This window comes from Nerophis ophidion, linkage group LG15 (assembly GCF_033978795.1).
Source record: "Nerophis ophidion isolate RoL-2023_Sa linkage group LG15, RoL_Noph_v1.0, whole genome shotgun sequence".
Lineage (NCBI taxonomy): Eukaryota > Metazoa > Chordata > Actinopteri > Syngnathiformes > Syngnathidae > Nerophis > Nerophis ophidion.
In genome coordinates this window covers 44906152-45194509 of record NC_084625.1, presented here as the reverse complement: position 1 = coordinate 45194509, position 288358 = coordinate 44906152, and the positions used below count along the sequence as shown (strand labels likewise).

Sequence of the window (288358 nt, the reverse complement as noted above, 5' to 3'; positions counted from 1 at the left end):
CGTGAGATCGACAGGCGGATCGGTGCAGCGTCTTCAGTAATGCGGACGCTGTATCGATCTGTTGTGGTGAAGAAGGAGCTGAGCCGGAAGGCAAAGCTCTCAATTTACCAGTCGATCTACGTTCCCATCCTCACCTATGGTCATGAGCTTTTGGTTGTGACCAAAGGACAAGATCACGGGTACAAGCGGCCGAAATGAGTTTCCTCCACCGGGTGGCGGAGGAAACTCAAAGTAGGAGGTAAAGTAAAGCTGCTGCTCCTCCACATCAAGAGGAGCCAGATGAGGTGGTCCGGGCATCTGGTCAGGATGCCACCCGAACGCCTCCCTAGGGAGGTGTTTTGGGCACGTCCGACCGGTAGGAGGCCACGGGGAAGACCCAGGCAGGACACGTTGGGAAGACTATGTCTCCCGGCTGGCCTGGGAACGCCTCGGGATCTCCCGGGAAGAGTTGGACGAGGTGGCTGCGGAGAGGAAAGTCTGGGCTTCCCTGCTTAGGCTGCTGCCCCCGCGACCCGGCCTCGGATAAGCGGAAGAAGATGGATGGATGGTATATGAATGTGAAGCTTTATAATGCATTGGCGAAAAAATTTATTTGAGGCATCACACGTTTCCCCGTCCAGTTTAGCCTTTACACATCTCACCAGGTATAACGGCAGGTTTTTGTGCGTACGCAAGCTTAATACATGAGGCCCCTGGCGTGGATGGCATTCTCTTTGTTTGTCACTATTCTTTTTTGTACAAGCATTGCTTGTGCTGTAATAATGCCCTATGCAGAGCAGTGCATTGTGGGGGAAACATTTGTTATCCGTTTTCTGGCCTTTGACATATAATAAAGGAACATCCAGTTAAGAAAGACTGAGCAGAACTGTTTTGGCCTTGAGATGCATTACTGGGCCAACTACAAATGAAGATTGTGCATGTCATAAATCTAACTATAACCCACATCTACCGCCTGTTGGACCACAGCCGTGTGTGTGTGCGTGCGTGCGTGCGTGCGTGCGTGCGTGCGTGCGTGCGTGCGTGCGTGCGTGCGTGCTATCGCAGGGCCCAAAGCCTCCTATCTGCTGGCCGGGGGATCTCAAAGTAGTAATTGGGTCTTAAAAAGCAAAGTTGTCATTGAAATGAGGGACTCATCACAATTACCCGGAGATTTACGGACGATAATTGCCTTGTGATGGATGATAACTTTGCAAAAAGTTCATGCAGGTGCTGTGAATCATACTGGCCCACTTTTCAGCCAAGACTTTAAAAGGCCAATTAAAGTTTTTAGCTACTTTTGACTTCAAACTGAATTAGTCATACCTCCTACTTCTAGATCACAGGTGGCCCCCCACGTCATTTTATTTGGCCCTCGAAAGCCTGGAAATAATATGCGTCATTAATCCATCCATCCATTTCCTACCGCTTATTCCCTTTTTTGGGGTCGCGGAGGGCGCTGGCGCCTATCTCAGCTACAATCGGGCGGAAGGCGGTGTACACCCTGGACAAGTCGCCACCTCATCGCAGGGCCAACACAGATAGACAGACAACATTCACACTCACATTCACACACTAGGGCCCATTTAGTGTTGCCAATCAACCTATCCCCAGGTGCATGTCTTTGGAAGTGGGAGGAAGCCGGAGTACCCGGAGGGAACCCACGCATTCACGGGGAGAACATGCAAACTCCACACAGAAAGATCCCGAGCCTGGATTTGAACCCAGGACTGCAGGACCTTCGTATTGTGAGGCAGACGCACTAACCCCTCTGCCATTAAAGTACTTTATATTTTCTTACAAAATGTAATACTTTTTTGCATTTTGACAGAAAAAACACATGTACTCAATGCAATCGCATATTTTTTAAACATGAATATTAGAGATGTCCAATAATGGCTTTTTTGCCGATATTTGATATTCCGATATTGTCCAACTCTTAATTACCAATTCCAATATCTATTGATATATACAGTCGTGGAATTAACACATTATTATGCCTAATTTTGTTGTGATGCCCCGCTGGATGCATTAAACAATGTAAGGTTTTTCAAAAATAAATCAACTCAAATTATGGAAAAAAAGGCCAACATGGCACTGCCATATTTATTATTGAAGTCAAAAAGTGCATTTTTTTTTTTTAACATGCCTCAAAACAGCAGCTTGCAATTCGGGACATGCTCTCCCTGAGAGGGCATGAGGAGATGGAGGGGGTAATGGAAGTGTATATTGTTGCATCCCGGAAGAGTTAGTGCTGCAAGGGGTTAGGGGTGTTTGTTCTGTTGTGTTACGGTGCGGATGTTCTCCCGAAATGTGTTTTATCATTCTTGTTTAATGTGGGTTTACAGTGTGGCGCATATTTGTAACAGTGTTAAAGTTGTTTATACGGCCACCCTCAGTGTGACCTGTATGGCTGTTGACTAAGTATGGCTTGCATTCACTTGTGTGTGTGAAAAGCCGTAGATATTATGTGATTGGACTGGCATGCAAAGGCAGTGCCTGTAAGGTTTATTGGCGCTCTGTACTTCTCCCTACGTCATGTAGGTAGCGACGTTTTAAAAAGTCATGAATTTAATTTTTTGAAACCGATTCCAATAATTTTGAAGCCGATAATTTCCGTTATTACATTTTAAAGCATTTATCAGCCGATAGTATCGGCAGTCCAATGTTATCAGACATCTCTAATAAATATTGTAATATAACAAATATACGATCATACATTCAAACTTTGTTTTTGTTGAACGAGAAATTATTTTTTTCTGCTTATGATTTCAAAGAAAGTTATTCATCAAATTGTCAAATTCTATAAACAGATCTTACAGCAACTTTATGAAATTCCCTGTGGCTTTACTGCATTTTATTGTACATGAAAAAAACCACAGTAGCACAGTTTTTTTTTTTTACCACTGTTTTGCTATATACGATAGTACACGGTTAGTGGGCTAAGTTGCCAGAATTTTACTATAAAATGCAGTTTTATTTTACTGTAAAAAAAAAACACTCTACATTTTTCAGTAAAATTTTTCGACTGAGCTGCCGGTTTTGTACCGGGAAAAACAATGGTTAGTTTTTCCATTTAAAGTAACTGTAAAAAAGACACTATATATTTTACGGTAAAATTTTTGCGCTTGACCGTTCACTTTTTTGCTATAAAATCTGCCATTTTATTTTACATTGTACATTAAAAAAGACCCCGAAAGGGACAATCGGTAGGAAATGGATAGATGGATGGATGGAGGGATAAAAAAACAAATAATTAAATGCATAGGCCAGTGGTTCTCAAATGGGGGTACGCGTATCCCTGGGGGTACTTGAAGGTATGCCAAGGTGTACGTGAGATTTTTCTAAACTATTCTAATAGCAACAATTCAAAAATCCTTTATAAATATATTTATTGAATAATACTTCAACAAAATATGAATGTAAGTTCATAAACTGTGAAAAGAAATACAACAATGCAATATTCAGTGTTGACAGCTAGATTTTTTTGTGGACATGTTCCATAAATATTGATGTTAAAGATTTCTTTTTTTGTGAAACAACGTTTTGAATGAAATTGATGAATCCAGATGGATCTCTATTACAATCCCCAAAGAGGGCACTTTAAGTTGATGATTACTTCTATGTGTAGAAATCTTTATAATTGAATCACTTGTTTTTTTTAAACAAGTTTTTAGTTATTTTTATATCTTTTTTTTTTTTTGCATTGCTCTCCAAATCTAAACATTGGAACTATTTAACTGGCCTCAACAAAATTGACAAGATCTTGGTTTTGGGGGAACATGCTGTCGTGAAGAAGCGGTTGTTGCTGGACACACGACAGACTCTTGGGAGAAGAAGAAGTGCCGCGTGCCTGGCGACCATTTTCTGTTGAGGACGTGAAGGTATCCACCTATTCGGAATTATGACAACAGGACATCTGCTGATTGGAGTAAGTGTTGCTCTGGCTTGTCGACAAATTTGAAGTTGATGGCAGTCTTCAAAGTACCCCAAAGCTGCCACAAATGTTTGGAGGATGCGGGAAGAACTGTGGATCACATCGGACTGTCTACCCCGCAATTTTTGAGGACCAGTCAGACAATTTTAGAGTGAAATGCACATTTTATTTTCACTCGCATACAAATTTTTTTAACTCTGATTGTTTCCCTGGCTTCGAGACTCTCCTGAAGATCACTGCAAGCGAAGACACAACAAACTCCCTTTTTTGTCTCTCAAGGACACACACCTGTTGTTGTGAACTTTGGACTAGCGACGGCAAATACATCAAGAACGCGGAACAGAGACACACTATGGGCTTATACACACACATACACACACATCTACAAAAAAAATATACGCCACACATACACCCCCCCGTCCCCCAACCCAACGCCCTCGACGCAAATCCCGTAGGTATGATGAATGGATGGTCAGCACCTGAGAGCTACGACCTACCACCATGACCTTGAACTACCTTCCCTCTGTTGCTAGATATCTCGAGATGTATGTTGTAATATATATATGTGCTTTGCTATGGAGGTTTTTTCTCAGTCCGAACTGGGCCCCCTTAGGAGCCCAGTCTGGATTGTATTTTTTTACCCATCCTTCCCCAGCGTTTACCTTTTTCCCATCTTTTACGCCTTATGGCGGCCCATCAGCGTTCTTGTTCTGTAACCCTGTACACTATTTGTTTGTCTAATCTTGAACAGGTTTGTGCTGAAAACAAAGTTTCGTTGTACTTGTTGCAATGACAATAAAGACCTACCTAAATAGTTCCAAGAAAGACCACTACAAATGAGCAATATTTTGCACTGTTTTACAATTTAATAAATCAGAAACTGATGACATAGTGCTGTATTTTACTTCTTTATCTCTTTTTTTCAACCAAAAATGCTTTGCTCTGATTAGGGGGTACTTGAATTAAAAAAAAATGTTCACAGGGGGTACATCGCTGAAAAACAGTTGAGAACCACTGGCATAAGCAATTGTTTATTAATATCATTCACTGTTAGAAGCGGCCTTCTGAGGGCAAACATAACTGCGATATGGCCTTCAATTGAAACGAGTTTTACACCCCTGTTCTAGATTATTCCGAAATGGGGATAGGTTAATTGGCAACACTAAATTGGCCCTAGTGTGTGAATGTGAGTGTGAATGTTGTCTGTCTATCTGTGTTGGCCCTGCGATGAGGTGGCGACTTGTCCAGCGTGTACCCTGCCTTCCGCCCGATTGTAGCTGAGATAGGCGCCAGCGCCCCCCGTGACCCTTAAAAGGGAATAAGCGGTAGAAAATGGATGGAGTGATGGTGGTTCTTTCCTGCCCTAAAAAAAACAATCACACACGTCACATGACTCAGAATGTTTTTGCTGTGTTGCAGCACCGCTCAGTGGGCAGTAGGTGGTACTGCATTGACAAAAACATGGAACAAGTGTTAAACATGCTAATTACGATGAAAAATAAACTGAATTGCGCTGCTAAAATCACGTTAACGCCATCACGTCGCTTTTGCTTTGTGGTATGCTAATACCGGGCTGTGTTAAGAGATTCTTGCTCCATTCTGATTGATGGCTGTCACTGAGGATGACAGTCATTATTGCATCTAAAATCGATGGCACATTTTAATTTAATCAATTTAACAGCTCACTTTAAATATCATCTTCTTCAGCTCTTTTAGTCCATGCACACTTTGTCCGCTTTGGAAGTTGATAATTTCTATCTTGGTGTGTGTTGGCTTTTTACTTCTCAATGAAAATGTCCAGAAAAGGCTCAAATATGCCTTTATTGTGTTTTCACGAATAGAATAAAAGGTCGCCCATTACAAACTGTGTTTTTATTCACCTTCAAGTCCTTTGAGATACTCCAGTCCAGTTTTGAGAAGTCCAGGTATATTGCTTTCTGGACCTGGACTGCATGAAGACTCAAATTGTCACACTTTTCGTTCCATCTGATTTATTCTTTGTTTTTGCTACTGCCTCTGTCTTGCGTTTCCGTAGTTACCGGAGATGGGTGTAGCCATAACTCACACCTGCGTCTCGTTGCCAACTGGCCCTTTATTTGAAGTGGTATGTTAGAGGCAGGAAGAATCCTCTGGAGCAGGGGTCCCCAAACTAAGGCTCGCAGGCCGTATCCAGCCCGCCAGTGTCCACAATGTGGCCCTCGGGATCTTTCTGTGTGAAGTTTGCATGTTGTCCTCATGACTGCGTGGGTTCCCTTCATCCCACCTCCAAAGACATGCACCTGGGGATAGGTTGATTGGCAACACTAAAATGGTCCCTAGTGTGTGAATGTGAGTGTGAATGTTGTCTGTCTATCTGTGTTAGCCCTGCGATGAGGTGGCGACTTGTCCAATGTGTACGCCGCCTTCCGCCCGAAAGCAGCTAAGATAGGCTCCAGCACCCCCCGCGACCCAGAAATTGATAAGCAGTAGCAAATGGATGGATGGATGGATGAAGTTACTTTTAGCATCAAGCCCATACTTCGACCTCCGAATTCGGGAGATGGATGGGGGGGGCAGGGTTTGCTAGTTGCGGGGGGCGTATATTGTAGCGCCCCGGAGGAGTTAGTGCTGTAAGGGGTCCTGGATATTTGTTCTGTTGTGTTACGGTGCAGATGTTCTCCCGAATTGTGTTTCTCATTCTTGTGTGGTGTGGGTTCACTGTGTGGCGCATATTTGTAACAGTGTATACTCTAGCCTTTAAATAGACCCCCTTTTTGGACCAGTTGATCTGCCGTTTCTTTTTTTTCCTCCTATGCCCCCCCTCTCTTGTGGAGGGGGGGGGGGGGGGCACAGGTCCGGTGGCCGTGGATGAAGTGCTGACTATCCCGAGTCGGGACCCGGGGGTGTACCGCTCGCCTGTGCATCGGATGGGGACATCTCTGCGCTGCTGACCCGTCTCTGCTTGGGATGGTCTCCTGCTGGCCTCACCATGGACTGGACTCTCACTATTATGTTAGATCCACTATGGACTAGACTCTCACTATTATGTTAGATCCACTATGGACTGGACTTTGACAATATTATGTTAGACCCACTCGACGTCCATTGCATTCGGTCTCCCATGTGGGGGGTTGCCCACATCTGCAGTTCTCTCTAAGGTTTCGCATAGTCATCCACATTGACGTCCCACTGGGTTGTGAGTTTTTCCTTGCCCTTATGTGGGCACTGAACCGAGGATGTCATTGTGGCTTGTGCAGCCCTTTGAGGCACTTGTGATTTAGGGTTATATAAATAAACATTGATTGATTGATTGATTGCCATACAGGTCAGTGTGACCTGAATGGCTGTTGACCAAGTATGTGTTGCGTTCACTTGTGTGTGTGTAAGCCGCATTATGTGACGGGGCCGGCACGCTGTTTGTATGGAGGAGAAGTGGATGTCACGAGAGGTTGTAGGGGACGCTAAAGGCAGTGCCTTGAAGGTGTGCCCCCAATATCGTTGTCCGTGTGGTAATCGGGAGAAATTTGGCCGAGTGGAGAGGGGAGGGTGGAGGGGCACTGAAATTCGGGAGTCTCCCGTGAAATTCGCGAGGGTTGGCAAGTATGATCAATCAATTAATCAATGTTTGTTTATATAGCCCTAAATCACTAGTGTCTCAAAGGGCTGCACAAACCACAACACAAACCACTACGACATCCTCGGTAGAGCCCACATAAGGGCAAGGAAAACTCACCCCAGTGGGACGTCGGTGACAGTGACAATGATGACTATGAGAAACCTTGGAGAGGACCGCATATGTGGGCACCCCCCCCCTTCCCCTGCCCTCTAAGGGGACCGAAAGCAATGGATGTAGATCGGGTCTAACATGATACTGTGAAAGTTCAATCCATAGTGGATCCAACACAACCGCGAGAGTCCAGTCCAAAGTGGATCCAACACAGTAGCGAGAGTCCCGTCCAAAGTGGAGGCGGATCAGCAGCACAGAGATGTCCCCAGCCAATACACAGGCGAGCGGTCCATCCTGGGTCCCGACTCTGGACAGCCAGTACTTCATCCATGGCCACTGGACCGGACCCCCTCCACAAGGGAGAGTGGGACAGAGGAGAAAAAGAAAAAAAACGGCAGATCAACTGGTCTAAAAAGGGGGTCTATTTAAAGGCTAGAGCATGGGTCACCAAACTTTTTGAAACCAAGAGCTACTTGGGTACTGATTAATGCGAAGGGCTACCAGTTTGATACACACTTAAATAAATTGCCAGAAATAGCCAATTTGCTCAATTTACCTATCTATAAATCTATAAATATATATATAAATATGTAAATGGGTATTTCTGTCCGTCATTCCGTCATACATTTTTTTCCTTTCACAGGTTTTTTGTAGAGAATGTAAAAAACACTTAATTGAACGGTTTAAAAGAGGAGAAAACACGAAAAAAAAAATTGAATTTTGAAACATAGTTGATCTTCAATTTCGACTCTTTAAAATTCAAGATTCAACGGGAAAAAAAATGAAGAGAAAAAGTAGTTAGTTCGAATATTTTTGAAAAAATTTTAAAAATAATTTGTGGAACATCATTAGTAATTTTTCCTGATTAAGATTAATTTTAGAATTTTGATGACATGTTTTAAATAGGTTAAAATCCACTTTGAAATAAGATTTAAATTTGATTCTACAGATTTTCTAGATTTGCCAGAATAATTTTTTTGAATTTTAATTATAAGTTTGAAGAAATATTTCACAAATATTCTTCGACGAAAAAACAGAAGCTAAAATGAAGAATTAAATTAAAATGTATTTATTATTTACAATTAAAAAAAATACTTGAACATTGATTTAAATTGTCAGGAAAGAAGAGGAAGGAATTTAAAAGGTAAAAAGTTATATGTGAAAAAAAATCCTAAAATAATTTTTAAGGTTGTATTTTTTTCTCTAAAATTTTCTTTCTGAAAGTTATAAGAAGCAAAGTAAAAAATAATGAATTTATTTAAACAAGTGAAGACCAAGTCTTTAAAATATTTCCTTGGATTTTTAAATTCTATTTGAGTTTTGTCTCTCTTAGAATTAAAAATGTCGAGCTTGCAAGTAAATAAATACAATTTTAAAAATAGAGGCAGCTTACGGGTAAGTGCTGCTATTTGAGCTATTTTTAGAACAGGCCAGCGGGCGACTCATCTGGTCCTTACGGGCTACCTGGTGCCCGCGGGCACCGCGTTGGTGACCCCTGGGCTAGAGTATACAAATGAGTTTTAAGGTGAGACTTAAATGCTTCTACTGAGGTGGCATCTCTAACTGTTAACAGGAGGGCATTCCAGAGTATTGGAGCCCGAACGGAAAACGCTCTATAGCCCGCAGACTTTTTTTGGGTTCTGGGAATCACTAATAAGCCGGAGTCCTTTGAACGCAGATTTCTTGCCGGGACATATGGTACAATACAATCGGCAAGATAGGTTGGAGTTAGACCGTGTAATATTTTATACGTAAGTAATAAAACCTTATGATCGAGCCTTCAGTTAAAGGCCTACTGAAATGAGATTTTCTTATTCAAACGGGGATAGCAGGTCCATTCTATGTGTCATACTTGATCATTTCGCGATATTGCTATATTTTTGCTGAAAGGATTTAGTAGAGAACATCCACGATAAAGTTTGCAACTGGAGAAAAGCCCTGCCTCTACCGGAAGTCGCAGACGATGACATCACACGTGTGAGGGCTCCTCACATCCTCACATTGTTTTAATGGGAGCCTCCAACAAAAAGTGCTATTCGGACCGAGAAAACAACAATTTCCCCATTAATTTGAGCGAGGATGAAAGATTTGTGTTTACGGATATTGATAGCGACGAACTAGGAAAAACAAAAAAAAAAGTTAAAAAAAATAACGCGATTGCATTGAGACGGATTCATATGTTTTTAGAGACATTTACTAGGATAATTCTGGGAAATCCCTTATCTTTCTATTGTGTTGCTAGTGTTTTAGTGAGTTTAACAGTACCTGATAGTCGGAAGGGTGTGTTGACGCGCAGTGTCTCAGCAAAGTCGACGGCAGCTTTATGGGTGGCACAACCTCAGCTTTTCTCCGGTAAAAAGCAACTTTTTACCACAATTTTCTCACCAAAACCTGCTGGTTGACATTTCGTCGTGATTCATGTTTGCTTGACCGCGCTCTGATCCATAGTAAAGTTTCACTGTGTGTTTGTGTGGCTAAAGGCTAAAGCTTCCCAACTCCGTCTTTCTACTTTGACTTCTCCATTATTAATTGAACAAATAAGCAAAGATTCAGCAACACAGATCTCCAAAATACTGTGTAATTATGCCGTTAAAGCAGACGACTTTTAGCTGTGTGTGTGTGCGCAGCGCTCATATTTCCTTAAAACCTGTGTCATCATTACGCGACGTTTTCAAGACGAAACTCCTGGGAAATTTAAAATTGTACTTTAGTAAACTAAAAAAGCCGTATTAGCATGTGTTACAATGTTAATATTTCATCATTGATGTATAAACTATCAGACTGTGTGGTGGGTAGTAGTGGGTTTCAGTAGGCCTTTAAGTTCGTCTACCTTTCAGTGATAATTACGACTTTAGTCCGGCACTCGAACGCAGCATTGTTGTGCATTTTAATATCGACGTATACATTGTCCAATCAGCTCCCTCGACGTAAAGGGAAGCGGAAGTAATTTGTCCCCGTCCCTGTGTTGTGTTGACTTGAGAGTAAAATAAGACGTTGGATTGATGTAAACGCGGACAACATTAATGCTCAACTCGCACAACTCACAGGTGGAAGGTAACGCGTCACGTGTTGTCGAGTGGCATTTTATTCCAAGTCACGTTGTGTGTAAAAGTGGGAATGTCAGGAGAGGCAGCCTGAATGACTGCTAACCTCGGCGGCTAGCTCCTTAGCTTCTGTGCTAACGTCAACGAAGTCATGCCACGCAAATATGTGCGACGACGTGATCTGGATGTTTCCTAAATAAAATAAGTGTACATTCAAGTCCTGACATAGTGAAATAAGAGAAGGTGGATAGTCTAGTTTAGCGTCTTGACAGCTGCTGAGTCATTTGCTAGCAAAGAAGCCGGCTAGCTTAAACATAGCGAGGGTTTTTTTCCCCCCACAGTGATGCTCTTGTGTTGTCAGCTCCAACAGATGTTGAAATGTCAACTTCCTAATGTTTCAGATCATTTTACTTAGATTAAGCTACATGGAAATGTTTATAAAGACACTCTCGGCAGGGTCTTTGAGTAGACTACCAATACGTCCTCTTTCCCCCGGACATGTCCTCGTTTGCGGGGCTGTCTGGGCGGGGTTTCTTAAATGCCTCAAATGTCCGGCATTTTGAGTCAGGGTTGGGTGTATTTTCAATGTACGTCCAGGGTTAAGAAGGGGTTGAAAACAAAACAAATTGTGAAAGTGTGTACTTTCTGTGTGGAGTTTGCATGTTCTCCCCGTGAATGCGTGGGTTCCCTCCGGGTACTCCGGCTTCCTCCCACTTCCGAAGACATGCACCTGGGGATAGGTTGATTGGCAACACTAAATTGGCCCTAGTGTGTGAATGTGAGTGTGAATGTTGTCTGTCTATCTGTGTTGGCCCTGCGATGAGGTGGCGACTTGTCCAGGGTGTACCCCGCCTTCCGCCCGATTGTAGCTGAGATAGGCGCCAGCGCCCCCCGCGACCCCAAAAGGGAATAAGCGGTAGAAAATGGATGGATGGATGGATGGATGTACACGCTACAGCAGTGGTTCTCAACCTTTTTTCCAGTGATGTAGCCCCTGTGAACATTTTTTTTTTAATTCAAGTACCCCCTAATCAAAGCAAAGCATTTTGGGTTAAAAAAAAGAGATGAAGAAGTAAAATACAGCACTATGTCATCAGTTTCTGATTTATTAAATTGTATAACAGTGCACAGTATTGCTCATTTGTTGTGGTCTTTCTTTAACTATATGGAAAAAAAATACATAAAAATAACTAAAAACTTGTTGGAAAATAAACAAATGATTCAATTATAAATAAAGATTTCTACATATAAAAGTAATCATCAACTTAAAGTGCCCTTTTGGGGATTGTGATAGAGATCCCCTAGAGGGAGGGGGGTTGCCCACATTTGAGGTCCTCTCCAAGGTTTCTCATAGTCATCATTGTCATTGGCGTCCCACTGGGTGTGAATTCTCCCTGCCCACTGGGTGTGAGTTTTTCTTGCCCTTATGTAGGTTCTTCCGAGGATGTCGTAGTCGTAATGGTTTGTACAGTCCTTTGAGACATTTGTGATTTAGGGCTATATAAATAAACATTGATTGATTGATTGATAGATCCATCTGGATTCATGAACTTAATTCTAACTATTTCTTCAGAAAAAAAAAATCTTTAACACCAATATTTATGGAACATGTCCACAAAAAATCTATCTGTTAACACTGAATATTGTATTGTTGCATTTCTTTTCACAGTTTATGAACTTACATTCATATTTTGTTGAAGTATTTTTCAATAAATGTATTTTTAAATATTTTTGAATTGTTGCTATTTTTAGAATATTTTTAAAAATCTCACGTACGCCTTGGCATACCTTCAAGTACCCCCAGGGGTACGCGTACCCCCATTTGAGAACCACTGCGCCACAGCATTCGTGAGCGAGAGAGCGGGATAGTGGATTGGTTGTTAATCAAGGCATACCTGGTCTTGTGTATGCATAGTGCAAGTGCATAAAAAAAAAAAAAAAACCCTCACTTTCTCTTTCAGAACCAAGTCAAGTCAATATCTGATCAGTCAATGGGAAAATGTTCAGCTTCGAGGGCGAGTTCAAGACGAGACCCAAGGTGTCACTGGGAGGAGCAAGCAAGAAGGTATTGGTGCTGCCCTTTTTCAAACCATCCATCCAGTCTTTTTTTGATATATTGAAACTTTTATCAGTAGATTGCACAGTTCAGTACATATTCCGTACAATTGACCACTAAATGGTAACACCCGAAATAAATTTTTCAACTTGTTTAAGTCGGGGTCCACGTTAATCAATTCATGGTACAAAAATATACTATCAGCATAATAAAGTCATCACACAAGTTATTCATCAGAGTGTATACATTGAATTATTTACATTATTTACAAGGGTTGGGGGTTAGGTTTGGTTGATATCAGCACTTCAGTCATCAACAATTATCACCTGAGAAATGGACATTGCCTGGAAGTGTTCTTTTAGTGCGGTTTTGAAGGAGGGTAAAGATGCACTTTCTTTTACACCTGTTGGGAGTGCATCCATATTGATGTGGCATAAGAGCAGAATGAGTTAAGAACTTTGTTAGATCGGAATCTGGGTTTAACGTGGTTCGTGGAGCTCCCCCTGGTGTTGTGGTTATGGCGGTCATTTACGCTCTGGAAGTAGTTTGACATGTACTTCGGTATCAGGGAGGTGATAGCAAATTTTATAGACTAGGCTCAGTGCAAGTTGTTTGACTCTGTCCTCCATCTTGAGCCAGCCCACTTTGGAGAAGTAGGTAGGAGTGAGGTGTGATCTGGGGTGGAGGTCTCGAAGTAACATCCATTCATTCATTTTCTACCGTTTGTTCCTTACGGCAGTGTTTTTCAACCTTTTTTGAGCCAATATACATTTTTTTCTATTGTAAAAATGCGGAGGCACACCACCAGCAGAAATCATTAAAAACTCAAACTCAGTAGCTGATATTGACGATAAAAAGTTGTTCTCGCAAGTGTTTGATATGAATTCAAACCATAACACACCATGCGTGACTACAGCTCTTGTCTCAAAGTACTGTCACATCACGCCGTGACTTATTTGGAGTTTTTTGGTGTCTTTCTGTGTATAGTGTTTTAGTTCTTGTCTTGCGCTCCTATTTGGGCTTTTCCTGTTTTGTTGGTATTTTCCTGTAGCAGTTTCATGTCTTCCTTGATCGCTATTCCCCACACCTGCTTTGTTTTAGCAATCAAGGCTATTTAAGTTGTCGCTATCCATCTTTGCGGGGACATTGTTGATTTGATTGATTGATTGAAACTTTTATTTGTAGATTGCACAGTTAAGTACATATCCCGTACAATTGACCACTAAATGGTAACACCCGAAGAAGTTTTTCAACTTGTTTAAGTCGGGGTCCACGTGAATCAATTCATGTTCGGACGCTGTCAGCTCCACACGCTTTTTTTGCTGTCGTCCAGCATTCTGTTTTTGTTTACTTTGCGACCACTTTGCACTTTCTTTTACAACTGTTGGGAGTGCATTCCATATTGATGTGGCATAGAAGCAGAATGAGTTAAGAACTTTGTTAGATTGGAATCTGGGTTTAACTTGGTTATGGCGGTCATTTATGTTCTGGAAGTAGTTTGACATGTACTTCGGTATCAGTGAAGTATATTTATATAGCGCTTTTTCTCAAGTGACTCAAAGCGCTTTACATAGTGAAACACAGTATCTAAGTTACATTCAAACCAGTGTGGGTGGCACTGGGAGCAGGTGGGTAAAGTGTCTTGCCCAAGGACACAACGGCAGTGACTAGGATGGCATAAGCGGGAATCGAACCTGCAACCCTCAAGTTGCTGGCACGGCCACCCTACCAACCGAGCTATACCGCCCTATACCGAGCTATCAGGGAGGTGATAGCAAATTTTATAGACTAGGCTCAGTGCAAGTTGTTTGACTCTGTCCTCCATCTTGAGCCAGCCCACTTTGGAGAAGTGGGTAGGAGTGAGGTGTGATCTGGGGTGGAGGTCTCGAAGTAACATCCATCCATTCATTTTCTACCGTTTGTTCCTTACGGCAGTGTTTTTCAAACTTTTTTGAGCCAATGTACATTTTTTTCTATTGTAAAATTCTGGAGGCACACCACCAGCAGAAATCATTAAAAACTCAAACTCAGTAGCCGATATTGACGATAAAAAGTTGTTCTCGCAAGTGTTGGATATGAATTTAAACCATAACACACCATGCATGACTACAGCTCTTGTCTCAAAGTACTGTCACATCACGCCGTGACTTATTTGGGTTTTTTGGTGTCTTTCTGTGTATAGTGTTTTAGTTCTTGTCTTGCGCTCCTATTTGGGCTTTTCCTGTTTTGTTGGTATTTTCCTGTCGCAGTTGCATGTGTTCCTTGAGCGCTATTCCCCGCACCTGCTCTGTTTTAGCAATCAAGGCTATTTAAGTTGTCGCTATCCATCTTTGCGGGGACATTGTTGATTTGATTGATTGATTGAAACTTTTATTTGTAGATTGCACAGTTCAGTACATATTCCGTACAATTGACCACTAAATGGTAACACCCGAATAAGTTTTTCAACTTGTTTAAGTCGGGGTCCACGTAAATCAATTCATGTTCGGACGCTTTCTGTTCCACACGCTGTAAGTCTTTGCTGACGTCCAGCATTCTGTTTTTGTTTATTTTGCGACCAGTTCAGTTTTTGTTTCGTTTTGCATAGCCTCCCTCAAGCTTCAATGCCTTTTCTTAGCGGCACTAGCCTTTTTTTTATTTTCGGCTTAAGCATTAGATACCTTTTTACCTGCACACTGTCATCTGCATATTGTGATCACGACAAACCATGTTACCGACATCTACAAAGCAATTAGCTACTTGCTGCCACCTGTTAATATGGAAGAGTATTACATGGTTACTCTGCCGAGTTCTAGACAGCACCGACACTTAACAACGGCACATTTGCAGATTATTAGTACTGGTTTGCAAAAAATATTTTTGTCAAGTTCAAACACCAAACTATCTATTACACAAAACAAGAACAAGGAATCACGCAGAGACAGAGTTTAATTTTACTCATGAGGAGAGATGTATTGGGCTGTACACTCAGTTGCAGTTACCGCCTACGCTCTAAGGTACAGTCCCACGTGCTCCTCTATTTATTCGGGAGGTCCTGAATTAACATCACTGCAAACAGCCCCAGTAGACACAATACATGATTATTCAGAATGGAAATGTGCTGACACTCGTGATCTCGCTCTGTCCTGTCCGCGCCGAGGTACTAGATGTCTGTCCTTGGTTGTCAGCAGGCAGGGTCTGGAAACAAACTGCTGACACAAGACAACTCGCAAATTAAGGTTACCTGTTGTGTGCCTTTGCACAGATAGAAAAGTACAACTTCAGCACAATTGATAATAACTATAGCAACAGCCTTTAAGCATAAGAGTTGTGTAATAACTTAATTAACATAATTATTCTAACAATTTTTAACCCAAAGAGGTGAAATTACATTTTCTCCCACGGCACACCAGACTGTATCTCACAAAACACATGTCTTACTGGGTCGCGGGGTTTGCTGGAGCCTATCTCAGCTGCATTTGGGCGGAAGGCAGGGGTACACTCTGGACAAGTCGCCACCTCACCGCAGGGCCAACACCGATAGACCAAGTCCTGAGAAATAATCCCCAAGTGAAACTGTCGTGTTTTGTTTGCAGGAAGAGAAAGCATCTTTGCTGCATCGCACTCAAGAGGAAAGAAGGAAAAGAGAGGTAATTCATATGTTAATTTTTTTTATCAATCTATGTATGTGTACTAAGTCTTATGATGCAGTAAACCTGCTTTGTCTCACTGTGATATTTCTGCTTATGTGTCAGGATGACAGAAAGCGACTGAAGAATGCCATCATCATTCAGTCTTATGTACGTGGCTACCAAGACCTGAAACGACAGGTATGGATACACTGCATTGGCACGTTACGGGTTTAAACGTACAGTACAGGCCAAAGGTTTGGACACACTTTCTCATTCACAACACAACTGATGGTCCCAACCCCATTGATAAAGCAATAAATTCCACTTATCAACCCTGATAAGGCACACCTTTTCAGGTGACTACCTCTTGAAGCTCATCGAGAGAATGCCAAGAATGTGCAAACCAGTCATCAGAGCAAAGGGTGGCTATTTTGAAGAAACTATAAAACATGTTTTATGTTAAGTACATCACTCAACATGTGTTCATTTATAGTTTTGAAAGCTTCAGTGACAATCTACATCAGGGGTCGGGAACCTTTTTGGCCGAGAGAGCCATGAAAGCCAAATATTTTAAAATGTATTTCCGTGAGAGCCATATAATATTTTTTAACACTGAATACAATTAAATGTGCATTTTTAAGTAAGACATACATTTTTAGAGAATGATAAGTCTGTTATTCTTTTTAATAGCATTGTTATTGGAGCAGTACATCTTGGATGGTAAAGTGGGCATGCCAGCAACTTGAGGGTTCCAGGTTCAACCCCCGCTTCCGCCATCCTAGTCACTGCCGTTGTGTCCTTGGGCAAGACACTTTACCCACCTGCTCCAAGTGTCACCCACACTGGTTTAAATGTAACTTAGATATTGGGTTTCACAATGTAAAGCGCTTTGAGTTACTAGAGAAAAAGCGCTATATAAATATAATTCACTTCACAATATAATTAACTTATTCTAAAGCTAACCAATAACAAATATAATACTTCTTACCATTAATGCGACTTTTTGAACAGGTGCGATAGAAAACGGATGGTTGGATTAAAATGCATGAGAATCTTTTGAACGTTATTTTAAACACTGTGATTATCAGCGGAATTACTCATTACTTATCATGTTAAGCAATGCCAGCTAAGATTTATCTGAGAGCCAGATGCAGTCATCAAAAGAGCCACATCTGGCTCCAGAGCCATAGGTTCCCTACCCCTGATCTACATTATAAATAGTCATGAAAATAAAGAAAACGCATTGAATTAGAAGGTGTGCGCAAACTTTTGGCCTGTACTGTACATACTCTCACAGTCCACCGAGTGGCTCTTAGAAGGTTTACATGGTATATTTTGTTCTCCAGGGAACACACATTGGCCAGGTTGATCAATGGAATTGCTGGCTTGTATGGGTTAGCCTCGCCAGTTTGCGTGTTTTGTTATAGGCAAAGACGTGGACATATCGGAACAGAAACAATCACTAGATAACTGAAACATGTACAGTGAACATAGAGTGGGGCCTCTCACAGTTTAGTACCTCTAACATTATTGTACAAAACCAAAAACCAGTGAAGTTGGCACGTTGTGTAATTCGTAAATAAAAACAGAATACAATGAAATGTTCTTAAACAGTTGGACAATTTGCTCAAGCATATGTTCACAAAGTGGTGACTCTCGCCCCATACTTGTTTGTGAATCACTGAGCATTTCATGGAAGCTGCTCCTATACCCAATCATGGCACCCATCCATCCGTCCATTTTCTACCGCTTATTCCCTTTCGGGGTCGCGGGGGGTGCTGGCGCCTATCTCAGCTACAATCGGGCGGAAGGCAGGGTACACCCTGGACAAGTCGCCACCTCATCGCAGGGCCAACACAGATAGACAGACAACATTCACACTCACATTCACACACTAGGGCCAATTTAGTGTTGCCAATCAACCTATCCCCAGGTACCCACTTGTTACCAATTAGCCTGTTTTTGATTGATTGAAACGTTTATTAGTAGATTGCACAGTATGGTGAATTTTCCTAACTATTGACCACTAAATGGTAACACCCGAAAGAGTGTTTCAACTTGTTTAAGTCAGGGTTCACGTTAATAAATTCATGTTCACCTGTGGGATGTTCTAAATAAGTGTTTGATGAGTATTCATCAACTTTCTCAGTCTTTTTTGCCACTTGCACCAGCTCTTTTAAAAACATGTTGCAGGCATCAAATTCCAAATGAGCTATTATTTGCAAAAAGTAACAAAGTTTTCCGGTTCATTTGTTTTTGCAATCTATTCAATTGAATATAGGTTGAAAAGTATTTGTAAATCATTGTATCAGGTTTTTATTTACGATTTACACAATGTGTCAATTTTACTGGTTTTGGGGTTTGTAGTTTTACTGAATATTCAGACAAAGTTGCTCAACTGAACCCATTTTGCAGTGGCACTTTCCATAACAGCAACACTTCCTTATTTTAGACCAAACATGCTCATGGCAGGCGAGGTTTACTCCCAAATTCTGAACATTGCGAGTGTTGTTTTTTTTTACACATTCTGTTTGCTGTGTTTCTGTAATCGTTTGGACAATATTTTGTGGATTTTTTTTGTTTGTGTTAAATTTTTACAGAGTTATCATTGTGTTCATGTTATTGAAGTATTCTTAATGAATATTCGGTTCAATTTACATGTCGCAAAATTCCATAAAAATAATAAGGAAATGTTTTTTTAAACACATTTGGTATGTTTTCCACTAGGGCTGAACAATTAACCAAAATTTAATCACAATCATGATTTTGGCTGCCACGATTAAATGCGGGTAATCGTCTGCGATATAAACATTTAAAAACCAGGCGCCGCTGCATATCAAATAAAGCACTGTCACAATTGGTGGGAGAAAAGAAACAGCCTTCACGATCACTGAGTTCCATGACCACGCTGGCCAGTCGGCATTAACAGACTTTTCCCAGCCATCATTTAATGAGAAAAACATGAAATGTTAAATGGGAACTGCACTTTTTTATTTTATTTTGCCTATTGTTCACAATCATTATGAGAGACATGACGATGGGTGTTTTGTTTTTTTGGCATTCTAAATGTTAAATAAATGCGATCAAAAGTTTGCTTACAATGGAGCCAATAGGAGCAGCACAATTCCGCTTATAAAGCCCTTAAAAATATCCAAACCCCTCCATTGAGGTTTTACATATATGATGTAAGTATATATGTAATGTAGTAACAGACACATTTATAATGACATTTCATTAATTTCCAAAACACTCCACAGCATTTGCTTTTTTTTTCTTCATCACTGATTATTACTCACTGCAGACTTCATGAGCGCCAACAAACATAATAAAACATCACTTGCTGTACAATGTCTGCTATCATTAGGATGCCGACTGCTGGGATGTTCATATATTCCCATTTAGATGAAAATTACTCATAATGCTCACGAAAAAACGGGATGGGGGACGGTGGGCGATAACCATGCGTCTTTTCGTGTCGTCCTCGCCAGTTTTGGGTCCAATATTGCTGTTAAAGTGTACCAGCTTGTCAGAATACCTACTCAGACGTCTTCTGTCCAGGTGAGAGGCATGATTTATGATCTAGAATAAACTTACAGGGAGCAAGGAAGCCAGGAAGCAGCAGAACCACTTGATGATGTCAACATAGAGACACAAATAAGTATTCTCAGTTCTGTACACTGCTGCTGGAATTTAAATTTTCCTGAGGGAACTTTTCTGAAGGAATCAATAAAGTACTATCTATCCATCCATCCAATCACGTTGCCGCTATAAGTAGTTTGTCTGCGTTAGCACTTATAATAACGGTATCACTAATACTTGGATAATATTCAAGTCACGAGTATTGTTGGCGCTTTTTGAATGAATATCCATCAGATTTTCTGGGCGAAATTGAGGAACTACCATTGGCTCTGCTGTAAGCGGACTTCTATTTACATTTAGTTAAAAAAAAACAGTCATCCTTCGTCATGTTTTCATAATGATTGTGAACGATAGGAAAAATTCCAAAAGAAAGTGCAGTTCCCCCTTAAATACTAATTATGGACAAAGGTGTTTATTTAGCATATATATTAGTCTACTTCATTACAAATCACGTGGTAACGTCACTTTCACGCTCTAACCCACCAGTTGCCCACCCGCAATACTATGTTCTACGGAAGATTTCGTGACTAGGGGCGCAACCATTATTCAATTAATTTGATTAGGAAAAAGCTTAAAATTATATTTTGTTCCTTGAAATTATGGTTTGAGTGTAACTAATGAAAATAGTTATTAAAGCACACATTATGAGTACACTTTCAATGTTAATGATGTGCAGTTATTCAAAAAAGAAATTGTCATTTATTTCAACTATTTTCCTAAAATACACATTGAGGCTATTTATCAGATTTAATTGAACAGCTGCAGCCTTAATTCTGATTAATATTGGTGATTTCAATTTTGGTAAAAATGATTGTGATTATTATTTTAGCCGTAATTGTGCACTTTTTATATACTGGTTCAGGCATCATTTAATCCACGGCACTGTTTCAAAAACAACATTTTTTGTCAGTTAAAATTTAAATGATACCCATTTATTATCATAACAGGTTGCACCAAATCTAATTGTGGCGGTCCAGATTTTGTCGTGGCTGGCTGCCAAAGATCTATAAATGCGTGGGAAAGACTTGTCCGTGCAATTTTTGTTTTGTAGTACGCCATCCAGAGGGCCACTTTTGACGAGTGTGTCAGCCAGACACAAGCGAAGCAGCATGCTCTGGAAGCTACCACCCTCTGCCTCTTATCAAGACAGCTCATATTTTTCTACAGACAGAGCGTGGATGCACATCGATTGGTGAGATGAGTAGTATATATTATATTATTTGCTGCCATTCTTTTCTTCACACTAGTTTGTGTGTGTGGTTTTGCAGATCTGGCTGTGTCAGAACCTGGTGAAACAGAACAGTCAGTTTGTCAAGCTGCTGGTGGGCTCACACAGACAGACGTGTATGTTTCAGATCAAGAGAATACTGGGCTTCTGCTGCAGGTGCTTTATCAGTCAAATTATTTTTTTTATTCATGTGCGGACGAGGATTGGTAAAGTGTCTTCTCACCTCTCACTCTCTCTTGACCATCAGACTCGTGCAGAACTGCGCCGACGACAGTTTAAATGTGTCAGTCCCCATGCGGATGCTCGAAATCTTCTCCGACGAGAGAATCTACCTTCCCATCATGACAGACGCTGATTCTGTGATTGAACAGATTTTGCACTATATGGTACAGAAAGGTAAGAGAGAAACCACTTTGATGATAATAAGGCACATTTGTTGATTCCAAAGAAAAGTTGCGTTGTCCAGTAATGGTTACATTAAAAATGTGATATTGTAGCTGTCAAGCAATGAAAAAAGAGCATAACAATTGCTTAGGATCAAAAATTTATCTATTATGTAATAAATACATTAATCTAAAACACCCTTAACATGAGGTTTCATCATTTGAATTCATCACAATTACTATAAAGATGGATAGATAACTAGAAGTTGCTTTATAAAGGAATGTGTTGTTTTTAACAGACATGAAGCTATACAGTCTGTTTTATTTACTCAAATAAAACATCAGTTCAATACAAAGTGTTGAAATTAACACATTAAAAAGCAATAGGAATAATTTTCTAAACAATAAGTATTGAATGTTGAAATTGCTGCTTTTCGTCTGCTTCAGGTAATACAAAATAAATAAACCAGATCCATCAATTTCAGTTCCATCCCATTTTTTGTCAGGGCAAAAAAAATAAGATACCACATTTAACAAATAAATGTTTATATTGGTCCAAACTACTTGTTAAAGTTTGGAAATGTTGGCTTCGATTGGCTTTCCTGATTGTCAATCACTGGTCTCTTATACACGTGCATTAATGTGCAACATTATCTCACTCTTTTAACGACAGAAAACAAAGTTTTGTACACTTACAAGTGATGGTTTTATTTCGTCCAGTGGCAGACACACAAGTGATTAAAACATTCTCCACCATGTAAGTGTCCTGATTTTTTATATAATGTACACGTCATTGTACATGTAATATATCACTTTATTGATGCTTAGATGTGCTATAATAATATAAAAACAGCTTATTATGGGTCAAAACACACCCGGAAGCGATGCCATTTCTTCTTTGGTCTTGTAATAGATAAATAATAAGAAAACATTGTCGACCATATAAACGTATACAAACCTCAAACACAATTCTGATACGTCTAAATTTATTATGAATATTTTTTGTACTATTTGTTAGATATAATTAATCATATCTCCATTATTTAAAGCCGCTAACATCAGTCTGGTGGCTGTATAAAATAAAAGAAATAAAAATCCAAACAGTAAAAATCACACTCAATAGAAGGATCTGGATTTTGTAGATTTTTGTTGTGTCCGTCACTAATCAAAGTCTTATCGGTTGTTTTGTTTTTTTCTCGTCAGGTTACTACAGGTCGCTGTATGTTCTTGTGAATCACAGGCTCCCATCAAGTTTGGAATATACCGACTCTCCAACCATCCCTCTGGCAAGCACACTCTTGGAGCACATTCTCAAACCTCTGCACTTTAGCTACTCCTCCTGCACAGCGGGCGCAAGGTATGACAAACTCGGCATCCCGGGAAGTTTTTCTATTGATTCGGGATCTTGTTAGACGGCATTGCTTTCTCCAACTAGTATTTATTTTGCAGACAAATCGTTTTCATCATAGTTCTCGACTTGTTTTTCCCCTGACGTAAAACGGGAAGATAACTAACCAGAACTAATGCACATTGACAAAAACGATAACTGACAAATAACAATGAGATGTAAAGTTGTTTGGAATGATATCCAGTCACATCTTATTTTGTCTTGTAGACGGTAGAGACAAGTAAGGAATAAATCCAATCACGGCAATTTTAGCTGCATGTTGGAGAGGGCGCGGAGGTGAGTTATGGAGGCGATCCAATCAGAACTACTGTTTTTGTGAGGTAGGGCTGTTGGGGTTTCTACCACAAAACTATACTGTATGCTGCAATATTGTAAAAAGTTTCATGCTGCAATAAGTCAAAGAGAAGAGTAGACATTATGGATGAGTATTGGCAAGGACGTCATGATACGATACATGTCACAATATTTGAGTCATGATTCAATGCAGTATTATGCTATTCTACATAGGTATATATCTGTAAAATATGTATATATACATACAATAGATGGTAGTAATAATTAATTTTTACAAACTGAGTCAACACAATGTAATTTAAAAGATTCATTTCCATCCATTGCAATTTTAGTGAAAGCGGATCAAGTCTTTTGCCTCTTAAATGTAAAAAAAAAATGTTGTATATCTTAACTGTAAACTTCTTGTACTGCTTTACAAACCACTATCCCTGTACAGCAATGTAACATTTTGTGGAGGCGCGGAAGATGTCCCTGAGTTTCAATCGGCCCAAAACATGACATTTGAATTAAAGTTAAGACAACACAATCCTGTTGAGCAGTTACTTTTTACATATGTAATTCACAGTTGATCTAATCTCGTCAAATTGGTTGCTTTATAGCCAGTATTAGTAAATATTGGGATAGCATAATAGTATTATTATCATATAATCATTTGCAATGAAGGCAGAGGAAATGAATCAAAACAACTGCATTTTCAGCACAAGTTTATTGATTTATACAAGTTATAAAAATACTTTGTTTTTGAATGATCATCCAAACTGTGTTTCGTTTCATTTCTTTTTTTTGTCTGTTGTCCTTTAAATTGCCTTGTCCAAGTCTATGTCCTCTTCGATTGTTCTGCACAGAGAAAAAAAAAAAAGAAAAAAGTTAAACACAAGATCACATTAATCATTTATAGAGGAAACATTTTCAAATAACATACATGCAAATGTACACTAATATCGGTACATTGATAGACACATTTACAATACTTTACTATTCGGGCCGCACAATACTTTAACATAATTAGGTGAACTTCTTGCAGTATAATAAAGTAAATTAAAATATGTAAGGCTTGAAAAAAGCTATTTGGCTCTCCCTCTGGGTAAAGAGAGCAGAAAAGAACGGGGAGGTTGCTCAACATTATGATAGTCCAGGTCTTGTATTTTAACACAAATGTATATCACTACTGTCACCCTAGCTTGACATGTCTGCTTTTAGGTGTTCTAAATTATAATTAAATACATCTATACTTACATTATAAAGTCGCTCTCTCCGCTACGCATTGCACCGCCATGTTGAAAATAATTTTCCCAGTCAGTGACCAAAGGATCTCAGCACATAAAAGGGTGTTAAGTGTACACAAATGCACTTTTGTTGCTAATGGTCGTAGAGGACACATTTGTCGGCCGGATTCGAGAAATAATTAGAGATTTTTGAATTGGGACAGCTTCCGTGCATCCCGCTGACATCAGCTCCCCACAAATGCGCACTGCAAAGCATGCAGCCACCAAATTCAGACACAGCTTTTTGTGGTAATTTGACATTAATAAAGATATAATGTCTGAATTGAACACTTATAAAAATTGTAAAAGAAGCAAATATTCTTTGACATTTTGATGACCTACTCAAAATTGGGTGGCGAGTTAAATGTTGCTCATAAGGGCCTTTTTTCGAAGTAACTGTCGCTGAAGAGATGGGAATTATCGAGTCCAACATAAAATATGTTTAGCTGGGATGTCTTCAGTAAATTCTTTAAACTTCTTGATCAGACAGACGAGGCCGTTTTTTGAGTCAACTGTAAAGTCTATTTACAACAAGCTGTGAAAGCCCACCGCTCTCCTCAACATCCCCAACCACACGTCATGTTCGCTTGCCTCCGAGGAGAATATGTGACTATTTTCCGTCATTTTTATGGCCAAATGCAGCGAGGTATGTTTTTTTTTCTTGAAAGAAAAGCAAGGTGGCAGTGACAATCTTGTGTACACACTACAAGTGCGACCGCCAGATGTGAGCCACCCAGTCACACAAAGCAGCTCTGTTTGGAGAGATAATGGCCGAATGGTTGCATCATCATCATCATTGGTTTAAATGGTAGCTCTTCACATTCAACATTTTTGAAAATGTTGTCTGTTTTCTTTCAGGCACTTTGTCTTCGCCGCATTCACCAAGGAGTTTATTTCTGCGCCCTTTACCGAGCAGATCTTTCACTTTTTTATCCCGGCCCTGTCGGACCCCCGTCTCGCATTCCCGTTTGAGGCCTTCCTGAGCTCCCTGCAGGACACCGTCACCTCTTCTCCTGCCGCACAAAGCCGGGCCCCCTGGATATTTTACTTTGTTCTTTCTGCGGGCCAGAACTGTTTAGGTGGGTTTGTGCATGGTACATTTTCTTAATCATAGGGCCACCAATGCCCCAAAGTGTGTCGCCAAAATGATCTGTTTCCCAGCTATGGGCCGCAGCAGTACTCCGCTGTAATTAAGCTTGCAAAATTCCGGGAATATTCAAAGTTGGAAACTTTCCATGGGAGTTAATGGGAAATGAATGGGAATAAACATTGTATGCAACATGCTAGAACTTGCAGCATGATTATCAGCTAAAACAACCTGATTTAAGGCAAATTCAGTAGAATTTCAACCCTGTACTGTGCATACCTCCATCACATGTGCAGTGCATTCTTCCATCACATACACAGATAATTCCCAGCATGCTATTCACTACAGCAGGTCTATTGAGGCCACACTAGTATTTGAGCCCAAAGATTTCTTCCAGTCAGATAAGTTTTGATGGTATTACTGGGGTAAATATATTTGATGTGTGGTATTTAAGTTTAATAGAGGTGTAATTGCTTGTTACTGTATGACTGTTGACTACCCCAGCAGACTTCCACTCAAGCTAGCTAGCTGTTCCTGTACTTGTTAAATTATTTCGGGGCCAATATCTTTAGCTAGCTAGGTTTATGTACCACCACAGTCTCATAATGAATCGAAAATATTTTTCTGTTAGCCGTGATGCTAATGTTCTCCGTGTTAAATCCCATTAATTTATGCTAACAACGGTAGTGATCCGAATTTACCTTTTTTGTGATCTGTAAAGTTCAACTAGCAAATACTAAAACAAAACGTGTTTGTCCTCTGCCTTCTGTTCTGCTAGCCATTCTGCTGGCATACAAGAATGTAGGTTATAGTTTTATTTAGCATGCTGATTGAGTGTTCATTTATTCATCTAGCCTATTTCTATTCATTTGTCCATCAGTAAAATATTTTTAAACACTACGCCAATTGTTTAGCTGACTATTTACATCTGAATGTGGCATTGCTTTAGTGTTTTATAAGAATAAATAAATACAAACAGAATAATGCCACGTACACCATCTGATGTGTGGAGACATTTCACCCCAACCAATGTCGGCGGAAAGGCTGTGTTCATTTACAAACAATGTGCAAAGAGCTACGTCAAACATGCCACAAAGATGCAGAAGCATATAAACAAGTGCCTAATAATATATAATTATTGTAATTTCCCATATTTTCCCATTAATTCCCATGGACAGTGTCCAACTTTGAATGATCAAAAAATGATCAATATTTCCAAACTTCCTGAGTTCAACTTCCTGTGGTAAATTTCCGTAAATTTACTGGAAACTTTCCACCCCTTTGCAACCCTAAATGTAATACCCTGTTTCACTACTTGCGGCAGTAATAACATTCTCAAACAATTGGAAGTCAAGAGCTAAAGTCATAGAGAAGTTTTTTAAGTACAAAAATTATGACCAATGTGGTGAAGCTACTGTCAGGTTCAAACACTGATGACATCTATTAATCAGACAAGAAGCAAGGAACCAAGCAGAGACAGAGTTCCATATACAGTGGCTCATGAGGAGAACGCATGGAGCTGAACACTTAGTCACAGTCTCGCCCTACGCTCTAAGGTTCAGATCCCGCATCCCTTTTTTTATTCAAAGTTCCATAATCAACATCACTGCGGCCGCCTCTAAAAGGAGTGGTCACATATATTATGCAAAGCAGGTCCAGAACGCACAGTACGTGACGGAATGGGCTTGGGCCTTGTGATTTCGCCTTGTCGTATGCGTTTTGTCATTTTATCTTCGTTGAGGTCCTTGAAATCCTTGGCTGTTAGCGGGCTAAAACAAAGATTACATCTGTGGCAGAGGCCACCCCTCAGACAAGAGGTTTTGTCCTTGCATAGATTGGAAAAAGTCTAACTTGAGCACGATAGCTAATAACTAAAGCAACAGACTTTAAGCACACTCAAGTTAGTATAATAATATATACATAATTATTCTAACAGCTACTATTGACAATAAAGAAACACATTTGTAATTGAGTTATATTTTTATTCATTTAGCACTACATAATTGGATGTACATTTACTTTTCATCAGATGTGTTGTTCTTTTTCTGTTAAAATAAAGGGGCCGCTACTGTTACTGCTACATTGTAGATCCAATAGGGCGTTTGCGCCACTCTGTGATTGGACTCTATTGACCTTTCTAGCCTTCCGTTGGCAGGCTCCCTTTCGGAGGAAGGCCTCCTGCTGTATTTACGCGCTCTGCAGACACTTCTTCCTTTGCTGCCTGTAACTGAGGCCTACAGCAGGCCCGAGATGAGCAGTGATTCTGAGGACGATGACGATACAAATAACCATCCGCTGCCCATGCAGGTACACCTGATTATACAAAGGGGGCCCGTTTGATATGGCCTGTTATATAATAGCCTATGTGTAACGCTATTCTCCTCCGTAATCAGGATGACAGTCGGATTTCTGTGCAGCTGATCACAGATGAATGTGTGCACAAACTGGACACCAAACAGCAGACCAACACGTTGCTCAACGTGGTGTGGAGGGACTCTGCAAGCGAGGAGGTTTTTACCATGATGGCCTCCATCTGTCACACTCTCATGGTGCAGCATCGTCTCCTTGTTCCCAAAGTCAGGTGCGTGACTAAAAGACCAATTTAAAGCTTCTGATTTTATGTTAGTTTACAGTTCAGTTACACAATAACTATTCTGGTGTGGGGTAGGACGGGTAGGCCAAGGAAGACTCCATTGTTGTTGCAGATCTGGATAAAAGTGCAGGCAAATGCAGTCTTTTAATTTACATTTACAGTGGTACCCTGTTTTTCGTACTTAAGAACAACACTTTTTAATATTTGGTTAGTGGCAAAAGTTTTTGAAAAATATTTTCTCCTGTTTTCGTGTGTAAATCATCCAAACATTGCATGTAACAAATTTGTTTGTTTCCCCGGGTATAAATCTGCAGGATCCAGTGACCGAACCAAGAATCCCTTGCGTTGGTGACTCTGTGCTTTTTTAATTGTATTTTTCACGACCGCCAAATTATGAGCCTAATGAAAATCCAGGTACCACCAATGCACGTATACAGCAGCCAAAAGAGGAGCTTTTGTAACCTGTACCTGTTTTAAAAAAGTTTATCACAACGAGAGATGTAATGACAAACAGTATTAATGATAACCGTGGTAAAATTCCCGCCAGTTAGTATTACCGGTTTAAATTCAAAATATTGAAGTTCTGTTATTTGATAAACTCACAGACTGACTGGTGCCAGCTTGCTAGCTATAATAATAATAGATGTTACGTGTTAAGTACTTTTCATGTAAATAAATCTTATAAAATAAATCTGAAGAGCGGTTATCCCAGCAACTTGGGTGTTTCCAGTTCTATTCCAGCTTCCGCCATCCGAGTGACTGCCGACACTTCACCCACCTTTCTCCCAGTGCCGTTTGCAATGGTGTATACATGTGAATGAATGTTTGGTGGTGTTCAGGGGCGGCCGTAAGTGCAAATTGGCAAACACGCTTCCGTCAGTCTACCCTTTGGCAGCTGTGGCTACAAATATAGCTTACCACCATCAACGTGTGAATGTGGAGTGAATGATTAATGGGTTCTCAGTTCTCTGTAAAGTCTTTTAAATTCTAGAGAAGCGCTATATAATTCATTACTATCAAAATACTAAAACAAAAACACTAAGTGAAGCATAAACAACACAGTACAAGCAAAATATATATTTTTTAACAGTGTCTATTAAGTTACTTAAAAAAATAACTTTGTCAAAAGATTTCAGTGTGTGTGTATGTACTTTTTGAGCATATTCAACAATACCCTGATGGTAATGGTAACCTGGATATTGTGGTCACGGTAATCGTGATATGAAATTTTCATATCACTACATCCCTAATTATAATCAATGTACCAAATAAACTGTTGGAATAAGTGGGCGGCTATCAGCAGTCGGGGTGTAAAAAAAAAAAAAGATTTTCGAATTAATCGCAATTCTTATTTGTAAGAGTTTTTAATCGATTCAAAAGCATCAAAATTGATAAAAAACTTTTTTTTATTGTTAGTTTTATATTATCTGTCGTGTCTAGGCACTCAGGCAAATCATATTGTTGACGTAGGTTATTGTTGACATATTTGCTGTCCGGATTTACTTTATTTGACTTTATTCAATGTTTGGGTAGAATTTTGTTTAATAAAACCAGTTTTCTTTTAAGTAATACAGAAATGTATTTTATGGAGGAGTGTAGTTAATCATAGAACTGGTACCCAATGTTATTGAAAAGTATGGATTTTGATTCAAGAATCGATTCTGAATCGAATTTTTACCCACAAAAATGTAATCGAATCACGCGGTGCCCAAAGACTCACAACCGTGATCGGCCATCGGTGCACACTGACATTTACAACCGTAGAGGAAGCAGAAGCTGTCAGTGAAGCTGTCAGTGCTGAATGAGGGCAATTAGCTCTTGTGGGAGCCTGATTACATTAGGGCCAGGATGTCAGAGGCGCTGATTGCCAACGTATGTTTGAGGTTTCATGCTTGGTCAACCTTCTCCAGTTAATCATTAGTAAAAGTCCCATCATCCGCTTGTGTGTGTGTGTGTGTGTGTGTGTGTGTGTCTTGACACTGTGCTTACTTACTGGCCTAAAGCATTTGAAGCAATCAATTATTATTAATTGTTCTTTTTTAGAATGACTCGCTCTAGTATCCATTATTTCCACTAATTCTAAATAAGCATTGTGATTGAATGAAAGCAAAATTAATTCCAATGGCAAACCAGAGTGCCCCTAATTTTACGGCGTCCTCCTATCATCACTTTTGTCATAAATCCTGCCCTTCGTCTTCCATCATTATTGGATATCTGTACAAAATAATTAGCTCTCTGAGAAAGATTAATCACCGCAGGAGTGGACGGGATAGCTTTACAAGAGGCTAAGGGGAGCAAATTGCATCCCGGCCTTGATTTACTGCGCCGATCCGCAAGAAAAAAGCTTTCCGTTTGTCTTGCCAACCTTGCGTTTTTCATAAATATCTTGAAAGTCTCTGAATTTAACACAATTTGAAAGTATAATTAACATGACTCAGGACCCCAAATAGATTTTAAGTGGTTTGCTAATTATGTGAGTGCCGAGTAATGTAATTTTAATTGTTAGCATTATATACTTGGTGTCATTTTACTCCAAATATCCTTTCCCACGTAGCGCCATGTCTATAATGGGGCTTACTGTCATGGCAGTATGCACAGATGAGCACAATACCCTCATAAGCTTTCATACGTTTACTGTGATTTCGATTAGTTTTATGCAAGAGTAACAAAAGCACACAGAGCCTGGATCTGGTTCAGCCCGAGATTCTTTTAATCAGCACCAAAATGAAATGATCCGGCCATTATTCATCACACAAACGCCGCCACACGCCGTGACTTTGTTTATTAGCGCCTCATTCCGTGATTGCAAAGAGGTTGTAAATCAGCGTGTCAGCTGGCATTTAGTGCTTTGTTTCCCATTTCAATCAAACACCCGCATCACTTGTTACGAGCCCACTGCACCACTTCCAGCTTCTCTCCTGAGCCTTGCACCGCTGACAGATGGCGCGTGGCGCCCACCAGCAATTTTTCAAACCTTGTCCGCCTTCTACTCGCTCGGGTCAGCTCGTTTGCAGGAGGGGGGAGTTTCAAATTGTTTCTGGTTGATTTGAGCGATGAGCAAGTTTGCTTTCGTTGAAGCGAGATATGCGAGACCTATGTGTTCATTCCCTGTGAGTATGGAAGCATGTTTGACACCGTGAGGTCAAAGCGAGTATAGCCCTGCTCCCCCCCTCCTTCTCATCTATTGTCTCCATCCCTTGGCCATTAAGTTAAATGGGGCCACAGCAGGAAGCCGCCGGCCTGTTTATGACCTGAGCTGGGTACCCTTGGCTTGCAACTAGTTTACTAATGGAAGGTGCTTCGCCTAAATAAAGCTTAATGGCTCATTTAATCTCCTTTGGGCCCTGGCGAGGTATAGAATTGGAACAGAAAGGCTAAAGAAAATTCCATAAAGGAAATGTTAGTTAACAGAGTAATTTATTTCACTTGCGTCCTCTCTGCTTAACGGGCCAAAGACATAACAGACACACCGGCGCTCTTCATTTTACACTTTTGTCATTGGCTTGTCAAAGCGCTGCTATTCACTACCGATGATGAACGCTGACATCGTTGTTTTCCTGCAGACTTCTCTACAGTTTAGCCTTTAACGCACGTTTCCTGCGGCATCTTTGGCACCTGATCACCTCCATGACAACCAAAATGATCACTGGGTAAGCTTTGAAGAAATCCCACTCTGCTTGTTGGCAGTGTTTTGAGGTAAACATAAACAAATGACATCTTTGTTCCAACCTCAGCTCCATGGTTCCGCTGCTACAGCTGATCTCCAGAGGGTCCCCGATGTCATATGAAGACTCCAATCGCATCATTCCTCTCTTTTACCTCTTCAGCTCCCTCTTCAGCCACTCGCTCATCTCTGTGCACGACAGCGAGTTTTTTGGACATGAAATGGAAGGTATGTTACACGTAGCCTCATTGTTTCTGAAGGTCATTGGCTCAACATGTTCACCTTCCCCCTGAACAGGTCAGACGCAGTCCTCCATGATGCCCTTTACTCTGTTGGAGCTGGTGACGCTGTCTCGCTGCCTGAGGGACGCATGCCTGGGCATCATCCAGCTGGCCTACCCAGAGACCAAAACGGAACACCGCGAAGAGTATATGGCGGCCTTCCGCAGTGTAGGTGTCAAGACCAACTCGGAGGTGCAGCTGCGCATCCAAGCTGAGCAGAAACGTTGGGTACAGCTCTTTAAGGTAGGATGTGATACTATCTTGGCAAAAATTCATAACATTAGTGATGGATAAATGATGCCTCATTGAGCGTGTGCTACACTTACTGGCTATATTGACAATGTACTGAATGTTAGAGCCAAATACACTTTCTGTCTGTCAAATTGATGACGTCACTAAAGGGGTTGCTCCAAGGCCAAGTGCCTGGCTATTTAGGGAGGAGTCGGGATCTTGCTCAGGTGTTGCTGAGTAGAGGCGCAATAGTTTTTGACTTAAATGTAGCGGTAAAGTCCTATACTATTACTGCTACTGGTTGCCGAATATAAATGAAGCTAGTTCAGACGTGTGGAGCCAGCTAATAATTGATGTCCAAAATTGTGTCCATGTGTGTGTACTTTCCGTTTTTGTACAAAGTTTGTTATATAAATGTGACTTTATGATATTAAATATTTTTGTTAAACATGGACACAATTTTGGACATCAATTATTAGCAGGCTGCACACGTTTGAACTAGCTTCATTTATATACGGCAACCAGTAGAAGTAATAGTATTGGACTTTACCGCTACACTGATACTGTATTAGTTTGTCGTAATGATGCCATCTGTTGGATGAAAAATATACATTTGCTCTGCTGAAAAAAATCATATTTGGCAGCTATAATTGTTTTGATTTGTCAAACAACTGCAGAAAGGCATATGAACCCTGCGACTCTGGTCGATTAGACAAATAGTGAACAGGAATATAGACTATTATCCTTATTTGGTAGATCAAAATGATAACACATTTTTGGAATTTTTTCATTTTCTTGGTTCCGTTTAGATTAGTGGTTTTCAACCTTTTTTCAGTGATGTACCCCCTGTGACCTTTTTTTTAAATTCAAGTACCCCCTAATCAGAGCAAAGCATTTCTGGTTGAAAAGAAGAGATAAAGAGGTAAAATACAGCACTATGTCATCAGTTTCTGATTCATAAAATTTTATAACAGTGCAAAATATTGCTCATTTGTGGTGATCTTTCTTGAACTATTTGGCAAAAAAGATACAAAACATAACTGAAAACTTGTTGAAAAATAAACAAGTGATTCAATTATAAATAAAGATTTCTACACATAGTAGTAATCATCAACTTAAAGTGCCCTCCTTGGGGATTGTAATAGTGATCCATCTGGATTCATTAACTTATTCTAAACATTTTTCCACAAAAAAAGAAATCTTTAACATCAATATTTATGGAACATGTCCACAAAAAATTAATATTGCATTTTTGCATTTCTTTTCACAGTTTATAAACTTACATTCATATTTTGTTGAAGTATTATTCAATAAATATATGTATAAAGGATTTTTGAATTTTGTGAAAATATTTTTAGAATATTTTAAAAAAATCTCACGTACCCCTTGGCATACCTTCAAGTACCCCCATGGGTGCGCGTACCCCCATTTGAGAACCACTGTGTTTAAACAACGGCAGAAATGTATATGAACCCTGCAACTCCGGTCGATTAGACGAGTAGTGAACAGGAATATAGAGTAGTAACCTTATTTGGTTGATCAAAATGATCACACATTTTTGGATTTTTTTTCTTTTTCTTGGTGCCATTTAGATCAAGGGTCTCAAACTCTCATATTTTGTGGCCCACTGCCTGACTTCATAGCTTAGTGTGGTTGCGTGCTGCGTGGCTAATAGTTCAATATATTTAGGCAATCTTGAATGCCACCCGACAGAAACTACAATAATGGTGTAAACACAAAAATTACAGGGCAAAAAACACAAATTGAGAAACACAAAAGGGAAAATTCCAAGAAGCAAGCACTGACCATCCCCTGGATAACTCAAGAAAATATAATTTTTTTTAGGTCAGCAGGGTGGTTGCTCCAGGATGGCAATGTTCTCTAAGGTCAGGGCATCGTGAGCGAGCACGAGTTGTCCTGTCACAATTCTTGCGTACTGAACAAATTGTCTGACCCCTTTGAGGTCGTGAGCGACATGAAGGATGACATCAGAGCACGTTATTTTTGCTGAAGCACAGCAACAATTGTGCGGCGCTGTCTTTTTGCGGTCTTTTGGCTTCATGTTGCCCAAAATGCAATGTGATCATCAATGTTACTTGAAGGGACACCTCACTTTTTGGGAATTTTGCCTATCGTTTAAAATCATTGTGAAATACTTGACGACGGATGTGTTTTTTAAAATATGTTCTTACTCATAGATAAAAGTCTGCTTACAGCGGAGCCAATGGTAGGTCCTCTATTCCGCCCATAAAACCCAATGAAGAACATCCAAAAAGTACCAATAGTACTCCAATTACTGTTTGTGACTTAAATATATAAGCATTAATGCTATGGCTGTTTCTAAAACCTGATTAATGTTCTGAAAGCAGACCATTTGTGTTTAAGAATTCTTTAAGTCGTTCACTAACAAACTTTTAAAGAACTTTAGCGAGGACGCATAACTTAGAGATCGGTCTATAGTTATTAACAGCTATGGGGTTTCCTCCTTTCAATAACGATAAAACATAGGTTGATTTCCAAATGTTAGGAATCTCATTACTGGACAAACAGAGATTAAAAGTATAGGTAAGCGGTTCTGCAATAAAATCATCGGCTGACTTTAAAAAGAAGGGTTCACGTTTGTCAGGACCTGCAGATTTACCAGGATCCACTTGTTTTAAGGCTCTCTTGACCTCAAACACATCCAGAGGAATAAAACTAAATATATTAGTTATGAAAGTGTGAAGGGATTGGCACATGCAAACCTTCTGAACAGTCGGCTGATTTGGTTTTGGAGATAAGGAGTCAAATACCAGAAAAAATTAAATATGAAATAAATATATTTAATATATAGAATGCATTAGAAAATACATCTGTCGTCATGTCCTTTCATAATGATTGAACGATAGGCAAAATTCCCCCAAAAAGTGCTCTTCCCCTTTTTAGATGATTTGATAATGACGGAAAGTGCAGCTATAGAGGTTGTTCTTTGGCCTTTCAACCAGAGGAAATGTAACAGATAATAGTGTCTATGAATGTTCTTATTCATCGAGATCCCTGGATTCTCAGGACATTCAGACGATCGCAACTGGACGTTTGTCCTCTCATCCATGTAGGCTTTATCAGAAAATAGTCTTTCCCTCTATTCTCTAACTAGAAACAAGTGGTGATGTGATTATCTGATAGAAGGTAAAAAGTGACCACTTAAGAAGCTGCTCAAAGGCCTCCTGTCAGCTAAAATGACTCAATAAAGAAGTGGGTAGCAGGGAAAGTGCATTTTCCAAATTGAACAGTGGGATTTACAGTTAGTTTAACGCTGCTGACCCTTAACACGCTAATGTTTGTTTGGTGTCATCAGCCATCCTTCCTCATCTTTTATCGCCTCCATTGTCGAGCTATCTATTTAATTGGAGGAAGTTAATTGAATGAAAATGATCAACTAAGCTTGTATTAATATTGCTAATGGAACTTTCTTCTTGGCCATGTTTGGAGAACAATGTCACGCCGGAGTTTGGGAAAGGCCCATTAAGGCTTGCACTTAACCCGATGGGCTAATCAAGGAATGCTTATTCATTCTCGGAGTCAGGGGCGAGCGTGCTACGAACCCACCGCCAAGCTCCTTTTACAGCATTTTGCACTTGCCGTTATTGCCGACTTCAGTTGCCTCCCAGCAATCGGCCAAGATTGATTGTCGTCCTATGAAAATGACGGGCATTAGAAGAGAACTCTTCGATTGGGACGTTTTGCCCTAAGCATTATATGGAAGTGGTCCTGCTGCGACTGTTATGAGGGACATAGGAACTCATTTAACGGATCTTGTGGAGGTGAGATTAAACGGAGGATGTCTATAAGCAGAGGGACAAACACAGTATTTTTTTTTCAGTAGAATGTTCACAGCCCGACAAGAATGGGTTGGATGTATATTTTCCACAATGATAAATATCAATGCATGGCAAAACAAATAGTCTTGTGCTGTGTGTCTGCATTCCCAAACTGATGTCAGCAGTCCTCATCAGTAATTAACAAGGCTTACAGAGCAGGGACAGACCGTTTTTCTTTTATATTCCCCATAAACGCTCCACTAATGTCTTCATTCTCAAATTGCTTTACTGCCCTAATCGCCCTCCTTTTCACTACTCTGACCATTCTTGTCTAATTGGTGGGACGCTAATTTGGATATGATCTATTGGCCAGGTCATCACTAACTTGGTGAAAATGCTGAAAGCCCGCGACATCAGACGACCCTTCTGTCCAGCAGATCATTGGTTGTCCGAGGAAGTCAACATTCGAGCAGATAAGGTGATGTTGAAATTCGACCACAAAAAAACAAACATTTGTTTGTCCTGTGAAAAATTTAAATGAAAACAGTTGTTCTTCCATGTTCAGGTCACCCAGCTATATGTGCCTTCTGCGAGAAATGTGTGGCGAACACGAAGGATGGGCAGGATTGGACCACTTCAGTCTACACTGGATGGTACCACCATGTCTTCAATGTTTGGTTATTGATTGAAAAGTATAGCAGTGATTTTGCATGCATTATAGTGAGGGTGCACTGTAGCAACATAAGCTAATCATAATGTGCATCTGGAGTACATGGACACAGGCGGGGCTTTATGCATCCGCCTCACAGCCTGCGGAATTAGGGCCTGGCTACTAGGGCTCAAGCCTTGGATGTTTTCTGAATAGTCCCGAATCTAAATTTTACTTTTGAGGAGTGGGAAAAATGTGCAATACCAGAATTTTACAGAAAAATAGCCTGCATACAGCCCACCTGAGCCACCCCTGAAGAAGCAGCAGCCTGCATGAACATGGAATTTCTAAAGTTTTTTTTCAACAAAAAGTGACAGATTGACATTACCAGCTGTGATAATACAGGTGATGATTAAGGTATTTGAATCCTACAGTATTAAAGGAAGTTTTGGATGTTATTACTGGGCTGGTTTACCAAATGTTAGCTTACTTATGGTACAAAGAAAGGAAAAGATAACAAAAAAATGTGGCAAAACTATTTTCTTTTATTGCATAAAAAGGCAACTTGCATTCGTTGCAGAGGAATGAATCCAAACGACTTTGGATAGTAATTATTTTGATTCATTTAAGTATATTACCGTATTTTTCTGATTATAAGTCGTTTTGGAGTATAAGTCACACAAGCCGAAAATGCACGATGAAGAAGGAAAAAAACGTGTCGCACTAGAGCAGTGGTTCTCAAACTTTTTTCAGTGATGTACCCCCTGTGAAATTTTTTTTAATTCAAGTACCCGCTAATCAGAGCAAAGCATTTTTGGTAGAAAAAAAGAGATAAAGATATAAAATACAGCACTATGTCATCAGTTTCTAATTTATTAAATTGTATAACAGTGCAAAATATTCCTCATTTGTAGTGGTCTTTCTTGAACTATTTGGAAAAAAACATATAAAGATAACTAAAAACTTGTTAAAAAATAAACAAGTGATTCGATTATAAATAAAGATTTCTACACATAGAAGTAATCATCAACTTAAAGTGCCCTCTTCGGGGATTGTAATAGAGATCCATCTGGATTCATCAACTTAATTCTGAACATTTCTTCACAAAAAAATAAATCTTTAACATCAATTTTTGAGGAACATGTCCACAAAAAAAATCTAGCTGTCAACACTGAATATTGCATTGTTGTATTTTTTTTCACAGTTTATGAACTTACATTCATATTTTGTTGAAGTTTTATTCAATAACTATATTTCTAAAGGATTTTTGAATTTTTGCTTTTTTTAGAATGTTTTAAAAAAATCTCACGTACCCCTTAGCATACCTTCAAGTACCTTCAGGGGTACGCGTACCCCCATTTGAGAACCACTGCACTAGAGTATAAGTCGCATTTTTTGGGAAAATTTATGTAATAAAATCCAACACCCAAGAATAGACATTTGAAAGGCGATTTAAAATAAATAAAGAATAGTGAACAACAGGCTGAATAAGTGTATGTTATATGAGGCATAAATAACCAACTGAGAAGGTGCCTGGTATGTTAACGTAACATATTATGGTAAGAGTCATTCAAATAACTATAACATATAGAACATGCTATACGTTTACCAAACAATCTGTCACTCCTAATCGCTAAATCCCATGAAATCTTCTTCCTCGGTGTCACTTCTAAATAAAATTATTTTACGGTAATGTGTTAAAATTTCACACATAAATCGCTCCAGAGTATAAGTCGCACCCCCAGCCAAACTATGAAAGAAACTGTGATTTATAGTCCGAAAAATACAGTAATGTATAAGTGCATTGTAGTGCTTTTTATATGCTTCAAGGTAGTCAGAATTTGTAAATTGGGATGCCGTGTTACAATAAAAGCATACATTTTTTGCACTTGTTAAAAACATCCATCACTCACCTGTGCTAAACCCGAGATCTTCTTCAATCCTAAATCCGCCCGTGCTCAAATATGTGTGAATGTATGATGTGAAAAAAGGCTGATAACAATGTGCGTATGAGCTCTGTATTTGTCACTCACAGGCTCTGGGCTCAATTCAATTAGCTATAGAGTGCCTGATGATCAGGCCTTTTCTCATTTCCTTAAATGGACAGACCCTTGTGCTGATAAACAAGGGACGTATTGACCACGCGTCGTCCATATTTCTCCTCCTTGGTGAAAGCCTGATGGCAAAAGGCAGATCAGACTGACTAATTGAGCTGGAGTGGACGCTAAGTGAGGAGGGTGTTGAGGAGTTTTGCAGTTGCGCCGTTCCTTTTTCTCTCAAATGTCGATATTTGGCGTTTAACAGTAAACAAACACCAGCTTAATGGATAGAAAACTTGAAGATGGGCCAATTAAACGGGCTGGACGGAAGTGGATGCTAATAATGATGAGCCGGATGTTTTAATTTTTATATCCCTCTGCAGTGGGCTCGGAGCCTCCTCAGCTGTCCGTGTCAGAAGAAAGACATCTGGCCATCCTCACAGAGCTCCCTTTTGTTGTTCCCTTTGAGGAGCGAGTCAAGGTAACGACCACCCGTCCTTTTAATGTAAAAAAAATCAGGTACACCTGCCCCATTTAATGAGGGTCAATAAAAATATTCTACAAAGCAGCAGACAGGAAGAGTGAGACAGAATATTAGGCACATAAACAAAATCTGTTTTGTGTTTTTAAAGAATATGCTCCATGGTTAGTAATAGCTTACTCACTACCCATGTGAAAAGCACAACAATTAGGGGGAAAAGACAAGTACAAGCCAGTCCACTCCTTATGCAACCATCTTCTGCCTGTTTGCTGTTGAATGTATCCCACATACTGCTTTGGTACGGCAGACTGGAACCGGAAGTAGACGATAGTAGGTACAAGATTCTTGTGTGCAGACAAATTAGAGATTTTTTTTGTTTTTGTTTTGTTTTGGTGGTATTCATTGCCGATATGAGCGTGTACGAGTATTGTGCCAAGTTATAGATACAGATTTCATGTGTTGCCAAAAAAAAATTTTCATTCTTTGTTGAAACAATTTACAAGCATAACACATACTGATTGTCTCGCGGTGAAATAGCACAAATAGTGATGTCACTCCTGCTGTCTGGCGGGGCTGCAGCTGCCGACATGCAGCTGGTAAATGTGGAAGGAGAACGGAGCAACCCAATGCAAATGCACTTGGAGGAATTTAGAGGTGTGACTTAATCTATCAGCATCATTGCAGCAAATTCTGATATTAGGGGCCCCTGTAAGGAGTAAAAAAATAAAAATTCCCCTGGTTACAAAAAACAATGACCGCTTTAGAAAAGGTTTTTAACACTATTTTTTCTGCAAGTGTATTTTTGGGCCTTTATAGACTGGTGCCCACTAACACAGCTTTGATTGTAATCCGTTACATGCAGACACCCCAAAAAAATTCACATAAAAAAGGAATAAAATGGCTGCAAGAACATTTAACATCACGTTTACCTTTATTGAGGACTCTTGTTGATAAATTCAAAATGTATTGCAATTCCATCCATCCATCTTCTTCCGCTTATGCGAGGTCGGGTCGCGGGGGCCGCAGTCTAAGCAGGGAAGCCCAGACTTCCCTCTCCCCAGCTATTTCGTCCAGCTCCTCCCGGGGGATCCCGAGGTGTTCCCAGGCCAGCCGGGAGACATAGTCTTCCCAATGTGTCCTTGGTCTTCCCCGTGGCCTCCTACCGGTCAGACGTGCCCGAAACACCTCCAAAGAGAGGCGTTTGGGTGGCATCCTGACCAGATGCCCAAACCACCTCATGTAGCTCCTCTCCATGTGGCGGAGCAGCGGCTTTACTTTGAGCACCTCCCGGATGACAGAGCTTCTCACCCTATCTCTAAGGGAGAGCCCCGCCACCCGGCGGAGGAAACTCATTTCGGCCGCTTGTACCCGTGATCTTGTCCTTTCGGTCATAACCCAAAGCTCATGACCATAGGTGAGGATGGGAACGTAGATCGACCGGTAAATTGAGAGCTTTGCCTTCCGGCTCAGTTCCTTCTTCACCACAACGGATCGATACAGCATCCGCATTACTGAAGACGTCACACCGATCCGCCTGTCAATCTCCCGATCCACTCTTCCCTCACTCCTGAACAATACTCTGAGGTACTTGAACTCCTCTACTTGGGGCAAGATCTCCTCCCCAACCCGGAGATGGCACTCCACCTTTTTCCACGTTTATTGCAATTGCTCAGTCATAAACATGTTTCCCTGTTGGGGACGGCATGGCGCAGTGCGCAACCCGAGGGTCCCTGGTTCAAATCCCACCTAGTACCAACCTCGTCACGTCCGTTGTGTCCTGAGCAAGACACTTCACCCTTGCTCCTGATGGGTGCTGGTTGGCGCCTTGCATGGCAGCTCCCTCCATCAGTGTGTGAATGGGAAAAAGTGGAAGTAGTGTCAAAGCGCTTTGAGTACCTTGAAGGTAGAAAAGCGCTATACAAGTACAACCCATTTATTATTTATTAATTTCTGACTTGCTGTCCTCAGAATGGCAGGCACCGCACATTTTAATTAAAAAAGAATATAAAGTACAACACGGTGAAAGAGGGGTTAGTGCATCTGCCTCACAATACGAAGGTCCTGATTAGTCCTGGGTTCAATCCCGGGCTCGGGATCTTTCTGTGTAGATTTAGCATGTTCTCCCAATGACTGCGTGGGTTCCTTCCGGGTACTCCGGCTTCCTCCCACCTCCAAAAACATGCACCTGGGGATAGGTTGATTGGCAACACTAAATTGGCCCGAGTGTGTGAATGTGAGTGTGAATGTTGTCTGTCTATCTGTGTTGGCCCTGTGATGAGTGATGATTGCAGCTGAGATAGGCACCAGCGCCCCCTGTGACCCCAAAAGGGAATAAGCGGTAGAAAATGGATGGCTATAAAGTACAACAAATTAAACAAAGAAAACAGCATACAATGTTTGCAAATACCTAAATAGTGCAAACGGAAGCTGCACAAATGTTTATGTGCAATTGCGGCGTAAACATTGGGTGTTCAGTGTTATGAGACGGTTTTCCTTTTTTTCTTTGTTCATTGTAAAGTCCTATCAGCTGTTAATGAGTCTGATGGTGACAGGGAAGAAAACGTTGTATATTTATACTTATGTAGAGGAGCAAGGGATTTGAATTCCTGATCAAATTTGAGTGCCAACAAGGAAAATCAATAATGCTTATAAATACTTACATATATGTGCTTTTTGCACTGCCTCTTGTCAGCGAATGTGGTGTTACGAAAAACACTTGGTTGCAAGTGTGGTTGAGACCCCACTTTGTCCAAGAAATTTGGAACACCACTTGCTTGACCGTGAACGTGTAAAAACGGGGAAGAATTGAAGTTCAGCCTGAGTCACCAACTGGTCGGACTATTTGCTTGGGTACTCAATTCCGTCAGATAATACACGTGCAAATTGACGAGTTTTGTTACACAATGTTTGACCGGCAACATTTTAATAAAAATTTCCAGTTGGACCTTAGACCAAGGTACTCCTGTATAATTGTGTTTTTGTCAAAAGGGCATAATATTAAAAATTAAATTAATACTTCTCCGTTTATATTTCTACGGGCAAACTTTTTGTATTTGATGTCATTATATTGGGCAGGTGTACCTAATGTATGTCTCAAAAGCCTGAAAATAATCACATTTTGGTATCCCATCACTGGCAGATCTTTCAGAGGTTAATCTATGCTGACAAAAGGGACGTGCAGGGAGATGGGCCTTTCCCTAACGGCATCATCGTCACCATCAGACGCAACTACATCTACGAAGACGCCTATGACAAACTCTCTCCAGAAAACGGTATTTAACACCAATTTTCCTTTGATTAATGCTGGCACTACAGCAAAAGGTCACACACTGGTAAAGGGGAACCGCACTTTTTTTTTTGAAGTTTGCCTATCGTCCATTATCATAATGAAAGACATGACGTCTAGTAGATTTTTCAAAATTACATTCAAATCTGTAAATAAGTCTGCTTACAGCAGAGCTAATGAGAGAGCCTCTATTTCGCCCATAAAATCCAATAACTAAAAAATTCTACAACCACCATCAATACTCAGTTTACATTTGGTGACGTAAATTTTAACAAAGTATCAGTGATATTTTTATTATAAGCGCTAATTGTTTTTTCATAGCGACACAGTGATCACTACCGTGAGTCCTTGTCTTTACATCATTGAGTGGTCTGCTGGTTTCTCGCTTCCTTGTTTCTAGTTTATTCTAGATCATAAATCATGCATATCACCTGGACAGAAGATGTCTGAGTTGGTATTCCGACAAGTTGCTACCCTTTGACAGCCATTTAAGACCCGGAAATGGCAAGAACGACACAAAAAGACGCTTAAATGTTATTATAAATGCACTCATTACTACATACATATATACATATATCATGTCTATAAAACCTCAATGGATGTGTTTGGATAATTTTTTTAAGGGCTTTATATGCGGAATTGCGCGGCTACCATAGGCTCCTTTTGTTAGTTAACTTTCGATCTTATGTATTTAATATTTAGAATGCAATAAAAAACAATTGTGAACAATTGGCAAAATTCCCAAAAAAGGGTAGTTCCCATTTAAAAGTCTTATTAAGGTTTACAAAATCTTTATATCAAGATCAAGGTAAAATCAAAGTTAGTTAGTCTCCCCACACTGAGAATTGGATCGTGGTTGCGATTATTCTAATGGATCACATAAAAGCAGAATCAATTATTTTAAGTCACCTCCTTTGTGTTTTGAATTGAAAGGGCCACTTGAGCTGGGGCAGTCTGATTAAAAAGAGTAGTATGGGGACACGATGTATATCATTTATGTGTCTAAGTTATAGCCACTGATCAATCAATGCATGATGACAGATTGATTAGAATATTGTGCTGAATTAGAAAAAAAAATGGAACAAAAACAGCCTAATCAGCATTATAAATGATTGTTTTATTGCAAGCTTTCTCTACCTGCGTGCATGGAGCTCTCTCATTTTCTCAAAAATAAGCTGAAAATACAAAATGTACATTTAAAAAAAAAAAAGCAAAGTAAGGTGTAAGTTTTTTTTCAGAACCGGACTTGAAGAAAAGAATTAGGGTCCACTTGCTGAACGCTCACGGTCTGGATGAGGCGGGCATCGATGGAGGCGGTATCTTTCGGGAGTTCCTCAATGAGCTCCTCAAGTCAGGCTTCAACCCCAACCAGGGCGTCTTCAAGACCACCAACGAGGGCTTGCTGTATCCCAACCCCGCCGCCAAGATGCTGGTGGGAGAATCCTTCACGCGACACTACTACTTCCTAGGCAGGATCCTGGGAAAGGTGAGTGCCTGCTCTGCTAAGTAGCACCAACAGATCGCAGGTGTTCGAAATAACACAAAAAACCTGTGGCCAACGTGAAGTATGTGAAGATTTATGAGCCGTTTGCTTTTCACATAGCCAGGCTTGATTTAAGAGCCGAGTTGAAGTTGTCAAGGCGGCCCTCGCTGTTTTTTTCTAGAAACTACAATGTTTGGAGAACTTTCTGTTAACGTATTTCTCAAAAAATGTGTTTGGGTTAGGCAAAAAAATTAATCAGCTTATGCCTTCATTCCTCTGGGACTAATGGCGGCCAATTGGTTCCAGGGCTGATTGTGACAAAGAAATTTCCCCAAAGTACGATTATTATTTGTAAATCAAATATTTTCATAGTTGGAGCATAATATTTTTTGTAACATAATTGGAAACCTCTAAACATGTAATAGGATTCAAGGAACTTTGTCACACCAGTGCACATGAGATGGCACACAATGTAGTACTGAAGGACCCAAATTTAGCCCGATGAGTACCACAAGACCAATAGCATGTACTGATTTAAATAGAGTTACAGATTGTCGAAATAAAGAAATAGTGGTATAGGTTATACATAGCATAGGTTAATAGGAATAGATTATCAATAGAATAGATTGTGATTCTTTAGTGTGAATAGGGTGTAAAAACAATCACAGAAACCACACCAAATGAATGCATAGTTCAGCACTGTAAGGGTTGCACAGCAATCAACTTTGAGAGCCACAATTAGGTTTTATTTTTATTTATTTAATTATTTTGATTTATTTAGTTGTATATTTTTTGTCCTGTCCAGCTACTTGGGCAAATCATATTGTTGATGTAGATGCCCATATCGGCTGTACAAATTTATTTTACAAAAGAGAAGTTTAGGATACTTTTCTTGTTGCCTTTTTTTGTATTTGACTTTATTAAATTTATCTATATTATTATTTGGGGCAGCCGGGCCGGAGCAGGAGGGGATGGAAATAGAAAAAAAGAAGACAGAGGGGGAAGTTACATTTTATTTTTGACGTCGACTTGTCGCTGATGACATGATTTTGGCAGTGCACAGTACTTTCTTTTGAACTGATGTGGAAGAAGTAGCCACTCTGAGTGCACTTACTATGCGTTGTGGCCGTGACACCAATTTCTGCCTGCTCATTGTACCTGACACTCAAGCTATGTGCACTTCAGTGCAGTCCTCCGCCACAGCAGGATCGACAACACTAACATGTCCTCGTGAAAGGGTGCACTTTTCCGCGGGACAGTTGTTATGTGGGATGAATTAAACGGCAGGGAATTCAACCGGAGAGGAATAGAATGGTTGGGCTCGCCTGTATTCAATTAATCAATTTATCTGTTTGGAACATACAAAAAATAATATATAGCACAGTGGACAATCAATAAACAACTTGTCTTTTTTTACAGATGATTTTTCTTCCAACATGGCTTAGTCTGACATTATTTAACACGGAGCTGTTTTTTTTTTTTTTAAATCAACCAGGTGGTCTTTTACTCTATCCTTATCGATCCAAAATTGCTGCGCAGTTGCGCTGACATCCGCTAAAGATAGAAACCTAGTTTTCTTCAAAGATATCCAGAGCATGGAGATGAGACGTTTACACATGCAGTGTAGCTGGCGGTTGGTGACACATTGCATGTGGAAAGTAGCTGTATCTGAGGGTGAGGTGTATGTTAAGTTCATGTTAAAGCTGGTTTAAGGCTTGTTGTTGATATTCCTGCTGTTGTGTGTGTGTAATTTATGTGCATGACTTGTCTGTTGTCAGTGAGTATACATTGTTGCAAAACATCATGTTTTTATTTACAAAGGGGAAATATATGAATGATGTCATCAGTGACTAGTCGACGTCGACTAGACGGTTTTCAGTGACGAGTCGACTTTAAAAAATCTAAAGTTGCGCAAGCCCCAGTTGGAACACTTGTGCAAGTTAAGTCTGTGTACAGGGACAGAGTGTTAGGAGGAATATTATAATTTATTGCGACAGAGCAATCAAACGGCTTCCGGAAAGAAGCTGTTTCTCAGTCTGGTGGTCCTACCGGATGCCTGATTGGAGGGCATCAAATAGAGGGTGTGCTGGATTGGTGGAATCCTTGGCGGAAAAAGACCCCTCTTTCTGCATCTACTGTCTTTGGTATTGATTGATTGATTGATGGATTGAAACTTTTATTAGTAGATTGCACAGTTCAGTACATATTCAGTACAATTGACCACTAAATGGTAACACCCAAATGAGTTTTTCAACTTGTTTAAGTCGGGGTCCACTTTAATCAATTCATGGTGGTGGGAATGCTTCTCCTTGTGAACTTCTGAGAGTGTCTTCCTCTCTTCAGCCTTGCAGCTGCTGTGCCACATTGTTATACTGGTCTGTAGTAATGACTTAGGATGGAACTCCCTAGCCCAGGGGTGCCCATTACGTCGATCGCGATCGACTGGTCGATCTCGGAGGGTGTGGCAGTCGATCTCAAGCCAGGCATTAAAAAATATACATAAAAATGAGCAATCATCAATCATACCAAGACTTCACTTTCGTCAGTTGTTTGACATTCTCGGCACCCGAGGATCTTGTGAGATGACGCTGGCTGCTGCAAGCTCATATTTAAGAAAAAAAATCCCTAACAGGGCGGACGCAGAGAAACACATTTTATTTCTAGAGACTCCGTACCTACTGTCAAAACTCTAAAGACCGACTGCACAGTTCCTGTCTTCACCATAAAAGACCTGTTTCATCCTGCCTGTGCTAACAAAATAATAGTCTCAGAAAGCTAGCGTGCACAAGCTAGCAAGCTACGGAGTTTGATGCCAATGTATTTCTCCCCCGCCCTCAGCGACCGCTTTCTTACTTGCTTGCCCACCCGCACTCTCACTGACGTCACTCACCTGCAGCCAGACATTAAAGGGCCACACACATAGGCTACTCTCATAACAAAGTGTTTAAAAACGAGTATGCAAGTTGGACAAATGAGATGCCAAATCCAACCACTTTCATGTGGTATTGGACAGAAAGGAGGACTTTTTTTTTTCCTCCATTTGAAAATGCGGACGTTATCAGCACCACTGTCTAATTCCAATCAATGCAAGTCATCAGAATCAAATACACCAACTTATATTCTTGTCTTCATGAAAGAAAGTGTTAAACATGCTTGTATTATCATTAAACACCATTAACTTGTTAACAAAAATGTCTCTTTCATAAATAAATAAATATAAATTATAAATAGGAATGAGGTAGATCTCCTCGACTTGGTCAATTGAAAAGTAGCTCGCCTGCAGAAAAAGTGTGAGCGCCCCTGCCCTAGCCCATCCAGCAAGCAGGAAGTCAATTTATTGACACCCATATAGTTAGTCACTTTTATACTTGTTTCACCCAATATCATAGCCGTGAGTGTGTTCTACTTTAGATTAATGTACTCACCAGTAGCCCAGAGGATTCTTCAAGGCCTACTGAAACCCACTACTACCGACCACGCAGTCTGATAGTTTATACATCAATGATGAAATCTTAACATTGCAACACATGCCAATACACACGGTTTAGTTTACTAAATTACAATTTTAAATTTCCCGCGGAGTTTCTTGTTGAAAACGTTGCGGAATGATGACGTGTATGATGACGCGTGTTTGTGACGTTATTGGTTGGAGGGGATATATTAGCTCAGCACCACTTACGGGTAAAAGTCGTCTCTTTTCATCGCATAATTACACAGTAATTTGGACATCTGTGTTGCTGAATCTTTTGCAATTTGTTCAATTAATAATGGCGACTATAAAGAACAATGCTGTTGGTGGAAAGTGGTGTATTGCAGCTGTCTTAAGCACCGAGACACAGCCGTTGTTTGTTTGTTGTGAAGCTTTACTATGGAACAGAGCGGTCAAGCGAACATGTTTCTCTACGTGAACCAGCATGTTTTTTGATGGGAAAATTGTGATATATATCTTACCGGAGACATCAGTGGATTATGCGTCCTCCTGCCGTACCTGTCAAAAAAGGCAGCTGTGAGCTTGGCTCCCCGGCTTTTCTCTGAGACACTGCCGTGTTCACCGCAGCCATTCGACTTTGAGGTATGTCTTTACAATCTCACTAAAACACTATTAAAACAATCAGCAGATAAGGGATCTTCCAGAGTTATCCTAGTAAATGTGTCTAATTACATCTGAAACGCTCACACTGCCGCCGCCCGGAGCCGTCACTTTATTTTATTTTGTTTTATTTTATTATTATTTTTCTAGTCCTTCACTATCAATATCCTCATCCACAAATCTTTCATCCTCGCTCAAATTAATGGGGAAATTGTCCCTTTCTCGGTCCGAATTGCTCTTACTGCTGGTGGCTCGCTCACATTATAAACAATGTGAGGATGTAAGGAGCCCTCACACCGGTGACGTCACGTGCACATACTCCGGTAAAGGCAAGGCTTTTTTATTAGCGACCAAAAGTTGTGAACTTTATCGTGGATGTTCTCTACTAAATCCTTTCAGCAAAAATATGGCAATATCGCGAAATGATCAAGTATGACACATAGAATGGACCTGCTATCCCCGTTTAAATAAGAAAATCTCATTTCAGTAGGCCTTTCAAGCATCTTTGCTATGGCCGTCAACCGGCCAATACAACACAGACACTGCGTGGAAATACTTTGTCACATCCTGGTTAATACCTCGAAGTTAGAAATGTGCTTTGATTAACTGAAACCGCGAGGCATGAGTTGTTATGCCAGGAGTTGGTCAATTTTACAGGCGCAGCTACGGCCTTTAGCCGTGTTGTTAGCGATCTGTGTTGTTAGCATTCCACATCACTCAACGCCAAAGGCTCACCAATGTCATGTCAAGCTGATGTCGAAAGTGAAGTGTATCAACAGAGTTCATAGCCACTTAGCATTTGCAGTTGCTAATAGCTAGTATCAAGTCTTTTTGGGTCAAAGGCTCACCAATGTGTAGATGTGTAATTGATGAAACTGGAGTTGAAGACGAAGTGCATCAAAATGTTTTATGCCAAAAAGTTGGTCACCTTGATTGTGGCAGTGAAAATAGGGCCAGGATTAGCCGTCGGGTTGTTGGCGTTGTTCACCCTCAACCTGGAAGTCCTGCTTAGTGAATATCTTATATTAATTGCCATAAAATACTAATAGAAGATTAGACAAATATTTCACTGTAATATATATGACCACCACAGTGGATATGTTTCTTTTACTTTTTATTCATAGCTAGTATGTAGAAGTGTCTGCTTGTATCTGCTGCTTTAATGTCTTTAATGTCCTCTGTGTTCTTTGTTGTTTGATGTTTCCCTCTTACACACATGGAAGAGGGATGTGTACCATGGCTATGAGTTGTTGTTTTTTCCCTGGGCCTCAGTCTGCACCTCCTCTCCGGGGCCCAGGCTAAGACCGATTTTTTTTTTTATAATTATTTTTTTTTTTTTTAAATCTTCTATTCCCCCTCCTTTTTTACCTGTATCTCATCTTTTTTGTAAGGGGCGCTGGAAGCCGGCAGACCCGTCAGCGATCCTGTTCTGTCTCCCTGTAATGTTTGTCTAAACTTGAATGGGATTGTGCTGAAAATTTTAATTTTCCTGAAGGAACTCTCCTGACGGAATAAATAAAGTACTATCTAATCTATCTAATCTAATAAATAATACTTATTTTAACACTTGATATATTCCAATTATATGTAGAATATGCTTAAAAAAATCTCCAAGTTTATGACGCCGCAATATTCGAAGCGTGCAGTGACGACTCTATTACGAACCTTCCTTAACACATGAGTTAGTGATGTGTTGTCCCGCGTGTGTGAGAGAGATGTTTAACTCAACCAGAGCAAAATGACCACATGACAAGCGGTGGCTTCTCAATTAGGGCATCCATTAGCCGATGATTCCTACCTCTTGTTTGTGTAGCCATCACATTTGTCCGCTCCTAAATCAGTAAGCACACAGACAGCACATAAATAAGCCTTCAAAGCATGTGCTAATAGCATTTTGATCTCTTTTACACTCAGCAGTGGATTCTCTGGAGTCCTTCCATGCTCTGCTCTCCATTTCAAGTCATAAATAATAGGGGGAAATTAATTAGTTGCACATTCAATTAACCCGACCTCATTTTTTTTTTCTCCCTCAATACCAATGTAGGTTAGCGCGGCCCGTTGTCACTTCTTTAGTTAGTGCGGTTATTGGTGGAATAAAAGCACAGCCTTTATATAGACTAGGATTGCATCACAACCGTAGCGGCGTGCATTGTACGTGCACTCGCCTGCTCAAAAGACACGGGAGATTAATACTGTTCATTAATGTCTGCCATTGTTGTGGGGGTGATGCATTACAGGCGGGAGTGGCTTGTCTAAGGGGTACTCACCCAAATGGGATTGAAGATCAGAATATAGGCTGCTCGTCATCCCTCTTCTTCACTTGTCACACTGGTGACAGGCGCAAAGATTGAAACCCTCTAATAGTCAAACATGAATGAAATTGGCGTCTTTTGCTTATTGCTGACTTTAGTCTTCATGGGAAATAAATGAACTTCTAATGTCTAATGAAGAAAGGCATGAGTGGTCCCTAACTCTGAAGGTTAGACCAGATCTGTCCTCAGCCTGCTTGTGCCTGGCCTCTTCTGATGGATGGTGATGCTTTTTAAAGGCATTATAATTTTACTGATCCCAAATGTCGTAAATTAAGGGATTTATTTGGCAGCAAACAGAATGCACATGCAAAGTTGTTGGCATTTATTCCACCTGATGGTGCCACGATCTGCTTTAATTGCGCTGCCACTGCACTCACTTATATTAAAATGCCTGGCCCATAACAATTAATTCTTAATGTCCTCAGCCATTTTGGCACCATTTCTGGCAATAAACACTCGTAAATAAAGTAAGCGCCATTGAAAGAACAAGGCGGGAGTGCTGCCTTTTCCCGACATGAGTGTTATTGATAGGTTTCAGGGGGCCATGCGTCACATATGCTCTCAAACGAGCACTGGCCACTGCTGAAATACTAAATGGATTATTTTGCATAAAAAAACAGACAAAGCTTTAAGTTGCTCTATTAACCTGTGTTTAGGAAATAGCTGTGATTTATGTGCGTTTGTGTGTTTAAGATGCATGCATTATGGAAATGCTCCAGATTTATAATCCATTTAGCTGATGTGGTCAGGGTTTTAACACTATCATTTATAAGGACCTGCATATTTTAATGTCTCCAATGAGCTTTTTCCTAACTATCCCAGTACATTAGCTTTGGCTTTTATGTGCCACCTGCCCGCCTGTGCTGCTTAATAGCATTTAAGGTCAAGGTGAGAATTGTCATTTATAAAGTTAGACACAAGTGAAGCAGAAGTTGGTGTGCTTCAGTTGAATTGTTTTGGTCGCTATCACTCTCTTGTTAGCATCTTATCAATCAATCTGCTTTCATAGCACACAGTTCATTGTACTGAATTTTACTTGGTCCATTTTACATGTAAGTCCTTTCCGCAGGCTCTGTACGAGAACATGTTGGTGGAGTTGCCTTTTGCCAGTTTCTTCCTGTCCAAGCTTCTGGGAACAAGCGCGGACGTCGACATTCACCACCTGGCCTCGCTGGACCCCGAAATGTACCGCAACCTTCTCTTTCTCAAGAGCTACGAGGGTGATGTGGAGGAATTGGGCCTGAACTTCACCGTCGTCAACAACGATCTGGGAGAGGCTCAGGTATCTGGAAAAACAGCCGCTACATACCTTTTTTTTTTCCCCCCATTTATGTGGCTCCCGACTTAACGCGTCTTATTAGCTCCTCTCAAACAGCACCTGAAATGGCCTTAATGCGGCCTCGGCAAACACCGTGGGGAAAACAATTTGTAGAAGATTAGGCACACACCTGGGAGCAACCTACCGTCAGTTTGCCCCCGCCATATAGCCAGCAGAGCCTGATGACCACAGTCATTCTCCTACAATAGCAGATAATCACAGACAAGAATGAGTCAATATGAGGAATGACTTTCATTCCACATACATTTGACTCAACAATCCTGTGAAGCTTATCAGCATCACTTTTGTTAGACGTCACAGAGGCTCTCATCTATTAAGCTCTGTAATGTATAACAGTGAACCCATATGACCTTTACGACTTTTAAGTTAAAGGGTATATTTTTTCAATTTGACCATCCGTCAGTCTCAGATATTAGCCATTGATCAGTGTCAACCAATTTTTGTGTAAAAAATATGAAGTCATTTTGATTCATGCCTTTCAATGCTGATCCCAAAAGTCGATTTCCTCTGGCTGATACTTACACTTCACAATCATCACCTCCATTGCGCCAAATGGATTGCATTTCTTTGTACCTTATGTATTGTTATCACTGGTGAACAAGGCTGAACATGTTACACACTGAGTAAGAGAGAGCAAGCAGGAGCAGGCATGCAAATTTCTAAGCTAGCCACTAATCTTGCTTAAAAAAACAAAACGTAGTACTTTGTGGACAAAATATTACGTCTCTTTAAAAAAAAGTGCTGTTTGCAACTTGCTTACAGTTAGTTTTTTCAAACCCAAAAATATAACAGAACACAATTGGCTAGCTTATGTTATCATTAGTGGTTTAACAGAACATATTTGTTTTGAAACTGTCTATATTTCCCACAGTTACTAAGTTTATGCAATAAAAAAAATTTCTAGCCCCAACTAAGATAATTTGTTGAGACGGGTCACTCACCCTCTCTCGTCAACACATACGCACAGGGAGATGAGTCCAAGAGAAGCAAGAATTTGCAGTCATGTTTTCGTTATGATAGGATGTACATTCACATTATATGACAGTTTACACTAACTATCCAAATTAGTATTATGAGCTAACAACACCCAAAGCTAATGCACGTTTACGTGTTGCATACGTACGTAGTTACGTCAGAATAGACTGACTATACGTCCTCTTCCCCGGACATGTTCTCTTTTGCGGGGCTGTCCGGGCGGGGTTTCTGAAATGCCTTAAATGTCCAGCATTTTGAGTGAGGGTTGCGTGTATTTTCAATGTACGTCCAGGGTTGTGAAGGGGTTTAAAACTAAACAAATTTTGAAGGTGTGCTCACGCTGCAGCATTCGTGAGGGAGGGGCAGAGACAGAGAGTGCGAAAGCGCGAGGGAGTGTGTTGATTGTCAATGCAAGGCATACTTGTTCAACAGCCATGCAGGTCACACTGAGGGTGGCCGTATAAACAACTTTAACACTGTTACAAATATGCGCCACACTGGGAACACACACCAAACAAGAATGGCAAACACATTTTGAGAGAACAACATAACACAACATAAACACAACTGAACAAATACCCACAAACCCTTGCAGCACTAACTCTTCCGGGACGCTACAATACACACCCCCTGCGGTGTATTTTGTGATAGAGTGAAACAAAGCTGTTTTTTTTTCTTTCAAACTGTCAATGCTCAAAACATAACACTGAATCAAAATCAAAGTTATTATGAATTATTGACCTATTCAAGGTTTGTTTACGTCACATCTAATATTCCACTTTGAAAAATACTGTTGGTGGAAGATTTTGCATAGTTTGTGTGTTTTCCCTAAAAAAAATACATAGTTTTGTTTAACAAAAAAGGGCGGATAACAAACAAACAAAAAAACAACATAAAAAAACTGAAACATTTTGAAGTGAGGGATACATCTGACTTTGATGTAGACTCCAGAGATTTAAGCGTTATATATAAAATGTATGTATGCCCTGGCACACCATTATCATCATTTCATGACCAAAGCAAAACACTTTTTACACTTTTATACTGAAATAAATACACCTACAACTTATTTAAAAAAAACAGAGAAAAAACTATCAGCAGAGGTAAAGTTTGGATCCATAAAGGAAAGAAGAAAGTGAATGAATGTTTATAACTGAATACATTTACATATGCGTATAAATTTGTCTTCTTTTTTTACTATTTCTTTTAATGAATTAAGTCACATTTATGACAACCTTTTTCTAAATTGCAATATAGAATGTGAGATACCGTATTTCCTTGAATTGCCGCCGGGGCGCTAATTAATTTAAAACCTCTACTCACTCCGGCGCTTACCAAAGGCATGCGGTAAAGGCAAGCATGCGCTAATTATTTTAAAACCTCCTCTCACTACGGCACTTACCAAAGGCATGCGGTAAATTTAGGCCTCCGCTTAAAATTTTGAGTGTGATGTAAGTATACCATCATGAAAAGCACATTTAATAATAAAAACGTTATTATGGTTTTACCTTTACTTATAAAAGAAGTCCATGCGCAGCTCCTTCTGATCAAAAACATCGATAACTTGTATATAGAAGTCTTTCTTATCTTTTTTCAGTTTTAAAAGTCTCTCTGTCTCGATGGAGATTTTCCTTTATTACCTACCCTCTGCTTCGATTGAAAGTCCAGTTTACAAAACAGTTTTATTTTAGGTACGTATTCGTCCATGTTAAAAGTGCAAGCGAGAGGAAAAAATAAACACTCGCTGGTCACTCTTGCTGGTCCAGTTCATGGTCGGTAGGTGTGTAGCCATAGCGCGCTCTCGTTTGGGTTGCTCCCGACGTGCAGACCGCTGCTATCAGTTAGCTCGGCTCCTCACTTGTAGTGCGGGCGACGACAGAGTTATCCTCGGACTACACCTCCTCTCGTTCTGCTCCATGGGTGATCTCTTTATCCCACCGCTGCCACCATGAAGTGTTATTGTATAAATAATACAGTGGGTATATATGACTGGAACATGATTTATTTCAGCCCGATTGTTTACATAGCCAGCATAAGAGTGGTGGTGTTACATCCTAAAAGGTCCGTTGTGCACCCCCCGCGTCATATCCGTTCCCAGGACATATCACTACACTTTTTGTCACTTCTTCTGCAGCCGAGTAGTCGCAAGAAGGCTCACTAGTGCCCTCTACCACCAGGACGCGAAAGTCATTTAATGACTCATTTGACACACGCAGCTACGGTATATTAATAAAACCTAGCTGCTTACTGTTGTTTTTAGCATATTCAATAGCTTGGACCTTAAATCTTACTGAATAGCTCTTAATCTTCTTTCCTTTATGTGATTTCAAATTATTGAAATCAGCCTCCTCCATTTTGAAAATGATGACAGGTGAAGTGTCACTCGTGACGTGACGATTTTGACCCGGTGGAAATTCTAGAAAAGCGCTAATAAAATTGATATTTTGCGAAACGAGTTTGACCCGGCCTTAATCCTGAGCCGGCGGTAATAATAAGCATGCGCAAATTATTTTGCGAAACGAGTTTGTAATTCAAGGCAGGTGCATACTATATACCCGGCGGCAATTCAAGGAAATACGGTATAGCAAGACAATGCATACATTTATCATTTGTTTTCAAAACGCTTACAAAAATTGGGATCCCATTTTTATGACTTGATGGGGTCCATGGGACCCCACTTTGAACATTCCTAGCGCCAACACTGCTGTCAACAGAGGAGAAAAAATGCTTTATTTAAATAAATATACTATTTATAAAGCAAGTTCAAGTATCATTGGCACATTTTTACCTAGTCCCGGCCTTGGCACGCATATATTTGTCCTCTTTTTGGGATTTCAGAATATGGTCGGCCTATCCTAGAAGGTCCTTAACCTTAGCGCTCATAATATCGCAATTACTTGATTAATATTCAAGTCACTAAATATAGAGTTGTTGGCAGTTTTTGGATGGTTATTTAGAGGGCTTTGTGGACGGAATGGAGGCGCTCCCATTGACTTTATTCTTATTTGATTTTTTGCTAACTTTTATTTACCGTATTTTCCGCACAATAAGGTGCACCTAAAAACCTAAAATTTTCTCAAATGCTGACAGTGTGCCTTCTAATCCGGGGCGCCTTATATATGGACCAATATTACGCCACAACAGGTCTCACAACTACGGTAAGCAGTCGCCGATTTCATTTTACCCCGTAGGAGAAGAAGCGCTCGGTGCATGCTGAGATGTACGACTGTGCCAGGCCGTGCCGTTTCATTTCCATTCGTGTGTTTAAAATGTAAAGACTCCAAAATGGCTCCTATTGAGAGACATGATTTCAGGAAAGCAGGATTCGTCACTGAACTGCTAGACGACAGCAGCGACACTGACTCCATTAACAACGTCTCGAAATAGGGCAAAGCAATAACAATATATCAGTAACTCAACGTTGCTCAAACGTTAATATTCACACAACACAACACACAAAATAAACATGTAAAGCTCACTTTATTAAGTTATTCCTCATCCACGAATCTTTCTTCTTCAGTGTCCGCATTAAACATGCCACAAGAGGTCTCGCAACTACGGTAATCAGCCGTCTACCTTATTTTCCCCCGCAGAAGAAGAAGTGAGTTTCTTCTTTGGTAAGCAGCAGCCTACCTTATTTTCCCTCGCATCCTGGGATATATGACTGCGGGAGGCGTGCATAGTTTAAACTCAAGGCGATCAGTCACACAGTAGAACACGGGAATAGAGCAGTTGCAAAATAATTTAACATTAACAGCAGCTACACTGACTCGTTTAATGACGACTTCAACGAGACTGAGCCGGGCATTTTGGATGCCGTATTCGCCCAACTGTTTGATTCGAACACTGAAAAATAAAGAATTTGAGGGATTTGTGGATGAGGAATACCTTTATAAAGTGAGCTTTACATGTTTATTTTGTGTGTTGTGTTGTGTGACATTACCGTTTGAGCAACGTTGAGTTATTGATATATTATTGCTTTGCACTATTTCGAGTGTTACTATATTGTGATTGCACTAAAATTTGATTTACCGTAACAGTATCAGACAGTTTTTTACGTGTTTATTGAATCGGGGTAAATAATAAAACAGCTGTTTATTCATTTGGGGAGTGAACGGAGTTGTCAGAACGCTGGTTTGTAATCTATTAATAAAGTTTGACTGACCTATCTGACTGTTTTGTTGACATTCCCTTTAGCGCAGCTCCATCTAATGGATGCATAACGTAACCCCAGCCTCTACTGTAGCATCTATTCTATGCGCCTTATAATGCGGTGGGCCTTATATATGAACACAATATTAAAATAGGCCATACATTGAAGGTGCGCCTTATAATCCGGTGCGCCTTGTACTTGTCTTACATAGTATATGATAAGTTAAATACATTTTAAAAAAGTACAGTTCCGCTTTAACACTCTTATTTTGTAACGCTCCTAGCTATTTTGTAATTTTGTTATTTCCACTTTGCTTAAATGTGAAGGAATCATTTGTAGGTTTAAACTGTTATGGTCTGTAAACGTCACCTCAAAGTCGGCGTCATCTCAATGGGGGGATTGGGTCAACGCGAGGAGTCACATACTGCCAGTTATTAAAGTTTTGATGATATAATTTTATGTCAAAAACTTATACATTAAGCCATCTGTCTTACCAAGCATGTCAATAAGCCTGTTATTCACATTCACACTGAACAATGATTCTCTCGCTGCGTCTCTCTCTCAAATAGAAACTTAAACAAAAAACACACCATTTTTCTTTAGCATTATAAACCGATATTTCCACAGCTGACTTTGTAAGGTAAATTAGACACTTTGCTTACCTTTTAATATAGTTGTACGCAGTTGACGAGGATGAAAACAGTGTTTTTCCCCTCGATTGGGCATTTTCAGGTTAAAAAAAACGGCAATACTGTACAATACCTCCAATTTACAAGTCTACTTAGTTCAATAACAGAGCTTGTAACCCAAAATGTCTCCAACGGAAATTAATTAAAATCAAATCAATCTGTGTTTGGCCCCACCAAAACAGCATTTAACAATAAAGAAAAACAAACCGATATATAAGAAGTTTTGTTTGAAAAACAGTACAATAGAATATACTACAAAAAAATATAGGTTTATGAAGTAATTTAATAATGTACAGTATTTAACTTGAAAAGCGGTATGTCCTTCAAACACACCACTAATAGCTTTTCCATATCTTCATGGTTAAGTGTCCTTTGTTTAAATATTATTTTGACATCTTTAACTGGCACAAAAGCTGGCTCTTGGTTAAGTACGGCGCCGTCTAGCAGTGCTACACTCCAACTGCCTCGCCGAGTCAGCTACTAGATAGATACCGTATTTTTCGGAGTATAAGTCGCTCTGGAGTATAAGTTGCATTTTTTGGGGAAATTTATTTGATAAAATCCAACACCAAGAATAGACATTTGAAAGGCAATTTAAGATAAATAAAGAATAGTGAACAACAAGCTGAATAAGTGTACTTTATATGAGGCATAAATAACCAACTGAGAAGGTGCCTGCTATGTTAACGTAACATATTATGGTAAGAGTCATTCAAATAACTATAACATATAGAACATGCTATACGTTTACCAAAAAATCTGTCACTCCTAATAGCTAAATCCCATGAAATCTTATACGTGTAGTCTCTTACGTGAATGAGCTAAATATTATTTGATGTTTTACGGTAACGTGTTAATAATTTCAGACATAAGTCGCTCCTGAGTATAAGTTGCACCCCCTGCCAAACTATGAAAAAAACTGCGACTTATAGTCCGAAAAATACGATAGATAGATAGTACTTTATTGATTACTTCAAGAGAGTTCTATACACGATGGGTCATGTTTTGGAATTTTGCTTTCTTTGATTCAATAAATATCATTCGCTTTTTCTCAGTTCCAATGGCTGGAAAAACAAAGCTATGTCAATCTCGAGCTGTAAGCTCATGCTGGCACCTAAACACGGAGCAGCCGTAATCGCGCACCCAAAAGCGCTGAAGCCATGACAAGCTGTGTTTTTCTTCAACTGTCAAAGTTACCACACGCTGTTCAAGTTTTCGTGCAAAGACGAGACGCGCTGGCTGTTCTTATAATACGCCCGCAGACAATATGATGTCATGATAACGCCGTCTTCATGAACCGTGATGAGCAGCTTTTTATCAAGCGCTAACTGCTCTAAAGTTAATGAAAAGAGAGCTCGGGGCCAAATTGTATTGGAGCGGATGTTCAATTGCCGCACTATATTTAGAAAAGCCATTAACCGTGGGCACTCACGGGCAGCTGCACCTTTATCTGCTGAATAACATTTTAATTACCTCCCTGTAATTGAATTCCATCCACCTTGCATCGTGACACCTTCAAAACAAAATGCAGGATGGGGCCAAGCTACTTGTTTGCGTAAGTCCTTGTTTGACACTTCAAAAAAGTCTCTTGTTACTGCAGGTGGTGGAGCTGAAGACGGGGGGGAAAGACATACCCGTGACCACAGCTAACCGCATCGCATACATCCACCTGGTGGCCGACTACCGCCTCAATAAGCAGATCCGGCCACACTGCCTGGCCTTCAGGCAAGGTCTGGCCAACGTGGTCAACCTGGAGTGGCTGCGCATGTTTGACCAGCAGGAGATCCAGGTGTTGTCTCATCGAAGTCATGTTCTACATGCAGCTCCAAGTGTCACTAAAATGCAACTGTTTCTTTCCAACAAGGTGCTCATATCTGGAGCTCATGTCCCTATATGTCTTGATGACTTGAAAAAGTTCACAAACTACTCAGGTTGGAGCTCGTGTTTGTCACACAGACCGCAATGATCAGTGGATTTTGACGCCTCTCGCACATCCTGTAGGTGGCTACACGTCCACGCATCCCGTCATCCAGATCTTTTGGGAAGTGGTGGAAGGCTTCACAGACGAGGAGAAGCGCAAGCTGCTCAAGTTCGTCACCAGCTGCTCCAGACCTCCACTGCTGGGCTTCAAGGTATGGCCTTCAAAGTATCTTCTGTTTTTGTTGCCGTATAAGCCTTGTTGGTGCCAAGCGTTACAGTTTAGTGCAGGGGTCACCAACACGGTGCCCGCGGGCACCAGGTAGCCCGTCAGGACCAGATGAGTCGCCCGCTGGCCTGTTCTAAAAATAGCTCAAATAGCAGCACTTAGCAGTGAGCTGCCTCTATTTTTTTTAATTGTATTTATTTACTAGCAAGCTGGTGTCGCTTTGCTCTACATTTTTAATTCTAAAAGAGACAAAACTCAAATAGAATTTGTTTAAATAAATTCATTTATTTTTTTACTTTGCTTCTTATAACTCTTAGAAAGACAATTTTAGAGAAAAAATACAACCTTAAAAATGATTTCAGGATTTTTAAACACATATACCTTTTTAAATTCCTTCCTCTTCTTTCCTGACAATTTAAACCAATGTTCAAGTAAATTATTTTTTTTATTGTAAAGAATAATAAATACATTTTAATTTATTTCTTCATTTCAGCTTCTGTTTTTTCGACAAAGAATATTTGTAAAATATTTTTTCTAACTTATGATTAAAATTTAAAAAAATATTCTAGCAAATCTAGAAAATCTTTAGTATCAAATTTAAATTTTATTTCAAAGTCTTTTCAATTTCTTTTAAATTTTTTGTTCTTGAAAATCTAGAATGAAATAATGATTTGTCTTGGTGAGAAATATAGCTTGGTCCAATTTGTTGTACATTCTAACAAAATGCAGATTGGATTTTAACCTATTTAAAACATGTCATCAAAATTCTAAAATTAATCTTAATCAGGAAAAATTACTAATGATTTTCCATAAATTCTTTTTTAAATTCTTTTAAAAAGATTTGAATTAGCTAGTTTCTCTCTTTTTTTTTTTTTTTTCGGTTGAATTTTTAATTATTAAGAGTCAAAATGGAAGATAAACTTTGTTTCAAAATTTAATTTTAATTTTTTTCCTGTTTTCCCCTCTTTTAAACCGTTCAATTAAGTATTTTTTTCATCATTTATTCTCTTATTCTACCTTCCCTAAAAGAAAAAAAAATGTACGACAGAATGACAGACAGAAATACCCATTTATATATATATATATATATATATATATATATATATATATATATATATATATATAGATTTATTTATTAAAGGTAAATTGAGCAAATTGGCTATTGCTGGCAATTTATTTAAGTGTGTATCAAACTGGTAGCCCGTCGCACTAATCAGTACCCAAGAAGTAGCTCTTGGTTTCACAAAAGTTGGTGAACCCTGGTTTAGTGCTACAGCTCAGTTTGGATCCATATTGACAACAGCAACTAGCTCTTAGCATTATTACATCTTATAGTACAAGACCAGTCTGTGTCTCAATTTTTAAAGGGCCCCCAGTCTATGGTTTCAGAACACTACCATGAATTGACTAACAGGGACCCCGACTTAAACAAGTTGAAAAACTTATTCGGGTTTTACCATTTAGTGGTCAATTGTACGGAATATGTACTGTACTGCAATATACTAATAAAAGTTTCAATCAATCAATAAAAACCAAAAAATGCACGTGCTCGGATTCATCTTCTGCTCTTGCGACCTCCATGCGTGCACAGTGTCTTTTTGCTCACTGTTTACACTCGCAATGTCTTTTTTTTTTTTTTTTTTTTCTGCACATGTGATGTCCCACCCTTTTGGCACCAAGGGCAGAATTGAATACACAGCTGAGCAAATGCCCTCCTTTTTGATTCATCACTTTTTGGGTTGTCCCGATACCAATATTTTGGTGCCGGTACCAAAATGTATTGTGATACTTTTCTAAACAAAGGGGACCAAAAAAAAAAGGCATTTTTGGCTTCACTTTACCGAATTTTAACAATCTTATGATACATTAAACACATGTTTCTTTCTGGAAGTTTGTTCTTAAATGAAATAGTGAACATACAAGATATATTTTCTTTTATTAGTAAGTAAACAAACAAAGGCTCCTATTTTAGCTGCGGACATATGCAGTCACATATTGTCAATTTCCATTCTATTATTTTGTCTAAATTATGGACAAGTGGTACAAAATTTATTATTAATCTACTTGTTAATTTACTATTAATATATACTTACTTTCTCTATTAACATGTTCTATCTACACTTCTGTTAAAATGTAATAATCAGTTATTCGTCTGTAGTTTGATGCTTTACATTAGTTTTGGATGATACTACAAATTTAGGTATCGATCCATTACCAAGTCGTTACAGGATCATACATTGGTCATAATTTAAGTCCTAATCTGTCCAGGGACATATTTCCTGAGTTTTATAAACATAGTATACATTTTTTAAAAGATTTTGTGATGCTAAGAAAATATTGATGTAGTCACAGTAGTATCGACTAGATACACTCCTGCACTTCCCAGGGGGTGAACAAGGGGATGGGTCAAATGCAGAGGACAAATTTCACCACACCTAGTGTGTGTGTGACAATCATTGGTACTTTAACTTTTTAACTTTTAACTTGGTATCATTACAGTGGATGCCAGGTGTAGATCCACCCATGGCGTTTGTTTACATTGTGAGGCCAGTGAGCTACGGTGTGTAGAGAAGCATGTTAAGCTATTCCTTGTCCTGCAGGGATGATACTTGTAAGAAACTTACTTTACTTTTCGCCATTATATTTATATAACAGTATATAAATATAATTCACTTCACTTCAGTTCCTTGGACTGAAGTGCATGCTACTTTTCTTGTCCGTCGTTCGGTAAAATCTTGCACTCTTTCGCCCTTCTAAATTACCTTGTCGAGGAACTCTGAAGAAACTTTTAACCACTTCGCGATTTGAACTGTTCCAACAGCCTAAAACAACGCAATCATAGGTCATTTTTCTTCGAGAAAGCCTAAATGGTGCCTTGTACCCGTTGAGAACAGACACTGGCTAGACCATTGTGCATATTTCATGAGCCGGACGTGACGTCATGGGAATCCAAGCAATAGGTAGAATTTAGTGTGTTGCTGGGTCTCAGAAGGCTTGCTTTAGTAAGTACGAGTTTGACAGTACAGATTTGTCCCACATCGATTACTGCCAAGATGACGACTACTGAGGGTGGTAAGTAGAGATCGACCGATGATCTGCGCGGGTATTTGGCAGTTTGATGTATGTCGGTATCGGCCTCTTTTAATTGGTATCATAGTCCAGTTTCAGTTTATTTCGAACATTCATACAATACAATGCGGTGCACCACATATTTCCAACTGTTTCATTACAGCACGTCCGAAAAGGAGTATAAAGAAGCTGAGTTTATTTAATCCTACTCCTTTTCATATCATAGTTATTTTATCCCATTTCCTTGTTCTCTGTAGCATAAAAGTGAAAAAATACATAATATACCGCAGTAAGTACCGTATTTTTCGGACTATAAGTCGCAATTTTTTTCATAGTTTGGCCGGGGGTGCGACATATACTCCGGAGCGACTTATGTGTGAAATTATTAACACATTACCGTGAAATATTAAATAATATTATTTAGCTCATTCACGTAAGAGACTAGACGTATAAGATTTCATGGGATTTATCGATTAGGAGTGACAGATTGTTTGGTAAAGGTATAGCATGTTCTAGATGTTATAGTTATTTGAATGACTCTTACCATAATATGTTACGTTAACATAGCAGGCACCTTCTCAGTTGGTTATTTATGCCTCATATAACGTACACTTATTCAGCCTGTTGTTCACTATTCTTTATTTATTTTAAATTGCCTTTCAAATGTCTATTCTTGGTGTTGGGTTTTATCAAATAAATTTCCCCAAAAAATGCGACTTATACACCAGTGCGACTTATATGTTTTTTCCCTTCTTTATTATGCATTTTCGGCTGGTGCGACTTATACTCCGAAAAATACAGTAAACAAATATTAAATACATATAGGTTCCAGCACCCCCGCAACTCCGAACGGGTCAAGTGGTAGAAAATGGATGCATGGATCGATGGATCATTATCTCAAAAGAAAAAGAAGGGTTCAAAATGTTCATCATAATTATTGTTCTGTGTACTTTGTGGACACTTGTAGTTTGAACAATCTCTTTAAGTGAATCATATTGGTGCGTTGTTTGATTTCTCTTACCATGAATTGATTTATGTGGACCCCGACTTAAACAAGTTGAAAAACTTATTCAGGTGTTACCATTTAGTGGTCAATTTTACAGAATATGTACTGAACTGTGCAATCTACTAATAAAAGTTTCAATCAATCAATCAAACTCTGGTTAATCCATTCCATAATTTAATTCCACATACTGATATGCTAAAGGTTTTAAATTAAATAAGTTTATTTCGGTCATATAATCAACCATTAACCATTTTATGTGACACATTTAACAGTACAGATTATACATATATATAACATTTATTATACGCAATTACACACAAAAACAAAAAGAATGACCGAAAAAGGAATAGGCTAAAGCCAAGGCTTATATTTGCCTATCCTATACCTTCACTGAAAAAAAGATTACCTGGAACATCAACGTTAAAAAAAAAAATCATTGGGATGAAAGTAATTGTTACTATGTTTTATTATTTTCAATTATTTCACCTTTTAAGGTTTTCTTAGACCTTACCAAAGAAGTACATGTTTTCAGCTCATCACTGAGCTTGTTCCACCATTTAACTCCTAAAACTGAAATACATTTGTATTTCATATTTGTTCTTATACAATATGTTACCGGTATTTAGTATTTACAAATCTAATTAGTGAAGTAGACAGGTTATAACCACTGCTCACCAGGAGCGCTGTATGGGGGGAAAGTCAATTCCTGACTGTCCGGTAGGGCCATTAAAACAGTGCCAAAATTATTGCGCGTATATAAACACTGACAGACTCACGCAGTATCTCTGTGTGTCTTTTTGTACTCACAATGTGTCTTTCTCTACGCACGCAATGTTCCACCCTTTTGACACCTAAGTGCGTGCATGGCCCAGCAAAGCCCCTCCTTTCTGATTGGTCACTTTAGACACCTTCTGTCCCTTCTTCTCCACTGTGATCAGACCACTACCGTATTTTTCGGACTATAAGTCACAGTTTTTTTCATAGTTTGGCCAGGGGTGCGACTTATACTTAGGAGTGACTTATGTTTCTGAAATTATTAACACCATAAAATATCAAATAATATTATTTAGCTCATTCACGTAAGAAACTAGACGTATAAGATTTCATGGGATTTAGACTTAGACTTAGACTTCCTTTTTATTGTCATTCAAATTGGAACTTTACAGTACAAATAAGAACGAAATTTAGTTGCATTAGCTTTTGGTAGTACAGGATTTAGCGATTAAGAGTGACAGATTGTTTGGTTAACGTATAGCATGTTCTATATGTTATAGTTATTTGAATGACTCTTAGTGAATTATGTTACTTTAACATACCAGGCACCTTCTCAGTTGGTTATTTATGCCTCATATAACGTACACTTATTCAGCCTGTTGTTCACTATTCTTTATTTCAAATTGCCTTTCAAATTTCCATTCTTGGTGTTTGGTTTTATCAAATAAATTCCCCCGGAAAATGCGACTTATACTCCAGTGCGACTTTTATATGTTTTTTTCCTTCTTTATTATGCATTTTCGGCAGGTGTGACTTATACTCCGAAAAATACGCTATTTTGATATTGTTAAACTGTCAATAAACAAAGTGAAAAATGTACATTTAATGCATGTGATCGGTATTGGAGTTGGTCACTCACAGACGATCTGATGTCTTATGATCGGAACATTCCCAGGTTTCTTTTATTGCATTTTTCAGTTTCTAGTTTGACCAGCTCCACACTTTTCGTCCATGTCCGTATGGGAAGGCATTAGGGACTACAGAAGATTTCCTGTGGGATACGTTGTGCCAGCCATAGTTTTATTACTGTCATTAGTTAGGCCAACTTAACTGCTGTCCTGCAAGGACCCAAACTCCTTAAAATCCTGGTGGTCCTTCCTGTCAGGGTTTAAGAGATGCTTTGCCATGCTCCTTTTAATACATTTGACTTTGTCCCCTCCTATCTCTCCTCTCTCACGTCTCTTCTGTGGACGGGACGGGGCGTCAATTTGCGGGTTGGGTGGGGGGTTGTGTCGGCCCTTGACCCGGAACCAGCTCATCTTTAATTAGCTGTCGGGAAAGAGCCCAGGATTCATTAGAGGAAGAAATACCGCTGTCAGGCAAAGCCATTTAAAAAAAGATGATGGAAACACACTTTTTTTCCCCCTGTAATGACACTCTCACTAAGCAACGACAGTTTAATACGGTAATTGTCAGAAAAATGGCCTCGTTATAGCTAAATCCCCGCAAGAGCCGTTTAATGTAGCTTAACTGTATTTGCTGGCTAAAAATAACAGCTGGCCATGGAAATGTTCAGTTTGCTCAAAAAGGTTTGTTATGTCTTCTTATTCCTATACTCTTTCAAATTGTCTTGTAATCAGACAATATTTTCAGTATATTAGATGAAATCTTTACCTGAAGAAGACATGTCGAAACATGTCAGGCTAAGATTCAATCTAATATACCGAAAATATTATCCGAATACAAGAACATTTGAAAGAATTTCGGAATTGTTCATTGTCGGGTCAAACTATGTTCAATCAATCAATCAAAGTTTGCTTCTATAGCCCTTAATCACGAGTGTCTCAAAGGGCTGCACAAGCCACAACAACATCCTCGGCTCAGATCCCACATCAGGGCAAGGAAAACCTCAACCCAATGGGATAACAATGAGAAACCTTGAAGGGGACCGCAGACCTGGGGACCCCCCTAGGCGACCGGTGCAATGGACGTCGAGTGGATCTAGCATAATATTGTGAGAGTCCAGTCCATAGTGGATCTAGCATAATATTGTGAGATTCCAGTCCATAGTGGATCTAGCATAATAGTGAGAGTCCAGTCCATAGTGGATCTAACATAATATTGTGAGAGTCCAGTCCGTAGTGGATCTAACATAATATATACTTACGTATAAAATACTACACGGTCTAGCTCCATCCTATCTTGCCGATTGTATTGTACCATATGTCCCGGCAAGAAATCTGCGTTCAAAGGACTCCGGCTTATTAGTGATTCCCAAAGCCCAAAAAAAGTCTGCGGGCTATGGAGCGTTTTCATTTCGGGCTCCAGTACTCTAGAATGCCCTCCCGGTAAAAGTTCGAGATGCCACCTCAGTAGAAGCATTTAAGTCTCACCTTAAAACTCATTTGTTTACTCTAGCCTTTAAATAGACTCCCTTTTTAGACCAGTTGATCTGCCGTTTCTTTTCTTTTTCTCCTATGTCCCACTCTCCCTTGTGGAGGGGGTCCGGTCCGATCCAGTGGCCATGTACTGCTCGCCTGTGTATCGGCTGGGGACATCTCTGCGCTGCTGATCCGCCTCCGCTTGGGATGGTTTCCTGCTGGCTCCGCTGTGAACGGGACTCTCGCTGCTGTGTTGGATCCGCTTTGGACTGGACTCTTGCGACTGTGTTGGATCCATTATGGATTGAACTTTCACAGTATCATGTTAGACCCGCTCGACATCCATTGCTTTCCTCCTCTCCAAGGTTCTCATAGTCATCATTGTCACCGACGTCACACTGGGTGTGAGTTTTCCTTGCTCTTATGTGGGCCTACCGAGGATGTCGTAGTGGTTTGTGCAGCCCTTTGAGACACTAGTGATTTAGGGCTATATAAGTAAACATTGAATATTGTGAGAGTCCAGTCCATTGTGGATCTAACATAATAGTGGGAGTCCAGTCCATAGTGGATCTAACATAATATTGTGAGAGTCCAGTCCGTAGCGGATCTAGCATAATATTGTGAGAGTCCAGTCCGTAGTGGATCTAGCATAATATTGTGAGCTTCCAGTCCATAGTGGATGTAGCATAATATTGTGAGAGCCCGGTCCATAGTGGATCTAGCATAATATTGTGAGATTCCAGTCCATAGTGGATCTAACATAATATTGTGAGAGTCCAGTCCATTGTGGATCTAGCATGATATTGTGAGAGTCCAGTCCGTAGTAGATCTAACATAATATTGTGAGAGTCCTGTCCGTTGTGGATCTAGCATAATATTGTGAGAGTCCAGTCCGTACTGGATCTAGCATAATATTGTGAGAGCCCAGTCCGTAGTGGATCTAACATAATATTGTGAGTCCAGTCCGTAGTGGATCTAGCATAATATTTTGAGAGTCCAGTCCCTAGTGGATCCAACATAATATTGTGAGTCCTGTCCGTAGTGGATGTAATATAATATTGTGAGAGTCCAGTCCGTAGTGGATCTAACATAATATTGTGAGTCCAGTCCGTAGTGGATCTAGCATAATATTTTGAGAGTCCAGTCCCTAGTGGATCCAACATAATATTGTGAGTCCTGTCCGTAGTGGATGTAATATAATATTGTGAGAGTCCAGTCCATAATGGATCTAGCAAAATATTGTGAGAGTCCAGTCGGTAGTGGATCGAACACATTATTGTGAGAGTCCAGTTCATTGTGGATCTAACATAATAGAGTCCTGTCCGTAGTGGATCTAACATAATATTGTGAGAGTCCAGTCCGTAGTGGATCAAACATAATATTGTGAGAGTCCAGTCCATAGTGAATAAACCATAATATTGTGATGGTTCAGTCCATAGTGGATCTACCATAATATTGTAAGAGTCCAGTCCATATTGGATCTAACATAATATTGTGAGAGTCCAGTCCATCGTGGATCTACCATAAAATTGTGAGAGTCAGGTCCATAGTGGATCAAACATAACAGTGGGAGAGTCCAGTCCATAGTGGATCTAACATGTTCAAACTCTGGGGCAGCGTCGCTCGGTTGGTAGAGCGGCCGTGCCAGCAACCTGAGGGTTCTTGGTTCGATCCCCGCTTCTGCCATCCTAGTCACAGCTGTTGTTCTTGGGCAAGACACTTCACCTACTTGCTCCCAGTGCCAAACACACTGGTTTAAAAATGTAACTTAGATATTGGGTTTCACTATATAAAGCGCTTTGAGTCACTAGAGCAGGGGTCGGCAACCCGCGGCTCCGGAGCCGCATGCGGCTCTTTGGCCACTCTGAGGTGGCTCAGCTGCATAATTGCTGACCCCCCCGATTGTTTCGGGGGATTTCCGGATTTTGGTGCCTCTCCCGGACATCACCCGGGGTAAACATTCTCCGATTTTCACTCGGACTACAAAATTGAGAGCGTGCTGTGACGGCTTTACTTTTAACGTCCTCCAGAATATGTCATCGCGCCCGCCTTTAAACCATGCTATATACGTGCCGGCCGGACGCAGGCATTTCGCTGCTTCTATCGTCACACGTACGAGATTGCAAGGCATTCTTAAACAACATCCACACAGGTTACACTGAAGGTTGTGATATAAACAACTTTAACACTCTTACTAATATGTGCCATACTGTGAACCCACACCAAACAAGAATGACGAACACATTTCGGGAGAACATCCTCACAGTAACACAACATAAACGCAACATAACAATTACCCAGAATCCCATGCATCCATGACTCTACCAGGCTATATTATACATCCGCGTGCCCCCAACCCCGCCCACGTCAACCGACGCACGGAGGGGGAGACGGGGTGCTAGCGGGGTGTATAAAATAGCCTGGAAGAGTCATGGATGCATGAGACTCTGGGTAATTGTTATGTTGCGTTTATGTGTTACAGTGAGGATGTTCTCCCGAAATGTGTTTGTCATTCTTGTTTGGTGTGGGTTCACAGTGTGGCGCATATTAGTAAGAGTGTTAAAGTTGTTTATATCATAACCTTCAGTGTAACCTGTGTGGCTGTTGAGTAAGTATGCCTTGCAGTCATGTACGTGTATCTGCGGAAGACACATACAACATGTTGCTGGGCTGGCAAGCTTTTTGTATATGTTGTAGAAGGCGTCAAAGGCAATGGCTTCATAGCACGCCCTTATTATTGTTATCTCGGTGACCATAAGCAGATATTCGCGAGAACGGTTGCGGCTCCCATTGTCTTCTTTATTTTGTGAAACGGGTCAAAATGGCTCTTTGAGTGGTAAAGGTTGTCGACACCTGCACTAGAGAAAAGCACTATATAAATTCACTTCACTCCATTTCCTAAATGTTTGAGCATTGATGGCCATGGTTGGCTCGCCCACAGGAGCTGTACCCGGCCTTCTGCGTCCACAACGGCGGCAGCGACTTGGACCGCCTGCCCACGGCCAGCACCTGCATGAACCTGCTCAAGCTGCCAGAGTTCTACAGCCAGCAGCAAATGAGGAACAAGCTGCTCTACGCCATCGAGTCCTCGGCCGGCTTCGAGCTCAGCTGAGAGCTCACCTCGGCAAAGAAAGACTTGGCAAAAGGAACACAACTGACTCTTTTTGCCCGTACGACTGTTGTGTGCACGTATGTGTGTGGCGAGTGAGAAGGGGACAAGCACCCCCAGAATAAGACGCCTTTTTTTTAACCCTTTGCTTTTAGCTAAATTTAAAGTGACGAAACCGAGCAATTTAGTGCTGATATGTTGTGTTTTCACCAAAGATGAGTGGCATCATGCAGATTATAACAACATCATACAAAAAGGCAATACAAAGACAAGAGGGACTGTGAAGTTGAACGCTTCAAATGTTAGTAATACTCATGTGTTCATCTAACAATAGCATGAGGGGGTTGTGAATATGTACATGTTCTCTTGTATTATTCATGTATTCAGTATTTGTACAGCTTACCTTCTTTATTATGGTTGTGTGTGACATGGTTGAATTTTACCAATGTTCAGCGTACCCTCTAAAAAAAAAAAAAAAAAAAAGAGCGTATGGAAATGAATAAAGCCACTTTTCTTTTTTGCACAAGTGTCGCTCGTGAGGGAATAATGTCGATGTACAGCAGTGCATTTGGGGGGAAATATTTCTTAACGTACAGTGCAGGCAAAATGTTTGGACACCTTCTCATTCAATGCATTGTAGTTATTTTTATGACTATTTACATTGTAGATTGGCACTGAAGGCATCAAACTATACACTTGTGAAGTGAAAACCATTTTAGGTGACTACGTCTTGAAGCCCATCGAGAGAATGCCAAGAGTGTGCAAAGCAGTAATCAGAGCAAATGGTGGATATTTTGAAGAAACTAGAATATAAAACATGTTCAGTTATTTCACCTTTTCAGTTTTCTTTATTTTCATGACTATTTACATTGTAGATTGTCACTGAAGGCATCAAAACTATACACCTGTGAAGTGAAAACCATTTCAGGTGACTACCTCTTGTAGCTCAACGAGAGAATGCCATGAGTGTGCAAAGCAGTAGTCAGAGCAAAGGGTGGCTATTTTGAAGAAACTAGAATATAAAACATGTTTTCAGTTATTTCACCGTTTCAGCTTTTTTTTTTTTTTAATGACTACATTGTAGATTGTCATTGAATGCATCAAAACTATACACTTGTGAAGTGAAAACCCTTTCAGGAGACTACCTCTTGAAACTCATCAAGAGAATGCCAAGAGTGTGCAAAGTGGTAATCAGAGAAAATGATGGCCATTTTGCAGAAACTAGAATATAAAACATGTTTTCAGTTATTTCACCTTTTCAGTTTTCTTTATTTTCATGACTATTTACATTGTAGATTGTCACTGAAGGCATCAAAACTATATACTTGTGAAGTGAAAACCCTTTCAGGAGACTACCTCTTGAAGCTCATCGAGAGAATGCCAAGAGTGTGCAAAGTGGTAATCAGAGCAAATGGTGGCTATTTTGAAGAAACTACAATATAAAACATGTTTTCAGTTATTTCACCTTTTCAGTTTTCTTTATTTTCATGACTATTGTAGATTCTCATTGAATGCATCAAAACTATACACTTGTGAAGTGAAAAACATTTCAGGTGACTACCTCTTGTAGCTCAACGAGAGAATGCCATGGGTGTGCAAAGCAGTAATCAGACCAAAGGGTGGCTATTTTGAAGAAACTAGAATATAAAACATGTTTTCAGTTATTTCACCTTTTCAGTTTTATTTTCATGACTATTTACATTTACATGGATTGTCACTGAAGGCATCAAAACTATGCACACATGAAATTATGTACTGAAAACATGTTTTTTTTTATTCTACTTTCTTCAAAATAGCCACCCTTTGCTGTGATTACTGCTTTGCACACACTTGACATTCTCTCGATGAGCTTCAAGCACACTTTTGAAGTGAAAACCATTTCAGGTGACTACCTCTTGAAGCTCAATCGAGAGAATGCCAAGAGTGTGCGAAAAAGTCATCAAAAGGGTGGCTATTTTGAAGAAGATAGAACATAAAACATATTTTCAGTTATATCACCTTTTTTTGTTAAGTACATAACTCCAAATGTGTTAATTCCTAGTTTTGATGCCTTCAGTGACAATCTGCAATGTAAATAGTCATGAAAATAAAGAAAATGCATTGAATGAGAAGCTTTTTTTTAATGGTTAAAAAAAAGAAAGAGAATATAACCATGGAAAAAATAGAGCAAAAAGGCATAGTGTAATGAGAATAAGCTGAAAGATTGATACCTATAACGAATTAAAACACAAAATGTGTATATAAATGTTTTAAACGTTTTATTCTTGACAAGTTTTGGTGTTTTTTTTCACTTGTCACTGATTGGCAACCTGAACACACCTGCTCCTGGTTGCCAATCAGGCTTCTATGTACAGTCCAGGTTTGGACAAAATGTGTTTTCTTTATCTCCATGACTATTTACTTTGTAGATTGTCACTGAAGGCATCAAAACTCTGCAATGAGTTGACGACTTGTCCATGGTGTACCCCGCCTTCCGCCCGATTGTAGCTGAGATAGGCACCAGCGCCCCCCGAAACCCCAAAGGGAATAAGCGGTAGGAAATGGATGGATGGCATCAGAACTATGAATGAACACGTGGAGTGCTGAAAACATGTTTTTTTATTATACTTTCTTCAAAATAGCCACCCTTTGCTCTGATAACTGATTACTACTTTGCTTTGTAGTTCCGGAACAGACATTCCCAACGGTGCCCGACAGGTGGCGTAGATACCGTTCGAAATTTGTGACAGGAGATGCTCAAATAAATGCTATTAATCACTTTTTGTCAACTTTTAAAAGGTTTATTACGGGAATGTTCATTTTTTTTGGCGCCTGTTGTCGGACTTAATGTTGCCCTCATTTTGCCGTCTGCGTCACGATGGACGCTCAAAGGCATGCTGCCTTCGTGGACCCCTCGTCTTAGAATGGAAACGAACGAATCGACGTTTTTCACAGAGATGACATCGCGCTAAAATAAAACAAGACCAAACTTTTGAGATTGTATTCGCGTTCGCGCCCTAACATGCGCGGTGAGTGCGGTCGTTACGATCAGGTGGAGACATCTTCGTTGTGGTTTTGATCGCCGCGTTGTCCAGAGTCCGACAGTGCCTGAACGCAGCAGCAGTAGTGAGAGCGGGTGCGCTAGACACTGTCTTATTTAGCCGCGTGTACTGCTCGTGAGTGTACTAGCGCTAGTGTACTGTCTAAAGTCAGTGTACTACTACGTGCAGTGTGTAAAGTCAGTGTACTACTACCATACCCGCTGCTTGGGGCCATAAGGAGGACATTGTTGGCCATATCCAAGGTGAGTGTCAACTTATTTATCACAGCGGAATTTCCACTATGACGTTTTTTTTGTTGCATTTGTTAAAATCTTATTTTCTTGTACTAATTTTAACAACACCGTATTAATAAAAAAAAAAAGCTAACAGATATGAGTGGAGTTAGCAAACATGGAAGCTAACGTTTTTTTTCGTGACGTCACTATAGGAGCGCGTATTAATAATTCGAATTTGACTTCGCTAAACGATACAAAGTCACTATTTTTTTTAGTGTTAACCGGTACGTAAAATAAAAATGTTCAAACCAACAAGCGTTATCGTTTGGAGAAAAGTGTTTATTCTGGAAGTTTCTCGCATGTTCAGTCTGTTGTGATGGCATCATCTTCCAGAACGTTCTGGCATTTAAAGTACTCTACATCTACAAACCCCGTTTCCATATGAGTTGAGAAATTGTGTTGGATGTAAATATAAACGGAATACAATGATTTGCAAATCCTTTTCAACCCATATTCAGTTGAATATGCTACAAAGACAACATATTTGATGTTCAAACTTGTGCAAATAATCATTAACTTTAGAATTTGATGCCAGCAACACGTGACAAAGAAGTTGGGAAAGGTGGCAATAAATACTGATAAAGTTGAGAAATACTCATCAAACACTTATTTGGAACATCCCACAGGTGTGCAGGCTAATTGGGAACAGGTGGGTGCCATGATTGGGTATAAAAGCAGCTTCCATGAAGTGCTAAGTAATTCACAAGCAAGGATGGGTCGAAGTACACCAATATGTAAGCAAATTGTCGAACAGTTTTAGAACAACATTTCTCAACGAGCTATTGCAAGGAATTTAGGGATTTTACCATCTACGGTCCGTAAAATCATCAAAAGGTTCAGAGAATCTGGAGAAATCACTGCACGTAAGCAATGATATTATGGACCTTCGATCCCTCCGAAGGTACTGGATCAAAAACCGACATCGGTGTGTAAAGGACATCACCACATGGGCTTAGGAACACTTCATAAAACCACTGTCAGTGACTACAGTTGGTCGCTACATCTGTAAGTGCAAGTTAAAACTCTGCTATGCAAAGCAAAACTCATTTATCAACAACACCAAGGAACGCCGCTGGCTTCGCTGGGCCCGAGCTCATCTAAGATGGACTGATGCAAAGTGGAAAAGTGTTCTGTGGTCCGACGAGTCCACATTTCAAATTATATTTGGAAACTGTGGACGTGGTGTCTTCCGGAACAAAGAGGAAAATAACCATCTGGATTGTTATAGGCGCAAAGTTCAAAAGCCAGCATCTGTGATGGTATGGGGGTGTATTAGTGCCCAAGGCATGGGTAACTTACACATCTGTGAAGGCACCATTAATGCTGAATGGTCCATACAGGTTTTGGAGCAACATATATTGTCCTCCATGCAAAATTATCATGGACTTCCCTGCTTATTTCAGCAAGACAATGCCAAGCCATGTCTTACAACAGCATGGTTTCATAGTAAAAGAGTGTGGGTACTCTCCTGGCCCGCCTGCAGTCCAGACCTGTCGCCCATCGAAAATGTGTGGCGCATTATGAAGCGTAAAATATGAAAGCGGGGACCCCGGACTGTTGAACGACTGAAGAGAACAAGAATGAGAAAGATTTCCACTTTCAGAGCGTCAACAATTAGTTTCCTCAATTCCCAAACGTTTATTGAGTGTTGTTAATAGAAAAGGTGATGTAACACAGTGGTGAACATGCCCTTTCCCAACTACTTTGGCATGTGTTGCAGCCATGAAATTCAAAGTTAATTATTATTTGCAAAAAAAAAAAAAAAAGTTTAAGTTCGAACATCAAATATCTTGTCTTTGTAGTGCATTCAACTGAATATGGGTTGAAAAGGATTTGCAAATCATTGTATTCTGTTTATATTTACATCTAACACAATTTCCCAACAAATATGGAAACGGAGTTTGTAGTTAAGTTAAACAATGTAAAACATTTTAAAATGGTGCGTTTTAGTGAACCAAACATTTAAGTTAATATTTAAAGTAACCTAAAAGCCACCAATGAAAACATGATCATATTTGACTCCAAAATATATTTTCAGTTTGCTCATGTCCATTTATGGAACAGCCTAACATTTGTGCCGCCTTTTATTATGAGCATTGATCTCCTTATTTCTGTCCATTGTTACATAAATACACATCTGCACTAATGCGTACGTCGAATAAACACTCACCGAGAACAGTATGCACAAAAAAAACAATAAATGAAATTTTTCAGGGGTCTCCAAAGTGCAGTGTTTACCGCCTGCAACTATCCTTTTTTGAAGGATCAATTCAATAAGGAAACAAACAAACACACACACCAAATAGGCACAACATAACAAAATAAAAGGTTTATACTGCTAGTGTACAACTTATACAATGTCACCTGCAATATAATACAATGCTGAGATGCTTAGTGTTTTTTTTTTAACCACACTATATTGCCAAAAGTATTTGGCCACCCATCCAAATGATGAGAATCAGGTGTCCTAATCACAGGTGTATAAAATATAGCACTTAGGCATGGAGACTGTTTCTGCAAACATTTGTGAAAGATTGAGGGGCTGTCAGGAGATCAGTGATTTCCAGTGGGAAATCCAGTCGTGAAATTTTTTCGCTCCCAAATATTCCAAAGTCAACTTTATTATAAGAAAAGGGAAGAGTTTGGGAACAACAGCAACTCAGCCACAAAGTGGTAGGCCATGTAAACTGGCAGAGAGGGTTCAGTGGATGCTTAAGCGCATAGTGCAAAGAGGTCGTCAGGACTTGGGCTTGGCCCCTTAGTTCCAGTGAACCTAACTTTGAATGGTCCAGGATACAAAAACATTTTGGACAATTTCTTGCTCCCAACTTTGTGGGAACAGTTTGGAGCGGGCCCCTTCTTCCAGTATGACTGTGCACCGTACTTGCCAACTTTGAGACCTCTGAATTCGGGAGGTGGGGGGGCGGGGTTTGGTGGTAGCTGGTGTGTATGTTGCAGCGTCCCGGAGGAGTTAAGGCTGCAAGGGATTCTGGGTATTTGTTCAGTTGTGTTTATGTTGTGTTACGGTGTGGATGTTCTCCCAAATTGTGTTTTGTTTGGTGTGGGTTCACAGTGTGGCGCATATTTGTAAAAGTGCTAAAGTTGTTTGTATGGCCACCCTCAGTGTGACCTGTATGGCTGTTAATCAAGTATGCCTTGCATTCGCACATGTGTGTGAATAAGCTGCACATATCATGTGACTAGACCACCACGCTGTCCGTATTCGAGGAAAAAGCGGACGTGACGACAGGTTGTACAGGACGCTTAAGGCAGTGCCTTTATGGCACGCCCCCAATATTGTTGTCTGGGTGGAAATCGGGAGATTTTCGGGAGGGGCACTGTAATTCGGGAGTCTCCCGGGAAAATCTGGAGGGTTGGCAAGTATGTTGTGCACCAGTGCACAAAGCAAGGTCCATAGAGACATGGATGACAGAGTCTGGTGTGGTTGAACTTGACTGGCCTGCACAGAGTCCTGACCTTAACCCGACAGAACACCTTTGGGATCATTTAGAATGGAGACTGAGAGCCAGGCCTTCTCGACCAACATCAGTGTGTGACATCACCAATGCGCTTTTGGAAGAACGGTCAAAAATTCCTGTAAACACACTCCGCAACCTTGTGGACAGCCTTCCCAGAAGAATTGAAGCTGTAATAGCTGCAAAAGGTGGACCCACATCATATTGAACCCAATGGGTTAGGAATGATGGGATGGCACTTCCAAGTTCATATGTGAGTCAAGGCAGGTGGCCAAATACTTTTGGCAATATAGTGTTTATGTAATGCAGGGTTTCCCAATGAACTGTACTCCATGACGCCATCGTCTAATTTGCATAATTGCCCAAGTTTCTTTTATTTTTCACACCTCCTTGTTTATAGTGGTGGTAAATGCACACATAAGCATGTCTGGATCCATGCTCCCACAGCCAATTTGTCACCTTTCAGGGGAGTTTGCATTAGATTACCTAAAAAAATGCATGACGCAAGAAACACTTCCTGTTTCCACCTCCGCTTTGAAATTTGGAGTGGAGCTACGATGCATAACAGCCAGCACCAATGTTTTTGTGGCTTTCCGCCACTAACCACCTGACCACTAATCGTACACAACGTGTGTAACTTTTGTTCTTTTCCCACGTATTGAAGCAGCTATGCATCGTAGTCTTGTCTCCTTTGGACTTTCTACTGTGCACTGGTTTGGCGAATATAGTCATTAGCAACAATGCATGGCTTAAAAGAACACATACACACTTGATAATCACATTACATGCTCAGCTTTTACTTGAGTTTTGTGCGCGCGTCGTACGGACAATTTCATATCACCGTAATTTTATTGCAGTATTGTTGAATGTGCTCAAAAAGTACTTATACACATACACAGAAATCTTTTGACTAAATTTAAATAAAACTACCTAAATAATTAGATAAATTGTTTTAAAAAAACATTTTGCATGTTTTGTGTTTTAGTCTTAGAATTTGTTTGTTTTAATGGCTAAGATTTTATTGTTTTTAATATTGGTTTGTACTGTAGCACTTGTATTTACAATGTATTTAAATTTAAAGTGCATAACAAATACAATCTATTATTATTTCTGGCGGGTGCTGTGACGTCCTACCCAGTAGGTACAAGACATTGATACAACGTTGATTTAAAAATGACCTTTAAAACTGACTTTGAAACAACGTTGCAAAATGGTTGTATTTGTAAATTGAGACGTTTATGTCCAACATTGGATCCACGTTGTTGGTTGGAAAATGACCAAATATCAACGGTCAAATCAGCCTCTCAAGCAGATAAACGTCAAAAGCATGTTGTTTCAACGTATTTGTGTTGTAGAATTTTGGTTGGGGAATGACCAAAAATGTAATTGTCAAATCAACGTCAAAATCCAACATTGTTTAAACATTGTCAACAAGTATGTTAGTTCAACGTTGTATTTGTGTGGTAGAATATTGGTTGGAAAGCGACCGAATTTCAATGGTCAAATCAACGTCACAACCTGACATTGATTAAACGTTGTCAAAAAGCATGTTATTTCACCGTATTTGTGTTATAGAATTTTGTTTGGGGAATGACCAAAAATTCAATGGTCAAATAAATCTACGTCAAAATCCAATATTGTTTAAACGTCAACAAGTATGTTAGTTCAATTTTGTATTTGTGTGGTAGAATATTGGTTGGAAAATGATCAAATTTCAATGGTCAAATCAATGTCACAACCTGACATGGAAAAAACGTCGAAATCCATGTTGTTTCAACGTTCTATTTGTGTCGTAGAAAATATGGTTGGGGAATGACCAAAAATTGAATGGTCAAATCAACTTCAAAATCCAACATTGTTTAAACATTGTCAACAAGTATGTTAGTTCAACGTTGTATTTGTGTGGTAGAATATTGGTTGAAAAGCGACCAAATTTCAATGGTCAAATCAACGTCAAAACTTGACATTGATTAAACGTTATCAAAAAAAGCACGTTGTTTCAAGGTATATTTGTGTTGTAAAATTTTGGTTGGGGAATGACCAAAAATGTAATGGTCAAATCAACGTCAAAATCCAACATTGTTTAAACATTGTCAACAAGTATGTTAGTTCAACGTTGTATTTGTGTGGTAGAATATTGGTTGGAAAGCGACCAAATTTCAATGGTCAAATCAACGTCACAACATGACATTGATTAAACGTTGTCAAAAAGCATGTTATTTCACCGTATTTGTGTTATAGAATTTTGGTTGGGGAATGACCAAAAATTCAATGGTCAAATAAATCTACGTCAAAATCCAATATTGTTTAAACGTCAACAAGTATGTTAGTTCAATTTTGTATTTGTGTGGTAGAATATTGGTTGGAAAACGATCAAATTTCAATGGTCAAATCAATGTCACAACCTGACATTGAATAAACGTCGAAATGCATGTTGTTTCAACGTTCTATTTGTGTTGTAGAAAATATGGTTGGGGAATGACCGAAAATTCAATGGTCAAATCAACTTCAAAATCCAACATCGTTTAAACATTGTCAACAAGTATGTTAGTTCAACGTTGTATTTGTGTGATAGAATATTGGTTGGAAAGCGACCAAATTTCAATGGTCAAATCAATGTCACAACCTGACATTGAATAAACGTCGAAATGCATGTTGTTTCAACGTATTTGTGTTGTAGAATTTTGGTTGGGGAATGACCATAAATTTAATGGTCAAATCAACGTCAAAATCCAACATTGTTTAAACGTTGTCAACAAGTATGTTAGTTCAATGTTGTATTTGTGTAGTAGAATATTGGTTGGAAAGCGACCAAATTTCAATGGTCAAATCAACGTCAAAACCTGACATTGATTAAACGTTGTCAAAAAGCATGTTGTTTGAACGTTGTATTTGTGTTGTTGAATTTTGGTTGGGGAATGACCCAAAAATTCAATGGTTCAATCAACCAAGAAAGTATTTTAAAGACTCTGTCTTTCCTTGTTTAAATAATTTCATTTATTTTTTTTTACTTTGCTTCTTATAACTTTCAGAACGACTATTTTAGAGAAATTTATTTTAGGATTTTTAAACACCTTTTAAATTCCTTCCTCTTTCCTGACAATTTAAATCAATGTTCAAGTAAATTTATTTTTTTTATTGTAAAGAATAATAAATACATTTTAATTTAATTCTTCATTTTAGCTTCTGTTTTTTCGACGAGTATTTGTGAAATATTTCTTCAAACTTATTATTCTGGCAAATCTAGAAAATCTTTAGAATCAAATTTAAATCTTATTTCAAAGTCTTTTTAATTTCTTTTAAAATTCTTGTTCTGGGAAATCTAGAAGAAATAATGATTTGTCTTTGTTAGAAATATAGCTTGGTCCAATTTGTTATATATTCTAACAAAGTGCAGATTGGATTTTAACCTACTTAAAACATGTCATTAAAATTCTAAAATTAATCTTAATCAGGAAAAAATACTAATGATGTTCCATAAATTATTTTTTTAATTTTTTCAAAAAGATTCGAATTAGCTAGTTTTTCTCTTCTTTTTTTCGGTTGAATTTTAAATTTTAAAGAGTCGAAATTGAAGATAAACTATGTCTCAAAATTTAATTTACATATTTTTCGTTTTTTCTCCTCTTTTAAACCGTTCAATCAAGTGTTTTTTTTCATGATTTATTCTCTACAAAAAACCTTCCGTAAAAGGAAAAAAAATGTACGACGCAAAGAAAAACAGAAATACCCTTTTTTTTTTATATATATACCGTATTTCCTTGAATAGCCGCCGGACATGAAATATGCGCATGCCTTGAATTATTGCCAGGTCAAACTCGCTCCCCAATTTAATAAGCGCACGCTTACTTTTACCGCCAGGTTGAATCCGTTACGTCACGCGTGACAATTCCCCTGCCGTCATTTTCAAAATGGCGGAGGAGTTGTGTTTTGCTTTAACTGTGTGTAAACTAGGGGTCTTCTTCCACAGCCATACAGATGACTAATGGTTGTGATATAAAACCACTTCAACACTCCTACCAATACGCACCACACTCCGCGAACCCACATTAAACGATGACACACACTTCTGGAGAATATCGGCCCTGCAACACACCACAAACGCAACACAACACCTAACCAGAATGCAATGCATCCACGACTCCTGGCTACACCACACACCCGCTGGCACTCCGCTCCCCTCCACCCCCACCCCTCCTTTCTGTGCGTTGCTTGAGGTGGGCAGGGTTGGGGGGCGCGTGTCTAATATGGCCAAGAGTCACGGATGCACGGCATTATGGGTAATCCCTATGCTGCGTTTATAATGTGCCACAGAGCCAATGCTCTCCAGAAATGTGCTTGGTGTGGGTTCACAGAGTGTGGCGCATATTAGTAAGAGTTTTAAAGTTGTTTATATCACAACCATCAGTGTAAAAGGTGTGGCTGTTGACCAAGTATGCATTGCAGTCTCGTATAAGAAGCAGCGTAATGCATGCGTCCGACTGGCAAGCAGACAGCATGGTGTAAAAGTGGGCGCAATGACATGCTGTAGAGAAGTGGTCCCCAACCACCGGGCTGCGGACGCAGAATAATTTCTTATTATTTTTCTTTTTGTCACACTCAATTATTAACTGCATACCATTGGTAAGCGCAGGGGTGAGAAGAGGTTTTAAAATTATTAGCGCATGCTTTGAATAAGCGCAGGAGTGAGAAGAGGTTTTGAATTAATTAGCGCCCCGGTGGCTATTCAAGGAAATACGGTATACAGATTTATTTTTTAAAGGTAAATTGGGCAAATTGGCTATTTATGGCAGTTTTTTTTGTGTGTATCAAACTGGTAGCCCTTCGCATTAATCAGTACCCAAGAAGTAGCTCTTGCTTTCAAAAAGGTTGGTGACCCCTAGATTAGGGTATGGGGAAAGAAGTTAATCTTTCTTGTTTTCATTGTAGCCTTTAAACTAGCGAGCTGACGCCAGTCAGTCCGTGAATTTATCAAAGCACAATTATAAATCACTCATTTTTGATAATTTTCATTTAAAACCGTAATACTCGCCGTAGCGATTTTTACAGGGGTTATCATTAATACTGTTTATCGCAACATCCCTAGCGACCACAGCAGCATGTCATGTTGACGCTAAAGCGTAGTAACATCTTACACAGCAGTTATTACAGAGATACACTATATTGTATTTGGCCGCCTGCCTTTACTCGCATACGAACTTGAATTGCCATCCCATGCAATTGTCCAAAATATTTTGGTATCCTGTAGCATTCAAAGTTCCTTTCACTGGAACTAAGGGGCCAAACCCAACTCCTGAAAAACCAACCCCACACCATAATTCCTCTTCCACCAAATTTGACACTCGGCACAATGCAGTGCGAAATGTAGCGTTCTCCTGGCAACCTCCAAACCCAGACTGGTCCATCAGATTGCCAGATGAAAAAGCGTGTTTCATCAGTCCAGAGAAGGCGTCTCCGTTGCTCGAGAGTCCAGTGCAACATGCTTTACACCACTGCATCCGACGCTTCTCATTGGATTTGGTGATGTATGGCTTAGATACTGCTGCTCGGCCATGGAAACCCATTCCATGAAGCTCTCTGCGTACTCTACGTGGGCTAATTGGAAGGTCACATGAAGTTTGGAGCTCTGTAGCAACCGACTCTGCAGAAAGTCTTTGCACTATGCGCTTCAGCATCCGCTGACCCCTCTGTCAGGTTACGTGGCCTAACACTTGGTGGCTGAGTTGCTGTTCCCAAACTCTTCGCTTTTCTTATAATAAAGTTGACTTTGGAATATTTAGGAGCGAGGAAATTTAACGACTGGATTTGTTGCACGGGTGGCGTCCTATTACAGTTCCACGCTGGAAATCACTGAGAGCGGCCTATTCTTCCACAAATGTTTGTAGAAACAGTCTCCATGCCTAAGTGCTTGATTTTATACACCAGGCCAAGTGATTAGGACACCTGATTCTCATCATCTGGATGGGGGGGGGGCAAATACTTTTGGCAATATAGTGTATATCAGAATGCTGAATTAAGATTACGGTGGTTGTGAAATGTAGGGATATCAAGTTGCAACATGCAAAAAATAAATCGTTAGCTGCTTTCATCTGTTGGACTCAGGCCCAATTTATCACTGTATTTATTGAGTAGATGTATGTATCAGAAGTATATGAGGTGTGTATCTCGTGTCATTCATAAAATACTGTCAGGAAAATTTTCAAAAGAGTGAGTGAGAGTGGAGATCTGCCACCACAAGCCCAGGGAGAGTGCATTACCACTGCATGCATGCAGAAAACCCCCAGAAGCATGCAACCCGATCTTTATTTGAACACCACAGCTTTACTTATTTCACCAGGAAGGCAGCGTGTGGCCTCGGGGCCATTTGTAAAAAAAAAGAAAACAAAAAGGACCCTGGCAAAAATGTAAAAATAGAGCAAAAATACATAGTGTTATTAGAAAAAAAATTAAAATATTGATACCTATAACAAATACATATTATATTTGAATATACGTTTTAGATGTTTTATTAGCTTTTTTCTGTCTTGACCGCTTTGACATGTTTTGACTATTTTATTTGCAAAATTATGTTAAAGCACAGCGATTATCATAATTGACACTTTGAAACTCTTCAATGAAGTCTGGAATTTATATGTATGTGGGTTTTGATCATTGTATTGAATACGTTTGGACCATCGTGGAAATTCTAAGGTATCGGTATTGATATTGTGTTATGGTATAGTTGCAATAAGCGTGTAGTGACTTTGTCATGACAGCATACAACACACTCGCCATGTCACATCAAAGGTCATCACTGATATATATATAGCAGACAAGCGTCCCAGTGGAAACACAGCAACCTTGTTTAGTTCAGTGTTACCATGACGACCACACATTAGCTGTGATTTACCATTGACCTTCTCCTGTTCAAATTTTGGTGTTTCTATTTTTTTTTATCCCCCTTTGAATGTTTCATTTCAGTAACGTCATTTGTGTCATGTTTGTTGTCATGGAGACTAGTTGTTTATGCCCCCCCCCTCCACCTCCAGCTATGTAACAACTTTTTTAGTAACACACGCACTCACGCCGAGGACTTGCTTTAATCGACGCTCGCCAACAGGGCTGTACAATGTTTCCTTAAGCTCCTCCCGCCGCCTTGAGGAGAACTTCTTATCTTGCGTTGCGTCACGCTCTTAGCAGAGGGAGCTGTCGAAATAAAGACAAGGCCAAATGTTGACTTTTTGTGTGTGACTGCGACATGCTGCATGATCTCGGACCTTTTCGGTCTTATTTTCCACACTTAACTAGAGCAGAGATTGCGTGTTTGTGTGTGTGTGTGTGTGTGTGTGCGTGCCTGAGACAAACGTGTTGATACTTGTCTACATGCTTCATAGTTCATGAATTATACTTTGACAGGCTGGTGTCCAACATTAACCCCCCCGGGACCCCTCCACATACACACACTTATGGTGACTTTATGCTCACTGTTAACAGTGAGAAACCACACGCACAAGATCACTTTACTTACCACTGTAATTACCAGACTACAATACTCTTCATTCAATGACTGTAAATAATGTAAAAATAATTTGAAAACACTTTACTTACCACTGTAATTACCGGACTTCAATACTCTTCATTCAATGACTGTAAATAATAAAAAATAATGTAAAAACACTTTACTTACCACTGTAATTACCGGACTACAATACTCTTCATTCAATGACTGTAAATAATATAAAAATAATGTAAAATCACTTTACTTACCTCTGTAATTACCGGACTTCAATACTCTTCATTCAATGACTGTAAATAATGTAAAAATAATGTAAAAACACTTTACTTACCAATATAATTACCGGACTTCAATACTCTTCATTCAATGATTGTAAATAATATAAAAATAATGTAAAATCACTTTACTTACCTCTGTAATTACCGGACTTCAATACTCTTCATTCAATGACTATAAATAATATAAAAATTATGTAAAAACACTTTTACTTACCACTGTAATTACCGGACTTCAATACTCTTCATTCAATGACTGTAAATAATATAAAAATAATGTAAAAACACTTTACTTACCTCTGTAATTACCGGACTTCAATACTCTTCATTCAATGACTGTAAATAATAAAAAATAATGTAAAAACACTTTACTTACCACTGTAATTACCGGACTACAATACTCTTCATTCAATGACTGTAAATAATATAAAAATAATGTAAAATCACTTTACTTACCTCTGTAATTACCGGACTTCAATACTCTTCATTCAATGACTGTAAATAATGTAAAAATAATGTAAAAACACTTTACTTACCAATATAATTACCGGACTTCAATACTCTTCATTCAATGATTGTAAATAATATAAAAATAATGTAAAATCACTTTACTTACCTCTGTAATTACCGGACTTCAATACTCTTCATTCAATGACTATAAATAATATAAAAATTATGTAAAAACACTTTTACTTACCACTGTAATTACCGGACTTCAATACTCTTCATTCAATGACTGTAAATAATATAAAAATAATGTAAAAACACTTTACTTACCTCTGTAATTACCGGACTTCAATACTCTTCATTCAATGACTGTAAATAATAAAAAATAATGTAAAAACACTTTACTTACCACTGTAATTACCGGACTTCAATACTCTTCATTCAATGACTGTAAATAATGTGAAAATAATGTAAAAACACTTTACTTACCACTGTAATTACCGGACTACAATACTCTTCATTCAATGACTGTAAATAATATAAAAATAATGTAAAATCACTTTACTTACCTCTGTAATTACCGGACTTCAATACTCTTCATTCAATGACTGTAAATAATGTAAAAATAATGTAAAAACACTTTACTTACCAGTATAATTACCAGACTTCAATACTCTTCATTCAATGACTGTAAATAATGTAAAAATTATGTAAAATCACTTTACTTACCTCTGTAATTACCGGACTTCAATACTCTTCATTCAATGACTATAAATAATATAAAAATTATGTAAAAACACTTTTACTTACCTCTGTAATTACCGGACTTCAATACTCTTCATTCAATGACTGTAAATAATATAAAAATAATGTAAAAACACTTTACTTACCTCTGTAATTACCGGACTTCAATACTCTTCATTCAATGACTGTAAATAATAAAAAATAATGTAAAAACACTTTACTTACCTCTGTAATTACCGGACTTCAATACTCTTCATTCAATGACTGTAAATAATGTGAAAATAATGTAAAAACACTTTACTTACCACTGTAATTACCGGACTACAATACTCTTCATTCAATGACTGTAAATAATGTAAAAATAATATAAAATCACTTTAATTACCACTGTAATTACCGGACTTCAATACTCTTCATTCAATGACTGTAAATAATGTAAAAACACTTTACTTACTTACCACTGCAATTACTGGACTTCAATACTCTTCATTCAATGACTGTAAATAATGTAAAAATAATGTAAAATCACTTTAATTACCACTGTAATTACCGGGCTTCAATACTCTTCATTCAATGACTGTAAATAATGTAAAAACACTTTACTTACCACTGTAATTACTGGACTTCAATACTCTTCATTCAATGACTGTAAATAATGTAAAAATTATGTAAAATCACTTTACTTACCACTGTAATTACCGGACTTCAATACTCTTCATTCAATGACTGTAAATAATATAAAAATAATATAAAAACACTTTACTTACCACTGTAATCACCGGACTACAATACTCTTCATTCAATGACTGTAAATGTAAAAATAATGTAAAATCACTATAATTACCACCGTAATTACCAGACTTCAATACTCTTCATTCAATGACTGTAAATAATGTAAAAATAATGTAAAATCACTTTAATTACCACTGTAATTACCGGGCTTTAATACTCTTCATTCAATGACTGTAAATAATATAAAAATAATATAAAAACACTTTACTTACCACTGTAATCACCGGACTTCAATACTCTTCATTCAATGACTGTAAATGATAAAAAATAATGTAAAAACACTTTACTTACCACTGTAATTACCGGACTACAATACTCTTCATTCAATGACTGTAAATAATGTAAAAAATAATGAAAAACACTTTACTTACTACTGTAATTACCGGACTTCAATACTCTTCATTCAATAACTGTAAATGATATAAAAATAATGTAAAAACACTTTACTTACCACTGTAATTACCGGGCTACAATACTCTTCATTCAATGATTGTAAATAATGTAAAAACAATAGTATAAAGAAGTCATACTGTTTCATTACCTTTGTTCATACTACTGTCACTACTCAACTGCCAAAGAACTGTAGACACCTTACTATTTGTTGCTTCCTATACTGTTTATACTGTTAGACTATTTGATCTTGCACTGGTACTGTATTTGACTACTGTACTTCTACGTGTACTGATACTTCTACCATAACTTCTGTGACTTATTGTGCAGCTTAATTGTCTTGTAGTTAATGTACATCAGAGCTATTCAGTTTTTTGTATTTAGTGTATTAGATTCTGCAACTAGTATTTGGATCCCACTGTATGCAATATCTGAAGAGCATGGAAAAAAGCATTTCACTGTGGTGTAGTCTGCATGTGACAAATAAACTTGAACCCTTGAATCTTCTTTCTGTCTCTCTCCACAGAAGACGCTCTCCCCATAGAACCCCCCCTAGCCAGTGAGCCATGGTGGACTACTACCACATTTTAGGAGTGAACAAAAATTCAACGCCAACTGACGTCAAGAAAGCGTGAGTGCTCATAATCTTCTACTTGTGCTGTACCATAGCATTGTTATTTTAACGTCATCCTATTTATTATTTCGGCCTTATATTGATATAATGTCCCTATCATAGTCTTATTACATCTTAATGGTTATTATGACATTAGTATATTGTTGTATTAAGGTCAGTATAGCCCGTGGGTTTACAGGCCGACTGCAGGGTGCCGTGGTTAGACTGGCATGTGCACGTGCACACATGCATCGTTCTGCAAAATATGAAGTAGAATAGTTTCGATTCTATGAAAGACAAAACAATTATTTTAATCAATCAATCAATCAATCAATGTTTATTTAAACAGCCCTAAATCACAAGAGTTTCAAAGGGCTGCACAAGCCACAACGACATCCTCGGTTCAGATCCCACATCAGAGCAAGGAAAATTCAACCCAGTGGGATGACAATGAGAAACCTTGGAGAGGACCGCAGATGTGGGCGACCGGTGCAATGAACGTTGAGTGGATCTAGCATAATATTGTGAAATTCCAGTCAATAGTGGATTTAACTTCCTTGAATTTCCGCCGGGGCACTAATTAATTTAAAACCTCTTCTCACTCCGGCGCTTACCAAAGGCATGCGGTAAAGGCAAGCATGCGCTAATTATTTTAAAACCTCTTCTCACTCCGGCACTTACCAAAGGCATGCGGTAAATTTAGGCCTGCGCTTAAACATTTGAGTGTGATGTAAGGATACCATTATGAAAAGAACATTTAATTTAAAAAAACGTTATTATGGTCTTACCTTTACTTATAAATGAGGTCCATGCACAGCTCCTTCTGATCAAAAGCATCGATAAATTGTTTATAGAAGTCTTCCTTATCTTTCTTCAGTTTTAAAAGTCTCTCTGTCTCGATGGAGATCTTCCTTTATTACCTCCTGCTTCGATTGAAAGTCCAGTTTAGAAAACTGTTTTATCTTAGATATGTAATCCTCCATGTTAAAAGTGCAAGCGAGAGGAAAAAATAAACACACGCTGCTCACTCTTGCTGCTTGTTGTCACTTCTTCTGCAGCCAAGTAGTCGCAAGAAGGATCACTAGCGGCCTCTACCACCAGGAGGCGGGAATCATTTAGTGACTCATGTTTGACACACGCAGCTACGGTATATTAATAAAACATAGCTGCTTACTGTTCTTTTTAGCATATTCAATAGCTTGGACCTTAAATCCTACTGAATAGCTCTTAATCTTCCTCCCTTTATGCGATTTCAAATTATTGAAATCAGCCTCCTTCATTTTTGAAAATGATGACAGGTGAAGTGTCACTCGTGACGTGACGAGTTTGACCCGGCGGAAATTCTAGGCATATGCTAATTATTTTCCGAAACGAGTTTGACCCGGCGGAAATTCTAGGCATATGCTAATTATTTTCCGAAACAAGTTTGACCCGGCGGAAATTCTAGACATGCGCTAATAAAAATAATATTTTGCGAAACGAGTTTGACCCGGCGTTAATCCTGAGCCGGCGGTAATGCTAAGCATGCGCTAATTACCCGGCAGTAATTCTAGGTAGGCGCATACTATGTACCCAGAGGCAATTCAGGGAAATACGGTAATAGTGAGAGTCCATAATGGTGCCAGCAGGAGACCATTCCGAGCGGAGACAGGTCAGCAGCGCAGAGATGTCCTCAACCGATGCACAGATGAGCGGTCCACCCAACTCTGGACAGCCAGCACTTCAACCGTGGCCACCGAACCTGTGGGGTCAGAGCAGAAAATAAAATAAACGGTAGATCAACTGGTCTAAAAAGGGGGTCCATTTAAAGGCTAGAGTATACAAATAAGTTTTAAGATGGGACTTGAATGCTTCTACTGAGGTAGCATCTCGAACTGTTACCGGGAGGGCATTCCAGAGTACTGGAGCCCTGATAGAAAACGCTCTATAGCCCGCAGACTTTTTTGGGGGCTCTGGGAATCACTAATAAGCCGGAGTTCTTTGAATGCAGATTTCTTGCCGGGACATATGGTACAATACAATCAGCAAGATAGGCTGGAGCTAGACTAATTATTAAATTATTGTTTTTTATTTATTAAAAACGATCCCTAATATCAGACTCCATATTGGGGTTGTTTTGCTTAACACTATGGCGGCAACTAACGTGTATTTTGATCGTCAATTAGTCAACCATTATCTTTAGGATCAGTCGACTAGTCAGATAACAAAGCGTACACATTACACATATTTAATGGCTGTAATTTTTCCATGGTCTTCTAAAAGCAGCTTCAGTTATTTTAGACATGTGCTTACTAACAACAAAGATGACTGATTTAGTCATAAATATTTATTTTTAGTGTGACTGTGCTGCTTAGTCAGCTGTTAGAAAACTTAAAATGACTAATAAAATGTTCATTTAAAACGGGGGTCTCAAACTCAATTTACCTGGGGGCCACTGGATGAAGAAACTGGGTGAGGCTGGGCCGCAAGAAAAGTTTCCTTAAAAATCTAACATGCACTTTTCAATGAACTCACCTTCTTTGAATGGCTTTCCCGCCCTAGCAACATACTTGCCAACCCTCATGATTTTTACGGGAGACTTCCGAATTTCAATGCACCTCCCGACAATCTCCTGGGGCAACCATTCTCCCGAATTTGTCCCGATTTTCACTCGGCCAACAAAATTAAGGATGTGCCGTGATAGCACTGCCTTTAACGTCATGTACAACATGTGTTCGCGTCCGCCTTTTTATCATACAAACAGTGTGCCGGCCCAGCCACATGATGTACGAGGCTTCTGAATCAAATACCCAGAACACTTTGCTGCACTGACTCTTCCAGGTTACAATATACACCACCTCAACTGACGGGGGGTTTTAATGTGTTGGGGGCCGGGTTTGGTGGTAGCGGGGGTGTATATAGTAGCGTCCCCGGAAAAGTTAATGCTGCAAGGGGCTCTGGGTATTTGTTCTGTTGTGTTTATGTTGTGTTACGGTGTGGATTTTCTCCCGAAATGTTTTTGTCATTGTTGTTTGGTGTGGGTTCACAGTGTGGCGTATATTTGTATAAATGTTAAAGTTGTTTATACGGCCATCCTCTGTGTGACCTGTATGGCTGTTGATCAAGTATGCCTTGCATTCACTCACGTGTGTTCGAAAGCCAGAAACAATATATGACTGAGCGGGCATGCTGATGTACAGGTCGTAGAGGGCGCTAAAGGCAGTGCCATTACGGCACCCCCCGAACATTGTTTTTTGGGTAAAAATCGACAGAATTTTGAGAGAATGGTTGCCCTGAAATTCGGGAGTTTCCCGGAAAAATCGGGAGGGTTGTCAAGCATGACGCTGTCGAGCACCATTCATATAAAACTTGCGGGCCACACCAACATTAAATTTTCATATCAAGGGGCGGGCCGCAAAATAACGCCTCGCGGGCCGCGTATCTGAGACCACTGATTTAAAAGAAAGGAATGGCAAAGAGCTAAAAAATACCTTGTTTATGTATTTTAAAAACAGTTAAATAGCAGCAATGAAAGCAAACAACAAAACACAAACTCTTAACTTACTGAAAAAGAAAAGTATTCTGTGATGTTTAAAAAGCTGCACACTGGTGTATTGGCTATTGATTAACTCTTGGCAGTTTTGGGACTCTAATGGACTCAATGTGTAGAATTATATCTTTGAAAAATTCTTAAGATGTTGGTTATTTAATAGATTGTATGTTTAATCAAATGATACCTCCTCATTAGTGCCTGTCTGTTTGTGTTCAAGTGCCTTTTTTTTCAGCATTGCAAATTGACGCTGTTTTAAAGCGTACTTTATTTGATATAGACAAAGTTTAGCTGGCTGACTTGGGCTAAAATGACAGTTAAAGTAAATTTTCACTCAACTTCGTCTCACTCGTTAGCTGGCTAGAAAGGTAGAAGCTAACACTCTTAACGAGGTTGAGGCCGCATCCTCCCTCCAAATGTCGGACATAATGCCCCCGCTTTAAATGCTGGCGTACCAAAGATGTATTTCCATAAAACCAAGGTCTGCTTTGCAAAATTAGCAAGGTATTCATGTTTTTAATAAGAATAAGAGGAAATAGCCTTACACTTTACATGTAACCACTGGCAATGTTTTTGCGAGTGACCCACTTCCGCCCGGAAAAAACACAAACGACGACGTCAGGATTATTGTCGACAAATATAATTGTCCGCGGCAAATTTTATCATCGACAATGTCGACTAATCGTTGCCCTATTTAAGATAAAAAAATGTCTTCCGTTGTTCATGGTAGGTCCCGGAAGGATATTTGTCGGAGGAACATTTTCTCATACGTAAATTCAATTTTGACTCCCACAAGTATAATTGGCGCTAATTTTTAGGTAGCATTGTAAAACCACTTCTTAACGCAGCTCATTCACACCTTGGTCACAGTGGCGAATGACCCCAGGATGCAGAGACAGAAAGGTGGTGTGCGCGTCAAATAATTAAATTCTTTATGTAGAGTAAAAAAGAAAGGGCTATTGCAAGGTATGACGCGTCAGCGGAGTAACTGACAAAAGGGCAATTGTCAGGTTCAAACACTAATGACATCTATTAATCAGACAATAAGCAAGGAATTAAACACAGACAGAATTGAATTTAGCTCAATTGAGGAGAAACGTCTGGGCTGTAGTCTATGTACAGTCCTCCACCATGCTCTGACAAAGATTGTACGCCTCCACTTTTATGTGAACTCTCCCTGATTTACATGGCAACAGCTGTTTCTAAAGGAAGGGGATTTGTAAACAGCCGCTGCCTTTGGTCACAAAACCGTTCAAAGAAAAGGTGCCTGGAGGGGGGTCAGGTCCTGCTTCCTCTCCACTTTGTAGATCTCGGGTCAAGACAAAAATTCCCTGTGGATTATAATACATGAAAGAAAGCGACACCTTCATGTCTCTTCCCATCCTACACAGTGGAGTTTTACAAGCCTTTTGATTGAAAATATTTTTTTATGTACACTGTAAAAAAAACAACTCTAGATTTTACAGGGGAAAAATGGCAACACATTCACCAGAATTTTACTGTGTAATTTAAAGTGTTTTTACAACATATTACAGTGAATGGAAAAACAATAAGCCTTTTTTAATTCTGCCATCTAAACAGCCAGAATTTTACCATATTTTTTTTGTTTTCCATTTGCGGTAAAACACCTTAAAAACAACAACAAAAAACTTGCAGCTCAAACAATACATTTATCATGAAAAAACAGTGTTTTTCTTTTCAATTTCCAGTAATATGCTGTACAGACCACCGTAAATTTTACCGTAAAATCTATTGTTATTTTTACAGTGCACAGTTTGATGGATAACTTGAGTCGTAATCAGAAGTGGGGCAGATATTTAGGATTTTTTTTTTTTTTTTTTGGACCAAAAATTAGTTGCACCATTGGATACTATTAAAGTTTAAAATGTATGTGTGGAGGTCTTGCTCCTCTGGGTTCTTCGGACCACCCAGGACAGACATGACAATCTTGACAGTTTTACAATAATGGTTTATTGCAGGATTGTGCAAAGTCTTTCTCTTGCTTTTCAGCAATTGTCGTGTAGTCTCGCTCTCGCTCAGCTCGCGTTAGTCATCCACCATCAACAACTTTTTCCCCCTCCTTTAACAGAGCGACAGGTGGGCCATCTACGCACCTGTCGCTGATCTCGAAGCCAGTCCTGGCACAGCCCGCTTCGCTGCAGGTCCGCAGGCCACGCCCCCCACAGTATGCAATTTCATGCCTCACATAATTTGTTTTCCTGTCAAAATTAAAAAAAAATAGGTTGTTTATTGACTCATTATTTGCAGGCGTTTGTGGTTCATATAAAATGATGTGGCGGGCCAGATCTGGGCCTTGAGTTTGCACCTGTGTTTTAGAGAGTCACGCCCGATTGTAGCTAAGATAGGCGCCAGCGCCCCCCGCGACCCCAAAAAGGGAATAAGCGGTAGGAAAATGGATGGATGGATTAACGACATTACAGTTAATGCAATAATTGATAAGGCATTGTAAAACAAAAAAAAAAGAAATTGAAGACATGTAATACACTATTGTTCTTCATTGAGTAAATTAACAGGGTTTGTTGGTAATTAAGCTTTTTATGTAAAACAATAAATGGCCAAATTAAAAAAATGATTGCATGTTAATGAGAATCAAGATCACAATTTATTTGTGATTAGTTTTTTTGCAGCAACATATCCAGTAATGACAACTCAGAATTTGAGACATGAGTCTGACAAACTATCTGCAGTTTAAAGTGTGAGACGACATCATAAATACTTTATTAATCCCTGAGGGAAAATTTAAAATTTGCTCACGTCCTCACAAAAACACAAGAACATCCACGTTTCGCTGCTCCAATGTATTTGTGGTCTCAGACAAAATGACTTTGTCGTCAAACGGTTCTTGCGTTTCAGATACAGAAAGCTGGCACTGAGGTGGCATCCAGACAAGAACCCAGAAAACAAAGAGGAAGCAGAGAAGAAGTTTAAAGAGCTGTCCGAGGCTTATGAAGTGCTCTCGGATGGTGAGAAGGACACTCAACAGGTTTACTGCCAGCCGCATGTCCATGACGTCTAATTCTATTTTCCCGTCGTAGAAAACAAAAGGAACATCTACGACCGATATGGAAAGCAAGGTCTAGCAGCAGCAGGAGGAGGAAGAGAAGAACGTAAGTGTCCTCTGCTGATCCACCTAACACGGGAGTGTTCAAACTACCTCCCGCCAAAAAATCACAATTTTAACAATAAGATTAAGGGTTTTGCCTAAATTTAGTACACTAAGAATAGAGTCGGGGTGATCTTGCCACTCTCTTGTGAGCGACGACAGAATCTATGGTTGATGACCATGACTTACGTTTGGAAATGCCAAGAGAACATCAGTTTATTAGACCCTATCCAAACACTTTTTCATACTCATGGCATAAATTAACACTGGGTTCCCAAACCTTTTTTCCACCGGGGACCGGTTTAATGCATGCATTGTTTTCACAAACCGGCTTTTTACGTGTATGTTTTTAAAGTACATTATTTACACTTCTGATTTTTGATTAATCGCACTAATTTAGTTGCTTAATTTAAATTAACTTTGAAAAATTCCGCACATTTTGCCACAAATAGAATGTTATTATCAGAATGTCACACAGAAGCATTCTCACTGGAATGTCGTTTATTTGTTCCCAACTTGGTAACAGTATTATGTGAAGTTCACCCGGGGTGTATTTTGAAGCGGAATCTCCCACCGTGTCGCAACCTATGCCATCTTTCAAGTCGCCATCTTTATCTTTGACAGCCATCGTAAAAAGTAATAAATCTACTCTGCATAACACACAACATATGCAACTCTGCTCCTTCTCGGCAACAAAAAACAACATAACGTGAAAATAATAACAATTATTGGCCAAATTGTATCAGGATGACTTGCCTGCAGATGCAGCTTAAACTAGTTGTGTTTTAGTCGCTCAGTCAATCAATCAATCAATCAATGTTTACTTATATAGCCCTAAATCACTAGTGTCTCAAAGGGCTGCACAAACCACAACACAAACCACTACGACATCCTCGGTAGGCCCACATAAGGGCAAGGAAAACTCGGTGACAATGATGACTAAGAACCTTGGAGAGGACAGGCACAAAACATTAAAACAACTTTGACAACTTGTTGAACTAGGTCCTGACGTTCAAAAACTCAAACATAACCTTGGACCAACATGCTTTTTGACGGCGTTTAATCAATGTTGGGTTCCGATGTTGATTTGACCATTGAATTTTGGTAATTTACCAACCAATATTGTACAACACAAATAAATACAAGCTTGAAACAACATACTTTTTGACAATGTTATTCAGTGTCAGGTTGTGACGTTGATTTGACCGTTGAAATTTGGTCATTTCCCAACCAAAAACGTGGCTCCAACGTTAGACACCAACGTTGTCTCAATTTACAATTACAATTTTTTTTGCCCCGTTGTTTGTTCTAAGTCAGTTTTAAGACATGTCCTTGTATCAATGTCTTGTACCTACTGGGAGGGGTGTAACGATTCGTTTTAACAACAATCGGGAATTTGTGGTTGCCGATACGATTTCATGGCGCTCTTTTTGTCTTTTTTAGAACAGTACGATCCGATACCAATCAGTGGATTGAAATCGATTTAATATTGGGACTGCTGGGTTATTACAGTAACTTTAGCAAAATAAAAAAAAATCAAGCAGTGTGACTATGAAATAAAATCCTGCATACTGAACACTGCAGGTGAAGTTTCTTATATTCCTGGTATTTCTTGTAAGGGAATTGGGTAATAATGACTTGTGTATACAAACACGCATGTAAAGAACAATTAATGGCCAATGTATCCACATTTTATTTGAATAAAGTAGAACCAACACTTTAGCCTAAATTAACACTAAGAAATCCATTTCTGCTTTCATTTGAATGTATTTTCGATAAAAATACAGGAACCAACATTTAACAGTAGATTTACTTTTAAACTATTGTTTAGCGGCAAATTGATAACACACAGTTGCTCCCGCAATATGGCGTCTTGGCTCATCAAAGTTATTCTAGATTATAAATCATGCCCCTCATCTGGATCTTAGACTTAGACTTCCTTTTTATTGTCTTCAAATTTGAACTTTACAGCACAGATAAGAACGAAATTTCGTTACGAAAGCTCAGGATAGTGCAGGATAAAACAAGCAATAAGGTGCATATATAATTAAATAAATATATATAAATATACATATTAAATATATATAAATAAATAAAATACTGTACAGATAAATTGCAATTTTTCACATGCGTCCACGTTTATGGATGTATGTTATATTGTCTTTTTATTCCAGCGAGTTAATCCATATTGGGGGGAGTTGAGGGGATAATTTATTTATGATGCATTCAAGAGTCTTACGGCCTGAGGGAAGAAGCTGTTACAGAACCTGGAGGTTCTTCTTCGGAGGCTGGGGAACTTCTTTCTAGAGTCCAGCAGTGAAAACAGTCCTTTGTGGGGGTGGGAGGAGTCTTTGCAGATTTTCTGAGCCCTGGTCAGGCAGCGGCTTTTTGCGATCTCCTGGATAGGAGGAAGAGGAGTCCCGATGATCTTTTCTGCCATCCTCACCACTCTCTGGAGAGACTTTATAGAGATATTAGGAGGATGTAGCGATAAATCTAGAAATTGTTCATCCGTGACATTCACTTCATACCCAGAGATGGACTCACACAACCGAAGACTGTCTGCAGGGAAACTTTTCCTTTTTAACCCTTTGTGTGCATCATGATTATTTCATCCTATCCTATCAGCCGTCATCACAGTAAGAGCAGATGTCGTACAGTAGGCCATCGTTTTATTATGGTTTGTCGTTTGTATTTCTTGTTTAGCATGTAGCAATACTGCTACATGATGCTTAGTGTTTCACTCAATCTGGATGTTTAGCAGTGCTTTCTTACATTCAGGATTAACAATAGAAGGTTCTGGATCATAATTTTTCCCACAGTCATTGTTGTTGACTCTCACAAAGTCTGCTTGATTAGCATTGTTGTTGATGGGGAAGGGATCTGTGGTTCTTAAAGCTTTGTCACGGTTCACGTTTCTGGCTATCTCACTTTCCCTCAAAATGGCTTGGAAACCTCCGTGTGATTCACACTACCGTATTTTTCGGATTATAAATCGCTCTGGAGTATACGTCGCACCAATCGAAAATGCATAATAAAGAAGGAAAATATATACATAAGTCGCACTGGAGTATAAGTCGCATTTTGGGGGGAAATTTATTTGATAAAATCCAACACCAAGAATAGACATTTGAAAGGCAATTTAGAATAAATAAAGAATAGTGAACAACAGGCTAAATAAGTGTACATTGGACGGCGTGGCGCAGTGGGACAGTGGCCGTGCGCAACCCGAGGGTCCCTGGTTCAATTCCCACCTAGTACCAACCTCGTCACGTCCGTTGTGTCCTGAGCAAGACACTTCACCCTTGCTCCTGATGGGTGCTGGTTGGCGCCTTGCATGGCAGCTCCCTCCATCAGTGTGTGAATGTGTGTGTGAATGGGTAAATGTGGAAGTAGTGTCAAAACGCTTTGAGTACCTTGAAGGTAGAAAAGCGCTATACAAGTACAACCCATTTATCATTTATTATATGAGGCATAAATAACCAACTGAGAAGGTGCCTGGTATGTTAACGTAACATATTATGGTAAGAGTCATTCAAATAACTATAACATGTAGAACATGCTATACCTTTGCCAAACAATCTGTCACTCCTAATCGACAAATCCCATGAAATCTTCCTCGATGTCGCTTCTAAACAACTCTACCAACTCCAAAGGCATGCGCCGCTTCCTCTTGTCGTTTTCTGCTGCATGTTTCACTACGTAATCTGCATATAGCAGTAGGCATTCCATGAACAACAATGCACTTCTGCCATGACCCTCCCCCGCCAAATTCTTATTGGTCGGCGTGTATGTGACGTTTGCTGACGTGTGTGTGACGATTTCTGCTATTTTCTTCGTCTTTTCCGCTAATGAGATAAATAATATTATTTGATATTTTACGGTAATTTGTTAATAACTTCACACATACGTCGCTCCGGAGTATAAGTCGCACCCCCGGGCAAACTGTGAAAAAAACTGCGACTTATAGTCCGAAAAATACGGTATTTTGACCATATCTTTTTGCTCGCAAACTTTTAAGTTTTTGGGTGTAATTTTACTGTAGATTTACCTGCTTTCTCAACATAATATAATACAATATTTATATCAAAAGTAAAGTGCAACCAGCATCTCCTTCGGTTCAATTAACAGTAGATTTACCAGCTACTTTTACTGTTGTTTTTTGACCTGGAAATAATACAAACACAACATTAATGTGAAAAATTAAGTGCGACTAGATGTCTCCATGTCGAATGAGCAGTGGCTTGACCTGCTACTACTCGTGTACAAGGTGTAGTAGCAGTGAAAGACAAAAATGAATGAACTTTTAATACTTTAAAGCGATTGTGCTGACTCCATTTATTCAACCCACATCACATTTGACCTCCGATGAAGTCATCCTTGTGTCAACACTCAAACTGTTACACTAATCTCTTTATGATACAGCAGTGCAGTAAGGCCCAATTTGAATTCCCCTTCCTCCCCCTTCCCTCTTCTACTCGACCCTCCTCCCTTGGCTCTAGCATCTAGTGCCATAGGCGAAGTATTGCGTCATCATTGACAGTGACCTAAGGCCGATGTGACAAACGTTTGTTTACTTTTGTTTACTTTCAAGATGCCGTCAAACGGGATGTTCAGATTTCCTTTGCTCTTATTTTCTTTCGCCTGTCTTTATTAAGAAGAAGACCGTTTAGAAGACAAGGTTTTTTTGCAAAATATGCAAATGCTGGCACGTCAGCTTGCGGCATTTCAAATGTGTTTCATTGTGTATGGACGGCGTGGCCCGGTTGGTAGAGCGGCCGTGCCTGCAAACTGAGGGGGGCCGGCTTCTGCCATCCTAGTCACGTCTGTTGTGTCCTTGAGCAAGACACTTCACCCTTGCTCCTGGTCAGGGCCTTGCGTGGCGCAGTGGAAGAGTGGCCGTGCGCAACCCGAGGGTCCCTGGTTCAAATCCCACCTAGTACCAACGTCGTCACGTCCGTTGTGTCCTGAGCAAGACACTTCACCATTGCTCCTGATGGGTGCAGGTTGGCGCCTTGCATTGCAGCTCCCTCCATCAGTGTGTGAATGTGTGTGTGAATGGGTAAATGTGGAAGTAGTGTCAAAGCGCTTTGATTACCTTGAAGGTAGAAAAGCGCTATATAAGTACAACCCATTTAATGTGTGGAAATAGTGTCAGAGGGCTTTGAGTACCTTGAAGGTAGAAAAACACTATACAAGTGTAACCCATTTACCATGTATTTGTGTCTAGTAAAGGTTTAAAGTCTGACTAAAACCACAAGTGTCATTATTATAAAATCGTATTAATTATGTTTAGTAATTACATTTGTACGCTTCTCTGGGTTTCACTCGATAATGAAGGCAGGTCTGTTGTGTTGCCATCGTGTTTTAGGTATCTGACAAACAGTGAGCAACTTAAGAACATCTGTCTTTGCAAAAGTCTAAGTGTTGCCACAGGTGGCTTATTCATTTTCTGTTCGCCTGCTTCTCTTTCCGTATCCGCCATACTTGTTTGGATGACAGATGATGCCTGGTGATGACTCAACAGACGGGCGAAACACTCGCATAAAGTTTACGTTTTTATTCATTTAAAAATGAAAAAGGACTTTATATAAAGACTGCCTGTTATGAGTCGAGAAGGGGAAGGAGATGACATGACAACAGAGGATCTGGCTCAACAGGTTTTATTGAGCATTTGATGATTACGTAGGGTGTGTATGCTACTATGTGTGTGAATGGAATACTATGTGTGGAAATTAACTGTATGTAAATACCGGTGGGTTTGTTGGAGTGCGTGTTGGATGTGGCAGCGTCCAGAAGCAAAGAGGTCCGTGGTCGTGGAGAAAGTGGAAAGTCGTCCAGAATTCCGAGCGTAGGGTCGAAGATCGGGGAAGGCAATCAAAGTTCAGGGGGGGAGAGCAGCAGCAGAAGCGCACAGCTAAAGCTGAGACATGGAGGACTGTGGGGAGAAGAGGCGACGAGGACAAATCAAGACAAGGCACAAGGAAAAAACAAGCAAGCAAGAGAGAGAGAGCAGGAGAGTAGTCAGAGACGAGAAGCTTACAGTACACAGGGCTACGTTCCGACGAGGAGAAGTAAGCGGCGAGGCTCTTTTTACTGTTGCTTCTCATTAGCCCCAGGTGCGTTGATTGCAGATTGTGGCGGCGCGGGGGCGTATCTAACGGCGCCCTCAGTGGAGCTTCTACGTGCTTCCGCAGAAGAGGGAAAAGCGGTGCGCGTGCGCCGTGACACTTCCGTTCTTAAAGTACCAGTAGCATGGGAAAACTAGTTGACTTTATAAGCTTGATTGTGTTTCATTATATTTAAAACCTTCAAAGTATGTGAGAATACCGTCCAAACATCACAAAATGCCACAAAATTCAGTCAGCCATTTCGAATATTTCGGTCCGACCGTCTTCAGTAATTTCCGTAGATTAATAAAGTATCAGATCATTCATACTTGGAAATATGCCAAAATTAGAGAGAGGTGTGCTGTTTATTATTCACAATTCCTATAAGACATGAACTGTACACATGTCTTTCTTTTTTACTATGCATTCGCAGTCGTAAATACATAAATAATCAGTCAATAAGGGATCCCTATTTCGCCCACAAAACTGTCTAAATAACCATCCAAAACCCTACCAACAACATTCTTTATACATATCGTGACCTGAATAATAACCAAATATTACCAATTTTGTTATTATGAGCGCTAATGCAGACAAAGTATTTTTAGCGGCTGATTGATAACACAGCTTAGTATCCCTCTCTGCTGCTTTACTGAGAGCTGACTGTGATGCAAGTTATTCAAGATTATAAGTCATGTCTTTCATCTGGATATTAGGAAGATTTAACCATAAATCTAGAATTTGTTCATCTGTGACATTCAATTCATACCCGGAGATGGAGACAAACACACAACGTAAGACAGTGTCTGCAGGGAGACTTAACCCTTCATGTGCATCATAATTATTTCGTCATATAAACAGGAAGATATGGACATACTATCAGTCATTATCACAGTGAGAGCAGACGTCGTACAGTAAGCTATCATTTTATTATAGTTTGGAGTTTGTATTTCTTGTTTAGCACGTAGCAATACTGCTACATGATGCTTAGTGTTTCACTCAAGTTGGATCTGTTTAGCAGAGCTTCTAAAACTTGTAGCTCATCTTCCTTATATTCAGGATCAACAATATAAGGTTCTGGATATTTTTTTTTCCAAAAGTAATTGTTGTCCCTCACAAAGTCTGCATGATTAGCATTGTTGTTGATGGGGAAAGGATCTGCGGTTCTTAAAGCTATGTCACGGATCACGTGACTGACGAGCTCACTGTCCCTCAAAATAGTTCGGGAATCTCCGTGTGATTGATGCCATTTTGATCATATCTCTTTACACGAAAACTTTGCAAATTTTTTGGTGTCATAAATCAGATATGTGCGATTATCGCCTCAATATAGAGGCAACCTGTTTTTACACTCTACTGGTACTTTTAAGCCAATGTTCTCTTTTCGAGTATCGGAAAAAAAATCAATTATTTCCTATTAAAATGGATGTTAGATCGATATATATATATCACACTGGGCTACTTGAAGGTATGCCAATGGGTAGGTGAGATTTTTGTAAAATATTCTAAAAATAGCAACAATTCAAAAATCCTTTATAAATATATTTATTGAATACTTCAACGAAATATGAATATACGTTCAATATTCAGTGTTGAAAGCTAGATTTTTTGTGGACATGTTCCATAAATATTGATGTTAAAGATTTCTTTTTTTGTGAAGAAATGTTTAGAATTAAGTTCATGAATCCAGATGGATCACTATTACAATCCCCAAAGAGGGCACTTTAAGTTGATTACTTCTATGTGTAGAAATCTTTATTTATAATTGAATCACATGTTTATTTTTCAACAAGTTTTTAGTTTTTTTTATATCTTTTTTTCCAAATAGACCAAGAAGGACGACTACAAACGAGCAATATTTTGCACCTTTATACAATTCAATAAATCAGAAACTGATGACATAGTGCTGTATTTTATTGCTTTATCCCTTTTTTTTCAACCAAAAATGCTTTGTTCTGATAAGGGGGTACTTGAATTAAAAAAAAATGTTCACAGGGGGTAAAACACTTAAAAAAAGGTTGAGAAGCACTGTTTTAGAAGGCCAACTTTTAGAGCAAAGATCGATTTACTTGGAATTTAAGGAACATAAATCGATATGTGGATTAATTGTTACATTCTAAGTTTTTAGCAGTGATAATCGCCCATATGGTTTACACCAGAGGTTCTCAAATGTGGGTACGCGTACCCCATGGGGTACTTGAAGGTATGCCAAAGGGTACATAAGATTTTCTAAAAAATTTTCTAAATTTATTGAATAATGCTTCACGAAAATGTGAATGTAAGTTAATAAACTGTGAAAAGAAATGCAACAATGCAATATTCAGTGTTGACAGCTAGATTTTTTGTGGACATGTTCCATAAATATTGATGTTAAAGATGTATTTTTTTGTGAAGAAATGTTTAGAATTAAGTTCATGAATCCAAATGGATCTTTATTACAATCCCCAAAGAGGGCACTTTAAGTTGATGATTACTTCAATGTGTAGAAATCTTTATTTATAATTGAATCACTTGTTTATTTTTCAACAAGTTTTTTGTTATTTTTATGTTTTTTTTCCAAATAGTTCAAGAAAGACCACCACAAATGAGCAATATTTTGCACTGTTATACAATTTAATAAATCAGAAACCGATGACATAGTGCTGTATTTTACTTCTTTATTCTGTTTTTTTTCAACCAAAAATGCTTTGCTCGGATTAGGGGGTACTTGAATTAAAGAAACCGTTCACAGGGGGTACATCACTGAAAAAAGGTTGAGAACCACTGGTTTACACAATGTATTTTTCTCCACAGAGGCAAACATGAAATGTGTCCATATGTCCATATTTTTTTGTTTGTTTTTTGTCAGGATAAAAATGATTAGACAACAAAATAAATGCTCATGATCATGTGTTTGACACCACACAGGAGGACATCACAACCACTTTGGCGACTCCAGCTTCACATTCCGAAATCCTGAGGACGTCTTCAGGGAATTCTTTGGTGGCAGAGATCCGTTTGCTGATTTCTTTGGTAAGCAAGAGTTGCAATATTAACATAAACCCTATTTTCAATCCTTTAACAGTGCAGTGCAACCGTATTGTGTGAGGTCATATGTAGACATACGTAGGGTTGGCTTTTTTGCCTGTGTTATATAAGACGCCGACAGACAGTCAATAAGAAATTACAGCTAAAGTAGAGAAGTAATCCCTTTTGCTGGCCGCCGTCCTATTGCGCCAACAGCTGCTGAATAGCGTATGAAAGTGTTGAAGGCACACTGCTCCACTCTGAACTCTAAATAAGGAGTGAACACAGGGTCCGCATCACTCGGCTGGAATGCTGTCCAAAATAGACGGCGTATTAAACACTCGCACAAACACGCTTCAGTTATCAACTTTTACCCGGACAATAAACAGGATTTTAACATTTTACTTTTATTAACACAATATTGTGTTGTTGTTTTTTTACTACTTTTTGAAGAATTTAGTGAAAGAAAGTGAACAGTATATGAGGCCCGTTCTTTCGACAGGCTGTAGGTAAATTTTTTTGCGTGATTCATCTCAATACACAAAACCTCCATCCATCCATCTTCTACCACTTATTCCCTTTGGGGTCGCCGGTGCCTATCTCAGCTACAATCGGGCGGAAGGCGGGGTAAACCCTGGACAGGTCGCCACCTTATCGCAGTATACAAAACATGAAGACATACTGTATTTTTCGGAGTATAAGTCGCTCTGGAGTATAAGTCGCACCTGCCGAAAATGCATAATAAAGAAGGAAAAATAACACATATAAGTCGCAATGGAGTATAAGTCGCATTTTTGGGGGACAATTATTTGATAAAACCCAACCGCAAGAATAGACATTTAAAAGGCAATTCAAAATACCTAAAGAATAGTGAAGTGAATTATATTTATATAGCGCTTTTCTCTAGTGACTCAAAGCGCTTTACATAGTGAAACCCAATATCTAAGTTACATTTAAACCAGTGTGGGTGGCACTGGGAGCCGGTGGGTAAAGTGTCTTGCCCAAGGACACAATGGCAGTGACTAGGATGGCGGAAGTGGGAATCGAACCTGCAACCCCCAAGTTGCTGGCACCGCCACTCTACCAACCGAGCTATACTATATAATAGTGAACAACAGGCTGAATGAGGCATAAATAACCAACTGGGAAGGTGCCTGGTATGTTAACGTAACATACCAGTAACATGGGACGGCGTGGCGCAGTGGAAGAGTGGCCGTGCGCAACCCGAGGGTCACTGGTTCAAATCCCACCTAGAACCAACCTCGTCACGTCCGTTGTGTCCTGAGCAAGACACTTCCCCCTTGCTCCTGATGGGTGCTGGTTGGCGCCTTGCATGGCAGCTCCCTCCATCAGTGTGTGAATGTGTGTGTGAATGGGTAAATGTGGAAGTAGTGTCAAAGCGCTTTGAGTACCTTGAAGGTAGAAAAGCGCTATACAAGTACAACCCATTTATCATTTATTATGGTAAGAGTCATTCAAATAACTATAACATATAGAACATGCTATACGTTTACCAAACAATCTGTCACTCCTAATTGCTAAATCCCATGAAATCCTGTACGTCTAGTCTCTTACGTGAATGAGCTAAATAATAATATTTGATATTTCACGGTAATGTGTTAATAATTTCACACACAAGGCGCTTCTGAGTATAAGTCGCACCACTGGCCAAACTATGAAAATAACTGTGACTTATAGTCTGAAAAATCCAGTACGATAGTGTAATAAAGTGATTAAATACAATAATTAACTGAAAGGTGTATATAAGATAAATAAAAACATGGGCGCCATTTTTTGTTGTTGTAACTCTCTCAAACTGCGATGAGGTGGCGACTTGTCCAGAGTGTACCCCGTGGTCTGCCCGAGTGAAATTGGGATAGGTTCCAGCCCCCCCCCCCCCCCCCGCCACCCAGAAAGGGACAAGTGGTAGAAAACAGAGGGATGCATGGAACTCTCTCAAAATAAACTTTCATTTTTAACTCTAAATCAGACAATACACATATAAGTTAAAGTACCAATGATTGTTACACACACACTAGGTGTGGTGAAACTTGTCCTCTGCATTTGACCCATCCCCTTGTTCACCCCCTGGGAGGTGAGGGGAGCAGTGGGCAGCAACGGTGCCGCGCCCGGGAATAATTTTTCGTGATTTAACCCCCAATTTCAACCCTTGATGCTGAGTGCCAAGCAGGGAGGTAATGGGTCTCATTTTTATAGTCTTTGGTATGACTCGGCACTCTAACCCAGGACTGGGCAATTATTTTGACTCGGGGGGCCACATTTAGATAAAATAATGTGTCTGTGGGCCAGTATATCTATTTTTATGAACACTAATACTAAACCTCACAATAATGTCTGATTGAATGCTAAAAACGTTATGACAGACCGCCATAAAAAACATAATGGAATTTTACATTTTTCTATGAAGGATAAAACACTGAGTATTGACAAAATAAGAACGTCACACCCCCTTTCCATCGACACATTTTACAATCAAGTGAAACGCAACTAAAATGCAAGGGTACAAAATAAACACCTACAATCTGATACATCGCTAAGCTTTAGAACTTTGTTGTGAAACTGTCCTTCCGCGTCTGTGGAAACGCTCCCCGCCCACACTGCTCGGTGCCTCGTCTGAGCTGCTGTGACTAATTAGATGACCATACTAACTAATAAGATTACCATAGTAACTAATTAGATTACCATAGTAACTTGTATATCATCCATAAGCGCAGATTCCAACCATTGAAATACTTTGTATACCGTATTTCCTTGAATTGCTGCCGGGCATGTAATATGCCCCTGCCTTGAATTACTGCCGGGTCAAACTCGCTCCCCAAATTAATAAGCGCATGCTTACTTTTACCGCCGGGTCAAGTTCGTGACGTCACGAGTGATGCTCCCCCTGTCGTCATTTTCGAAACGGCGGAGGAGTTTTTTTCTGTTTGTACTATGTGTGAACCAGGGGTCTTGTTCAACAGCCATACAGATCACACTGAAGGTTGTGATATAAAACAACTTTAACACTCTTACTAATATGTGCCACACTCTGTGAACCCACACCGAACAGAACATCGGCTCTGTAACACATTATAAACGCAACATAACAATTACCCAGAATGCCATGCATCCATGAGTCTTGGCTATATTATACACCCCGCTAGCACCAACCCCTCCACCCCCCCAACCCCTATTCCTCCGTGCGTCGGTTGAGGTGGGCGGGGTTGGAGGCGCGTGTATAATACAGCCAAGAGTCATGGATGCACGGTATTCTGGGTAATTATGTTGCATTTATAATGTGTTACAGAGCCGATGTTCTCCAGAAATGTGTTTGTTATTCTTGTTTGGTTAGGGTTCACAGTGTGGCACATATTAGTAAGAGTGTTAAAGTTGTTTATATCACAACCTTCAGTGTAACTGGTATGGCTGTTGACCAAGTATGCCTTGCAATCTCGTATGAGAAGCAGCGAAATGCATGCGTCCGACCGGCACGCAGATAGCATGGTGTAAATGCTGGCGCAATGACATGTTGTAGAGCAGTGGTCCCCAACCACTGGGCCGCAGAATAATTTTTTATTAATTATATTTATTTAACTTTAAAAACAATTTTTTTACTGCATGCCATTGGTAAGCACAGGGGTGAGAAGAGGTTTTAAAATTATGAGCGCCTGCTTACTTTTACCGCATGCATTGAATAAGCGCAGGAGTGAGAAGAGGTTTTTAAATTAATTAGCGCCCCGGCGGCTATTCAAGGAAATACGGTAGTTCAAGACTTACGGTTGTTAGAAAACATAACTGCACATCAAAATGGCAGCTACACATTCCATCTCAAAAAATTATTTGGGAATGTCTGGTGGGCCAGATTGAAAAGCTCAACAGGCCGCATGTGGCCCCCGGGCCTTAATTTGCCCAGGTCTGCTCTAACCACTAAGCCACTGAGAGGATACTTATTGTGTATCTCAGGCAAAACATTTTTGTACATGGTCATTACTAAGTTGTTTGAGTAAAAGTACTGAAAATAACAGAAGTGAGTTTTAGCGTCGTTGACAAGAGGCACATTGCAGGGATTCAACAAACAAAATGGATATTTTAAAAATAAATAACTGTTTGCTCTGTCTTAGAAGACGTTTTGCCTCTCATCCGAGTAGGCGTCATCCGTTCTGATGAAGAGGCGAAACGAAACGTCTTCTGAGACAAACCAAACAGTCCAGTTGCAATCGATTGAACGCCCTGAGATGAATAAGAACATTCATAGACAAGGACAAATAATGTAAAATAATAATTAAACAGGAAACAGGAGTGTGCTGGGTTGTGAATTACATCGGCAGTCATAAAGTGTCATCAAATAAACCGAAAAATGCGTACATTTCTTGTGAAATATTTATTATGTATACTTTTTTTCAGAGTGCGGTAATGTGTTAGTGTACCCGAACTAAGTGAAAACCCCTCCAAGGTTTCTCATTGTTATCCCATTGGTTTGAGTTTTTCCTTGTCCTGATGTGGGACCTGAGCTGAGGATGTTGTGGCTTGTGCAGCCCTTTGAGACACTCGTGATTTAGGGCTATATAAGTAAACATTGATTGGTTGATTGATTCCTTCATGGATCTAAACTTCACCGCTGCCAGTATTTTTTTCTATATTTTATTGTAATATATGTTCAGAATGTGTTTGTTCAATTTCTGGCCTAAGTAAGACAAAGAAAACAATCTGAAGTTGTCTTTATTTTTTAGTTTTAATGCCATGATTTAAAGAGTCCGGCCCGCGAGTGCACAGATTTTCCTCCATGCGGCCCCTGAGCTAGAATGACTTTGATACCCCTGCACTAAACAGAGTCAATCAATCTACCAATGTCTACTTATACAGCCCTAAATCACAAGTGTCTCAAAGGGCTGCACAAGCCACAACGACATCCCCAGCCTAGATGCCACACCAGGGCAAGAAAAAACCCAACCCAATGGGACGTCAATGAGAAACCTTGGAGGGGACCGCGGATGTGGGGGGGACCCGTACCCCCCACATCCAGTCCATAGTGGATCTAGCATAATATTGTGAAAGTCCAGTCCATAGTGGATTTAACATAATAGTGAGAGTCCAGTCCATAGTGGATCTAACATAATAGTGAGAGTCCAGTCCATAGTGGATCTAACATAATAGTGAGAGTCCAGTCCGTAGTGGATCTAACATAATAGTGAGAGTCCAGTCCATAGTGGATCTAACATAATAGTGAGAGTCCAGTCCGTAGTGGATCTAACATAATAGTGAGAGTACAGTCCATAGTGGATCTAACATGATATTGTGAGAGTCCAGTCCATAGTGTATCTAGCATGATATTGTGAGAGTCCAGTCCATAGTGGATATAGAATAATAGTGAGAGTCCAGTCCATAGTGGGTCTAACATAATAGTGAGAGTTCAGTCCGTAGTGGATCTAACATGATATTGTGAGAGTCCAGTTCATAGTGGACCTAACATAATATTGTGAGAGTCCAGTCCATAGTGGATCTAACATAATAGTGACAGTCCAGTCCATAGTGGATCTAGTATAATAGTGAGAGTGCAGTCCATAGTGGATCTCGCATAATATTGTGAGAGTCCAGTCCATAGTGGACCTAGCATGATATTGTGAGAGTCCAGTCCATAGTAGATATAGAATGATAGTGAGAGTCCAGTCCATAGTGGATCTAATATAATAGTGAGAGTCCAGTTTATAGTGGATCTAACATAACAGTGAGAGTCCAGTCCATAGTGGATCTAACATCATAGTGAGAGTCCAGTCCGTAGTGGATCCAGCATGATATTGTGAGAGTCCAGTCCATAGTGGATCTAACATAATATTGTGAGAGTCCAGTCCATAGTGGATCTAGCGTAATAGTGAGAGTCCAGTCCATAGTAAATTTAGCATAATAGTGAAAGTCCAGTCCATAGTTGATCTCGCATAATATTGTGAGAGTCTAGTCCATAGTGGATTTAGAATAATGGTGAGAATCCAGTCCATAGTGGATCTAACATAATAGTGAGAGTCCAGTCCGTAATGGATCTAGCATAATATTGTGAGAGTCCAGTCTATAGTGAATCTAACATAATATTGTGAGAGTCCAGTCCATAGTGGATCTAACATAATAGTGAGAGTCCAGTCCATAGTAGATCTAGCATAATATTGTGAGAGTCCAGTCCATAGTGGATCTCGCATAATATTGTGAGAGTCCAGTCCATAGTGGATCTAACAAAATAGTGAGAGTCCAGTCTATAGTGGGGGCAGCAGGAGATCACCTTGAGCGGAGACAGGTCAACAGCGCAACTGATGCACAGTTGAGTGGTCCACCTTGGGTCCCGACTTTGGACAGCTAGCATCTCATCCGTGGTCACCGAATCTGTGCCCCCCCTCTCTACGAAGGAGAGGGGGACAGAGCAGAAAAGAAACGGAAGATCAACTGGTCTCAAAGGGGGTCTATTTAAAGGCTAGAGTATACAAATGAGTTTTAAGATGGGACTTGAATGCTTCTACTAAGATAGCATCTCGAACTGTAACCGGGAGGGCATTCCAGAGTACTGGAGCCCCAATAGAAAACTTTTGCTATATAGCCTGCAGACTTTTTTGGGCTCTGGGAATCACTAATAAGCCGGAGTTCTTTGAAGGCAGATTTCTTGCCGGGACATATGGTACAATACAGTCAGCAAGATAGGATAGAGCTAGACCGTGTAGTATTTCATACATAAGTAGTAAAACCTTAAAGTCACATCTTAAGTGCACAGGAAGCCAGTGCAGGTGAGCCAGTATAGGTGTATATGTATATTAAGGTATAAACAGTATAGGCGTAATATGATCAAACTTTCTTATTCTTGTCAAATGACTAGCAGCCGCATTTTGTACCAACTGTAATCTTTTAATGCTAGATATAAGGAGACTTGAAAATAATACATTGCAGTAAGATTAGCACCTGCAGTGAGTGAACTTGTCCAAAAGATGGCGCCATAGCACAATCAACGACACACCTTTTCACTGTCTTTGCTTGTTTTTTTATTGAAACTCTGCATTATGGCTGCTAGCGAAGGAAAAAAACACAAATTACTGCACCGTTTAATAAGGCGCAGGGTTCAAAGCGTAGGAAAAAAGTAGCGGGTATATATATTTACGATAAATTCTTCAGTGTAGCAAATGATCTCATTTGTGTCTTGTCTGGTAGCCAACGACCCCATGGACGACTTCATCGGTCACGGCCGCCACAGAGGGGCGAGCAGAAGCCGGACGGGAGGCGGCCTCTTTGATTTCGGGGGCTTCCCGTTCCAGTCCGGTACGTACAGCCTCACTGAACCTTCTTGCAGTCCATGCACAGCTGGACCCAACCTGCTTTTGCTCCCCTGCAGGTTTTAACTCATTTGGCGACATGGGTGGTGGATTCACATCCTTCACCTCCACCTTTGGCGGTGGCAGGGGCGGTGGCGGCGGCTTGTCCAACTTCAAGTCCGTGTCCTCCTCCACCAAGTTTGTCAACGGCAGAAGGATCACCACCAAGCGGTACATTCACACACACACACCTGCAGCACCTTGTGTAGTGATTGTGTAACTCTTTATGCATGTGTGTGCGCAGGACGGTGGAGAACGGTCAGGAGCGCGTGGAAGTGGAGGAGGACGGCCAGCTGAAGTCGCTCACAGTTAACGGTGAGGAGCAGCTCCTAAGTCTAAACAACTAGTTAAAAATGTTAGAACCACACTGGAACCTTTTTTAACTTCATATTTATTTCTATTAACATTCCATGACCGCTCTTCTTGTACTCGTGTTGTACTCGTCTTTAACGCCACACCAATGACTCTCATGCATGTTTGGACCAGTAGTAATAAACCATTCTTTTGCACTTTGTGTCTTTTCTTAACACTTTTAAAACCTGTCGTCACCGTGGAAACCACAGATGTGAAATTTATTGTGTCCTTCCCTCTGCCTGACCACACCCCCCACCGTGACGTTTTCCCCTGGCTTGTATAAGAAAGAAACGCAGACTAATGTGGTGTTTGACATTTACCACAACACACAGGTGCTTTGCATTGTGTGCCTCCGTGTTTTGCATGTAGCATGTTTGCACACACACACACACACACACACACGTTCTTGTATTTGTTACCTTCTTGAGACCTCCGAAAAATTCCTACCTCTTTAGGGCCACCCTTTCTAGATGTACTTGTATTTACAACATTGATAATGTATACATACTATGCAAATATAAAAAAAGGCTTGTGAGAAATGAGTTGGAATTTCAGAAGAAAAAGGTCACAGTTTCATAAGAAAGCTTGGAATTTTGGCAATATCACAATGAAAATCGTAATTTTATTCTACGCAAGTGAACATTTTACAAGAAAAAATTGAACATTTGTGCAATATCATGATAAAACTTGGAATCTTACTCAATAACAGTTGCAATTTTACAAGAAAAACGTAACATTTGTGCAATGTTATGATAAAATTTGGAATCTTACTGAGTAAGTCGCAATTTTACAAGAAAAACTGAACATTTGTGCAATGTTACGATAAAAGTTGGAATCTTGCTTAGTAACAGTCGCAATTTTACAAGAAAAACTGAACATTTGCGCAATGTTATGATAAAAGTTGGAATCATACTCAATGAAGGTCACAATTTTACAAGAAAAACTGAACATTTGTGCAACATTACGATAAAAGTTGGAATCTTACTCAGTAAGGCGCAATTTTACAAGAAAAACTGAACATTTGTGTAACATTATGATAAAAGTTGGAATCTTACTCAGTAAGTCACAATTTTACAAGAAAAACTGAACATTTGTGCAATATTATGATAAAAGTTGGAATCTTACTCAATAACTCACAATTTTACATGAAAAACTGAACATTTGTGCAATATTATGATAAAAGTTGGAATCTTACTGAAGTTGCAATATTACAAGAAAAACTGAACATTTGTGCAAAATTATGGTAAAAGTTGGAATCTTACTCAATAAGTTGCAATTTTACAAGAAAAACTGAACATTTGTGCAATATTATGATAAAACTTGGAATCTTACTCAATGAAGGTCATAATTTTACATGAAAAACTGAACCTTTGTGCAAAATTATGATAAAATTTGGAATCTTACTCAATAAGTTGCAATTTTACAAGCAAAACTGAACATTTGTGCAATATGATAAAAGTTGGAATCTTACTCAATAACAGTGGCACTTTTTACAAGAAAAACGTACGATTTTTGGAAATCTTTTGAAAAGACTCGTAATTTTAAACAACAAAAGTCACAATTTTATAAGAAGTTAAAAATGTTGGCAATAATATAACATAAATCGGAATTTTACTCGACAAAATTATGACAAAAGTCATTTTATTTAAAAACATTTCAGTTTTACAAGAAGATTGGCAATATTGTGATAAGTCAGAATTGTATATATCACAAATGTCACCATTTTGCATTAAAAATAAATAATTGTACGTAAAGTAATTTTGCGAGAAAATATTGCAATATTACAGAAAGAATATGAAAAATTCTTCCAATTTTATAAGAAAAAAAGTTGACACATTGTGAGAAAAAGAGTACTTTTAGTTAATTAGGTACTGAATGTCCCTTTGGGACTCTATTGAATTTCTAGCGTTTTATTCTTTCTTTATTATTATTCCGCAGCTCTGAGATGTAATTTGACCCCCTTAACATGCTCAAAAACTCACCAAATTGGACACACACATCAGGACTCGCTAACATTGCGATTTAATCAAAAAACCAAACCCCAAAACTAAAAATTGCGCACTAGCGCCCCCTACGAAGAAAACAGACAAAACTGTCTTTAACTTCCAGTAGGAATGTCGTAGACAAATGAAACAAAAACTTCTATGTAGGTCTCACTTAGACCTATATTTCTTACAATGACAAACCCCCAGCTAAAATCAACAGGAAGTTCGCAATACCCTTCCAAAACAAAAGTTGTGTAAAAACCGTCAACTTTTTTCAAACATTATCTCCTCTGAGCGCGTTTGTCGTGTCTGCTTCAAATAAGCACAGGAGAGAGATTGAACCCTTCTGATTAAAACTTGATGAAAAAGTTTGATTTACTGCTCTGGTTTGGATTTTATGAGTTCTCAAAGAACCGCTGCGCCGCTGCTCGTGTGTTGCTGCTCTCTCAAGATGGTGGCTTCCTGCTCAGACAAAACTGCCTCTAACTCCCAATAGGAACGTCGTAGACACATGAAACAAAAACCTCTATGTAGGTCCCACTTAGACCTATATTTCATACACTGACAACCCCCAGCTAAAATCAACAGGAAATTTGCAAATCCCCCTTAAATACAAAAGATGGCTAAAGAAACTTGCCTTTTTTCAAACATTTCCTGAGACCGTTTGTCGTGTCTGCTTCAAATAAGCACAGGAGAGAGATTGAACCACCGCTTATCCAGGCTTGGGTCGTGGGGGCAGCAGCCCAATCGGTCTCCCGTCCATCGCTGCTTGCAGCTTTAATTTTTTGTTTGTAATTGTTTTTTAATCTTCATTATTTAGTTATTACAATATGTCTCTATATACATATTTAATTTTTTTTTAAAATTATTTTCATCCAAAGGGGGCGCATTTTACTTTCTTACCCACACTTGTTATTTCATATGTTGACAAGAGGGTGAGCACTTTTAAAACCCACAGTCAATTTGAAATATCCCTTTTTGGGACCATTCTAATTTTGATAGATTTCACCACCAGGGGTGCAAATGAGACATTCTCTATTAGATGCAATGGTTTTCCCTAAAGCAAGGGTCACCAACGGGATGCCCGCGGTGCCCGGTCACCCGTAAGGACCAGATGAGTCGCCCGCTGGCCTGTTCTAAAAATAGCTCAAATAGCAGCACTTACCAGTGAGGTGCCTCTATTTTTTAAATTGTATTTATTTACTAGCAAGCTGGTCTCGCTTTGTTCGACATTTTTAATTCTAAGAGAGACAAAACTCAAATAGAATGTGAAAATCCAAGAAAATATTTTAAAGACTTGGTCTTCACTTGTTTAAATAAATTAATTTATTTTTTTACTTTGCTTCTTATAACTTACAGAAAGACAATTTTAGAGAAAAAAATACAACCTTAAAAATGCTTTTAGGATTTTTAAACACATATACCTTTTTACCTTTTAAATTCCTTCCTCTTCTTTCCTGACAATTTAAATCAATGTTCAAGTACATTTATTTTTTTCATTGTAAAGAATAATAAATACATTTTAATTTAATTCTTCCTTTTAGCTTCTGTTTTTTTTTCAGTGAAGAATATTTGTCAAATATTTCTTCAAACTTATTATGATTAAAATTCCAAAAATTTATTCTGGCAAATCTAGTAAATCTATAGAATCAAATTTAAATCTTATTTCAAAGTCTTTTGAATTTCTTTTATAGTTTTTGTCCTGGAAAATCTAAAAGAAATAATGATTTGTCTTTGTTAGAAATATAGCTTGGTCCAATTTGTTATATATTCTAACAAAGTGCAGATTGGATTTGAACCTATTTAAAACATGTCATCAAAATTCTAAAATTAATCTTAATCAGGAAAAATTACTAATGACGTTCCATAAATTATTTTTGTAATTTTTTTCAAAAAGATTCGAATTAGCTAGTTTTTCTCTTCTTTTTTGGGGGGTTGAATTTTGAATTTTAAAGAGTCGAAATAGAAGATAAACTATGTTTCAAAATTCAATTTTCATTTTTTTCCTGTTTTCTCCTCTTTTAAACTATTCAATTAAGTGTTCTTTTCATCATTTATTCTCTACAAAAATCTTCCGTAAAAGGAAAAAAAAAGTATGACGGAATGACAGACAGAAATACCCATTTTTTTATATAATATATACATTCATTGATTTCATTATTAAAGGTAAATTGAGAAAATTGGCTATTTCTGGCAATTTATTGAAGTGTGTATCAAACTGGTAGCCCTTCGCATTAATCAGTACCCAAGAAGTAGCTCTTGGTTTCAAAAAGGTTGCTGACCCCTGATCTATCGGGACCATGATTTCGGTCCTAACTTGGTCCTCATATGGAAGGTACTTTTCCTTATTGATGTCTCAAGAAGGGCAGAAACACAAGACGGAGAGTCAAAGGTAATTCAGGTGTGTCACATTCCTGACAGCTAAGTACACACATTTATACGGACCTATGCATTTTGCAACATGTACAGTTGCTAGGCAACACTGCAGCGCTGCGCCAATGTGTCACAGCCCCGCCCCCTCGACGGCGTCACTGACTGAGCAAAGTGTCGATTTGAATAGATAATGTAAGAAAACGACGTGATTTTTCTTGTCTTTTTAAAGGGATTGGGATTTGTCCTAAAATGTCATTGATGGTGCTCTGGCGCCCTCTACTGTCGCAAAGTAAAGTGATCAACTTTCAATACAAGAATGTGGAGGAAATCAGTGCAAAAGAGAATGTTCGTCTCAACCTCTTTTAAATTGGGATTAACGAGTTATGTCGTGTGGCCACTAGATGTCACTGTTGGACTAGACAATAGACCAGGGGTCAGCAACCTTTTTGAAACCAAAAGCTACGTCTTGGGTACCGATTAATGCGAAGGGCTACCAGTTTGATACACACTTCAATAAAATGCCAGAAATAGCCAATTTGCTCAATTTACCTTTTAGAAATAAATCTATATATGTTTATAAAAAAATTGGTATTTCTGTCTGTCATTCCGGCGTACATTTTTTTGCCTTTTACGGAAGGTTTTTTGTAGAGAATAAATGATGAAAAAAACACTTAATTGAACGGTTTAAAAGAGGAGAAAACAGGGAAAAAAAATGAAAATGAAATTTTGAAACATAGTTTATCTTCATTTTCGACTATTTAAAATTCAAAACTCAACAGAAAAAAAGAAGAGAAAAACTAGCTAATTCGAATCTTTTTGAAAAAAATTAAAAACAGAATTTATGGAACATCTTTAGTAATTTTTCCTGATTGAGATTAATTTTAGAATTTTGATGGCATGTTTTAAATAGGTTAAAATCCAATCTGCACTTTGTTAGAATATATAACAGATTGGACCAGGGTATATTTCTAACAAAGACAAATCATTACTTCTATATTCTCCAGAACAACAATTTTAAAAGAAATTCAAAACACTTAAAAATAAGATTTGATTCTACAGATTTTCTAGATTTGCCAGAATATCTTTTTTTTTTATTTTAAACATAAGTTTGAAGAAATATTTCACAAATATTCTTCGTCGAAAAAACAGAATCTAAAATGAAGAATTAAATTAAAATGTATTTATTATTCTTTACAAAAAAAAAAAATACTTGAACATTGATTTAAATTGTCAGGAAAGAAGAGGAAGGAATTTAAAAGGTAAAAAGGTATATGTGTTTAAAAATCCTAAAATCGTTTTTAAGGTTGTATTTTTTCTCGAAAAATCTTTCTGAAAGTTATAAGAAGCAAAGTAAAAAAAAAATAATAATAATTTATTCAAACAAGTGAAGACCAAGTCTTTAAAATATTTTCTTGGATTTTCAAATTCTATTTGAGTTTTGTCTCTCTTAGAATTAAAAATGTCGAGCAAAGCGAGACCAGCTTGCTAGTTAAATAAATACAATTGAATAAAAATAGAGGCAGCTCACTGGTAAGTGCTGCTATTTGAGCTATTTTTAGAACAGGCCAGCGGGCGACTCATCTGGTCCTTACGGGCACCGCGTTGGTGACTCCTGGACTAGATGCACAGCCTCATGACACGGACATAAAGCATGCTGCGAAATAACCACATGCAAGAAGCGTTTTACATCCAAAGTCCTCCAAATCCCTAATAAAATAAGTGTGGCCTAAAACAAACTATGAATGTAATCGTGACATGTTGACATTGTTTCTTCATCATACATCAGCACAACTGCATTCCATTCTTTACAATGTTGTTAGGAGTTGGGGTAAGTGTTGTTTTACAATCCATTCATCCTTTCATTAACCCACCAACAAGATCTACAATCATCCAGCCATCCATTCGTCCTTCAAGATCTTCACCCCTTCATCTGTTATGATCCATCAACATTTTCAGCCATTCATTCATCGTCCTTCGACAGCTTCTCCATCCTGTCATCCGTCTTATCTATTCATTAATCATTCAACATCATTTCATGCATTCATCAACAAGATCTACATTCATCCATTCTTCCATACATCCGTCCCTCCATCAAGAGTTACATGATCCATTCATCCAACATTCATCCTTGTATACATGCATTTATCAACAAGGTCTATATTCATCCACCATCCATCCCATAATGTATTTATCCTTTCAGCCATTAATTCATCCTTTTAACATCAATCCATCCATTTTCTACTGCTTGTCCCTCTCGGATGGTCCAAACATCCATTTATTTCTTATCAAGATCCTTATCCCTCCCGGGATGTAGTAGCAGCTGGTGAGAGGGAAGTTGGGGCTTCTCTGCTTAGGCTGCTGCCCCCGCAACCCAAATTCAGCTAAACGGAAAAAGGTGGATGGATGGAATATCTTCATCCTTTCATGCCTCATCCATCAACAAGATCTTCATGCTTTCCTCCATCCATCCAACTAACCGCTCAACATCTTTATCCTTTCATCTCCCCTTTAACCCATTAGATAACAAGATCTACATTCATTCAACCATCCATTCATCCTTTAAGATCTTCATCCATTCATCCATTATCCCTCATGTTCTCCATTGTTTCATCTATCGCGTATCCATCAACAAAATCCTTTTTATCAAAATGTTTCATCCTTTCATGCATTCATCAACATATTTATTTTTCCATATACATTCTTCAAGCCCTTCCTTCATCCAATCATCCATTCATCCTTTATCAAAATAGTGATACATTATCCTTTCAGCCACACACTCACACATCCTTCATCCGTTTATGCATTATTTATCAACACGGTGTAATTTCATTCATCCATCTATTCATCCATTCATCCTTTTATCCATCAATATATTTGTTTCCTTTACCCATCCACCTATATGTCCATCAACATAATCACTTCAACAAGATCAACATTTATCCATCCTTTGAGATATTCATCCGTTCATTCATTATCTTGCATTAACATTTTCATCCTTTCATCCACCTGTCCATTAAGTTCTCCATCCTTGCAACCATCTAATATCTACCAACAACATATTCATCCTTTTTTCATCCTTCAAAAAATGTTTTATCCGTTCATGCTTTCATTAACAAGATCTATATTCATCCATCCATTAACATATTTTTTCTTCCGTACATCATTTCATCCATTCATCAAGAACTGCATCCATCCAATCATATATTATCAAGATATTGATCTATTCATCCACCATCCATGCCATAAGCCATTCATTCATTCATACTTCATCCTTTTATTCATGCATTTATCAACAAGGTCGACGGTCATCCATCCATTCATTCAACATCCATCCCATACGATCTTAAACATTTCAGCCATTAATTCTTCTAGCAGCATTTTCATCCAGCATCCATCAATACGGTATTCATCCTTTCATGCATTATCCATCAATATGATCTTCATTCTTTCCTCTATCCATCAACTATCTTACCATTAACATATTTATCCTTTCATCCACCCTTTAATGTATTAATCAACAAGAGCTACATTCATCCAACCATCCATCCTTCAAGATCTTCTGTTCATCCATTATGCATCAACATCTTCATCATTTCATCCATTTGCCTTGCATCAAGTTCCCCATTCTTTCATCCAACGTCTACAGTATTTAAAATGTGTATCATCCTTCAACAAAATGTTTCATCCTTTCATCCATTCATCAAAAAATTCTACATGTATCCACCCATCTATTCATTTATCATTCATCTATCAACCAGATCTTTGTCCTTTCTTACAAAAACGTCATTCTTTCATCTCAAGCAGATCTTTGTCCCTTGATGCAAGATATTCATCCTTTCATCTGTTAACCAGATCTTTGTCCTTACATATAAGATCTTCATAATTTCATTTATCAACCAGATCTTTGTCCTTTCATACAATATATTCAGCCTTTCATCCTTCAAATGGATCTCCGGCCTTTCATACAAGATCTTCATCCTTTCATCTATTAGCCAGATATTTGTCTTTTCGTACAAGAAATTCCTCATTTCATCCATCAACCCGATCTCTGACTTTTCATACAAGATCTTCATCCTTTCCTTTCATCCATCAACCGGATTCCCGCCCTTTCATACAAGATATTCGTCATTTCATCTATCAACCAGATCTTTATCCTTTCATTGAAGATATTCATCCTGTCATCCAGCAACCATATATTTATCCTTTCATACAAGATCGTCATCCTTTCATCTACCAACCAGATCTCCGCCCTTTCATACAAGATATTCATTCTTTCATCTATCAACCAGATCTTTATCCTTTCATACAAGATATTTATCTTGTCATTTATCAGTCAGATCTTTATCCTTTCATACAAGATTGTCATCCTTTCATTTACCAACCAGATCTCTGCCCTTTCATACAAGATCTTCATCCTTTCATCTACCAACCTTTCATACAAGATATTTATCCTTTCATCCATCAACCAGATCTCCAGCCTTTTATACAATATCTTCATCCTATCATCGATCAACCAGATCGCCATCCTTTCATACAAGATCGTCATCCTTTCATCCAACAAACAGCTATTTGTCATTTCATGCAAGATATTCATCATTTCATCTATCAACCAGATCTCTGCCCTTTCATACGATATATTAGTTATTTCAATAATCAACCAGATCGTTATCCTTTCATACAAGATCTTCATCCTTTCATCCACCAACCAGATCTCTGCACTTTCAAACAATATTTTCATTCTTTCATCTATCCATTAGATATTTATCCTTTCATACAAGATATCCATTCTTTCATCTATCAAGCAGATATTTATCCTTTCAGACAAGATATTTATCTTGTCATTTATCAATCAGATCGTTATCCTTTCATACAAGATCTTCATCCTTTCATCCACCAACCAGATCTCCGCCCTTTCATACAAGATCTTCATCCTTTCATCTACCAACCTTTCATACAAGATATTTATCCTTTCATCCATCAACGGGATCTCCGGCCTTTTATACAATATCTTCATTCTTTCATCCATCAACCAGATCTCCATCCTTTCATACAAGATCTTCATCCTTTCATCCATCAAACAGCTATTTGTCATTTCATGCACGATATTCATCATTTTTTCTATCAACCAGATCTCTGCCCTTTCATACAATATATTAATTATTTCGTTTATCAACCAAATCGTTATCCTTTCATACAAGATCTTCATCCTTTCATCCACCAACCAGATCTCTGCCCTTTCATACAATATCTTCATCCTTTCATCTATTAGCCAGATATTTGTCTTTTTGTACAAAAAATTCTTCATTTCATCAGTCAACCCGATCTCCGACTTTTCATACAAGATCTTCATCCTTTCATCCATCAACCCGATCTCCGACTTTACATACAAGATCTTCCTCCTTTCATCCATCAACCGGATCTGCGCCCTTTCATACAAGATATTCGTCATTTCATCTATCAACCAAAACTTTATCCTTTCATTCAAGATATTCATCCTTTCATCTACCAGCCAGATCTCTGCCCTTTCATACAATATTTTTATTCTTCCATTTATCAATCAGATCTTTATCCTTTCATACAAGATAGACATTCTTTCATCTATCAACCACATCTTTATCCTTTCATACAATATATTAATCTTGTCATTTATCAATCAGATCTTTATCCTTCCATACAAGATCTTCATCCTTTCATCCACCAACCAGATCTCTGCCCTTTCATACAAGATCTTCATCCTTTCATCTACCAACCTTTCATCCAAGATATTTATCCTTTCATCCATCAACCAGATCTCCGGCCTTTCATACAATATCTTCATCCTTTCATCCATCAACCAGATCTCCATCCTTTCATGCAAGATATTCATCCTTTCATCCATCAAACAGCTATTTGTCATTTCATGCAAGATATTCATCATTTCATCTATCAACCAGATCTCTGCCCTTTTATACAATATATTCATTCTTTCAATAATCAACCAGATCGTTATCCTTTCATACAAGATATTCATCCTTTCATCTACCAACCTTTCGTACAAGATATTTATCCTTTCATCCATCAACCAGATCTCCGGCCTTTTATACAATATTTTCATCCTATCATCCATCAACCAGATCTCCATCCTTTTCATACAAGATCTACATCCTTTCATCCATCAAACAGCTATTTCATGCAAGATATTCATCATTTCATCTATCAACCAGATCTCTGCCCTTTCATACAACATATTAATTATTTCAATTATCAACCAGATCGTTATCCTTTCATACAAGATCTTCATCCTTTCATCCACCAACCAGATCTCTGCCCTTTCATACAATATCTTCATCCTTTCATCTATTAGCCAGATATTTGTCGTTTCGTACAAAAAATTCTTCTTTTCATCCATCAACCCGATCTCCGACTTTTCATACAAGATCTTCATCCTTTCATCCATCAACCGGATCTCCGCCCTTTCATACAAGATATTCATCATTTCATCTATCAACCAGATCTTTATCCTTTCCTTCAAGATATTCATCCTTTCATCTACCAACCAGATCTCCGCCCTTTCATACAATATTTTCAGTCTTTCATCTATCAATCAGATATTTATCCTTTCATACAAGATATTCATTCTTTCATCTATCAACCAAAACTTTATCCTTTCATTCAAGATATTCATCCCTTCATCTACCAACCAGATCTCTGCCCTTTCATACAATATTTTTATTCTTCCATTTATCAATCAGATCTTTATCCTTTCATACAAGATAGACATTCTTTCATCTATCAACCACATCTTTATCCTTTCATACAAGATATTAATCTTGTCATTCATCAATCAGATATTTATCCTTTCATACAAGATCTTCATCCTTTCATACAAGATCTTCATCCTTTCATCTACCAACCTGTCATACAAGATATTTATCCTTTCATCCATCAACCAGATCTCCGGCCTTTTATACAATATTTTCATCCTATCATCCATCAACCAGATCTCCATCCTTTCATACAAGATTTTAATCCTTTCATCCATCAAACAGCTATTTGTCATTTCATGCAAGATATTCATCATTTCATCCATCAACCAGATCTCTGCCCTTTCATACAACATATTAATTATTTCAATTATCAACCAGATCGTTATCCTTTCATACAAGATATTCATCCTTTCATCAATCATGCCCTTCACTTTTGTGTGTGGTTTGGCCACAGACGTCAGCGTTAACGAGGATGAGCAGCGTCGGCGCAGACACAACAGTCTACTTCCCAGTGTGGGCGGGCACCAGCGCTACATCAGAAGCTCCGCCCACAACCCCCCTGATAATGATGAGGAAGAGGAAGAGCACGCACTAGTGAGAGGAGGTGAGGGTCAACATTTGTGTTTGAATTCATCCTTTGATTCATTTTTATTGACTTGTTGCATTTTTTTGGGGCTTGGAGGTCACATGGACACCAAGAGGAGGAAGAGCTACTACAAGGAGGCGGAGTCTAAAAGGAGAAGAGCCCCGCCTCGATTTTTCTACCCCACATTTGGCGGATTTTCCTCTTTTTTTTAGAGAGTTCAACTTTGTTGGTGTTGGTAGCCTTATGGAGTCATGCTGAATGTTTTCAAAGACTCACAGTGGACACGTCCAATATTTGCTTGTTTTATTTAGACGCTGTAGTGCGGCTCGACCGCGAGATGTCATCAGTCCAATAAGGAGTCGCGCCGCGGTCAAATGTCTTTTTAGCGTCTGATGCAATGTCATTGCAAGCTTGAGGACAATGTGGCTACATCACATCATTGATCGTGAATTGTTCTTTCAATGATGCTCAGCACAGCATTTACTTATATGACACAAACCAAACAACCTCCCCTAGTTGTGGTGTGAAACAAAAATTGCAACCAACCCAGGAAGTCAACACGCAGTCACACATAACTCAACCAGTTCATTGACCTTTGTGGATATTCCAGAAAATGTCCAAACACCATAAAAATGTCAAAATTACACAGATTTAAATCCAGTGGAAGATGGGAAAATGAAAAAACACTCTTCACACGTATCCATGTTTGGTGCATTTTATATATATATATATATATATATATATATATATATATATATATATATATATATATATATATATATATATATATATATATATATATATATATATATATATATAAATAAATGTGTGTGTGTATGAATTTATGTATGTATATATATGTATGTATGCGTGTATATATATGTATACATCTGTATATATATACATTTTTACGTATATATGCATATATACATATGTATGTATATATATGTATGTATTTATATGTATATATACATATGTTTATATGTATACATATATATGTATGTATATATGTATATATTTATGTGTGTACATATATGTATGTATGTATATATGTATGTATATATGCATATATATGTATATATGTATATGCATATATGCATATATATGTATATATGTATGTATGTATATGTAAATATTTGTATGTATATATGCATACATATGTGTATGTATATATGTATGTATGTATATGTAAATATATGTATGTATATATGTATGTATGTATATGTAAATATATGTATGTATATATGTGTATGTATGTATGTATGTATGTATGTAATATATGTATGTATATATGTATGTATATATAAATATATATATGTATATATACATATGTACAGATATATATGTGTATATATATATATATACACACACACATATGTATGTATGTATATATATGTATATATATATGTGTATATATATATATATATATATATATACATATATATATATATATATATATATATATATACAAAAATGTGTGTGTGTGTGTGTGTGTGTGTGTGTATAGTCGAGGTTTCTGTGGTTTATCTGTTATACAGTACTCAATACCAGGGTAGAACGGAATATACGTGAGGTCAGGAGAAAACACAGAGGCTATTTCATCCTTACAGGCCTGTTTCACTGCTCTTCAGTGGATTTTATTGGCGTGTCTGCGGTTGTTACATATATGTAGAGTACATTACAAGGCGGTGTGGCCATTGTTACACAGTAGTGCCTTGTTTCTGTGCCGGTTCTCTGTTACAACGTACACACCCCTGTGTAAAAACCACAGACACTTCAATAAATACCCCTGAAGAGCAGTGAAACCTGCAAAACAGGCTTGTAGGGATGAAATAGCCTCTGTGATTTTTCCTGACCTATGGACACCCCTGCTTTATTGGGACGAAAAAAATCCAAATTGTTGGAACAGCGAGTAGAAAAAGCAGAATATCCGAGGATGTAGAAGACAAAAGAAGACGAAAGCCATCCCTTCATTAACTAATGTTTTTTTTTTCATGAAATAATAAATGTGATTCTTCACAGACGGCAATTATTGTCGTCTTTAAACAACGATTATGTGTATTTCTCGTTAACACACTCACTCACTGCTCAGGTCCCAAATTTGCAAGCTGTGGGGGAGTACAGCTGGAGCAACACCAACCAACTCAAGGGTTCTTGACGAGATACAGAATGTACAAAGTGTGACAAAGCCAGCAAGTACGTCAAAGGTCAGAAGACCCGTGAGAACTAATAAAGTTGTGGGAGCAAGTCTGTAATGGACAGGATTCAGCCATCCAGAAGCTTGATGAGAGACTGCTTCACTACGATCACCAGCACGGAACTTGTTGCAGCAGGATGGCACCACCATGGATCCTGCTATCCTGCATACACCCGTAAAGAGTCAGCTACAAGCAGTGGACTGGCTGACGCCGAACAAAAACAGACTCTTCGGGAACTTCTCTTGTGGATCAGGACATAACATCTCCCTTGCCATGTCTGTCTGGAAGCAGTTTGAAGAATTAATGTTATCTCGTGGCACCAGCGAAGTCACCAGATCTCGCATGAACAATCTTCGCCACAATTTCGAGAAAGAACCGTCAGAATCTTCCCATACCTGTCCAGATGACAGTGGACAATCTCTCCAATAATGGTCTTGTGAAGAGAACATATGCTCTCCAGAATCAGTCGGATCTGAGAGCTGAGTCTGTCGAATTGGTTGCCAAAGCTTCTGAAGAATGGGACTATGGCCACCGTTCGTAGAACAGGTCGAGGACATCAGGCCACAGCCCGTCACAACAAGAATGGACTTGTGAAGAGAACATATGCTCTCCAGAATCAGTCGGATCTGAGAGCTGAGTCTGTCGAATTCGTTGCCAAAGCTTCTGAAGAATGGGACTATGGCCACCGTTCGTAGAACAGGTCGAGGACATCAGGCCACAGCCCGTCACAACAAGAATGGACTTGTGAAGAGAACATATACTCTCCAGACTGAGTCGGATCTGAGGGCTGAATCAGTCGAATTGGTTGCCAAATCTTCTAAAGAATGGGACTATGGCCACCGTTCGTAGAACAGCTCGAGAACATCGTGCCACAGCCCATTACAACCCTTCTGCGAACCTTACCGGCAGGGAAGCCTTCTGTCCTCAACCACCAGAAAGAGTTAAACGGCTCTTTTTGGCAGTGATCTTGTGTGTGATAACATTGACCGCTTAGAGGAAACAACCAGTGGAGAAGTCACATCCCGTGGAGTTAAGGGCACTGGTGTTCAGCCCAGACGCATTTGACCAATACTACAAAAGAAAAAGATGATTAAGAAGTCCAAGAAAAGGAGCATCTCCCCGGGTCAATCGGTATTTAGGCACCCTGAGTGGTCAACAAACAGCGTAGTACTGAGGAATGGGACTATGTCCACCGTTCGTAGAACAGGTCGAGGACATCAGGCCACAGCCCGTCACAACAAGAATGGACTTGTGAAGAGAACATATACTCTCCAGACTGAGTCGGATCTGAGGGCTGAATCAGTCGAATTGGTTGGCAAATCTTCTAAAGAATGGGACTATGGCCACCGTTCGTAGAACAGGTCGAGGACATCGTGCCACAGCCCATTACAACCCTTCTGTGAACCTTGCCGGCAGGAAAGCCTGCCTGTCCTCAAAACACCGGAAAGAGTGGAACGGCTCCCTCGGCAGTGACCTTGTCTTTGCAGTCACTGGTGGCAAGACTAAACCACCAAAGCACATCAAACTGCCATTTGCAGTCAAGTCTCTGACTGGAAAAACAGAACTGACCCATGTCCTGAAAAGACTCGGCCAGGTTGAGGACATTGACCCTGGACTATGCCTTCAAAAGCCATGCAACATCCATCAAGAAGACTTCAGTACTTCAGCCTGGGAAAACATTGACCGTTTAGAGGAGACAACCAGCAGAGAAGACACATCCCATGGAGTTAATGGCACTGGTGTTCAGCCTGGACGCATTTGACCAAAACTAGAAAAAGGAAAAGACGATTAAGAAGTCCAAGAAAAGGAGCATCAATCGGTATTTATTAAAACGTAGTACTGAGCAAGCACGATACACAGTTTTCAAGTTTAAAGGGGAACATTATCACAATTTCAGAAGGGTTAAAACCAATAAAAATCAGTTCCCAATGGCTTATTTTATTTTTCGAAGATTTTTTCAAAATTTTACCCATCATGGAATATCCCGAAAAAAGACCTAATTTTCGCTATCTGTAAATCCACCTGTCCATTTTCCTGTGATGTCACTGCGTGACGCCAATACAAACAAACATGGCAGATAGAACAGAAAGATATAGCGACATTAGCTTGGATTCAGACTCGGATTTCACCGGCTTGAGCGATTCAACAGATTACGCATGTATTGAAACGGATGGCTGGAGTGTGGGGACAGATAGCGAAAACGAAATTGAAGAAGGAACTGACGCTATTGAGCCGTATCACGACGGACAAAGGCAACGAGGACGAATTCGGCGATCGCCTTCTAATCAACGATTGCATCTTTTGACCACTGGACCAACTTAAATCCGTCGATTGGTAAGTGTTTGTTTGGCATTAAATGTGGGTGGAGGGAAAGGCTGGATGCAAATATAGCTACAAATGTACATACAGCTAGCCCAAATAGCATGTTAACATCGATTAGCTGGCAGTCATGCCGCGACCAAATATGTCTGATTAGCACATGAGTCAATAACATCAACAAAACTCACCTTTGTGATTTCGTTGACTTTAGCGTTGGTAATGCATCTGCTTTGAGTGTCGCAGGATATCCTCACATTTCTGTCGTAGCATGGCTATCGCCGGTAAAATGTGCAGACCAAACGAGGGATTTTCGCATCTTTTGAAACTAGTGCAACTTGAATCCGTCGATTGGTATGTGTTTGTTTGGCGTTAAATGTGGGTGGAGGGAAAGGCTGGATGCAAATATAGCTACAAATGTACATACAGCTAGCCTAAATAGCATGTTAGCATCGATTAGCTGGCAGTCATGCCGTGACCAAATATGTCTGATTAGCACATAAGTCAATAACATCAACAAAACTCATCTTTGTGATTTCGTTGACTTTATCGTTGGAAATGAAGTGAAGTGAATTATATTTATATAGCGCTTTTCTCAAGTGACTCAAAGCGCTTTACATAGTGACACCCAATATCTAAGTTACATTTAAACCAGTGTGGGTGGCACTGGGAGCAGGTGGGTAAAGTGTCTTGCCCAAGGACACAACGGCAGTAACTAGGATGGCACAAGCGGGAATCGAACCAGCAACCCTCAAGTTGCTGACACGGCCACTCTACCAACCGAGCTATACCAACAAAACTCACCTTTGTGATTTTGTTGACTTTATCGTTGGAAATGCATCTGCTTCGAGTGTCGCAGGATACCCACACATCACTGTCGTGGCATAGCTATCGCCGGTAAAATGTGCAGACCAAACGAGGGACTTTCGCATCTTTTGAAACTAGTGCAACTTGAATCCGGCGATTGGTATGTGTTTGTTTGGCATTGAATGTGGGTAGAGGGAAAGGCTGGATGCAAATTTAGCTACAAATGAGGCATAATGATGCAATATGTACATACAGCTAGCCTAAATAGCATGTTAGCATTGGATTAGCATGCCGTGCTAATCGATGCACACTCCACGTAAGTCAACTTGAATCCGTCCCTGATGGTGTTGTTACACCCTCCGACAACACACCCACGAGGCATGATGTCTCCAAGGTACGGAAAACAGTCGGAAAAACGGAAAATGACAGAGCTTATTTGACTCGGTGTGTGTAAAGTGTTTGAGAAAATGGCGAACAATTGAAAGGCGTTTAAATCGCCAAATTCACCCTTTTAGAGTTCGGAAATCGGTTAAAAAATTGTCTTTTTTCTGCAACATCAAGGTATATATTGACGCTTACATAGGTCTGGTGATAATGTTCCCCTTTAAAAAGTAATAGTACCGCTACTTCTGAATAACATGACTCCAGTAAAAGGAAAAAGTAGTCCTCAAAATAACTACTTGAGTAAGTAAGTATCCTGTGAAAAAACTACTAGTATTGAGTAACTCATGAGCAACATCTGCATGATTTAGTAGTTATTTTTTAATGGTTCTTGATCCACGATTGTAGCTTCTGTGTGTGTGATCGTGTTTAAAATACAAAAATCATATACGATGTCCTTCCAACACGTTGTGGTGAAGAAGGAGCTGAGCCGGAAGGCAAAGCTCTCAATTTACCGGTCCATCCACGTTCCCATCCTCACCTAGGGTGAGAAGCTCTGTCATCCGGGGGGGGACTCAAAGTAAAGCCGCTGCTCCTCCACATGGAGAGGGGCCAGATGAGGTGGTTCGGGAATCTGGTCAGGATACCACCGGAGATGTTTAGGCACGTCTGACCGGTAGGAGGGCACAAGGAAGACCCAGGACACGTTGGGAAGACTGTGTCTCCTGGCTGGTCCTGGGAACGCCTCAGGATCCCCCGGGAAGAGCTGGACGAAGTGGCTGGGGAGAGGAAAGTCTGTTTTTATCCCTGCTGTCACAGACTCTCGCTGTCGTGCGGGTTCCATGGACCACCCGGGAAGGACATTCTTGAGCAGGTTTGACCTGCTTTATTTAATAATGGAGAAGTCACAGTAGAAAGATGGAGGTGGGAAGCTTTTAGCCTTTAGCCACACAAACACACAATGTTTCCTTGTTTAAAATTCCCGAATGTGAAACGAGCGTTCAAGCGAACATGGATCCCAACCAAATGTCAACCGGCAGTTTTCGGTGGGAAAATTGTGGTAATAAGTCGGCTCTTACCGGAGACATCAGCGGAGCTTCGTCCTAGTGCAGCGCGTGACTTCCCTCAGAGACTCTGGCGTCAACACACCTGTGGCCACACCCCTCCGAAATTCAGGTACTGTATAATCTCACTAAAACTATAGGCAGATAAGGGATTTTCCAGAATTATCTTAGTTAATGTGTCTAATAAATTCTGAATCGCTCCCACTTTTTTTTTTTCTTGTTCTTAACTCTAAATTTCCTCATCCACGAATCTTTCATCGACGGCGTGGCGCAGTGGGAGAGTGGCCGTGCGCAACCCGAGAGTCCCTGGTTCAATCCCCACCTAGTACCAACCTCGTCACGTCCGTTGTGTCCTGAGCAAGACACTTCACCCTTGCTCCTGATGGGTCGTGGTTAGGGCCTTGCATGGCAGCTCCTTCCATCAGTGTGTGAATGTGTGTGTGAATGGGTAAATGTGGAAGTAGTGTCAAAGCGCTTTGAGTACCTTGAAGGCAGAAAAGCGCTATACAAGTACAACCCATTTATATATTATTTATCCTCGCTCAAATCGGTCCGAATTGCTCTAGCTGCTGGTGGCCATGATTGTAAACAATGTTCAGATGTGAGGAGCTCCACAACACGTGACGTCACACGCACATCGTCTGCTACTTCCGGTACAGGCAAGGCTTTTTTATTAGCGACCAAAAGTAGCGAACTTTATCGTCTATGTTCTCTACTAAATCCTTTCAGCAAAAATATGGCAATATGGCGAAATGATCAAGTATGACACATAGAATGGACCTGCTATCCCCGTTTGAATAAGAACATCTCATTTCAGTAGGCCTTTAACCGGACATATATATGTGCTCGACGCCTCAATCGTTGGTATGTGTTTATCTACAAAACCATTCTGGGTATCACTCCATCTTATCCGTCTTGTCTTTTAACAAACAAACAAGGAAGTCACAATCTTCGTTCAATGAATGTTTTGCAATTTGTCGTCCCCGAAGTAAGAACTGAACTTTGGGTTTTCAGCACTGAGGGCTTGGAATAAGCTACAAAGGAATCTTCAACTTCAAACCCTTGTTACATTAAATGAGTTTAAAGCTTCTGTGAAAGGATTGCAGTCTACCTTGTCTGTATGCACATGTGTCATGTGAGCAAGTTTTAATGTGTTAAATTTAATGTTTTATGTGGTGTTTACTGTTTTTAATGTAACCTCGCTGCTGTCCTCTTGGCCAGGTCTCCTTTTGATCTTGATGGGATTTTACCTGGTTAAATCAATCAATCAATCAATGTTTACTTATATAGCCCTAAATCACTAGTGTCTCAAAGGGCTGCACAAACCACTACGACATCCCCGGTAGGCCCACATAAGGGCAAGGAAAACTCACACCCAGTGGGACGTCGGTGACAATGATGACTATGAGAACCTTGGAGAGGAGGAAAGCAATGGATGTCGAGCGCGTCTAACATGATACTGTGAAAGTTCAATCCATAATGGATCCAACACAGTCGCGAGAGTCCAGTCCAAAGCGGATCCAACACAGCAGCGAGAGTCCCGTTCACAGCGGAGCCAGCAGGAAACCATCCCAAGCGGAGGCGGATCAGCAGCGCAGAGATGTCCCCAGCCGATACACAGGCGAGCAGTACATGGCCACCGGATCGGATCGGACCCCCTCCACAAGGGAGAGTGGGACATAGAAGAAAAAGAAAAGAAACGGCAGATCAACTGGTCTAAAAAGGGAGTCTATTTAAAGGCTAGAGTATACAAATGAGTTTTAAGGTGAGACTTAAATGCTTCTACTGAGGTGGCATCTCGAACTGTTAAATAAAGGCTAAATAAAAAGTAACCAAAAACAGAATGCTGGACGACAGCAAAAACTTACTGTGGAGCAGAGAAGGCGTCCACTATAAACATCCGAACATGACATGACAATCAACAAAGTCCCCACAAAGAAGGATGAAGACAACTGAACTATTCTTGATTGCTAAAACAAAGTAGATGCCGGAAATAGTGCTCGAAGGAAGACAGGAAACTGCTTGATTGATTGATTGATTGATTGATTGATTGATTGATTGATTGATACTTTTATTAGCAGATTGCACAGTTCAGTACATATTCCGTACAATTGACCACTAAATGGTAACACCCGAATAAGTTTTTCAACTTGTTTAAGTCGGGGTCAACGTTAAGCAATTCATGCTACAGGAACACACCAAAAAAAGAGAAAAACACACCCAGACAAGAACTAAACCATTAGACACATGAAAATAGCAAAAAACTCCGAATAAGTCAGGGTGTGACACGGGCTCCAGTACTCTGGAATGCCCTCTTGGTAACAGTTTGAGATACTACCTCAGTAGAAGCATTTATGTCCCTTCTTAAAACTCATTTGTATACTCTAGCCTTTAAATACACCCCCCTTTTAGACCAGTTGATCTGCCGTTTCTTTTCTTTTATCTCTCTCGTGGAGGGGGGGTGCACAGGTTCGGTGGCCACAGATGAAGTGCTGGCTGTCCAAAATCGGGACCTGGGGGTGCTCACCCGTCTCCGCTCGGGATGGTCTCCCACTATGGACGGGACCCTCGCAACTATATTGGATCCACTATGGACTGGACTCTCATTGTTATGTTAGATCCACTATGGACTGGACTCTCATTGTTATGTTAGATCCACTATGGACTGGACTCTCACTATTATGTTAGATCCACTATGGACTGGACTCTCACTATTATGTTAGATCCGATATGGACTGGACTCTCACTATTATGTTAGATCCACTATGGACTGGACTCTCACTATTATGTTAGATCCGATATGGACTGGACTCTCACTATTATGTTAGATCCACTATGGACTGGACTCTCACTATTATGTTAGATCCACTATGGACTGGACTCTCATTGTTATGTTAGATCCACTATGGACTGGACTTTCACAATATCATGTTAGACCTGCTCGACATCCATTGCTTTCGGTCTCCCCTAGAGGGGGAGGGTTGCCCACATATACGATCCTCTCCAAGGTTTCTCGTAGTCACTGTCACCGACGTCCCACTGGGGTGAGTTTTTACTTGCCCTTATGTGGGCTTTGTACCGCGGATGTCGTTGTGGCTTGTGCAGCCCTTTGAGACACTTGTGATTTAGAAGCCCACTGAAATGCGATTTTCTTATTTAAACGGGGATAGCAGGTCCATTCTATGTGTCATACTTGATCATTCCGCGATATTGCCATATTTTTGCTGAAAGGATTTAGTAGAGAACATCCACGATAAAGTTCGCAACTTTGGGTGCTGATAAAAAAGTCTTGCCTGTACCGGAAGTAGCAGACGATGTACGTGTGACATCACTGGTTGTGGAGCTCCTCACATCTGAACATTGTTTACAATCATGGCCACCAGCAGCGAGAGCGATTCGGATCGAGAAAGCGATGATTTAAAATTGCACTTTAGTAAACTAAAAAGGCCGTATTGGCATGTGTTGCAATGTTAATATTTCATCATTGATATATAAACTATCAGACTGCGTGGTGGGTAGTAGTGGGACTATATAAATAAACAGTGATTGATTGATTGATTGATATCCAAAAATTGTGACAGCAACTTTTTACTGCTGTGATGAGGTGGTGACTTGTCTAGGGTGTACCCCGCCTTCCGCCCGATTGTAGCTGAGATAGGCGCCAGCGCCCCCCGCGACTCCAAAGGGAATAAGCGGTAGAAAATGGATGGAGGGATGAACTTTTTACTGTCATCTGAGTTTTGTTATTTAATGAGTTTTGCTGGTAGTGTGCCTCCGCATTTTTTCAACGCAAAAAAACGTGCCTTGGCTTAAAGGCCTACTGAAATGAGATTTTCTTATTCAAACGGGGATAGCAGGTCCATTCAATGTGTCATACTTGATAATTTCGCGATATTGCCATATTTTTGCTGAAAGGATTTAGTAGAGAACATCCAAGATAATGTTTGCAACTTTTGGTCGCTAATAAAAAAGCCTTGCCTGTACCGGAAGTAGCAGACGATGTGGGCGTGATGTCACAGGTTGTAGGGCTCCTCACATCTGAACATTGTTTACAATCATGGCCACCAGCAGCGACAGCGATTCGGACCGAGAAAGCGACGATTTCCCCATTAATTTGAACAAGGATGAAAGATTTGTGGATGAGGAAAGTTAAAATGAAGCACTAGAAAAAATAAATAAATAAATAAGGCGACGGCAGTGGGAGCGATTCAGATGTTATTAGACACATTTACTAGGATCATTCTGGAAAATCCCTTATCTGCTTATTGTGTTAATAGTGTTTTAGTGAGTTAATGAAGTCATACCTGAAAATCGGAAGGCTGCGTGTCTCTGAAGGAAGCCATATGGAGGAGCCAAGAAAGTCACATCCGCCTTTTTGACAGCTGCTGCAGGAGGACGCAAACTCCGCTCAAGTCTCCGGTAAGAGCCGACTCAATATCACAATTTTCTCATCCAAAACCTTGCTGGTTGACATGTGGTAGAGAAACAAGTTTGCTTGACCGCTCCGTTCCATATTCAATCAGTCAATCAATCAATCAATGTTTATTTATATAGCCATAAATCACAAATATCTCAAAGGACTGTACAAACCACTACGAATACGGCATCCTCGGAAGAACCCACATAAGGGCAAGGAAAACTCACACCCAGTGGGCAAGAATAATTCACACCCAGTGGGATGCCAGTGACAATGCTGACTATGAGAACCTTGGAGAGTAGCTCAAATGTGGGCAACCCCCCCCCCCTTTCTAGGGGACCGAAAGCAATGGATGTCGAGCGGGTCTAACATGATACTGTGAAAGTTCAATCCATAGTGGCTCCTATACAGCCGCGAGAGTTCAGTTCAAAGCGGATCCAAGACAGCAGCGAGAGTCCCGTCCACAGAAAACCATCCAGGCGGAGTCGGATTAGCATCGTAGAGATGTCCTCAACCGATACACAGACGAGCGGTCCATCCTGGGTCCCGACTCTGGACAGCCAGTTCTATTAAAGCTTCACAACAAACAAAGAAACACCGGATGTGTTTCGGTTGCTAAAGGCAGCTGCAATCCAACGCTTTCCACCAACAGCATTCTTCTTTGACGTCTCCATTATTAATTGAACAAATTGCAAAAGAGTCAGCAAAACAGATGTCCAAAATACTGTGTAATTATGCAATTAAAGCAGGCGACTTTTAGTCGTGAGTGGTGCTGGGATAAAATGTCCGCTCCAACCAATAACGTCACAAGCACGCCACGACGTTTTCAACAAAACACTTCGCGGGAAAATTAAAATTGCAATTTAGTTTGGCATGTGTTGCAATGTTAATATTTCATCATTGATACATAAACTCTCAGACTGCGTGGTCGGTAGTGTCGTGGAAATTTCTTAAAGACGATCCTTTAGTGACAAATAGCTTTAAAATGATTTATTAAAGTAACAAACAAATAATAACAAGCTTTGCAAAGCGAGACCAAACCAGAACGACACATCCGTTCGTTCCAGCTTGTTCTAACTCCTTTAGAATTTGACATGACAATTATACATTCTCAGAAGTCCCACCCTCCATGCTCATTTACATACAGTACACCAGTGGAATGAATACCCAAAGTCCTGTGAAGAAGGAGAGGGTGTCGTTTGCCCAGAAGGGGGGCGGGGGGGTCACTCAGGAAAGGGGAACAATTTAGCTCTGTTGGGGGTCAAGAATAAATGACACATATGCCCAGGTCAACTAAAGTCCACATGTCACATCAAAGACACAGGAGACAGAGCTTGATCAGATAATAGATCTCTTGCTAAGTGTCACATTCCTGAACCCAATAAAAAACTTTTGGTACCCAGTTCAAAGAACATCATCTATTAAAACGAGTACAAGTAATTTTGCTATCACAGTAGTAGTGGGTAGGGCTTCACGGTGGCAGAGGGGTTAGTGCGTCTGCCTCACTATACAAAGGTCCTGCAGTCCTGGGTTCAATCCCAGGCCCGGGATCTTTCTGTGTGGAGTTTGCATGTTCTCCCCGTGACTGCGTGGGTTCCCTCCGGGTACTCCGGCTTCCTCCCACTTCCAAAGACATGCACCTGGGGATAGGTTGATTGGCAACACTAAATTGGCCCTAGTGTGTGAATGTGAGTGTGAATGTTGTCTGTCTATCTGTGTTGGCCCTGCGATGGGGTGGAGACTTGTCCAGGGTGTACCCCGCCTTCCGCCCGATTGTAGGTGAGATAGGCGCCAGCGCCCCCAACGACCCCAAAAGGGAATAAGCGGTAGAAAATGGAATGGAGTAGTAGTGGGTTTCAGTAGGTTTTTAACCTTCGTCTTGTGTTAGGGTCGGCACCGACCCGTTTTAGTTTTTAAATGCATAAAAACACCACATACATTTATTTTTTTGCATCAAAGCTTTTTGACTTTGTTAGGAACCTCTCTGTCAACAAAATAAAACATTTTAATTTTTTTCACTAAATTATAAAATGCTCTGGTAGAAATTATGCCCTTGGTGTTGTTAGGGTCGGTTTTGACCCGGTTATAAAAATAAGATGATAAAGCAATGATAAAAGCCAAAACTGAACACACTGACAGACAGCTCCTCTCCCAATCATGTGAGCTTTAGTGGATTCTCATTTTACCTTATTATCCTGTACAAAAACAAACAAAAGACGGACACTAAAAGTGTCACTTTTTGCCACTCTGATTTTGTTTTTTATTAGTTTTGGAACTAGTAATCTATTTCTCTTGGTTTCATTTGCTTGATTGGTTGTTGTTTGTTTTATGTTGGATTTCTGTTGCTGAAAAAAATACTTTTTAGCCTTTTTCTTGAAGTAAATATATATGGGTCGAAATTGACCCGTAACACCATAGATGTTACTACAGTTAAAATTCTTAAAATTAAAAAAAACAACAACACATTTATTTAAGAGATGTGTTCTAATACCCCTTAGTAATAGTTAGGTAACACAACAACCTTTTTTTTATGTATATGATTCTCTTGAGGTTCGTTTTGCCATTTTTAAAAATTGAAATCGAGGGGTATACTGACAAAAAAAAGGCCCAAATGGCCCAAACCAAAAATATTAAAACCAATATTTTCAAGGATAAGGAAGCCTAACGAGGTAACCAAGACATGAGAAACAAATTGGATGATAGATCATTGTTTTTAGTGTATTTTACAGCTGATTTAAGACATGGGTCAAAACCGACCCGTTAACATAAGAGATGGTAACAGAAAGCTAACACAAGAGGAAGGTTAAGAAAACCCTGTATTAGCATCCCTGCTAATCAGATAAGTGCGTGTGTTTCCGGCTGATGGCCGCCAGATGGCAGTGTTTCCACAGATACACAACCCGGTGCTCATGGCGTGAAAATCAAGATAGTGTCCGTGGGAATGTCCACGGTCAGTCAGAGGAGGACATGCAGGCAGAGCCGCTCATTGTAGTCGGAAGAATGTTGTCTTTTTCGCGGGGACTCGGCGGAAGCGGGTAATAACAAGAGTTGTGTTGAGATAATGGCGGAGCGTGAAGGGGGAGCAACAAGACGAGTGTGTCACATGGCCGCCACCGCGCCACCTTTCACCTGCTTTCGGACGCTGTGAAGACGCAGGGGCGACATGTCCAGAGACGGCATGACGGCCGTACGAGGAGCCCACTCACCGGCGCATAAAGAGAACGGCCACGCCGCACCGAGCGCCTCCCAGGCCGGCGCCCGCTCCCAGCGCCCCTCTGCGGGGAACACGCCCGACGACACCCCGGGCTCGGCCACCGGCCAGCTGACGCAGACCTGGCTCGACTTGGCCAGGACCTTCGTGCTCATTTTCCCCGTTTACGCGCTGGGATACTTTGACTTCAGCTTTAGCTGGATGTTGATCGGACTTGTGGTTTATTTCTGCTGGAGGAGAAACGCGGGGGGGAAGAGAAGCCGCCTCAACCGAGCCTTGACGTTCCTGGAGCGCGAAGACAGCAGCCTCGCACCGGGTCCGACCATCTCGGACCTGCCGCCGTGGGTGAGCATGTTGTCTTCTTCTCCTTCCGAACTTTGACGCCAGCTAAGACTGGAGGTGTAAAGCCGTGATGGAGAAACAGCTGTCCGCTAAAACAGTGACGTTAGAGCTCCTAAATCCAGCAGAGGACAACCAATGGAAAAGTGCACAGCACATTATTTTTGGACAGTGCTCTCTTGACTTTTAATCAACACTTAGGACAAAAACACTTTATCATATAGCCATGACACTTTTTAAAATCTGGGACATCATTAAGACCCCCGTTTTTTAATCAGAATCAGAATCAGACATACTTCATTAACCCCTAAGGGGAAATTAAAATTTCAAGATCAGACAAACATTACAGGGAGACAGAACAGGATCACTGACGGGTCTGCCAACTTCCGGCGCCCCTTACAAAAAAGGGGAGATACAGGTAAACAAGTGGGGGGTGGGGGGTGGGGGGGGGGGATGGGAGAAAAGATTAAAATAAAATAAATTGAAAAAATCGGTCTAAGCCTGGGCCCCTGGAGAGGGGGTCCAGACTGAGGCCAAGGGAAAAAAACAACTCATAGCCGTAGTACACAGAAACATCCGACATCAAAGAACACTAAGGACATTTAAGACATTAAAGAGCAGAGCTGATGCAACCAGCCTCTTATACAGTTGTGATCAAAATTATTCAACCCCCACACAATTTTGGTGTTTTAGCAAGTTTTGTTTATAGTCATATCAAATAAAGATGTGTCAAATAGACAAATGCAACTTAAATTGTAACACTGTATCTTACAAAATACCAAAAAAGGACATTTTTCTTAATATCTCTTTGACAAACTGATTCAACCCCCTAGTTACATGCATCTTTAGTACTTAGTAAAACACCCTTTGGCAGTAATGACATCCTTCAAAGGTGATACATAAGCGGACACAAGCTTCTTGCAACCATCTACAGGTATTTTAGCCCATTCCTCTTGGGCAAAGGCCTCCAGTTCATTCATATTCTTGGACTTGCGTGCTGCAACTGCCTTCTTCAAGTCCCACCAAAGCTTTTCTATAGGATTTAGGTCTGGCGACTGTGAAGGCCACTCCAGAGTCTTCCAGCCCTTCTTCTGCAACCACTCTGATGTTGATTTGGAGGTATGCTTGGGATCGTTGTCCTGTTGGAAGGTCCAACATCTCCCAGGCCTCAGCTTCGTCACTGACTTCATGACATTTGCAGCTAATATATCCTGCTAGGAAATAGAATTCATAATGCCTTGAACGCGCTGGAGATTCCCGGTACCTGAGGCAGAGAAACAGCCCCAGAGCATGATTGACCCCCCCACCATGCTTAACAGTAGGCAAGGTGTTCTTCTCTTTGTAAGCTTCATTTTTTTCTCCTCCAGACATAACATTGATTCATAGGCCCAAAGAGTTCCAGTTTTGTCTCATCACACAGTTTCCCAAAACCTTTGGGGTTTGTCCAGATGATTTTTTGCATACTGGAGTCTATTTTTCTTGTGCCTGGTAGTCAGAAGTGTGGTGCGCCTGGGAGTTCTGGCATGGTGGCCTTCATCTCGTAGTGCGCGCCTTATTGTATTGGACGACACCTGCGTTCCCCCCTCTGCAATGTCCTGTTGTAGTTACTCAGCTGTTACCCGGGGGTTTTTCACCACTGTACGCTTCACATCATCCTCTTTCTACCACGCCCAGGTAGTGTTTCCACTGTGCCTTTAGCTTTAAACTTGCGAATTATGCTCCCAACTGTGTCTCTTGGAATGTGTAATGTCTTTGCTATTTTCTTATATCCATATCCTTTCTTATGAAGAGAAATTACCTCCTCTCTTGACTTCTTTGACCACTCCCTGGACTTCACCATGTTGCAAATACACCATTGACCATCTACAAGAAGCTGAGCGTCACAGTCTTTTTCAATCAGTTTAATTGTTGCTCGTTATGGTTCTAATCACATCTACAGGTGTTTTCAACACCTGATTGAAAATACCTTATTCAAATTCTGTTCTTAAGAGTTATGATCTTCAAGGGGTTGAATAATTTTGTCAATGAGATGTTAAGAGAAATTTCACTGTTTGGTCTGTTACAAAATATAATGTTGTAATTCAAGTTGCATTTGTCTATTTAATGCATCTTTATTTGATATGACTATAAACAAAATACGGAATAAATGTCCAACTTGCTAAAACACCAAAATTGTGTGGGGGTTGAATAATTTTGATCACAACTGTACATACAGCTATGAATTAAAAGTAAAAGAAACATATCCACTGTGGTGGCCTCTGCGGTGTTCCACGCCGTCGTCTGCTGGGGTGGAGGGAGCACGGCCAGAGACAGGAGCAGACCCAACAAAGCAACCAAGAGAGCCGACTCCACTCTCGGTCGCCAACCAACTCTTGGCCAGTGTCCAGTCCGCATGGATGAGCGGGATACGTCCAAGGAGACTGACGTGTCTGATACCTGCTCATTCAGCCAAGACACTGTGAAGATTGTCCGTCCCGGCGCTCAATGCCAGCTCCGCAGCCCTGTCTCTTCATCTGTATCTCTTCCAGTCTCTCCAAACTGACTCCGGTGCGGCAGACACCCAGCAGCTGGTCTTCATGGCCAAAAGACTCCAGGGAGGCAGATCCAGAAGTCCACAAAAAAAGCACCACAGAAGTCATGAAAGTAGAGGAGGGTCCCGGACCAAAAGGCAAAAAAAAATACATATATAAGAACACGTTAAAACAAGAGGGAAACACAAAAGGATGACACAAGAGCACATAGGTCCTGCCAACAGCAGCCACTACAGGGGCGCCATCTTGCGATATCAGCTTATAGTGCACAGTTGGCCTCCTGATTCTTCACCAATATGCAACATCTTCTTCTTTGACCCAAAAATGCCCGCTATGTTGCCCAAAGACCCTTGCACGGGATGGGACTAGACCAGCGGTGTCAAACTCATTTTAGATCGGAAAAATCTACTCCCGAGTGGGAGTAGATTACTGCCGCTTATTCCCTTTGGGGTCCCGGGGGGCGCTGGTGCCTATCTCAGCTACAATCGGGCGCCAACACAGATAGACAGACAACATTCACACTCACATTCGCACACTAGGGTCAATTTTAGTGTTGCCAATCAACTTATCCCCAGGTGCATGTCTTTGGAGGTGGGAGGAAGCCGGAGAACCCGGAGGGAACCCACGCAGTCACCAGGAGGACATGCAAACTCCACACAGAAAGATCCTGAGCCCGGGATTGAACCCCCGACTACTCAGGACCTTCGTATTGTGAGGCAGACGCACTAACCCCTCTTCCACCGTGCTACCCGAAATAAACAAACAGCAAAAAACAAATATGCGCTTTGGACTATCCAAAACCAATGTAGCCAGCCTTCATTTCAATAACTGTCAGGTTCAAACACTGATGACATATATTAAACAGACAAGAAGCAAGGAATCACGCAGAGACAGAGTTCAATTCGGCTCAATGGGGAGAGACGTTTGGGATTGCACGCTCAGTTACTATCTCCCACCACGCTCTAAGGCAGGGGTAGGGAACCTATGGCTCTAGAGCCAGATGTTGCTCTTTTGATGACTGCATCTGGCTCTCGGATAAATCTGAGCTGACATTGCTTAACACGATAAGTAATGAATAATTCCACTTGTAATCACAGTGTTAAAATTAATGTTCAAAATATAAAACATTCTCATGCTTTTTTATGTTCAAGAAGTTGCATTAATGGTAAGAAGTAATTTATTTATTATTGGTTAGTGTGGGGCTTGCCCTCCTGGGGGTTCTTCAGACCCACAAGAGCCTGTTTTAGGGTTATAATATTGTTTTATTTTATTTTTCTCTCAGTTGCTTTCCAGCAATTGTCTTTTTCTCTTTCGTCCACACTCGTGCTCTGGCTCCAGCCCCAACCCTGTCTCTCCTCCTAGCTGCTGCTTATAACAGAGCGACAGGTGATTAGATAACAAGGCCCAAGTGGGCCATCTACGCACCTGTCGCTGATTTCGAGGCCGGTCCTGGCAACCTCCTGCTTTGCTGCAGGCCCACAGGCTACGCCCCCTCCACAGTTAGCTTCAGAATAACAATGTTATTACAAAGAATAAGAGACCTATTATACTCTGGAAATGTTGGTCTTACTTAAAAATGCACGCGGTTAGTTGTGTTCAGTGTTAAAAAAAATATTATATGGCTCTTAGGGAAATACATTTTAAAATATTTGGCTTCTTGGCTCTCTCAGCCAAAAAGGTTCCCGACCCCTGCTCTAAGGTACCACGTGCTCCTCTATTTAATTGGGAGGTCCCTGGTTACATCACTGAGGCCGCCTCTAAAAGGAATGGCCACACATTTCACGCAAAGCAGCTGCCAGTACGCACAATACGTGACGGAATGTGTGTGCCTTGTTTCTCCCAAGTGTGCCGGACTGGTAAAATCATGGCACAATAACTAAAAATCAAAGACAACTTCAGATTGGGTGCGAAGGGTGTGTGTGTGTGTGTATATGCAAATTGTCTTGGGTGTGTTGAAGTAGTTTCCATAGGCTTGGGGCTGTTCTGTCGTTGAGACATGCACCTGGGGATAGGTTGATTGGCAACACTAAATTGGCCCCAGTGTGTGAATATGAGTGTGTATGTTGTCTGTCTATCTGTGTTGGCCCTGTGATGAGATAGCGACTTATCCAGGGTGTATGTCGCCTTCCGCCCGAATGCAGCTGACATAGGCTCCAGTACCCCCCCTCCAGCAACAGAATAGGACTTTATTGTCATTGCACATGTTCAACGAAACTATGTTTTCAGCACAAACCCGTTCAAGATTAGACAAAAAAACAGTGTACAGAACAGGAATGCTAATGGATCGCCACGAGGTGCCCCGCAAAAGGTGGGAAAAAGGTAAAACGCTGGGGAAGAAGATGAGTAAAAAATACAATCTAGACTGCGCTATTAAGGGGGCCTACTCTGGAGTGGGAAAACACTTCCATGCCATGCACACATAAACATGTTATATTTAATCACGACAACTCACAATTGGGGGGGGGTGAACTGCTGCTATGAACTGCTGCTATGAACCGCTGCCAGCAGTCCGTCACCCTGAAGGGGAATCAAGCGGTGGTGAATGCGTGGGGTCGGGAAGAGGGGGTGTGTGAGTATATGCCCATTGTCTTGGGTGTGTTGAAGTAGTGCCCATAGGCCTGGGGCCGTTATGCATGCAAGCAAAAGTTCGACTCCAGGTGGGAGCGTCCATCATTGAGGAGTCCTGGGGGGATGTTTTCAGAACAGCCTGCTCCTGTTGTTGCAGTGTCAAGGCCATCCGAGGGAGTCAAATCGTAGATTAGTATTTTTGTTTTTCCGCGAGCAGACATTACAATGGCTTGTTTGTTCTATTCATCCACACAATCTATCAAGATAAATATTTATATCAAAATCAAATTACAGGATGTTATTTATATAGTTTGATCATTTTTTTCGACTGATGTACTAACATCGTGTTGTTTATTTATTTTGTACGTATATAGCATCATCTACAAATATACAAAATATTGCTATTGCGACATCCAGTGGACACATTTAGAACAGCTGTTTCTTTCATTCAAAAATTCTAGGTTAATTTATATACTTAGCAAACTAATGCCGTGAGCCCGATAAAACCTGTCCGCGGGCCTGATCCGGCCCTCGGACCGTACGTTTGACACCCCTGGACTAGACCGTGTTGAAAGCAGGTGTTAACAGACGAGGACAAAGTCAAACCTTGTCCTTATGTGACCTCATACTCGCTCACAATGTTGTGGCCGATGGTGCAGGCCTCTTGTAAATGTTACAAGATCCTTTCCGCTGACTCGGATGAGGTCGCTGAGATGGTCCAGATGTTCTGGTGGTGAGGAGCAAGGTGGGCTGGGAGCATTGAAATTTGGCTGTCTCCCAAATGGACATTTTCACTGTTTGTGTGTCTAAAGCCACACTCGTCCTCCAGTCTTGGTGGACTTTTGATGAAGCCGTTCCTGCACTAACTCTGCTAACTAACTAAACTAAATCATTAAGCACTTTAATGTGACACTTCGAGCAGAATAGGATCAATGTGCCACTACCAACTCGTCAGCGTATTAGTTACACCTGCACATTCCAATTAGGGATGCACCAATATGAAAATGGAATATCATGGTTACTAACTATCAATGTGCTCAAAAATTACTTTGAGAAAATCACTCACGATTCTGCCCGAATGCAGCGGAGATAGGCTCCAGCACCTACCGCAACCCCGAAAGGGACAAGCGGTAGAAAATGGATGGATGGACACACAATAAGTGTTTGAAAATCAATCAATCAATCAATCAATCAATGTTTACTTATATAGCCCTAAATCACAAGTGTCTCAAAGGGCTGCACAAGACACAAAAACATCCTCGGTTCAGATCCCACATCAGGGCAAGGAAAAACTCAAGGCATTGGGATGACAATTAGAAACCTTGGAGAGGACCGCAGATGTGGGTGACCCCCCTCCCCCCACAGAGGAGACTGGTGCAATGGATGTCGAGTGGGTCTAGCATAATATTGTGAAAGTCCAGTCCATAGTGGATCTAACATAATAAAAACTACAATTGTAGAATTTACAGAGAAAATGATAGCTCAGTCCCCAAAACTCCTCCGTAAAGGTGAAGATTTTAGATTTTCAGCAATTCTGGCGTAAATCCACTGTAGATTTTAACGTAAAATTTCTGGCGACTGAGTTGCCAGTTTTTACCATAAAATTTACTGATTTTTTTTTTCTTACAGTGCACTGTAAAAAAAGTCAATTTTTACAGTAAAATTGTAGTGAACTAGTTGCAAGTATTTTACTGTAAAAATGATAGTGGTACTGTTTTTAGATTTACAGGAATGGACGGCATACTTTTTTTTTCCCAAGATGGCGCTGCTGTAGTGGCTGCTGTTGGCAGGAGCTCTGTGCTCTTGTGTCATCCTTTTGTGTTTCCCTCTTATTTTCTTGTGTTATATTTTTTTGCCTTTTGGTCCGGGACCTTTTGGGACTGTGTGACAAGGGGTGGCACTTTCGTGACTTCTGTGGTGCTTTCTTTGTGGACTTCTGGATCTGCCTCCCGGGAGCCTTTTGGCCATGGAGACCAGCTGCTGGGTGTCTGCCGCACCAGAGTCAGTTTGGAGAGACTGGAGGAGATGCGGATGAGGGGACAGGACTGTGGAGCTAGCACTGAGCGCTGGGACGGAGAGGCTTCGCGGTGTCTTGACTGGGTGAGCAGGTGTCGGACACCTCAGTCACCTTGGACGTATCCTCGCTCATCCATGCGGACTGGACACTGGCCGAGAGTGGAGTCGGCTGTCTTGGTTGCTTTGTTGGGTCTGCTCCTGTCTCTGGCCATGCTCCCTCCACCCCAGCGGACGATGGCGTGGAACACCGCAGAGGCCACCACAGTGGATATGTTTCTTTTACTTTTTATTCATAGCTGTATGTAGAAGTGTCTGCTTGTATCTGCTGCTTTAATGTCTTTAATGTCCTCTGTGTTCTTTGATGTTTGATGTTTCCCTCTTACACACATGGAAGAGGGATGTGTTCTATGGCTATGCGTTGTTTTTTTCCCCCCCCTTGGCCTCAGTCTGCACCCCCTCTCTTGGGCCCAGGCTAAGACCGATTTTTTTAAATTTTATTTTAATCTTCATTTTTTTTCTCCCATTCCCCCCACTTGTTTACCTGTATGTCATCTTTTTTGTAAGGGGCGTTGGAAGCCGGCAGACCCGTCAGCGATCCTCTTCTGTCTCCCTGTAATGTTTTTCTGATCTTGAATGGGATTGTGCTGAAAATTTAAATTTTCCTGACGGAATAAATAAAGTACTACCTAATCTAATCTAACCCTCCAAAAATTTTCCGGGAGACTCCCGAATTTCAGTGCCTCTCCCGAAAATCTCCCGGGACGACCATTCCCCCGAATTTCTCCCAATTTCCAGCCTGTCGTCACGTACACTTTTCCTCCACGTAAAAAGTCACTTTAAACAGGGGTCTCAAACTCAATTTACCTGGGGGCCACTGGATGCATAAACTGGGTGAGGCTGGGCTGCAAGAAAAGATTTGTTAAAAAATCTAACATGCACTTTTTAATGAAATCACCTTCTATGAATGGCCATCCCCCCTAGCAATATACTAGCCAACCTTCCCGATTTTTCCGGGAGACTCCTGATTTTCAGTGCACCTCCCGACAATCTACCGGTGCAACCTTTGTCCCGATTTTCACCCGGCCGACATTATTAAGGGCTACCATGACTGCACTGCCTTTAACGTCCTCTACAACAGTGGTTCTCAACCTTTTTTCCACTGATATACCCCCTGTGAACACTTTTTAAAATTCAAGTACCCCCTAATCAGAGCAAAACATTTTTGGTTAAAAAAGAGAGATAAAGAAGTAAAATAGAGCACTATGTCATCAGTTTCTGATTCATTAAATTGTATAACAGAACAAAATATTGCTCATTGGTAGTGGTCTTTCTTGAACTATTTGGGGAAAAAAAGCTATAAAAATAACTAAAAACTTGTTGAAAAATAAACTAGTGATTCAATTATAAATAAAGATTTCTACACATTGAAGTAATCATCAACTTAAAGTGCCCTCTTTGGGGATTGTAATAGAGATCCATCTGGATTCATGAACTTCATTCTAAAAATGTCTTCACAAAAAAAGAAATGTTTAACATCAATATTTATGGAACATGTCCACAAAAAAATCGAGCTGTCAACACTGAATATTGCATTGTTGCATTTCTTTTCACAGTTTATGAACTTACATTCATATTTCATTGAAATTTTACTCAATAAATATATTTATAAAGGATTTTTGAATTATTGCTATTTTTAGAATATTTAAAAAAAATCTCACGTCCCCCTTGGCATACCTTCAAGTACCCCCATTTGAGAACCACTGCCCTATAGGGACAAGCGGTAGAAAATGTATGGATGGATGGATCTTGTTGTTACCTTACTTGTTTTGTTTTGGTTCGTACACAAGACTTTTACTATGCCTGTTTGTCAAAGTAGTTGCTGGCTGTCGCTTGCAAATTGTTATTATAAATTATTCCCTCTGACTATGCAGCGGAACAAAGCCAGCTAAAGGAAAAAAAAAAAAGAAAAGATTGAGTCAAAGCTTTTATGTTGTGGCCCAAATATATTGTTGGCAGGCTGCCGTAAATAAATGAATGTATGGTAAACACGGTGGCAGAGAGGTTAGTGCGTCTGCCTCACAATACGAAGGTCCTGCAGTCCTGGGTTCAAATCCAGGCTCGGGATCTTTCTGTGTGGAGTTTGCATGTTCTTCCCGTGGATGCGTGGGTTCCCTCCGGGTACTCCGGCTTCCTCCCACTTCCAAAGACATGCACCTGGGGATAGGTTGATTGGCAACACTAAAATTGGCCCTAGTGTGTGAATGTGAGTGTGAATGTTGTCTGTCTATCTGTGTTGGCCCTGTGATGAGGTGGCGACTTGTCCAGGGTGTACCCCGTCTTCCGCCCGATTGTAGCTGAGATAGGCGCCAGCGCCCCCCGCGACCCCAAAAGGGAATAAGCGGTAGAAAATGGATTGATGGATGGGTAAACACTGTTTCATCCAGGTATGTTGATTATGTAGAGCAGGGGTGTCAAACTCAAATACAGAGTGTGCCAAAATTTAAAACTGAACAAAGCCGCGGGCCAAGGTTGAACAAATTAACCTTTTACTAGGGACCCAAACAAGTTTTGCAATTAATATTGAACAAGCAAGGCTTAAACAGGGCAAGGGTAAGTGCACAAACTATTATATGGCTGTTACGGAGATACATATTTAAATATTTGGCTTGCATGGCTCTCTCAGCCAAAAAGGTTCCCGACCCCTGGTGTAAAGCTTTCTAAACACCTGTGAACTTGTCCTCCTAAAGACCGCGTTACCGCTCTTAAGACAACAAAGTAAAAGGAAATCAACTATTTGTCGACTTCCTTAAACCCAATTGGACACCATGACTCATTAATGGCAGAGATGCCGTAACAAGGGTATTAAACAAACACAATCCATCACACTTGTGCTATTTCATCCTCCTGGTCACACTTTTGAGTCTTGAACGGGTAATGATTGCAATGATTACCACACACACACACACACACACACACAAAAGCCAAGCTTCCTCCAAAAGAAACATGTTGCTCGAAACGGTTTAAGGGTTAAATCAATGCAGCAGCTGCTTGAGTTATGGCATGCAGCAAGGCAGCGACACAGGACGGTGCTATTCCTAACGGCCGCTGCAAAGTGCTTATCCGGCATTTCTGTCATCCTGGGATGCCGAAGTGACAGGAACGTCAAGTTCTACTTAAATGCTCGGGGCTCTATTAAGCCAACATCTGACACAGTGACCTCGAACATAAAATAGTAATGGATTATCGAAGGAGCAGAGCATCTTAATTATTCACCTATCTTTGCAGCGATGATGCACACAAGTCGGGAGATGCTCTACGTCATGGGTGTCAAACTCTGGCCCGCGGGCCAAATGTGGCCCGCCGTTTAATTTCATTTGGCCCTTGAGGCAATATCAAATTAAAATTAGAGCTGGCCTGCCGGTAACACCACATTCACCGCTAATACTCATACTTGCCAACCCTCCCGATTTTCCCGGGAGACTCCCGAAATTTAGTGCCCTTCCCGAAAATCTCCCTGGGCAACCATTCTCCCGATTTCCACCCGGACAACAATATTGGGAGCGTGCCTTAAAAGGCAGTGTCCTCTACAACATGCCGTCACGTCCTCTTTTCCTCCATATAAACAGCGTGCTGGCCAAGTCACATAATATATGCGGTTTTCACACACACATACTTGGTCAACAGCCATACAGGTCACACTGAGGGTGGCCGTATAAACAACTTTAGATTGTTACGGCGTGGCGCAGTGGGGAGAGTGGCCGTGCGCAACCCGAGCGTCCCTGGTTCAATTCCCACCTAGTACCAACCTTGTCACGTCCGTTGTGTCCTGAGCAAGACACTTCACCCTTGCTCCTGATGGGTGCTGGTTGGCGCCTTGCATGGCAGCTCCCTCCATCAGTGTGTGAATGTGTGTGTGAATGGGTAAATGTGGAAGTAGTGTCAAAGCGCTTTGAGTACCTTGAAGGTAGAAAACCGCTATACAAGTACAACCCATTTATTTATTTATTTAAATATGCGCCACACTGTGAACCCACACCAAACAAGAATAACAAAACACATTTCGGGAGAACACCCGCACCGTAACACAACATAAACACAGAAGAACAAATACCCAGGACCCCTTGCAGCACTAACTCTTCCGGAATGCTACAATATACACCCCCCGCTACCACCAAACCCTGCCCACCTAATTTTTATTTTTTTTTTCGAATTTATTAGCCTGCGGAAAAAAGTAATGTTGATACTTATTTTATCTTCAATTTCGACTCTTTAAAATTCAACCGAAAAAAAAAGAGACAAAAACTAGCTAATTCGAATCTTTCTGAAAATATAAAAAAAAAAAATTATGGAACATCATTAGTGATTTTTCCTGATTAAGATTAATTTTTAGATTTTTGATGACATGTTTTAAATGGGTTAAAATCCAATCTGCTCATTTTTTAGAATATATAACAAAGACAAATCATTATTTCTTCTAGATTTTCCAGAACAAAAATTCTAAAAGAAATTCAAAAGACTTTGAAATAAGATTTTAATTTGATTCTACAGATTTTCTAGATTTGCCAGAATATATTTTTTGAATTTTAATCATAATTAGTTTGAAGAAATATTTCAGAAATATTATTCGTCGAAAAAACAGAAGCTAAAATTAAGAATCAAATTAAAATTTATGTATTATTCTTTACAATAAAAAAAATAAAATTACTTGAACATTGATTTAAATTGTCAGGAAAGAAGAGGAAGGAATTTAAAAGATAAAAAGGTATATGTGTTTAAAAATCCTAAAATCATTTTTAAGGTAGTATTTTTTCTATAAAATTGTCTTTCTGAAAGTTATAAGAAGCAAAGTAAAAAAAATAAATGAATATATTCAAACAAGTGAAGACCAAGTCTTTAAAATATTTTTTGGAATTTTCAAATTCGATTAGAGTTTTGTCTCTCTTAGAATTAAAAATATTGAGCAAAGCGAGACCAGCTTGCTAGTAAATAAATACAATTTAAAAAATAGAGGCAGCTCACTGGTAAGTGCTGCTATTTGAGCTATTTTTCGTACAGGCCAGCGGGCGACTCATCTGGTCCTTATGGGCACCGCGTTGGTGACCCCTGGGCTAGAGTATACAAATGAGTTTTAAGGTGAGACTTAAATGCTTCTACTGAGGTGGCATCTCTAACTGTTAACGGGAGGGCATTCCATAGTACTGGAGCCCGAACGGAAAACGCTCTATAGCCCGCAGACTTTTTTTGGGCTCTGAGAATCACTAATAAGCCGGAGTCCTTTGAACGCAGATTTCTTGCCATCACATTACTTGCGTATTGAGAGCGCATGTAGTAAATGCTTCAGCCTCGAGCAGCTAGGTGTTTAGCAGGTGAGCATAAGGCAGCGTACTCTCCCCAAATGATAATAATCAATCAATCAATCAATCAATGTTTATTTATATAGCCCCAAATCACAAATGTCTCAAAGGACTGCACAAACCATTACGACTACAACATCCTCGGAAGAACCCACAAAAGGGCAAGGAAAACTCACACCCAGTGGGCAGGGAGAATTCACATCCAGTGGGACGCCAGTGACAATGCTGACTATGAGAAACCTTGGAGAGGACCTCAGATGTGGGCAACCCCCCCCCCTCTAGGGGACCGAAAGCAATGGATGTCGGGCGGGTCTAACATGATACTGTGAAAGTTCAATCCATAGTGGCTCCAACACAGCCGCGAGAGTTCAGTTCAAGCGGATCCAAGACAGCAGCGAGAGTCCCGTCCACAGGAGACCATCTCAAGCGGAGGCGGATCAGCAGCGTAGAGATGTCCCCAACCGATACAGGCGAGCGGTCCATCCTGGGTCCTGACGAGCGGTCCATCCTGGGTCTCGACTCTGGACAGCCAGTACTTCATCCATGGTCATCGGACCGGACCCCCTCCACAAGGGAGGGGGGGACATAGGAGAAAGAAAAGAAGCGGCAGATCAACTGGTCTAAAAAGGAGGTCTATTTAAAGGCTAGAGTATACAGATGAGTTTTAAGGTGAGACTTAAATGCTTCTACTGAGGTAGCATCTCGAACTGTTACCGGGAGGGCATTCCAGAGTACTGGAGCCCGAACGGAAAATGCTCTATAGCCCGCAGACTTTTTTTGGGCTTTAGGAATCACTAATAAGCCGGAGTCTTTTGAACGCAGATTTCTTGCCGGGACATATGGTACAATACAATCGGCAAGATAGGATGGAGCTAGACCGTGTAGTATTTTATATGTAATTAGTAAAACCTTAAAGTCACATCTTAATAATAAACACCTCCCAGGCAACTACTACTAACATCACTAGTAGTTGGCTTGAGGTGAAGGCTAATTAGCTTTTAGCGTAACGTTAGCTCATTTTGCGGTGTGTGTGTGTGTGTTTTACGGACAGAAAAGCTTTGAATAGCAGGGTCCCTGCTATCACATGTTGATAAAAATATAACATTTACATAATAAAAGTAAACTACAGGCTTCCCAAATGCCGTAATAAATTAAGCATGATGAGTTGACTCGAAACTTTTTAATGTTGCACTTTTTATATATAGAAGAAAAGTGTTGTCATTTTATTTAATCCGAGCAACAATTTGAGGCAGTTTAATGTGGATTAACGCGGGCGGAATTATTATAGTGTTCCCAATGTTAAAAGGATAAAGCCATTGTTTACAAATATGGTAAATATACAACAAAAAAATTTATATTTTGTTGTTTTCTTACTGTACCGAAAATGAACCGAACCGTGCCCTCTAAACCGAGGTACGTACCGAACTGAAATTTTTGTCTACCGTTCCACCCCTGAGTAAATGTGAAGTGTATACTGTAGATTACTAGTTTCATATTCCTGGTATGACAGAGCCGCCATGACTTTAAGTCTTTTGTCTCCCTGTAGGTCCACTTCCCAGACGTGGAGCGTGTGGAGTGGCTAAACAAGGTAAAGCAGCTAGAGGCTGTCTTTTCACATTATTTGCTCGAGCGAAGCCTCGCCACGGATGTCTCCTACCTTGCTGGGACGTGCTTCTGCAGCACTCTGAAAGAAGCTGACTGTACAGGAAACCTTCTTAAATATTTATCAACGGAGTGATTATAGAATTGTTATTTTGTTTGCTGTAATAGGTCAGCACGGTGGAGGAGGAGTTAGTGCATGTGCCTCTCAATACGAAGGTCCTGAGTAGTCCTGGGTTCAATCCCGGGCTCGGGATCGTTCTGTGTGGGGTTTGCATGTTCTCCCCGTGACTGCGTGGGTTCCCTCCGGTTACTCCGGCTTCCTCCCACTTCCAAAGACATGCACCTGGGGATAGATTGATTGGTAACACTAAATGGTCCTTAGTGTGTGAATGTGAGCGTGAATATTGTCTGTCTATCTGTGTTGGCCCTGTAATGAGGTGGCGACTTGTCCAGGGTGTACACGCCTTCCGCCCGAATGCAGCTGAGATAGGCTCCAGCTCCGCGACCCTGAACGGGACACGCGATAGAAAATGAATGGATGATTACGATAGTAATCATCACTAATAATGATACTGATAATAATGACTATAATAATAATAATACAGTTAATAATGACCATAATTTGGGGTGATGAAAAAATTGATTCCCATCTGAATTGCCATTCCTTGTTAGTCCAAATAATTTTGAAGAGTTGATTTCTTTTTTTTTTTTTTTTTTGAAGAGTCAATATAAAAATATATATTTTTTAGGCGAAATCCCTGTCATACACGCTGCGCTCATACGTCAACAGCCAGGAGAAACTTTTTTTATTTTAGTTAAATTTTTTTAACCTGTAACCGGTTTGGAAAATATTTTGTCATGATTTCTATACCAAATAATATCTTGCAAGAACCGGTTCGCATCCAAAATTGTGTTCAATTGACAATCCTAAATCGAATTGTCCCCCAAGTACATATTATATTATGTAATTATTTTATATATATATATATATATCTATAGATATATATATATATATATATATATATATATATATATATATATATATATATATATATATATATATATATATATCTATAGATATATATATATATATATATAAAGAGGTTAAGTTTTTGCCAGGGTTTGTGTGTCTATTAGCAACATGACTCAAAAAGTTATGGATGGATTTTGATGAATTGTCTATAAAAAAAAACAATTCCTCTTATCTATTATGAACACACTCCTCCCTATAGCTTCCTCTTTTTCTCCCCTTTAGGATGTTCCACGCCCCCGCCTTGCTGATCCCGCTCTGTGCAGAGGATTATGGGAGACGTAGTTTTTTTTCAGATCGGCCAATGCAAAAGCGCCAGAAAAAAAACTACACTTAAATTTTGTTTGACACCGTCGCACGTCACTGCGTTATTGGGAGGTTTTTAAAACCGAAACACCGCGGTGTCTACAATACCGTTGCATCCTTAACAAATACTGTACTAAGAATGATGGTAATACCAATAATGTGGCTTTGACATGTCAGACGCTGAAGCAGATGTGGCCGTACATCAGCAAGTATGTGGAGAAGTTGTTCCGAGAGACGGTGGAGCCAGCGGTGAAGAAGTCCAATGTCCACCTCAGCACTTTCTACTTCAGCAAGATGGACTTTGGAGACAAAGTGAGTGACTTCGTCTTTACTTGCAGCTGCTAAAGGTAAAGGCGACTTATAGGCATTATCGCTGTTTAAAAAAAAGAGAGACCAAGGGCTTTTTTTCACATGAAGACAAACTAAATTCATTATCTTTTCATATTCATATGTTGAAACATAGGGTTGGTTTGATATGGCGTTTTTTTAATATCTTGATATTTTTGGGCCATGTCACAATACACGATATATATCTCCATATTTTGCCTTAGCCTTGAATGAACACCTGATACATATAATCACAGCAGTATGATGATTCTATGTGTCTACATTAAAACATTCTTGTTCATACTGTATTAATATATGCTACTTTTAAAGGAAATCACAACTAAGTCAATTGACCAAAACTGTATTTATTAAACAGTTATCAAGCAGTGGCACAAACATTCATGTCATTTCCAAAACAGAAAGTGCAAGATTGTCAGAGACATTTTAAAACAAGCTATGAGTGCACTTTTGTGCATGATGTCACTAAGATGACATATCAAAACAACACTAAATTAAAGTGCACTTTTTGTACAGAACTCCACTGCAATAGTTTAAAACAAATAAAGTGCACTTTTGTGCATGATGTCACACAAGATATTTCAATACCTGTCAAATATAAACGGCCCTCGGATGGCAGCCGTAACTCAATGAAAATGAGTTTGACATCCCTGCTATAGAGTCATCATTCCTGCACGGTAATCCACCATGCAACCGCCGAAAGTTGCGAGTCGTAGCGTCCTGCCTGTAATGTTGTCGAGTCATGAAGGTGTGACGTGTTGTGCTGTCTTGCACATGCCTGTGATCGCAGTTGATGTAAATAAAGTTGTGTTCACGCAGTTCTTGGATGCGACACAATTTACCGCGGGCTCACGGCACTTTTAAAGAGCTCCCAAGTCAAGTCCGGGTCAGGGTTTAGGAGGTTTCGGTGTGTGTGTGTGTGTGTGTGTGTGTGTGTGTGTGTGTGTGTGTGTGTGTGTGTGTGTGTGGAGAGGGGGTTCTTACAGCATCTCTTTGTGTTGCCGTCTAGCCTGTCAGGATCAACGGGGTCAAGGTTTACTCTGAGAACGTGGACAGAAGACAGATCGTCATGGACCTACAGATCAGGTGAAGCAAGAATAATAATCAGTGAAATATCAGAAGGATTATAAATAATGAATAATGATATCTAACGTAGCTTTGTAGGCAACACGGAGGTGGAGGTGGACGTCAAGCGTTACTACTGCAAAGCGGGCATCAAAAGTATTCAGGTGAGGGCTTTATTTCTCTTCGAATTTCTATTCTTGTCTGTCCCTGACTTGCCTCCTTGGAGATCCATTTTTATGACATCTTTTATGACTCAAGCAGACATAGCTCTGCTTCTAATGAAGTTCTTCCAGGGGGAATCAGTTGTGAATGACCAACCTAACTCATCAATACTTATGCTTTCTCAAGGCGGTGATGTTAAAGATCTCAGCCTTACAGCCTCGGTGCTTCGTTAGTTAGCGTGTTGGCTTACAAATACAAGTACTTGAACAATTGTATTTGAACAATTTCCTTTGTGGATCAATAAAGTTTGTCTAAGTCTAATTAAGATTACATCTGATGCCTTGTTAGCCAGATACCGGTGACGCTTACAGCACGGTGAGGGCTGCCAACCGTCTCTTGAAAAATGGAATTGTCCCGCATTTAGTAAAATGATTCAACTGAAAAGGGACACACTTTGTTCTGTATTACAAACCCCGTTTCCATATGAGTTGGGAAACTGTGTTAGATATAAACAGAATACAATGATTTGCAAATCATTTTCAACCCATATTCAATTGAAGGCACTACAAAGACAAGATATTTGATGTTCAAACACATAAACTTTTTTTTTTTTTTTTTGCAAAATAAAAATTAACTTTGAATTTCACTTTGCATCAGCTCATCTTAGATGATCTCGGGCCCAGAGAAGCCGGCGGCGTTTCTGGATGTTGTTGATAAATGGCTTTCGCTTCGTATAGTAGAGCTTTGACTTGCACTTACAGATGTAGCGACGAACTGTATTTAGTGACAGTGGTTTTCTGAAGTGTTCCTGAGCCCATGTGGTGATATCCTTCAGAGATTGATGTCGGTTTTTGATACAGTGCCGTCTGAGGGATTGAAGGTCACGGTCATTCAATGTTGCTTTCCGGCCATGCCGCTTACGTGGAATGATTTTTCCAGATTATCTGAACCTTTTGATGATATTATGGACCATAAATGTTGAAATCCCTAAATTTCTTGCAATTGCACTTTGAGAAACGTTGTTCTTAAACTGTTTGACTATTTACTCACGCAGTTCTGGACAAAGGGGTGTACCTCGCCCCATCCTTTCTTGTGAAAGACTGAGCATTTTTTGGGAAGCTGTTTTTATACCCAATCATGGCACCCACCTGTTCCCAATTAGCCTGCACACCTGTGGGATGTTCCAAATAAATGTTTGATGAGCATTCCTCAACTTTATCAGCATTTATTTCCACCTTTCCCAACTTCTTTGTCATGTGTTGCTGGCATCAAAATCTAAAGTTAATGATTATTTGCAAAAAAAAAAAGTTTATCAGTTTGAACATCCAATATTTTGTCTTTGTAGCATATTAATTTGAATGTGGGTTGACAATGATTTGCAAATCATTGTATTCCGTTTATATTTACATCTCACACAATTTCCCAACTCATATGGAAATGGGGTTTGTAGCATGAGAATCAAAAATAGTCTGTAAAATGTCGATGCTTCAACTTGGCGGCAGCTAACTAGCTAGTTAGCAGATGTGACTTTTCAAAGTAGTGACATCTTGTTTTTCAAAAACAAAGAACAGATCATTTCTAAAATATAAGTATAGAAATAGTTTCATGAATAAAAAAAAAAAAAAAAAAAAGGAAACCATGTCAGGCCCTGACAATCTCCCGTTAAAAAGGAAATTGTCCCGTAATTAGAAGCAACTATTTGTTTTGTAGGCTATTAAGTTGAAAAAAGAGGCAGTTTGTCCCATATCACTGTAAGAATAAAGAATAATTTGTAAAATGGCAATAAGAAGGCAGGTCTTCTCATCAGCTACAGGTGCGTTGATTGCTGATGATTAAATGCTGCCGCTTGCTGCAGCCGGAGTGGCGCGGTCTTGGAGGTGCGCCCAGAAGAATGTGCACCGGTGTGCACCTGGGCCGTGACACACAGGGGTCTGTTAAAATAAGATATTTATTTGTATCCTGTTTACTGAGCAGGAGATATTTAAATTAATGAAAAATCCTTTATTTTATTTCAGGAATTTTTTTATTTTGCATAGAAAAAAATAAAATTACAATTGGTCCGTCCCTGCCAGCATGTCTCTAATTAATCTTTCAGCAAGTTGGCAAACCCTACTTAGATTGACAGTTGTTGACACCATCCCATAATAAACAAACACATTGGTGGGCATTACAGCAGCTGCTGGCCTGCAAAGCATTTCCAGTACTTGAATCCTTCTAATTGTCTTAATATGTAATGGATAAGACACCAAGCAGGCGTGTGTGTGTGTTAACGTGTTGCTGTTGTCATGCATCAGATACACGGTGTGCTGCGAGTCCTGATGGAGCCGTTGCTGGGTGACGCTCCCCTGGTCGGAGCTCTGTCTCTCTTCTTCCTCAAGAAACCTGTAAGTTTTATGCAGAAAACAAAACTTTAAAAAATATACAGCGGTCTGTATGACATTTTGCATACACATAATGCTGACATGTCAGGATGTAATAATAATGAGTTTGTGCAATGAAGAGTGTGTGCTTTGATCAGAAGCAGGCAGTCAACATCAAAGACTTTGACTCATGAGGTGATGGAAGTTTCCAATGTATTTGAAGGCACCGACAACAGGGGTGTGTTTTCTACTAGAGCCGCATACATAACAAATGAATCACAGTGGGACTCTTTCATACGTTTTCTAAAAAAACCAAAACCAGTGAAGTCGGCATTTTGTGTAAATGGTAAATAAAAACATAATACAATGATTTGCAAATCCTTTTCAACCTATATTCAATTGAATAGACTACAAAGACAAGATACTTAACGTTCGAACTGGAAAACCTATATTTTTTCAGTGTGTAAAGGATATCACCACATGGGCTCAGGAGCACTTCAGCAAACCACTGTCAGTAACTACAGTTTGTCGCTACATCCGTAAGTGCAAGTTTAAACCCTACAATGCAAAGCGAAAGCCATTTATCAACAACACCCAGAATTGCTAAGATGGACCGATGGACCTGCTCGGTGGCCTTGGGGTTAGAGTGTCCGCCCTAAGATCGGTAGATCGTAAAACCAAAAACTATAAAAATGAGACCCATTACCTCCCTGCTTGGCACTCAGTATCAAGGGTTGGAATTGGGGGTTAAATCAACAAAATGATTCCTGGGCGCGGACACCGCTGCTGCTCACTCTGAGGGGGTGAACAAGGGGATGGGTCAAATGCAGAGGACAAATTTCATCCATCCATCCATTTTCGACAGCTTATTCCCTTTGGGTTCGCGGGGGTCGCTGGTGCCTATCTCAGCTACAATCGGGCGTAAGGCATGTACACCCTGGACAAGTCGCCACCCCATCGCAACACACCTAGTGTGCGTGTGACAATCATTTGTACTTTAACTTTAATTGACTGATGCAAAGTGAAAAAGTGTTCTGTGGTCTGACGAGTCCACGTTTAAAATTGTTTTTGGAAACTGTGGACCAAAGAGGAAAAGAACCATCCAGATTGTTATTGTAAGGTACGACTAGGGGGAAGGAGACGGCACGACCCAGATAGTCTCGCTCAATGGTTTTATTAAGCTTTTGATGTATACGTGGAGTGTGGATGCTACTATGTTTGGGCATGCGGGATTATGTGTAGAAACTAACCTGATAGTATTGACCAGAGGTTGGAAGTGTGTGTTGGTTGTGGAGGCAAACAAGTCCAAAGGGGCTGGGCAAAAGGGGTCTGTGATCCAAGCGAGGTCCGTGGGGCTGGAGAGAGACGTCCTGAGGTCCGGGTTCAAAAGCGGGATAGTTGAGTATCAAGAAAGGCAGTCAGGGTCCAGGAGGAGATCCAGAGAAGTGAGGCGCACGGCTCACTTCTTAGGTAACAGGGAGAACTGCGGGAACAGGAAACGACAGGGACATATCAGAAAAGGAACGAGGGAACAAGGAGAGCAGACACAGGAGAGGAGCCAGAGACGCGAAGCTTACTGAATCAGGGCTACGTTCCGGCGTAGAGTAGTCTGCAGAGGGAGCCTTTATGCTGCTGTTGCTCATCAAGACCAAGTGCGCTGATTGCAGATTACCCCAGGCTGTGGAGGCGTGTGGCCGCAGTCTGCGCGGCACGTGCAGGTTAAAAACGTCATTGGTGGCAAGGCCCCAGGATGGATGACATCCACCTGGAGTTCCTTAAGGCTCTGGATGCTGTGGGGCTGTCTTGGTTACCAAGACTCTGTAACATTGCATGGACATTGGGGGTGTTGCCTCTGGATTGGCAGACCGGGGAGGTTGTTCTTCTATTTAAGAAGAGGAACCGGAGGGTATGTTCCAACTATTGTGGGATCAAACTCCTCAGCCTATATGGTAAGGTCTAGTCAGGTGTACTAGGGAGGAGGTTACGCCAGATAGTCAAACCTTGAATTCTGGAGGGGCAGTGTGGTTTTCGTCCTGCTTGTGGAACTATGCACCAGCTCTATACTCTTGGCATGATCCTCGTGGGATAATGGAAGTTTGCTCAACCAGTCTACATGTGTTTTGTAGACTTGGAGAACGCATTAGACCATTTTCCTCTGGAGGGATCAGGGAGTATGGGGTATGGGACTGCCTGATTGTGGCGGTCCATTCCCTGTATGATTGGTGTAAGAGCTTAGACCTGTTTCCAGTGAAGGTTGGATTCTGCCAGGGCTGCCATTTGTCGGTCCTTTTTATAACTTTTATAGACAGAATTTCTAGGCACAGTCAGGATGTTGAGGGGATCCGTTTGGTGGCTGCAGGGTTAGGTCTCTGCTTTTTGCAGATGATGTGGTCCTGCTGGTTTCATCTGACTTTTAGCTTCAGCTTTCACTGGATCGATTTGCAGCCGAGTGTGAAGCAACCGGGAGGAAAATCAGCACCTCCAAGTTCGATTCCATGTTTCTTGCCCGGAAAAGGAAGAAGTGCCATCTCCAGGCTGGGAAAGAGCTCTTGCCCTAAGTGGAGGAGTTCAAGTACCTGCAGTGATGCGAACCCTGCATCGGTCCGTCGTGGTGAAGAAGGAGCTGAGCCGATCACGGCTGCAAGCGGCCGAAATGAGTTCCCTACGTCACGTGGCGGGGCTCTCCCTTAGAGATAGGGTGAGACGCCCTGTCGTTTGAGAGGAGCTGAAAGTAAAGCCGATGTTCTTCCACATGGAGACGAGCCAGATGAGGTGGTTCGGGCATCTTGTCAGGATGCCCCCCCGAACGCCTCCCTGGGGAGGTGTTTAGGGCACGTCCGATAGGAGGCCATCGGGAAGACCCAGGACTCTTTGGGGGGACTATGTCTCCGAGTTGCCCTGGGAAGGCCTCGGGATCCCCCGGGAGGAGCTGAACGAAGTAACTGGGGAAAAGGAAGTCTGGGCTTCTTTGCTTAGGCCAGGGGTAGGGAACCTATGGCTCTAGAGCCAGATGTGGCTCTTTTGATGACTGCATCTGGCTCTCAGATACATCTTAGCTGACATTGCTTGACAGGATAACTAATGAATAATTCCGCTGGTAATCACAGTGTTAAAAATAACGTTCAAAATATTAAGCTTTCTCATGCATTTTAATCCATCCATCTGTTTCTACCACACCTGTTCAAGAAGTCGCATTAATGGAAAGAAGTATTTGATCTATTATTGGTTAGCTTAAGAATAACAATGTTATTAAAAAGAATAACAAACACAAACAAAACATATATATATATATATATATATATATATATATATATATATATATATATATATATAGGGGCTTCACGGTGGCAGAGGGGTTAGTGCGTCTGCCTCACAATACGAAGTTCCTGCAGTCCTGGGTTCAAATCCAGGCTCGGGATCTTTCTGTGTGGAGTTTGCATGTTCTACCCGTGAATGCGTGGGTTCCCTCCGGGTACTCCGGCTTCCTCCCACTTCCAAAGACATGCACCTGGGGATAGGTTGATTGGCAACACTAAATTGGCCCTAGTGTGTGAATGTGAGTGTGAATGTTGTCTGTCTATCTGTGTTGGCCCTGCGATGAGGTGGCGACTTGTCCAGGGTGTACCCCGCCTTCCGCCCGATTGTAGCTGAGATAGGCGCCAGCGCCCCCCGTGACCCCGAAAGGGAACAAGCGGTAGAAAATGGATGGATGGATGGATATATATATATATATATATATATATATATATATATATATATATAATATATACAGTACAAAAGTTTGGACACACTTTCTCATTCAAGGGGTTTTCTTTATCTCATGACTATTTACACTGTAGATTGTCACCGAAGGCATCAAAACTATGAATGAACAAATGTGGAGTTATGTACTAAATAAAAAAAAAAGGTGAAATTACTGAAAACATGCTTTGTATTATAATTTTTTTTTTCAAAATAGCCACCCTTTGCTCCGATTACTTTTTCGCACACTCTTGGCATTCTCTCGATGAGCTTCGAGAGGTAGTGACCTGAAATGGTTTTCACTTCACAGGTGTGCTTGAAGCTCATCGGGAGAATGCCAAGAGTGTGAAAAGCATTAATCAGAGCACAGGTTGGGTATTTTGAAGAAACTAAAATAGACACACCTGTTCAAGAAGTCACATTAATGGTAATAAATATTTGATCAATTATCGGTTAGCTTAAGAATAACAATGTTATTAAAAAGAATAAGAGACCTAATATACTTGAAAAATGCTGGTCTAACTTAAAAATGCACACATTTAGTTGTATTGAGTGTTAAAAAAATATTATATGGCTCTCACGGAAATACATTTTAAAATATTTGGCTTTCATGGCTCTCTCAGCCAAAAAAGTTCCCGACCCCTGGCTTAGGCTTAAGATGGATGGATGGATTGTTCCTAAATGTGCATAAATACCCTATTCTACCAAAGCCAGAGCCTAACAAACTTGTCGCACAAAAATATGCTAAACAGGCTTTATTTTTACCTGGAAAAGATGTGCAAGGGACCACTTTTACTGGCGCCGCTCTGTCAAACGGGATGTTAGTTACAAAAGCAGAGTAGGACAGAAACAAAACCTTCAAGACCCAGAGGGCTCAGAGGAAGCATAAACAACGACAACCTCAGCCTGCATTGATTTTCACCTGCAGTAAGTGCAGAAGGGGCCGTTATTCCAAAATTGGACTGTTTGGTCACTCTTGAAGGTACAAATAGGCAATCTAGAAAGCAAAGATGGAACAGTCAAATTAGTCAATAGTGCAAAATAATTAAACGAAAGCAAACTACTATTGGCTCTTATTTCCTGAGTTTGCAAACAATAACAAATGTTTGTGTTAAAAGGTATATCGATCTAACGTTGTAAAATTGATAATATACAGATTATATACTTAGTATTAGGGCTGGGCGATATGGCCTTTTATTAATATCTCGATATTTTTAGGCCATGTCACGATACACCATATACATCTCCATATTTTGCCTTAGCATTGAATGAACACTTGATACATATAATTACAGTAGTATGATGATTCTATGTGTCTACATTAAAACATTCTTCTTCATACTGCATTAATGCTCATTTTAAACTTTCATGCAGAGGGAAATCATAACTAGATCCATTTACCCAAACTGTCTTTATTAAACAGTTATTAGGCAGTGGGACAAACATTCATGTCATTTCAAAACAGAAAGTGCAAGATTGTCAGAGACATATTAAAACAAGCTATTAGTGCACTTTTGTGCATGATGTCATTAAGATGACAAATCAAAACAACACTAAATGAAAGTGCACTTTTTGTACAGAACGCCACTACAATAGTTTAAAACAAATAAAGTGCACTTTTGTGCAGGATGTCACAAAAGATATTTCAAAAGCTGTCAAAAGAAAAATGAGCTGCATAATAGGAAATCAAATAGTGTATGTCCATTGCTGCGTGGTAGGTTATTGCGGGCGGTATCTCCTGTTTTTGACCTTTTTTTTCATACGGCGTTGATGTGAAAATGGAAGACGCCAGGCTCAATTGGGTCAGTGCTGGTTGCTTTGGCGTTTTGTTGGGTGTGGCACCGGCCGAGATGTTGACATGCAGCGTTTCAAGCACTCCTTATTCTCTAGCGCAGAGGTAGGGAACCTATGGCTCTAGAGCCAGATGTGGCTCTTTTGATGACTGCATCTGGCTCTCAGATAAATCTTAGCTGACATTGCTTAACACCATAATTATGAATAATTCCGCTGGTAATCTCAGTGCCAAAAATAACGTGCAAAATATAAAACATTCTCATGCATTTAAATCCATCCATCCGTTTTCTACCGCACCTGTTTAAGAAGTCGCATTAATGGTAAGAAGTATTTTATGTCACGATGGGGGGGGGGGGTCGCAGCTTGCTGCAGGGTCGTTCCCCCTGGAAGGCAGACGGACTACTCGGGACATGGCATTTAGGTAAAAACATGATTTAATTTAAACTAAAAAAAGATACAATCAAAAATCGCTCACAGCGGAGGCACAACTTGGGCTAAGGAACAAAGCGAACGCATGAACATAAATCAAACAAAACTTACTTGGCATGGCATGAAGCACGAAACTATGGCAAGGCATGAAACAAGTCAGCACAGAGCAAGAAAAGATCACATTGACGCCAGGGCGACTGACTGGCAAAGACGACCTTAAATACTGCCTCTGATTAGTGCTCGGGAAGCAGGTGAGCGGGCATTTTGTCCACCAGAGACAGGAGGACAAAATGAGTAACCAAGGAAACCAGACAAGGGAGTGGAAAAAAACAGAAACTTAAGGAGTCCAAAGAATAAACAGCACATGGCCAAACAAAAACATGATCAACAGACATGACATTTTATTTATTATTGGTTAGCTTCAGAATAACAATGTTATTAAAAAGAATAAAAGACTTATTATACTCTAAAAATGTTGGTCTTACTTAAAAATGTACACATTTAGTTGTATTCAGTGTTAAAAAATATGATATGGCTCTCACTGAAATACATTTAGAAATATTTGGCTTTCATGGCTCTCTCAGCCATAAAGGTTCCCGACCCCTGGTCTAGCGGGTGACTTTTCAAATGATGCTACAAATCAGTAATGCAGCTACTTTTTGTAGCAACGTTTTTGCCGCATACTTTACATCAAGGATCACCAACGCGGTGCCCGCGGGCACCAGGTAGCCCATAAGGACCAGATGAGTCGCCCGCTGGCCTGTTCTAAAAATAGCTCAAATAGCAGCACTTACCCGTGAGCTGCCTCTATTTTTTTTAAATTGTATTTATTTACTAGCAAGCTGGTCTCGCTTTGCTCGACATTTTTAATTCTAAGAGAGACAAAACTCAAATAGAATTTGAAAATCCAAGAAAATATTTTAAAGACTTGGTCTTCACTTGTTTAAATAAATTCATTTATTTTTTTAATTTGCTTCTTATAACTTTCAGAAAGACAATTTTAGAGAAAAAATACAACCTTAAAAAGATTTTAGGATTTTTAAACACATATACCTTTTTACCTTTTAGATTCCTTCCTCTTCTTTCCTGACAATTTAAATCAATGTTCAAGTATTTTTTTTTTAATTGTAAAGAATAATAAATACATTTTAATTTAATTCTTCATTTTAGCTTCTGTTTTTTCGACGAAGAATATTTGTGAAATATTTCTTCAAACTTATTATGATTAAAACTGAAAAAAAATATTCTGGCAAATCTAAAAAATCTGTAGAAACAAATTAAAATCTTATTTCAAAGTGGATTTTAACCTACTTAAAACATGTCATCAAAATTCCAAAATTAATTTAAATCAGGAAAAATTAATAATGATGTTCTATAAATAATTTTTTTTTAATTTTTTCAAAAAGATTCGAGTTAGCTAGTTTTTCTCATCATTTTTTTTTGGTTGAATTTTGAATTTTAAAGAGTTGAAATTGAAGATAAAATGTTTCAAAATTTAATTTTCATTTATTTTTTTCGTGTTTTCTCCTCTTTTAAACCGTTCAATTAAGTGTTTTTTCATCATTTATTCTCTACAAAAAACCTTGCGTAAAAGAAAAAAAAATGTACGACGGAATGACAGACAGAAATACCCATTTTTATATATATATTTATAGATTTATTTATTACAGGTAAATTGAACAAATTGGCTATTTTTGGCAATGTATTTAAGTGTGTATCAAAATGGTAGCCCTTTGCATTAATCAGTACCCAAGAAGTAGCTCTTGGTTTCAAAAAGTTTGGTGACCCCTGCTTTACATATTACCATTGTCTGTTCAACATCTTCCCGCTTGAAGCCAAAACCACCGCCAGATGATGGACCCATGCTGTTTTTCTTAGGAATGAATTCTTCCTTCATTTGTTACTAGATTCGCATCTTCTCTCTCCCGTATTAACACTCGCACAGCTCAGCTTGCACCACCTGCCACTGCTAACGTATGTCTCTGTGAGAAGGAGAGACAAGAAAGAGTGGGAAGAGCCTGTTGTGTAATGCCCGCAGCTAAAAGCCACTACGTGAGAAGGTATACTCGAATACTCACGAAATAATGGACAAACCCACAATATATCGAGTATATTCGATCTACCCAGCCCTACTTGGTATCAGTACTGTTAGTAATTGTATCGATCTTCCCACCCCTGTTTACATTCACAAGTTCTGGCTTAGCGGTTAGCGATGCTTTTTTTTGTATCATATGGTTTGTAGTGTAGCATGTTTAGCTATTCCTCCAGTGATAATGATACTTGGAGGCGTGGATAATTGATTTAGAAGCAGCATTGTGAAGTGACAATAGCCACCAGCTGTTAGCCAGGACGGCAATTTGCACTGAAGACGTCTTCGTCCGCTTGTGAAGTGTGAAGTAAATTATATTTATATAGCGCTTTTCTCTAGTGACTCAAAGCGCTTTACATAGTGAAACCCAATATCTAAGTTACATTCAAACCAGTGTGGGTGGCACTGGGAGCAGGTGGGTAAAGTGTCTTGCCCAAGGACACAACAGCAGTGACTAGGATGGCGGAAGCGGGAATCGAACCTGCAACCCTCAAGTTGCTGGCACGGCCACTCAACCAACCGAGCTATACCGTCAAAGTTAATTTTGTGGCACAGAGCTCAAAAGTGTCATATCAACAAATGACAATATAATTAAAACCCAATTGTCAGCAAATTGTATATAATTTATATTGTGTTTACCGCACCACCTTATTTCCGACAATTTTTTCAATGGTTAAAAGTACATTCGTATATTTTGCGCGTCTGCGAAATAGAGTGCCACTCCTCAAACACAAACAAACTTCAAAGGTGGGATCTGCGTGGCTCTCCCAAATTCCGTCTATGTCCTATGTGTCAAAGTCAAGGCCCCCGGGCCAGATCCAGCCTGCGATTGAATGATCTATGGCCCCCGGGTGTCACATTGAGTTGTTGACGAACCCAAAGATGCAGAGAAGGCGGCAGGCGTTTTGCGGGTAAACATGATTTCATTTTTCACTAAAACAAGAACAAACAAAAAGGTACAAACAAAAGGCGCGCACGAGGCGGATAACAAACTTGGCTATGAACACAAACACTTACTGTGACACGAAGGAACTATGGCATGAACAGAGTGAACAGAAATAGACTCAGCTACAACGATAAGTAATAATGACATTAACAGGTAGTGGTGACATCGACACGACAATAATCCAGCATCTGACTGGAGGACAAAGCAGGTTTGAATAAGAGCGGGCTGATTGACACCAGGTGTGGCCAGGTGCCAATCAGCTGCAGCTAAGGGGAAACAGCGCTCAGGGAGAAAAGCAGGAAATTACCAAAATAAAAGCACTAACAGGAAACAAAGACTTACACAGAGGAAAAACTAGAACAAAACCAAACTGTCAGGGACAATCCTGACACCAGGAGGATATTTGATTAGTATTAGAACCGGCCCGCAGGCCACAGCCGCCTGCTGCTGTTTTGCACACACCGATACTCCATCAGTGTTGGTGCTAGGAATTTTCAAAATGGGTTCCCGGGGACCCCATCAAGTCATTAAACTGGGGTCCCACTGTAAATTTTTGGGGTCCAACTTTTTGGTAGCCGTTTTGAAAACAAATGCTTCACGGTGGCAGAGGGGTTAGTGCGTCTGCCTCACAATACGAAGTTCCTGCAGTCCTGGGTTCAAATCCAGGCTCGGGATCTTTCTGTGTGGAGTTTGCATGTTCTACCCGTGAATGCGTGGGTTCCCTCCGGGTACTCCAGCTTCCTCCCACTTCCAAAGACATGCACCTGGGGATAGGTTGATTGGCAACACTAAATTGGCCCTAGTGTGTGAATGTGAGTGTGAATGTTGTCTGTCTATCTGTGTTGGCCCTGCGATGAGGTGGCGACTTGTCCAGGGTGTACCCTGCCTTCCGCCCGATCGTAGCTGAGATAGGCGCCAGCGCCCCCCGCGACCCCGAAAGGGAATAAGCGGTAGAAAATGGATGGATGGATGATAAATGTATGCATTGTTCTTTTATATCTCACATTCCATATTGTTTTTTGGAAAAAGGTTGTCATAAACGTTACTTAATACATTCAATAAAATAATTAAAAACATTTTTTTTTGTGCATATGTAACTGTATTCAGTTATAGATGTTCATTTCTTCTATACTTCATGGATCTTTACTTTACCACTGCCTTTTTAAAATACTTTTATTGTAATATTTTCAGAATGAGTTTGTTCTTTTTTGGCCAAAGCAAGACAAAGAAAACAATTTGAAGTTGTCTTTATTTTTTAGTCTTAATGCCATGATTTTAATAGTCCGGCCCACGTGTGCACAGGTTTTGACATCCCTGTCAAACAAATTTTTTTTTGTGTTGTTAAATGTTCATTTATCCATTTCATTAATCATTTATTTATATTTTGCAGTTTTCTGCATGCAAAACTAGAAGTATTCCCTAAAGATGTGTTTCGTGTTTTTATGTTTGGGCGTCTGGATAAGATGAATAAGATTTAAAAAGATGTTAGGGTAAAAAATGCTTAGGTTTTGTACAATTTGGTCTTCATCTGACCTTTTGGAATACTGACAAAAATCATGGTGTCACTCGGATGTATTTTCACAACACAAAAGAAGCTGCAAACCGAAAAATGTATTTTGCACATCCCTCGTCTCAGTGGATTCCTCACATTTTAATTTCAGTAAAATATGGTTCGTCTGCGTGAGCACTTGGCTTATAAAAAAAAAACCCAAACACGCAGTTTGACCGATTTCTAGCAAGCAAGAGGACCCAGTGGGTCGCTCAGAAAGCTTTTAATAGCCTGCTGCGAAGTCACAGTGCAGCAAGCTGACGTCTGCTCCGCCCGCTTAAGTCTCAGGGAAGCATTGACACCATTTTTTTCTTCTTCCACGTCACTTCGGAAGCAACCCTGGCGCTTCTCGCACTGTGCAGTTGAAGGAGTCAAGTGCCAAAAGACACCAATGACATTAGTCCGTTTACGACACATACACGCATGGTAGTCTAAGGCAGTGGTTCTCAACCTTTTGTCAGTGATGTACCCCCTGGGAATTTTAATTCAAGTACCCCCTAATCAGAGCAAAGCATTTTTGGTTGAAAAAAAGCGATAAAGAAGTAAAATACAGCACTATGTCATCAGTTTCTGACTTATTAAATTGTATAACAGTGCAAACTATTGCTCATTTGTAGTGGTCTTGCTTGAACTATTTGGAAAGAAAGATATAAAAATAACTAAAAACTTTTTAAAAAATAAAGAAGTGATTCAATTATAAATAAAGATTTCTACACATAGAAGTAATCATCAACTTAAAGTGCCCTCTTTGGGGATTGTAATAGAGATCCATCTGGATTCATGAACTTAATTCTAATCATTTCTTCACAAAAAAAGAAATCTTTAACATCAATATTTATGGAACATGTCCACAAAAAAATCGAGCTGTCGACACTGAATAATTGTTGCTTTTCTTTTCACAGTTTATGAACTTACATTCATATTTTGTTGAAGTATTATTAATTAAATATATTTCTAAAGGATTTTTGAATTGTTGCTATTTTTTAGAATATTTAAAAAAAAATCTCACGTACCCCTTGGCATACCTTCAAATACCCCCAAAGGTACGCGTACCCCCTTTTGAAAACCACTGGTCTAAGGCATTTAGAGCCGTCCTTAATAACAACAATAATGATGAATAGCATCTTTAATTATTGCCATTATCTTTCTTATATTAACTTTCATTGATCATGTTTGACGTTATCTTGCCTTATGGTTAAATGTTATCCTTCAAGATTTTACACGTTTACATCATCCTGGCACTATCAGCTATCAGCAGTAAAAGGTTCCTGCTATGTGAAACCCTGTGGGCTGTATAGGGTTAGGGGGGCTAGAACTATAAGGATGTCCGGATCAACATTTTTGTTGATCCGGACAAAACAATCCCAAAAAGTATTTATTAATAATAACAAAAATATAAATGTAATCACTTTCGTGTGTGTATATATACTGATACTTTTGTGTGTGTATACTGTATATACCAGGGGTAGGGAACCTACGGCTCTAGAGCCAGATGTGGCTCTTTTGATGACTGCATCTGGCTCTCGGATAAATCTGAGCTGACACTACTTAACACAATAAGTAATGAATAATTCCACTTGTAATCACAGTGTTAACAATAACGTTAAAAATATACAAATGCTCATGCATTTCAATCCATCCATCCTTTTTTTCTACCGCACCTGTTCAAGAAGTTGCCTTAAGGGTAAGAAATTGTTACGACTGGTTGGCATAGTGATGCCAAATTGGTCCCTTCGTGGATGCGTCGGCATGAACACAGCAACGGTAAGTTTAAATGATTTATTACACTTAACAAAAACAGACTATGAACAAAAACACTGGAGCTAACAGACAAAAATAAACCGAGGGCGCTAGCATAAAAGCTAGGAATAGAAAATACAAAAACTATACTTGGCACGAAGCACACAAAAGAGTAAACAAAAAAACATTCAGCATAAAAGCTGGAATATCGAGTGGCTTAGCGTAAGAGCTAGCGAGAAAATACATACGGGTAGTAGACAGTCGTGAATGTTGCTCGAAGGCAAATTAGAGTCCCAGAAAGAATAACGAAAAGGGACGGGCTTAAATAGGTGAGTAATCAAAAAGTGACAGGTGTGCAGAAACCGTGATTAGCAGGTGGGATCAATGAGGAACCATGGTGACTGACTAAACAGGAAATAAGAGTGTAGAACAGTGATACAACAACTGGAAGTATAAAACATATGTGGTGATCCAAGTAGCGGATCGCAACAGAAATAATTTATTATTGGTTAGTGTAGGGCTAGCCCTCTTGAGGGTTCTTCAACAAGCCCCAGGTGGGCCATTTACACACCTGTCGCTGATTTCGAGGCCGGTCCTGGCAACACCCTGCTTCGCTGCAGACCCGCAGGCCACGCCCCCTCCTAAGTTAGCTTTAAAATAACAACGTTATTACAAAGAATAAGAGACCTATTATTCTGTAGAAAGGTTGGTCTTAATTAAAAATGCACATTTTTAGTTGTGTTCAGTGTTAAAAATATATTATATGGCTCTTACGTAAATACATTTTAAAATATTTGGCTTCTTGGCTCTCTCAGCCAAAAAGGTTCCCGACCCCTGGTATATACTGATACTATACTATGTATTGATCGTAACCCTACAACTTTACATCAAAGCTTAAAGGCCTACTGAAAGCCACTACTACCCACCACGCAGTCTGATAGTTTATATATCAATGATGAAATATTAACATTGCAACACATGCCAATTAGTTTACTAAATTACAATTTTAAATTTCCCGGGAGTTTCGTCTTGAAAACGTCGTGTAATGATGACGTATACGCAAGACGTCACGGGTTTTAAGGAAATATGTGCGCTGCACACACACACAGCTAAAAGTCGTCTGCTTTACCGGCATAATTACACAGTATTTTGGAGATCTGTGTTGCTGAATCTTTTGCAATTTGTTCAATTAATAATGGAGAAGTCACAGTAGAAAGATGGAGTTGGGAAGCTTTAGCCTTTACCCACACAAACACACGGTGATTCCGCGTTTAAAATTCCTGGATGTGAAACTTTCCTATGGATCAGAGCGCGGTCAAGCCAACATGGATCCCTACCAAATGTCAACCAGCAGGTTTCGGTGAGAAAATTGTGGTTAAGAAGTCAGTTCTTACCGGAGAAAAGCTGAGCTTGTGCCGTCCATAGCTGCCGTCGACTCCCCTGAGACACTGCGCGTCAAGACACCCCTTGAGACACCCTTCCGACACCCTTCCGACTATCAGGTACTATTTAACTCACTAAACCACTAGCAACACAATAGAAAGATAAGAGATTTCCCAGAATTATCCTGGTAAATGTCTCCAAAAACATCGGAATTTGTCCAAATGCAATCGCGTTTTTTTTTTTATCATCATTTTTTTTTTCTAATCAGTCGCTATCAATATCCTCAAACACAAATCTTTCATCCTCGCTCAAAATTAATGGGGAAATTGTCGTTTTCTCGGTCCGAATAGCACTTTTTGTTGGAGGCTCCCATTAGAAATAATGTGAATATGTGAAGAGCCCCCACACTTGTGACGTCATCGTCTGCGACTTCCGGTAGAGGCAGGGCTTTTCTCTTAGCACCGAAAGTTGCGAACTTTATCGTGGATGTTCTCTACAAAATCCTTTCAGCAAAAATATGGCAATATCGCGAAATGATCAAATATGACACATAGAATGGACCTGCTATCCCCGTTTAAATAAGAAAATCTCATTTCAGTAGGCCTTTAAGCGGTTAGCTGCTTGTGTCGTCCTGCTCTTTGTGCGTAGTAGCATGCGTAGCCCCTTGTTTTCCTCAAGTCCACCAGTGATAATGCTACTTGGAAAAAAAGTATTTTATTTTCCACAATCTTAGAAGTGGCTTCGCTCTGTGGATAGAAAATTCTCAAATTTGAGCCTCTGTTCTCGCAAGACATGAACGCTCCTGCAATTCATGCAACTCCTGCGCATGTGTAAAAAGGGATGTAGAAATGTAATTGTGTTTTCTTGAGCGTGCATCCCTATTGAAGGAATTTTTTATGTGAGAACAAGCAGCCTTGTAAACACTGGGACACTGCTGGGGTAAAGAAATAAGTTAAATAGACATCTCTAGTACCGGTATTTAGTGGCTGCATTGAACCCTTTTTGCACTGCACAGCCTTTCAAATCTGGGTTTCAACTTTGATTTTGTTACTCTTAACTCTTGCTCAATGTTAAGCTGGGATCTGTGTTTTGTTTTTAATTGCAGCAACAGTAAAAAAACAACAACAAACAATCTCACAGAGGATGGCATTAAACACACATTTCGCATTTCCTCTGTAGTTTTCCAAGTGATTTCCAAGGCTATGTAAAGTATGCGTCGTCACTTGTCGTTACTTGTTTTCCTTGCCTCTGATGATGACTCTTATGATCTTTAATTCTTGTCACAAACATCTCCATTATTTTGCCCCTGTTAGTCCTTGTTGGACTCTTTTGAACACTAACAAGCTGAGTTTTTATCCCCAGCAGGCAGAGTGTGGCTAAGTGGTACTGACACTGACGGATAGAAGTATGTACACGCTGAAAATAATGACATTTTTTTGTGCCTTGAAAATAGAAATAATGATATGGACTGGAAAAGCTAATAGAAACATAGTTTCCGCTCTCTCCTAATCCTACAGTATTTCAAATTTGACAACGATGCTACAAAAATGGAGTATGTTACAGTTATGATCAGGCGTTCAAAAAGAGTTTCAAATGGAAACCCTTGGCCGAAGTCTTTACTACCTCTATGAATACTAAACTCCTGAGGCTGATTCTTGTCTTGCAACACATCTTTGTCATGATTGTTTTTAAAATAAAGAAAGAACATACACTTCAAAGGCATAATGCTATGGGATATTCATGCATAGTCCACCTTTTGTCTGTTTGTTTGTTGCGTTCAAACCAAAAGCCACTCCCATCAACCAGTTTATTGGTGCTTATATGATTTAATTGGCTATTCAATGTGTCAGTCATTGATAAGATTGGATGCAGTTGGTATAAGGTGGGAGAAAAGAGGCTGGTACTTTTTCTGCAGAGAAGTTACTGGTGCGACATCAGAGCGGGTAAACGGTTTTGGATTAGGTCGAGACAGTTGGCAGTCGATAGTTCACAGTTCTTTGGATCTTATGAAAGAGCTAATGAGTTAAAAAAAAAAATCCTCAGTGCCCAACTCTGTAGAATTTGCACCTGGCTCGCTGACAAAAAGCTATCCATACTCTTGGGTAAAACGGAATCGGTCCTACATGGTAGTGTGCTGGGGGGGGCAGTACATCTAAGAAGGACAGCTCCAGACTTGAGAAACTGATCAGGCGGGCCGGTTCTACAATCGGAATGAAACTGGACTCACTGGTGACGGTGGCAGAGAAGAGGACTGTTGACAAACTAGTGAGCATCCTGGATGATGCCAGTCACCCTCTGCATAGCGTTATCAGTAGCCAGAGGAGCCTGTTCAGTGCTAGACTGCTTCATCCCAAGTGCAGGACTAATAGACTCAAAAACTCCTTTGTCCCACACGCCATTAGACTGTACAACTCCTCTCTGGGACGGGGGACGGGGGGTACTAGGATGACAGGGGATGCAAAACATTAACAGTGCAATACGTTTTCATAACATTGTCACTACTGCCTAATTTGTCTTGTTATATTCTTATTTTACTGTTATATTGTTATTCCCATTGTTTTTATTCTTTTTGTAATATTTCTCTATTTTGTTTCCTTTTAAACCCCCTTTATTTACTTTTTACTCTTTTTTTAAATTGATCTCAACTCTGTACACTGCTGCTGGAATTTTAATTTTCCTGAAGGAACTCACCTGAAGGAATCAATAAAGTACTATCTATCTATCTATCTATCCATCTATCTATCTATCCATCCATCCATCCATCCATCCATCCATCTATCCATCTATCCATCTATCTATCTATCTATCTATCTATCTATCTATCTATCTATCTATGTCCCAAATCAACCTTAAGAAAGTCAGGGACTTCACTATTAAAGTGGGTGGCATTGTTATCACCAGGAAAGATCTTCCGTCCAAAGGCAAAACCCAGTAACTCAATGTTGGTCAAAACTGAGCTGATAATAATTTTGGAGTTCCTAGGTGATATGCTTTACATTAATGTATGCGATATTGTAATTTCTTCCGTAAGTAAGCTGTTACGCGCATGGCAGGACCTAGCAGCTACCACATAACCGCGTAAATACAACAGAAAAACCTAGTATCTCAAGGGACCAATCCGAGCTTCTTTATCAGTCGCCTTATTGTCTTTAATGAGACATTTGCACGAATGGGGGCCGACGGTCAACCTGATTATGTGATATTATGGCAGGAGGGGATATTTGGAAGATTGGCCCAGGACGTTGCAAGCACCTTCATTAAATGTATTGTTCTTGATTCTTCCCCTTGCATACTCTTTTGGGCAGATAACTGTGGAGGTCAAAATAAAAACTGGACGCTGAACAATGTGCAAACGCAGAATGGGGTCCACCCGAGATTGTGATGAAAATATCTGGAGAAAGGGCACACGTTCATGAGAGCAGATTCTATCCATGGCTCAATCGGCAAGAAAATGAAAGCTCAAGAAAACATCTATACGTTTGATGACTTTGTAGATCTTTGTAAGACAGCATCAAGATACATTGGTTTTCCTTTGTTTTCTCAAAATCAGCTAGAAGTGAGTTACTAGGTTTTGCCTTTGGACGGGAGAGGTGAGGTCACATACCTAGGTTTCATTATAGAGGCTAACCTTTCCTGTGATAAAATGGCAAACAAGGTCATCAAAAAGGTCAACCAAAGAACAAGATTTCTCTACAGAATCTCCTCTCTGATCAACATAAGCACCATGAAGATTCTAGCGGGAACTCTCATTTAACCCTTTTCCGACAACGCATGCACCTCCAAAACCCTCAAATCTAGACTGCAAACATCCCAGAACAAGCTAATCAGGTTACTTCTGGACCTCCACCCCAGATCACACCTCACTCCTACCCACTTCTCCAAAGGGGGCTGGCTCAGGGTGGAGGACAGAGTCAAACAACTTGCACTGAGCCTAGTCTATAAAATTTGCTACACCTCCCTGATACCAAAGTACATGTCAAACTACTTCCAGAACGTAAATGACCGCCATAACCACAACACCAGGGGGAGCTCCACGAACTACGTTAAACCCAGATTCCGATCTAACAAAAGTCTTAACTCATTCTCTTTCTATGCCACATCAACATAGATTGCACTCCCAACAAAAGTGCATCTCTACCCTCCTTCGAAACCTCACTAAAAGAACACTTCCAGGCAACTACAACCCGAGACTAACACCCTTCCCCCACCACATCCCACCTCCCTGGATTGTAAATAATCAAATGTATACACTTGTTCTTATGCTTTCTGAGCTCACTATGTTCACTGCTCGCCAGAGGTGGGTAGAGTAGCCAGAAATTGTACTCAAGTAAGAGTACAGTTACTTTAGAGATCTATTACTCAAGTAAAAGTAAGGAGTAGTCACCCAAATATTTACGTGAGTAAAAGTAAAAAGTACGTTGTGAAAAAACTACTCAAGTACTGAGTAACTGATGAGTAACCTGATTACGGCAACAAATAATGCACAAAAACATAAAAATAGCAACGAGCAAATTCAGAGCCAGGAATATCTCTTAAGCAACTAAAACAATAATATATATTAAATAATAGTACATTAAAATAAAATTTAAAAAATGGCACATTGAGCCACAATAACTTAACAGCACCATAGGCTCAGTAGGCATCGATTTGATTGATTGAGTGATTGAAACTTGTATTAGTAGATTGCACAGTACAGTACATATTCCATACAATTCACCACTAAATGGTAACACCCCAATAAGTTTTTCAACGTTTATCAATTACTTAATAAATGACCAAGTTGAGGTGATCTACCTCATATACATACACACACATGTCATATATACACACACATATCATATGTATGTATATATATATATATATATATATATATATATATATATATATATATATATATACACATACATAAATTTATATATACAGTATATAATTTATATTTATTTATTTTGCCGTTTTTGTTGACATGTTGAAGGTGTTTTAATGAATATACATGCATGTTTAACATATAGATTCCTATCTTTCATGAAGACAAGAATATAAGTTGGTGTATTACCTGATTCTGATGACTTGCATTGATTGGAATCAGACGTCCACGTTTTCAAATGGAGGAGAAAAAAAGTTCCTCTTTTCTGTCTAATACCACATGAAAGTCGTTGGTTTTTGGCATATTATTTGTCCAGCTTCTATATTCGTTTTTATAGACTTTACAAAAAATACATTGGCGGAAAACTCCGTAGCTTGCTAAATTTGTTTGCTCTGGCTTTCGGAGACTCTTATTTTGTTAGCGCAGGCGCGATGGAGCGGCACTTTTATTGTGAAGACAGGAACTGTGCGATCAGTCTTTAGGCTTTTGACGGGAAGTACGGTTGAAATAAAAAAATTATTTTTCCCTTTACTCTTTTGATTGATTGCAACTTTTATTAGTAGATTGCACAGTACAGTACATATTCCGTACAATTGACCACTAAATGGTAAAACCCCAATAAGTTTTTCTACTTGTTTAAGTCGGGTCATGTGACCGCCTGGCTCTGTTTGATTGGTCCAACGTCACCAGTGACTGCATGTGATTGGTGAAACACAGGCATGCGTAGATCCTACTTTGAAGCTCTGTCATTAACCAAAACAAACATTAACAGATTGATAAAAAAAGTAGCGAGTAGCTACTAGTAGTTCCATAAATGGAACGGAGTAAAAGTCGCGTTTCTTCTCTATAAAAATACTCAAGTAAAAGTATGTTGCATAAAAACTACTCATAGAAGTACAATTTATCCCAAAAGTTACTCAAGTAGATGTAACGGAGTAAATGTAGCGCGTTACTACCCACCTCTGCTGCTCGCTGTGCATATCCTACCAAATCAGACCTACACTGTTTCAATTTCCATTTCCCAGATGATATAATTGTTGATGACCGAAGTGCTGATATCAACCAAACCTAACCCCCTCGGCCCAACCCCATCCATATCCCACCCCCCATAGTCATTTTCTATATCGTACAGAGACTAATTCGCGATATATCTAACAGACTTTTCCGCATTGTTTAATTGAGGACATGTGACCTCAAACCCCCAACACGAATGAAGTCTCATGAATAATTAAGAGTGCTTTCCTTGTGAAGATCTGTGCATCATCGAGTTCTGTCAAACTGTTAGGAGAGCTGACTCACTGGACATTTCATTATCAACATCCCAATCATCATTGTAGTATTTCCAAAACCCATTTTTTGTTTGCCAGTAAAACCCCTTTAAAAATGCTCCGTAAGCCCATTTGTGATTCATTCCGCTGTTATAAATCCAGATTGTTTGTGAGGTGTTAAAGGAAAAACAATAAAATGCTGGCAATCATTTTTAACCTTGTTGTTGTTCTCTCTCCTGCTTTTATTGTAGCTCGTTGACATCAACTGGACAGGCCTGACTAATTTACTGGACATTCCTGGGCTCACGTAAGTCCTGTCATGTCTAAAAACAAGCGTTCGAAAGTGTTGTCTCGGCGTTGAAGCCACGTTGGCACATGCATGCGTGCCAGTCTTAGTGCCTCTGCCCTTCTCTGGTGTCCTTTGTGGCGCACATACTTTCATTTAGCTTGTGCAATGCAATACTTTGTGTGCGTGTGTGAGTGCTGCTCAGCATTGTGTGTTGTCTGCTGAAAGAGTTGTAAATCCAACCATCCAATTTCCATCTTGCAGTATTTTCTTTTCTGTAAAAGGCATCTTTCAAAGTACTTGGTTGTTGCATCTTTTTATATAAATTCACAAATATTGAAATGCACTGATCTGGTGCATTTTTAAACAAATACAAATGTGAGGGTTTCCCTCTTGTGGGTTCTCCTCACCGTGATACCACTTTTCTGTCTTGCCTCTGGTGAGGGCCGTCGCATTTTTTTCCGCTCCCTCTTCTCTCAGCTTGCTCCCTTTGTTTTTGTTTTATCTGAACTTTTTTGAAGCCTCTTTCTTTGCGCTGTCCTCAAATCTAAACATCAGGCATGGATATGATCAGCTGGACTCTCGACGCAATTGACAAAATATTTTCGATGAGGAAAATTTATATGCCAATTTCCAAAAGCCACGGCCCCCTGACACCCCTTTTTAACTGTCTATGTGACGTCAAGGCTTGGTTAGCCCAGAATGTTTTAATAATGAACGAGGGAAAAACGGAAATTTTAGTTTTTGGGCCGGCCCTCACTGATTTGGGACCAATGCAAAATTATGTGCATCCCAAAGTCCCCAGCCTTGGCATCACTATAGACAGCGATTTTAAACTTGACAAACAAGTCAATGGCGTTTTAAAATCATGTTTTTATCATCTTCGTCTTTTAGTAAAGGTAAAACCGTTTTTATCTTTGAACCTTTTTGAACAAGTCGTGCAGGCTTTTATTTCAAGTCGCCTGGACTACTGCAATGCACTTTATGCTGGGATTAGCCAAAAAGCTCTCTCCCGGTTGCAGTTAGTCCAGAACGCCGCAGCACGACTTTTAACAGGGGCCAGGAAACGCCAGCATATAACCCCACTTCTTCAGAGTTTACACTGGCTCCCTGTTCATTTTAGAATGGATTTTAAAACATTGCTGTTTGTTTTTAAATCTTTACATGGACTGGCACCTCGGTATATCTCGGACCTCATCCAAATTTACACTCCTGCACGCGCTCTGAGGTCCGAGAGCCAGTTCCAGCTTGTGATGCCCAAGACCAGACTTAAGACCAGGGGAGACAGAGCCTTCTCTAAGCTCTGGAACACTCTGCCCCTCCATGTTCAAACTGCTTCCACAGTGGAGTGTTTTAAGTCTTGTCTTAAGACCCATTTTTATTCTTTGGCTTTTAACACTATGAGAGTTGTGTGGTCCTCTGTGTTTTTTATACAGTTTGATTTCTATTGTACTGTTTTAATTGCTTTTACCCTTTAAAATTGTTTTTAATCATATTTATCTTTATATTGTTTTTATATATTTTTTTGTTTTTGTTTTTATTCAGTCATTGGTGGGGTATAATAATGTTTTTAATATTGTTTTTAACATGACTGTGCAGCACTTTGGAATCATTATTGTTGTTTAAATGTGCTATATAAATAAAGTGGATTGAACTGATTGGATTGAAGAGGTTCGGGGGAGCCTGGCTGCTCTGATGGAACCATTGCTGCGGGGTACCTGAGAGATACCTGGGACAAATGGAGAATCATGTGTCTCTCAGTCCTTTCCACCGAGGATGTGGAAGACGTCTACCTATTTGGAACCGTGATCGCGGGGCACCTGCTGATTGGGCTGGGCATTGCTCTGGTGTATCATCAAATTCGTAAGACGATTGCAGCCACTCAAGGAGCCCAAAGGCTGTTCGTCGCAATGGAAGGTTTGGGCAGGGCTGTGGGAACACAGACTATGGCGATTTCTGAACTAAATCGCAAGATGGATTTCATCATTGAGGAGTTTGCTGAAGAGGAAGATTGAATTGAATTTGAGAGAGCCGGCATGGACTAACAGACAAGCCATTGTTTTGTCTGTTCGCAAAAAACAAAAATCCTAATCTACGATTTGACTCCCTCGAAAGGCCTTGACGCTAGGACCAGGCTGTTCTGAAAAACACCCCCGAAGACACCTCAATGATGGACGCTTTTGACCTCCCTCCCTTCTCAACAACACCTGGAGTCAAACTTTTTCAGATCGGCCTCAGTCTACAAAAACATTACACCATCAGACCCAAGACAATTGGGCACACACGCACATACCTCCCCTCCCCCACCCCACGCCCTCACCACCACTTGTTTTTCCCCGCGGGGCCTTCCAAGGTTCCGACAGCTTCAACGCCCGCTGGAGTCGGGCTCGCGCCAGCTTTGACGCCCGCCAAAGTTTAACTTCGTGCCAGCTTCGACGCCCGCCCAAATCATGCTCTTGCCAACTTCGACGCCCGCCAAAGTCAAGCTTGCGCCAGCTTTGATGCCCGCCCAAGCCAAGCTCGCGCCAGCTTTGATGCCCGCCCAAGCCAAGCTCGCGCCAGCTTCGATGCCCACCCAAGCCAAGCTCGCGCCAGCTTCGATGCCCGCCCGGGTCAAGATTGCGGCAGCTTTGACGTCTGCCCAAGACAAGTTCACGGCAGCTTTGACGTCCGCCCAAGTCGAGCCCGCGCCAGCTTCAATGCCTGCTCAAGTCAAGCACGTGCCAACTTCGACATCCGCCCAAGTTGAACTTTGTGCCAGCTTTGACGCCCACCCAAGTTTAACTTCGTGACAGCTTCTACGCCCACCCAAGTCAAGCTTGCGCCAGCTTCTACACTTGCCCAAGTTGAACTTCGTGCCAGCTTCGACGCCCGCCCAAGTTTAATTTTGTGCCAGGTTCGACGCCCGCCAAAGTCAAGCTTGCGCCAGCTTCAATGCCCGCCCAAGCTTGCACCAGCTTCGATGCCCGCCCAAGCCAAGTTCGCGCCAGCTTTTACGCCCGCCCAAGTCGAGCTAGCACCAGCTTCAACGCTCGCTCGGGTCAAGCTAGCGGCAGCTTTGACACCCGCCCAAGCCAAGCTCGGTGCAACTTCGACGCCCGTCCAAGCCAGGCTCGCTCCAGTTTCGACGCCTGCTCGGGTCAAGCTGAGCTCAGGAACACTTCAGAGAACCACTGTCACTAAATACAGTTTGTCGCTACATCTGTAAGTGCAAGTTAAATCTCTACTATGCAAAGTGAAAGCCATTTATCAACAACATCCAGAAACGTCGCCGGCTTTTTTGGGCCCGAAATCATCTAAGGTGGACTGATGCAAAGTGGAAAAGTGTTCTGTGGTCTGACGAGTCCACATTTCAAATTGTTTTTGGAAATATTCGACATCGTGTCATCCGGACCAAAGGGGAAGCGAACCATCCAGACTGTTATCGACGCAAAGTTCAAAAGCCAGCAGCTGTGATGGTATGGGGGTACATTAGTGCCCAAGGCATCGGTAACTTACACATCTGTGAAGGCACCATTAATGCTGAAAGGTACATACAGGTTTTGGAACAACATATGCTGCCATCTAAGCGCCGTCTTTTTCATGGACGCCCCTGCTTATTTCAGCAAGACAATGCCAAGCCACATCCAGCACGTGTTACAACAGCGTGGCTTCGTAGAAAAAGAGCGTGGGTACTTTCCTGGCCCGCCTGCAGTCCAGACCTGTCTCCCATCGAAAATGTGTGGCGCATTATGAAGCGTAAAATACGACAGCAGAAACTCCGGACTGTTGAACGACTGAAGCTCGACATAAAACAAGAATGGGAAAGAATTCCACTTTCAAAGCTTCAACAATTAGTTTCCTCAGTTCCCAAACGTTCATTGAGTGTTTTTAAAAGAAAAGGTGATGTAACACAGTGCTGAAATGCCCTTTCCCAACTACTTTGGCATGTGTTGTAGCCATGAAATTCTAAGTTAATTATTATTTGCAAAAAAAAAAATAAAGTTTATGAGTTTGAACATCAAATATCTTGTGTTTGTAGTGCATTCAACTGAATATGGGTTGAGAATGATTTGCAAATCATTGTATTCCGTTTATATTTACATGTACACAATTTCCCAACTCATATGGAAACGGGGTTTGTAAGTATTCTAATTGTTACACAGCAGCTGTTTGTATCATGCATCTTAGTTCTAGTTTATTTTGCCAAATTTGGATGTGTTTAAATCGCCCTGAGAAATGCTTACTAGTAGCATGTATACTGCATATTTACTATAAGTTATGTCACAGATAAGTTAGTTTTTTTTACCTCATCTAAGTTATTGACATTATTTCTGTGTGTTCACAACCTGTTATCTGTCTGCTAAGCTAGCAAGTAGCGAAATTAGTGGGTGCAGAACAGACTGCTTGTATTGGACATTTAGATGCAAAATGATGCAATTTGATGTCAATATTGGATAGAGACACCCCTACTACTTAAAGGCCTACTGAAATGAGATTTTCTTATTCAAACGGGGATAGCAGGTCCATTCTATGTGTCATACTTGATCATTTCGCGATATTGCCATATTTTTGCTGAAAGGATTTAGTAGAGAACATCCACGATAAAGTTTGCAACTTTTGGTCGCTAATAAAAAAAGCCTTGCCTGTACCGTAGGTAGCAGACGATGTGCGCGTGACGTCACGGGTTGTAGGGCTCCTCACATCCTCACATTGTTTACAATCATGGCCACCAGCAGCGAGAGCGGTTCGGACCGAGAAAGCGACGATTTCCCCATTAATTTGAGCGAGGATGAAAGATTTGTGGATGAGGATAGTGGGAGTGAAGGACTAGAAAAAAAAGAAAAAAAAGGCGAGGGCAGTGGGAGCGATTCAGTTGTTATTAGACACATTTACTTGGATAATTCTGGAAAATCCCTTATCTGCTTATTGTGTTACTAGTGCTTTAGTGAGATTATATGGTACCTGAAAGTCGGAGGGGTGTGGCCACAGGTGTGGTGACCGCCAGTGTCTCTGAGGGAAGCCAAGTTTCTCGTCGAGGCGAAGGCAGCCGGGTTGAGGGGTTTTTTCCCCCTCCTCCGCGGTGGATGCATCCGACGGTCGGGGGCGGCCCGTCGGAGGAGGCAAGAGAGTCCGTATCTGCCTCTTTAACAGGTGCACGAGGAACGACACAAGCTCCGGTCATGTCAACGGTAAGAGCCGACTTTTTACCACCATTTTCTGACTGAAACCTGCCGTTTGACGTGGTAGGGAACCATGTTCGCTTGACCGCTCTGTTCCATATTAAAGCTTCACCGTCATCTTTAGGGAATGTAAACAAAGAAACACCGGCTGTGTTTGTGTTGCTACAGCCGGCCGCAATACACCGCTTTCCACCAACAGCTTTCTTCTTTGACGTCTCCAATATTAATTGAACAATTAATTGAACAGGATACCTCAAGGGAAATTTAAAATTGCAATTTAGTAAACTAAAAAGGCCGTATTGGCATGTGTTGCAATGTTAATATTTCATCATTGATATATAAACTATCAGACTGCGTGGTCGGTAGTAGTGGGTTTCAGTAGGCCTTTAATTGCAATACGAAATGGATATTTTGTAGATATAATATTATGAGAACTGTCGGGGGGCTGTGGCTGTAGGGACTTGTAGCTACGAGCTGTTCTAAAATGTGATTAGAGGTGGATATTTATGACGCAGAGGTGCCGTTTCTCGTCCCGTAAATAATGCATGGCTCCTGTTTGTATTGCTGTGCTCCTGTCCACAGTGGCCTCTCCGACAGTCTGATTGAAGACATCATCTCCTCCTATCTGGTCTTACCCAACCGCATCACCGTGCCCCTGCTCGGGGACGTGGAACTGGCCCAGCTGCGCTTCCCCATGCCGAAGGTAAGACGACATTTTTGGACAAAGTAAAAGCATCCAAGCGGGTGTTATTTAAGCAGGAGGCCCGAGCAGCAACACGGTGCGTAACCATGACAACAAGAAAAGACCCCGGCAGGCTGCATCCTTGATTTGGACACCGCTTGGATCGTAGTTATCAACATGTGGGCTCTTTACCGCTCAAATAAACGTCATTAAAATGCAGAGATAGAGCGCTTGTGAGTTTTTGTGGACATTTGATTGAATTATTTTCATTTACAATTGATTATTTTTTTAGCAATATTATTGATAATGGGATAGGATCATTTCTTTCTGGAGGTCTGAATGGTCGGACACTTTTCTAAACGCTCTGGAAAACGTGAATCAACAGCGCCTCTGCTGGCTGAAGCCAAGCAGTGCAAAATGTGTCGCCTGAAGACACAATCAGCAATCAATAAAACAGAATGGATAAATCGATGTGTCGGAATGCTAGTAATTGTATTGATTAGTTATCAGTACGCGGTGCGGACCGTTCCATCACTACACCGAGAGGGTGACATTCCAGGTATATTTATTTTCTGTGTCTTCCAAGGGTGTTCTGAGGATTCACTTTTTGGAGGCTCAGGATCTGGAGGGCAAGGATAAGTTCCTGGGCGGGCTCATCAAAGGCAAGTCGGACCCTTACGGCATGCTGCAGATCGGCAACCAGCTCTTCCAGAGCAAGACCATCAAGGAGAGCCTTCATCCCAAATGGAACGAAGTCTACGAGGTGACCCCCACTTGCACACTGCCTGGTCCTGCTGGCTGTTCTTTTCCACTCACCGCTCTCCTTCTTCAGGCGTTGGTGTACGAGCATTCGGGTCAACACCTGGAGATCGAGTTGTTTGACGAAGATCCCGACAAAGACGATTTCCTGGGAAGGTTTGTAGCGCCACACTAAAGCAATTTGTGCCAATTAGGGCTGTCTTTAAATAGTCGAAGATACGACAATTTGATTTAGAGGAGTTTGCCCTACAGGTTTAGCTCTTTTTGCTGGTAAAGGTAACGATCATTCTGCAGGTTCACATACACAAACTTTGTTCAAACTTTTCCTACGTCTATCAGGGGTGGGCAACCCAAAATGTTGAAAGAGTCATATTGTACCAAAGATTTTTTTAAAGCCTTATACAAACCCTGTTTCCATTTGAGTTGGGAAATTGTGTTAGATGTAAATATAAACGGAATACAATGATTTGCAAATCCTTTTCAACCCATATTCAGTTGAATATGCTACAAAGACAACATATTTGATGTTCAAACTGATACACTAATTGTTTTGTTTGCAAATAATCATTAACTTTAGAATTTGATGCTAGCAACACGTGACAAAGAAGTTGGGAAAGGTGGCAATAAATACTGATAAAGTTGAGAAATGCTCATCAAACACTTATTTGGAACATCCCAAAGGTGTGCAGGCTAATTGGGAACAGGTGGGTGCCATGATTGGGTATAAAAGCAGCTTCCATGAAATGCTAAGTAATTCACAAACAACGATAGGGCGAGGTACACCACTTTGTAAGCATATTGTAGAACAGTTTTAGAACAACATTTCTCAACGAGCTATTGCAAGGAATTTAGAGATTTTACCATCTAAGGTCCGTAAAATCATCAAAAGTTTCAGAGAATCTGGAAAAAATCACTGCACGTAAGCGATGATTTTACGGACCTTTGATCCCTCAGGTGGTACTGCATCAAAAACCGACATCAGTGGGTAAAGGATATCACCACATGGGCTCAAGAACACTTCATAAAACCACTGTCAGTAACTACAGTTGGTCGCTACATTTGTAAGTGCAAGTTAAAACTCTGCTATGCAAAGCCAAACCCATTTATCAACAATACACAGAAACACCGCCTGCTTCTCTGGGCCCGAGCTCATCTAAGATGAACTGATGCAAAGTGGAATAGTGTTCTGTGGTCTGACGAGTCCACATTTCAAATTATATTTGGAAACTGTGGACGTGGTGTCCTCCGGAACAAAGAGGAAAATAACCATCCGGATTGTTAAAGGCGCAAAGTTCGTAAGTCAGCATCTGTGATGGTATGGGGGTGTATTAGTGGCCAAGGCATGGGTAACTTACACATCTGTGAAGGCACCATTAATGCTGAATGGTCCATACAGGTTTTGGAGCAACATATTTTGTCATCCAAGCAACGTTATCATGGACGCCCCTGTTTATTTCAGCAAGACAATGCCAAGCCACGTGTTACAATAGCGTGGTTTTGTAGTAATAGAGTGCGGGTACTTTCCTAGCCCACCTGCAGTCCAGACCTGTCTCCCATCGAAAATGTGTGGCGCATTATGAAGCGTAAAATATGAAAGCGGAGACCCCGGACTGTTGAACGACTGAAGCTCTACATAAAACAAGAATGGGAAAGATTTCCACTTTCAGAGCTTCAACAATTAGTTTCCTCAGTTCCCAAACGTTTATTGAGTGTTGTTAAAAGAAAAGGTGATGTAACACAGTGGTGAACATGCCCTTTCCCAACTACTTTGGCACGTGTTGCTGCCATGAAATTCTAAGTTAATTATTATTTGCAAAAAAAAAACAAAGTTCATGAGTTTGAACATCAAATATCTTGTCTTTGTAGTGCATTCAATTGAATATGGGTTGAAAATGATTTGCAAATCATTGTATTCCGTTTATATTTACATCTAACACAATTTCCCAACTCATATGGAAACGGGGTTCGTATGAGTCTTATAATGAAGGGAACACATGATGTAAGTTTCTATATTAGCTATATTAGCCCACTATCAAAATGACTGTGTCGCTGGTTGACGCAAATCTTCATTGACAGAAATGTTGAAATTAGAGATGTCCGATAATGGCTTTTTTATATTGTCCAACTCATAATTACAGATACCGATATCAACCGATAATGATACAGTATATGCAGTCGTGGAATTAACACATTAATATGCCTAATTTTGTTGTGATGCCTCGCTGGATGCATTAAACAATGTAACAAGGTTTCCCAAAATAAATCATCTCAAGTTATGGAAAAAAATGCCAACATGGCACTGCCATATTTATTATTGAAGTCACAAAGTGCATTTTTTTTTTTACCTGCCTCAAAACAGCAGCTTGCAATTTGGGACATGCTCTCCCTGAGAGAGACTAAGAGGAGGTCGAGGTGGGCGGGGTTGGGGGGGAGTAGGGGGTAGCGGGGTGTGTATATTGTAGCGTCCCGGAAGAGTTAGTGCTGCAAGGGTCCTGGGTATTTTTTCTGTTGTGTTTGTTTTGTTACGGTGTGGATGTTCTCCCGAAATGTGTTTGTCATTCTTGGTCGGTGTGGGTTCACAGTGTGGCGCATATTTGTAACAGTGTTAAAGTTGTTTATGCGGCCACCCTCAGTGTGACCCGTATGGCTGTTGACCAAGTATGCTTTGCATTCACTTGTGTGTGTGAAAAGCCGTAGATATTATGTGATTAGGCCGGAACGGAAAGGCAGTGCCTTTAAGGTTTATTGGCGCTCTGTTCTTCTCCCTACTTCCGTGTACACAGCGACGTGGCTTCAGAGTCAAAATAAATGCCCAGGCCTGCTCTATAGGGCTTGAAAAGGCACCTGATTATGCATTTTGAGTAGCCATTTTTGCTGGAGGTAGGTTTTGTTGACATGGCTGTACTGTACAAGCGATAATATGCGAAAGAAAAACAAACTGGATTAAAATGGATCGCACAAAATAAAAAAACTCAAGGGACCATGAATTGATTAACATGGACCCCGACTTAAACAAGTTAAAAAAGTCATACATTTTACTTTTTGAAACCGATACCAATGTTTATGATACCGATAATTTCCGATAATACATTTTAAGGCATTTATCAGCTGATAATACAGGACTGCCGATATTATCGGACATCCCTAGTTGAAATGTAATATTCATTCTACACATTTTTTACGACAAAACATTAGTAAAACATAGGTTTCTCATGGGAAATTACTGAAATTACTGGCTTAAATTGGCCAAAGGTACAGAAGTGTGCGTCCAAGTTAAAGGAAATGGAAGGCTGTCTTCTTCTAATGGCTTTATTACAATCTTTGCAAGCTGGGTAATGTTTGCTGTTGTCTGGAACAACATGGCACACAAACAACTATCAGAAATATTACATACAGATAATAGATGGATAGATAGACAGTACTTTATTGATTCCTTCAGGAGAGTTCCTTCAGGAAAATTAAAATTCAAGCAGCAGTATACAGAGTTGAGATCAATTTAAAAAAAAATAAAATAAAACAATTAAAATAATAATATGTATGTATGTAATTATATTTACATGTCTCATGCATATATAAATTAAATACACAGAGAACATAAGTAAAGGAAATTAAATGAGCTCAAATATATCTTAAACGAGGCATAGTGATGCAATATGTATACACAGCTAGCCTAAATAGCATGTTAGCATCGATTAGCATGTCGTCATGCCCTGACCAAATATGCTTAATTAGCACTCCAACGAGTAAATAACATCAATAAAGCTCACCTTTGTGCATTCACACACAGCAAATAAAGTCTGGTGGACAAAATAAGACAAAGGAGTGGCATTAAACATGTCTTTCTGTGGCAGCGTCTGAGAAAGCTGTACATGTAAACAAACTACGGTGAGTTCAAGGACTGCCAAAATTAGTACGACAAAACGGCGCTCGCTAAATACTCTCATCAAAAAAGCATGTTTAACATAAACAGTGGGATTTCTAACAATTAGGAAGGTTTGTGTCGTGTTTGTCCTCCTACAGAAACCATATTCAAAACATTTTTTTTTTCCACCATTTTAATACATTTTTGGAAAAGCTCCAGGGAGCCACTAGGGCGTTGCTAAAGAGCCGCATGTGGGTTCCGTACAATTGACCACTAAATGGTAACACCCGAAAAAGTCTCACTTAGACCTACATTTCATTAATTGACTTCAGCAAAAATCAACAGGAAGTTGGCAATTACCCCTCTAAAACAAAAGGTTTGTCACCTTTTTTCAAAACTTTGTCTCCTCTGAGCGTGTTTGTCGTGTCGGCTTCAAACTCGCACAGGAAAGAGATTGAACTCTTCTGATTAAAAGTTCAATGTTTATTTATATAGCCCCAAATCACAAATGTCTCAAAGGACTGCACAAATCATTACGACTACAACATCCTCGGAAGAACCCACAAAGTTGCGCAAATAGTTTTTCTAACTGCTGCGGTTTTGATTATACGAGCCTTCAAAGAACTTCTGCGCTGATGCTGCTGCGCTGCTGCCGTCTCAAGATGGCCGCTTAAAAGCAGGAAGCACCAGCGTGACCGCACTACGCAGAGAAGGTAGGTAATGTGCGGGTAAAGATATGTTGACTGGGTGAGAGAAGGAGGCACCAGTTTGACTCCAGAATGCAGAGAAGGTACCGTATTTTTCGGACTATAAGTCGCAGTCTTCTTCAAAGTCCATATATGAAAAAATAATTATTTTATTTTATTTTATTTTTTTATAGTTTGGCCAAGTCTCACCCCTGGCCAAACTACAAAAAAAAACTTGACTTATAGTCTGAAAAATATGGTAGGTAACGTGCAGGTAAAGATATGTTGTATGGGTGATGGCAGGAAGCACCAGCATATATGGGTGAAAGAAAGAAGCACCAGTGTGACCCCAGGATGCAGGGAAGGTAGGTAATCTGCAGGTAAAGATATGTTTTCTGGGTGATGGCAGGAAGCACCAGCATATATGGGTGAAAGAAAGAAGCACCAGTGTGACCCCAGGATGCAGGGAAGGTAGGTAATGTGCAGGTAAAGATATGTTGTCTGGGTGATGGCAGGAAGCACCAGCATGTATGGGTGAAAGAAAGAAGCACCAGTGTGACCCCAGGATGCAGGGAATGTAGGTAATGTGCAGGTAAAGATATGTTGTCTCGGTGATGGCAGGAAGCACCAGCATGTATGGGTGAAAGAAAGAAGCACCAGTGTGACCCCAGGATGCAGGGAAGGTAGGTAATGTGCAGGTAAAGATATGTTGTCTGGGTGATGGCAGGAAGCACCAGCATATATGGGTGAAAGAAAGAAGCACCAGTGTGACCCCAGGATCCAGGGAAGGTAGGTAATGTGCAGGTAAAGATATGTTGTCTGGGTGATGGCAGGAAGCACCAGCATATATGGGTGAAAGAAAGAAGCACCAGTGTGACCCCAGGATGCAGGGAAGGTAGGTAATCTGCAGGTAAAGATATGTTTTCTGGGTGATGGCAGGAAGCACCAGCATATATGGGTGAAAGAAAGAAGCACCAGTGTGACCCCAGGATGCAGGGAAGGTAGGTAATGTGCAGGTAAAGATATGTTGTCTGGGTGATGGCAGGAAGCACCAGCATGTATGGGTGAAAGAAAGAAGCACCAGTGTGACCCCAGGATGCAGGGAATGTAGGTAATGTGCAGGTAAAGATATGTTGTCTCGGTGATGGCAGGAAGCACCAGCATGTATGGGTGAAAGAAAGAAGCACCAGTGTGACCCCAGGATGCAGGGAATGTAGGTAATGTGCAGGTAAAGATATGTTGTCTCGGTGATGGCAGGAAGCACCAGCATGTATGGGTGAAAGAAAGAAGCACCAGTGTGACCCCAGGATGCAGGGAAGGTAGGTAATGTGCAGGTAAAGATATGTTGTCTGAGTGATGGCAGGAAGCACCAGCATGTATGGGTGAAAAAAAGAAGCACCAGTGTGACCCCAGGATGCAGGGAAGGTAGGTAATGTGCAGGTAAAGATATGTTTTCTGGGTGATGGCAGGTAGCACCAGCATATATGGGTGAAAGAAAGAAGCACCAGTGTGACCCCAGGATGCAGGGAAGGTAGGTAATGTGCAGGTAAAGATATGTTGTCTGGGTGATGGCAGGAAGCACCAGCATGTATGGGTGAAAGAAAGAAGCACCAGTGTGACCCCAGGATGCAGGGAAGGTAGGTAACGTGCAGGTAAATATATGTTGTCTGGGTGATGGCAGGAAGCACCAGCATGTATGGGTGAAAGAAAGAAGCACCAGTGTGACCCCAGGATGCAGGGAAAGTAGGTAATGTGCAGGTAAAGATATGTTGTTTGGGTGATGGCAGGAAGCACCAGCATGTATGGGTGAAAGAAAGAAGCACCAGTGTGACCCCAGGATGCAGGGAAGGAAGGTAATGTGCACGTAAAGATATGTTGTCTGGGTGATGGCAGGAAGCACCAGCATGTATGGGTGAAAGAAAGAAGCACCAGTGTGACCCCAGGATGCAGGGAAGGTAGGTAACGTGCAGGTAAAGATATGTTGTCTGGGTGACGGCAGGAAGCACCAGCATATATGGGTGAAAGAAAGAAGCACCAGTGTGACCCCAGGATGCAGGGAAGGTAGGTAATGTGAAGGTAAATATATGTTGTCTGGGTGATGGCAGGAAGCACCAGCATATATGGGTGAAAGAAAGAAGCACCAGTGTGACCCCAGGATGCAGGGAAGGTAGGTAATGTGCAGGTAAAGATATGTAGTCTGGGTGATGGCAGGAAGCACCAGCATGTATGGGTGAAAGAAAGAAGCACCAGTGTGACCCCAGGATGCAGGGAAGGTAGGTAATGTGCAGGTAAAGATATGTTGTCTGGGTGATGGCAGGAAGCACCAGCATATATGGGTGAAAGAAAGAAGCACCAGTGTGACCCCAGGATGCAGGGAAGGTAGGTAATGTGCAGGTAAAGATATGTTGTCTGGGTGATGGCGGGAAGCACCAGCATGTATGGGTGAAAGAAAGAAGCACCAGTGTGACCCCAGGATGCAGGGAAGGTAGGTAATGTGAAGGTAAAGATATGTTGTTTGGGTGATGGCAGGAAGCACCAGCATGTATGGGTGAAAGAAAGAAGCACCAGTGTGACCCCAGGATGCAGGGAAGGTAGGTAATGTGAAGGTAAAGATATGTTGTTTGGGTGATGGCAGGAAGCACCAGCATGTATGGGTGAAAGAAAGAAGCACCAGTGTGACCCCAGGATGCAGGGAAGGTAGGTAATGTGCAGGTAAAGATTTGTTGAATGGGTACAGGCAGGAAACACCAGCAAAAGTCGGTCCCGTTCATCTCTGCTTGCAGCTTTAATTTCTCTTTGGTTTTCAGAATTAGCTTTAGATTTGACTGATAGTCGATAACGGGCCAAACTTAACGAGCCACATTCGACTATGAAAATCCTTAGCTTAGGTGAAAACAGCTCTAGTGTGTCTTGGAGCCTTGACCTCTCCACTGTCCTACAGCCTGATGATCGACTTGAGCGAGCTGCACAGAGAACAGAAGGTAGACGAGGTGAGCCCTCTCTCCGTTCTCCTCCCAAAGCGCCTCCGTTGTGTCACAGCCAACGACTGATGTCCTTTTGCGTTGCTGGCAGTGGTTCGACCTGGAGGAAGCGCCCACCGGGAAGCTCCACTTGAAGCTGGAGTGGCTCTCTCTGCTGTCCACGTGCGAGAAGCTGGAGCAGGTACACCACGGTCACGGTTTCAGCGTTTCTACCTGAATGACCGCCGCCCTCTTGGACCGATCAGGTGCTGCGAAGCGTGCGCGCCGACAGAAGCCTGGCCAACGACGGCCTGTCGTCAGCACTGCTGGTGGTCTATCTGGACTCCGCTAAGAACCTTCCAGTAAGTTCAGCTCGATGCTTCCGTCATCCACACGCACACGCCGAAACCGGTTGAGTAGGAAATGCCAAGGGAGTCCACTTGTTCAAATAATTTTGTAAGCATAGGTCAGTGTTACCACAAGGCTTAGCATTTAATCAGTTTGCGCATGTGTTCTTTGGTTTCCATGGCGACTGAACTTCTCATGACCCCGTGTGTAGCAGCAGCAGTTACTTTTATGATCAGCGTCCTCATCCCATCTGTATGGACATGACAAGGGGAAAGCCGCTTTTCATTGTACAAACCCTGTTTCCATATGTGTTGGGAAATTGTGTTACATGTAAATATAAACGGAATACAAATCCTTTTCAACCCATATTCAATTGAATGCACTACAAAGACAAGATATTTGATGTTCAAACTCATAAACTTTTTTTTTGCAACTGATAATTAATTTAGAATTTCCTGGCTGCAACACGTGCCAAAGTAGTTGGGAAAGGGCATGTTCACCACTGTGTTACATCACCTTTTTTTTAAACAACACTCAATACACGTTTGGGAACTGAGGAAACTAATTGTTGAGGCTTTGAAAGTGGAATTCTTTCCCATTCTTGTTTTATGTAGAGCTTCAGTCGTTCAACAGTCCGGGGTCTCCGCTGTCGTATTTTACGCTTCATAATGCGCCACACATTTTCCATGGGAGACAGGTCTGGACTGCAGGTGGGCCAGGAAAGTACCCGCACTCTTTTTTTTTTTACAAAGCTACGCTGTTGTAACACATGCTGAATGTGGCTTGGCATTGTCTTGCTGAAATAAGCAGGGGCGTCCATGAAAAAGACGGCGCTTGGACGGCAGCATGTGTTGTTCCAAAACATGTATGTACCTTCCAGCATTAATGGTGCCTTCACAGATGTGTAAGTTACCCATGCCTTGGGCACTAATGCACCCCCATACCATCACAGATGCTGGCTTTTGAACTTTGTGTCGATAACAGTCTGGATGGTTCGCCTTCCCTTTGGTCCGGATGACACAATGTCGAATTTTTCCAAAAACAATTTGATATGTGGACTCGTCAAACCAAAGAACACTTTTCCACTTTGCATCAGTCAATCTTAAATGATCTTGGGCCCAGAGAAGCCGTCAGCGTTTCTGGATGTTGTTGATAATTGGCTTTCGCTTCGCATAGTGGAGCTTTAACTTGCACTTACAGATGTAGCGAAGAACTGTATTTAGTGAGAGTGGTTTTCTGAAGTGTTCCTGAGCCCATGTGGTGATATCCTTTAGAGATTGATGTCGGTTTTTGATACAGTACCGTCTGAGGGATCGAAGGTCACGGTCATTCAATGTTGGTTTCCGGCCATGCCGCTTACGTGGAGTGATTTCTCCAGATTCTCTGAACCTTTTGATAATATTATGGACTGCAGATGTTGAAATCCCTAAATTATTTGCAATGCACTGTGAGAAACGTTGTTCTTAAACTGTTTGATTATTTGCTCACGCAGTTGTGGACAAAGGGGTGTACCTCGCCCCATCTTTTCTTGTGAAAGACTGAGCATTTTTTGGGAAGCTGTTTTTATACCCAATCATGGCACCCACCTGTTCCCAATTAGCCTGCACACCTGTGGGATGTTCCAAATAAGTGTTTGGTGAGCAGTCCTCAACTTTATCAGTATTTATTGCCACCTTTCCCAACTTCTTTGTCCCATGTTGCTGGCATCAAATTCTAAAGTTAACTATTATTTGCAAAAAAAAAAAATGTTTATCAGTTAAAACATCAAATATGTTGTCTTTGTAGCATATTCATCTGAATATGTGTTGAAAATGATTTGCAAATCATTGTATTCTGTTTATATTTACATCTAACACAATTTCCCAACTCATATGGAAACGGGGTTTGTATGCAAAGCAGTGTCATTTTAGCTTTTGTGGGGTAACGTGGCTCAGATGGTAGAGTGTTTTTTTCTTTTCCAGAACCTGGAGAGTTCCTAGTACCAACTACTGTGTCCTTGTCCTTGTCCTTGGACACCTGTGCCACATTGCTTCCACTGCCACTCACAAAAAGTGAATCTCAGCCTCAATGGGAATTAATTGGTAACATTCTTTTTAAAGAACATCCGCACAGCATGAAAACATTCGAGATATCTAATTAATGCTCGGAGAAAATTAAATTCAGGGCCATTCCACCAAGTTAGTGCCATTTGCCTCAACCTGTTTGAAAGGAAACGTACAAATGCAGGAAAATGTTGTGTGTAAATTATGTTATCCTGCACGTGGATCTGATTGAATATTTAGTGAGTACAATTCCAAAAGATTCAACTTGAACACTGAAAAATAGCATTTTGCTGCCTGTCGTCACTTCCTAAAATTAGACTTTACCATGACAGAACGGCAATCTATTTGTAGCGTCGGGGGCGTGGCTAGTCGCCGCAAGTCAACGAATGCATGGGAAACACCGTATGAAATATATTCTTTTAAATGATTGACGTTTCATGTGTTTTTACACGTTTACTTGCTATTGGGCGGTATAGTTCGGTTGGTAGAGTGACCATACCAGCAACTTGAGGGCTCCAGGTTCGATCCCGGCTTCTGCCATCCTAGTCCCTGCCGTTGTGTCCTTGGGCAAGACACTTTACCCACCTGCTCCCAGTGCCACCCATACTGGTTTAAATGTAACTTAGATATTGGGTTTCACTATGTAAAGCGCCTTGAGTCACTAGAGAAAAAGCGCTATATAAATACAAATCACTCCACTATTTTATTTTAAACACAAAACATTTTTGTTAGAATTGACACTATAGGTGTGTTCTTGTTTGGATTTCACTCAATACTGTTATCTGAACACATCACCCCTGTGATAAAGTCACAAGGTCTACAGGAAATTGCATCATGAACAATTTTCCCTCCAATTTTTCATATGTGTGAGCAAACGCCAAAACTCCTTGAGTATTCAGTGGCGCACATGTGAGCGACGGTAGACGTGCACACTGTTATGCGCTTATCTTTTTATTCGATTTTGTGCGCGGCCTAGATTTGCCGTGCGCAGAGGGCGCGTGTGCAGTGTGCAATTGCACAGGCGCGTACCTTAGAGATCATGAACTAATTTTATTTTCTGTTTGTTTAATGATAATTCAACTACCGTATTTCCTTGAATGGCCGCCAGGGCGCTAATTATTTTAAAACCTCTTCTCACTCCGGCGTTTACCAAAGGCATGCGGTAAATTTAGGCCTGCGCGTATAAATTTGAGTGTGATGTAAGGATACCATCATGAAAAGCACATTTAATAAAAAAACTTTATTATGGTCTTACCTTTACTTATAAATAAAGTCCATGCGCAGCTCCTTCTGATCAAAAGCATCGATAACTTGTTTATAGAAGTCTTCCTTATCTTTCTTCTGTTTTAAAAGTCTCTCTGTCTCGATGGAGATCTTCCTTTATTACCTCCTGCTTCGATTGAAAGTCCAGTTTAGGAAACTGTTTTATTTTAGATACCGGTATGTAATCCTCCATGTTAAAAGTGCAAGCGAGAGGAAAAAATAAACGATCGCTGCTCACTCTTGCTGCTTGTTGTCACTTCTTCTGCAGCCGAGTAGTCGCAAGAAGGATCACTAGCGCCCTCTACCAGCAGGAGGCGGGAGTCATTCAATGATTAATATTTGACACACGCAGCTACGGTATATTAATAAAACATAGCTGTTTACTGTTCTTTTTAGCATATTCAATAGCTTGGACCTTAAATCCTACTGAATAGCTCTTAATCTTCTTCCCTTTATGCGATTTCAAATTATTGAAATCAGCCTCCTCCATTTAGAAAATGATGACAGGTGAAGTGTCACTCGTGACGTGACGAATTTGACCCGGCGGAAATTCTAGGCATATGCTAATTATTTGGCGACATGAGTTTGACCCGGCGAAAATTGTAGACATGCGCTAATAAAAATAATATTTTGCGAAACGAGTTTGACCCAGCGTTAATCATGAGCCGGCGGTAATGCTAAGCATGCGCTAATTATTTTGCGAAACGAGTTTGACCCGGCAGTAATTCTAGGCAGGCGGATACTATATACCCGGCGGCAATTCAAGGAAATACGGTATGACTGCTCAGCACAGTCCTGTTACCTAAATCTTTTTCTAAATATGATTGTTAGGGTCTTAGTCAAGGGGGGGTGACCCCAGGATGCAGAGACGGGAGACAAGGTGGAATTACAAAAAAATGAAAACATTTAATTTGACAAAAGGGATAACTAAGGGCAATGGGGCAGAAGCGCACACCATGTAACCTGGACAAAATAGGTTCCTCAGTGGTCGGCAGGAAAAAAGGCCAGGGCGCACTGAGCAGGGCAAGAGTCCAACAAAAGAATCCCCTTCACCTCAGGGAAGCTAGGAAACAAACACGGAGGACGAATCAGTGAATACACAGGTGCAGACATACAGGAGAAGGCAGTATGAAGATAAAACACCCCAATGATTTATTTTTGAAATACATTTTATTATTGTCTATTGTGCTCAGCGTCAACATGCTTGTAGCATAAATGCCATGTGGCTGTATTTCATGTATTTGCTAATACTATGCTGAAACTCACCCCTGTTACATTCAGTCCTGTTACTCGATGAGTCATCTTCGGCTTAGCCAACCTAATACGAAAGTGAAACAAAAGTTGCCTGAGATGGGATAGCACACATTTTGAGAGTACTGCAGTCATACTGTATTATCAGATTTTACTGTTGAAAAAAAGTCAGAAATGTAAGTTTATTTTTGGAGAGGCACAACAATCAAATGACATTGAGTTGGTGGACTGGTCCTGCCTCTTCTTCTGAAATTCTACACTTTCTGGCCCTGAAAATTCCCAATTAACCCGTTTTTACACATTTAAAACAAAACTTCTCAATTTCCAGAAGTCCAGATTTTGCAGACAGTGTTGAGCTTCATTTTTTTTAAAGGGAAACTGTACTTTTTGGGGAATTTCGCCTATCGATCACAATCCTTATGTAAGACATGACGACGGATGGAATTTTTTTTTAATGCATTCTAATTTGTAAATTAAAAGTAAATAACAGCCTCTATTTCGCCCATAAAATCCAATAATTAACCATTCAAAAACCGCCATTTACATTTCTTGACTTGAATATTAACCAAGTACCAGTGATATTGTTATTATAAGCGCTAACGCAGACAAACTATTTATAGTGGCGCCGTGATCACAAGCCTGTGTCCATCAATCCATCCATCCATCCATCTTCTTACGCTTATCCGAGGTCGGGTCGCGGGGCCAGCAGCCTAAACAGGGAAGCCCAGACTTTCCTCTCCCCAGCCACTTCGTCCAGCTCTTCCCGGGGGATCCCGAGGTGTTCCCAGGCCAGTTGGGAGACATAGTCTTCCCGACGTGTCCTGGGTCTTCCCCGTGGCCTCCTACCGGTCGGACGTGTCCTAAACACCTCCCTAAGGAGGCGTTCGGGTGGCATCCTGACCAGATGCCCAAACCACCTCATCTGGCTCCTCTCAGTGTTGAGGAGCAGCGGCTTTACTTTGAGTTCCTCCCGGATGACAGAGCTTCTCACCCTATCTCTAAGGGAGAGCCCCGCCACACGGCGGAAGAAGCTCATTTCGGCCGCTTGTACACGTGATCTCGTCCTTTCGGTCTTAACAAAGCTCATGACTATAAGTAAGGATGGGAACGTAGATCGACCGGTAAATTGAGAGCTTTGCCTTCCGGCTCAGCTCCTTCTTCACCATAACGGATCGATACAGCATCCGCATTACTGAAGACGCCGCACGTCTCACGATCCACTCTTCCCTCACTCGCGAACAAGACCCCAAGGTACATGAACTCCTCCACTTGGGGCAGGGTCTTCTCCCCAACCCAGGGAAGGCACTCCACCCTTTTCCGGGCGAGAACCATTGATTCGGACTTGGAGGTGTTTATTCTCATCCCGGTCGCTTCATGCTCTGCTCCGAACTGATCCAGTGAGAGCTGAAGATCCAACGTGTCCTGGGTCTTCCCCGTGGCCACCTACCGGTTGGACGTGCCCTAAGCACCTCCCAAGGGAGACTTTCGGGTGGCATCCTGACCAGATGCCTGCACCACCTCATCTGGCTCCTCACGATGTGGAGGAGCAGCGGCTTTACTTTGAGCTCCTCTAAGGGAGAGCCCCACCACCCGGCGGAGGAAGCTCATTTCGGCCGCTTGTACCCGTGATCTTGTCCTTTTGGTCATAACACAAAGCTCATGACCTTAGGTGAGGATGGGAACATAGATCGACCGGTAAATTGAGAGCTTTGCCTTCCGGCTCAGCTCCTTCTTCACCACAACAGATCGATACAGCGTCCGCATTACTGAAGACGCCGCACGTCTCACGATCCACTCTTCCCTCACTCGTGAACAAGACTCCGAGGTACTTGAACTCCTCCACTTGGGGCAGGGTCTCCTCCCCAACCCGGAGATGGCACTCCCCGCTTTTCTAGGCGAGAACCATGGACTCGGACTTGGAGGTGCTGATTCCCATCCCAGTCGCTTCACATACGGCTGCGAACTGATCCAGTGAGAGCTGAAGATTAGGACCACATCATCTGCAAAAAGCAGAGACCTAATCCTGCAGCCACCAAACCGGATACCCTCAATGCCTTGACCGCACCTAGAAATTCAGTCCATAAAAGTTATGAACAGAATCGGTGACCAAGGGTAGCCTTGGCGGAGTCCAACCCTCACTGGAAACCTGTCCAATTTACTGCCAGCAATGCGGATCAAGCTCTGAAACTGATCATACAGGGAGCGGATTGCCATGCAAGCTTGTGTCCTTATGTTTATATAATCAAGTGGTATGCTGCTTCCTTGCTACCTGTCAGTTTATTCTAGATCATAAATCCTCCATCTCACCTGGACATGAGAAGTCTGAGTAGGTATTCCGACAAGTTGGTACACTCTGTCAGCCATTTAGGACCCGAAACCTCAACCCTTGTCTTTGTGAGGATTATGAGACATTTTTCACCTAAAGCGGAATATAACATCCTAGCAGTCGGCATCCTAATCACTGCAGACCTTGTACAGTAAGTGATTTTTTATTACGTTTGCTGGCTCTCATGAAGTCTGCAGTGAGTAATAATCATTGATGAAGATAAAAAAAAAGGAAACTTTTTTTTTTAAATTAATGTGATGAGTATGCTCAAAATGATTAAAACGGAATAGAATAGAATGGACTTTATTGTCATTATATTTGCATATAACGTGATTAAGGACACCAACTTAAGGTGCGGTAGTGGGAACAAATATGGGATAAAAATAATTTACTCAAGAAGTAATAAAGATAAAACTAAGAATTGAAATAGATAGACTACTATCCAATAAAAATTAAAAGCAATCCTGTACAATCTACAAAACAAAATACTGTACAATATACAGAACAAGACAAAAGTACCGGAGTGATAACAGTCAGTGTAGGATGTATTGTACTCGAAGTGTAATATTGCACAGTAGGGTATTAGGGTAGGCTATTGTATAGAGATCCGAGTACGATATTGTATATTAAATACGTTAATATTAAATGTCATTATAAATGTGCCTGTTACTACATTACATATATACAAACCCCGTTTCCATATGAGTTTGGAAATTGTGTTAGATGTAAATATAAACGGAATACAATGATTTGCAAATCCTTTTCAACCCATATTCAGTTGAATTCACTACAAAGACAAGATATTTGATGTTCAAATTCATAAACTTATTTTTTTTTTTGCAAATAGTAATTAACTTAGAATTTCATGGCTGCAATATGTGCCAAAGTAGTTGGGAAAGGGCATGTTCACCACTGTGTTACATCACCTTTTCTTTTAACAACACTCAATAAACGTTTGGGAACTGAGGAAACTAATTGTTGAAGCTTTGAAAGTGGAATTCTTTCCCATTCTTGTTTTATGTAGAGCTTCAGTCGTTCAACAGCCGGGGTCTCTGCTGTCGTATTTTACGCTTCATCATGCGCCACACATTTTCGATGGGAGACAGGTCTGGACTGCAGGCGGGCCAGGAAAGTACCCACACTCTTTTACTACGAAGCCACGCTGTTGTAACACGTGCTGAATGTGGCTTGGCATTGTCTTGCTGAAATAAGCAGGGGCGTCCATAAAAAAGACGGCGCTTAGATGGCAGCATATGTTGTTCCAAAACCTGTATGTACCTTTCAGTATTAATGGTGCCTTCACAGATGTGTAAGTTACCCATGCCTTGGGCACCAATGCACCCCCATACCATCACAGATGCTGGCTTTTGAACTTAGTGTCGATAACAGTCTGGATAGTTCGCTTCTCCTTTGGTCTTGATGACACGATGTCGAATGTTTCCAAAAACAATTAAAAATGTGGACTCGTCAGACCACAGAACACCTTTCCACTTTGCATCTTAGATGATCTCGGGCCCAGAGAAGCCGGCGGCGTTTCTGGATGTTGTTGATAAATGGCTTTCGCTTTGCATAGTAGAGCTTTAACTTGCACTTACAGATGTAGCGACCAACTGTATTTAGTGACAGTGGTTTTCTGAAGTGTTCCTGAGCCCATGTGGTGATATCCTTTAGAGATTGATGTCGGTTTTTGATACACTACAGTCTGAGGGATCGAAGGTCACGGTCATTCAATGTTGGTTTCCGGCCATGCCTCTTACGTGGAGTGATTTCTCCAGATTCTCTAAATCTTTTGTTGATATTATGGACCATAGATGTTGAAATCCCTAAATTTGTTGCAATTGCATTTTGAGAAATGTTGTTCTTAAACTCTTTGACTATTTGCTCACACAGTTGTGGACAAAGGGGTGTACCTCGCCCCATCCTTTCTTGTGAAAGACTGAGCATTTTTTGGGAAGCTGTTTTTATACCCAATCATGGCACCCACCTGTTCCCAATTAGCCTGCACACCTGTGGGATGTTTCAAATAAGTGTTTGATGAGCATTCCTCAACTGAATCAGTATTTATTGCCACCTTTCCCAACTTCTTTGTCACGTGTTGCTGGCATCAAATTCTAAAGTTAATGATTATTTGCAACAAAAAAAAACTCTTAATGAGTTTGAACATCAAATATGTTGTCTTTGTAGCATATTCAACTGAATATGGGTTGAAAATGATTTGCAAATCATTGTATTCTGTTTATATTTACATCTAACTTAATTTCCCAACTCATACGGAAACGGGGTTTGTACTTACTTTGTGTATATGTTTGGATGTTTTTTTAAGGGTTTTACATGCAAAATTGCACTGCTTGCCTAGGCCCCTTTTGTAAGCAAACTATTGATCCCATTTTTTTAAATATTTACAATGCAAAAAAATACAAATAACATTCATCATCATGTTTGTCGTAATTATTGTGACTGAAAAAAATTCCCAAAAAGTGCAGTTCCCTTTTAAGTATTCACATGCAATTTCTACACAAATAACCTTCTCTCGTTGAGAAAAAATGTTGTGACGTTCACTCCCACTTTACACCTTTTTTCAGGCTTGATGCTCTCCTGGAATGTTGTAAGGCGGGTCATGTTTCCTCATATTTTTGATTCATGCTACCGGTCATGAAAGTAAAAGGGCCCCCGCAGTCATATTTTATGTACTTTTCGACGCCCATGTGGCTAAAAGTGTTGTCAAGTGGTGCTAGGATGGTTAATGACAATGAATGATTGTCTTGGCATTCATTCTTTCGTACTTCCTCTTCCTCGTCTCTCTTCACCAAGAGCATCTTCAGCGGCAGTTTAGGATGTGGAAATTTAAGCGAGAGACGAGCGTCGGGTCTGGTGTTTTGCGAGAGCAGCGGCTCAGAGTACCGCCGCATCGGCGTGAGTGACCCTGCATGGTGCTCAGTGCTGTGACGTCTGGCTTTAACATGTTAGCGAGCTGCACGGCTAATTGAGGAACTGATATCCTACCGCCACCGCATTGGGATACACGTGCTCCATCTAACTGTACATACAGTATAGATGCAATGTTTCCCACAGTACTGAAATTACTACTAATGTAGTCTAATTTGTCCGTGACGCATGTGCATGTATTTTTTATTGACGCTGTAGGAGGCAAATAGAGTGGAAAAACATGAAAAGTTAAACAAATATCTTTAAAGGCCTACTGAAATGAGATGTTCTTATTCAAACGGGAATAGCAGGTCCATTCTATGTGTCATACTTGATCATTTCGCGATATTGCCATATTTTTGCTGAAAGGATTTAGTAGAGAACATAGACGATAAAGTTCGCAACTTTTGGTCGCTAATAAAAAAAGCCTTGCCTGTACCGGAAGTAGCAGACGATGCGCGCGTGACGTCACGGGTTGTGGAGCTCTTCACATCTTTACATTGTTTATGTCACAACTTGGCTCGGACATGGATTGTTTCTTCGATGCAGATGAGGATCAGCACGAGCGAGGCGTGGACGTGAGTACATGACATTTATTTAATAAACAAACAAACAACAAAAAGCGCTCACAATGAAGGAAGAAACTTGGCTAAACAGTACAAACGTGAAACAAAAACACCTGCTCGATGGCATGAAATGATGGACACAAACTAAAGGACTTTGCACAAAAGCAATTGGCTATGAACTATAAACAAAGACTTACTTGGACAAAATGAACAGCGTAGCAAGGCATGAAGCAGATAAACGAGGGCGTGAAGGAGGTGCAGCATGGGTAGCGTGTGTGCGAGTGTGAAAATCCCAGGACGGAGACAAGAAAAAGAGTGACTTAAGTAGCTGTGATGACTAGTGAAAACATGTGAGGCTGAGAACAGAGACGTGACATGACAGGTGAAAAGTAATACGTTTTGTCATGTAGACGAAAACAAACCAGGAAATGCCAAGACAGAATTTAAATGTCCAAAAAACTAAACATAACCTGACCAAAACCAAAACATTAACTTACAGGCCTGACAGTTTATGATATGAGCCTCCAGCAGCAAGAGCAATTCGGACCGAGAAAGCGACAGTTTCCCCATTAATTTGAGCGAGGATGAAATATTCGTGGATGAGGAAAGTTAAAGTGAAGCACTAAAAAAAAATTATAAATTTTAAAAAAGGCGACGGCAGTGGGAGCGATTCAGATGTTATTAGACACATTTACTAGGATAATTTTGGGAAATCCATTATCTGCTTATTGTGTTAATAGTGTTTTAGTGACATTAAAAAGTTATACCCGAAAGTCGGAGGGCTGTGGCGACTGCCAGTGTCTCTTGAGAGAATCCAATGGAGGAGCCAAGACCACAGCTGCCTCTTTGACAGCTGCTGCAGGAGGACGCTAACTCCGCTCAAGTCTCCGGTAAGAGACGACTTAATATCACAATTTTCTCATCCAAAAACTTGCTGGTTGACATGTAGTAGAGAAACATGTTTCACGACAAACAAAGAAACACCGGCTAGGTTTCGGTTGCTAAAGGCAGCTGCAATCCACCACTTTCCACCAACATCTTTCTTCTTTGACGTCTCCATCATTAATTGAACAAATTGCAAACGAGTCAGCAACACAGAAGTCCAAAATACTGTGTAATTATGCGATAAAAACAGACTACTTTTAGCCGTGAGTGGTGCTGGGAGAACATGTCCGCTCCAACCAATAACGTCACAAGCACGCCTCAACATAAGCGTCATCATTCCACGACGTTTTCAACAGGATACCTCGCGGGAAATTTACAATTGCAATTTAGTAAACTAAAAAGGCCGTATTGGCATGTGTTGCAATGTTAATATTTCATCATTGATATATAAACTATCAGATTGCGTGGTCGGTAGTAGTGGGTTTCAGTAGGCCTTTAATGATAATAATAATAATAATAATAATAGTAATTGTGTTTTTTATTGTCACAAGTAGGGCTGGGCAATATTTTTAGGCCATATCACGATACACGATATTTATTTCGATATTTTTGCCTTAGCCTTGAATGAATATTTGATACATATAATCACAGCAGTATGATGATTCTATGTGTCTACATTAAAACATTCTTCTTCATACTGCATTAATATGTGCTCATTTTAAACTTTCACGCAGGGAGGGAAATTACAACTAAGTCAATTGACCAAAACTGTATTTATTAAACCAGGAGTCTCAAAGTCAATTTCCCTGAGGGCCACTGGATGCAGAGTCAGGGTGAAGCTGGGCCGCAAAAAAATGTTGCATACTCCGCAATATGTCCAGTTGTATAATGACATTTCAAATTGTATTCCTTGTGCACCCCAACTTTCTCTGTGCAAATAAGACACGTCGGGGTGCCCCTGTGCTCAACAAAGAAATATTGCATCTCCCCCTTTTCCTGGAATTGTCTTTGCACATCACTAACCCTTCTCTTCACTGCAGGCTTTGAAAAAGACATGTTTGGGGTTGTGGAATATATTTCTATTTAGCCGACGCACAGGGAATAATGTTATTGCTGCAATGTGTGTCGTTCCGCTTTTCGGCAGTCGGCGGATAATAGCCAGGAAAGTACCGATTCCCGGAGTGTTATATAGAAATATTGGTAGTGTTCATCATGTGAGGCAATGCAAATTATACAATAAAAAAAGCAAATAACGGTTTGAATTGGTCCAGGTTATCGGGGACTGTTATTACTGGCGGACAGGTGTCGCGATGTGACGTAAGAAAACCCTCGTCTCCATGGCGACGTCTCTGTCGCTTCCACTCAATTGCCGATTTTCCACCAACGCGGGGGTAGGCAACCCCGAACGTTGAAAGACCCATTTTGGACCCAAATAACACAACGCTGTCAGGAGCCGTTCATATAAAACTCGCGGGCCGCACTAACATTAAACTTTCATATTAAGGTGGGGGCTGCAAAATAACGTGTCTGAGACCCCTTTAATAAACAGTGGCAAAAACATTCATGTAAATTCCAAAAAAGAAAGTGCAAGATTGTCAGAGACATTTTAAAATAAGCTATTAGTGCTTTTTGTGCATGATGTCACTAAGATGACATATCAAAACAACACTAAATAAAAGTGCACTTTTTTTTACAGAACGCCACTACAATAGTTTACAACATATAAAGTGCACGTTTGTGCATGATGTCACACAAGATATTTCAATAACTGTCAAATAAAAACATGCTGTGCTGCATAATAGGAAATCAAATAGTGGATGTCCTTCGCTATGTGGTAGGTTCCTGCGGACGTTATCTCCTTCTGTTGTTGACTATTTTTTTAATTTGGTGTTGATCCGGAAATGGTTGCTTGGGCATTTTGTCGGTGTGGCACCGGCCGAGATGTTGACATGCGGAGTTTCAAGCACTCTTCATTCTCTAGCGGGTGACTTTTCAAATGATGCTACAAATTAGCAGTAATACTACTTTTTGTAGCAACGCTTTTGCCGCGTACTTATAAGACATCTTCCCACTTGAAGCCGAACCACCGCCAGACGATGGACCCCGTTCTGTATTTCTTGGGAAATAACTCTTCTTCCTTCATTTGTTACCAGATTCGTACCTTCTTTCTCTCGTATTACCACTCGCAGCGCTCCGTTAGCACCACTGCTAACGTCACCATTCCACTACCTCTCTCTGCTAGGGGAGGGCGTATGACGTTGCACGCGTGTCAGTATGTGGTGTATGTAAGAAGGTGCGCTTGTTTTATGTCTCTGTGTGAAGGAGAGACAAGAAAAAGTGAGAAAGATTTTATTTATTTTTCAATAAACCTTCTCTGGTCACTTTTCAGCACTACCCTCTTCTCCTGGTCTCGCTCTTCCGGTTGCTTTTCAGCCTTCCGCGTCTCCGTCTCGCTCTCACTTCCGCTCGGGGTCGGGTTCTTTCTCGGCCATCCACTCCGACTTCACCAACCCATTCCTGCCCTCTTGTACAGCGACAGGTGATGAGATAACTGCGCCCAGGTGGGCCTTCTACACACCTGTCGCCCATCTCGGAGCCGGCCCCGGCGGCGCCCCGCCTCGCTGCAGGTCCGCGGGCCACGCCTCCTCACACACGGACAATTGTTTCTATATGCCCGCTGCAACGGAGCGCACCTAAGAGTGTAGGTGACGTGAGCTGTGTGGCAGTGAACGGCAGATATTAAAAAATAAATAAAAAACTGTATTCGTGCACATACGTTAAAAGTGTAGTTTCAATATTGATGTGCATTTATTCGAAAAACAATGAACGTTATAGCAAGCGGAAATATTTTAAGTTATAAGCCTATAAAGTGTGTGTTTTGATTACACAATTAATCGGACAAATTAATGGATAGAATACACCAGTACTATAAACTTGATTGTTGCGGCTCTCTTTTTTATTACTGCAAAATACTTTTTATGTCCTTTTTGTTGCTGTTTACAACAACTCAGGAAATGGGTCCCTGGACACATGATGACTTTTAAAAGGAAAAAAAAACAAAGGACATAAATCAAAGCTAATTAGTAGGGCGTAGTTTAGATGGTCAGCCCAGGAAGAAGGCGAGATTGCAGCTGATTTGAGATGCAAAGGAGCAAAGTAGAGACAAGCTACTCTGACAAACATTCCAAGTCCCTGAAGGATTTTGCAATGTCATCGTCAGCTCAATTTAGGCTAATTTAACCCATCCCACTTCAGAAATTGGTTAATGACCAGAAAATTCCCAATACGTTTGGCCAATCAGCGTTATTTTGGCCAATCACATTTGTCTGAGTGGTGCTGTTTAAACAAAATGATGTTTGTTTCTTGTTTAGACGAAGCAGAAACAGTAAAGTGTAACAATATAATCATACACACAAAATATTTCAGTAACTGTCAAATAAAAATGAGCTGCATTTTAGGAAATCAAATAGTGTATATCCTTCACTATGTGGTAGGTTACTGCGGAAGTTATCTCCTTTTTGTTTTAGACTATTTTTTTCATACGGTGTTGATCTGGAAATAGTTGCTTGGGCATTTTGTGGGTGTGGCACCGAACCGAGATGTTGGCATGCGGAGTTTCAAGCACTCTTCATTCTCTAGCACAGGGGTAGGGAACCTATGGCTCTCGAGCCAGATCTGGCTCTTTTGATGACTGCATCTGGCTCTCAGATAAATTGATTGATTGATTGATTGATACTTTTATTAGTAGATTGCACAGTACAGTACATATTCCGTACAATTGACCACTAAATGGTAACACCCAAATAAGTTTTTCAACTTGTTTAAGTCGGGGTCCACGTTAATCAATTCATGGTAAATCTTAGCAGATATTGCTCAACACGATAAGTAATGAATAATTCCGCTGGAAATCACAGTTTTAAAAATGACATTCAAAATATAAAACATTCTCATGCATTTTAATCCATCCATCTGTTTTCTACCGCACCGGTTAAAGGTTGCGGGTGGCTGAGCCAAACCAAGCTGTCTTTCGGGGTACAGGAGGGTTGCATTAATGGTAAGAAGTATTTTATTTATTATTGGTTAGCTTCCAAAAAACAATGTTATTAAAAAGAATAAGAGACTTATTATACTCTAAAAATGTTGGTCTTACTTAAAAATGCACGCATTTAGTTGTGTTCAGTGGTAAAAAATATTATATGACTCTCACGGAAATACATTTTAAAACATTTGGCTTTCATGGCTCTCTCAGCCAAAAAGGTTCCCGAACCCTGCTCTAGCGGGTGACTTTTCAAATGATGCTACATATTAGCGGTAATGCTTCTTTTTGTAGCAACGCTTTTGCCGCATACTTTACATATTACGATATTCTGTTCAACATCTTCCCGCTTGAAGCCAGACCACCGGCAGACGATGGACCCCGTGCTGTTTTTCATGGGAATTTGTTCATTTGCTACCAGATTCGCACCTCCCCGCTAGCACCACTGCTAACTTTACCCATGCCGCTACCTCTCTGCTCGGCGAGGGCGTGGCAGTATGTGACGTACGTAAGAAGGTGCGCTTCTTTTATGTCTCTGTGAGAAGGAGAGACAAGAAAGAGTGAGAAACACCTGAAGTGTAATGCCCGCAGCTAAAAGCAACTGCGTGAGAACGTATACTGGAATATCACGATATAGTCATTTTCTATATCGCACATATCGTGTGTATTGATATCTCGCCCAGCCCTAATTGCACACTCGACATAGATACTGTCAGGTAGTGTTGGTGACGAACCCCAAGATGCAGAGATGGTGGCAGGCATTGAACAGGTAAACATAATTTAATGTTCAAAAATTAAGGCAAAAAACAAACCAGGAACTCGGAGGCAGGAAACAGGATGCCAGGAACAGGAACTACAAGACGAGGAACAAAAAAAACAGCAGGCTGCAAACAGCTACAGGTTCAGGTACAAACGGTCAGAGCTACAAGTCGTAATGATAATAATCCAGCCTAGAATGGAGGAACAAGCAGGTCTAAATAGCAGCTGGCTGATTGACACCAGGTGTGGATCACTGCAGGAAATAAAGACAAAATAAGAGCGCTGACAGGAAATAAGACAAACACAGAGGAAAAATTCAAACATGACCAAATTGGTCATGTTTAAATTTATTTTGTAATTTATGATTGGCCTCACGTGGGCCGGACAGGGACGCGGGCCTCAGATCGAAGGTGTCTTTGGAACAGGCGTCCAGTTTGTTTCGGTTTAGTACCTTGAATTTTTTTCTTTTGGTACGATCCCTTTTAATCCAGTTTGTCTCTCTTTCTCTCTCACAATCCTGCTTGTTGAGTACAGCCAGGTAAACAACAACAATGGCCGCCCAGCCCCCACAATGCATTGCGAAATCCCGTGCCAGTTTGAGCCCTATATTGCCTCATTATGTCTCCAGCTTGTTTCCGTCTTCCTTCCTCATGCCCGCCCTTGCTAACTGTGGGTGTGATTTTTTTATTTGTTTCCCCTCTGCGGCTTAAAGAACAACCTATCAGATTTCAGCTGTGACGGGTTGAAACACGTCTTTAAGGCCCTGAAGGTAACGTGGGAACCACAGCTTGTCCGCGCAACGTCACGTCCATTTGTGCTGCCCACCTTTTGGCCGGCGTGCAGCAGTCGGCATCTTGTGTTGTGCTGACGCTCCATGACACAGCGAATGAGCATGAGCTCGTGTGTTTGTGCCTTTAAGCTTTTCTTGCATGAGGTTTCATACTAACAGCATCTTTGCTTTCATCTCAACTGCAACCTCCAGAATTTTATCATTGTCCTCATACTGGTCACATCATCAGTCGAGTCGCTGTTCCGGCTTTTATGCATTACTTTTGCTCTACGTGGCACATTTTTAATTTGATTTAATAAGCACACATAAACTCATTGCGTTACGATCCTCCCTATAAAACACATTGTTGTGCACTCTAGGCGACTGTTAAGCGTCAGCACTTTTTTTGGTGCCTGCAAGCTTCCCTGTAAGCCAGGGGTGTCCAAAGTACGGCCCGGGGGCCATTTGCGGCCCGCCGCACATTCTGCAAAAATTGCAAAATTGATAGTATTGCAAAAATAAAAATAAAACATTTGAAAAAAGTGGAATGAAGTGAAATCTAATTAGGAAAAGTGTCAATGTTGACACAAAGCTGCCATGCAGGCAGTGTTTTTTTTCTCCCTTTTGTCTTTATTTTCTTTTTTTCCCCATTGTTCAAAAAAAAAAAAAGGCCAAAAAAATCTATGTTATAATGTATTATGACTTAAAAAGTATCACTTTATCGCTGGAAAAAATATTGAATATGTTGTGTGGTTGCCATTTAAAAACATCAAAATTTAGACAAAAGAGCATAAAACAAACAAAATAATAGGTCAAACGTAAAATCGACAGATATATCGGAAGTTGATCTTGAAATTAAAGTGTTAAAAGTAAAAAATAAAAAAATAAAAAATAATAAAAATGCATCACTTTGTGAGTGGGGAACTTTTCGGGTCTCAAATATATTCAGTAGGATTTTATTCATCTTTTCACTGTGATTGCTCAAAAATATTAAATAATTAAAATCAATGGTGTCCTGCATTATTGATCTTTGAGGGCTTTAATTGCTTAATAATGGAACTCTCCTGAAGGAATCAATAAAGTACTATCTATCTATCTATCTATCTATCTATCTATCTAAATACTGCATATTTCAGTTTTACTATAAAAAACAAAGTTGTCTTTGACAGAAAAGGCATAAAACCTTATTTGTTTTACTTTATATCAACCTCAAGTTGATATAGAGATTTACTGTAAGCATTAAATTAAAAAAAATAATAATAATTTGACTTATTTTTAACATTTTAGTGACTGAGACCCTTTATGCTCCCCAGGACCCCTAAGGATAAAAAAATCAAAAAAAAAAAATCCATATATTTTGTTATGGTTTGAAAATGAAAAATATCAAAATGGCCCCCGCATGCTTAAATTTTTCCGTGTGCGGCCCTCTGTGGAAAAAGTTTGGACACCCCTGCTGTAAGCCAATAAACAATGCAGAATATTGATAGAATGGCACACTGTTATTTGAAATGAGCTCTTTAGCTATAATCTGGTTACAGAACATATCTGTCTTTGAGCTTAATGTCTCTGTGCATTGTCCCTTCAAATAAAGACTAAACTAAACAATAGAACAATCCTGAGAAAATCCAAGCAAATAACACAAAACAAAGTACTGTCTAACAGAAGCCTTGAGTGCATTATGGTAAGAATAAAGGACAATATGTAATTCTGACGCATGTATTATAAGCTGTTGCATGAAACAAAAGCTGCATGCATTGGAAGAGCAGCCTGCTGGGTGAAGTGTTTGAAAGAAATACATGTTGCATTGAAACACTATGACTTATATAAGGAACCCATAAGGAGCTGAAGTGACGTGTAGGAAACGTTTAAAGTGGTTTTCATGTGACTATCCCAGGATTGAACTGAAATGGTAAGCTGCCTCATTTACAAAAGCTTATTTTTTGCCTTAGAAAAGGCATTTTAAAGCATTTGTCAAGAATTGGCAAATACAATTTAATACTAATATTGTATAATGCTCAATTCAACAACATTCAAGAATAGCGTACATTTCATCAATAAAACCTTAACAAATAAGTTACTACAATGTCCAGAAACAACTTATGAATTGTGCAGTTCAGTTCAAATGTCCATCCATCCATCCATCCATAATCTTCCGCTTATCCGAGGTCGGGTCGCGGGGGCAGCAGCCCAAGCAGGGAAGCCCAGACTTCCCTCTCCCCAGCCACTTCGTCTAGCTCTTCCCGGGGGATCCCGAGGCGTTCCCAGGCCAGCCGGGAGACATAGTCTTTCCAACGTGTCCTGTGTCTTCCCCGTGGCCTCCTACCGGTTGGACGTGCCCTAAACACCTCCCTAGGGAGGCGTTTGGGTGCCATCCTGACCAGATGCCCGAGCCACCTCATCTGGCTCCTCTCGATTTGGAGGAGCAGCGGCTTTACTTTGAGTTCCTCCCGGATGGCAGAGCTTCTCACCCTATCTCTAAGGGAGAGCCCCGCCACCCGGCGGGGGTTCTGCAGCCTATCTCAGCTGCATTCAAGCGGAAGGCATCGTACACCCTGGACAAATCGCCAGTTCATCACAGTTCATGGTACAAATATATACTATCTGCATAATACAATCATTTGTTTGATTATTATACATATATAGTCCATAGATATAATAAATCTTAAAGCTACAACGCCCGCTAGTGTCTGTGTCGTCATCTCCCCATAGTCCAACATAACATGTTGAAGGAAAAAGCAATCATTGTGATGCATCTGTGAAATTAATGGCCCACCATGTGCTTAAAATGAGCTAAAAAAATGTAAATATGTCATGTGCCTGTTACTACACAACATATATACTTACATGTATTTAAATGTTTTCAGTTGTTTTCAAAGTGTTTTATAGGCGGAATAGAACTGTCAGAGTTATTTGGTGACGAACCCCAAGATGCAGAGATAGAGGCAGGCATTGAATGGGAAAACATGGTTTTAATTTAAAATACTACAACTAGAACAAACAAAGGGTACAAACAAAAAGCACGCACGTGGGCGGATATAACAAACTAAGGGCTATGAACAAACAAATCGGAAGCAGGGAACAAAAAACAGTAAGCTACAAACATTTACCAAATATAGCTTACCGCTACGCTGCAATCACAGGACCAGTAGGAATGACAAGTAGAAAATGACATTGACACGACAATACAAATGATCCTGACTGGAGGAACAAAGCAGGTAAAATAGGAGCTGGCTGATTGACACCAGGTGTGACCAGATGCCAATCAGCCGCAGCTGAGTGAAAACAGGACACAGGGGGACAGACAGGAAGACGAACCAAAATAAGAGCACTAGACAGGAACCAAGGACAGGAAATACTAAACACAGAGGAAACGAACAAATGCAGAGGAAAAAACTAAAACGTAGTCAAACTGTCAGAGGAAAGCCTGACAAGAACGACTCCTGGTGACTCCAATGTTAGCTGCCTTTTACTAATGTCTATTTACAAGATAGAATGCATTAAAAAAGAAAAACGTGTGCTTTTCTTACACAAGGATTGTGAATAATCGACAAAAAAATAAAATAAATGCATTTCCACTTCAATACTTATTGAATCATTCAATTCAACCATCCTATGTTTTAGTGCCACAGTTTTCTGTAATTTTTTGGGCCTCTTAAAGAAGGAATAGGCATGAATAGCTCAGAAAACATCATTTGTATGAAATAATTCATGCAATTGAAGTATCCTATGTAAAAAATAATGCTAACGCATACAACATGATGTGGGACTACCTTTGGTGGCGACTCGGACACAATCAATTTTGGTCTTGCTTTTAAAAAAAAAATCAATAAACTTTTAGATTGAGCCTCTCCATATGTCCATGAATAAATGTCCGCCGGCACGTAATAGCTGACATAATCGGCTCAATCTGCTTCAGTATGGAGCAGACTTGCAGTGCTGAGCTCCAACTGCTTTGCCAAGTTGGCTACAAGTTCAGTCATATTTTTGATTACTTATTTTTTTCATTCAATAAATGTCATCCACTTCTTCTTCCTCCCATGGTTGGAAAACAAAGTTATGTCCATTTCTAGACGTTAACAGTAACGTTCTACATTTACTTAAAGGGGAAGTGACCTTATTTTGGAATATTGCCTATCGTCCACAATCCTTATGAGAAACAAGAAGACCAATTTTTGTTTTGTTTTTTTAGCAGTGTAACATATAAAAATCGGCTCGTTCTTGGTGGCTAGCAATGTAACTAAATGGAGCAATCCATTGTAGCTCTAAATCACTTTAAAATGCATTCAAAAACCACCAACAATATTTCATTTACGTTCCGTAACCTGTATAATTGTTACGCTGGTTCGGCATCGTGGTACTGGGTTTGATTCCCTCGTGGATGCGTCAACAAGTGAACACAGCAAAGGTATGATATGAACAATTTATTTAACGAAAAAAAATCTATGAAACAAAACACTGGTGCTAATAAAAGGCAAACCAACAATGAGAACTAAACTGGCACATAGGCACATAAAAGAGTAAAACAAAAACATACAGCATGAGAGCTTGAATGAACAAATGGCGTAACTTGTTGCGTGAAAGCAAATTAGAGTCCCAGGCAGAAGAATGAAAAAGAGGAAGTCTTATAAAGGGAAGGTGATTAACAGAGAACAGGTGTGCAGGAACCGGGAGTAACAGCTGAAACTAATAAGTAACCATGGTGATGGACTAAACGGGAAATAAACGGATCAAACGGAGAATGATAACAAAGATGGAAAAATAAACAATAATATGTGAAGATCCGAGTCCCGGATCGCAACAATAATAACCAAGCTGTAACGACATTGATGTTGTAAGAACTTTTTTCTAGCGTAGTAACTAGAGATGTCCGATAGATAAACGCTTTAAAATGTAATATTGTAAATTATCGGTATCAGTTTCAAAAAGTAAAATTTAAGAATTTTTTAAAACGCCGCTGTACGGATTAGTACACGGACGTAGGGAGAAGTACAGAGCGCCAATAAACCTTAAAGGCACTCCCTTTGCGTGCCGGCCCAGTCACATAATATCTACGGCTTTTAACATGCATACTTGGTCAAGAGCCATACAGGTTAGTTCCCCCAGGATGCAAACGGATCACTCCGGACAGGACTCGCAGGTAGGAGCGTAGTTTATTCTTGACAAAAATCAAAGCACCACCAATAAAAGAAAACAAGTAGAAAGAAAACACGTGCCAATCGCACTCGAAGCTAACATGGCATAGGCGAGAAGACAAGCAAAACTTAAGTGACGAGAGCATGAAGCAAACAAAGAAACCAGGACAAATGTGGCGAGAGGTGAATAAATACCTCTCTAATTAGTGGTCGACTGCAGGTGAGCGTGCCGACCACTAACCAGAGGCAGGTGTACCAAATTAATCCCCATAGAAACCAAAACAAACCCAGAGGTGCACAAAACAGGAACTAAGGGAGTCCAAAAATAACAAAACATAACAAAAACATGATCCGGGCCACGGATCATGACAGTGTCAGTTACTACAATATATATATATATATATATATATATATATATACTAAAGATGTCCGATAATATCGGACTACCTGCTGCTTAGATTTACACATTTTATTAGTTATTTTTCCATTCTTGTATCACTCTCCGTCAAGTGACTGTTTATTTCCTGTTGAGCCTGTCACCATGGTAACTCATCAGTCTACCTGCTACTCCCGGTCCACACACACCTGTTTTGTCTAATCACCCTCCTATTTAAGTCAGCCTCTTTGTTCATTTCTTTCTGGGTTCACAGTTTGCTCTCACGCAACTGTACGTCTGGATTTTTGATCGTTTGCTTTCACGCAAGTATTTATATTCTCGTTAGCTTCTCACGCTAAGCCTTTGTGTTTTTCCAGTTTACATACTGATGATTTGTTTCTTCTTTTTGTGCCTACGTGCCATTTTATTTGTCTATTCATACTTCCTAGTTTTCATACTAGCGTTTTGGTTTGCCTTTTATTAACTCCGGTATTTCTGTTCAGAGCTCCCTTTTTGTTAAATAAATCTTTTAAGATCTTACCTTTGTTGTGTTCACGTTTGACGCATCCTCGAAGGAGTCAAACCCGGCGCCACAATGCCGAACAGTCCTTACACTGCCGATATTATCCGCCTATAAATGCTTTAAAATGTAATATCAGAAATTATCGATATCGTTTCCAAAATTAAAATTGATGACTTTTTAAAATGTCGCTGTGTACACGAACTTAGGGAGAAGTACAGAGCGCCAGTAAACCTTAAAGGCACTGCCTTTGCGTATAAACAACTTTAACACTGTTACAAATATGCGCCACTCTGTGAACTCACACCAAACAAGAATGACAAACTCATTTCGCGAGAACTTCCGTACCATAACACAACATAAACACAACAGAACAAATACCCAGAACCCCTTGCAGCACTAACTCTTCCGGGACACTACAATATACACCCTCCCCCAACCCCGCCCCCCTCAACCTCCCAAATTCCAAGCTGCTGTTTTGAGGCATGTTAAAAAAAATCATGCACTTTGTGACTTCAATAATAAATATGGCAGTGCCGTGTTGGAATTTTTTTTCCATAACTTGAGTTGATTTATTTTGAAAAACGTTGTTACATTGTTTAATGCATCCAGTGGGGCATCACAACAAAATTAGGCATAATAATGTGTTAATTCCACGACTGCATATATCCGTATCGGTAATTAAGAGTTGGACATTATCGGAATACCGGCAAAAAAAGCCATTATCGGACATCTCTAATATATATACAGTATATTTGCAGCGTGCATATAAAATGTTGATGGGGGGTTTTGAAGTTGTTTTAGAGGGCTTTGAAGGCTACAACGGCGACTCCTATTAGGCGCATCTTGTGTTTTTTTAGCATTAAAAAAAAAAGACACGTGTTTTTGTTTCTCATAATGATTGTGAACGATAGGGAACATTTTCTAAAACAGTGCAGGTTCCCTTTAAGTAACTTATTGGATAAATTGTCATAGTTTTAAAATGCAACATACAGTACTTACTTACTGTTTACTTGAGTATTTTTGAACATAAGAAAAGCTACTTTTATTCCGTGTCTTTGAGTTTTATTCCGAGCGCTACATTTCAACATATGTATTTATAATGTAGTGATTACTGCTTGCAAAGAAACATAGATTCAGGTCATTCGGGAGACTTCTTCCAGCAGGCACTGTCACATGACTCGGTTCCGTCAGTCCGACGTAAGCACTTGTGATGTTTGACTTCATTTCATCAATCAAACAAAGCATGGCAATCATATGACTTTTAAAAAGTGACATGATGTCAGACTTAAAAAATTAGGAAAAGAACATTTGTATCATACGTTTGTCATCTGTCAGTAGAATTCCACTTCCAACTGGAGAAAACTAGTTGTCGATACATTTTTAGGTTTCAGCTGCGCGTATGGCAACATTAGCCCTGGTACGTCATGAGTGACTGTAAAATGTGCATCTTTTGTAGTACATGCAAACACTCACTCACCAAATACAGTTATTTAAGTACCATTAAAAAATAGCTACTCTACTGAATAAATCAGAAGTTACTCACCAGTTACTGAGTGCTTGAATAGTTCTTTCACTCAATACTTACAAACCCCGTTTCCATATGAGTTGAGAAATTGTGTTAGATGTAAATATAAACAGAATACAATGATTTGCAAATCCCTTTCAACCCATATTCAGTTGAATATGCCACAAAGACAACATATTTGATGTTCAAACTGATAAACTTTATTTTTTTTCCAAATAATAATTACTTAGAATTTCATGGCTGCAACACGTGCCAAAGTAGTTGGGAAAGGGCATGTTCATCACTGTGTTACATCACCTTTTCTTTCAACAACAATCAATAAACGTTTGGGAACTGAGGAAACTAATTTTTGAAGCTCTGAAAGTGGAATTCTTTCCCATTCTTGTTTTATGTAGAGCTTCAGTCGTTCAACAGTCTGGGGTCTCCACTGTCGTATTTTACGCTTCATAATGCGCCACACATTTTCGATGGAAGAAAGGTGTGGACTGCAGGCGGGCCAGGAAAGTACCCGCACTCTTTTTTTACGAAGCCATGCTGTTGTAACACGGGATGGCATTGTCTTGCTGAAATAAGCAGGGGCGTCCATGAAAAAGACAGCGCTTGGATGGCAGCATATGTTGTTCCAAAACCTGTATTTACCTTTCATCATTGATGGTGCCTTCACAGATGTGTAAGTTACTCATGCCTTGGCCACTAATGCACCCCCATACCATCACAGATGCTGGCTTTTGAACTTTGCGTCGATAACTGTCTGGATGGTTAGCTTCCTCTTTGGTCCGGATGACACAATGTCAAATGTGGACTCGTCAGACCACAGAACACTTTTCCACTTTGCATCAGTCCATCTTAGATGATCTCGGGCCAAAGAAGCCGGCAGCGTTTCTGGATGTTGTTGATAAATGGCTTTCGCTTTGCATAGTAGAGCTTTAACTTGCACTTACAGATGTAGCGACGAACTGTATTTAGTGACAGTGGTTTTCTGAAGTGTTCCTGAGCCCATGTGGTGATATCCTTTAGAGATTGATGTCTGTTTTTGATACAGTGCCCTCTGAGGGATTAAAGGTCACGGTCATTCACCGTTGGTTTCCGGCCATGCCGGTTACGTGGAGTGATTTCTCCAGATTCTCTGAACCGTTTGATGATATTATGGAGCGTAGATGTTGAAATCCCTAAATTACTTGCAATTGCACTTTGAGAAACGTTGTTCTTAAACTGTTTGCTCACGCAGTTGTGGACAAAGGGGTGTACCTCGACCCATCCTTTTTTATGAAAGACTGAGCATTTTTTGGGAAGCTGTTTTTATACCCAATCATGGCCCCCACCTGTTCCCAATTAGCCTGCACACCTGTGGCATGTTCCAAATAAGTGTTTGATGAGCATTCCTCAACTTTATCAGTATTTATTGCCACCTTTCCCAACTTCTTTGTCATGTGTTGCTGGCATCAAACTGATGTTTATCAGTTTGAACATCAAATATGTTGTCTTTGTAGCATATTCAACTGAATATGGGTTGAAAATGATTTACAACCATTGTATTCTGCTTATATTTACATCTAACACAATTCCCCAACTCATATGGAAACAGGGTTTGTAAAGTAATAAACACGTTTGTGACAATCATTGGTACTTTAACTTTAACTTTATCCCCTAATGTCTTCTAAGTGATATATCTCGCATCATTTCAATTGTGTCACTACAGCTTCTTTTGGATTTGAAAAGAATAAAGGTTCTTGGCCCAAATAAACTTCAGTTCCCTTCACATCATAGCTGTGGAAGAGTTTATACTTCCATTAGGATTGTTGGTGTTGCAACACAAGTGTCCTAATTTTTTCCTGAAGGAACTCTCCTGACGGAATAAATAAAGTACTATCTAATCTAATTCCCCTTCTGATTCTTTAAAGTCTGCCAAGAAGAGCAGCAGTGAGCCAAGTCCTTACGTCCAGTTGACTGTCGGTCACAAGACGCAGGAGAGCAAGGTAGGTCTCTTTCCGTTATTCGTGCTTTAATGAGTGAAGGCCAACGACTTGATTGTGACGAAGCAACAGTAAGTGCGTGTCCGTGCACTAAATTAGTCCAATTTCTCGAATAGTTCGACTCTAAAGAAGCCTCCTACAGCCCATGGAAATACCTTAATCCAGGGGTCACAAACATTTTTGAAACCAAGAGCTATTCTTAAATACTGATTTATGCGAAGGGCTACCAGCTTGATACACACTTAAATAAATTGTATTTCTGTCTGTCATTCCGTCGTACGTTTCTTTCATTTTACGGAAGGTTTTTTGTAGAGAATAAATGATGAAAAAAACACTTAATTAACGGTTTAAAAGAGGAGAAAACACGAAAAATATGAAAATGTATTTTGAAACATAGTTTATCTTCAATTTCGACTCTTTAAAATTAAAAAATATACCGAAAAAAAGAAGAGAAAAAGTAGCAAATTCGAATTTTTGGGAAAAAATTTAGAAAATAATTTATGGAACATCATTGGTAATTTTTCCTGATTAAGATTCATTTTCGAATTTTGATGACATGTTTTAAATAGGTTAAAATCCAATCCGCATTTTATTAGAATATATAACAAATTGGACCAAGCTATTTTTCTAACAAAGACAAATCATTAATTCTTCTAGATTTTCCAGAAAATTGTTTTTTAAAAGAAATTCTAAAGACTTTGATATAAGATTTAAATTTGATTCTACAGATTTTCTAGATTTGCCAGAATAATTGTTTTGAATTTTAATCATAAGTTTGAAGAAATATTTCACAAATATTCTTTGCTGAAAAAACAGAAGCTAAAATGAAGAATTAAATTAAAATGTATTTATTATTATTTACAATAAGAAAAATAAATTTACTTGAACATTGATTTAAATTGTCAGGAAAGAAAAGAAGGAATTTAAAAGGTAAAAAGGTATATGTGTTTAAAAATCCTAAAATAATTTTTAAAGTTGTATTTTTTCTCTAAAATTGTCTTTCTGAAAGTTATAAGAAGCAAAGTAAAAAAACAAAGGAATTTATTTAAACAAGTGAAGACCAAGTCTTTAAAATATTTTCTTGGATTTTCAAATTCTATTTGAGTTTTGTCTCTCTTAGAATTAAAAATGTCGAGCAAAGCAAGACCAGTTTGCTAGTAAATAAATACAAATTTAAAAAATAAAGGCAGCTCACTGGTAAGTGCTGCTATTTGAGCTATTTTTAGAACAGGCCAGCGGGCGACTCATCTGGTCCTTACGGGCTACTTGGTGCCCGTGGGCACCGCGTTGGTGACGCCTGCCTTAATGTAATCGTGTTCAGTTTTTGAAAAGTCGTACTACAACACCTGGATTATGCGATTGGAAACCAGATCTCTACAACAGTGATTTTCAATCACTATTGGTGTGACGCGAGAAATTATTCAACTTCACCTAATTGGTCCAAAAAATATTTTTTGTAAATCCATCCATCCATTCATTTCCCACCGCTTGTCCCTTTTGGGGTCACTAGGAGGGCTGGAGCCTACCATCAATAATCATAATAATGTGCCGTTCTCTAGTGCCTGTCCTGGTTCGAGCTTGGCAGGATAATCATCTAATACTCAATATCAGTAGGTGGCAGCAGGTAGTTCATTGCTTTATAGAAGTCGGAACATGTCGAGGATGGTTTGTCGTGATCCCAATATGCAGAGCGCAGCAGAGTTAGACATCGTGCAGGTAAAAAAGGTATGTAACGCTTTAAGCAAAAATTAACAGAAGGCAAGTCCTGCTAGGAAAAGGCTATGTAAAACAAAAGTAAAACTGTACTGGCAACAAAGTTAACAAAAACATAATGCTGGACGACAGCAAAAACTTACAGCGCGTGGAGCAAAGACGGCATCCACAAAGCACATCTGTACACGACATGACAATCAACAATGTCCCCACAAAGATGGATAGCGTACGCACAACTTAAATAGTCGTGATTGCGAAAACAAAGCAGGTGCGAGCAATAGCACTCAAAGGAAGGCGTGATGCTGGAGAACACTAACAAAACAGGAAGGGTCACCAAAATAACAGCGAAAGACAAGAACTAAAGCACGACACATAGGAAAACAACAATAAACTCAAAATAAGGCACGACAACATGGTGGAGTTTCATTTTTTTAACCTTTTCTGCTGGTGGTGTGCCTTCGTTATTTTTTTTTTAATGAAAAAAATGTGCCTTGGCTCAAAAAAGGTTGAAAAACACTGCTCTCGAGGACTTTTATCGTGCTTGCGCCAGTCTCAACGCGCGGGATACAGCCCAGAAGCAGCTACCTTTCAATAAAAAAGGTAGCAATAATTGTCATGTTTATTTGCTTCACAAATTAAAAGAAGAGAATATTTTTGAAGTGCATCGATGGTAAACTGAGATTTATTTAGGAAGGGTGTGACAGTCTCTTGCCGTCGTGCGGGTTCTCAGGACCACCAAGGAAGGACATTTTTGCGCAGGTTGGACTTTCTTTTATTTTTCAATAAAAAAAAGTCTCTACGGGTTGCTTTTCAGCCTTGCCGTGTCCTGCTTCCTCTGTCACTCCACCTTTTCAGTCGCGTGCGTCTTCGTCTTCCTGTGGTTCTCTCTCGCTCTCGTTCAGCATCGGCTTCCTCCTGGCTCCTTCTCTCTTTGTCTCTCTCCCCGGCGTTTACGGCCGCTGCCCTTTTTATACAGTACGGGATTAGATTTAAATTGTGCCCAGCTAAGCGACCCACGCACCTGATAATATTTGCGGGGTTGATTCCGGCGCGCTCCGCCTCGCTTCTTGCTCGCAGTGCACGCGTCCTCGCCGCCATCTTGGGCCCGGCTCCGGCGTGCCCTGCCTCACTGTCGGACTGCCGGCCCACGCCTCCTCGCCGCCATTTTGGTCACCATAACGTTTCGTACAAATTCCTGGTTTTCCCGAAATTCCGGGAATTCCAAAATACCAATTGTGAATTCAAACTGTTACTACACCAATATTTTTCAACCGATTCATATTATCTCGGTCAATGTGAATGACTCTGAGAAACCTTGGAGAAGACCCCCCGCCTCTAGGGGAGACCGGATGCAATGGACGTAGAGTGGGTCTAGCATAATATTGTGAAAGTCCAGTCCATAGTGGATCTGACATAATAGTGAGAGTCCAGTCCATAGTGGATCTAACATAATAGTGAGAGTCCAGTCCATAGTGGATCTAACATGATAGTGAGAGTCCAGTCCATAGTGGCCCTAACATAATAGTGAGAGTACAGTCCGTAGTGGCTCTAACATAATAGCGAGGGTCCAGTCCATAGTGGATCTAACATAATAGTGAGGGTCCAGTCCATAGTGGATCTAGCATGATAGTGAGAGTCCAGTCCATAGTGGATCTAACATAATAGTGAGAGTCCAGTCCATAGTGGATCTATCATAAGAGTGAGAGTCCAGTCCATAGTGGATCTAACATAATAGTGAGAGTCCAGTCCATAGTGGCTCTAACATAATAGTGAGAGTCCAGTCCATAGTGGATCTATCATAATAGTGAGAGTCCAGTCCATAGTGGATCTAACATAATAGTGAGAGTCCAGTCCATAGTGGCTCTAACATAATAGTGAGGGTCCAGTCCATAGTGAATTTAACATAATAGTGAGAGTCCTGTCCATAGTGGATCTAACATAATAGTGACAGTCCAGTCCATAGTGGCTCTAATATAATAGTGAGAGTCCAGTCCATGGTGGCTCTAAAATAATAGTGAGGGTCCAGTCCATAGTGGATCTAACATAATAATGAGAGTCCAGTCCATATTGGCTCTAACATAATAGTGAGGGTCCAGTCCATAGTGGATCTAACATAATAGTGAGAGTCCAGTCCATAGTGGATCTAACATAATAGTGAGGGTCCAGTCCATAGTGGATCTAGCATGATAGTGAGAGTCCAGTCCATAGTGGATCTAACATAATAGTGAGAGTCCAGTCCATAGTGGATCTATCATAATAGTGAGAGTCCAGTCCATAGTGGATCTAACATAATAGTGAGAGTCCAGTCCATAGTGGCTCTAACATAATAGTGAGAGTCCGGTCCATAGTGGATCTATCATAATAGTGAGAGTCCAGTCCATAGTGGATCTAACATAATAGTGAGAGTCCAGTCCATAGTGGCTCTAACATAATAGTGAGGGTCCAGTCCATAGTGAATTTAACATAATAGTGAGAGTCCTGTCCATAGTGGATCTAACATAATAGTGACAGTCCAGTCCATAGTGGCTCTAATATAATAGTGAGAGTCCAGTCCATGGTGGCTCTAAAATAATAGTGAGGGTCCAGTCCATAGTGGATCTAACATAATAATGAGAGTCCAGTCCATATTGGCTCTAACATAATAGTGAGGGTCCAGTCCATAGTGGATCTAACATAATAGTGAGAGTCCGGTCCATAGTGGATCTAACATAATATTGAAAGTCCAATCCATAGTGGCTCTAACATAATAGTGAGAGTCCAGTCCATAGTGGATCTAACATAATAGTGAGAGTCCAGTCCATAGTGGCTCCAACATAATAGTGAGGGTCCAGTCCATTGTGGATCTAACATAATAGTAAGAGTCCGGTCCATAGTAGATCTAACATAATAGTGAGAGTCCAGTCCATAGTAGGGCCAGTAGGAGACCATCCCGAGCGGAGACGGGTCAGCAGCGCAGAGATGTCCCCAACCGATGCACAGGCGAGCGGTCCACCCCAGGTCCTGACTCTGGACATCCAGCACTTCATCCATGGCCACCGGACCTGTGCCCCCCCCCCACACACACAAGGGCAAGGGGGGCAGAGGAGAAAAGAAAAGAAACGGCAAATCAACTGGTCTAAAAGGGGGTCTATTTAAAGGCTAGAGTATACAAATGAGTTTTAAGGTGAGACTTAAATGCTTCTACTGAGGTAGCATCTCTAACTATTACCGGGAGGGCATTCCAGAGTACTGGAGCCCCAATAGAAAACGCTCTATAGCCCGCAGACTTTTTTTGGGCTCTGGGAATCACTAATAAGCCGGAGTTCTTTGAAGGCAGATTTCTTGCCGGGACATATGGTACAATACAATCGGCAAGATAGGATGGAGCTAGACCGTGTAGTATTTTATACGTAAGTAGTAAAACCTTAAAGTCACATCTTAAGTGCACAGGAAGCCAGTGCATGTGAGCCAGTATAGGTGTATATATATATGTATGTATGTATATTCGTATATAAAAGTATAAACAGTATAGGCATAATATGCTCCGATGAGGTGGCAACTTGTCCAGGGTGTACGTCGCCTTCCGCCCGATTCTAGCTGAGATAGGCACCAGCGCCCCCCGCGACCCCAAAAGGGAATAAGCGGTAGAAAATGGATGGATGGATGGCATAATATGATCAAACTTTCTTGTTCTTGTCAAAAGTCTAGCAGCCAATTTGGTGCATGGAGACTTAGAGAATGTTCCATCAGCGAGTCTTTTAACCAATGACTTCCTATCCGCTCTTAAAGATCCGCTACAAGACCAAAGAGCCCTTGTGGGAGGATTCTTTCTCCTTCCTCGTTCACAATCCCAGGAGGCAGGAGCTGGAGGTGGAGGTAAGACCTGCGGCTTTTCTCCTTTTCCTGGGCAGCAGGATTGCTCACTGTGCTCGGTGTGCAGGTGAAAGACGACAAGGCCAAATGCACTTTAGGGACTCTCAGCGTGCCCTTGAGCGGTCTACTTGCTGAGGACGACATGACCCTGACACAGTGCTTCCCGCTGAGGAACTCCGGCCCCAGCTCCAGCATCAAACTGAAAATGGCCCTGAGGGTACGGTAGCGAAAGAAAAACATGACAATGGTGTTCCTAATGATCGGATTGTTGCACTTTTCACTTTGGCATTCAACTTTTCATGTTGAATCCCTTTGTGAAAGTTGCTGTTAGAACGCATCACATGGCATCCATCCACAACATACTTGCCAACCCTCCCGAATTTTCCGGGAGACTCCCAAAAATCTCCCGGGACAACCATTCTCCCAGATTTCTCCCGATTTCCAGCCGCACCTGAGTGAGGACAGCCTGTCGTCCAGTTAGAGATGCGCGGTTTGCGGTCTCATCCGCGGAGTCCGCGGATAAACCGCGGGTCGGGCGGGTGACATGTCAAAAAAATAGATTTTAAATAGATTCGAGTGGGTGGCGGTTGAACCATTTGGAAATATTTGATATACATGGTTCAGGGATCGGTAACCCTTACCGTTCAAAGACCCATTTTGGACCCGTGTCACAAAGCGAAGAAAACAATAGGAGACGTAAACGTTCTCAAGAATATCTGCCGGCAGTCACCCAGTCAAGAAGTATTAGGGCGTGCCATGAAGCCTTTGCCTTTGACACCTTCTACAACATTTACAATCTACTTGCCAGTCCAGCAATATGTTGTGTGTGGCTTCTGCGGACCCAAGCACACGACTGCAAGGCATACTGGGTGATACAGAGTACACTAATGGTTGTGATATAAACAATTTTAACTTTCTTACTAATATGCGCCATGCTGTGATGCCACACCAAACAAGAATGACAAACACATTTCGGGAGAACATCCTCACAGTAACACAACATAAACGCAACACAACAAATACCCAGAATCCTTTGCATCCATGACAATTCCTGACTATATTATACACCCCGCTAGCAGCAAACCCCGCCACCCCCCCACCTCCCGGTGCTTCGGTTTGTTGGGCGGGGTTGGGGGTGCGGGGGTGTAAAATATAGTCAGGAAGTGTCATGGATGCAAAGGACTCTGGGTATGTGTTGTGTTGTGTTTATGTTGTGTTACTGTGAGGATGTTCTCCCAAAATGTGTTTGTCATATTTGTTTGGTGTGGTTTCACAGCGTGGCGCATTTTAGTAAGTGTTAAAGTTGTTTATATCACAACCATCAGTGTAGTCTGTATCACCAAGTATGCCTTTCAATCTTGTACGTGTGTTTGAGGAAGCTGCATACAGCGTGTTGCTGGATTGGCAAACGGTTCGCACATGATTTTAGAAGGCGTCAAAGGTAATGGCTTCACAGCACGCTCTTTTTCTCGTTATCTGGAAGAGCACCATCGGATATTCGCCAGAACGTTAGCGGCTCCCATTGCCTTCTTTACTTTGTGACACGGGTCAAACTAGCTCTTTTGGTGGTAAAGGTCGCCGATTCCGGATATATAACAGCGGGCGGTTGCGGTTCTGATAAAATTTTGGTTCGGGTGGAAGGCGGGTGGATGACGACTTTAGTGATGCGGCTGCGGATGATATAATTGCCTATCCGCGCATCTCTACGTCCTGTCCACTTTTTTTGCCTATATATATATATATATATATATATATATATATATATATATATACACACACACCGTATTTCCTTGAATTATATGCACCTGCCTTGAATTACTGCCGGGTAAAACTCGCTCCCCAAATTTATTAGCGCATGCTTACTTTTACCGCCGGGTCAAATTCGTGACGTCACGAGTGACGCTTCCCCTGTCGTCATTTTCAAAATGGCGGAGGAGTTTTTTTTTTTTTGTTGCTTTTACTATGTGTAAACCAGGGGTCTTGTTCCACAGCCATACAGATCACACTGACGGTTGTGATATAAAACAACTTTAACACTCTTACTAATATGTGCCACACTCTGTGAACCCACACCAAACACATTTCGGGAGAACATCGGCTCTGTAACACATTATAAACGCAACGTAAGGATTACCCAGGCCTTTTTTAAAACAAAAAAATCAAAAAAAAAATAGCTTACTTTTTTACACAGCAAACACAAAATATGCAATATTTTCCCCAAAGAATATCTCAAAGTGGAATATTTAATGTGATAGTATTGGAGCCTTGAATAGGTCAATAATTCATAATGTCATTGATTTTGATTCATTATTATTTTTTAAAGAAAGAAACATGCATGGCAGCTTTGTGTTATTAGAGTCAACATTGCAACATTTTCTGGTTACATTTCACCTGTTGGCTCTTTTATAACAGTTTTTATGTTTTTTTTAATAGTATTTTTACAATGTGCCGTGGGGCCGTTAAAAAAATGACCTGTGGGCCGCAAATGGCCCCTGGGCCGCACTTTGGACACCCCTGCTTTTGTTAAATGTATGCATTGTCCTGTTATATCACAGTCTATATTGTGTTTTGGAAATTTTTTGTCATAAACGTTACTAAATTCATTTAAAAAAAATTATACAAAAGAATACAATTTTTTATGCATATGTAAATGTATTCAGTTATAAACATTCATTCACTTTCTTCTTTCCATGACTCTTGGCTGTATTATACACTCCGCTAGCGCCAAACCCCCCCCTCTCCGTGCGTCAGTTGAGGTGGGCGGGGTTGGAGGCGCGTGTATAATATAGCCAAGAGTCATGGATGCATGGCATTGTGGGTAATTCTTATGTTGGGTTTATGATGTGTTACAGAGCCGATGTTCTCCACAAATGTGTTTGGTGTGGGTTCACAGAGTGTGGCGCATATTAGTAAGAGTGTTAAAGTTGTTTATATCACAAACATCAGTGCAAAAGGTATGGCTGTTGACCAAGTATGCATTGCAATCTCGTATGAGAAGCAGCCAAATGCATGCGTCCGGCCGGCACGCAGATAGCGTTGTGTAAAGGCGGTCGCGATGACATGTTGTAGAGCAGTGGTCCCCAACCACCGGGCCGTGGCCACAGAATAATTTTTTATTTTTATTTTATTTTTTTAAATCACACTCAATTTTTTACTGCATGCCTTTGGTAAGCGCAGGGGTGAGAAGAGGTTTTAGAATTATTAGCGCCTGCTTACTTTTACCGTATGGCTTGAATAAGCGCAGGAGTGAAATTAATTAGCGCCCCGGCGGCTATTCAGGGAAATCAATCAATCAATCAATCAATCAATGTTTATTTATATAGCCCCAAATCACAAATGTCTCAAAGGACTGCACAAATCATTACGACTACAACATCCTCGGAAGAACCCACAAAAGGGCAAGGAAAACTCACACCCAGTGGGCAGGGAGAATTCACATTCAGTGGGACGCCAGCGACAATGCTGACTATGAGAAACCTTGGAGAGGACCTCAGATGTGGGCAACCCCCCCCCTCTAGGGGACCGAAAGCAATGGATGTCGAGCGGGTCTAACATGATACTGTGAAAGTTCAATCCATAGTGGCTCCAAGACAGCAGTGAGAGTCCCGTCCACAGGAAACCATCTCAAGCGGATCAGCAGCGTAGAGATGTCCCCAACCGATACAGGCGAGCGGTCCATCCTGGGTCCCGACGAGCGGTCCATCCTGGGTCTCGACTCTGGACAGTCAGTACTTCATCCATGGTCATCGGACCGGCCCCCCTCCACAAGGGAGGGGGGGACATAGGAGAAAGAAAAGAAGCGGCAGATCAACTGGTCTAAAAAGGAGGTCTATTTAAAGGCTAGAGTATACAGATGAGTTTTAAGATGAGACTTAAATGCTTCTACTATTATAAATATGGTATATGTGTGTGTATGTATATATATATATATATATATATATATATATATATGTATATATATATATATATATATATATATATATATATATATATATATATATATATATATATATGTATGTATGTATATGTATATATATATGTATATTTATGTATGTATATATGTATATGTATGTATATATGTATATGTATCTATATATGTATATTTATATATATATTTATATATGTATGTATGTATGTATGTATAAAATAAATACTTTAATTTCAGTGAATTCTAGCTATAAATATACTCCTCGACTTTAACCCCGCCCACCTCAAACCCAAGCCTGGAATCTCCCGAATTCGGAGGTCTCAAGGTTGGCAAGTATGATCTACGACCTCACGTCTCCTCTCAGATCCTGTCACTGGAGAAGCAGGTCTCCTCCGACCAGCCCTCCCTGGTCAATGTCCGGAAGTCCAGTCTCCCCCACGCGTCCGCGGCGGCTTCCCCGAGAGTGTCCACCTCCGACTCGCCGCCGCCCACGCACACCTCCTCCCTCACGCTGCACCACAGGGATGGCGAGCCGTACGCAGCCAGCCCCCTGCGCTCCACCTCCAGCCTGACCGTGGGAATGTCTGCGTCCCAGAAGCACCTGGCTCACAGGGAGTCCACGCCCAGTCTGGCCTCAGACATCTCGCTGCCCTTCGCCACCTTGGAGCTCCAGCAGCGAATGCAGCTGATCCACAAGTAAGTAACAGAACTAACAGTCCTATTAGTACCTCGGCTTTAGCACACCCTGCTTTTTTATGATTTGGTTTTAGACAAATATTTTTGGTAAAAGTTTTCCCCGGTCGTGTGTTTTTAGCAGTGTTTTTTTAAACCTTTTTTTCATTTTTTTTTCATTGAAAGAATGTGGAGACACACCAGAAGAAAACATTAAAACATTTTACTCAGCAGCTGATATTAACAATAAAAAGTTGTTCTCGCTGATAAGAATTCAAACCATAACCAACCATGTATGACTATAGCTCTCGTCTCAAAGTACTGTCACATCACGCCATGAATTATTTGGAGTTTTTTGGTGTCTTCCTGTGTGTAGTGTTTTAGTTCTTGTCTTGCGCTCCTATTTTGGTGGCTTTTGATCAGGGGTGTCCAAACTTTTTCCACTGAGGGCCGCACACTGAAAAATCAAATCAAGCGGGGACCATTTTTATATTTTTTATTTTAAAAACCAATACAATTTATGTACAGAAAATATACATTTGGGCCTCCAGTCAGGCTTGATCCCGGGGACCCTAAAGGGTTTTGGTCAAAAAAATGCGTCATTATTCAGTTTTATTATTTTTATGATTATTCAAGGTTAATATCTCCAATTGAACATTGTGTCAATATAACGTTATTAAAGATTTAAGTTGTATGCTCTTTTTGTGTTTTTATGTAAAAAACACAAAATATGTAACATTTTCACCCAATAAAATTTTTAAGTGGAATATTTGAGATTATGTAATAATTGGAACCTTAAAAAGGTCAATAACTCATAACAACATTGATTTTAATTCATTATTTATTTATTTTTTAAATATAATTGGGGATCCAAAAGGGTCCGACTCATTAAAGTGTTAAAAAATGAATGATACATTTTATTAACTGTTTACTTTTAACACAATAACCTCCAGATCAACTTCAGATTATACATTTTCCATCCATTTTCTACCGCTTATTCCCTTTTGGGGTAGCGGGGGGTGTTGGCGCCTATCTCAGCTACAATCGGGCGGAAGGCGGGGTACACCCTGGTGTCCAGTTTTATTGTTGTTTATGTTTTTTGTGTTGGCCCTGCGATGAGGTGGCGACTTGTCCAGGGTGTACCCCGCCTTCCGCCCGATTGTAGCTGAGATAGGCGCCAGCGCCCCCCGCGACCCCAAAAGGGAATAAGCGGTAGAAAATGGATGGATGGATGGGTGTTTTTTGTTTGTTTGTTTGTTTTAGGCCCTTTTTAAAACACATTTTTTTTTAAAAACAGCTTACTTTTTTACAAAGCAAACACAAAATATGCAATATTTTCCCCAAAGAATATCTCAAAGTGGAATATTTAATGTGGAAATTTTTCAGAATGTGTTTGTTCTATTTGTGGCCAAAGTAAGACAAAGAAAACAATCCGAAGATGTCTTTATTTTTTAGTATTAATGCCATGATTTGAATAGTCCGGCCCGCTTGTTCATAGATTTTCCTCCATGCGGCCCCTGAGCTAAAATGAGTTTGACACCCCTGCATTAGTATATGTTACTCATGTCTAATATATGTATGCACATGGCGCTTAAAAGTTTGCAGCTTCAGCTTTGCACTTTTTTTTTAGTTTTTTTTTGCTTGGTTTTTTTAAGCTTATTCAATGTATTTCGGGCCTATAATTTAAAGTATAAAAATGACCAAATAAACCAAACATATCATTACTACAGTTAGCGATGTAACGGTAAATGGTATAATAATAAATTGTGGCAAAATTCAGACGGTTAGTAATACCATTTAAATTTTTAGTTATCGAAAAGACGTATGTGTCAAGATGGGGGGTCGCAGTTTGCTGCGGTGTCGTTCTCCCAGGAAGGCAGACGGACTACTCGGGACATGGCGTGAAGGTGAAAATATGATTTAATGATTTACTTTTAACACTAACGAAGTACAAATGAAAGGCGCAGACACAAACTTAGCGTAGGGAAACAAAAACTAACTTAGACGGACTATGGACATGAAACCAAAAGAACACTTACTCAATCAATCAATCAATCAATGTTTATTTATATAGCCCCAAATCACAAATGTCTCAAAGGACTGCACAAATCATTACGACTACCACATCCTCGGAAACACAGAACACCGTGACGTGAAACGAGCAGCATGAACTATGAGGTGAAAAAAGCTAGCATGAACAGAGCATGAAAAGAACAATGACGCCAGGCCGACTGCCTGGCAACTTCAAGCTTAAATAATAGTGACATGATTAAGACAGGTGCGTGAGTCCTAAACAAATCAGGAGTGTGAGTCCAAATGAGTACAGGTGAAACTAATGAGTTGTCATGGAAACTAAAACAAACCAGGGTGCGCAAAATCAGGAACTAATGGAGTCAAAAACAAACCGAATATAACTAAACAAAACATGATCACAAAACATGACGGTATGTTAAAGTATTGAAATGAGATTTTCTTATTTAAACGGGGATAGCAGGTCCATTGTCATACTTGATCATTTCGCGATGTTGCCATATTTTTGCTGAAAGGATTTAGTAGAGAACATCAACGATAAAGTTCACAACTTTTGGTCGCTAATATAAAAGCCTTGCCTTTGCCGGAAGTAGCAGACCATGTGCGCATGACGTCACGGGTTGTGGAGCTCCTCACATCCTCACATTGTTTACAAGCATAGCCTCCAGCAGCAAGAGCTATTCGGACCGAGAAAGCGACGTTTTCCCCATTAATTTGAGCGAGGATGAACGATTCGTGGATGAGGAAAGTTAGAGTGAAGCACTAAAAAAAACAAAAACAAAAACAAAAGGTGACGGCAGTGGGAGCGTTTCAGATGTAATTAGACACATTTACGAGGATAATTCTGGAAAATCCCTTATCTGCTTATTGTGTCAATAGTGTTTTAGTGAGATTCTAAAGTCATACCTGAAAGCCGGATGGCTGCGGTGAACGCCAGTGTCCCTCAGAGAAGCCGAGGAGCCAAGATCACAGCTGCCTTTTTGAGCTGCAGGAGGAGGTCGCATAATCCACTTAAGTCTCCGGTAAGAGCCGACTTAATATCACAATTTCCCATCCAAAAACTTGCTGGTTGACAGAGAGAAACATGTTCGCTTGACCGCTCTGTGTTAATGCTTCACAACAAACAAAGAAATAAAGGCAGCTGCAATCCACCGCTTTCCACCAATCTTATTTGACGTCTCCATTATTAATTGAACAAATTGCAAAAGATTCAGCAACACAGATGTCCAAAATACTGTGTAATTATGCAATGAAAAGAGACGAGTTATGCACCGTGTGTGGTGCTGGGCTGAAATGTCCGCTCCAACCAATAACGTCACAAGCACGCATCAAGATAAGCGTCATCATTCCGCGACGTTTTCAACAGGATACCTCGCGGGAAATTTAAAATTGCAATTTAGTGAACTAAACCGGCTGTATTGGCATGTGTTGCAATGTTAATATTTCATCATTGATGTATAAACTATCAGACTGCGTGGTCGGTAGTAGTGGGTTTCAGTAGGCCTTTAATGCAGTGGTTCTCAACCTTTTTTCAGTGATGTACCCCCTTGAACATTTTTTGAATTCAAGTACCCCCTAATCAGAGCAAAGAATTTTGGTTGAAAAAAACAGATAAAGAAGTAAAATACAGCACTATGTAATCAGTTTCTGATTTATTAAATTGTATAAAAATTATTCTAAATATTGCTCATTTGTAGTGGTCTTTCTTGAACTATTTGGAAAAAAAGATATAAAAATAACTAACAATTTGTTGAAAAATAAACAAGTGATTCAATTATAAATAAAGATTTCTACACATAGAAGTAATCATCAACTTAAAGTGCCCTCTTTGGGGATTGTAATAGAGATCCATGTGGATTCATCAACTTCATTCTAAACATTTCTTCACAAAAAATGAAATCTTTAACATCAACATTTATGGAACATGTCCACAAAAAATCTAGCTGTCAACACTGAATATTGTATTGTTGTATTTTTTTTTCACAGTAATGAACTTACATTCATATTTTGTTGAAGTATGATTCACTAAATATATTTATAAAGGATTTTCGACCTGTTGCTATTTTTAGAATATTTTCAAAAAATCTCACATACCCCTTCAAGTACCCCCATTCGAGAACCACTGTGTTAATGCATTTTAGGCAACACTGCTTACTTCCTGGAGACGGAGTCGCCGCATGCGCAGCAGCGCCGTTATGCTCGACAAAACTCGGTGGAAAGCAACTACGCGGACTTTGCTCCGGGAGATTTTCCCTTTGATTGAACGGAGCCTAGCGCTTCGTTTCACTTAATATCCCTGGCTTCGCTTCCGTAGAGTAGAATGTTAGATGGCGAGTGAGACAACATTGCAGACAGAGGCATTGGTGCCACCGAGGAGAAAAATATTTGAAGTTTCAAGTGATTATTAAAAAAAACTTTCAGTTGTGTGTTTCAAGGGACAATGTGAAACAATAATGTTCACTTTAGTGTCATTCAACAATGATAATAACGCATTAATTATAATGGGAAATAGTAGGAAATGACACCACTGAAGTAAACCAGTTCAACTTGTCAAAATATGCTTCCTTGTCTGATGAAGGGACAGTTGTCTTGCAAACCCAGTCAAATGTGTCAGTTGTAATTTTCCTTCATTTTTAGCGAATAATGGAGTAGATTGATAAAAGGTAAAAGTATTCAAAGCATTGTTTGGACTTGGTGGAGTTCCTCTCTGGCTGATAACGATCTGACGCCTCAGAAAGCGACTGACTGAGTGTCATGTGCTTACAGTGGCTCCGCCCCCAGCCAGTTCCCCCTGGGTGAGGTCCAGCTGACGGTTCGACACAGCGCCCAGAGGAACAAACTCATCGTGGTGGCCCACGCCTGCCGGTGAGCTAATAAAGCTGCATCACATGGTTTGAACCTGTCAGGCACCAATGTGTTTAGGATAGGATAGGATAGGATAGGTCTTTATTGTCATTGCACAAGTACAATGAAACTTTGTTTTCAGCACAAACCTGTTCAAGATTAGACAAACAAACAGTGTACAGGGTTACAGAACAAGAACGCTGATGGGTCGCCATAAGGCGCCCCGTAAAAGATGGGAAAAAGGTCAACGCTGGGGAAGGATGAGTAAAAAAATACAATCCAGACTGGGCTCCTAAGGGGGCCCAGTTCGGAGTGGGAAAAAACCTCCATAGCAAAGCACATATACATATTACAACATAAATCTCGAGATATCTAGCAACAGAGGGAAGGTAGTTCAAGGTCAGGCGCTGACCATCCATTCATCACGCCTACGGGATTTGCGTCGAGGGCGTTGGGTTGGGGGGTTGGGGTGTGTATGTGTGGCGTATAATTTTTTTGTGGATGTGTGTGTGTATAAGCCCGTAGTGTGTCTCTGTTCCGCGGCCTTGATGTATTGTACCGTCTCGTCCAAAGTCAACAACAACAGGTGTGTGTCCATGAGAGAAAAGAAGGGAGTTTGTTGTGTCTTCGCCGCATTGACCTTCAGGAGAGTCTCGAAGCCAGGGAATCAGTCCAAGTTAGAATGATTTGTATGCGAGTGAAAATAAAATTTGCTTTTTACTCTAAATCATGGGTGTCAAACTCTGGCTCCCAGGCCAAATTTGGCCCGAATTTCCACCCGGACAACAATATTGGGGGCGTGCCTTAAATCAGTGGTCCCCAACCACCGGGCTGCGGCCCGGCCGTGGCCCGATTGGTACCGGGCCGCAGAAGAATTTTTTATAAAAAAAAAAAAAAAATGTTATTTTTTTTATTTTTTTATTAAATCAACATAAAAAACCCAATATTCACTTTCAAATAGTGAACCAACCACAAAAACCTCCCTTTTTCATGACAAAAACATCCATTTTTCATGACAAAGAAGAAAAAAAAAATTTTGAAAAAAAAGGACACCCCCCCACCCCGGGTCGCGGGACAAATTATTAAGCGTTGACCGGTCCGCGGATACAAAAAGGTTGGGGACCACTGCCTTAAAGGTACTGCTTTTAGCATCGTGTACAACCTGTCGTCACGTCCGCTTTTCCTCCAAACAAACAGCGTGCCGGCCCAGTCACGTAATATATGCGGCTTCTACTCACACACAAGTGAATGCAAGGCATACTTGGTCAACAGCCAAACAGGTCACACTGAGGGTGGCCGTATAAACAATTTTAACACCGTTACACCACACTGTGAAGCCACACCAAACAAGAATGACAAACACATTTCGGAAGAACATCCGCACTGTAACACAAGATAAACACAACAGAACAAATACCCAGAACCCCTTGCAGCCCTTACTCTTCCGGTTCGCTACAATATACACCCCTGCTAACAACAAAACTCGATTTTGTACGTCACTATAAAGTTATATAAACCTTGCTTGTTCAATATTCAATGCAAAACTTGTTTGGGTCCCTATTAAAAGGTTAAGTTTTTCAACTTTGGCCCGCGGCTTTGTTCAGTTTAGAATTTTGGCCCACTCTGTATTTGAGTTTGACACTTCTGCTCTAAATTGTCTATGACTGGTCCTCAAAACCTGCGGGGTAGACAGTCCGATGTAATCCACAGTTCTTCCCGCATCCTCCAATCATTTGTGGCAGCTTTGGGGTACTTTGAAGACTGCCAGCAACTTCCAATTTGTCGACAAACAAGAGCAACGCTTACTCCAATCAGCAGATGTCCTGTTGTCATAATTCCAAATAGGTAGATGTCTTCACGTCCTAGACAGAAAAGGGTCGCCAGGCACGCGGCACTTCTCCTTCTCCCAAGAGTCCGTCGCGTGTCCAGCAACAACCGCTTTGTCACGACAGCAGGTTCCCCTAAACCCAAGATCTTGTCAATTTTGTTGAGGCCAGTTAAATAGTTCCAATGTTTAGATTTGGAGAGCAGTGCAAAAAGAGGCAACAAGAAAGTTAAGACATGACAAAAGAAAGAATCAAGCAGGAGAGATAAGGGGAGCGTCAACCCTCGTTGAGTGCCAGAGAGAAAGGACAGCACCTGGGCAAATTAAGGCCCGGGGGCAACATGCGGCCCGTTAAGCTTTTCAATCTGGCCCGCCGGACATTCCCAAATATTTTTTTTAGATCTTTAAGATGAAAAGTGTAGCTGCCGTTATGATGTGCAGTGATGTTTTCAAATGACCATAAGTCTGGAACTATATTAAGTATTTCAATGGTTGGAATCTGCGCTTTTGCATGATATTTTAGTGACTAGTGTCCTGATACCAATATTATTTTGATACTTTTCAGTACTTTCATACGTTTCTAAATAAAAGGGACCAAAAAAAATAGCATTATTGGCTTTATTTCAACAAAAAATCTTCGGGTGTGGCGGACCGGTATTTTTCAGAGGCGGTATGGTACCGTATATGATTCATTAGTATCACGGTACTATACTAATACCCATATACCGTACAACCCTACTCGTTACTATGGTGATGTACGTCACAGCAGGACAGACGAGGCACCAATTAGTGTGGGTAGGGAGCGTTTCCACAGAGTGTTTCTAGAGCCTGAAATGTGGGTGTCAGGGAAAGACGTGGAAGGAGATTTTTACAAAAAGGTTCTAAAGCGTGGGTCAGCAACCCATGGCTCTTGAACCACATGCGGCTCTTTAGTGCCACCGTAGTGGCTCCCTGGAGCATTTTTAAAAAATTATTGAAAATGGAAAAAGATGGGGAAACATGACACAAACCTTCCCAATTGTTAGAATGCCCACTGTTTAATATGTCTGTGTGTATGCTTCACTGATGAGAATATTTGGTGAACATCGTTTTGTCCTACTAATTTCGGCAGTTCTTGAACCCACCATAATGTGGACTGGGATGCAACAGTTTGTTTACATGTAAAATCTTCCACTCCTTCTTTGTCTCATTTTGTCCACCAAACGTTTTATACTGTGCGTGAATGCACAAAAGTGAGCTTTGTTGATGTTATTGACTTGTTGGAGTGCTAATCAAGCATATTTGGTCAGTACATGACTGCGAGCTAATCAATGCTAACATGCTATTAAGGCTAGCTGTATGTTCATATTGCATCATTATGCCTCATTTGTAGCTATACTATAGATCCGTTACTTTTATCCTCTTTGTATATAATGTAGTCTTGCATGTCTCATGACACATTATCTGAATGTAATATTGGCTGCATTTCTGATAGTTGTTTGTGTGCCATGTGGTTCCAGACCACAGCAAACATTACCTAGCTTGCCAAAGATTGTAATACATCTATTAAAAGAAGTCACACACATACCGTATTTTTCTGACTATAAGTCGCAGTTTTTTTCATAGTTTGGCCAGAGGTGTGACTTATACTCAGGGGCGACGTATGTGTGAAATTATTAACACATTACCGTAAAATATCAAATAATATTATTTAGCTCATTCACGTAAGAGACTAGATGTATAAGATTTCATGGGATTTATCGATTAGGAGTGACAGATTGTTTGGTAAAGGTATAGCATGTTCTATATGTTATAGTTATTTGAATGACTCTTACCATAATATGTTATGTTAACATACCAGGCACCTTCTCAGTTGGTTATTTATGCCTCATATAACATACACTTATTCAGCTTGTTGTTCACTATTTATTTATTTATTTATTTAAATTGCCTTTCAAATGTCTATTCTTGCTGTTGGGTTTTATCAAATAAATTTCCCCAATAAATGCGACTTATACTCCAGTGCGACTTATATATGTTTTTTCCGTCTTTATTATGCATTTTCGACTTATACTCAGAAAAATACAGTATATACTTTTGGCCGTTAAAAAGCCAGTTATTTTCCAGTAGTTATCTCACCCTCTGAGTAGCCTCTGATTTACGAATGGTTTTTAATGTTGTAAAAATGTGTAGAATATAAATATAACATTTCTGTCAAAGAGGATTTGCTTCAGCCAGCTGCCACACATAGTCATTTGGATAGTAGGCTATTATAGCTAATATAGACCCTTCGTCATGTGTTGCATTCATTATAACACTTATAACGCTTTTAATTTTTTGCGGCTCCAGACAGATTTGGTTTTTGTATTTTTCGTCCAATATGGCTCTTTCCAGGGTTTGGGTTGCTGACCGCTGTTCTAAAGCTTAGTGATATATATAACATATATCCGATAGTGGATGTTTTTTGTTTTTTTTACACTTGACGTTCATATTTCGCTGTTTGTTGCATTTTGTTGGCTTGATTGTAAAATATATCGATTGAGAGGGGCTGTGATGTTCGTATGTTCTCAATTGTCAGGGTTTTATCGTTCATAGAAAAAAAAATTCCATTCCGTTTTTAAGGGCGATCTGTCATAACATTTTTAGCATTCAATCAGACTTTATTGTGAGGTTTTTTATTAGTTTTTCTTAAAAACATATATACCGCCCCCCAGACACATTTTTTTTCTCGAAATTTGGCCCCCCGAGTCAAAATAATTGCCCAGGCCTGGTTTAGGATCTAATGTGGAAAAAAAACTATCCTATATGACAATATTTCTCGGAAAGATCTGCTTTAAAGACCTACTGAAGCCCACTACTACCGACCACGCAGTCTGATAGTTTATATATCAATGATGAAATATTAACATTGCAACACATGCCAATACGGCCTTTTTAGTTTACTAAATTGCGATTTTAAATTTCACGCAAAGTATCCTGTTGAAAACGTCGGTATGATGACGCGTGTGCGTGACGTCTTGGATTGTAGCGGACATTTTGTTGAAGCCCGAACACTGTCTGCTTTAATCGCATAATTCCACAATATTCTGGACATCTTTGTTGCTGAATCTTTTGCAATTTGTTCAATTAATAATGGAGACGTCAAAGAAGAAAGATGTAGGTGGATTGCGGTTGCCTTTAATAACACAAACACAGCCGGTGTTTCCTTGTTTACATTACCGAAGGTGAAGCCTTACTATGGAACAGAGCGGTCAAGCGAACATGGTTCTCTACCACATGTCAACCGGCTGGTTTCGGTGAAAAAATTGTGGTAATGAGTCGGCTCTTACTGTAGACATGAGCGGAGCTTGCGTCGTTCCTTGTGCACCTGTCAAAGAGGCAGCTGCGACTCTCTTGCCTCCTCCGACCGGCCTCCCCTGAACGTGGGATGCTTCCACCATCAAAGAGGGGGGAAAAAAACAACAACTGCCTTCGCTTTGCCTCGTCAAGAAACGTGGCTTCCCTCAGAGACACTGGCGGTCACCACACCCGTGGCCACACCCCTCCGACTTTCAGGTACAGCTATATAATCTCACTAAAACACTAGTAACACAATAAGCAGATAAGGGATTTTCCAGAATTATCCTAGTAAATGTGTCTTTTTTTTTTTTTCTAGTCCTTCCCTCTCACTATCCTCATCCACAAATCTTTCATCCTCGCTCAAATTAATGGAGAAATCGTCGCTTTCTCGGTCCGAATCGCTCTCGCTGCTGGTGGCCATGATTGTAAACAATGTTCAGATGTGAGGAGCTCCACAACCCGTGACGTCACGCGCACATCGTCTGCTACTTCCGGTACAGGAAAGGCATTTTTATTAGCGACCAAAAGTTGCGAACTTTATCGTGGATGTTCTCTACTAAATCCTTTCAGCAAAAATATGGCAATATCGCGAAATGATCAAGTATGACACATAGAATGGACCTGCTATCCCCGTTTGAATAAGAAAATCTCATTTCAGTAGGCTTTTAAAGACCTGGAGGGTCCCAACGGTATTGTCAGCCAGCCTGGCCGCCAAACAATATTGCAATTTGTCCCTTTGGGCTGACCCCATTTGCTACCTTCCACCTTGTGACATTTGAAGGTACACAAATAGCTGCAAACATGTGACCAAACACTTTTGTCCGCAGTAACTTGATCGCCTTCACCAAAGACGCCTCTGATCCCTTCATCCGCCTCTATCTGCTGCCTGACAAGAGCCGCTCGGGCAGGAGGAAGACCAGCACCATGAAGAGGACCCTCAACCCTGTTTATGATCACACGTGAGTCATTGTACTAGAACAGGTGTTGGGCCACATCCGGCCCACCAAAGCTCTCCATTTGCCCTGTCGAACAGCACCTAAATAGGCTTGATGAAACCATTAAAACCAGGGTTGATTATCATGCAGTACTCCCGCCACCCCGCAGGGGGCAACAGCAAACCATATGTGTGCAGCAGTGGGGGGAGTACAAGAAGACTACTCATTCAAATCTGGAAAAAAATCTAAATACCGTATTTCCTTCAATTGCCGCAGGGCATATAGTATGCGCCTGCCTTGAATTACTGCCGGGTCAAACTCGTTTCCCAAAATAATTAGCGCTTAGCTAATTAGCGATTTCAATACCAGTACTTTGTAGGATTTAAGGTCCAAGCTTACATCACACTCAAATTTTTACTGCATTCCTTTGGTAAGTGCCGTAGTCAGAAGAGGTTTTCAAATAATTAGCACATGCTTACTTTTACCGCATGCCTTTGGTAAGCGCAGGAGTGAAAAGAGATTTTAAATCAATTAGCGCCACGGCGGCAATTCAAGGAAATACGGTAAATGTAAAAAAACGGACTTTATAACAACGACTGGACAACAAAGTATGACAAAGTAGATATCATTTCAAGAAAGTTATTTAGTTTGTTCTGTATTGGAATTGCTGACTTTGTGATGTCTTTTGTATCCGTGATCGTGTTGTTTTTTTGTCTTAGAATTACATGCAAACCTTGTTTAATACATGTAGTGCTAAATTTGACCAGTAGAGAGCGACAACACTAATAGTGATAAGTCCCATACAATGTTTGGTGTGTGAATGTTGTGTAATTTCTGTATGTATAAAAATGTGTAGTTTATTGTGTGAATATATTAACATTAAACCTATTTTTTTATGGAAAATACACTATTGACATTATGTAAAATACACAATGGGCATTATTTATGTAAAATACACAATGGAAGTTATACTTTTATGTCATGTCTATTTCATGTGTATGTTATATTAGTCTTACAAACTTAAATGTATCCTGTACGTGCTAAATCAATCAATCAATCTAAAGCAGGGGTCTCAAACTCAATTTGCCTGGGGGCCACTGGATGCAGAGCCTGGGTGAGGCTGGGCCGCAAGAAAAGATTTCTTAAAAAAAATATTTTTAAATGTCTTTATTGTTATTTTCAACACAAAATAAAATCAAAATATAAATGAACAAAATGAGAATTAAGAAATGTGAGGCAATGCAAATAAAATAATAAAAAAAAAAACAAATAACTGTTTGCTTTGGTCCGGGTTATCAGGGACTGTTATTACTGACGGACAAGTGTCGCGGTGTGACTGCAGCCGGGCACGTACGAAAACCCTCGTCTCCATGGCTTTCACTCATTTGCCGCTTTTCCACCAATGCAGGGGTAGGCAACCCAGAACGTTGGAAGAGCCATTTTTGACCCAAATAACACAACGCTTTCAAGCGACATTCATTAAAAACTTGCGGGCCGCACTAACATTAGACTTTCATATCAAGGTGGGGGCTGCAAAACAACGTCTCGAGGGCCGCGTGTCTGAGACCTCTGATGTAATGTATATGGAGTGTTATGGGCTAGGAACAGAAGACTAGAGTTTCGACTTGGAGAGAGAAGGCAGAGCTTGAATTGCAGTTTGGTTGGCAGTTTGGCAGCGACGTCTGTCGCTCTCACTCATTTGCCGCTTTTCCACCAATGCAGGGGTAGGCAACCCAGAACGTTGGAAGAGCCATTTTTGACCCAAATAACACAACGCTGTCAAGCGACATTCATTAAAAACTCGCGGGGCGCACTAACATTAGACTTTCATATTAAGGTGGGGGCCGCAAAACAACGTCTCACGGGCCGCGTGTCTGAGACCCCTGATGTAAAGTATATGGGGTGTTATGGGCTAGGAACGGAAGACTAGAGTTTCGACTCGGAGAGAGAAGGCAGAGCTTGAATTGCAGTTTGGTTGGCAGTTTGGCAGCGACGTCTGAAAAAGGACGGGCCGCTTTTCCACCAATGCAGGGGTAGGCAACCCAGAACGTTGGAAGAGCCATTTTTGACCCAAATAACACAACGCTGTCAAGCGACATTCATTAAAAACTCGCGGGCCGCACTAACATTAGACTTTCATATTAAGGTGGGGGCCGCAAAACAACGTCTCGCGGGCCGCGTGTCTGAGACCCCTGATGTAAAGAATATGGAGTGTTATGGGCTAGGAACGGAAGACTAGAGTTTCGACTCGGAGAGAGAAGGTAGAGCTTGAATTGCAGTTTGGTTGGCAGTTTGGCAGCGACGTCTGTCGCTTTCACTCATTTTCCGCTTTTCCACCAATGCAGGGGTAGGCAACCCAGAACGTTGGAAGAGCCATTTTGGATCCAAATAACACAACGCTGTCAAGCGACATTCATTAAAAACTTGCGGGCCGCACTAAAACTAGACTTTCATATTAAGGTGGGGGCTGCAAAACAACGTCTCGAGGGCCGCGTGTCTGAGACCCCTGATGTAAAGTATATGGAGTGTTATGGGCTAGGAACGGAAGACTAGAGTTTCGACACGGAGAGAGAAGGCAGAGCTTGAATTGCAGTTTGGTTGGCAGTTTGGCAGCGACGTCTGTCGCTTTCACTCATTTGCCGCTTTTCCACCAATGCAGGGGTAGGCAACCCAGAACGTTGGAAGAGCCATTTTTGACCCAAATAACACAACGCTGTCAAGCGACATTCATTAAAAACTTGCGGGCCGCACTAACATTAGACTTTCATATTAAGGTGGGGGCTGCAAAACAACGTCTCGAGGGCCGCGTGTCTGAGACCCCTGATGTAAAGTATATGGGGTGTTATGGGCTAGGAACGGAAGACTAGAGTTTCGTCTCGGAGAGAGAAGGCAGAGCTTGAATTGCAGTTTGGTCGGCAGTTTGGCAGCGACGTCTGAAAAAGGACGGGCCGTTTTTCCACCAATGCAGGGGTAGGCAACCCAGAATGTTGGAAGAGCCATTTTTGACCCAAATAACACAACGCTGTCAAGCGGCATTCGTTAAAAACTTGCGGGCCGAAATAACATTAAACTTTCATATTAAGGTGGGGGCCGCAAAATAACGTCTCACGGGCCGCGTGTCTGAGACCCCTGATGTAAAGTATATGGGTTGTTATGGGCTAGGAACGGAAGACTAGAGTTTCGACTCGGAGGGAGAAGGCAGAGCTTGAATTGCAGTTTGGCAGCGACGTCTGAAAAAGGACGGGCCGCTTTTCCACCAATGCAGGGGTAGGCAACCCAGAACGTTGGAAGAGCCATTTTTGACCCAAATAACACAACGCCGTCAAGCGGCATTCGTTAAAAACTTGCGGGCCGAAATAACATTAGACTTTCATACTAAGGTGGGGGCCGCAAAATAACGTCTCACGGGCCGCGTGTCTGAGACCCCTGGTGTAAAGTATATGGAGTGTTATGGGCTAGGAACAGAAGACTATAGTTTTGACTCGGAGAGAGAAGGCACAGCTTGAATTGCATTTTGGTTGGCAGTTTGGCAGCGACGTCTGTCGCTTTCACTCATTTGCCGCTTTTCCACCAATGCAGGGGTAGGCAACCCAGAACGTTGGAAGAGCCATTTTTGACCCAAATAACACAAAGCTGTCAAGCGACATTTATTAAAAACTCGCGGGCCGCACTAACATTAGACTTTCATATTAAGGTGGGGGGCCGCAAAACAACGTGTCGCGGGCCGCGTGTCTGAGACCCCTGATGTAAAGTATATGGAGTGTTATGGGCTAGGAACGGAAGAGTAGAGTTTCGACTCGGAGAGAGAAGGCAGAGCTTGAATTGCAGTTTGGTCGGCAGTTTGGCAGCGACGTCTGAAAAAGGACGGGCCGCTTTTCCACCAATGCAGGGGTAGGCAACCCAGAACGTTGGAAGAGCCATTTTGGATCCAAATAACACAACGCTGTCAACCGGCATTCATTAAAAACTCGCGGGCCGCACTAACATTAGACTTTCATATTAAGGTGGGGGCCGCAAAACTACGTCCCGTGAAAGCAATTTGAAAAAAAACACAGTTACTATATACATATATACAATTCCAATTCAATTATTTAGTGTGTCTGGATCTTGTTTAAATCTCAGCTCAGATAATAGAGTTCTTAGAGAAAGGTTTTGGCGAGTAAAGCAGTAGGGTGAAGATGTGTAGAGGGTTGGCTCGAGAGCCTCCTACCAGCCAATCATCCGTTTATATTTACATCTAACACAATTTCCCAACTCATATGGAAACGGGGTTTGTATAATTGCAGTAAAGTAGAAACCCTGAAACTTCAACACCAACACACACTCCTCGCCCTCTTGTGTCTGCTACTGCTTTTCATAGATAATAATGGAGGCACTCACTCTCCACACTTGTTGAAAGATGTCAAAGACTGGTGTGTGTTGTGATTGTTTGTGCGCGTGGGTGTACGCTTTCAGCTTTGAGTACAGTGTGTCTACTGTGGAGCTCCACAGAAGAACTCTGGATGTAGCAGTGAAGAACAGAGGGAACATCTTGTCCAAACACAAAGGCCTCTTTGGAAAAGTAAGACTTTTGTTTTTTGTTTTTTGTGTGTCACACATTCTTGATATGTCCTGTTGTTCACTTTCAGGTGTTGGTGGATTTATGTGGGGACGATATAGCAAAAGGATGGACACAATGGTAACGTCGGGTTTGCGCTTGACTACCAAACATTGCATTTATACATGCTTGATATGCTTTGTTGTGTTTTGCAGGTATGAGCTGAGTGAAGACGGCTTGTCGAGTAAAGGAAGTGTCCAAGGCACTGTTACATAATGTGCTTTTAATACTTTTATCTATGTACATTTGTTATATAGTTTACAGGACTCCTTTTCAGCACGTGTTCCTAATATGAAGGCTGTAATATAATTGTCATGAAAAGAGGCACTTGTGTGTTTCTGTTGTTGTTACGTGTGTGTTGCAACTTGCACGGCGTTGTAAATGAGTCAAAGTTGTTTTTGGTGTGCGTCCAACATTTCAAACTCTTACAGTACCAAAGGAACACGGTCCGACCCACAAGTTGGCCATGTAGCAGATAACCATCTTTCTGGTTTTGTTTCCTGCAGTGTTTTTTTTGTTTTTTGTTGCTTGATTTCAGACGTGGAACACACTTACACGCAAAGACAAAAACACAAACGCTCTGTGAATTTTTCTGGTGGACTTTGTGCAACATGCATGGTCTCACGTATGAGAAGAGCTGTTGGCCCTCTGTGGGGCTGTATTTAAAAAAAAAAGGAAGAATTTCAATAGATACTTGAAATTGGATATGATGTGAGGCATAAATAAAATAAAAATACGGACAACTGTTAATGTATTTTAATATGCAGGGCTGCCAGCAGTTATAACTGTTTGTGTTTATTGAAGCTTTTAAAAAACAACTTGTTATCTATCCTGTGCCTTAAAAACATCACCAAGTAATTTTGCCTTCTTAAACTTGTTGATTTTGAATGATACGCGGCTTTTATTGAATAAATTGTGTCTTTTGAGAATCTGGTGCGGTTATTTTTCCATGTTTGGTCATTAAAGTAGAGTGTATGGGGTCAGCAACCTTTTCGAAACCAAGAGCTACTTCTTGGGTACTGATTAATGCGAAGGGCTACCAGTTTGATACACACTTAAATAAATTGCCAGAAATTGCCAATTTGCTCAATTTACCTTTAATAAATAAATCTATATATATAAAAAAAATGGGTATTTCTGTCTGTCATTCCGTCGTACATTTTTTTTCCTTTTACGGAAGGCTTTTTGTAGAGAATAAATGATGAAAAAAACACTTAATTGAACGGTTTAAAAGATGAGAAAACACGAAACAAATTCAAATTACATTTTGAAACATAGTTTATCTTCAAATTCGACTCTTTAAAATTCAAAATTCAACCGAAAAAAATGAAGAGAAAAACTAGCTAATTCGAATCAATCAATCAATGTTTATTTATATAGCCCCAAATCACAAATGTCTCAAAGGACTGCACAAATCATTACGACTACGACATCCTCGGAAGAACCCACAAAAGGGCAAAAAATAAAAAAATAAAAAAAATAATTTATGGAACATCATTAGTAATTTTTCTTCCATCCATCCATCCATCCATTTTCTACCGCTTATTCCCTTTTGGGTTCGCAGGGGGCGCTGGCGCCTATCTCAGCTACAATTGGGCGGAAGGCGGCGTACACCCTGGACAAGTCGTAGATTAAGATTAATTTTAGAATCTGATGACATGTTTTGAATAGGTTAAAATTTAATCTGCACTTTGCTAGAATATATAACAAATTGGACGAAGCTATATTTCTAACAAAGACAAATCATTATTTCATCAAGATTTTCCAGAACAAAAATTTTAAAAGACTTTGAAATAAGATTTAAATGTGAATTACAGATTTTCTAAATTTTTCAGAATAATTTTTTATTTATTTTAATCATAAGTTTGAAGAAATATTTCACAAATATTCTTCGTCAAAAAACAGAAGCTAAAAGGAAGAATTAAATTATAATGTATTTATTATTCTTTACAATAAAAAAAAAAATATTTGAACATTGATTTAAATTGTCAGGAAAGAAGAGGAAGGAATTTAAAAGGTAAAAAGGTATATGTATTAAAAAAAATCCTAAAATATTTTTTAAGGCTGTATTTTTTCCTCTAAAATTGTCTTTCTGAAAGTTATAAGAAGCAAAGTAAAAAAAATAAGAGAATTTATTTCAACAAGTGAAGACCGAGTATTTAAAATATTTTCTTGGATTGTCAATTTCTATTTAAGTTTTGTCTCTCTTAGAATTAAAAATGACGAGCAAAGTGAGACCAGCTTGCTAGTAAATAAATAAAATTTGAAAAATAGAGGCAGCTCACTGGTAAGTGCTGCTATTTGAGCTATTTTTAGAACAGGCCAGCGGGCGACTCATCTGGTCCTTACGGGCTACCTGGTGCCCGCGGGCACCGCCTTGGTGACCCCTGATCTAGGGATTTTAACCTTGAATAATAATAAACATAATAATACTGAATAATGACACATTTTTTAATATTTTTTGGACCAAAACCCTTTGGGGTCCCCGGTATCAAGCCTGAGTGGAGGCCCAAATGTATATTTTTTGTACATATATTGTATTGGTTTTTAAAATAAAAAAATATCGCATCGCGTTGGTGACCCCTGGCACTGTATACACTGTTTTTTTTTAGCGTTGCAAAAATGTCAATCATACCAAGGAATATGTCTCCATCAAGCGGCAGTTAAGGAGTACTGCAAGTTACGTCACATTTTGACGCAGTACGTGATGACGTAGGCGAGCGCGTCCGTACAAAATTTTGCGCGGGTTCGCTTTGGGCATGGACTGCTGTCAACGGTCGCCGAAGACTTCATCAAATTACTAGTAAATAAGGTAACAAACTACACTTATTTTAACTTGTGGTCCTCTATGGTGACCATAAGACACATTTTTGAGTGGATATAGTTAGTCCAAGAAGAGTTTGCGTTAGGAAATGAACCTTTAACGGCGTGCCGACCGCCATGTTTGTTTTCATCTTTTTACCACTGTAAGGTTTGCCTCTTGGTCTACAAGTAAAAATGCGTTTTTTGGTTCTTTTTACCACTTTTATAGACCGTTGTGCGGCCGACTTTAAAGCCACCTGATGTCAAAGATTGGTGCGTTTGTTGAAGCTGCCACAAAAGACAATGTGGAGGACTTCCTTCAGTTCATCAAGCGTCATGTAAGTGCCAAAGAAAACACTTTTCTAACTTCTTCTAACAACTAGTTAACTTATTTTAGGACTGGGCGATATTACCTTTTATTAATACCTCAATATTTCTGGGCCATGCCAGATACACGATATATATCTCGATATTTTATCATTGAATGAACATTTGATGCATATAATCACAGCAGTATGATGATTCTATGTGTCTACATTAAATCATTCTTCTTCATACTGCATTAATATATGCTACTTTTAAACTCTCATGCAGAGAAGGAAATCACAATTAAGTCAATTGACCAAAAGTGTATTTATTAACCTTCCTCTTGTGTTAGCTTTCTGTTACCATCTCTTATGTTAACGGGTCGGTTTTGACCCATGTTTTAAATCAGCTGTAAAATACACTAAAAACAATTACCTATCATCCAATTTGTTTCTCATCTCTTGGTTACCTTGTTAGGCTTCCTTATCCTTGAAAATATTGGTTTTAATATTTTTGGTTTGGGCCATTGGGCCTTATTTTGTCAGTATACCCCTCAATTTCAATTTTTAAAAATGGTAAAACGAACCTCAAGAGAATCATATAAATAAAAAAAGATAGATAGATGGATAGTACTTTATTTATTCCTTCAGGAGAGTTCCTTCAGGAAAATTACAATTTTCAGCACAATCCCATTCAAGATCAGACAAACATTACAGGGGGACAGAACAGGATCGCTGACGGGTCTGCCGGCTTCCAGCGCCCCTTACAAAAAAGATGACATACAGGTAAACAAGGGGGGGGGGGGGGGGGGGGGGAAGAAAAAAATAGAAGATTAAAATAAAATTAAAAAATCGGTCTTAGCCTAGGCCCTGGAGTGCTGGTGCAGACTGAGGCCAAGAGAAAAAAAAAAAAAGAGAAAAAAAAGGTTGTTGTGTTACCTAACTATTACTAAGGGGTATTAGAATACATCTCTTAAATTAAAGGGGTTTGTTTATTTTTTCATTTTAAGAATTTTAACTATAGTAACATATATGGTGTTACGGGTCAATTTCGACCCATATATATTTACTTCAAGAAAAAGGCTAAAAAGTATTTTCTTCAGCAACAGAAATCCAACATCAAACAAACAACCAATCAAGCAAATGAAACCAAGAGAAATAGATTACTAGTTCAAAAACTAATAAAAAAACAAAATCAGAGTGGCAAAAAGTGCCACTTTTAGTGTCCGTCTTTTGTTTGTTTTTATACAGGATAATAAGGTAAAATGAGAATCCACTAAAGCTCACATGTTTGGGAGAGGAGCTGGCTGTGTGTTCAGTTTTGGCTCTTATCATTGCTTTATCATCTTATTTTTATAACCGGGTCGAAACCGACCCTAACAACACCAAGGGCATAATTTCTACCAGAGCATTTTATAATTTTGTGAAAAAAATTAAAATGTTTTATTTTGTTGACAAAGAGGTTCCTGACAAAGTCAAAAAGCTTTGATGCAAAAAAATAAATGTATGTGGTGTTTTTATGCATTTAAAAACTAAAACGGGTCGGTGCCCACCCTAACACAAGACAAAGGTTAAACAGTTATTAAGCAGTGGCACAAACGTTTATTTCATTTCCAAAACAGAAAGTGCAAGATTTTCAGAGACAATTTAAAGGCCTACTGAAATGATATTTTCTTATTTAAACGGGGATAGCAGGTCCATTCTATGTGTCATACTTGATCATTTCGCGATATTGCCATATTTTTGCTGAAAGGATTTAGTAGAGAACATCCACGATAAAGTTCGCAACTTTCGATGCTAACAGAAAAGTCTTGCCTCTACCGGAAGTTGATGGCTCCTCACATCTTCCCATTGTTTTTAATGGGAGCCTCCAACAAAAAGTGCTATTCGGACCGAGAAAACAACAATTTCCCCATTAATTTGAGTGAGGATGAAAGATTCTTGTTTGAAGATATTGATAGCGACGGACTAGAAAAAAAATAAAAGTTAAAAAAAAAAAAAAACGCAATTGCATTGGGACGGATTCAGATGTTTTTAGACACATTTACTAGGATAATTCTGGGAAATCCCTTATCTTTCTATTGTGTTGCTAGTGTTTTAGTGAGTTTAACAGTACCTTATAGTCGGAGGTGTGTGTCCACGGCCGGGTGTTGACGCGCAGTGTCTCAGGGGAGTAGACGGCAGCTATGGGCGGCACAAGCTCAGCTGATCTCTGGTAAGAAGCAACTTTTTACCACAATTTTCTCACCGAAACCTGCTAGTTGACATTCGGTTGGGATCCATGTTCGCTGTGATCCATAGTAAAGTTTCACCTCTGTGAATTTTAAACAAGGAATCACCGTGTGTTTGTGTGGCTAAAGGCTAAAGCTTCCCAACTCCATTTTTCTACTTTGACTTCTCCAATATTAATTGAACAAATTGCAAAAGATTCAGCAACACAGATCTCCAAAATACTGTGTAATTATGCGGTTCAAGCAGACGACTTTTAGCTGTGTGTGTGCGCAGCGCTCATATTTCCTAACAGCCCGTGACGTCAAGCGTACACATCATCATTATGAGATGTTTTCAAGAAAAAACTCCCGGGAAATTTAAAATTGCAATTTAGTAAACTAAAAAGGCCGTATTGGCATGTGTTGCAATGTTAATATTTCATCATTGATATATAAACTATCAGACTGCGTGGTCGGTAGTAGTGGGTTTCAGTAGGCCTTTAAAACAAGATATTACTGCAGTTTGGTGCATGATGTCACTAAGATTGATTGATTGATTGAAACCTTTGTTAGTAGATTGCACAGTTCAGTACATATTCCGTACAATTGACCACTAAATGGTAACACCCGAATAAGTTTTACAAAATGTTTAAGTCAGGGTCCACATTAATCAATTCATGGTAATCATGTGCGGGAATAAAGATGTGGAAGACTTCAGGGTTCCAGGTTCGATCCCCGCTTCCGCCATCCTTGTCACTGCCGTTGTGTCCTTGGGCAAGACATTTTACATTATCTAAGTTACATTTTATATGTAACTTAGATAATGCGTTTCACTATGTAAAGCACTTCAAATCACTCGAGAAAAGAGCTATATACAAAATCCAAAGCCGGTGAAGTTGGCACGTTGTGTAATTCGTTAATAAAAAAAGAATACAATGATTTGGAAATCCTTTTTCAACTTGTATTCAATTGAATAGACTGCAAAGACAAGATGTTTAATGTTCGAACTAAGAAACTTAATTTTTGGGGGAAAATAATCATTGACTTAGAATTCAATGGCAGCAACACATTGTAAAAATGTTGGCACAAGGTCATTTTTACCACTGTGTTACTTGGCCTTTCCTTTTAACAACACTCAGTAAACATTTGGGAACTGAAGAGACCAACTTTTGAAGCTTTTCCGGTAGAATTATTTCCCATTCTTGCTTGATGTACAGCTTAAGTTCAACAGTCTGGGGTCCCCGTTGTTATTCTCCGTTGCTTTGCATATTAGAGTTTTAACTTGCTCTTACAGATGTAGCGACCAACTGTAGTTACTGACAGTGGTTTTCTGAAATGTTCCTGAGCCCATGTGTCGATATCCTTTACACACTGATGTCGTTTTTTTGATGCAGTACCGCCTGAGGGATCGAAGGTCCATAATATCATTGCTGACGTGCAGTGATTGCTACAGATTCTTTGAACGTTTTGATTATATTACGGACTGTAGATGGAGAAATCCCTAAATTCCTTGCAATAGCTCGTTGAGAAATGTTGTTCTTAAACTGTTGGACAATTTGCTCACGCATTTGTTCACAAAGTGGTGACCCTCGCCCCGTCCTTGTTTGTGAAGCACTGAGCATTTCATGGAAGCTGCTTTTACACCCAATTGTGGCACCCACCTGTTCCCAATTAGCCTGTTCACCTGTGGGATGTTCCAAATAAGTGCTTGATGATCAGTCCTCAAGTTTCTCAGTCTTTTTTGTTAATTGTGACAGCTTTTTTAAAACATTTTGCAGGCATCAAATTCCAAATGAGCTAATATTTGCAAAAAATAACAAAAGTTTTCCAGTTCAAATGTTACAATTATCTTGTTTTTGCAGTCTATTCAATAGAACAGTGGTTCTCAAATAGGGGTACGCGTACCCCTGGGGGTACTTGAAGGTATGCCAAGGGGTACGTGAGATTTTTTTTTTAATATTCTAAAAATAGCAACAATTCAAAAATCCTTTTTAAATATATTTATTCAATAATACTTCAACAAAATATGAATATAAGTTCATTGACTGTGAAAAGAAATGCAAAAATGCAATATTCAGTGTTGACATCTAAATTTTTTGTGGACATGTTCCATAAATATTGATGTTAAAGATTTATTTTTTTGTGAAGAAGTGTTTAGAATTAAGTTGATGAATCCAGATGGATCTCTATTACAATCCCCAAAGAGGGCACTTTAAGTTGATGATTACTTCTATGTGTAGAAATCTTTATTGATAATTGAATCACTTGTTTATTTTTCAACAAGTTTTTAGTTATTCTTTATATCTTTGTTTCCAAATAGTTCAATAAAGATCACTACAAATGACCAATATTTTGCACTGTTATACAATTTAATAAATCAGAAACTGATGACATAGTGCTGGGCTTCCCGGTGGCAGAGGGGTTAGTGCGTCTGCCTCACAATACGAAGGTCCTGCAGTCCTGGGTTCAAATCCAGGCTCGGGATCTTTCTGTGTGGAGTTTGCATGTTCTCCCCGTGAATGCGTGGGTTCCCTCCGGGTACTCCGGCTTCCTCCCACCTCCAAAGACATGCACCTGGGGATAGGTTGATTGGCAACACTAAATTGGCTCTAGTGTGTGAATGTTGTCTGTCTATCTGTGTTGGCCCTGCGATGAGGTGGCGACTTGTCCAGGGTGTACCCCGCCTTCCGCCCGATTGTAGCTGAGATAGGCGCCAGCGTCCCCCGCGACCCCAAAAGGGAATAAGCGGTAGAAATGGATGGATGGATGGATGGATGACATAGTGCTGTATTTTACTTCTGTATCTCTTTTTTTCAACCAAAAATGCTTTGCTCTGATTAGGGGGTACTTTAATTAAAAAAATGTTCACAGGGGGTACATCACTGAAAAAAGGTTGAGAACCACTGCAATAGAATATAATTTGAAAGGGATTTGCAAATCATTATTTTCTGTTTTTATTTACCATTGACACAACGTGCCAACTTCTGGGGTTTGGGTTTGGTAAATATAATTCACTTCACACAAAAAAGCCATGTCCACCTAATATAGTTGTTTTTGTTTGTGAACAAATAATCACAAGTGTCCTTCTCCTGAGCAGAAGGACAAAGCAGACCCTTTCGATGCAGAGGAGGTGGTGCAGGAGATGTCCAGGAAGCAGAGAGCATCTCTGTGGGGGAATCTGGCCTCCCTTCTTCAGGTTGTCCTGTCGGATGTCCCTCCCGAGCGCTGGGAGGAGGATGGAAAGGATGCGGGCGGCGTGAGTTTATTCGGACCTCAACTTTTTAATGACCCATTTGCTGCTGCATCTTTGTCATGTTGTGCTTCTCTTGTTCCTCCAGAAACTCGTAATGGATGTGGTGGACGGCATCACGCTTGTGGCCAGCGTGTCATTGAACGTCCTGCAAGATGGCGATGCCTACAGCAGCCTCCTCGACATTGCCCACCAGCTTCAAAGTGGGTGTGCTGGCCAATTTCTCTTCAAGATAAAAAGGTTCTTAAAAAGGAGTAATCCCTGAATCCCCTGCACAGATCTTCTGCTGTCTCTTCCGGTGTCGGCGGCCCATGTGCCGCACCACATTCTAACGCTGTGCGAGGCCTGGTGGAAGAAAGGCCTGCGGGACAAGGAGATGTTTGGCCACACTGCTTTCATCATCTCGCTCCAGAAGAGCTTTGTTTTGGATAAAGTGGTCTGTATTTGATATGCACAATTAGAATTATATTTAATCCAATTCAGTCCAAAATTCTGCATCCAGAATTGATATTATGTAAACATGATTGTGTCTGCACTTTGATTATACATTTGTTTGTCGTACATCCAGCGGCGTGTCAGTTTTTGTAAGGTTCAGTCTTCAACCAAAATAGGTCTCTGTCTTTGTGCACTGTACCGTTTATCGTTCAGTCAAACATTGTGTGTACGTTGTCATTCAGTCAGTGCAGCCCTGAGCTTGAAATACTGAGCACAAATCCTCTTAAGAATTACGTCTCGCAGTGTTAGTTATCAGTCCAGAGATGTCAACATAATGTCCAACGCGGTTAGGAAGTAGGGATGGAACAATCAACCGGTTTTACTATCGACCAGGGGTACAACCATCACCAATATTTAATAGTGTCCTCACCGACTATAAACAGACATTATGTTGGTAAGGTCTTTTCAGCACTACCTGCATGGAACAAAAAGTTACACCAGTGTGGAACGCGTATACGCACCTAACAAGAGATATGCTAGTATGCTATATTATCGTAAAAATGGCAGCAGAATGAAGCAGCAAACTTTTTACACCTTTTGTATAGGTGAATAAAGACTTCAGGCTGTAATCGCTGCCAAAGGTGCATTAGCAAATTATTAAGCGAAAGCTGTGAAAACCTATGTGCATGTGATTTAAAGAAAAAAAATGTTTAATACATTTGCAAAATTAAAAAAAAAAAAACTTCACATTGTCATTATGAGGTAGTTTCTGCAAAATTTTAGAACAAATACTTTTTTTTTTACATTTTGGAATAAGGCTGTAACATAACATGTGAAGGTTGTGAATGATCTCCGGATGCACTTTATTTAAGTTTCAATACAGACCACTTTAGAATGGATTAATAACTACAGATGTCCGATAATGCATTTTTTTTGCCGATATTCCGATATTGTCCAACTCTTTATTGCCTATATCAACCGATACCGATTTACACAGTCGTGTAATTAACACATTATTATGCGTCATTTTGTTGTGATGCCCCGCTGGATGCATTACACCAGGGGCGCTCACACTTTTTCTGCAGGCGAGCCACTTTTCAATTGACCAAGTCGAGGAGATCTACCTCATTCCTATTTATAATTTATATTTATTTATTTATGAAAGAGACATTTTTGTTAACAAGTTAATGGTGTTTAATGATAATACAAGCATGTTTAACACACATAGATACCTTTCTTTCATGAAGACAAGAATATAAGTTGGTGTATTTGATTCTGATGACTTGCATTGATTGGAATTAGACAGTGGTGCTGATAACGTCCGCATTTTCAAATGGAGGAAAAAAAAAGTCCTCCTTTCTGTCCAATACCACATGAAAGTGGTTGGATTTGGCATCTCATTTGTCCAACTTGCATACTCGTTTTTAAACACTTTGTTATGAGAGTAGCATATGTGTCTGGCAGCAGGTGAGTGACGTCAGTGAGTGTGCGGGTGGGCAAGCAAGTGAGAAAGCGGTCGCTGAGGGCGGGGGAGAAATACATTGGCATCAAACTCCGTAGCTTGCTAGCTTGTGCACGCTAGCTTTCTGAGACTCTTATTTTGTTAGCACAGGCAGGATGAAACAGGTCTTTTATGGTGAAGACAGGAACTGTGCAGTCGGTCTTTAGAGTTTTGACAGTAGGTACGGAGTCTCTAGAAATAAAATGTGTTTCTCTGCGTCCGCCCTGTTAGTGATTTTTTTCTTAAATATGAGCTTGCAGCAGCCAGCGTCATCTCACAAGATCCTCGGGTGCCGAGAATGTCAAACAACTGACGAAAGTGAAGTCTTGGTATGATTGATGATTGCTCATTTTTATGTCTATTTTTTAATGCCTGGCTTGAGATCGACTGACACACCCTCCGAGATCGACCAGTCGATCGCGATCGACGTAATGGGCACCCCTGCATTACACAATGTAACAAGGTTTTCCAAATAATTCAACTCAGTTTATGGAAAAAAATGCCAACATGGCACTGCCATATTTATTATTGAAGTCACAAAGTGCATTATCTTTTTTACATGCCTCAAAACAGCAGCTTTGAATTTGGGACCTGCTCCCCCTGAGAGAGCACAAAGAAGTTGAGGTGGGCTGGGTTGGGAGGTGTAGGGGTATCTGGGGGTGTATATTGTAGCAACCTGGAAGAGTTAGTGCTGCAAGGGGTTCTAGGTATTTGTTCTGTTGTGTTACGGTGCAGATGTTCTCCTGAAATGTGTTTGTCATTATTGTTTGGTGTGGGTTTGCAGTGTGGCGCATATTTGTAACCGTGTTAAAGTTGTTTATACGGCCACCCTCAGTGTGACCCATTTGTGGCTGTATATGGCCTTGCATTCACTTGTGTGTGAAAAGCCGTAGATATTATGTGATTGGGCCGGCATGCAACGTGTGCCTAACTTTTTAAAAAATGTTTACTCATCTGTTCTCTATTTTTATGACCTTCCTATTAGAGTTCTGAAATCCAAAGAGTCTGGAGTCTCCACAAGGTGCTGTTGGATGTGGACTACGCTTCAAACAAGCAGCTCATCGACCAGCTGCTTCAGTGTTTCCACAGTCCTGCCTTCATCGGAAGTGATAATGTGAGTTCTCTGTGTTTTCCACCGACCTGCGATGTACTTGAGACATTGGGTTGCGGCGGAGAAAAGGGTCAGGCAAGGTGGAGTTGGGGTAGAGGCAGTAGTGGGCAGGAGAGGGGTGTGCTTAATGACGTTTTTTTCTAGTTTGTACCAATCAATCAATCAGTGTTTATTTATATAGCCCTAAATCACAAGTGTCTCAAAGGTCTGCACAAGCCACAACGACATCCTGGGTTCAGATCCCACATTAGGGCAAGGAAAAACTCAACCCACCATTGGCTGTGTTACTGGCAGGTCAATAACAGTAGGTTATTGCCTTGAATGCTATTGACAGTGTAATAATATCAACACTATTTTAACTAGTTTTTCTTATTCTTATCACGTACAATTGAGCATCGTTTGGAATCGATTCTTGAATCTAATTGTTACCCCAAAGAAACAAATTGAATCGTGCAGTGCCCAAGTATTCACAGCTCTATTGTAAAAGATACTTTTTTTTAGCCCAGTCAGACCGGCTGCTGTGCAGCGCTGTTAATGTGAAGGGAGGGTAGTGTTCTTTTGTTCTTCTCGGGTTTGGAGACGACTTGAGGCTGTTAAAAACACAAAAACAGACTTCAAGCTCAGAAATTTGAAAGTATGTAATCGTTTTTTTCAATTATAATACTTTTATAAACGTGAGAATTTGAAATCGAGATTTAAATTTGACAATCTTTTGCTTATCTCTCTCTTCTGGCCCTAGTCCACATAATTGTGAAGTGAAGTGAGTTATATTTATATAGCGCTTTTTCTCTAGTGACTCAAAGCACTTTACATAGTGAAACCCAATATATGTAAGTTACATTTAAACCAGTGTGGGTGGCACTGGGAGCAGGTGGGTAAAGTGTCTTGCCCAAGGACACAACGGCATTGACTAGGATGGCGGAAGCGGGGATCGAACCTGCTACCCTCAGGTTGCTGGCAGGGCCGCTCTACCAACCGAGCTATAATGCCCCACACACATTGTCTGTCTAATATTTCACAAATTTGTGGCGTCCAGGGGAGTTTCGGCCGCGCTGTGTTCGGTGATAAAGGTCTTCGGTGGCCGAGTTTTCGATGCCTCACTTTTTTAATAGTGCGCAAATAAGTCAATAGTACGCAAATAATAGGCGCTGAGGTAAAAACACAGAGGCTATTTCATCCCTACAAGCTTGTTTCGCAGGTTTCCCTGCTCAACTTCAAGGGATTTTATCAAAATCCCCTGAAGTTGATGCGGCCGTTCAAAACACGTGTTTGAGAAATGCAAGAAATATCAAGAAAAATACTTGATGGTAAATAATAAACATTTCAAGTATGATCTAACAGAACATTGATGAAATGATCACTGAAAACTTGTGCATATTTTGGCTCTGCTTCTTTGGACTGGAGTTTGTGCTGCCTTTCTTGTCGTTTTGTAAAATCTTGCACACTTCCGCCCTTTTTAATTTCCTCCCAAGGAACTCTGAAGTAACGGTTATCCTTTACGCGATTTGAACGATTCGTACAGCCGAAAACAACAAAAGCACAGGACATTTTTTCTTTGAGAAAGGCTAAATGGCGCCCTGTACCCATTAAGAACAGAACGAGCTTGACCACCACGCATATTCAATGGACGGGACATGAGCCTGACGTGATGTCAGTAAAATCCAAGCAATATATATGTATGGGTAACACTGGTGCTTACTTAGTATTTGCATTTATCGCCGTGTTCATCAACTGTGTGTGTGTTGTTGCAGGGCAAGCGCTTCCTGGTGTTCCTCTTCAGCTGGAACATCGACTTCATCGGTCTCATTCACAACACTGTCAAAAATCATCTCGAGTTTTTCAGCAAGTAAGAGACATTTTTGCACCTTATCCTTACCTATCCTGTCCTGACTGTGGCTGTGTTTTATCCCAGGAGCAAAGTGTCACACATCACAGAGATCTACTTTCGGGCCTGGAAGAAGGCCAGCGGAGACTTCCTGGAGAAGATGGAGAATGTATGCATACAAGATCTCATGCACTGTGCCATTTTGCTGCACAGAACCTCTCCTGTCCATGGCAAAGTCAGACAGGTAGCATTGTCATCATAATTAACTTGAACATAAATCATGAAAGGTCTTTAATGTAAGCTACTATGATCCTGGGGCCTGGATACCTGCTCTCTATGCTGTTTTTTCATCTCATTGCAGATTGTGAGCTACTTCCACATGAGAAAAGCCTGCCCCCAAGTGGAGAAGATGCTCAATGACCTGTACAAGCCCATTCTATGGAAAGCCCTCTGTGTATGTATCATCCTTTTGTTTGGTTTACCTGAGCACCACCCGAGTCAAAAGCCTGCAACTTTTGCATCATCAGGCTCCTAACTTTGAAGTTCGCGCCAACGCCACTTTCCTTTTCACCTCGGCGTTCCCCATCCATGACCCTGATCAAAACATTGATAACATCAATGCGGCCATTCAAAAGCAGCTGGACATAGCGATGGTGAGAGTGTTACGTGCCCGTCTACTGTGTTGGTATCATCCTAACGTGCCAGTTTTTCACCTTTTTTAGGATCTTCTTGATGACCCTCATCCCAGCGTACGCGCCAACGCGACTCTGGGCGTCTGTAATATCCTCGCCAAGTGCTGGGAGCTGCTGCCCCCAGCCATCATCGCTGACTTCCTGAAGAAGCTGGTCTCAGAGCTGGCATCTGACATCAGCTCCCCCGATGTTCGTTGCTGCGTCTTTAAGGTGCACTTCCACTCGCCACACGTAGTGAGATGTCTTCAGATGTCATGTCTTTTGCTAATAACGTGATGTCCCGCAGTGTCTCAGCATCGTCCTGGACAACCCGCTCAGCCATCCGCTGCTGGAGAAGCTGCTGCCCACACTGAAATACAGCCTCCATGACAAGTCGGAGAAAGTGCGAATAGCTTTCCTCGACATGCTTATCAAGGTCAAAGCCGTGCGTGCGGCCAAGGTGCTTGAACTCTCTCTGTAAACGCTCACTGGCAACGACATTAAATACTCACAATAATCTACAAGCTACTAAGTAATGTAGTGCAAACTACAACTGCCATAGTAAACCATGTGTATTGAATACCTCTCAATGACAACGAGATGTAATATGGCTCTTGTACTGGATTCATTGTACAGGTGTACCTAATGAAATGTCCAGTCAGTGTCCAAAAAAAGTTGCATCCCCACCAGTCTGCTGATTGAAGACATAATTTTGCTTATCTCTCCCCTCCTGCATCAATCACCAGTTCTGGGACGTGTGCAACATGGAACACCTGCTCGCCCGCCTGTCTTTGGACTCCCAGTCTGTGTCCAAGCGTGTCGTCGATCTGCTTTTCAAATCATTTTTCCCCGTCAACGATTCGGAGCGGGAGTGGTGCAGCAGGTGCATCACCCTCATACAGATGAACCCTGCGGCTGCCCGAAAATTCTACCAGTACGCCTTCAGACACACCGCCCCCACAAATATAAGTAAGGATGCTGTTCAGTTGAACGCCTCATGTTTTAGTATTCAAGATTTACGTCTTGTTTTGGTCTCTCTCCAACAGTAAAATTAATGCTGGCCATCCGCCGCGTGCTGAACAGCTGCATCCAAGCGGAATGCAGCAACATCGACGACAGCAACAAGGAGAACAGCATCGTGAGAAAAAAATATTTCCCTATACATGCAGACTGTAATATGATTGCTTCAGGTGCACACACACACACATATATCATATATATATAATATATATATATATATATATACATACATACATATATACATATATGTGTGTGTGTATGTATGTGTGTGGGGAAAAAAATCACAAGACTACTTCATCTCTACAGAACTGTTTCATGAGGGGTTCCCTCAATCATCAGGAGATTTTAATGGAAGCATTCACATACAATGGTTTATATAGGGCACAGAGTGGGTGGGTACAGGCAGGCGTAGGGGCGTGGTGATTGGCTCTTGTGTTACCTAGGAGGTGTTTGTCTGTGACGGCATGTTGTTATGATTTCACTGCGCTTGTTGAGGGATGACAGGTCTTGATGATGTATAATAAACCGTTTCTCTTTTAAGAATAGCTTAAAGGAGAAACGGTTTATTATATATTGTATGTGAATGCTTACATTAAAATCTCCTGATGATTGAGGGAACCCCTCATGAAACAGTTCTGTAGAGATGAAGTAGTCTTGTGATTTTTCCCACACATACATATTGCGCTCTACCACGGTATCGAGCACTATTCTCTGGATAATCCAATCAAGACATATATACTGTATATATACACACAGTGGGGCTAAAAAGTATTTAGTCAGCCACCGATTGTGGAAGTTCTCCCACCTAAAATGATGACAGAGGTCTGTAATTTTCATCATAGGTACACTTCAACTGTGAAAGACAGAATGTGGAAAAAAAATCCAGGAATTCACATTTTAGGAATTTCAAATAATTTATTTGTAAATTATGGTGGAGAATAAGTATTTGGACACTTCAAACAAGGAAGATCTCTGGCTCTCGCAGATCTGTAACTTCTTCTTTAAGAAGGTCTTCTGTCTTCCACTCGTTACCTGTATTAATGGCACCTGTTTGAACTTATCTGTATAAAAGACACCTGTCCACAGCCTCAAACAGTCAGACTCCAAACTCCACTATGGTCAAGACCGAAGAGCTGTCGAAGGACACCAGGAAAATAATTGTAGACCTGCACCAGACTGGGAAGAGTGAATCTACAATAGGCAAGCAGCTTGGTGTGAAAAAATCAACCTTGGGAGCAATTATCAGAAAACGTAAGACATACAAGACCACTGATAATCTCCCTCGATCTGGGGCTCCGCACAAGATCACATCCCGTGGGGTCAAAATGATCATGAGAACGGTGAGCAAAAATCCCAGAACCACACGGGGGGACCTGGTGAATGACCTGCAGAGAGCTGGGACCAAAGTAACAAAAGTTACCATCAGTAACACACTACGCCGACAGGGAATAAAATCCTGCAGTGCCAGACGTGTCCCCCTGTTTAAGCCAGTGCATGTCCAGGCCCGTCTGAAGTTTGCCAGAGAGCACATGGATGATACAACAGAGGATTGGGAGAATGTCATGTGGTCAGATGACACCAAAATAGAACTTTTTGGTATAAACTCAACTCGTCGTGTTTGGAGGAAGAAGAATACTGAGTTGCATCCCAAGAACACTATACCTACTGTGAAGCATGGGGGTGGGAACATCATGCTTTGGGGCTGTTTTTCTGCTAAGGGGACAGGTTGACTGATCTGTGTTAAGGAAAGAATGAATGGGGCCATTTATTGTGAGATTTTGAGCTAAAACCTTCCATCAGTGTGAGTTTTGAAGATGAAACGTGGCTGGGTCTTCCAGCATTACATTGATCCCAAACACACCGCCCGGGCAACGAAGGAGTGGCTCCGTAAGTAGCATTTGAAAGTCCTGGAGTGGCCTAGCCAGTCTCCAGACCTCAACCCCATAGAAAATATGTGGAGGGAGTTGAAAGTCCGTGTTGTTCGGCGACAGCCCCAAAACATCACTGCTCTCGAAGATCTGCATAGATGAATGTGCCAAAATACCAGCTACTGTGTTTGCAAACCTGGTAAAGACCTATAGTAATCGTTTGACCTCTGTTATTGCCAGCAAAGGTTATATTACGAAGTATTGAGTAGAATGTTTGCTATTGGCCAAATACTTATTTTCCACCGTAATTTACAAATAAATTATTTAAAATTCCTACAAATGTGAATTCCTGGATTTTATTTTTCACATTCTGTCTCTCACAGTTGAAGTGTACCTATGATGAAAATTACAGACCTCTGTCATCATTTTAAGTGGGAGAACTTGCACAATCGGTGGCCGACTAAATACTTTTTTTCCCCACTGTGTGTGTGTGTATATATATATATATATATATATATATATATATATACTTTATGTGTGTGTGTGTGTATATATATATATGTGTGTGTGTATATATATAAATATGTGTATATATATATATATATATATATATATATATATATATCAGGGTTTCCCACACATTCATTTATTTGTGGCGGCCCGCCACGAAAGAATTACGGCCGCCACAAATAAATAAATAAAAATATATTATTATTATTATTTATTTATTTTCGGCTTTTGACTCGCTCTACCGCTCATATAAGCAATGGGACTCTGTCTGTGAATGGAGCTTGTAGTTACATATTATATAAATATGTAAACATTATATAAATATGTACATAAAGTGTTGAAATTATATTCCAACTCCGTGTTCTTCTTGGTTATCGCCGCCGCTGCCACCGCCCCAATCCGCCAGCCGCCCGACCACACCACCACAAATAAATGCCTGACCTGTGGGAAACACTGTGTGTGTGTGTGTGTGTGTGTGTATATATATATATATATATATATATAATATATATTACGGTTGTGTGCGCACTGATTATGACAGTCACGGTTAAAAATCCACAGGGAAGCACGCTTGACTCCCCTCATTAAGACACTTTGATTTTAGACCCTGGAGGAAAGCTTTTATCAAGTCCGTGTTGGACAGCAGCCAGAGGGTTCAATAATAATTTGGACTGATGAGCCATGTCACTCTTGTATTAGTTGTTCATTTTGTATCTGCAGCAGAGATCCTCCACATTTAGTCAGGGGAAAAACGTAGATTTGTTTTGGTGTCCACAGGCTGAGGGGTCACCTCTGACCAAAGACATGATGGCCAGTCTGCTGGAGGTGGTGGCCATCCTGTGGAGGAGCATCAACAACACCCTGAAACACAACAAGGAGGCTCAGAAGTTCACCTACACCAAGTTTGGCAGTGTCATGAGCAAGTACTTTAACATCTTTGAGGTATTACCACCCTTACATTATTATTTTCAGACACTTATTCTCCATTGACGGGTTCAATTAAAGTAAATGTTATTGTTATTGCTGCTTAAATTAGCCTTACCTGACCTATCTAAAATGAACTAACTTGATTGTATTTGTGTTGTTCAGGATGAACGGTGCACAGCTCCTCTCATTCAGATGGCCTCTCTCCTGCCCGCCAATCAAGTTCCAACATTCAGGTGAGCGCGAGTCTGTCTTTCTGTCTTGGCAATTTCACTGGCCTTTCTTTGTCACTCCTAGCTGTGGTGTGCTGTCTCGTCTGAGGAAGATGAACTCTGAAGCCACGCCCTTGCAATACAGCATGCTACTGGACTGCATGTGCATGTGGGGCAAAGCTGCAAGCCTCCTGGAGCTCATCACTGACTGGCTTGCTGAAGCCCTGCCCGACAAGCAAGAGGTCAGTCGGTCGTCACTGCAACAACAAACTTAGTCCTGAACACTCTTTGATGTCTTTTTTTTCCCGTCACTCCTTAGGGAATGGTAAATGGTGGTCAGAAGGTGCGGATCTTGGAGACGGTGGAGACCAAACCCGATTTGGCACTTGCCTACCTGGAGTACCTACTAATACACTCGTCCACACGTGACAAAGTCCTGGCTCTGAGTCGGGGTCCACTCAGTCAGCTCCATACAGTTCTAGGAAACTGGAAGGTGAGTTGTTAGCAGTCCACTTTTTCTCAGATTAAACCATTTCTCATGTTAGCATTCTTCTCTTCAGGCGGTGCTTTATTCTCACCTCAGTTGCGCCTCTGATGCTGCACACCCCTCAAGTGTGGCTTTAAAAGCCTTCACCATTCACGGCCGCCTCAGCGCGCACATGCAACACGATGTGAGTCTGCTTGTTGTCTGAGCCTGCAAAGAAGTTATCTTTTGTAAAAAATAATGTATCGTCCCCTAGTTGTCAGACGGCCGCGAGTACCTGCTGTCTTTGGAGCACACGGCTTCGTGGGTGGCCGAGAAGGTGCTGCCCTTTCTGGCCAAAGGTCGTCAAGGAGATACTGATGAGGATGCCCAGACAATGACACCATTAGCAATAGAGATATCTGAGGTGAGCGTGGACATTCTGCCTAACTAGTTTATAAGAGTCATAATCATTGATAGGGTTCATATGCGTTCTTAAAAAGAGGGAAATGGATTTTCCTGCATTGAAAATGATTGAAAACGTGATGTCAAACAAAATCAACCTGCTCAGGGCCCGTTTGATTAATTTTGAAAGTTAATACAAAAAATGCATGAATAAAATGTTATTCCTAAATCATCAACTTGTTGTGCACTGTGTTAGTCAGAGTAATTAGTATTTAGGGTAGAAAAAGACTCATAAACTGGCAGCAGATGGTAGTAAAGGGCTTTTTGCTAATTAATATGTAGTTTACCTCATTTTCTACTCATTTACACACTCATATTAGTCATAATGTGTATTAAAAAAGGAATAAAGATTATTACAAGTGTAAAGTTTTGTTTTATTTGTTCACAGAGATGAATGGGAAACCTGTGTACTGTAATTTTCAGACCGTACCACTACTTTTTTCCCACGATTTGAACCTTGCGCTAAAATTTATACAATGCTGCGGCTAAATTGTTTTTTTCGGGTTCACAAATTTTCCATGCCGACAATTAATTGAGTTTCGTCACATTTCCGGACAGTAAGCCACTACTTTTTCCCACGCTTTGATTCTTGCGCTAAAATTTATACAATGCTGCGGCTAAATTATGGATTTTCCGGGTTCACCAACTTCCCATGCCGACAATAGAGTTTTGTCACATTTCCAGAATGTAAGCCACTAATTTTTCCCACGCTTTGAACCCTGCTTTTTATACAATGTTGCGGCTAAGTTATGGATTTTTTCCGTGTTCACCAGCTTCACATGTTAACAATAAATTGAGTTTTGTCACATAAGACTAATTCAATTGTTCACATTAAATCAAACACAATCATTCAGTCAGCCATTCAGCGCTCTATGGACTCACTCTCGTCATAAAGAGGAAACAACAAAATGCACAAGACGCAGCCCCAAAGACAATGGACCCTGCCATCAAAAAAATGAAACTGTAGAAATTCAACAGCTCTAATGGGCCACTTGTGGATGTGAACTAATCTAATAATTTTTCTTCCATCAGAACTTCCTGTCTGTTTGCAAAGATGTGGTGCTGGTTGGTTTGGCTGACGACACCCTCCAAAGTAAAATTCTGCAACTCTGCTTGCTGGTACTGCTCTCAGGTGACTGTTTGAATCTGGTAATGGTTTAGCTCAGTGATTTTCAACCTTCTTAGAGCCAAAGTACATTTTTTGCATTGACAATATCCAGAGGCACACCACCAGCAGAAATCAATTAAACAACAAAACTCATTTGACAGTAAAAAGTCGTTGTCGTAATTGTTGGATATGAATTCAAACCATAACCAAGCATGCATCAATATAGCTCTTGTCTCAAAGTAGGTGTACTGTCACCACCTGTCACATCACGCCGTGACTTATTTGGAGTTTTTTGTTGTTTTCCTGTGTGTAGTGTTTTAGTTTTTGTCTTGCGCCCCAATTTTAGTGGCTTTTTCTCTTTTTTTGGTATTTTACTGTAGCAGTTTCAGGTCTTCCTTTGTGCGATATTTCCCGCATCTCCTATGTTTTTATCCTTCTTTGTGGGGACATTGTCGATTGTTATGTCATGTTCGGATGTACATTGTGGACGGCATCTTTGCTCCACAGTAAGTCTTTGCTGTCGTCCAGCATACTGTTTTTGTTTACATTGTAGCCAGTTCAGTTCTAGTTTTGTTCTGTATAGCCTTCCCTAAGCATAAATGCCTTTCTTAGGGGCACTCACCTTTTCTTTATTTTTTGTTTAAGCATTAGACACCCTTTTACCTCCCGCTGTTTCCAACATCTTCAAAGCAATTAGCTACTGGCTTCCACCTACTGATATGGAAAAGTATTACACGGTTACGCTGCCGAGCTCTAGACAGCACCGACACTCAACAACACATCATTTGCAGACTACAATTACTGGTTTGCAAAAAATGTTTTTTACCCCAAATAGGTGAAATTAGATAATCTCCCACGGGACACCAGACTGTATCTCAGGGCACACTAGTGTGCCGCGGCACAGTGGTTGAAAAACACTGGTTTAGTTTATGTCAAACATTTTTAACAGAGCTGGCACATTACATGTTTACACTCGCACATGTCAACCTGTCCGAAAAGAAGTAGGAAGAAGCAGAGATAATAGTTAATCCTAATTCCCTCGTCACAGCAATTATTGATCATTAGTTCACTTCTTGGGTTTAAATGTACCGCATCAATTAATTTCTGTATCTGTGATGTAAGGAGTCAAGGTATTATCCTGAATGTTTGAAGCACCGATAGCAAAGCTGAAAACTTAAACGTTTTTTACTCGGCAGATACGGGCTACTTGTGTATCCCGTCTGTGCTGCCGTTTTTGAAGGAAGTGATGGACAGTGTGGTCCTAGAAGACAACAGACATGCAGAGGGAGATGAAGATGCTGCCACCGTGTGTCTAGGTGTGGTAGCAAACATATTCCAGAAGATAATAGAACTCTTGGCTCGCAGACTCAAGAAGGAACCAGAGGAGGGCAAACAGGTACTCATAAGCTACTTTGTAAAGTGTTGATTGTTTATTGCATGGATGTTCAAACCTTTTCCACAGAGGAGTGCGTGCAGAAAACTGAAGACCAACAGTACCGTACTTACCAAATTTATTAGAACATCTGTGATAAAAACAGGAAAACGATTTATCAAAATATGTACAAATGTTATGGTTTTTACTTTGCAAATAAACAAAAACAACAAAATAGACTTTTTCCATACATAACCAATAATTTATAATTACTATATATACTTTAGACTATCGCTCTAATTTGATCACTTACTGAACAAATAGTATGCTTTTACAGTTTGTTTTTCTGCTTTTTGGGTTACAAAATAAAATTGGTTAATCAAATGTGTTCAATACTGCATGATCAACATATGCTAAATGTTATTTTTAATGTGCTGCTAAACCTTTATTGTAGTGTTCTAATATGTATGGCAATATATATATTGAGCTGCAGATTTTGGACACTGCTTGTTTGGCTTGTTCATTGTTGTCTCTGCTCTTTTGTTTCTGCTCTTTCTTAGCTGTGTCAGTTGGCTGTTCCCGGGCTGACTGACTTCCTGGGGGTGGCTCAAGCCTGCACGTCGGCTCCCCTCAGAGGGATCTTCTCCACCCTTTTTGCTCTCATCGTTGTTGAGACCAGACACGCCCTCCAAAAGGTGAGCATGGCTTGCATGACGCTTGTTTGTCTTGCTCAAATTTAGGAGATGATGGACACCGCTTTTTGTTCAGATAACAAACCCAGAAGAGTTCATGATCCTGGAGAAGGTTGAGGACATGCCGCCTCTGTCAGCTGTCCTGCTGTCCGTCATCCTGAAGTCATCTCCGGTCACAAGGTAAACGATAGTAAGAAAAGGGCTGACGAATATATAAACTGACCATCAAAGAGACTGACTGACAGAACCTGAGTGAGAAGGAAGCTGACTGACTGACTGACCCAGAAACAGAAGCATAGGAATAGCTGTGTATGTGGAATTGGTTAAACTGTAACCCCAACCATCCAATACTTATCTTTTCACCCAATTTGAAACATTTTAAGTTTTGTTGTTACGATATGGCGGTTTGACATGCTTCTACACAGCACGAATGCTTACAGGTGTTTTTCTCAAAAGGTCTGTCTTATCAAAAGGCTTTTATATTTCACACATACTCCTGTTGGTTGGAGGTCTTGTTAAAGTTGAAAGTACCAATGATTGTCACACACACTAGGTGTGTTGAAATGTGTTCTCTGCATTTGACCCATCCCCTTGTTCACCCCCTGGGAGGTGACGGGAGCAGTTAACCACGCCCGTGAATCATTTTTGGTGATTTAACGCCCATTTCCAACTCTTGATGCTGAGTGCCAAGCAGGGAGGTAATGGGTCCCATTTTTATAGTCTTTGCGGTGTTTCCCCCAGAAAATTTGTTAGTTAAGGTGGTGTCTCTCCAGGGGAAAGGGGGCGGATGGGTAAGGGGCTGATGGGTGTAAGGAAGAGTGTAATTTGGCCTGTCGCCACCATCACATCCCCATCTCACCACAGCCTGGGGGAAGCAATAAACTACAGACTGTGGTGAAGTAAGCTGGCTTCGTTGCGTGAAGAAGCCTACAATTTTTGGTTGTGTTTCCACTCCGTATGCTGAGTGGCAATATACGATATATACTGTATCTTGATATTTTTTCCGTACAGTAAGAACAAAACTCAAAACAGTCCTAGTTACCTGAGATACCAAGTATGTCATTATTTTTGACCTAGTAAATATTGACGTACTAAGACAAAATCATGAGTAAGTCAATTTAATGACTTACTGTAAATAAGCGTTTGAAAAAGAGTTAAAAGTGGGGCCACATGCTGACATATGCTCAAGTCATCATGCTTAATTTACAGGACAAAAAAAAATACTTTTAAGACTTTCGTCTAGGCAATGGCTCTTTGTTGTTAAGGCAGCAGCCTTAACAACAAAAAGCTGAAGGAAACCCTGTCTTTGGTATGACTGGGCAGGGGTTTGAACTCACAACCAACCGATCTCAGGGCAGACACTCTAACCAGAAAGCCACTGAGCAGGTGTGAATTTAATGTTGTTTAAGTAAACTGTCAGGCGCATGTGTAGAAAAAAAACCCCTGATGATTCTGTAAAGTGTATACATGTAAAATTAATTTACAATCACAATACAGTTGTGTAATCCTTAAACAGTCGGGATGTAACAATATCAAAATGTCACTGTTAAATATTATTGTACAATATTATTGTGATATACTGTACAGGCCAAAAGTTTGGACACACCTCATTCAATGCATTGTCTTTATTTTCATGACTATTTACATCGTAGATTGTCACTGAAGGCATCAAAACTATGAATTAACGCATGTGGAGTTATGTACTTAACAAAAAAGGTGAAATAACAGCAAACATGTTTTATATTCTAGTTTCTTCAAAATAGCCACCCTTTGCTCTGATTTACTGATTTGCACACTCTTGGCATTCTCTAGACGAGCTTCAAGAGGTATTCACCTGAAATGGTTTTCACTTCACAGGTGTGCTTGGAACTCATAACGCAGTTATTACCCTTTTTTTTGTCCTGTCAAGCTACTTAGGCAAATCATATTGTTGATGTAGATGCCCATGTCGGCATCTACAGATATATCCCACACTTTACTTTACAAAAGTAAAGTGTGGGATACTTCTCTTGTTGCCTTATTTGTGTTTGACTTTATTAAATATCCATCCATCCTTTTTCTACCGCTTATTCCCTTTCGGGGTTGCGGGTAGCGCTGGCGCCTATCTCAGCTACAATCGGGCGGAAGGCGGGGTCCCCCCCTGGCAACTCGCCACCTCATCGCAGACTTTATTAAATAGATTTATATTATTATTTGGCGCAGCCGGGCCGGACAAGAGGGGGATAAGACGGAGAGACAACAGAAAATAGGATCTGTACAAACATGATGGTGAAAGTGATAGCAGAGAACCAGTAAGTGAAAAAAATATTAGAAATACAGAAATGACAATGAACATTATTACACTACAAATGGAGCAATACAAATAGCACTATTGATAATGAATGAATAAAAATAATTACCTCTATTATCAACAATACAGTTGTTTCAAATGCAACAATACATATATGTAAAGATAACTTCAATTACAAAAGAAAGCAGATAAATGGAGGGTAAGAAAGAGAAGCCAACTAATTAACCTTGTAGATTGTTATCGTAATAATAGGTTAACCTTTGTCAGTTTGCTGTGTGTTTCCCAGTTTCCCCTAGGGCAAAAACGTTTATATATGTTTGATGAAAAGTGATTTTATATATATATATATATATATATATACATATATACATATATACATATATCCATACACATATGTGTGTGTATATATATATATATATTGTGTGTGTGTGTGTGTGTATATATATATATAGGGCACTAACCCCTCTGCCACTGTGAAGCTCTATATATATATATATATATATATATATATATATATATATATATATATATATATATATATATATATATATATATATATATATATATATATATATAATTAGTTAGTTAGTGCGTCTGCCTCACAATACGAAGGTCCTGAGTAGTCCCGGGTTCAATCCCGAGCTCGGGATCTTTCTGTGTGGAGTTTGCATGTTCTCCCCGTGAATGCGTGGGTTCCCTCCGGGTACTCCAGCTTCCTCCCACTTCCAAAGATATGCACCAGGGGATAGGTTGATTGGCAACACTAAATTGGCCCTAGTGTGTGAATTTGAGTGTGAATGTTGTCTGTCTATCTGTATGCGCCTTCCGCCCAATTGTAGCTGAGATAGGCGCCAGCACCCCCCGCGACCCCAAAAGGGAATAAGCGGTATTAAATAACGCCGTTATTACCAACACTGGTCACACGTCCTGGCGTTATTGTGAAGATTTTGAAACCGCGGTACCTTCTAAACAGTTACATCCCTATTAAACAGTCAAACATCATCTGATTAAGGTCTTTAAACATATTTTAAAAAGCTGATCATTTGTTTTCTTAGACATACTGACTTACAGAAACTAAGCAGCTTTGTTTTTTGCCTTCAGGGCATTTTTGGGGGAGGTGGTCTCGTCCCTGGATGTCTTCAGCAGTCCGAGCGAACTGGTTGCCGTAGTTAATGTCCTGGCGGTCCTCAGAGGCGGTGAGTGCTTCTTCATGTGTCTAAAATGAGTTGATGCTGAAGTATTTCTATCATTGCTGCAGCGGGACAGTCCAAGACATGCTTAAAGACTGCGGCGGCGCATGTTCAACAGCAGCTCCACGTGCACGCCGACAGCGGCGACGTCCACAGGTAGGCCACGCCCATTAAGATCTTTTTTTTAATTTGCTATGCGTCAGCTTTGTCCTTCTCTTCTCAGGCTCATTCAAGAAGCTGCTGCAAAGACTCTGAATGAAATGCTGAATTGATCATCTTCGGTGTTGCAAAAATCTATTTGGTGTTTCCAAAAGCAAGAACGTGATGAACAGCACAGTAAAAGGAAACTCTCACCCCCTTACATCACAAAACTCTCAGCATCATATCAATATATATACTGTAAATATTATACATAATGGCCAAACAGGTATTGTCGCATGATATCTTAAGAAAAATGAACATTAACACAGCCATTAAAAACATTCAAGACATTTTTTACATAAAAGCTTTTGTGGCATCATGGCTTCCGTGTGATAATATGTAACCAAATAAAATAAAAATATGAGCATTTTATAAATTGAAAGGCTATATTATTAAACTTGATGGTCTTTGCAAAGACATAGTTGCTGCTTTTCCACATTTCGTTTCGTGATGGCCACAAAGTGAAGTGAAGTGAATTATATTTATAAAGCGCTTTTCTCGAGTGACTCAAAGCGCTTTTAAATAGTGAAACCCAATATCTAAGTTACATTTAAACCAGTGTGGGTGGTACTGGGAGCAGGTGGGTAAAGTGTCTTGCCCAAGGACACAACGGCAGTGACTAGGATGGCAGAAGCGGGAATCGAACCTACAACCCTCGAGTTGCTGGCACGGCCACTCTACTAACCGAGCTATGCCATCCCAAAACCTAACTAGAAAAGCACTCGGGAGTGTGCAGACCTGCACCAGACCCCATCTCCCAATACTGAATAATCCTTAATAATCAAGGTGATAAAAATGAGGTCACACAGCACATTTTTGGGGTCCCACTTTTTTGTAAGCGTTTTCCCAAAAATTATAATTGCTTGCGTCATCCTGTTATATCTCACTTTCTATATTGTGTTTTGGAAAAAAGGTTGTCATAAATGTTAAATTAATTTAAAAAAAAGAATACTAAAGAAAAAACATTTTTACGCTTATGTATTCAGTTACAAATAGTCATTCACTTTTTTCTTTCCTTCATGGACCTAAACTTTAGCGATGCCAGTATTTTTATTGTAATATTTCCAGAATGTGTGTGTTTTATTTTGGGCCACAGTAAGACAAAGAAGTCCACCCTGAGATCGGTAGGTTGTGAGTTCAAACCCTAGCCAAGTCATACCAAAGATTATAAAAATGGGACCAATTGCCTCCCTGCTAGGCACTCAGCATCAGGGATTGGAATCGGGGGTTAAATCACCAAAACTGAATCCTGGGTGCGGCCACCGCTACTGCTCACTGCTCCCCTCACCTCCCAGGGCATGATCAAGGGTGATGGGTCAAATGCAGAGAATAATTTTGCCACACCTAGTGTGTGTGTGACAATCCATTGGGACTTTAACTTCATTTTTTAGTTTTAATGCCATTATTTTAATAGTCAGACCTGTGTGTGCACAGATTTTCCTCCAAGCGGCCCCCGAGCTAAACTGACTTTGACACCCCTGCTCGAGGGTATCATCTGATGGTCAACTACCCGCTTGGTATTGTTAATGTGAGCAGGACTGTCACAGGCCGTGTGAGAAGCTGTGAAAACATGAGTCATCCTTATAGATTGTCTGGGAGCCCATTCCATTATCTGATGGCTCGGTAGGAAAAGGCTGATTGGGAGAAGGCAGATTTTCCTTTTAGAACGTTCCACTCACCCCTGGATACAGACCCTAACACTCTGCTTGTTAGTTGAGAGCACAGATGTATGTATATTTTTAAGGGAGGAGGAGCAGCAGCATCAATTTATAATCTTATGTACCAGGCTTACATTGGAGTACCTGATCAAGTAGACTGTATTTTTCAAGTATGTTACAATGGTGGTATCGCCAAGGATTTTAAGTGCCTAATTACGTAATGATCTGAGAGGATTTAAAATGGTGTTTGGCTTGAGACCATGATGACATATATTACGACATATGTGATATGATCATTGCATTGTAAAAATTATTTTGCTGCTTCCAGTGATTAAAAAGCTCCTGTTGTGCTGGAAGTTGGCGATGTTATATATTTCAGAACACGACATACCTTTTTTAACATGATTTTTAAAATTTTAGCGTAGGATCCATTATCACGCCTAGGTATTTTTTTGTATAGAAGAACTTGGACCACTGTAAACCTTTTTGATTGATTGATTGAAACTTTATTAGTAGATTGCACAGTACAGTACATATTCCGTACAATTGATAGTTTAACCTTGCTTGCAAACACTGGTCCCAAACTTGGTATTTACATAACTGAGGTATTCCTCAAGGCACGCCTTTTAAAGTCCTCTCCTGTTTGTCCGTTACACATTTATTTACTAGTGCAATTTACATAACCTCGGTCTTGTTTTCTTCAGATGCAGTCAACAGAGATTTGTTCAACTTTATTTAGTTACACTAGTAGTAGAGATGTCCGATAATGGCTTTTTTGCCGATATTGTCCAACTCTTAATTACCGATCCCGATATCAACCCATACCGATATATACAGTCGTGGAATTAACACATTATTATGCCTAATTTTGTTGTGATGCCCCGCTGGATGCATTAAACAATGTAACAAGGTTTTTCCAAAATAAATCAACTCAAGTTATGGAAAAAAATGACAACAGCAGCTTGGAATTTGGGACACGCTCTCCCTGAGAGAGCATAAAGAGGTTGAGGTGGGGGGTGGGGGGGGCAAACGGGGTTGTATATTGTTGCGTCCCGAAATAGTTAGTGCTGCAGGGGTATCTGAAGGTTTGTCATGTCTTGCGGTGCAGATGTTCTCCTGGAATGTGTTTGTCATTCTTGTTGGGTGTGGGTTCACAGTGTGGCGCATATTTGTAACTGTGTTAAAGTTGTTTGTACGGCCACCCTCAGTGTGACCTGTATGGCTGTTGACCAAGTATGCCTTCCATTCACTTGCATGTGTGAAAAGCCGTAGATATTAAGTGACTGAGCCGACACGCATAGGCAGTGCCTTTAAGGTTTATTGGCGCTCTGTACTTCTCCCTACGTCCGTGTACACAGCGGCATTTTAAAAAGTCAAAAATGTTACTTTTTGAAAACGATACTGATCATTTTGAAACCGATACAGATAATTTCCGTTATTACATTTTAAAGCATTTGTCGGCTGATAATATAAGGAGTCCGATATTATCAAGGTTCCATTTTAGTTCCTCTATTTTGTCATCATTCGGGCTATTCAGTTAGTGGCTAGTGAGTTCAGTTGAAAAAAACTTGTGAGAGACACACACTTTTGCAGCAAATCTTTAAAAACAACAGAGTGCTCTTGTAACTCTGACAAAATAAATGTTCGAAAATCAAATGTCTACTGTAGAGGATGCTGACTCTCCAGAATATAAAAAATTAGACTTCTCTTAAAAAATTTGAAAAGTCCGTCCCCCTGGAAATGTGGCCCCCAAAACAAGTGTGTTGAATATCCCTGGTCTAGAGAGGGGTTAATATAACTGGGCCCCTTAAAGTTTGCATATAATATAACTGGGCACCTCAAAGTTTGCGGATATGCTTTTTTTAAAGCATGTATTTTACAGCATTTTTTTTTTTTGCCTAAATTAACTCTAAAAACTTTGTGGCCACATGCGTGGACAGCACCTTTTAGCTCCTATTTCCAAAATAGTGTACACTACTGAATTGGGGTCTCATGGCCACTTATGTGGACACTTATACTGCCATCTGGTGGTGTCAGAAGAGTATAACATACAATGGAATTTGGAAAAAAAAGTGTAAAAATAAGATTTAGTATGTCACTAAACATGAAGTACACGTGTGTGTACTTATGGACTAAGTGCATCATATATAAACATGAATCTTAGTTTTTATTCTAATTAGGGTCCAATAAGCCCAAATAGCAAAGATAAATAAAAAAAAAAGCATGTAAAAAAGCAGCTTGGTCCTTAAGAGGTTTAAGCATTTTTCATACATAAAAATGGTCAAATAAACTATAATATCAATTTGATATAGTAATGATCGCAAGATGAGACCAAACCAATCAGACCATACTGTTCAGTATCCTGGCCACTGATTGGCTCAGCCTTGATTGATTGATTGAAACTTTAATTAGTAGATTGCACAGTACAGTACATATTCCGTACAATTGACCACTAAATGGTAACACTCGAATAAGTTTTTCAACTTGTTTAAGTCCACGTTAATCAATTCATGGTCATTCATGGCCTCAAGCAGGATTACTATATTGCATTAAAGTGTAAAAAGGATTATGTGAGTCTTATATAATTTCTATGGGGCTCTTAGGTTTTATATTGTTTTTAAAAGCTCTTAAACATATTTTTATCTTTTAGCTGTGGAAATATTAGCTATATAATCAATTCCTACTTTGTGGAAATGTGTTACCAGGCCGTGGACCAACTAACAGCAATAAATTGGCGTTTACAATATACTTTAGGGGACCATTTATTCATCTATAAATCTGTAGCCCTGGAAAACCGATGTAGTCAGCAGACACGGAGGGCATTTATTTAGGTGTTTAATTTTGTAAATAATGTAAATAATTCAATGTATATACTATGATGATTAACTTGTGATGACTGTATTATGCTGATAGTATATATTTGTACCATGATTTGATTAACGTGGACCCCGACTTAAACAAGTTGAAAAACTTATTCGGGTGTTACTATTTAGTGGTCAATTGTACAGAATATGTACTGTACTGTGCAATCTACTAATAAAAGTATCAATCAACCAAAATTGTAGGAATAAAATTGTGTTCCTTGGGGATCAATAAAGTTTGTCTAAGATGACAGACATGACCCGAAACTAGTCATTTCAAAATGTTGACTGTCTGGCTTGAAGGAACATCAACAAATTAAATTGTGGTTGTCAGTACATCATTTATTATTTTGTACAAGCAGAGTAAAACAATTATGGAATCACTCTGTTGCAGACCTGGGCTAATTAAGGCCCCGGGGGGCCGCACGCTGCCCGTTAAGCTTTTCAATCTGGCCTGCCGGACATTCCCAAATAAGTCCAAGGAAGTCCTGTAGGGAGTGCTCAGAGAGTATGGGGTATCGGACTGTCTTATTGTGGCGGTCCACTCCCTGTATGATCAGTGTCAGAGCTTGGTCCGCATTGCCGGCAGTAAGTCGAACACATTTCCAGTGAGGGTTGGACTCCGCCAAGGCTGTCCTTTGTCACCGATTCTGTTCATAACTTTTATGGACAGAATTTCTAGGCGCAGTCAAGGCGTTGAGGGGATCCGGTTTGGTAGCCGCAGGATTAGGTCTCTGCTTTTTGCAGATGATGTGTTCCTGATGGCTTCATCTGACCGGGATCTTCAGCTCTCACTGGATTGGTTCGTAGTCGAGTGTGAAGCGACCGGAATGAGAATCAGCACCTCCAAGTCCGAGTCTCGCCCGGAAAAGGGTGGAGTGCCATCTCCGGGTTGGGGAGGAGACCCTGCCCCAAGTGGAGGAGTTCAAGTACCTAGGAGTCTTGTTCGCTAGTGGGGGAAGAGTGGATCGTGAGATCGACAGGTGGATCGGTGCGGCGTCTTCAGTAATGCGGACGTTGTATTGATCCGTTGTGGTGAAGAAGGAGCTGAGCCGGAAGGTGAAGCTCTCAATTTACCGGTCGATCTACGTTCCCATCCTCACCTATGGTCATGAGCTTTGGGTTATGACCGAAAGGATAAGATCACGGGTACAAGCGGCCGAAATGAGTTTCCTCCGCCGGGTGGCGGGGCTCTCCCTTAGAGATAGGGTGAGAAGCTCTGCCATCCGGGAGGAACTCAAAGTAAAGCCGCTGCTCCTCCACATTGAGAGGAGCCAGATGAGGTGGTTCGGGTGGCATCTGGTCAGGATGCCACCTGAACGCCTCCCTAGGGAGGTGTTTAGGGCACGTCCAACCGGTAGGAGGCCACGGGGAAGACCCAGGACACGTTGGGAAGACTATGTCTCCCGGCTGGCCTGGGAACGCCTCGGGATCCCCCGGGAAGAGCTAGACGAAGTGGCTGGAGAGAGGAAAGTCTGGGCTTCCCTGCTTAGGCTGCTGCCCCTGCGACCCAACCTCGGATAAGCGGAAGATGATGGATGGATGGTTGGAAGATGGAAACTGTAGCTATAATGTGCAGTGATGTTTTCAAATGACCGTAAGTCTTGAACTATACAAAGTATTTCAATGGTTGGAATCTGCACTTTTGCATGATATGCTAGTTATTATGGTCATCTAAGTCAAAGCAGCTTATACGAGGCACCAAGCACTGTGGGTGGGGAGCGTTTCCACTCAGTTTTTACTGAGCGGCCAGCCTGAAATGCGGGTGTCAAGGTCAGACGCGGAAGGAGATTTTCACAACAAAGTTCTAAAGTATGGGTGTCAAACTCTGGTCCGCGGGCCAAATTTGGCCAGACGGTTTTATACAGCGTCGGTGCCGCTGTATAAAACCGCATTCACAACTAATACTCCTACTTGCCAACCCTCCTGATTTTCCCGGACTCCCAAATTTCAGGGCCCCTCCCGAAAATCTCCCGGGGTAAACATTCTCCCGAATTTCTCCCCATTTCCACCCGGACGACAATATTGGGGGCGTGCATTAACGGCACTGCCTTTAGCGTCCTCTACAACCTGTCGTCACATCCGCTTTTCCTACATAGAAATAGCGTGCCAACCCAGTCACATAATATATGTGGCTTTTACACACACACGCACACAACTGAATGCCATGCATACTTGTTCAACAGCCATACAGGTCACACTGAGGGTGGCTGTACAAACAACTTGATCAATCTTACAAATATGCACCACACTGTGAACCCACACCAAACAAGAATAACAAACACATTTCGGGAGAACATCTGCACCGTAACACAACATAAACACAACAGAACAAATACCCAGAACCCCTTGCAGCACTAACTATTCCGGAACGCTACAATAAACCACCCTTCCCCCCAAGCAATAATTAATGTTTTACTCATGCACCTTATCTTGCTACTTCAAGGCTTGAATGTTTGATTAAGTTGTTATTGTTATTTTATTTGCAAATTTATCAGCCTGTGGAAAAAGTTTATTTTGATATTTACCTCAATGAGCTGCAAATATAAAAGAGGCACTCCATTTGTATTTAAATTTATTTGATATGCCATTGATATTTTTTAATGATTATTATTTAAAACTCGATTTTACACGTCACTATAAAGTTATATAAGCCTTGCTTGTTCAATATTCAATGCAAAACTTGTTTGGGTCCGTATTAAAAGGTTAATTTGTTCAACCTTGGCCCGTGGCTTTGTTCAGTTTTGAATTTTGGCCCAGTCTGTATTTGACTTTGACACCCCTGTTCTAAAGCTTAGTGATGTATACCGTTGGCGTTCATATTTCACTGTGTTTGTTGCATTTCGCTTGGTTGTAAAATATGTGGATGGAGGGGGGGTGTGATGATCAAATGACGTCAATAATCAGTGTTTTATCCTTCATAGTTAATATTGTAAATCGCACTTTGGAGGTTTCTTCCCTCCGGGTTCCTCGGACCACCAATCACTGACATGACAGCTCCTTTTCAGGGTTTGAACACTTGTTTTATTCTCCAAAACAATATCTCTAATGCGCTTTTCAGCAGTTGTCGTTGTCTGTCTCGCTCTCGCTCGTGCTCCACCTCCAACTCCTTTCTCCTCCCCGGCTGCTGCCTTTTAACAGAGCGACAGGCATACTTGCCGACCCTTCCCGATTTTCCCCGCTAGACTCCCGATTTTCAGTGCCTCTCCCCAAAATCTCCCGGGGCAACCATTCTCCCGAATTTGTCCCGATTTCCACCCGGACAACAATATTGGGGGCGTGCCTTAAAGGCACTGCCTTTAGCGTCCCCTCTCACCTGAAAAGGAGACTATTACAAACCCCGTTTCCATATGAGTTGGGAAATTGTGTTAGATGTAAATATAAACAGAATACAATGATTTGCAAATCCTTTTCAACCCATATTCAGTTGAATATGCTACAAAGACAACATATTTGATGTTGAAACTAAAAAACAGTTTTTTTTGTTGCAAATATTCATTAACTTTAGAATTTGATGCCAGCAACACGTGACAAAGAAATTGGAAAGGTGGCAATAAATACTGATAAAGTTAAGGAATGTTCATCAAACACTTATTTGGAACATCCCACAGGTGTGCAGGCTAATTGGGAACAGGTGGGTGCCATGATTGGGTATAAAAGCAGCTTCCATGAAATGCTAAGTAATTCACAAACAAGGATGGGGTGAGGGTCACCAATTTGCAAGCAAATTGTCGAACAGTTTTAGAACATTTCTCAACGAACTATTGCAAGGAATTTAGGGATTTTACCATCTACGGTCCGTAAAATCATCAAAAAGTTCAGAGAATCTGGAGAAATCACTGCACGTAAGCGATGATATTACGGACTTTTGATCCCTCAGGCGGTACTGCATCAAAAACCGACAACAGTGTGTAAAGGATATCACCACATGGGCTCAGGAACACTTCATAAAACCACTGTCAGTAACTACAGTTGGTAGCTACATCTGTAAGTGCAAGTTAAAACTCTACTATGCAAAGCAAAAGCCATTTATCAACAACACCCAGGAACGCCGCCGGCTTCGCTGGGCCCGAGCTCATCTAAGATGGACTGATGCAAAGTGGAATTGTGTTCTGTGGTCTGACGAGTCCACATTTCAAATTATATTTGGAGACTGTGGACGTGGTGTCCTCCAGAACAAAGAGGAAGATAACCATCAGGATTGTTATAGGCGCAAAGTTCAAAAGCCAGCATCTGTGATGGTATGGGGGTGTATTAGTGCCCAAGGCATGGGTAACTTACACATCTGTGAAGGCACCATTAATGCTGAAAGGTCCATACAGGTTTTGGAGCAACATATGTTGTCATCCAAGTAACGTTATCATGGACGCCCCTGCTTATTTCAGCAAAACAATGTCAAGCCACGTGTTACAACAGCGTGGCTTCATAGTAAAAGAGTGTGGGTACTTTCCTGGCTCGCCTGTCTCCCATCGAAAATGTGTGGTCCATTATGAAGCACAAAATACGACAACAAGACCCCGGACTGTTGAACAACTTAAGCTGTACATCAATCAAGAATGGTACCAACGCACCCCCCTCCCCCGTGTGTTGGTAAGGTGGGCGGGGTTTGGTGCTAACGGGGTGTATAATATAGTCAGGAAAACTCATGGATGCAAAGGATCCTGGGTATTTGTTGTGTTACTGTGAGGATGTTCTCCCGAAATGTGTTTTGTCATTCTTGTTTGGTGTGGCTTCACAGCGTGGCGCATATTAGTAAGAGTGTTAAAATTGTTTATATCACAACCATCAGTGTACTCTGTTTCACCCAGTAGTCAATCAATCAATCAATGTTTATTTATATAGCCCCAAATCACAAATGTCTCAAAGGACTGCACAAATCATTACGACTACAACATCCTCGGAAGAACCCACAAAAGGGCAAGGAAAACTCACACCCAGTGGGCAGGGAGAATTCACATCCAGTGGTACGCCAGTGACAATGCTGACTATGAGAAACCTTGGAGAGGACCTCAGATGTGGGCAACCCCCCCCCCTCTAGGGGACCGAAAGCAATGGATGTCGAGCGGGTCTAAGTGCCTTTTCAATCTTGTACGTGTTTCTGCCGAAGCTGCACACATGTCACTGGACTGGCAAACAGTTTGTACATATTGTTGAAGGTGTCAAAGTCATAGCACACCATTAATCTCGTCATCTGAATAAGCACTAGCTAACAGTCGCGAAAATATTTGCGGCCCTCGTTATCTTCTATTCTCTTTGAAACGGGTCAATATAGATTTATGAATGGTAAAAGCTGCCGACCCCTGATATATAACAATGGGCGGGTGACAGGAGGTCGCGGTGTTGATAAAATGTTGGTTCGGGTGTATGGCGGGTGGATAGTGACTTTAATGATGCAGTTTGATGAAACATAATCATGTTTCATCAAACATATATCAATGCTGTTGCCCTAGGGTAAACTGGGTAACACAAGGCATATTGACAGAGCTTAAACCATTGTTACTATAACAATCTACAAGATTAATATAGGTTGCCTCTCTCTCTCTTCCCTTTCATCTTTCGGTATTCTTTCTTTTTTTTTTTTTTTTTTTTCATTTATTTACTTATTTTTTTTTAATGATCTTTCTAGCTATCATTATGTATACGTATCGTTGCATTTGAACAACTTTATTGTTGATAATAGAGGTAATCTATTGGTTTTGTTCATGATCAATAGCGCTTTTTCTATTGGTATTTGTATTGCTCCAGTTTTAGTGTAAAAATGCTAAATGTCATTTCTATATTATCATTTATTTCACTAACTGCTTATTTGCTATCACTTTTACGATCATATTTGTACATATTATGTATGTGCTGGTGTTGTTCTATTGTTGTTGTTGTTATTGTTGTATTTGCTGTTGTTGTTTTTGTCTCTCTGTCTAATCCCCCTCTTATCCCCACAATTTCCCCCTCTGTGTTCCTTTTTTTCCTCTTTCTATCCCCTCCTGCTCCGGCCCGGCTGCACCAAATGATAATATAAATACATTTAATAAAGTCACATTCAAATAAGACAGTAAGAGAAGTATTCTGCACTTCTATTTTGTAAAGTAAATCAGAACAGTCGATATGGGCATCTACATCAACCATATGATTTGCCTGAGAAACTGGACAGGACAAAAAAAAAAAAAAAAGTGATACGGTTGCGGATGATATAATTGCCTATCAGCACATCTGTAGTATATATATATATATATATATATATATATATATATATATATAAACAGTGCAAAGCCATGGACTCACTCAATTTCAGTAAATAACTTAAATTTACAACACAGCTTCATCGTTTTCACAGCTTGTTGGTTGCTAGAGGTAGAGAGTCTTTTAACAGAGTTCGGTTGGTAGAGCGGCCGTGCCAGCAACTTGGGGGTTGCAGGTTCGATTCCCGCTTCCGCCATCCTAGTCACTGCCGTTGTGTCCTTGGGCAAGACACTTTACCCACCTGCTCCCAGTGCCACCCACACTGGTTTAAATGTAACTTAGATATTGGGTTTCACTATGTAAGGCGCTTTGAGTCAATAGAGAAACGCACTATATAAATATAATTCACTTCACTTCACTATCCATCCATCCATCCATCATCTTCCACTTATCCGAGGTCGGGTCGCGGGGGCAACAGCCTAAGCAGGGAAACCCAGACTTCCCTCTCTCCAGCCACTTCGTCTAGCTCTTCCCGGGGGATCCCGAGGCGTTCCCAGGCCAGCCGGGAGACATAGTCTTCCCAACGTGTCCTGGGTCTTCCCCGTGACCTCCTACCGGTTGGAAGTGCCCTAAACACCTCCCTAGGGAGGCGTTCGGGTGGCATCCTGACCAGATGCCCGAACCACCTCATCTGGCTCCTCTCCATGTGGAGGAGCAGCGGCTTTACTTTGAGTCCCTCCCGGATGGCAGAGCTTCTCACCCTATCTCTAAGGGAGAGCCCCGCCACACGGCGGAAGAAACTCATTTCGGCCGCTTGTACCCGTGATCTTATCCTTTCGGTCATGACCCAAAGCTCATGACGATAGGTGAGGATGGGAAAGTAGATCGACCGGTAAATTGAGAGCTTTGCCTTCTGGCTCAGCTCCTTCTTCACCACAACGGATCGGTACAACGTCCGCATTACTGAAGACGCCGCACCGATCCGCCTGTCGATCTCACGATCCACTCTTCCCCCACTCGTGAACAAGACTCCGAGGTACTTGAACTCCTCCACTTGGGGCAGGGTCTCCTCCCCAACCCGGAGATGGCATTCCACCCTTTTCCGGGCGAGAACCATGGACTCGGACATGGAGGTGCTGATTCTCATTCCGGTCACTTCACACTGCTGCGAACCGATCCAGCGAGAGCTGAAGATCCCGGTCAGATGAAGCCATCAGGACCACATCATCTGCAAAAAGCAGAGACCTAATCCTGCGACCACCAAACCGGAACCCATCAACGCCTTGACTGCGCCTAGAAAATTCTGTCCATAAAAGTTATGAACAGAATCTGTGACAAAGGACAGCCTTGGCGGAGTCCAACCCTCACTGGAAATGTGTTCGACTTACTGCCGGCAATGCGGACCAAGTTCTGACACTGATCATACAGGGAGCGGACCGCTGCAATAAGACAGTCCGGTACCCCATACTCTCTGAGCACTCCCCACAGGACTTCCCGAGGGACACGGTCGAATGCCTTCTTCACTTCACTAAACATTTTTTAAAGGCACAAAGAACAGGTCAGGCATGGAGAAACTTACATTTATGAATATAAAACTTAGCCACTAGAATGAGGTTGCAAAGGAAAAATTAATTTTCAATAATTTTTACATATGGTGCATCTTTTTTCATCCCCTGCCAGGTGTCCCCCTTTGCGTCAAAAAACGTGGGACGCGGCCCTGCTCGCCCTGCGCGTCCCCCCCCCCCCCCCCCCCCATCCACGACAGTGTGACGTCACACATTTAGGAGGGGCTGCTGGCTGTTGTTTTTTTTGCGCGTGTTTGTGTTTGTTTGCTGCCATTTTTCCGTCTATAAGCCTCCTCCTTGCTTCAGACATGATCCAGCAGCTCCCGGCCGGCGTGGTGGCGGCGATGCGCCGGTGAGAAGTCGGCCATGGAAGGAGGCTGCAGCGCGATGGAGTCCTCTTGGCGTCCCGTCCTCGTCCTGGTCTTGGCCGCCAGCCTGACGTGCTCACCTGCTTGCGCCGACACAACATTCGGTGAGCTTCTTCGCAACTTCGGCTTATTGTTTTTTTTTTTTTCCCCCTCGGCACGCATCGGAGACATTGTGTTCCACAAGATGACACCTCATTATTCCGCCACTCCATTAACCGCTTCATCATTATTAATAGACTCCCTGTTTAACGCTCATACTTTATTCATTATTAATGCATGCTGAATGAAATACACATTAGTGACCTAATTGGTTTAGAATAAGTAAGTAGAATCTTATTTTGACAAAAAAAAAAAAAAAATGTTTTCACACTTTTTTTTTTAATTTACCGTATTTCCTTGAATTGCCGCCAGGGCGCTTACCAAAGGCATGAGGTAAAAGTAAGCATGCGCCAATTAGTTTAAAACCTCCTCTCACTCCGGCACTTACCAAAGGCATGCAGTAACAATTTGAGTGTGATGTAAGCTTGGACCTTAAATCCTACTGAATAGCTCTTAATCTTCTTCCCTTTATGCGATTTCAAATGACCAGTATTGAATTCAGCCTCCTCCATTTAAAAAAATTATGACAGGGAAAGTGAAGTGAAGTGAATTATATTTAACCTTCCTTTTGTGTTAGCTTTCTGTTACCATCGCTAATGTTAACGGGTCGGTTTTGACCCATGTCTTAAATGAACTGTAAAATACACTAAAAACAATTATCTATCATCCAATTTGTTTCTCATCTCTTGGTTATCTCGTTAGGCTTCCTTATCCTTGAAAATATTGGTTTTAATATTTTTGGTTTGGGCCATTGGGCCTTTTTTTGTCGATTTCAATTTTTAAAAATGGTAAAACGAACCTCAAGAGAATCATATAAATAAAAAAAAGGTTGTTGTGTTACCTAACTATTACTAAGGGGTATTAGAATACATCTCTTAAATAAATGTTTTTTATTTATTTTTTCATTTTAAGAATTTTAACTATAGTAACATCTATGGTGTTACGGGTCAATTTCGACCCATATATATTTACTTCAAGAAAAAGGCTAAAACGTATTTTTTTCAGCAACAAAAATCCAACATCAAACAAACAACAACCAACAACCAATCAAGCAAATGAAACCAAGAGAAATAGATTACTAGTTCCAAAACTAATAAAAACACAAAATCAGAGTGGCAAAAAGTGACACTTTTAGTTTCCGTCTTTTGTTTGTTTTTGTACTGGATAACAAGGTAAAATGAGAATCCACTAAAGCTCACATGATTGGGAAAGGAGCTGGCTGTCAGTGTGTTCAGTTTTGGCTCTTATCATTGCTTTATCATCTTATTTTTATAACCGGGTCGAAACCGACCCTAACAACACGAAGGGCATAATTTCTACCAGAGCATTTTATAATTTAGTGAAAAAAATGTAAATGTTTTATTTTGTTGACAAAGAGGTTCCTGACAAAGTCAAAAAGCTTTGATGCAAAAAAATAATTGTATGTGGTGTTTTTATGCATTTAAAAACTAAAACGGGTCGGTGCCGACCCTAACACAAGACGAAGGTTATATAGCGCTTTTTCTCTAGTGACTCAAAGCGCTTTACATAGTGAAATTGTCTTTTATTGTTACGTTTTCTGGAAAATACTACAATATTCCAACAACATCACAACAAGGACTTTTTATCGCAGAGAATACAACATTGTTTTGAAAAAATTGTAACCTTTTTTTTTTTTTTTTTTAAATACAACTGTCAAAGTTAGTTGGTGACGAACCCCAAGATGCAGAGAAGGAGGCAGGCATGGAGCGAGAAAACAGGATTTAATCAAAATAATGGAACAAGAACAAACAAAAGGGTACTAACATAAAGCGCGCACGAGGCGGATAACAAACTAAGAGAGCTAGCATGGGAGCTAGAAAACAAAAAGGAACTTAGCATGGAAGCTAGCAAAAAACAAGAGGGGCCTAGCGTGGAAGCTAGCAGGTAGCAAACAGGAAAACAGAAGTCGGGGGGTGGTATAGCTCGGTTAGTAGAGCGGCTGCGCCAGCAACTTGAGGGTTGCAGGTTCGATCCCCGCTTCCGCCATCCTAGTCACTGCCGTTGTGTCCTTGGGCAAGACACTTTACCCACCTGCTCCCAGTGCCACCCACACTGGTTTAAATGTAAAAATTAGATATTGGTGTCACTCGTGACGTCACAAGTTTGACCAGGCGGTAATACGAAGCATGTGCTAATTATTTTGCGAAGCGAGTTTGACCCGGCAGTAATTCAAGGCAGGCAATTCAAGGAAATACAGTATGTGAAACTATTTTTTAAATAATTATCTAATTTGATGAATGTTTTGTGTATTGTTCATATTGTTGTTACTCAGCCAGCGTTTGTGGGTCTGATGGACCCGTTGCATTCTGTGGCTTTTAATGCCCAACAATCAAACACCATCCATCCATCTTCTTCGGCTTATCCAAGGTTGGGTCGCGGGGGCAGCAGCCTAAGCAAGGAAGCCCAGACTTGCCTCTCCCCAGCCACTTCGTCCAGCTCCTCCCTAGGGATCCCGAGGCGTTCCCAAGCCAGCCGGGAGACATAGTCTTCCCAACGTGTCCTGGGTCTTCGGTCGGACGTGCCCGAAACATCTCCCAAAGGAGGCGTTCGGGTGGCATCCTGACCAGATGCCCGAACCACTTCATCCGGCTCCTCTCAGTGTTGAGGAGCAGTGGCTTTACTTTGAGTTCCTCCCGGATGACAGAGCTTCTCACCCTATCTCTAAGGGAGGGACCCGCCACCCGGCGGAGGAAACTCATTTCGGCCGCTTGTACCCGTGATCTTGTCCTTTCAGTCATGACCCAAAGCTCATGACCATAGGTGAGGATGGGAACGTAGATTGACCGGTAAATTGAGAGCTTTGCCTTCCGGCTCAGCTCCTTCTTCACCACAACGGATCGATAAATCACGATCCACTCTTCCCTCACTCCCGAACAAGACTCCAAGGTACTTGAACTCCTCCACTTGGGGCAGGGTCTCCTCCCCAACCTCAAAAAGGCCTAAAAAAAAAAATTGAAGTGAATTATATATATAGGGCAGCTGTGGCTACTGATGTAGCTTACCACCACCAGGTGTGAATGAATGTTGAGTCCAACTTCTCTGTAAGAGCGCTTTGAGTGTTTAGAAAAGCGCAATACAAATCTAAGTTGTTGTTTATATATTTTTTTGAATTATGTATTTTTTATATTTATATAGCGCTTTTCTCTAGTGACTCAAAGCGCTTTACATAGTGAAACCCAATATATCTAATTTACATTTAAACCAGTGTGGGTGGCACTGGGAGCAGGTGGGTAAAGTGTCTTGCCCAACGACACAACGGCAGTGACTAGGAGGGCGAGAGCGGGGATCGAACCTGGAACTCTCAAGTTGCTGGCATGGCCGCTATACCAACGGAGCTATATATCGGACCCATGTCACCCCGGACATTAAGTTTTTGAACTGCTGCCCTCGGGCGGGAGATACAGGACAGTAAGATGCCGGACAAACAGATTTTAAGAACACTTTTTACCCGAGAGCAATAGTGTCGCTCCACACAAGGCATAAAAAAGAGTGACTGTGCATGTGTGCTTAGTAGTTTTATGTGAAGTGAAGTGAATTATATTTATATAGCGCTTTTCTCTAGTGACTCAAAGCGCTTTACATAGTGAAACCCAATATCCAAGTTACATTTAAACCAGTGTGGGTGGCACTGGGAGCAGGTGGGTAAAGTGCCTTGCCCAAGGACACAACGGCAGTGACTAGGATGGCGGCAGCGGGAATCGAACCTGCAACTCTCAAGTTGCTGGCACGCCCACTCTACCAAATAAACTATGCCGCCCCATCCATGTATTTGTATCTATTTATCTGAGTACCATGTTAGTATGAATTTGCACTAAATTAGTTTGCGTGCAATTTTGTTGTACAATGACAATAAAGATATATTCTATTCTATTCTAATGATATAAAGCAAAAGATCCAGTTTTGCCTGAAAGCGAGTGAAAGCTTCAAGAGGTAGTCACCTGAAATGGCTTTCACTTCACATTAGGGCTGGGCGATATGGCCTTTTATTAATATCTCGATATTTTTAGGCCGTGTCACGATACACAATATATATCTCCATATTTTGCCTTAGCCTTAAATGAACACTTGATACATATAATCACAGCAGTATGATGATTCTATGTGTCTACATTAAAACATTCTTCTTCATACTGCATTAATATATGCTACTTTTAAACTTTCATGCAGAGAGGGAAACCACAACTAAGTCAATTGACCAAAAGTGTATTTATTAAACAGTTATTAAGCAGTGGCACAAACATTCATGTCATTTCCAAAACAGAAAGTGCAAGATTGTCAGAGACATTTTAAAACAAGCTATGAGTGCACTTTTGTGCATGATGTCACTAAGATGACATATCAAAACACTAAATTCAAGTGCACTTTTTGTTGTGATCCTCTTCCCGGATCACATCCTTAGTCTTGTTCTTGAGTCCTTTTGTGTGTTTTGATTATTTTTGGACTCTTCCGATCCTTTAGCTCATGGGTCGGGAACCTTTTTGGCTTAGAGACATACAAGCCAAATCTTTTAAAAAGTATTTCCGTGAGAGCCATATAATATTTTATTCAAGACTGAATACAACTAAATGCGTGCATTTTTAAGTAAGACCAACATTTTTTGTGTATAATAAGTCTCTTATTCTTTTTAATAACATTGTTATTCTGAAGCTAACCAACAATAAATAAAATAATTCTTACCATTAATGCGACTTCTTGAACAGGTGCGGTAGAAACCGGATGGATGGATTAAAATGCATGAGAATGTTTTATATTTTGAACGTTATTTTTGACACTGTGATTATCAGCGGAATTATTCATTACTTATCGTGTTAAGCAATGTCAGCTAAAATTAATCTGAGAGCCAGATGCAGTCATCAAAAGAGCCACATCTGGCTCGAGAGCCATAGGTTCCCTACCCTTGCTTTAGTTTGTGTGTGCACTTCCTGTTTTGGTTACCGTGGTTTCTGATTTGTCCCAGGTGCTCTTGTTTTCCACGCACGGGTGTCTTGATTGTTACTTTAGTACTTAAGCCTGCATTCTACCTCAGTTCATGCTTGGTTCGTCATTTGCTACATGCAACTTTCACATTTCTCTAGTCCTTGATTCTATTGCTAAGTCACGTCTTAGCTTCCTTCCCTGAGCTCGGCACGCACTTTCTTTTCTGTTTTGTACCAATGTTATTTTACCTTTTTGTACATTAAACCAGCTCTTACCTGCAATCCCTGCCTGTCTGGTCCCACTGCATCTTGGGGTGACCACTCCCGCATCAAAATGCGTTCCAAATTTGACATTTTTTGTAGAGAACGCCACTACAAAAAAAAGTGCCCTTTTGTGCATGATGTCACTAAGATGACATATCAAAACAACACTAAATTAAAGTTCACTTTTTGTACAGAACGCCACTGCAATAGTTCAAAACAAATAAAGTGCACTTTTGTGCATGATGTCACTAAGATGACATATCAAAACAACACTAAATTAAAGTGCACTTTTTGTACAGAACACCACTGCAATAGTTTAAAACAAATAAAGTGCACTTTTGTGCATGATGTCACTAAGATGACATATCAAAACAACACAAAATTAAAGTGCACTTTTTGTACAGAACACCACTGCAATAGTTAAAAACAAATAAAGTGCACTTTTGTGCATGATGTCACTAAGATGACCTATCAAAACAACACAAAATTA

General features: G+C 40.5%; 5 protein-coding genes across 13 annotated transcripts in view; all 5 read left to right on the top strand.

Moving 5' to 3' along the window:
• Positions 1-10516: 10516 nt before the first annotated feature.
• Positions 10517-70650, top strand: ube3c (ubiquitin protein ligase E3C). Its single transcript, XM_061922245.1, has 24 exons — positions 10517-10673; positions 12625-12728; positions 16295-16348; positions 16454-16528; positions 21021-21161; positions 21238-21353; positions 21445-21593; positions 22784-22937; positions 25406-25626; positions 27790-27941; positions 28028-28215; positions 31791-31877; positions 31962-32119; positions 32189-32415; positions 36577-36681; positions 36769-36856; positions 39275-39372; positions 42512-42644; positions 43897-44144; positions 51613-51825; positions 59300-59488; positions 59564-59630; positions 59701-59831; positions 69957-70650. The coding sequence occupies exons 2-24, from the start codon at positions 12663-12665 to the stop codon at positions 70125-70127; spliced, it is 3231 nt and encodes a 1076-aa protein (XP_061778229.1). The 5' UTR covers positions 10517-10673; positions 12625-12662; the 3' UTR covers positions 70128-70650.
• Positions 70651-72458: 1808 nt separating this feature from the next.
• dnajb6b (DnaJ heat shock protein family (Hsp40) member B6b) lies at positions 72459-123527 on the top strand. Of its 3 annotated transcripts, none has more exons than XM_061922243.1 (10): positions 72459-72657; positions 87586-87690; positions 94076-94185; positions 94258-94329; positions 103343-103447; positions 110624-110731; positions 110805-110955; positions 111029-111099; positions 122697-122846; positions 122925-123527. In XM_061922243.1, exons 2-10 carry the CDS (start codon positions 87626-87628, stop codon positions 123038-123040), a joined length of 948 nt encoding a protein of 315 aa, XP_061778227.1. In that variant the 5' UTR covers positions 72459-72657; positions 87586-87625; the 3' UTR covers positions 123041-123527. The 3 variants fall into 3 exon arrangements, with proteins under 3 accessions (XP_061778227.1, XP_061778226.1, XP_061778228.1); XM_061922242.1 differs by lacking the exon at positions 72459-72657 and adding an exon at positions 73025-73407; XM_061922244.1 differs by lacking the exons at positions 72459-72657; positions 122697-122846; positions 122925-123527 and adding an exon at positions 73028-73407 and having other exon boundaries at positions 111029-111293.
• Positions 123528-136933: 13406 nt separating this feature from the next.
• On the top strand, positions 136934-244443 carry esyt2b (extended synaptotagmin-like protein 2b). Of its 7 annotated transcripts, none has more exons than XM_061922235.1 (24): positions 136934-137567; positions 151577-151618; positions 153146-153280; positions 154323-154399; positions 154470-154542; positions 156835-156924; positions 176955-177010; positions 182734-182854; positions 183420-183596; positions 183666-183748; positions 191082-191130; positions 191213-191302; positions 191367-191462; positions 201142-201243; positions 208214-208270; positions 217728-217802; positions 223281-223367; positions 223432-223581; positions 227657-227988; positions 232762-232860; positions 238810-238941; positions 243373-243478; positions 243546-243595; positions 243670-244443. In XM_061922235.1, the coding sequence occupies exons 1-24, from the start codon at positions 137175-137177 to the stop codon at positions 243728-243730; spliced, it is 2733 nt and encodes a 910-aa protein (XP_061778219.1). In that variant the 5' UTR covers positions 136934-137174; the 3' UTR covers positions 243731-244443. The 7 variants fall into 7 exon arrangements, with proteins under 7 accessions (XP_061778219.1, XP_061778221.1, XP_061778220.1 ...); XM_061922241.1 differs by having other exon boundaries at positions 137468-137567; positions 154478-154542; XM_061922237.1 differs by lacking the exon at positions 201142-201243 and having other exon boundaries at positions 136935-137567.
• Positions 244444-246199: 1756 nt separating this feature from the next.
• Positions 246200-270358, top strand: ncapg2 (non-SMC condensin II complex, subunit G2). Its single transcript, XM_061922234.1, has 27 exons — positions 246200-246326; positions 246546-246654; positions 251929-252087; positions 252170-252284; positions 252360-252517; positions 255003-255131; positions 256880-256974; positions 257041-257197; positions 257315-257407; positions 257481-257606; positions 257676-257855; positions 257932-258084; positions 258371-258593; positions 258671-258762; positions 261800-261964; positions 262112-262182; positions 262244-262400; positions 262478-262651; positions 262719-262829; positions 262899-263048; positions 264119-264218; positions 265391-265590; positions 266127-266261; positions 266335-266438; positions 269650-269744; positions 269807-269894; positions 269962-270358. The coding sequence occupies exons 2-27, from the start codon at positions 246577-246579 to the stop codon at positions 270008-270010; spliced, it is 3357 nt and encodes a 1118-aa protein (XP_061778218.1). The 5' UTR covers positions 246200-246326; positions 246546-246576; the 3' UTR covers positions 270011-270358.
• Positions 270359-282398: 12040 nt separating this feature from the next.
• ptprn2 (protein tyrosine phosphatase receptor type N2) overlaps positions 282399-288358 on the top strand; it is a 437308-nt gene continuing 431348 nt past the window's right edge. The window contains exon 1 of the mRNA XM_061922231.1: positions 282399-282672. Coding sequence (XP_061778215.1) covers positions 282567-282672 — 106 coding nt within the window. The 5' untranslated portion in view covers positions 282399-282566. The remainder of the gene's footprint in view (positions 282673-288358) is intronic.

Coding starts and splice junctions, on each gene's coding strand:
- ube3c (XM_061922245.1), top strand. CDS start 12,663: ATGTTCAGCTTCGAGGGCGAGTTCAAGACGAGACCCAAGGTGTCACTG. Junction 32,120..32,188: donor TTTTGGACATGAAATGGAAG/GTATGTTACACG, acceptor CCCCCTGAACAG/GTCAGACGCAGTCCTCCATG. Junction 51,826..59,299: donor ACGATCTGGGAGAGGCTCAG/GTATCTGGAAAA, acceptor TTGTTACTGCAG/GTGGTGGAGCTGAAGACGGG.
- dnajb6b (XM_061922243.1), top strand. CDS start 87,626: ATGGTGGACTACTACCACATTTTAGGAGTGAACAAAAATTCAACGCCA. Junction 103,448..110,623: donor TCCGTTTGCTGATTTCTTTG/GTAAGCAAGAGT, acceptor CTTGTCTGGTAG/CCAACGACCCCATGGACGAC. Junction 111,100..122,696: donor GAAGTCGCTCACAGTTAACG/GTGAGGAGCAGC, acceptor GTTTGGCCACAG/ACGTCAGCGTTAACGAGGAT.
- esyt2b (XM_061922235.1), top strand. CDS start 137,175: ATGTCCAGAGACGGCATGACGGCCGTACGAGGAGCCCACTCACCGGCG. Junction 201,244..208,213: donor CAGAGTACCGCCGCATCGGC/GTGAGTGACCCT, acceptor TGCGGCTTAAAG/AACAACCTATCAGATTTCAG. Junction 243,596..243,669: donor GCAAAAGGATGGACACAATG/GTAACGTCGGGT, acceptor TGTGTTTTGCAG/GTATGAGCTGAGTGAAGACG.
- ncapg2 (XM_061922234.1), top strand. CDS start 246,577: ATGTCAAAGATTGGTGCGTTTGTTGAAGCTGCCACAAAAGACAATGTG. Junction 256,975..257,040: donor CATCTCGAGTTTTTCAGCAA/GTAAGAGACATT, acceptor GTTTTATCCCAG/GAGCAAAGTGTCACACATCA. Junction 257,408..257,480: donor TTCTATGGAAAGCCCTCTGT/GTATGTATCATC, acceptor TTGCATCATCAG/GCTCCTAACTTTGAAGTTCG.